The 242,657-nt window shown below is 43.4% G+C and overlaps 2 protein-coding genes across 8 annotated transcripts; one reads left to right on the forward strand and one right to left on the reverse strand.

Annotated features, from left to right (window-relative positions):
• Window positions 1-8,379: 8,379 nt before the first annotated feature.
• Window positions 8,380-190,010, forward strand: HECTD4 (HECT domain E3 ubiquitin protein ligase 4). Of its 7 annotated transcripts, none has more exons than XM_046025933.1 (77): window positions 8,380-8,791; window positions 61,685-62,202; window positions 66,648-66,737; window positions 67,363-67,493; window positions 70,226-70,334; window positions 71,000-71,138; window positions 74,123-74,293; window positions 88,120-88,312; window positions 91,762-91,920; window positions 96,549-96,662; window positions 97,392-97,532; window positions 101,310-101,542; window positions 101,922-102,067; window positions 103,450-103,520; window positions 104,200-104,305; window positions 104,899-105,019; window positions 105,701-105,829; window positions 107,958-108,082; window positions 109,552-109,705; window positions 110,214-110,314; window positions 112,106-112,304; window positions 114,645-114,791; window positions 115,959-116,063; window positions 117,156-117,319; window positions 117,896-118,129; window positions 119,123-119,315; window positions 119,745-119,849; window positions 120,323-120,411; window positions 120,773-120,948; window positions 122,910-123,045; window positions 123,164-123,305; window positions 123,425-123,591; window positions 125,882-126,028; window positions 126,831-127,015; window positions 128,820-128,973; window positions 130,076-130,356; window positions 130,569-130,758; window positions 130,903-130,977; window positions 132,016-132,097; window positions 133,282-133,484; window positions 134,140-134,275; window positions 135,063-135,245; window positions 135,717-135,881; window positions 136,275-136,444; window positions 137,550-137,665; window positions 142,697-142,800; window positions 144,577-144,738; window positions 144,852-145,000; window positions 145,281-145,360; window positions 147,335-147,498; window positions 148,138-148,375; window positions 149,185-149,321; window positions 149,768-149,894; window positions 153,199-153,336; window positions 154,815-154,951; window positions 157,910-158,070; window positions 162,333-162,514; window positions 163,649-163,854; window positions 164,158-164,288; window positions 164,577-164,782; window positions 166,545-166,724; window positions 169,352-170,655; window positions 171,868-172,075; window positions 175,278-175,501; window positions 175,604-175,755; window positions 177,687-177,793; window positions 178,293-178,416; window positions 178,854-179,044; window positions 180,044-180,190; window positions 180,962-181,081; window positions 181,751-181,906; window positions 183,372-183,475; window positions 183,663-183,884; window positions 185,724-185,890; window positions 186,274-186,469; window positions 187,043-187,265; window positions 187,801-190,010. In XM_046025933.1, the coding sequence occupies exons 1-77, from the start codon at window positions 8,615-8,617 to the stop codon at window positions 187,935-187,937; spliced, it is 13,356 nt and encodes a 4,451-aa protein (XP_045881889.1). In that variant the 5' UTR covers window positions 8,380-8,614; the 3' UTR covers window positions 187,938-190,010. The 7 variants fall into 7 exon arrangements, with proteins under 7 accessions (XP_045881889.1, XP_045881890.1, XP_045881892.1 ...); XM_046025934.1 differs by having other exon boundaries at window positions 177,690-177,793; XM_046025936.1 differs by having other exon boundaries at window positions 114,672-114,791.
• Window positions 190,011-204,879: 14,869 nt separating this feature from the next.
• TRAFD1 (TRAF-type zinc finger domain containing 1) lies at window positions 204,880-232,881 on the reverse strand. Its single transcript, XM_046025297.1, has 12 exons — window positions 232,625-232,881; window positions 230,260-230,325; window positions 223,330-223,465; window positions 223,164-223,217; window positions 220,177-220,582; window positions 219,125-219,331; window positions 210,428-210,504; window positions 208,891-209,121; window positions 207,328-207,448; window positions 206,325-206,664; window positions 206,005-206,077; window positions 204,880-205,804 (listed from the first exon to the last, which is right to left on the reverse strand). Exons 2-12 carry the CDS (start codon window positions 230,304-230,306, stop codon window positions 205,745-205,747), a joined length of 1,752 nt encoding a protein of 583 aa, XP_045881253.1. The 5' UTR covers window positions 230,307-230,325; window positions 232,625-232,881; the 3' UTR covers window positions 204,880-205,744.
• Window positions 232,882-242,657: the final 9,776 nt, after the last annotated feature.

A 242,657-nucleotide genomic window follows, 5' to 3' on the forward strand; every position in this document is an offset into this window, starting at 1 on the left:
TGAGCCACCCAGGTGCCCCTTATTTTATTTTCGTTAAAAGATTTATTTATTTTAGAGAGAAAGAGAGCATGAGCGGGATTGGGGGTGTGGGAAGGGTCAGAGGGAGAGAATCTTCAACCAGACTCCCTGCTGAGCACGGAGCTGGACTCGGGGCTCCATCTCATGACCTTGAGATCATGGCCTGAGCTGAAACCAAGAGTCAGTGGCTTAAGAGACTGAGCCACCCAGGCGTCCCTTATTTTATTTTAAACGTACATTATTATCTTTCACCTCTTGGATTTTGCACGTGCTATTCGGAAGGCTTGGAACATTCCTCTCTACTACTACCCTTCCTCTAACTCCAGTCATTGCTTTGGATCAGTTTCTGGACTTCCGCATTAAAGACATTTGGGACTGGATAGTGTGTGTGTGTGTGTGTGTGTGTGTGTATGAGCGAGCGGGGACTGTTCTGTGCATTGTAGGATGTTTAGCAGCATCTCCGGCCTCTACTCACTGGATGTCAGTAGCATTCAACCCTACTCATGATGAAAAAAATCATTTGCAGATGTTGCCATATGTTCCCTGGTAGCCAAAATCATCCCCAGTTGAGAACCGCTGCTCTAGATCTCCTGTCTGCCCTCAAGTCTCACCCCAAATACGAAACAGGTGCTCCTGCTCTATATTCTCCACTTCCCCCTCATAGGCAGGACTGCTAACACGGCAGTGTGAGGTCTACCCCCCCCATTAGATTTTAAGCTTCCTTTTTTTTTTTTTAAGATTATTTATTTATTTATTTAGTTGACAGACAAGAGATCACAAGTAGGCAGAGAGACAGGCAGAGAGAGAGGAGAAAGCAGGCTCTCCGCTGAGCAGAGAGCCCGATGTGGGGCTCCATCCCAGGACCCTGGGATCATGACCTGAGCCAAAGGTGGAGGCTTTAACCCACAGAGCCACCCACATGCCCCAGATTTTAAGCTTCTTGAGGATAGGAGCTATGACTTAGCTCTAAGAGTCGGGCAGAAAGTAGGAATGTAACAATTTCTTGTTTGGTGAAAGATTTCCACAGATCAATATCTAGGAGTGAAATGATGGCTCAAAAGGCGTGGTCCCCTTATGACTTTGAGTATGTGCGGTCAAGGGCTTTTCCAAAAACACACGTTGACTTCAAGTGCCACCAGCAATCGACGATGTGTTTGCCCAAGAGCTTCACCATCCCTGGGTTGAAATTAAAATCTGACTTCAATTACTGGTGAAAAATGGAGCCACATTTAATAGTAATTAACACTTGCTGAGAGCTGCTTACATTTCATGCATAGCGCTAATGGGGAGCCTTCCCCATGTCTCAGACCAGGTCCCTGGACTTCTGATCCTCTGCAGAAGTACTTGTTCCAAGTCACTTCCCCATCCTTTTTTTTTTTCACGATCCTAATCTGTCCTTAAACAAGTAGACACTCAGCCCAAATACGGAGCGGGGGCTTCTGCTCTATATGACCTGTCATCACAGATAGGACTTCTTGCACTCAGGGAATACTGAACTAATGAAAACATAAAGTGCTTGCTTTTCTCTTTTGTGCAAACTCCATGACTGTGTCTTTGGCTCACTTTTCCTTTGCAGGGAGTACCGTTTCTTAATCTAAGTGTTTGCAGCAGAGGAGCTTTTTTTTTTTTTTTGCGCAAATTGGCGAGTCGGGATTTTAAATTCCAAGGCAGCAAGGCCTATTCTGGCCACAAGGTGGCGTCAGAGGACATAGCAACTTTCAGAGCTCCATGGTGCCTGATTTTTTTCCAACAGGAGCTGCACTTAATACTGCTTCATCTAGGGCTTTTCATCAGCGTGGAGGCTTGTGCCTTAGTTATGGTAATTCAAAGGAGCGCCAAGCAGAATTTCTCCTTCTTCGCTTTTTCAAATATCTTTCATCCGATGTCCTTTCCCTGCCGCTTCATAGACCCACCCATGAGCCAAAATAATCTTCCTTGAATTTAAAAAAAAAAAAAAAAAAAAGAGGAAAGAAAGAAGGAGGAAAAAAAGAACAGGACCTACCAGATCATCTACGGGGGGAAAAAAGATATTGAGTAGGTGTATGTTTCCTCTTTGAGACTGTGATGAGTGAGATGGAAATAATCAATCTCCCCCACATATTCTGTCAATGTGTGTGTCTGTTAGCAGATGTGCTCGTGTGTTTTTTTTTCCCCTGGTGTTTTGAAAAACCTTAAAAATTAACATGGATGCTTTGTTTAAAGCTATTTCAAGCTCTATTACGGCTTTTCAAGGACCACTTATCTTCACGCCACACTCGCATTTCTGTGAGCCCAGTAAGGATTAGAGACTCGTTTTAGACAGTCAGCTGGTACAGAAAAGCCAGCAGAAGGGAGAGATATTGCAAAATCCCAGAGGGGCCCCAGCTTGAGCTGAGGCCAGTGAACATCACGTCAGCAGCTGGGGCAGCAGGGAGATGGTCTCCATCAACAAGCTCGCGGTCCCTTGGAGAGATGGCTCCCAGGGAAAACTGAGGTCCAAAAGCTATTCTTCCTGATTTCTCATGCTTCCTCTTTGCTTCCGACTTAGGGTTGCTCCGTTAACACCTTCTCTTCTCTTCTCTTCCCATCCCAACGCCCCATTCTCGAATGGAAGGGTGGGAAGGACCATTCCAAAGAAGAGAAATCATCACCGTAAACCTTTCCTTTCTATGAACCTATGATTGTATGTTTCCTGTGTGCGTGGTGTGTGCGTGGTGTGTGCATGGTGTGTGCGTAATGTGTGTATGTGTGTGTGTCTATGTGTGTTGTCTTGACTAAATTTGGATTTTCTGCCCCCAGACTTCCAGCACAGAGTTCTTCTGACCAGGGACTTTCTTTGTCTTTCCGACCATTTTAGAAATTCCCAGTAAATGGTCTTTTTTCCTTTCCAGAGGGGGTTCTATAAATATTAATTCATCACCTGCCTCATCATGGAATGATGGCAGCCATTCAGTCCTATGACTAATTAATTACTGTTGCTAAAATATTAAATAACTATTCATTATTCAGTCTAAAGACTTTCAGGCCTGGATATGAGCTGATTTCATTAATTGTGGGTAAAGGACAATAGTTCCTGGGCGTCTTGGCTCCTGATCCTGGAATATAAGTGGTAAGAGCAGGAGAATGTTTCTCTGAGCTACACAAGAAAGTTGTTTAGATTCTAAAACCTGAGCATTTAAAAACCTACTTAAGGGCACCTGGGTGGCTCAGTTGGGTAAGTGACTGCCTTGGGCTCAGGTCATGATCCTGGAGTCCTGGGATTGAGTCCCGCATCGGGCTCCCAGCTCAGCAGGGAGTCTGCTTCTCCCTCTGACCCTCTCCCCTCTCACGTTCTCTCTCTCACTCTCTCTCTCAAATAAATAAATAAAAATCTTTTAAAAAGTAAGGTAAAAATTAAAAAATAAAAACCTAATTAAAAAATTAGGTGTGGGGGTGCCTGGGTGGCTCAGTGGGTTAAAGCCTCTGCCTTCCGCTCCGGTCATGGTCCCAAGGTCCTGGGATCGAGCCCCACATCGGGCTCTCTGCTCAGCGGGGAACCTGTTTCCCCCTCTCTCTCTGCCTGCCTCTCTGCCTACTTGTGCTCTCTCTCTGTCAAATAAATAAATAAAATCTTAAAAAAAAAATTAGGTGTGGAAGTTGTGAGCAAAAGGAGAGTGGTTTCTTTACAGCCCAAATAAAGAAGCTGGGGGGCAGCTGGGTGGCTCAGTTAGTTAAGCATCCAACTCTTATCTCAGCTCAGGTCTTGATCTCAGGGTTGTGAGGGTAAGCCCTGTACTGGGCTTCATGTTGGGCATGGAGCCTACTAAAACAAAACAAAACAAAACAAAAACCCCAAACCCAAAAACAAAGTGAGTTCGCTAGAATTGTAGAATGAGACAGACCTGCGTTCATATCTGAGCTTTGATATTTACTGGCTGTGAGACATTCAGTATCTAGTAGAGCTACTGTGTCCCATCTGGAAGGGGGGACAATAACATTATCTCACTCAGAGGTTTGTTGTGAGGATGTGTGAAACGGTCGTTTCATTGCATTTGCCTGTTTTATTATTTTCAGGGCACTGATCGGCTCTGAACTGCCGGACTTAGGGTTCTTTGCTTCCTGTCTGTCTCCCCCACTCGACTGTCACTCGACTGCGAGACTTTTCAGCCTTCAAGTGACATCTGTTACGCAGCAGGAATCAAGAAATATTTGTTGAATGAATAAAAGGAGAAAGGCCACCTTTCCGCGCAATATTTTCAACACATGTTATTATAGCTGTCTAGGTCTCTCAGAGTGGGGAGTCAGTTTCTCATACATGAATTCTGGTATTCAGGTAGATTTCCATTCTATATACCTGCCAAGATTTGACATCTACTAGGGACTTAGCAAATGCTTGTGGAGGGCACCTGGGTGGCTCCTTTGGTGAAACAGCTGCTTCGGGCTCAAGTCATGATTCCAGGGTCCTGGGATGGAGCGCCATGTCAGGCTCCATGCTCAGTGGGGAGTCTGCTTCTCCCCTGCTTCCCCCCTGCCCGCCCAACTAAATAAATAAAATCTTTTTAAAAATGCTTGTGGAATAAGTATCATAAAAATGAAATTAAAATCGGGACGCCTGGGTGGCTCAGTTGGTTAAGCAGCTGCCTTCGGCACAGGTCATGATCCCAGCGTCCTGGGATCGAGTCCCACATCGGGCTCCTTGCTCGGCAGGGAGCCTGCTTCTCCCTCTGACTCTGCCTGCCACTCTGTCTGCCTGTGCTTGCTTTCTCTCTCTGACAAATAAAATCAGTTGTCCTCAAAAAAAAACCAAAAAAAAAAGAAATTAAAATCATGATAAGGGGCCTGAGATTGTTGCAACAGTGATGTGAATATGCCTTATTTATTTGGGAGGGAGGCAGTGCAGGATGGATCCTGCTATGGGTTTAAATCTCAATTCTGCCAATTCCTAGGCAGGTGCCAGTTCCTTAATTCTGAGCCTCCATTCTTATACGGTGGGGCTGTTAATGAAAAGTCTGAAGGGTATACGGTAGACAAATGAATAGATGTATTCTAACTCCTAGGTGCTCAATAGCTTTTATTTATTTATTTCTAAAGATTGTATTCATTTATTTGAGAGAGAGACAGAGAGAGTGACAGCCAGCATGAACAGGGAGGACAGGGAGAAGCAGGCTCCCCACTGAGTAGGGAGCCCGTCAAGGCAGGGCTCGATCCCAGGACCCCAGGATCATGACCTGTGCGAAAGGCAGATGCTTAACCAACTGAGCCACCAAGGCGCCCCGATAACTTCTATTTTTTTTAAATTTTTTTCTTTTTTCAAAAAATAATACATGCTCTTGGAAGAAAACTGGGAAAACATTTCAAAGTACACACCACAGATCTCCCCAGTCAGCTGGAAACACACTACTGAGATTCACCCAAATGTTGTATCAGGCATGATACCCTCCAGGCTTTTATTTTATATCTATAGTCATAGATGCATGTAATTTTTAAAAAAGATTTTATTTATTTATCTGACAAAGATCACAAGTAGGCAGAGAGGCTCGTGGAGAAGTGGGTGGGGGGGGAAGCAGGCTCCCCGCTGAGCAGGGAGGCTGATGCAGGGCTCGATCCCAGGACCCTGAGATCATGACCTGAGCTGAAGGCAGAGGCTTTAACCACTGAGCCACCCTGGCGCCCCATACACACATGTAATTTCAAAATGTAATCATATGTAGACATAATTGAATTCCAAAACTTCCTTACTATTTTAGCCTGATTTTTTTTTTCTGTTTAGCAATAGATCACTAGCATTCACTTGCATTAATATTCTTCATAAACTTTATTCTGAATGGCTTCGTAGTATTTCATCTTACGGTATATACCAATATTTCCATATTGTTGGACATTTAGACTGGTTATCGTTTTTCCTCTTATAAACAGCACTGACCTGTACACCTCTGCACATGCGTCCTTGACTACGGGGCTGATTATTTCCTTTGAACAACTTCAGAGTTGAGTTGCTGGGTCCAAGGGTATGCACCTTAATGTTCTTCTGATTCATTTGCTTATTCATTCTTTATGAAATCTATTCTTCAGAGCAGTTTTACGTTCACAGCAAAATTGAGAGGAAGGTACAGAGAATTTCCACATCCTCCCTGCCTCCACACATGCATAGCCTCCCTTGTCTTCAACTTTCCCCCCCAGATGGTCCATTTCTTGCACCTGAGGAACCTACACTCACACGTCATCATCCCAAAGTCCATAGCTTCCGTTATGGTTCACTCTTGGTGCTGTACATCCTATGCATTCGGACAAATGAATAATGACATGTATCCATCATTACGGTACCAAACAAGAGTATTTTCACTGCCCTAAAAATCCTCCATGCTCTGCCAATGCATCACTCTCTCCACACCCCAAAACCCTGGCAACCACTGATTTTTTTACTGTCTCCATAGTTCTGCCTTTTCCAGAATGTCCTATAGTTGGACTCACTCAGTATGTAGCCTTTTAAAAAATTTTTTCATTGGGCGCCTGGGTGGCTCAGTGGCTTAAGCTGCTGCCTTCGGATCAGGTCATGATCTCAGGGTCCTAGGATTGAGTCCTGCATCAGGCTCTCTGCTCGGCAGGGAGCCTGCTTTCCTCTCACTCTCTCTGCCTGCCTCTCTGCCTACTTGTGATCTCTCTCTGTCAAATAAATAAATAAATCTTGAAAAAAATTTTTTTCATTTATTTATTTATTGTAAAGATTTTATTTATTTGATAGTGAGCGAGAGAGAGAGAGAGAGAGAGAGAGAGCGAGCGAGCTGGGGGAGTGGCAGGCAGAGGCAGAGGGAGAAACAAACTCCCTGCTGAGCAGGGAGCCCAGATCCACGTGGGACTGGATCCCAGGACTCTGGGATCATGACCTGAGCTGAAGGCAGACGCTTAACTGACTGGGCCACCCGGGCGCCCCTTAATTGATTAATTTATTTCAGAGAGAGGGGAGGGGCAGAAAAAGTCTTAAGCAGAATCCACACTGAGTGCAGAGGCCAACACAGGGCTCAATCCCACAACAGAACCCAAGGTGGGCTCCATCTCAGGATCTGAGATCAGGGACTGAGCTGAAACCAAGAGTCCCACGTTTAACCAACTGTGCCACCCAGGTGTCCCAAATGTAGCCTTTTCAAATTGGCGTTTTTCACTTAGTAACACCCCCTTGATGTTTCCTTCATGTCTTTTCTTTTCTTCATGTCTTTTCAATATTTCATTGCTTAGATGGACCTTAATTTATGAATTCACCTGCTAAAGGGCATCCTAGTTACTTCCAAGTTGTGGGAATCATGAATAAAGCTGTTATAAACATCTGTGTGCATCGTGTTGGTTTATTTATTTATTTATTTATCATGGACATACATACATTTCCAAGCCCTTTGATACCAATGAGTGCTTTTTCTAATGATAAGTCAGTACAGGGGCGCCTGGGTGGCTCAGTGGGTTAAGCCACTGCCTTCGGCTCAGGTCATGATCTCAGGCTCAGGTCATGATCTCAGGGTCCTGGGATGGAGCCCCGCACTGGGCTCTCTGCTCAGTAGGGAGCCTGCTTCCCAGCCCCCCACCCCCCCCCCCTCTCTGCCTACTTGTGATCTGTCAAATAAAAATTAAATATTTTAAGAAATTAATCATAAATCAATACAAAGATAGCAGTCTTCACCTCAGCCATTACAGACCAGTCCCACTCTGCACAGCAACTCACATTAACAATTTGGAATGTGTTCTATACATTTTTCTCTACATACATAGTTCTTTCCTTTCGCGTTTTAATAAAAATGGGACGGCGTGCATGTATTTAAGGTGCATGTCAATCTGTTAAATATTGGTGGAATATAACAAGTTTCAGCCCCACTAGGGAGCACGTACTGTCAGATGTGGGCACCAAGCCTTGTGACCGGTGCTTTGTTTTCATCAGGTTTTGGGGGCTTGTTGAGTACTAGACATTTTAATAAATATGAAACACCTACTGTAGGCGCTACCAAGCGCTTAAGAACAAGTGTAGCTGTGCCAGATTTTTGCATATATCTCATTTAAATACGAAAGCAAGGAGTGAGCCTCCATGTTCTGCCTAGGGTGGGGAGGAGGTCTGCCCCCTGAGAGAGGGGTGCATACAGGAGTAGGTAGAGGAGCGGAGGCGGCGGCTTCTTCTCCCGGTGGACTGCAGACCCAGGGCGCCCGTAATGTCTAGCGGTAGAGAGAGGCGAAGGTCACTCTGAGGACAAGATCGAGTAAAGGGCGAGGCACAGGTCCCGCAGACGGGTGAGCCCCGGGCTGTCCTGAGAGGCGGGGCCAAGCGAATGGGCGGAGCCTGTATTGTCCGCACCGCGGGGCATGCCGGGAGCCCCGCCCCCAACATGGCGTCTCACTGACAGTTGGCTGCCGAGCGGCAGAGGCGGGTCCTGCTCCTCAGGGCGGCGGCGGTGGTGGCGGGGCCGGGGTCTCCGGGGCCGGGGGCGGGGGGATGGCAACTCGGACCGCCTAGGGCGGAGCTGCTCAGGCGAAGCGGCGAGCGGGGCGCTGCAGGCGGGCGCGGCGGCTGCTGTTATGGACTGGTGATCTCGGCGGCTCCTGCTCGCGTCTCCCCCGGGCCGGGCGGCTGCTCCTCACCGTCAACCCCTCAGCCGGGGCCATGGGCTCGTCTGCGGCCGCGGCAGCTGCGGCGGCGGCGGCCGCGGACTCGGCGCAGTGGCTCTCGGTGAAGGAGGAGACCATCTTCCTGCACGACGGGCTGATCCGGGTCACCGACCTGGCCGAGCTGCCCAGCGAGATCCTCGGGGCCCCGGAGGCCGCCGACACCGACTTGGAGGTGAGCGAGGCTGCTCCCCCTCCTCTGCCAGCAGAGTAGCCCACCCGGCCCGCATCCCCGGGGTCGGGCCGTCACGCTCTGCCTCACCCCCACCCCGAGGCCCCCCGAAGGCTACCCCGGCAGGTGTGTGGGCGCGGGGAAGACAGGTGGGGGGCCGCGGCCGCAGGTCCGCAGCCCGCCAGCCTCCCTGCCTCCTCGGGGCCTCCAGCCCGCTGGGGATTGCATTTGTGGTTTCATTCTGAGCGTTCCGACACCCGGCATTTTATTAGACTATCACCCGGCAGGGCCTTCACGCCCTGGCTCTCTCTCCCCTCCCCCATGGACCCCCTGGACTCACTTCCAGGGCACACCCAGGTTGCTTAGCTTTGGGGACATTTTAATTTTAACGTTGTATACCTCCCCTTTTCTCATTCCCAGTTCTATGTTGATTTTTCTTCCCTTCGGGGGAGGGTATTGGCAGCTGTCGGTCCGTGATGGGCAATCCAGCAACTTCTCTGTGTCGTGCCTCGGATTGACACGGGGCCTTTGTCAGGGAAGCGGGCAGTGTGGACAGCGAGGGTGATGCTACAGGGGCCCTCCGTGCGCTCTCCGCAAAGGGTCACGGGCGATTTAGGCCTCAAGGCCTTCGTGAGCTCGGTGGTGGGGGGGGGGGGGTCCGCGGCTTAGGAACTGTGGCAGGTGCAAAAGCAAATCTCCGCATTTGTGCTGCTGCTGGGTTTGGGGGCAGAAGGAAACCAAATATGCTCGGTTGATTAGAACTTTACACCGACTTCACTTGGTGTCGTGTTTGCCCAGAGGTGGGAATACTGGCAGTGTCATTTCATCGAGGCCAGCCGATGCTGACGCTGCACCCCCTCCACCTTATGGGGTGATATTTTGATGTGCAGGTAGCATGGGGTGTCATGAAATTCTTACTGTCGCAAGGAGGACTCCCTGGGGTAGGGCGCCGAGAGGATGGCCTGTCTTTTGGCTACAAACGGAATGCGAAGAATCTTTTGTGTTTTGCGGTTTTGCATGCACTTTGGCTTTCAGCACAAGGAGCGTTTATAGAAATGGATTAAAACCCATTACTGTGTGTTTCTGGAAACGGTAGTGATCCGATCGCGTTGGCCAAGACGTTTGTTTGGGCGTGCTTGAGATGCGAATGCGTTCCACTGTGTTTTGTGTCTGGATTTGAGGTTGAGGTTGCAGCATTACCGTTGTGAACTCTTAATTGACTTATTTTATAGTCTAGCCACCCAAAACGGAAGATACAAGTTGATAGGGAATTCCTAATATAGGATTATGGATTTCTTGTGTCTCATTTGGGCCTATTCTAGAAAAAGCAAGTGTCTGAGTGTCTTATTGGCTTGAAAACTCAAAGGGTATCATGGTATGATGGTGGAATCTTTTTATTTAATTAACTTTGTTGAATGTGAAATGTAGAAAGTGGATGCTCTTTGTTCCTTAGAGACTAAGTTTGCAGATCCCCAAATTTTGTATGTATGTAATATATTTATTTTTAGTATTAAAAAGGTAGGAGTAGTTAAAAATACCAGAGTTCTTAAGTGGACTTTCCTAAGATGTTTACTGCACAAATGTATTATTTGTCAGCGCTTTCCACAGAAGAATGATCTTAAAGAAAACCTTACTGGCTTGGATTTTAGATTTTTAAAAAAACTCTTAAAGAAAATGTATGTTCTGACCTTTCAGAAACCAGTATGTGTATGGGTAATAAATATGACTGTCAGTGGTAAGGAACTTTTTCATTTCTTTCTATATATTATATTGGCTGTATTGTATCAGTAGAAATGGATAGCTAAGAATGTTTTTGTGGCCGTTAGATCTGTGTTTGAGTGGGTGTATTCACGTTTAGTTATTTAATAATAATATTAAGTATATCCTGTGTGTCAGACATCATCTTACTAGTTCCTAAAAGGATCCGAGTAGCTAACTACTGTTACCTATTGTAACAACTATAAATGTTGCACCTATTGTGCAGGTGAGGCAAGCAAAATGCGGAGTAAGTATGTGACTTGCTCAAGATCACACACAGAGAGCCTGGGCGTTAACCCAAGTCTATTGGTCTCTAACATGTCTGCTCCTGATTGTAATATCCTCCTTGCATGTATGACATTCATATTTGTAATTATCTAAAATTTCATAATTGGCTAAAGTTAGGGTAGTAAACAGATATTTTTATGTCCTTTGTAGTAATGTATTCTTTTTCACATTTGAGGAAGATTAGAGGTTTATCAGCTTTTTTAAAAAACTAACTTTTGAGAGATGCCTGGTGGCTCAGTGAAGCATCTGCTTTTGGCTCAGGTCATGATCCCAGGGTCCCGGGATTGAGTCCTGCATCGGGCTCCCTGCTCAGCTGGGAGCCTGCTGCTCCCTCTCCCGCTCCCCCTGCTCATGTTCTCTCTCTCTCACTCTCGCAAATAAATAACATATTTAAAAAAAAAATAAAAAAACAAACTTTTGAAATGCTGCCACCCCTAACCCCTATGAGGTACACTCTAATAACCCTCTCCTTCCAGGGGACATCTGGCTAACCAATGGCCATTTCATCACAGGGGTTTCTGGTTAGATAGACTCCTTCAGTTGACAGTTTTGGATTAGGACAAAATTGGATTAAGCTGACTAATTTAAGATTGAATCTTAATGCAGAAGTGTGCACTAACTGCAGTAGATTCTCGGAATTTTAGATCAAGAAGGGGCCTCAGAATTTTAGAATAAGAAGGGGCCTTGGAGATAATGATCACTTCCCTCATTTTAGAGAGAAGTTATCTGAGATCAGGAGAAGTTATATCTTGATGGTAAAACTAGTTATGGCAGGACAGATGAATAGACCTTGGCTTTCCTGCCTTTGAATTCCAGTGTTCTTTTCACTTTGCAAGTGCTGCTCAAAGTTAAATGTCAATTTGAAAAAAGAACCCATCCTACAAAGTGGATCAACATTGACTTAACATTTTAATTTAAGCAATAGCCTAGCATTTAAATTAAACATTTTCTTACTGCGGTGGTGGCTCAGTTGGTTAAACGATTGGCTATAGCTCGGGTCGTGGGTCATGATCTCAGGGTCCTGGGATCGAGTTCCGCATCTGGCTCCCTGCTCAGTGGGGAACCTGTTTCTCCCTCTTCCAATCTCCCTGCTTTGGTTCTCTCTCTCTGTGTCAAATAAATAAATAAAATCTTTTAAAAAAAAGATTTTATTTATTTATTTGACACAGAGAGAGAGATCACAAGTAGACAGAGAGGCAGGCAGAGAGAGAGAGAGAGAGAGAGAGAGAGAGAAGCAGGCTCTCTGCTGAGCAGAGAGCCTGATGTGGGACTCGATCCCAGGACCCTGAGATCATGACCTGAGCCAAAGGCAGCGGCTTAACCCACTGAGCCACCCAGGCGCCCAAATCAATAAAATCTTAAAAAAATTTTTTCTTTCTAATGAATTTTAAACAGAAGTGTTTTTTATTTTTATTTATTTATTTTTTAAAATATTTTTTAAAAATTTATTTGTTAGAGAGAGTGAGCACAGGTAGACAGAGTGGCAGGCAGAGGGAGAAGCAGGCTCCCCGCTGAGCAAGGAGCCCAATGTGGGACTCGATCCCGGGATGCTGGGATCATGACCTGAGCCAAAGGTAGCCGCTTAACCAACTGAGCCACCCAGGCATCCCCAGAAGTGTTTTTTAAAGTTTATTTTTTTTAGTAATCTCTACACCCAAGGTGGGGTTTGAACTTGCAACCCTAAAATCAAGAATCACATGGTCTTCTGACTGAGCCAGACAAGACCCTCAGAATTTATTTTTTTTTAAATGAATAAATAATGTGTAATCAAATTTCTTCAACAAGTGTTTGTGGAATTCAGAAGTGAGCAGGACCCACTGTCCTGGGCATTGAGGATGCAGCAGAGGATAAAATAAAATCTTTGTCTTGAAAAGACTTTTATTTTAGTGGGAGGATATAGACAATAACAAATAATCGAATACATTTATATATATGCATATATAATACCTCAAATGATAAATTCTGGGGAGGCAATTATAGCTGGGTAGGAGGAATGGGGTGTAATGGTGGGGAAGGCTTCTCATAGGATGGGCAGAAAAGGAAAGCACAGAATGGCATTTGAGCAGAGCCTGAAGGAGGTGAGAGGGTACCCAAATGGCTGCTGGGGAAAGTACCTCCTAGACAGAGGATAGCAAGAGCCAAGTCCCTCAGAGGGAAACTTTGTTTGGAGCTCTGAGCCCAGTAAGCCAAGGGGAAGAGGAGAGTGATAGAAGATGGGGGGTAGGGGATGCCGATTAAATAAGGCTATTAGATAAGGACTTTGAATATATTAGAAATGCAGAGTGAGGTTTTTTCTTGGTGTTTAAAATAGCTGCCTGTATTTTAATTTCTTATTGTTGGCAGAAAGTGAAAGCATGTAGGAAATTATTTTTTTAAGTGTGAAATAAATATAAATTTAAGAGAAATTTTAAAAAAACTTAAAAGTGACAACTCAAATATTTCATTTTGTATTACATGTCATAGAACATTAGTCTTTTTTTTTTTAAGGGAACTTATAAGAAAAAACCAGCTTATTTGTGGAAGTTCTAAAAGGTTTCTGCTTCCTATCTCAGTTTTCTTTACAAACTCCAGTGGGGAAAAGCCTTGCACATATGGATGTTGACATAGAAGCTAATTAACTTGCCCAAATGACCAAGATATTTTGTACCCTACAGTTTAGATTATTTTGAACTCAGACATTTCAGCTAATATCTCTTATTTTCCATTGTGTGTGTTTGTGTGTGTGTGTTTATAAGAACCCACCCCATCCCTACACCCTCACACCAATGCACAATACTTGATCATGAAAAAACGACTCGAACATGAACGTTCATGGGAGCTTTATTTGTGCTTGCCAAAAACTGGAAGCAATCTGAAGGTCCATCAGCAGGTGGATGGATAAACAAGTATGATTTATGCTGAATAGAAGAAGTTAGACAAACAGGAATACATATTTTTAGCTTTCACTTATGGGAAATTCTGGAAAATACAAACTAATTGGTAGCAACTGGGAGCGGATCAGTGGTTGCCTGGGGATGAAAGTGGACTAGAAGGGATGGGAAGAGGGATTACAAAAGTATATGAGGTAAAGAAGATGTGGTCCATATATACAATGGAATATTACTCAGCCATCAGAAAGGATGAATACCCAACTTTGGCATCAACATGAATAGGACTGGAGATTATGCTGAGTGAAATAAGTCAAGCAGAGAAAGTCAATTATCATATGGTTTCACTTACTTGTGGAACATAAGGAATAACATGGAGGATGTTAGGAGAAGGAAAGGAAAAGTGAAGGGAGGAAAATCGAAGAGGGAGATAAACCATGAGAGACTGTGTGTGAGGGTTTTAGAGGGCAGGGAGGCTGGGGAGATGGATGAGGCTGGTGGTGGGTATTAAGAAGGGCACGCATTGCATGGAGCACTGGGTGTTATACACAGTGAATCTTGGAACACTGCATCAAAAACTAATGATGTACTATACGGTGACTAATATAACACAATAAAAAATTGGATAAAAAAAAGTACATGTGGGCGCCTGGGTGGCTCAGTGGTTTAAGCTGCTGCCTTCGGCTCAGGTCATGATCTCAGGGTCCTGGGATCGAGTCCCGCATTGGGCTCTCTGCTCCACGGGGAGCCTGCTTCCCTCTCATTCTCTCTATGCCTGCCTCTCTGCCTACTTGTGATCTCTCTCTGTCAAATAAATAAATTTAAAAAAAAAATCTTTAAAAAAAAAAAAAGTACATGAGCAAAATTTTCAGGTGATGGATATGTTCCCTGTTTTGACTATGGTGATGGTTTCATGGTTGTATATATACATATGTCAAAACTCATCAAATTGTACCTTTTAAATATGTGTAGTTTATTGTATGCCTATTCTATTTCTTTGAAACAAATGAACAAACCCCGTGCAAGCCCAGAATGCTTTACTGATACTGTTTAGGAAATGAAAAAAGGCTCAGGAGACTTTTTTGTTCATTGTTTGTTGTTTTGCTTTTTGCTTTGTAAGGGAAGGAGTCGATCAACTGGAATAAGTTAAGGCTTTGAATACTTAGTACACATTCAGATGAAACCTTTGAGATGATAAGTTAGATTTATAAATGTTGGTCTGTTCTCCTAGGAGAATACCACCAGCCAGTTTATCCTTTGGTCAGATTCCTTTGGAAGCGGTTTATATACTTTTATAGAATTCCAAATTATAAATTTGGAAGAGGTTAAGAATAAGTTAATAAAACTACCTTTGCTCATGAGTAAATTAATTACAGTGAAGTAATGAGCACTGGAAGAAGAGTCATTGAATCTGTGTGCGGGGTTCTGTGAGCTTGGGCAAATGGCTCACCCAGCCCTCAGGTTTGGCTCCCTAGCTATAAAGTTAGAATGAAGTATCTTAAGGGGGGCGGGGAAGAGCAGTATTTGCCTAGAGGTCAAAGTCAGGTTTAAAGAATCAGATTGGGACTGAAATTCTGGCTCTGCCCCGTACTAGCTGTGTGACTTTGGGCAAGTTCCATAGCTTTACTAATCCTTGGTTTCTTCTTCTACTGCAACTTCGTCATCATTGTCCCCACCTCTACTTACTGCCATGACCACAACGTCAGCACGTTGGGTGCCAGGCTCTGTGCTAAGCACTTCACACCCATTATCTCATTCAGTCCTCACAAAAACTTTATAAGGTTGTTACTATGGTTATCCTTATTTTACAAAGAAGGAGACTGTGGCACAGAAGTAAAGTAACTTGACAAAGATCATACAGTTAGTAGCAAAGTCGAGAGGGAAATAGATCTGTCCAGCTTTAGCCCAGGGTCCAGGCGCGAAAATTATTATGTTACACGCTTCATCATCTGTAAGAGGGGAGTGTAATAATAGGGTTAATGGAAGTGTTAGATAAGGAGGGCTGTGATTATGTACTTACAGTGTGTATGGACTGTCTGTATAAGGTGCTATGTTGCTGGAAAGTTATTTTTTGCATATTCAGTCAGCTGTCCATTTTATAGGAAAGCAAAACTGTGCCATCAACAGAATTCTTTTTTCTCTTTTAGTGAATAGTGGAGATGGTAGGGGATGTGTGTGTGTGTGATCCCTCTGGAATTTTCTTCCTCCCAACTTGTTTGCAGTAAGGCTAGGCAGATGAGGTAAAAGTCTTCATTTCCAATTGTATGCCCAAGGTCTTGCTAAATAAATCAGTTTTGATTATTATCTGTCTTCTTGGCTTCCATATTGACTGTCACAAAGTGCCACCTGTTGGCCGGGGCTACTGGACGGATTGTCCTGCACCTGTTCTTTCCTAAGTCATAATGTATCTGTGGTGATAATTATGAAAGGCTTGTCAAGTCCTGAAAGGGCCCCATGCTCTGTCCTCCCTCCCCCTCTTTCCATCTTGTTTTACAATGATGCTTGTGGGATGAACACAAGGAATGTAGTCTGCTTTGTAAGATGTTTAATCATTAGCTGTAGACAAATGTAAATAACAGCAGGTGATCCACTGTGGGGCAAATGCAAGGTTACTTTAAAAGGAGAGAGGATTGCAGATATCATATGACTATTACTTTGATCCTGCCTTTTTAAACACAATTTATGTGTCCATTAACATATTTTTTAATTTTAATTTTTACCATTAAAAAGTTTTAAAATGAATGCACGATTTATATCCGTATAAAAAATGGAAAAACCGGGGCGCCTGGGTGGCTCAGTGGGTTAAAGCCTCTGCCTTCAGCTCAGGTCATGGTCCCAGGGTCCTGGGATCGAGCCCCGCATCGGGCTCTCTGCTCAGCAGAGAGCCTGCTTCCCTTCCTCTCTCTCCGCCTGCTTCTCTGCCTACTTGTGATCTCTGTCTGTCAAATGAATAAATAAAATCTTTGAAGGAAAAAAAAAATGGAAAAACCGATGAAACTGAAGTGCCTTTTGTGCATCGTTTCTCATCCTGGTCTCCATCTACTCCTTACCACTGTTAAATCAGTGCTCAAATTTTTAAGGTATTAGGATCATTTTTTTAAAAAAAGATTTTATTTATTCTGTTTTTAAAGGTTTTATTTATTTATTTGACAGGGACACAGTGAAAGTGGGAACACAAGTAGGGGGAGTGGGAGAGGGTAAAGCAGGCTTCCCTCTGAGCAGGGAGCCCGATACAGGCAGGGCTCGATCCCAGGGCCCTGGGATCATTACCTGAGTTGAAGGCAGATGCCCAATGACTAGGCCACCCAGATGCCCCCAAAGATTTTATTTTTAAGCAATCTCTATACCCAGGGTGGGGCTTGAACCCATAACTCCAAGATCAAGGGTTGCATGCTCTACTGACTGAGCCTGCTGGGTGCCCGCGATCATTTTTGAATGTGTACTTTTATGTGTGTTTGTGTGTATGCATACTTTTTAATATTTTTTCCTGTCTTACAGAAAAGATGTGATGCTAGGCATATCTTTTCATAACCTTTTTTTTTAAGTCAATGATATGTTTTGATCTTCCTATGTCTCTATATACAGATCTACCACATTTTTTTTTAAGTGCTGCATGGGATTCCAGAAACACTATCCTATTTAGCCATTCCCCAACTGATGGGTGTCTTAGTTTTCTGTTGCTATGCTAACAAATCATCACACACTTAGTGGCCTAAAACAACACAAATTTATTTCTGCATTTATTCTTATATTTCTGGAAACCAGAAGTCCAAAATGAGTCTCGCTGGGCTAAAGTCAGCTGCTGGCAGGTGTGGTTCCTTCTGCAGGTTCTAGGGGAGAATCTGTTCCCTGGCTTCTGTGCTCCTTCCTCTATCTTCAGAGTGTGTGGTCCTGGTTTCAGATCTGTCATCACATGTCTTCTCTGACTGGCTCCTCTGACTGGTCCTTATAAGGACCCTTGTGAGTACCCCTTCTCCCCCAACACCCCCCACCCAGGATAATCCAGGCTCATCTCCCCATCTCAGGATCCTTAATTTAATCACACCTGCAAGTCCTTTTTGCCATCCAAGGTCACATTTACACGTCCTGGGGATTAGGACTTAAATATCTGGTTGGGGCGGAGGGTCATTATTCATGCTGCCACAATGGGTATTTTGGTTGTTTTCAGTTTTTCACTATTTTTTTTAAAAGATTTTATTTATTTATTTGAGAGAGAAAGAGAGAGGGGTGTGGGGAGGAGCAGAGGGAGAGGGACAAGTAGACCCTGTGCTAAGTGCAGAGCCCAATGCAGGCCTGGATCCTATGACCCTGAGATCATGACCTGAACCAAAACCAACAGTCAGACACTCAACAGACTGAGCCACCCAGGCTCCCCTTCAGTTTTTCACTCTTAAAACCCGTCCTTCAGTGTATGCCCTTGCACGCCTGTTGTGCACATGTTGGAATATTTCTCTAGAGCAGTTCCTGAGAAGGAGAATTGCTGGGTCATAGGTGACCATTTTAAATTTTTTTTTTTTAAGATTTTATTTATTTATTTGACAGAGATCACAAGTAGACAGAGAGGCAGGCAGAGAGAGTGAGAGGGAAGCAGGCTTCCTGCTGAGCAGAGAGCCCGATGCGGGACTTGATCCCAGGACCCTGAGATCATGACCTGAGCCGAAGGCAGCGGCTTAACCCACTGAGCCACCCAGGCGCCCCATTTTAAATTTTAATAGGTATTGCCAAATTGCTCTCCGAAGTGACCGTATTAGTTTATGTTCTGGAGTAATAATGTTTGGTAGGACCTCCTTTCCGTACACCCTCATAGAGATTATTTTAGAACTTATGGATTTGCTTGATTTTATCCTTTGCTTAAGCCAATGGCGCTCGCTCCAAAAGAGGAAGCCACTAGATGTAACTAGGTACCTGGCGATACATGCTGAACCACGGTCCGCTGGAAGAAGCCAGAATGTTCCGTTGGTGCCGCCTGGCTCTTATCACTTCACTTCAGAGGCCCTCTCTTGTGGCTTGATCTCCTTTGCTCCTGACATATACTCATTTTGATCTGTAATCCAGTTAATACAGACCATGTCCATATTAGGCAGGAGAGAGCAGCTTCTTAATTCGGATGGTCTGGGGCTGCTGCCAGACTCGAGTCACGCCAGGGAGCTGCCCACTCTGGGAAGAGACCCACTGGCCCCTGCAGTGTGTCAGAGTGCATGGTAGTCGTTAGGCAGACTGTCCAGACACAGCTTGTCTTAAAATTTTCTCTCTTATGTGCCAGTATAAAGGGTAATTCTACTTTTCTTTTAAACTTGTATGAGAAATGACTGACATTAGGTTAATTGTATTTTTATGTTACTCAAAACTTTTCTGCTTATGAGGAAGTAATACATGGATGTTGTAGAAAATCGAGAAAACACCTATTGTGTAAGAGAGAGAAGAAATATCCTTTGTACCATCAAAAAGTTATATTAATTAATTTTTTTACTATTTCCTTCAGTTTGTATTTTTTATATATAAACAAAATTGAGATTATATGCTATATACAGTTTTATATCCTTTAATCACTTATTGGGAGCAATTTTGTCAAATTAGGTTTAAAAACATAATTTATTTATTCATTTTATTTATTTTTCTAAGTAATCTCTACATGCAATGTGGGGCTTGAACTCATAACCCTGAGATTAAGAGTCACATGTCACATGTCCAGGGTGCCTAGGTGGCTCAGTCAGTTGAGCATCTGCCTTTGATTCTGGTTGGGATCCTAGGGTCCTGGGGTCGAGCCCCGCATCAGGCTCCCTGCTCAGAGAGCAGCCTGCTTCTCCTTCTCCTACTCCCCCTGCTTGTGCTCTCTTTCTCTCTCTCTGTGTAAAATAAATAAATAAAATCTTAAAAAGGAAAAAAAAGTCACACGCTCTACCAATTAAGTCAGCCAGGTGCCCCTAAAAACATAACTTTTAATGGCCGCATAGTAATTCATGGATGTAGGATAGTTGTCTTGCTGTACCTTATAGCATTTTCCTCACATCTGCTATTTTTTAAAAGTTTATTTATTTAAGTAATCTCTATACCCAACATGGGGCTCCAACTCATAACCCAAAGCTTAAGAGTTGTGTGCTCCACTGACTGAGGCAGCTGGGGCGCCCCACATCTGCTCTTTTATTTTATTTTTTGCCTCAAAAAGTGACATTTATTCAAAGAAAAAAAATGACAAGATGTCCATCCCTTGGCTCCCTTCCCTCCCCCCTCCTGCTTCTCTTCAGCCCCCCAGACTGAACCCTGGGTGGGCCTAGTAACAGGACAGCCCCTCAGATGAGGTCAGCGACATTGAGGGGCATCTCCTCAATGGAGGTGTTGTAGAAGGTCTCAGTGTCTCAAAGAGTCCTCTTGTCTTCTCTCACCATGTTAATAGCCACACCCCTACGGCCAAATCATCTACCAGGACTGATTCTGTGGATATAGTTTTCCCTGTTGGTGGGAAGGTCCGAAAGAAACGTGCTGTACATCAGTGCCTCTGGCCTAGGTCAGAGGAGAGGACACATCAGCATGAGCCCGAGGAGGGGCACAGTTGTGCCAGAGGGACTAGAGTGAGTGTCGGCAGCCAAAGGAAACAGACATGCCCTCTCCCCAAGCAACCTCAGACATGCCAGATCGGCTTCCAGGTTGCTACTTTCCTGAAGAGGGGCACAGGTGGGCTATTTTATGTATTTATTTTAGAGAGAGTGTATGCGAGGGAGGGAGGAGGGAAGGACTGGGAGGAGATAAGCAAATTCCCTGCTGAGTGCAGAACCCGACCTGGGTCTTGATCCCAGGACTCTAAGATCGCGACCTGAGGGGACATCAACAGTCAGATTCTCAACTGAGTGTGCCCCCCAGGCACCCCCACATCTGCTATTTTAAAGATAATTCCAGCTTAGAGGAGGTCAAAAAATGTTTAGTGTTTAGTGTTACTTGTTTCATAAAGTTTGGTAAGTCATGTATTTGTAGTGGTTACTAAAGCGTGTTTCTGCGATCCATTACTGCTAGACAGTTTATAATTTAAGGGGATTTTTATCGTGCTATATGATTCCTCTCCTGATAATGTTGAATATTTCTGAGGAGCTTTGAGTTTATAAAGTGCTATTAAGAACAATTGTAGAATAATTAATGTTCAATGATGGGACACACTTGGGGTGGACACTCTTGAATCCCTTGTGTTTCTACTGAAACCTGCGGTTGGCCGAATTACTAGGTCATAGCACAGTTTGTAGCAATTTTAGATTAACAATAAGGAGATGTGTAATTTGCAAACCATTTTATGCAAATTGTAGGTTTAGTAATTCTAATAACTACAGAAGCGTCATTCGAGTAGTGGTTTTATACCAACAAGATATTAACGTTCAGCTTGGTTTGTAAGAGATCTTTCCTGTGTTTACTGTATTTGCTTTGTGCTTTGTAGTTTGCATTACTGATTTCAAATGAACAAAGGCAAATATAATAGATGTAACTATTTACAGGGCAGACTAGAAAATCTGGACCTCCTATCTCTATTCATATGTTTGCTTTTCTTACTGTTGAAGTAAAATAATTAATAATATTAAAGGACAGGGGCTCCTGGGTAACTCAGTGGGTTAAACCTCTGCCTTTGGCTCAGGTCATGATCCCAGGGTCCTGGGATCAAGCCCCGCATCGGGCTCTCTGCTTGGCAGGGAGTCTGCTCCCCGCCCCCCCCCCCCTGCGTACCTCTCTGCCTACTTGTGATCTGTCTGTCAAATAAATAAATAAAATCTTAAAAAAAAAAGAATATTAAAGGACAACCTCTGTCAACATATTTTCATCAAAACAGGTACAAAGTAGAGGAATGACCTTCTTTATTTCTTGTTTCTGATTCCTTTCTGATCATCCAGTAATGGTGTAGTTGAGGGACAATTACTTGTTTATTTAATGTAGGAAAGAGCAAGATGGGTGGAAAGGTAAAAATACGTGTGGGGAACTTTGGAGGAAGCATGTTTTGAGCTTATAATAAAAAAGTTTCCTTCCTTTGGGGGTTTTGAACCTGAGAAATAGAATTCAGGCACCATCTGTAGAATCTAGGGGATCTGTGAGTTATAATGGGGAAAATTTTATCTTCATTTACTCATACCTTAGATGAAATTCAGCATTTCCTTCAATTATGAATATAGTAGAATCCTAGTAGTACTGGCAGAACCTGTGACTTTGTATGACCAGTAGAAATCATTGATATTTTCATATCATATTGTAGATGTTGAACATATCTTGAAATATTGTTTATGCTCACCGTCACTTAGAAATTATGGTAAATATTGGATCTTGTTACTCAGTATACTGAGAATGAAGCTCCTATATTGATAGCACAAATAAAGCATTTTGGTAACTGTATTTCAGTATACTGTAATTGGAGCTTATAATCCCAGGTATTTTATTTTACACACTACAAATGTTACCTGAGAAGGGTAGACAGGCTCCACCAAAAGCAAATGGTGAAGGGCCCCTGAGATAGCCTTTCTTTTTCTCAGCATCTCCTATTTTAGTTCAAGTTTGCTGAAGACCTGCATAGTTGCAAAGACCACATTTTTGAAACTCCTTAAGTAGAAAATGTTATCCTCCTACAAATTTTTCCATTACCTACTGACTGCAAACTTTTAACTAGTAGTAATTTTCTTGGATAATCTGATTTTTATCCATGTGTCAGACATGTATATTAACAGGGAAGCTGTTTTTTAAGACAGTAAAATATCCCCTAAAAAATGACAGGATTCTTTTGAAATAGAACAGTTTTTTTTTCCCCACCAGATAATTTGGAATTTTCCCTTGTCTGAGGAGAATGTTTGCCAACTGAGGCTATATGAATAGAAATTCATTAATATACTTTATATCAGGATATTCCATTGCTAATAAAAAGCCATTTTTTTAAAGATTTTATTTATTTATTTATTTGACAGTGAGAGAGATCACAAGTTGCAGAGAGGCAGGCAGAGAGAGAGAGAGAGAGAGAGGGAAGCAGGCTCCCTGCTGAGCAGAGAACCCGATGCGGGACTCGATCCCAGGACCCTGAGATCATGACCTGAGCCGAAGGCAGCGGCTTAACCCACTGAGCCACCCAGGCGCCCCATAAAAAGCCATTTTTAAAAAATATTTTTATTTATTTGACAGAGATCACAGGTAGGCAGACAGGCAGGCAGAGAGAGGGGAGGGGGAGAAGAGACGGGGCTTGATCCCAGGACCCTGGGATCATGACCTGAGCCGAAGGCAGAGGCTTTAACCCACTGAGCCACCCAGGCACCCCGCTAATAAAAAGCCGTTTTAAACAAGTGGAGGCAACTAGTAATAGTTGATATCTCGGGGGAAACATTTTTTAAAATCCTAGATTCATTTGCTTTCATTTCTCAATAGAGTACAATTATATACTTCTGGTTTCTTTTATTGTTCAAATTGTTACTTTGTGTTTGTATGTCAAAGTTTGGAAGTTTTACTTAACTAGCCTACAGAATTATGTTCTCCAGTTGGTAGCTACCTTTCACATGTGGCCATTGAGCCCTTGAAATGTGGCTACTTGGGATTGAAATGTGCTGAAAGTATAAAATAGACATCAGATTCTGAAGACTTCATGTAAAAAAAATATGTGAAAGATCTCAATTTTTAAAAAAATATTATTTATTTATTTGGCAGACAGGGAGAAAGCACAAGCAGGAGGAGTGGCAGGCAGAGGGAGAGGGAGAAGCAGGCTCTTTGCAAAGCAGGGAGCCAGATGTGGGACTCTATCCCAGGACCCTGGGATGGTGACCTGAGCTGAAGGCAGACGCTTAACCATCAGAGCCACCCAGGCGCCAGATCTCAATATTTTATATTGATTAAATATTGAAACGAAAATGTTTGGATAATGTGTTAAGTAAAATATATTATTTAAATTAAAATATATTAAAACTTTCTTTTTACTTTTTTAAAAGATTTTAAGTAATCTCTATACCCAATGTGGGACTTGAACTTACAACCTCGAGATCAACAGAGGCATGTTCTACAGACTGAGCTAGCCAGGCATCCCCTTTTTACCTTTTTAATTTTTATTATTTATTCATCTTATCTATCTGAGAAAGAGAGGGAGCTGGTGTAGGGGGAGAGGCAGAGGGAGAAAGAGAATCTTTTTTTAAAAAATTTATTTAATTATTTTTATTAACATATAATGTATAATTTGCCCCAGGGGTACAGGTCTGTGAATCATCAGGCTTACACACTTCACAGCACTCACCACAGCACGTACCCTCCCCAGTGTCCATAACCCAACCACCCTCTCCCTACCCTACCCCCACACCCCCTAGCAACCCTCAGTCTCTTTTGTGAGATTAAGAGTCATTTATGGTTCGTCTCCCTCCCAATCCCATCTTGTTTCCATTTTTTCTTCCCTACCCGCCAGACCCCCAGCCCTGCCTCTCAAATTTCTCATATCAGAGAGATGATAAGATAAATGTCTCTGAGAGAGAGAATCTTAAGCAGACTCCATGCCCAGCATAAAGCTCAGCTCAGGGCTCCATCTCATGACCCTCAGAACGTGACCTGGGTGGAAATCAAGAGTCAAACACTAACTGACTGAGCCACCCAGGTGCATGCCCCCCTTCACCTTTTTAACTGTAGCTCCTGGAAAATATTAAATTCCATATATGTCTAACATATTTCTATTGGACAGTATTTCTTTTTACAGAGGTCAGCAAACTATGGCCCTCAGGGTCATATCTAGCTGTCTTTTTAAAAAATGATTATTTAATTTTTTCAGTGTTCCAAGATTCAGTGTTTATGTACCATACCCAGTGTTCCATGCAATACGTGCCCTCCTTAATACCCACCACCAGGCTCAGCCCCCCCCAAACCCTTAGTTTGTTTCTCAGAGTCCATAGTTTCTCATGCTTTGTCTCCCCCTCCAATTTACCCCAGTTCACTTTTCCTTTCCTGCTCCTATTGTCTTCCATGTTATTCCTTATGCTCCACAAGTAAGTGAAACCATATGGTAATTGACTTTCTCTGCTTGATTTATTTATTTCACTCTGCATAATCTCCTCCAGTCCCGTCCATGCTGATACAAAAGTTGGGTATTCATCCTTTCTGATGGCTGCATAATATTCCATTGTATATATGGACCATGTTTTCTTTATCCATTCGTCTGTTGAAGGGCATCTTGGCTCTTTCCACAGTTTGGCGACTGTGGCCATTGCTCTAGCAGTCTGCTTTTTATAAATAAAGTTTTATTGGGACAAAACCATTAATTTACCTTCATGCTACAATGCAGAATTGAATGAAATGGTTGTGACAGAGACCGCATGACCACCAGATCTTTGGCGGGTTTTCATTTACACTATTTTTATTTCATCCTTTCAGTGGTTCTGTGACGCATTAGAGGAGATATTATTTCAGGGAAAAAATTTTGAGAAGCCAAGTGATTTGTCCAAGGTCATGTAATTAGTTAGTGCTAGGGTTAGAACTCTAGTTCTGAGTGATTTTTCCACTGTACCTCTCCTATTTAGGTAACACTTGAGCTGATAACGTGTTATCTCCGAGACAGTAGTTAATGGCTACTATTTGAAATAAGAGCTGCACAGCCAGGCCTACACATTGCTGCCAGAATAATCTTCCTCAAGCTAACAGTTATGTTACCTCCTTGCCCAAACCTTCCATGGTTCCCTGTGAACTAAAATAATCATTCAAGGTTGCTATGGTTTGGTTCCATTCTGCCTTTCCAGCCTTTTATCTCATTACTCTCTATCCCCCCAGGGACATATATTTCACAAACTCTCTACATTTTCTCCTACAGTCGTGGCTCCGGGTCCCATTGCTCTGGGGAGCCCATACTCTACTTTTGGAATCCTGCTCTTTATCCTTCAAGATGTAGATCAAATGGCATTCCTCCATGAAATTTTCATGATACCTGCAGTTAGGAACAATTATCCTCTCTATTTCTTACATTGCCTTATAAAGTTATTTATGTGTGTGCTTGATCTCCCTTACTATATTATAATCTCTTAGAGATTAACCACTTCTTAGTTTACATTATGGTGTATCTACTAAAATAGCTCAGACAGTAGATGTGGATTGAACTGAATGCAAAAAAGGGCATTTAGAACAAATTGGAAAGGGTGGGATTAAATAAATAATACCACAAATTGAGGACATAGTTTAATGGAGAATAAGATAAGAATAGGCAGTTATTTTTTTAAAAAGATTTTATTTATTTATTTGACAGAGATCACAAGTAGGCAGAGACATAGGCAGAGAGAGAGAGGAGGAAGCAGGCTCCACGCTGAGCAGAGAGCCCGATGCAGGGCTCAATCCCAGGATCCTGGGATCATGACCTGAGCTGAAGGCAGAGGCTTAACCCACTAAGCTACCCAGGCGCCCCTAGGCAGTTATTTTTGATGAACTAAAGTAGTGTAGGTGAGACTTTAGGAATTTTAATTGCAGTTATGATTTGCACTTTAGATAAGAGAACATATCACAACAATTGTCATAAATATTGTTAATGCTGGAATGTGGATAAGCACTCTGGAATTAAGACCCTTGATTTTGGGGATGCCAGAGTGGTTCAGTCGGTTAAATGTCTACTTTTGCTTGGGTCATGATCTTGGGGTCCTGGGATTGAGTCCCATGTTGGGCTCCTTGCTCAGCAGGGAGCCTGCTTCTCCCTCTGCCTGCTGCTCCCCTTACTTGTGCTCTTTCTCTCTGACAAATAAATACACAAAATCTTTAGAGAAAAAAAAAAAAGAATGACCCTTAATTTTGTATAGAACTTAACAAATTTTGCAGAGAATAATGAATTCCCGAGAGATTTGTGAAAACAGCTTAATTAGATAGAGTTAATTGAAAATACCTTACTTTGATCATCATTCTAAAAATCTTTTTTTTTTTTTTAAGATCTTATTCATTTATTTGACAGAGAGAGACACAGTGAGAGGGGGAACACTAACAGGGGGAGTGGGAGAGGAAGAAGCAGGCTCGATCCCAGGACCCTGGGATCATGGACTGAGCCACCCAGGCACCCCCATTCTAAGAATCCTAATTCAAATGAATTTTTGTTTAACTTAGTTGTTCCATGGTAGTGACCTTGAGCACTATTTTTTTAAGATGTTATTTTTAAGTAGTCTCTATACCCAATGTAGGACTCTTAACTCACAACCCTGAGATTAAGATTGCATGTTCTACTGACTGAGCCAACCAGGTGCCCTGAACTTGAGCACTACTGTATTTATTTTGAACATTTCCATGTAGAGATTTTTTTTTTTTCAGGGATTTCAGTGAAATGTGTCCATCAGCTTTTATGGAATGGCAGTGCCTTGAGGACTGGAACTGTCATGAACTTATTTTACAGAATTTAACATGATCAGTTACTGATTAGCATGATAAGCCTGCTAGTCGTAATTTATTTAAAATAAATTAAAATTATTATATAACATGTTATATTATATAATAATATAATATAATATAAATTAAAATTAAAATGTAATGTACTTTAAAATTTTTAAATTAAAATGTTAGAATTTTAGAAAATTTCAGGGTGCCTGGCTGCCTCAGTCAGTAGAGCCTAAGACTCTTGATCCTGGGATTGTGAGTTTGAGCCCCACATTGGGTGTAGAGATTATGTAAAATCCTTGGGATGCCTGGGTGTCTCAGTCAGCTAAGTGTCTGCCTTCGACTCAGGTCATGATCCCAGGGTCCTGGGATTGAGTCCCACATCAGGCTCCCTGCTCAGTAGGGAGTCTGCTTCTCCCTTCTACTCTTCCCTCCCCCCTGCTCTCTCTCAAATAAAATCTTAAAGAAAAAAAAATTTAGAAAATTTGCAAGATGTAAGAAAATGCAAAGAAGAAAATAAGATCACTTATATTACTACCACCTAGAGATAAGTATAGTTCATATTTTCATGTTTTCCCCTTCAGACATTTTTGTATGCATGTACACTTACACGCATATTCTAGGCAATTAGAATCATTGTATATACATTTTTTCCCTGTCCTTTTCATTTAACATTGATGCTATTTGAGGGACGTTTCTCCATTTTTAGTATTATTGACAACATAGTTTTTTGTTTGTTTTTTGTTTTTTTTTTAAAGATTTTATTTATTTATTTGACAGAGAGAGATCATAAGTAGGCAGAGAGGCAGTCAGAGAGAGTGAGAGGGAAGCAGGCTCCCTGCCGAGCAGAGAGCCCGATGTGGGACTCGATCCCAGGACCCTGAGATCATGACCTGAGCCGAAGGCAGCGACTTAAACCACTGAGCCACCCAGGCGCCTGACAACATAGTTTTTAATACCTGCACAGATGTTAAAGTCTGCCTGGTATTTCATGGTATGGATGTTCAATGATTATTTACCCAATCCTTTATTTAGATATTTAGTTGAATATTTATCAGTTCTACTGTTAACTTTAAAAATTAGTGAAAAAAAATTTTTTTATAAATAGTGAGACTCTTTTAAGTAGGCTACAACACACATATATATCCATTAAGATTATTTACTCTGAGTCAGAATGTGAGTCTTCAGAACTATGCTCTAACTGTATACAATGATAGCATTGTTTGAGCATTCATTTTATATGCATAAAGTTCATATTTCCTGCCATGTCGTAAAATACATAAATTATATGTATAGTCTGTTTCTTCAAGAGGTGCCTTATTTAATCAAAAATTTTAGGAAAGCAACACATGGTTCCAGATGTCAAAGGTTCAAAAGGAAATTCAGGGAAAGGTCTTCCTAGCCCTGTCTCCCGAGCTGGAGCCAGTGTTACTCGCTGGTCCATGTTCCCCAGAGGTATATGATGCACATACAAGCTGATACACGGCAGCAGATTCCTCTCTGACCTCGGCTTCTGCTATGTTCCCTTCATTCCACTGCAGTTACTTTGGCCTTCTGGTGTTCATCATAGATTGGGCTGGCAGGTCCCAAAGGTTCCCTTCCTCAGGGGCCTTTGCTCATCTCTCCAGACAAAAATAAGTTTCCTTAAGTCCACACAGGTGATAGAGATAGTATTTTTGAAACCTTTAAAGTATGAAATAATCAGAAACTTGACATATTAGAACACAAAAACAGCCGTATCACCAAGAGCAGCTTTGACTCTGTTAGCAGACCAGTGGGAGAGCTTTAAAATGACTAAAGTAATGAATCCTTTTAAATGCATAGTTACATACTTAGAACAGTTCCAGAGAGCACAGATACATAATTCAAGTACCACGTCAAAGGAAACAGAAGAGTTTTAGTTCAAAGGTCCTGTGGTTGCAAGCTTATGTGATCAGTCCACATAATTGGGGAGACATACAGTATTAACTAAAACAGTCCTTCCAGATTCTGACCTTCCAGATTTCTCTTTCTCTGAGTTGTTCTATTTGGTGCTGAAGTGTCACCCTTCCTGCTTCTGGAGTTAAACAGACACTTATATGTTAAATACATGTTTTTGCACAGGATTGGTTTTTATAAGTGTATAAAATGCTTTATTACATGGCTCTTCCTTTGCCCGTTTTTTTTATTTTTAAATTTTTTTTAATAAGGTGATTTGCAAACTTCCGAATGCTATTGGTTTTTTTTTTAAGATTTTATTTATTTATTTGACAGACAGAGATCACAAGTAGGCAGAGAGGCAGGCAGAGAGAGAGGAGGAAGCAGGCTCCCCGCCGAGAGTCCGATGCGGGACTCTATCTCAGGACCCTAGATCATGACCTGAGCCGAAGGCAGAGGCTCAACCCACTGAGCCACCTAGGCGTCCCTGCCTGTTGTTTTGAGAATGCATGTTAAACATGTGGGGCCATACAGAATATGGCGCCCTTTGGGATTTACAGAAGGATGGTATACTGAGTCAGTGACGGAGAGAGAAACTGAACTGTAAAATGCAGGAGTCTTCAGGGGATATGTGAGTGAGCCTAGAGGCTAACCCTCTCTGCTTTAGCACTGAAGTATCTCGCCAACTTTTAGCCCAGCTCTGCCACCTGCCAGAACTTCCATTTCTTGGTTGTAAGATCGTTCAACCTTTTTTTCCCCCCCATTATTTAGATTTAACGATCACTCTGTTTGATTTTCAGAAACTGATTGGTAAGAGAACCCCCGCCCTGAATGCTCCCAAGCTCTTGCAACTGACATTCCCTCCCTCTGCTCGCCCACATCTCCTCACTTTGGGATTTTGCGTCCCAGTTAAATTCTCATTCCTTTTCTCTGAGCTTATTCTCCTGTCTTTTTATTGCCTTTCCTCTTTCAGTCACTCCGTGCGTGTGACAAAAATGGCTGTCATTAGGCAATGAGGATTCTGCTTACCAGTCACATCACATCTTCAGCATTCAGAATCATACAGTTGGTGGGGCTGAAAGGATCTTAAGATCATTTTATCCAGCTTTTGCAGAGGGCACTGTGTTCCTTTTAGCCTGTTGCGGTCGATAGTAAGATTTGGAGGCTGTTAAAAGTACTTTGAAAAATAAATAGTTTGCATATAGAGCAGTGCTATTCTAAGTGTGGCCAGCATACCGTGAGCCCGTCATGACAAGATAAGTACAGAAATTGAGAGTGAAGCATTTAGAAACTTCTTAACAGTTTGCCAGACTAATTTTATATCCGTTGAACATAATAAGACTTGGGAGTTGTAGTTTATGTCTTTTCTTTCCACATTATTTTTGTAGTAACTTTTTTTTTTTATTGTATTTAACAAAAGTTTTGTTCCACAGTGGATTAGAGAACAAACAAACAGCCCAGTTCTCTCCCACAGACAATTTGAGAAACACCGATATAGGATATCTAATACAATGTTTGGCACAGAGTATGCTCTCAAAAACCAATAGCTTCCTCATGTCTTAAAAATTTGCATTTTGGGGGCGCCTGGGTGGCTCAGTGGGTTAAAGCCTCTGCCTTCGGCTAAGGTCATGATCTCAGGGTCCTGGGATCAAGCCCCACATCGGGCTCTCTGCTTAGTGGGGAGCCTGCTTCCCCCCTTTCTCTGCCGTGTCTCTCCGCTTAGTTTACCTGTGATCTCTGTCAAATAATAAATAAAAATCTTTTTAAAATTTTGCATTTTTTAGGTAAGGATGCTAGATGTCCGAGTGGCAGGTAAATGAAATACTGTTTTATAGAAATGAGGTGATTATTGGTTGTGCTGATTTTCAAATATAAGCCATTCAGGGTTTTTTTTTTTTTTTTTTTTCTTTTTAAACTTAGCCTGTGCTTTGAAGAGAGATTTACACACAGGAGAAATGTAATAAATATTTGCACTGATTCCTGAAGTTACTTAGAGCATTTAATGTGCTTGTGATAACCTCAGCTGTGCAAAGCTAGAGGAACATAAACTCTTTGGTAGCTAGCCATATCCATAAATGTTTGAATATATTATAGCAGTATTTATATTTTATCTTCTTGGATAAGAAAAGGGAAAGATCTGTTGAAAACCACTCAGGTTTTGTCAGTTTTCTCATGTCATGTAGCATTTGGAAAGTACGTGGTTGTAACATTACTTCACATTCCCGTTTTAATACAGTTTTAGTGCCGCATACAGTGGCCCTTTCATTTTCAGTAGTCCTTGGCTCTTCTTTGGAATTAGAGTAGCTTGTCCTGATTTTTTAATTAAATCAAGTGTAGTTGAGCTTATATTTGATTCAGTAGATTGTCAAAAGCCGTTAGCTGACTGTGGTGTTCACAGGTTAAAGGGGACATATGTTTCATATTACTCAAGATCATGAAGTTGCCAGTCCCTGTTTAAGAATAAAGAAAGGTTGGGGCACCTGGGTGGCTCAGTGGGTTAAACCTCTGCCTTCAGCTCAGGGCATGATCTCAGGGTCCTGGGATCGAGCCCCACGTTGGGCTCTCTGCTCAGCGGGAGCCTGCTTTCCCTTCCTCTCTCTCTACCTGCCTCTCTGCCTATTTGTGCTCTCTCTGTTAAATAAATAATATATTTAAAAAAAAAAAAGAATAAAGAAAGGTCATTGACTGAGCCAAGTGACTCTCCTGAAATGCTGTCCCTTTAAAAATTCTGTTTACAATTCAAGAATCCTTACTAGATTTCATTTTGGCAAATTTAGAAAATTATTTCAAACAGAAACCTGAATGAATTGCTTTTGTTTGGTGATGCCATACATATAACGGGATAAATCTTTATCCTCCTAATGAAAAGGAAGGACACATTTTATTTTTAAAAAATCCCATTTGGAACATCCCTAATCTGCTTATTTAGGTACAGAATAAATATTTGCTCTGTAGGGCAGGATTCCTCTGTTTTGAGCTTCGTTTTTATTTCTCCAAGGCTCAAAGTCTTTATAAATTTTTTTTTGGACTCTGCATCCAGCACGGGGCTAGAACTCATGACTCAGAGTTCAAGAGTCGTATGCTCTAGCACGAGCCAGTCAGGTGCCCCAAGGCTTAAATTCTTAATATTGGAGAAGTTTGAAACTGAACCAAGATTTGACATAACCAGCGTATAGCATGGTGGAGAGCAAGTAGTTTTATAGTGATGACTCAGAATAATAAGTGATTCAGAGTGTTGCTCCCTTGTTTTAATAGGAATATTTGGTTTACACAGCCAAGGTTTTCCCTTCTTTTTGTCTCTTAGGAGCCATGCTGAAGAACTCCAGGGGAAAAAAAATTATTATTAATCCTGTCGAGTGCATATTACATTTTGGCAGATGCTGGCTGATGAGATTAAAATTACCCTTCACATTTTAAAAGTTATATTTTTGTAATCCCATTAGCAAGCAGGTGGATCGTAGGGGACAGGAAATGAAGATTCTTTTAGCCAACTTTTCAAAGTTTGGAATTTATTTTTGGATTTTGCTTTGACGCATGAAAGGATCTAGTTGTAGTTTCTTAAAATAATTCAGTTTATCTCTTCAGCAGTCATTGTTGAAACCCAAGGAAGAGCCACATTTTGGGAAGAATGAAAGACAAATAGGAAACTGGCGCTCTTTTATGGCGCATTTGTCTATGAGACAGATGATGAAAACTAAGTAGCGTATGGGTGGGTTAATACTTTGAGAGCCTTTTCTCTCAGGTTGCATGTTTAGAATTTAAGGAAATAGTACAGGTTTGAGGAAATATCCATTAACTAGAAAGGTACCTAGTAAGAATCCTTCACTTGTTCTTAAATTATCCCTTGACTGTAGTGAGGCCATGTGTTCCTCCTTGGAACTGCAGAGCTGTCAAGGTAGCTTTGCTGGAGAGGTCAGCATAGTTTTAACCTGGTAATGGTGGCTACTAGTCACCTACTAGGGGGCTCTCCAGTTGTGTTCTTAGCTCTTAGGAAATCCTTCTGCTTATTCCCATAGGGTTGTCATTCTTTTTGGGGCTGGGCCAAGGCAAGGACTTCATCCTTATTATGGATGTTTGCTAACATGAAAACAATGATGCTTCCAGCCTTTTGGTAACTGAATTCCAGTAGGAATTCTGAAGTTTTCTTCCCTGCACATCAGGTCTTATCATGAGCCTTGCATGTTTCTACTGTTCAGTTTTTGAGGATCAATTAGAATTATTCTCTGTGTGTGTAAAACTCAGATTCAGGACGCCTGGGTGGCTCAGTTGGCTAGGCATCTGCCTGCATGGCTCAGGACATGTCCCAGGGTCCTGGGATTGAGTCCTGCATTGGGCTCCTTGCTGAGTGGGGAGCCTGCTTCTCCTTCTGCCTGCTGTTCCCCCTGCTTGTGTGCTCTCACGTGCACGTACTCCCTCTCTCTCTGACAAATACATAAAGGCTTTAAAAAAATAATCTAAAAAACGCTCAGAGTTGAAACAAAAATGTTCTCCTTTGCTTCCTGTATTTTTCACGTGTCTGAATAGAGCAGAGCAAATTTTTGTTGCATGGCTGTGTTAGGGCCAAATCCCTGGGGGGCTCTGTGTATTTCAGTAGAGGTTCTGTATGAAGACCATCTCTGTGCGTCATGCAACTCTCTCCTTGCTGTCCCTCGCCATCCCTACTTTCTTCCTTATGTCTTAGAAATGTTTTTAATAGCTGTAAAGGAAGCAAGGTGATGCTAATGTTTTAATGACTATAAGGCAGCTTCTCCAACTTGCCTTTATTTCTGAGTGATTATAGCTAGTTTTGTCTGTCTAGGATTTGAAATGTTAATAAAATAGACATGAAACCTTTTCTGAGACACCTCTAACTTCCTGTCCTGTTGGACTATAATGATAGTTACTTCCTTCATAGTTTCTAGAATAAATTCACATACAATCCACTTTATCTAAAAGTAAACCTTCCTACTAATGTTACTATTAGATATGTTTTTAGATATGTAAAAGATGAGATCAGTCAGAAAATGCCTTATGTGCCTTTTCATATTATAGCCCAGTTTCTTTACTCTAAAGGGGAAATGAAGTTCTCCTTTTCTGAGAAGGCAAAGAAAAACTTGCAGTTTTATGACAGAAGTGATTTGGTATCATAAACTAGAGAAATAGAGCCTTCTTCCTTTAAAACCTCTGTTTCTGAAGGGTGTGCTATAAAAATTGAACAGAGCTTTTGGTAGAGCACACAACTCTGGATCTCAGGGTTGTGAGTTTGAACCCCACATTGGGTGTAGAGATACTTAAAAAAATAAATTGAGGGGGTACTTGGGTGGCTGGTTAAGGTCCAGCTCTTGGTTTTTGCTCAGCTCGTGATCGAGCCCCGGGTCGGGCTCCACGCTCGGCGGGGAGTCTGCTTGAGATTCTCTCTCTCTCTTTTCCCTCCTGATCGTAGGTTCTCTTCCTCTCTCCTTCTCTCTCTCTCTTTTTCTCTCAAATAAATCAATAAATTGAGCAAAGCTGGAGCACTTGAGTGGCTCATTTGGTTAGGTGTTTGCATTCAACTTAGGTCTTAATCTTGGGTTCCTGGGATTGAGCCCCATGTCAGGCTTCCCTGCTCAGTGGGGAGTATGCTTTCCCCTCTTCCTCTGCCCTCCCCTGGCTTCTGCATGCTCTTTCTCTAAATACATTTTTTTAAAAATCTTTTTTTAAGCTTTTATTTATTTATATAACAGAGAGACACAGTGAGAGAGAGAACACAAGCAGGGGAAGTGGGGAGAGGGAGAAGTAGGCTTCCCGTTGAGCAGGGAGCCTGGCACGGGGCTTGATCCAGGACCCTGGGAACAAGACCCGAGCCGAAGGCAGACACTCAACATCTGAGCCACACAGTTGCCCCATAAATAAAAAAATCTTAAAAAAAAAAAAAAAAAAAGAAATTGAACAAAGCTTTTAGACCACAGTAAGGAAAAGCAGAGCTCTTACATAAAGATACCTCATTTCATGAAGAAATAAAGCATAGAAAAAGATTATCTGGATTAAATAAAAGAAGATAGGAGGCCCTGAAACATGGACAGAAAGGACAGAAGCACAACTACTTGGCTTCGCTTTACTGTTGATTAGTTAAATTCTTATTTATTGAATTGTGCTCTTGGATCCTAAAGAGAGACTTTGGCAGGTAGGTTCAGCTTCTGTAGCAAGGAACCATCAAAGATTTTTGGTTCTTAGTATTTGATTTCAATATATTAAATGTTCCCAAAGTGTGTGCTGTTCTCCCCTTTCTCCGCGTATTACCCGTCCTGTTCAAATTTCACAACACAGTCCAAAAAGTGGAACTTTGAGTGTATTTCTTATAATTAAGGTGAATCTAAATGAATTTTGTATTGGGGAATTTTATAAACCTAGCTCAGACTAGTGGGGAAGAGATAAGTTTCTTGGCCCAAATCATAGTTGGGCAGCCCAGAGATTTCTTTTTCTTTTTCTTTTTTTTTAAAGATTTATTTATTTATTTGACAGAGAGAGAGAGAGAGTGAAAGTGATCACAAGTAGGCAGAGAGGCAGGCAGAGAGAGAGGGGAAAGCAGGCTCCCCACTGAGCAGAGAGCCTGATGCAAAGCTCGATCCCAGGACCCTGAGATCATGACCTGAGCCACCCAGGCGCCCCCAGCCCAGAGATTTCTGATGCCCGTTTCCTATCATCCTTCCCTCAGAGTTTCTCAGTATTATTCTATCTTACACATTTGAATGGCTGAAAGTAAATAGCAGAAAGAAATGAAGTAAAAGACCAGCTTGAACACAGCCTTACCATAAGGTATAGTTTCTGTGCAGATAGAAACTGTATGTCTCTATACCATCTGTAAACAAAAATAACATCCTCAGCAGCTTCACAAAGTAAAATCTGCCCGAAACATATTTACAAGCCTTTTCTTTTCTGTGTAATCTAATATTCAGTGACAGTAATTCACTTGTCTAAGGTAGTTTTTTTTTTTTTTTTCTTGAATGTTTCTGTTCCAAGCTTCCTGTTCTCATCTTTTCCATTACTTAGGAGGGCTATGATGAAGAATATATATATATATATATATATATATATATTTTAAGATTTTATTTATTTATTTGACAGACAGATCACAAGAGAGGCAGGCAGAGAGGCAGGCAGAGAGAGGAAGGGAAGCAGAGGAAGGGAAGGGAAGCAGGCTCCCTGCTGAGCAGAGAGCCCCACACAGGACTGGATCCCAGGACCCTGGGATCATGACCTGAGCCAAAGACAGAGGCCTTAACCCATTGAGCCGCCCAGGCGCCCCATGAATAATATATTTAAATAGTTGATTTCAACCCCTTGGTTAGCAAGAGTTATACATACTTTGTGATCTTATTTTGGATTATTCTTTTTCCTTTTTCTATTGTTTTTACTTTTAAGGGAGACAATGTGACCCAAACTAAACAGATGTCTTATGTTTATTGATGTTATGTCTTATGTTATTTCCTGTCTCCAAGACATGTTGAAACTATGACATACACCCTGGTATATTTTAAGAGCTAAAAAAGCTTCTTAATGGGGAACGCTCTCAATTTCTTCATAACCGCATGTATGTTTGTGAATGAGAGTTCCGCAGTCTTGTTACTACCCAGTGTGGTATGTGTACCTATTTGTCAGATGCACTAAAGTGCTAATAAATGAGAGGGAATGGGCATGATAGGCATGTACTTTATTTATGTAACTACATATGGGTCATTCTGTGATTTCAAGACTAGGAAAGTGAGGAACAGAAAGATTAGTGGCCAAATGCCTTGGATTAGAATTTCTGTCTGTTAAACACATTGAGTGGTATTTTATCTGCTAAGCCACATTACTAAGTAGGTGCATATGTCCTTAGTATCTTTCTTGCACATTGGCAGAATTTAAGTCAGGCAGTGTAGTGTAAAAACTATAAAAATACTGTTAAGAACTTTCATGATTTATCTGTAGCTCTAACGGTGGAGAAAACCAACTAAACACACTAAATTAAAACCTTTCACTTCTGCCCTCTTGCCCAGAAACTTGTTTATTAAAGCATGAGATCTGTTTGTATCTATCCAGCCACTATAAATAGTTTATAGACGGATCTAGAAATCTCCACAGTTGTCTTTGTTGGGGTATTTATTTAAATGCTCCTCTTTCCCAAACTACTCATCCGTTTTTTTGTGTTTTGGTTTTTACTATTAAAAGATTATTTTAATTGGTTACCTGGAGAAGATCTCCATGGTGTTGTGAGCCATTTACCGAGAGAGCAGAAGGAGGGCCAGCTGTACACCCTTATCGGTGTTCCAGCAGACTCGAAACTCACCCCACCCTACCGTATTTGGTAAGAAGCGATAGAGTCAGAGCTGATGATGAGGGCTGTCCTTCGTGCCCTGAGAACCTTTCTTATAGTAAACTTGTTTTACTTTGGACGTGAGAGATTTGAATTCTTTGTAAACGCTAAGGGAGGGAGGCAGGACAGGTGTGCATGGCTGGCTACTTGATGCATCTACACAGAAAGCCAGGTACAGATCTTTTAGATCTACAGGATACAGAAAATAAATCCTTACCCATGCTAGACTGATGGCTGGAATATGAAATGAGGTGGCTGATTAATGAAAGTGACGATTTATGTTGCCATTCACACTCAGCTGATTTCTGACAGAGTCAATTCTGACAGAGACTAAAAGACCCTTAATGTAGATCAAACCACGGCTTAGTATTTGGTTCTAATAGTATTTGATTCTAATCAACTGAGCTAGCCATGTGAGCCTAAAGAATTGACCCAGTCCTCTCTCTGAAAGGTCTCATAACCAGGAGAACAAAGGGTGGTGTAATGTGTGGCCAAAAGTATTGGCATCATGAATCAGAGCAGACTGTATATGGAGAATACAAATGGAATGTGTGTTTGGCTGGCAGATTTAGGCTTTTAAAATTGATTATTTTTTATTATGTTGAAATAAAGTCTTATTCGCTTGAGGGACACAGTAAAGGAGTTTGATTCCTTTGAAGCCTAGAAAAATGAATTCATTTAAGAACACTAAAGCATAAAGTTGATTAGATAAAAATATACTGAGAAATTGGGGGGGTACCTCTTTTGCTTCATTGGCTTCATATCCTTAATAAAGAAAAACAAAATAGGTACTTTAAACCTTCAAGAAGCAAATTCTGGAATTAGCATTAGACTGCTTAGAGGCTTATGGGAATATGACAGTACTGCTCCTCAAATCAGCAAAACCAAACCAAGGAATGTTACACAAAATAACATTTTTTCTAAGAACATATGCTATTTCCTCAAAAATGATTATAAGTTTCCTCCTTTCAGTGTGTTGTCAGAATGGTGTGTTTATTTCGGGACTTAAGTCTAATAAGACATTTGATACCAAAAGAAAAAGTGCTGTTTTTGTTTCCAATTGCCTTTACAAAAAAAATTAAAATTTTCAGAAATATGAAATTATTTGAGGTATTACCAGCATGCTCTGTTGTTTTTCTAGAATTGAGTAGGTGCCTTTAATCAAATTGGTTTTTCTCCTTTGCTCTCAGCCCTTACTGAAAATAAAATCTTCCTATGCTTGCTCCCCCATTTTTTACTCTATAACACTCAAGGCACTATTTCCAGGAAAAGGTTAAAATTAAGAATAATGTATTTCCTGCTGACCACCATGTTTGTACTGCCACAGCTGAATTCTGGGCCAATTTCTTTTGCCATCTGTTCCCAGCATGGGTAAGTTGAGATTCATATAACAACGGGAGAGAAGCGAAGCTAGATTTTTCATCTGACTTCTACCCCCAGAAGCATGGCATATCTTTGCCAATTAGACTCTTTGCTGTTGAATAACTTAACATGGAAATATCATGTGGCAAATTTTTAAAATGTTGATCTGAGATTATTTCTTGCTAGGCCTTTCTATGTGTAATTTTTAAAAAAAGTTAAAATATTTTTTTCATACCCTCTTTTATTCACCTACTGTCATATTTTAAGTATTTTTCCCCATGATATTCTACTCCCATCCCATTCAAAGGCAATTTGTATTTATTATACCCAGCCTGTGAAATAAAGACAAAAAGAAAAAAAAGAGAAAAGCCGTAATCCTCCATTGCTAAAATTTTGAATCTGTAGCACTTCTCTCCCCCTTCTGTAAATACACAGTATATATACACACATGTATTTATATATAAAACATATATGTGCACACTTAAACACCAGGATTATGCTCTTCCTAACATTTCAGAATTTATACTAAAATTCAGTATAAATTTTAAGGTTTTCTTTTAAGTTTTTATTTTATTTTTATTTATTTTTAAAGATAGATTTATTTTTTTTAAAGATTTTTATTTATTTATTTGACAGAGAGAGAGAGCACAAGTAGGCAGAGAGGCAGGCTGAGAGGGGGAAGCAAGCTCCCCGCTGAGCAGAGAGCATGATGTGGGGCTCGATTCCAGGACCCTGAGATCATGACCTGAGCCGAAGGCAGACGCTTAACCCACTGAGCCACCCAGGCACTCCTAAAGGTAGATTTATTTATTCCAGAGAGAGAGAGAGAGAGAGAGAGAGTGCAAGTGCACATGTGTGCACGAGTGGGGGGAGGGGCAGAGGGAGAGGGAGAGAGGGAATCCTTAAGCAGAATCCCCGCTGAGTTGAGTGAGAAACCCAACCTCTGGCTCAATCCCAGGACCCCGGGATCATGACCTGAGCCAAAGGCAGACACTTAATTGACTGAGCCATGTAGGAGCCCCCCCAAATTTTAAGTTTTTTACTCCATAGTTCTATTTGATACTGCTTTCAAGGAGCATCACAAAAACTATTTCAAGGGTGTACTAGAAGCTGTTTGATAGCTTATTTTTCTCAACCATAAAATTGATCAGCTCTTTAACTAATGCTTTAGAGATTGCTTACAAAAATGGAGAGATGCCAGCATCACTAGGATAAGATATATGGTCCTCCTAATGCATCTCCTTGTAGAACACTTGTGTTAATCCTGTTTATTTCTTGATGTCATAGCAATTGTGCTGCAGTGCTTTGAGCGAATAAAAAAGCCTGGAAAAAAATTTTTTTCCCAGCAGTTAGAATGCTTGGTCTTTAAAACTTTCAACCTTTATGTGACTGTGCCCCACCATCTAATCTCTGTCTAAACTAGTAGGAACCGTTTCTGCTCAAGCCTGGGTAAGGACTTGGCAGAGCCAATGAGGTGACAGCCTGTAACAGCTCAAGCAGGGAATTCTGTGTATTGTCCTATTATACGTCATCCATATAAATGGAATGTGTTTATAGTTCATATGGCAAGCAGTTGGCATGTGAGCAAATAAGTCTTGGGCCAGCATACTGTCCTTATGTTTGAAATCAGCAATTCTTAACACCTGCCATGGGGCCCCCTCTCCTTCTGCCCTGAGCATCACTGCTTTAGGAAACCACAGTGACTGGAGAGAGTGTGATTTATCTCTCAGCTATGCTGGAATAGAAGGAAGGTTGTTGATCATAGCCCAAGTTCTCTCCACTAGGGGTCTGATATTATTCCCAATATCAGTCTGCATATTGATGATTAGTGGGAGGTAAATGAAGTGTAAGTAAATTCCACAAATTTACCTGGCTTTGTACTTCAGTCACTAGGTTCCCAGTCCTAGAGTTTCGTTTTTCAACACGTCTTCTTGACAGATGCCAGCTTATTTATCATCACATCTTTTTTTCAGCTTTATTGCAGTACAATTGACAAGAGAGTTATAAATGTAATACTCGTCCCGCCCATGAAAATATAAACTGCAGGGGTATTATAACTGGTCCTGTGATTTCTGAGACAACTTGGATAATGTTAAGCACAAAGAATGTGGCCTAGTAAACAGTTTCTAGTATGTATTTATGGAAAAGGAAACTGAAGTATGAAGAATTTGGTATTATAAACTATAGTCAGGAGGCAGAGTTCAACCCACGGATAGTTTTTGTTTGGCATGCAGAGTTTTTAAAAATACTTGAATTTGAACTTGTTTAGGAGGGACCTGCATTCTCCAGTTTGCCATGGACCTTACCTTTGCCTGTATGTGAAATACTAATCCGAATAATTGATAACCCGTAGGAAATCATTGATAACCTAGTAGGAAAGCTTTTATTTAGGAATATGTATCCCCTATCTCCTATTTTCAAAAGTGAGGGGCTCCTTTCCGACTCAGTTGGTAGAGGATGTGACTCTTAATCTCCCGGTAATGAGCTTGAGCCCCACGATGGGTGTAGTGTTTATTTAAATTACCTGGCTTTGTTACCAGGTTATTTCCAATCCTAGAGTTCCATTTTTCAAGGCATGTTGTCTTACTTCGTTTCTTACGGTGTGGCTGTTTACTACCAGATTCTTTGTGCTTAACATTATCCAAGTTGTTTCAGAAATCACAGGACCAGTTATAATACCCCTGCAGTTTTTGGCGTACAGCTTTGTTTCTCTAAAATAGGACCTTGTTGGGGCGCCCGGGTTGGCTCAGTTGGTTAAGTGTTTGCCTTTGTCTCAGTCCTGGGATTGAGCCCTGCATATGGCTCCTTGCTCAGTAGGGAGCCTGCTTCTCTTGCTCCCTCTACCGCTCCCCCAGTTTGTGCTCTCTCTCTCTATCGAATAAATAAGTAAAATCTTTAAAAAGAAATAAGACATTGTAGGATATTTCTGACGTTGCTGTTGATTTTTCTCCTTAAATCTATAAAGAGTTAGAAATGCTTTTAAAAAATTTATGTTTTCCCAAGAGTGACAACTCTAAGTAAATGGAAATCAAAATTTATTACAAAAATTTGTTAAGTGATTCTACAGACTTGCCTCAGGAGTCGTTGTGGAGAGAGATTTAGAATTCACATTCAGGCCTGTTCAAATCCCATTCCATTGGCTCCCTGCTGGGGCAGTTGGCCTCCTCCAAGCATGTTCATTTTGGTCCTTAGCTTGTTTAGTCACCAAGCCTGAGGATGTCACCATAGGATGTATATAGCAGAGCCTTTTGATTTTATTTATTTTTACAATTTATTTATTTATTTGAGAGAAAGAGAGAGTGAGAGATAGCACGTGTGAGCAGGGGGAGGGGCAGAGAGAGAGGGAGGGAGAGAATCAGCCCCCCGCTGAGTGCAGAAGCTGATGCCAGGTCACATCTCATAATCCTCAGATCATGACCTGTGCTGAAATCAAGAGGAGGAAGCTTACCTGACAGCCATCCAGGTGACCCTAGTATTGTCTTTTTATTTTTTATTTTTTTTAAGATTTATTTATTTATTTGACATAGAGATCACAAGTAGGCAGAGAGGCAGGCAGAGAGAGAGGGGGAAGCAGGCTCCCGGCTGAGCAGAGAGCCCGATTCGGGGCTCGATCCCAGGACCCTGAAATCATGACCTGAGCTGAAGGCAGAGGCTTAACCCACTGAGCCACCCAGGTGCCCCTAGTTTTGTCTTTTTAAACATCAGTGTTGTTATATGCATGTTTCTATAACTTGTTTTTTCCTACTCAGTATATCTTAGACCTTGATTCATGTGCATATGTACATGAATTATATGTAGATGAATATGAATTATGTGTAAACGTATATAAATATATGAGTCGTTTAGTTTCATTCTTTTAAACTTCCTCAGAGATTATTTAGCCCTTCTCCTTTGATAGACATTTTAGGTTGATTCCAGTTTTTCTCAAATAAAACAATGTTCAGTATCTTTGTATATCAAATGTTTCTAAATCCTCACAGTGCTTATCAACACTTTGTACATCAGAATGTGCATCATAAATGAAGCTTGTCTCATTGAATTTGAAGAATACTATTTTATTTTATTTATTTATAAATAGAATTTGGTAGTATTTGTCTAAGTATTTGTCAAAAAATTTGAGAGAATGTCAATATCACTACCTACCTACGTGCTCTGGGACATCAGGGATATGAGTTGAGCCCTTTTAAAATAAATCTACGTAACAAAAATATTTTTAAGCCTTAGTTGGTGGAATTTATTTTCTTTTGTTTCATAGAGCACGTTTCCAGTGCAATTAAAAAAATTGATATATGTCTTTAGAGGTGATTTTGCCATAGTTTTAAGAGTTTTAGTGAAATTATAAAATTGCAGTTACAGATTTTGAAAAAAAAAGAAGAAACCTCATTTTTCATTTTATCAGTAACCTCTGGGTAATATACAGTATTTTAAATTAAATGTGCATCAGTGTATTAATTACAGTGTTTTTGAAATAACTTCCCAAGATATAAAATTTTTTGATTATGCTTTCTGCTTCATTTTGTTGTCTGTTACATTGCTTACTACTAAAGAATGAATTCCTGTGTGTGTGTGTGTTTTAAATCTAATTTGTTTCAGAGAGAGCGAGAGCAGAAGCATGAGCGGGGGTGAGGGGGGTTGGAGTGGGGTGCAAAGGGAGAAGCAGACTCCCTGCGGAGCAGAGCCCAGTGTGATGGCAGTTCCGTCCCAGGATTCTGGGATCATGACGAGAGCGGAAGGCAGATGCTTAACTGAGCCACTCAGGCGACCCAAGAATCAATTCCTTTGGTTAAAAAATCATATTGAGGGAAAAAAAAATCATATTGGAAAGAGAAATTGAACTTTAGATATTTTGTGACCATTTCAGAGCATAGGTATAACATGGTACAATTTGGTATATGTGATGTTGGCAGCAAAAAATTAGTTAGAAATCTCACAGGAGCAACTTTTGACTGTTGAAATCCATAATGCACTATGTCTTTTTCATTGTTGTAAAATATTTTCATGTGTTTGTCCTGTATCATTTTAGGCAGGGACTCTAACTCAGAAGTAATAGTAAAAGCAGAGGGGGGAGTTTTATGTATTTTGCTTTAATAATTGATAAAACTCTTAGAAATTTTAAGTCATATGTTCCAGATCAAGACCATAAAGAGTAGATTTTTTTTTCTTATGTTTTTCTGAACATGGGACAGGACCAGTAGCTCAGCAATGAAACCTGTGTATTTCAGATATCGAAAGTGAAACTATAGGTTATAAATCAGTTTAGGCTTTCTAAAGTCCAAGTGAGAAGGAAAATGTATGAGCAAACCTTTGGGGTTGATAGTCATATGTAATTATTTTGGATGAGTTTGGATGAGCAATGTTTGATAGGCATTAATTTCACCAGAAAGTTCCTTTTTAGATGTAATCCATTTTAGCCAACAGTTTCTGTATTTGTCCCTGATTTGCTAAGATAGGAAATGAATATGTAAGTAACTATATGGGTAAGCTTTGAATTAACCTGTTTTTAGTGGTATATCCTTATATTCTTTATTCCCTGTCCCCAACAATGTATTAAGTCTTAGCTAGGAAAGGTACATTTAATTTTAGCTATTTAGTTAGTTTTTTGAACATTTGTTCTTTGCAGACTGAGAGAGACAGATGGATTTGAATCCTAAAGTGGAGTCTTTTGATTTAGTAAAAGAAATAACCAGCAAAGTGATAGACTAGGTTTCCAGGCAGTTTTAATTAGTCAGGCACAGCTGTGAGCAGGAATTGACAGGCAGGGCAAGATTCAGTGGCACAAAAGACGCAGCATTTCTCGTTTCTTAGAAATACTTAGTGTCAGCCATGGTCATTTGTACTTTCTGTTGAGTAGCCACTGGGTGCATATTCACGTTCTTGCCCGACATAGCTGACAGTTACAGGCCATGGGTTTAGAATTAATCTGATTTTATAATCAAAGTGTGCATGCCACTGATTTCACCTGTCTTAGTGATGTTGACCAGAGTAATATGAGGTCTGGAGTCTCAGATAAAGTGCTGACCTGGGAATATGTTTGAAAGTGGTTCCTCATTACATCTTTCTGTTTTTTGCTTTCTGTTGTTTGTTCTATTTCGTTTTGTTGGGGGGTGGGGCTGTATGTGTGCTCTCAGGTAGCATTTTAGTCATTTGCTCATTCAGTAAGTATTTTTTGAGCATCTATTATATGCTAGATTATGTGCGTGGGATACACCCTAAGGGAATAAAATAGACAAAGTAGTCAACTATACTGACATTGTTTGCAATAAATTTGAAAAAAATTTTTTTACATTTCAAATAATATTAACTGATGTTATTGAGTGCTTACAACATGCCCGGTGCTCTACTCTGTGCCTTATTTCAGGAGAAACAATTCAAATTGTACTGAGATTTTAGGGTAGAAGATATAAAGATGAATGAATCTTAAGTCTGCACCCTTGAGTTTACAGTCTATCAGAATTCTTCTGGTACATAGTAATCATCTGTAAAACTGGTATTTTAACTGAGCGTATGATTAGAATCCCTCCTGTGCACAGTTCTGAGGATTGGCAGATTTTGCCAGCTCGGACTTTCTATATCCTTTATGGGAGAGTTCATTGTCACCCTTAATGTCAGGGGCAGGAGTGAGGCTTATCGCATGCACTCAAATCAGATGGTTCCTGTAGAACAGTGTTTCTCCATCTTGGCCTCAGCTGTGAGGCCTTCCCTGTGCACTGTAGGATATTTAGCAATGCTCCTGGCCTCCACCCACCAGATGCCTATAGTACCTCTATTCTTGTAGCAGCCAAAACTGTGTTTAGGCATTGCCAACTGTCCCCTGGGAGGCAGTCTCTACCCACCCCTACCTCCCTTGCCTCCATTAAGAACTTCTGCTCTCGGCGTTCGTCTCCCTGTACAGTCAGCAGCTCCTTCTGGAGGCAGAGATAACTACAGCATCACCCAAAGCTTAGTTTGTGTGTCAGCTCACACGGTTCCTAAAAATGTGGAGCACTTGGGTTATTCACACCTTATACTGGGAGTGCTTTAGTTATGCAATGATGCCATCTCTAGAGAAACCACTAAGTATTTATCAGCAGTAGGGCTAATGATCTTTGTCTGCTTTTTAGGGCTGGAATAGTAAGGAACTACAACATCTTTAATTAAATATATATTCAAAAAGTGTAGATATTTTGGGTAAAAATTTGGGATATATAAATAAAAATAAATTTAAAAACATATATATTCTGTGATCTCACTTCTCACTTAAGAAATGGGTCTGTACGACTCCCTTTAAAGCCCCCTGCATACTCTACAACCCTTCCTCTCTCCCACATAGGAAACCACTATCCTGAATTCTGTGTTTATTTTTCTTTTTTGAAGTGAACCTAGCATCAAGATTTTATTGTCTTCATAACAAAATATGAAGCTTAGAACTGGATCACTTGGCCCTTTCTGTTCTTATCTCCCCTCAGTTCAGACTACTTGTATCTCTTACTAGCCAGTTCTGCAGTAACTTCGATCTGCAGTTGCACTCAACACATTCAAGCCTCAGCACACTCCTCTTTGTAGTTTTAGCCTTTTCCCAGAAAATCGACTTAGTCTGCCCACCCTAGGCACTCTGCTTCCTGTCATATCACTGCTATCCCTGGGCATAAAGAGAATCTTTGCCTTTCTCCTGTGTCACTTTGTGGGCTTGACAGAGAGCGCGGTCCATGTGGTCTTTTGCTTTTCTTTATTGTTTTATCATATGTACACAATCCTAAACATTATAGAGCTTAGGTTTTTTGTGTTTTAAGACCTTATTATATAAATGGAGTTGCCCTATGTATTTTTTCTTGGCTTTTTTCTTTTTCTTTTTTTTTTTTTTAAAGATTTTATTTTATTTATTTGACAGAGAGAGATCACAAGTAGGCAGAGAGGCAGGCAGAGAGAGGGGAGGAAGCAGGCTCCCTGCGGAGCAGAGAGCTCGACGCGGGGCTCGATCTCAGGACCCTGAGATCATGACCTGAGCCAAAGGCAGCGGCTTAATCCACTGAGCCACCCAGGCGCCCCTCGTGGCTTTTTTCTTGACTCCACATGTATTATACGATGCTTGTATGCTGATGTGTATAGCTCTACTTCTTTTAATTTTCACTGCTTCCTAATTATATGACTACACCACTGTGTCTCCTCTTACTGATGGTATTTGAGTTTTTTCCAGATTTTTGTTGTTGTGGTTATTATGTTGCTGTGAATATTCTTGTATATGTCATCTCGTGTTCAAGTGCAAGAGTTTCAGAGGGGAATTGCCCTGGAGTGGATTGCTGGATTGTAGGCTATATGCATATAGTTGGGCTGACTGATAGCCCCCAAAGATATCAGGTCCTAATCCCTGGAACCTGTAAATGTTACCTTATATGGAAAGAGACTCTTCACAGATGTCGTTAAGTTAAGGATTTTGAGTTGGGCAGATTATCCTAGATTTTCAGGTGGGCTCTAAGTGCAATCACAAGCGTCCTTTTTTTTTTTTTTTTTTTAAAGATTTGATTTATTTGACAGACAGAAATCACAAGTAGGCAGAGAGGCAGGCACAGAGAGAGGGGGAGGCAGGCTCCCCGCCGAGCGGAGAGCCCAATGCGGGGCTCGATCCCAGGACCCTGGGATCATGACCTGAGCCCGAAGGCAGAGGCTTTAACCCACTGAGCCCCCCAGGCGCCCCACAAGCATCCTTAACAGAGGAGAGGCAGAGAGATTGCGCACAGTGTGAAAGGAGAAGGCCCTAGGCTCACAGAGGGAGCTATGTGGCCACAGCCCAGGAGTGTCAGCAGCGGTCCAAAGGTGGAAGAGCCAAGAAACAGATGCTCTCCTAGAGCCTCTCAAGGGAGTGCAGTCCTGCCAACACCCTGAATTTGGCTCAGTGATACTGATTTTGGACTTCTGGTCTCCAGAACTGTGAGCGGTTAAATATCTGTTGTTTTAAGCTACTAAGTTTGTAGGGATTTGTTAGAACAGCCATGGGAAACCAAGACAATGAGTTTTCAATTTAACTGGACAAGGCCAATTGTTTTCTAAGGTGTTTGTGCCAATTTATATTCCCACCAGAAATGTCTAAGAATTCTTATTGCTTCACATTCTTGTCAGTATTTAGTACTATTGTATTTTAGTAATAGGAGATTTTACTGAGCAATTTTGTAAAACCTAGTATGATCTTTTTTCTCCCCTGCCTCCCCAAACCTAGTATAAGTTTTGAAAAATTTAGATCAGAATTCAAAAACAAAAACAAAAAATTGAGTACACTAATGAAAAGTGTTGATATTAAAATGATGTAATAATGAAGTTCAGGGGTTTGGTTAAACTTATGATATGCTGTAGATAATGTATTATATTATACCTGTTACTTCTCTTGCCTCATCTCCCAACCCGTGAGTATTTTCTGTATGCACAGTTCCTTCTCTAGAATATAATCCAGTGATTCTTTGGTACTCATTACATGACTTGGCATACCCTTGAGGCTTTTGGTTTATTTCTATTTTTATTCATCCCATTTTACAAAATCTTGTTGGCTAAAGATAGATTGAGCCACCCAGGCACCCCTTTACCAGTCATTTAAGCATCATATTGGTGATTTTGGCTCAGGTCACGATCTCATAGGTCATGGGACTGAGCTCCACATCTGGCTCTGGGCTCAGTGGGGAGTCTGCTTGGGATTCTTTCCGTCTTCTTCTGCCTCTTCCCCCACTTGTACTCACACATATGCACTTTCTCTCTCTCTCAAATCTTAAAAAGATTATAAATTTAGATCGGTAAAATAGTATTGGGGGAGGGGTAGTAACTATAACCTATTTGCTCAGAGTATATTCATGCATAAATTTTGAAGGAGCAGATGTTAGTCATCAATCCCAGAATACATATTACAATTGATTTATGAAGCTTATTTTTGATGATAAATCTATTGCTCATAGAAACAGTAATTGTGCTTTAGAGGTGAAATTGCATGTGAATTGCACTTTAAATATAATTTTAAAATGTGTTTTCTCATTTGATTAATTTTTCTGTTGCGTTCCTTAAGAGTAAGCTTTTAAGCATATAGGAAAGTGGATTAATGGTTGTATGCAAACAGTTTTGAGGGTCTGAAAAGTTTGTTAGCAAAATGAAGTGGCAAATCGAGGTGATTTAGCTAGATCTGTTTTAAAAGACTGCTTCTTTGAATAGAGCCCTAGCATTGGAAGAAGAAATCTTTGTCATTTATAAGAACTGTGATAAGAAGCCATCTTGTCTCTTATTATAGCTAGCAACAGGCCTCTTAATAACCCCTGTTTTGGTTTTGACAGGCTTAAAAAAAAAACCCAACTTTTTAAAAAAGATTTTACTTATTCGTTTGAGAGAGAGAACTAGCAAGAGAGAGCAGGAGCAACAGGGAGAGAGAGAAGCTGGCTCCCTGCTGAGCAAGGAGCCTGATTCGGGGCTCAATCCCAGGACCCTGGAATCCTAACCTGAGCTGAAGGCTGATGCTGAATCAACTGAGCCTCCCAGGTGCCCCCCGCCCCAAATACTTTACTTAGGAAACACCTGGGAAATTGCAAAAACAAACAAAATTGCATAATGGATGCCTGTGTGTCCTTCACAAACTTCAACAGTTTCAGCTATACTACCTACTTCTCTCCAGTATTTTGAAGTAAATCCATGACCTATCACTTGTTAACATAGTATTATACTAGTTTCAGGTGTATGGTATAGTGACTGATTCGACAGGTCCATATATCACCTGGTGCTCCTCACAAGCGTACTCTCTAATACCCATCACCTGTTTAACCCATCCCCCCCACACCCCTTCCCTTTGGTAACCATCAGTTCTTTCTTATTTTTTCCCCTTGGCTAGTTTGTTTTTTCAATGCCACGTGGTGAAATCATGTGGTATTTGTCTTTCTCTGACTTACTTCACTTAAACTCTCCAGCTCCATCCGTGTTGTTATAAATGGCAAGATTTCATTCCTTTTTTATGGCTGAATAATATTCCATTGTGTATATATATATATATATATATATATATATATATATATATATACAACACATTTTCTTTCTTTCTTTTTTTTTTAAGATTTTTTTTTTATTTTATTTATTTGACAGAGAGAAATCACAACTAGGCAGAGACGCAGGCAGAGAGAGAGGAGGAAGCAGGCTCCCTGCGGAGCAGAGAGCCCGATGTGGGGCTCGATCCCAGGACCCTGGGACCATGACCTGAGCCGAAGGCAGAGGCTTTAACCCACTGAGCCACCCAGGCTCCCCTTAAGATTTTATTTATTTATTTGACAGACAGAGATCACAGGTAGGCAGGGAGGCAGCCAGAGAGGAAGGGAAGCAGCCTCTCCACTGAGCAGAGAGCCCCACACGGGGCTCGATCCCAGGACCCTGGGATCATGACCTGAGCTGAAGGCAGAGGCTTTAACCCACTGAGCCACCCAGGCGCCCCCACATTTTCTTTCTTTGTTCATCATTCAGTGGACACTTGGGCTGCTTTCTTATTTTGGCTATTGTAAATAATGCTGCTCTAAACACAGGTTTACATCAATCAATCAAGTGATATAACCCTTCAAATTAGTATTTTTGTATTCTTTGAATAGATAACCCAGTGGTGTGATTCCTGGATTATAGGGTAGTTCTCTTTTAACTTTTTTTGAAGTGCCTCTGTACTGTTTTCAACCGTGGCTGCACCAGTTTGCATTCCCACCAACAGTGCCAGAGGGTTCCTTTTTCTTCATATCTCTGCTGACACCTGTTTTCTTGGCTTGTTGATTTTAGCCATTCTGACAGGTGTGAGGTGTCCTTGTAGTTTTGATACGCATTTCCCTGATGAATATCAGGCACACATTCATGTGCCTATTGGCCATCTGAATGTCGTTTTTGGAGAGATGTCTGTTCATGTCTTCTGCCCATTCTTTAAATTTGATTATTTTGGGGGGGTATTGAGTTTCATAAGTTCTTCATATATACATTTATGTATTTTGGTACTAATCCTTTATTGGATATGTCCTTTGCAAATACCTTCTTCGTATTCCATAGGTTGTCTTTTATTTATTTTTAAAGATTTTATTTATTTGGCAGAGAGAGATCACAAGTAGGCAGAGAGGCAGGCAGAGGGAGAGGGGAAGCAGGCTTCCTGCTGAGCAGAGAGCTAGATGCAGGGCTCCACCCCAGGACCCTGAGATCATACCTGAGCTGAAGTCTGAGGCTCAACCCATTGAGCCACCCAGGCACCCCACAGATTACCTTTTAGTTCTATTGTTTCCTTTGTTGTACAATAGCTTTTTATTTTGTTGTGTCCCGCAGTCCCAGTAGTTTATTATTGCTAGAAAGAAGTTGCTGTAGCTAATGTCAAAGAACTTACTGCCTGTGTACTCTTCTGGGACTTTTACAGTTTCAGGTCTCACATTTAGGTCTTTAACCCATTTTGAATTTATTTTTGTGTATGGTGTAAGAAAGTGGTCCAGTTTCCTTCTTTTGCATGTTGCTGTCCAGTTTTCCTAATACCATTTGTTGAAGGGACTGTCTTTTTTCCCTATATATATTCTTAACTGCTTTGTCAAAGATTAATTGACTATATAGTTGTGAGTTTATTTCTGGGTTTTCTGTTCCATTGATCTTTGTGTCTATTTTTGTGCCAGTACCATACTGTTCTGATTACTAGAGCTTTGTAGTATAATTTGAAGTCTGGAATTGGGATCTTCCAGCTTTGCTTTTCTTTTTCAAGATTGCTTTGGCTACTTGGGGACTTGTGTGGTTCCATACAAATATTAGAATTGTTCCAGTTGTGTGAAAAATGCTGTTGGTATTTTGATAGGGATTGCATTAAATGTGTAGATTGCTTTGGTAGTGTAATCATCTTAACAATATTTCTTCTAGCAGTCCATGAGCATGGGATGTCTTTCCATGACCTATCACTTTATCCATATATATTTCAGTATGTATCTTTTTTTTAAAGATTTTATTTATTTGACAGGCAGAGATCTCAAGTAGGCAGGGGAGGGGGGAAGCAGGCTCCCTGCTGAGCAGAGCGCCCGACCGATATGGGGCTCGATCCAGCACCCTGAGATCGTGACCTGAGCCAAAGGCAGAGGCTTAACCCACTGAGCCACACAAGCACCCCTTTCAGTATGTATCTAAAAGACTAAGACTTCTTTAAAAATCATAACTACAATGGCATTTCATATCTTTAAAAATTAATGATTCCTCTAAAGGGCGCCTGGGTGGTTCAGTGGGTTAAAGCCTCTGCCTTTGGCTCAGGTCATGATCCTAGGATCTTGGAATCGAGCCCCGCATAGGGCTCTCTGCTCGGCAGGGAGCCTGTTTCCCCCTCTCTGCCTGCCACTCCGCCTACTTGTGATCTCTCTCTCTGTCAAATAAATAGATAAAATCTTTTAAAAAATTAATGATTCCTTTAAATTATGCAGGCAGTGTTCACATTTCCAATTGTCTTATAATTCTGCTAATATTTTTTAAAGATTGTTTGAATCACTATCTAAATAAGATACACACACTGAGATTGACTTTTTTTTTTTTAACTTTTTCCTATTTTCTTGCCCCTCCTGTCTTAAACTTTATTTGAAGAAACTTTTTTCTGGACCATGGTTTGATCAGATTTAAGTTTGATTTCTTTTTTGGGGGGGTAAGATTATGTCTCAGTGTGGGATGTATGTTCTTATCAGTAGGCCCATAATATCTGCTGATTTCTTATGATGTTTGCAGCTACTAAAGCTAAATGCCTACATCTATTAAATCAAGATAGCAAAATGGTAATAATCAGTCATATCTTTATTAGCTGGAATGCTTCTGTAAGGGAACTCTTCTTTAACTGTTTGGTTATCTAAGTGTACAGTTCATATGAGAAAGGCAGGATAAATGTTGGAATCTTTACCTGTATTAATCACTTTTCAAAATGAGTTGGTTTGCCAACATCATCCAGTGGTGGTTTTTCTTTCTCAAAGTATTATAAGCTTGTGGGTTTAAGTGGATTTGTGTTTCTTTTTTCTTTTCTTTCTTTTTTAAATGTGTTTCTGTTCATTGAAGATCTTGTTCTTATTGATAAGGCAAATTCATTGTTTCTCAAAGTACAATTTTCCAAAGATAGGTGAATGACAGATAAGCCCATGAAAGATGCTTAACACCATTAACCATCAGGGAAATGCAAATCAAAACCACATGAGTTACCATTTCACACCCACTTGGATGGCTCTAATCAAAAGACAGATAACAAGTGTTCGCAATGATGTGGAAAACTGAAATCTTCATATATTGCTGCTGGGTATGTAAAATGGTACAGCCACTTTGGAGAAAAGTTCAACAGTTCCTCCCTAGGGTGAACAGAGTTACCATATGACTCAGCAGTTTCACTGTTAGGTTTTTTAATCCCTCGTGGTTATATACTGATGTCTGTGCAAAAACTTCAATGTTCAAAGATGTGTTATCCATAACAGCCAAAAAGTGGAAACTCCAATGTCCCATCAACCAGTGGATGGATAAATAAGATGTGGTCTATCCATAAAATGGAGTATCATTTAGCAGTGAGTAGGAATGAAGGGGACAAATCCTGAAAACAATGCTACGTGAAAGGGTATTCACAAAATACCACAGATAGCAGGATTCCATTTCTATTTGAAGTGAAGAATAGGTAACTTTGTAGAGTAGGTTAGTGATTGCTTAGGGCTAAGAGATCTGGGGAAAAATGAGAGATTACTAATGGGTACAGAATTCTTCTGAAGGTGATGGAAGTGTTCTAAAATTGTGGTAACAACCACACAGCTCTGACTGTACTAAAATCCATTGAATTTTGCTCTTTAAGTGGATGAATTTCATGGTATGTGAATTATATTATAATAAACTTTTTATAAAAATTTTTAGAGACTACCCAGTGTTACCCAGAGAGCCTGCCTCAAATGTAGATTCCAGGGTACATCTTAGACTTCTCGAAACAGTCTTTGTGAGTGGAGCCCAAGAATCTTTTTTTTTTTTCTTTAAACACATATAGGAGTTGTTGTGATTTACACTGTTTAGAATTATTATCAAAGTTCTTCCTTACGCCGTCCGGCTTCTAGAGCAATACACTCATCTTCTTCCACATGATAGCCCTTTAATTTTATGAAGGTTGCTCCCTCCTCCCTTGCAGGCCAGGCATCCCTAGTTCCTTAACCATTCCTCATGTGACATGATTGCCAGATTAGTCAAATCACCCTCTTCTGGACTCCTACTAGTCTGCTAATGACTTCTTGAAATGAGGTACTCTGAACTGAACAGGATATTCCAGTTAGAGTTTGACCATTGCAGAATATAAATGGGATTATTATCTCCCTTGTTCCTGACAGTGGAATTCTTCTAATGCATTTTAAGATTGCATTAGCATTTTTTAAACACTGTTGCCTCAGACAAAGCATGTGTTTAATTCCATGCCTCCTTTACCCTATTCTCAACACTCCTGGCTTTTATCTAGTCAGGATTTCCTTCTCTCGGGGTTATACGAAAAAATTCCCTTTCTTGGTGGTGATCTAGTCTAAAATAAGGAAACCCTAACGGTTGTTGAGCAGTTTCGGCTTTTTCAGAGAGCTCTCTGAACATGTGTTTGACCTTAGCTGTGTAAATGAGGTGGGTGTTGGCCTCATTTTTATAAAGGTAGAAATACCGACCAAGTGAGTTTAAGTAAAATACCTAAGGGGAAATTGTTACTTGCAAAGCCTGAGCTGGAACCCAGTTCCCCTAACTCAGTGGTTTGAAATCTTGGCTGCACATTGCTTTCACTTGTGGAGTGGAAAAAAGCCTGGGTCTCATCCCTAGATATTCTGAGTTAATCTGACTGGAGTGGAGCCCACTCAGGAGCATTGTTTTAAAAAGCTCCCCAAACAGTTCAGATGTGCAGCCAGGGTGAGAACAACGGCTTTAGCTCGTATTTTGGTGTTCCTTTCTTCCACTACACATATTTTCTTCATCTGATTAAAAGGCTCTTACGTGGAAGAGGAAGAATTTTCTGTTGCTCCAGAAGGCAGATTTATAATTAGTCCAACCGAAGGAGGGTTACTCAGATGTATAGTGGGAACCAGATGTACATCCTAAGGGAATTATTTTTGGAATTAATGTATCATCTCATTTGTTAATTTATCAAATATTTATGCGCCAGACACTGTGCTAAGCTCTGGTGTTACAAAAGTGAATAAGCTATGGTTTTTCCCCTTTTAGTACTTAGTTGAAAGAGGGGACAGACTGGAAACAAACAACATAGCAGTGTGGTGTTACGCATATTAGAGTTACATGGTTTCCTTCTTTGTTACGTTTTTCTATTTTAAAAAAAACCAGTGGCTTTTGTTTTTTTACTAAAATATATTTATGCTAAGGGTTTGAATATATTACAGGATGGTAATCGTTAAGTATGTGAAGTAAGCAGTTAACAAATGTCTTCTCTTCAGAGATATTTTCCTTTACTCCTAACAAATCATCGATCTATTCCTATTGTGAAATAGCAAACACATTTTCCCTTACAGTTTGTGGTGGATCCTCTGATAGAGATAATGTGCTGGATACTGTGGAAGCACGTAGTAGCTAATTTTGGAAAGGAGAAGAGAGAAAGAGTAAGGAAGTCAGAAATTTTCAAAAGTAAGTAGCAGAGCTGAATTTTGAAAGATAGGAGTTGGGCTGAATGGGGTGAACTTTTAAGTTCACAAACCAGGAGATGGAAAAATAGGACCCTGGTCATGAGGACATGACAAAAGATGAAAACTGGATAAGGGCAAGGTCAAGATGGAACTTTCATGCAAGAAGAATTGGGAAAGTGATTTCTTAGAAATGGAATTCTCAGTTTTTGTTTGACTACGCCCAACATGGGGCTTGAACTCATAACCCAGAGATCAAGAGTCACATACTGTACCAACTCAGCCACCCAGGTGCCCTGAGTCCTTCCAGTCCGACAATCCTGCCATCAGTAGCAGGTGTGTGAAGATGTGGGCGAGATCACTGAGTGCTGGAGCAGGTTTTACAGGGCCGAGCCTAAGCCAAACAATCTGGAAACCAGTCAGAGCCCATTCTAGTTGAGGCACCAAGCTAGCGGCTAAAACTCATGAATTAAACTGTGAAACTTAATCGTGTTGTCAGTCAAGTAAAAGACCCTTTTAAAAATAGGAGATGTCGAAAGAGCTTTCAAATGAACACCTTATTTCCAGGATCGGATAAGGATATGCAGCTTCAGGGTTTAATTTAATTGATGTGATCCACTCTCAAATTAGGCTTTCATATTAAGAGATAGAATTCCATCCTTGCACTCACAATTCATTTACTTGGTTCACTTGAGATCTTACATTCTGTGAATTGCCATATGCAATTCAATTTGGCCATGATTGCCATCTTCATAATGTGAAAAACAGTGGGAAAATTTATAGAAGGGTTTAAAAAATGCACTCTAACATTTGAGAGGATTTCAGTATTCTGTGGCCTTTCCTTACAAATTTTGTATTGGGTTTGCAAGTCTGGCCAGTTGATCTGCTTTGAAATAATAACCCAGGTATAAATTCCTTTTATGCTGACAGGTACATAGAATGAATTGATTAATGTACCATAATGGGGAGCACAGTAATGTAATTCATCTGTTCGGAGCTTGAGTGATCCTGAGTATCAGTATATGTGCTGCGAGGCTGGCACAGTCCCGAGTTTTAAGTATCCTTTCACTTTGGAGAGTGAAAGGTTTTTATTGTTCATTCATAGCTCCCAATATTTGTGGCCTTCCCCATCCCACCATTCAGTCTTCCCTCCTAACCAGGAATCTAATCAGCCCTATGTTTTTTGCTGCCAAAGTGCAACAGATGGAACTTGTCAACGGATTTAAGGACAGCATATCCTGTGGTACGATGATGATTTTTTGTCAGCTGTCCCCCCCTCCCCATTTTAAATATATCCACTGTGTCACCATTTGTTTGACTACCAGTTAAAGATAGCGTTTGCTTTTCAAAAGTATCCCCTGTAGTTATGATCGCTTAAATATGAACTATTTAACTTGTCATCACTTTTTTTTAATAGAGAAAAATCCATGTTTCTATTATCACAAATACTAATGGCCTTTCAAATTGAACAAGCATATTTTACATAGTCCTACTTATAGGGTGTATATAATTTTTCTGCTTTTTCTTTGGTTTTAACTTTCTTAAGTTATTGCATAAATTTCCATTGTCCTATGTTTTAATTGAACACTTCCCTTCTCTTTATTTTTTAAAAATGTTGTTTGTTTGACAGAGACCGAGAGCACAGCATTGGGGGCACTGGGAGAGGGAGAAGCAGGCTCCCTACTGAGCAGGGAGCCTGATGCAGGACTCCATCCCAGGACCCTGAGGTCAGGACCTGAGCTGAAGGCAGACACTTAACCAACTGAGACACCCAGGCCCCTCTTCCCTTTTTATTTGTTTTAATTTTTAAGATTTTATTTAAGTAATCTCACACCCAACATGGGGCTTGAATTTAGAGCTCCAAGATCAAGAATCATACGCTGTACCTACTGAGCCAGCCACGTGCCCCTGAACATAGCTTTTTTTGGGGGGGAAAGAATTTATTTATTTATTTATTTATTTATTTTTACAGAGAGAGACACAGCAAGAGTGGGAACACAGGCAGGGGGTGTGGGAGAGGGAGAACAGGCTTCCAACAGGCTACCCCTTGAACAGGAAGCCTGATACAGGGCTCTATCTCAGGACCCTGGGATCAGGACCTGAGCCAAAGGCAGATGCTTAACGACGGAGCCACCCAGGGGCCCTGAACATTTCTTTTTTGGATGTTAAGATTTCTCCTGCTTTTTCTACTATAATAAAACTTCAGTACATTTATTTCTGGAAATTTTTTTTAGGTTAAATTCTTAGAAAGGTGTTACTCTATTTCAGAGGTAGGCTATAATATATCTTTTAATTTCTTGACAATTTTAGAGACATCTCTTTTCTGAACAGTGATATGGATGGAAATTAATATTTACATTTAGGGGAATACAATAGTTCATGCCCTAATTTTTTCTATTAATTATTGGTTTGGTTAATTTCTTTATTTGTAACATTCTCTACTACTTCAAAAGCCTCTCTGTGCTTTTTCTCACTATGACAATTACTTGAAATGCATGTTTACATTTCACATTTCACATCATGGCTGGCAGGTACATGCTCTTGTATTTATCCACATGGAAAATGGAAGGAAATTGGCTGAAATGAGTTGATCTCTATAACTACTCTTATATCAAATATTGGAGTCTTATTCAAAGCCAGATTTGGCTGGCAAAGAATTTTTGCCTACCTTCTGTTAGACTTTCCAGAATGATTGTTGTTGTCTTAGATTAAACTAGTGTGTCATGTATGATTAAAAAAAAATTAAGGCAACACATTACTTTGAAAGTCATTCCCTTCATTGGGTGACTTCATTATCCCAGAAGTAGTTAGTGACCCTTCCTTCTGAATAAGAATGATGGGAATCTTCCCTGCTCCTTAAATACCTTTCCCCCTTTTTAAAGTGAAAAGTATTCATTTCCTAATGACATTTTGGATTTTTTTATCTTCTTTAAAAGCAGTTACTGAGGGGCGCCTGGGTGGCTCAGTGGGTTAAGCCGCTGCCTTCGGCTCAGGTCATGATCTCAGGGTCCTGGGATCGAGTCCCGCATCGGGCTCTCTGCTCAGCAGCGAGCCTGCTTCCCTCTCTCTCTCTCTGCCTGCCTCTCTACTTGTGATCTCTCTCTGTCAAATAAATTAAAAAAAATCTTTAAAAAAAAAAAAAAAAAAAAGCAGTTACTGAGAGCAGTGGTTTTTATATGAGGATCTGAGACAAATCATTTAATATTCATAAGTACCAGAATAGATCCTTCATCGCTGATGTACTAAAACTCAAAGGTATGATGTCTTTATGAAATGATTTTTGGCCATGACCTTCAAACTTAGAATTCTGAAAAACAGCGGTGTAGAGCACAGTTCTTAGTTTTCATGAGGGGCCATTCCAATGGATAATGCTGAGTAGCCTAATGGATTTCTGAAAGCATAGTGTGCCTTAGATACTGCTAAATCAATAAACATAAGTCACTTAAGTGTGTATATCATATAATATTTGGTTAATTATAACTCAGATCCTTTCAGAATCCTTTTCAGAATGCCAAAATATAGCTGAAGTACTTATAAAAATAGAATCATAAGAAAAGTGCAGAAGTGTATTATAGAGTTTTTTTCCAGCTAGTCTTAATGTTTGGAGTTAGCTCTAGATTCTGTCGTAAACATCTTTATACGAACCATGAAATACCACATTTTAGAGCCACTTATCTTTAAGATTGATAATAAAAGGAAATAGGTAGGTTTAATGTTACTGAGTTGTTCTTTGATTCTTGGGTCTAATAAAAGTCTGTATTGAATTTTTTAGTAGTTGCTTCATATAAACAAAGTAGATGATCAATGTACCATAAATAAAATGTGTGGAATATGTATGTGTTTCCTATGTATTTTATATCAAAGAGTAGTATTGGGTGGAAATCACAAAACCAATATTGGAAAGCTCTCAAATTCATTTTAGATGTTCGTAAGTAGGAAGACAAAGTTTTGTGATTTTTAAAAAAAATTTTTTATTTTATTAGGGGGAGAGAGCATGGGTGGGGGGGTGGTGCTGGGAGAGGTAAAGGGTGAGGGGAAGCAACCTCCCCGCTGAGCAGAGAGCCCACACTGGACTCCGTCCCAGGACTGTGGGATCATGACCCAAGCAGAAGGCAGAGGCTCAACCGACTGAGCCACCCTAGGCGCCTTTTAATTTTTTTAACAACATTAAAATCATCTCAGTCTTCAGTTATTGATTTTAATGGTAGAGGCTGGTTTTTGAGGGAAGATCCTGAAAGGAGGGGGGAAAATAAAGGCAGTCTAACTTCCTTGAATATTGATTATAGCTTCAAGGTAGATGGTTGCCCTTGAAATGTGAGCTTTTTTTTTTTTTTTTTTTTAAGGAACCGGAGTTATTTTATCTGCTGCCATGTGAAAAATAAAAGGATGATTTGTGTTTGAATCCAGTTAAAAGTTAGGAAAATGCAGTTCGGTATGACTTGATGGTAAAAGACAATTAAACATTGTTTGCTCCTATTGTATTAAAAACCAACTAAAAATGGCCCTTGTTCTTAATTTTAATATGACCTGCAATATAGCTTTACCCAATGATATCTAGTTGAACACAGATACAGCCTGGTTGGAATTTTTTCCCTTTTGTTTAGAAATTATCATACAATTAAATAGCCCTTTTTAGAGTAAACCCCCTAAATTCATACTGTTATATGAATTTAACACACCTATAGATTCATGATCCCACCACCACCACCACTACAATCAGGATACAGAACAGCTTCTTCATTCCAAAAACTTCTTTATACTATCGTTATATTAGTCCTACCCTGCCTGTTCCCCTGACCTCTGACCATCACTGATCTCTTCTCTATCACTATAGTTTTATTCTGTTTTTTTTCCAGAAAGCCCTGTAAATGGAATCCTACAGATGCAACCTTTTGAAATTGGCTGTTTTCCCTCAATTCAGTGCCACTGAGATTCATTGAAGTTGTGTATATCAATGGTTCTTTTCTTCTTATTGCTAAGTTGTTGTTTGAAGTCTTATGGCATTTGGAAGTTTTTTCTGATTTGATAGGCTAGCACTGAAATTCGAATTACTTTTTTCTTTTAACATGACCTTTTAAAAAAAAATGAAATACATTTTTTGAATTGGAATTATTTATTTATAAATAGGCCCCACACCCAACATGGGGCTTGAACTCATGACCCTGAGATCAAGTCGCCCACTCTATTGACTGAGCCAGCCAGGTGCCCCAGAATTTGTTGTTTAAACTGAATGTTTTTTCAGTTCAGTGACTTGCATGTATAGCTAAGCAAGGCAGTTACTGTGTTTACATTGTTCTGGAAGTTCTTGTTTTATTGGGCTGTTTTCAAGGGCAAAGTTTGAGGTAAAAGAAGTATTCTGCAGCTTTTTGAGAGAAATAAAGTGATCTATAACCCTTCAAAATGTCAGTGCCAATGATGTGACAGAATTTTCTTTGCTTTTATTTCAAACCTTTTCTCACCCTGATTTTCTGGTCTACTGAGAACCAGATACCCCTGGCGCCTGGTAGTCTGTTTTAATGCGCTTGCTCCTAGAGTGCCCTCCTTGGTTCCTTACAATGGTCTGTTCATTTTAACCTAGTTCGATGCATATACTTTCTGCATCATAAAGTCACTTTAATTCTTTTTTTTTAAATACATTTTTTTAAGATATTCATTTATTTATTTGGCAGACAGAGATCACAAGCAGGCAGAGAGGCAGGCAGATAGAGAGAGGGGAGGAAGCAGGCTCCCCGCTGAGCAGAGATCCCAACATGGGGCTCGATCCCAGGACCCTGAGATCATGACCCGAGCCGAAGGCAGAGGCTTTAACCCACTGAGCCACCCAGGCGCCCCAGTCACTTTAATTCTTTATCTTGATAGTTCGTTCCTTTCCTAGGATTAAGGATTTAATGGTTTTATTCCCCTAGTGGCTGGAAATCTAGAGGCCTCCTGGTAATTGTATGTTTTGGCAAGAAAATAGTGCTTCTTTGATCAGTATGAACCGAATTAATCTATACCATGTTACCAATTGAGATAATAGATTAACAGTAGTAAGAATGGAGTGTTCTTCAAAATCAAAGGCCAATACAATATCAATGATTTATGAGTAGGTATATTCGATTCTGAAGATAAAATTTTGTTCTTTTCACTTACAGTCCACTTGGTAATAGGAATTAGACTTACATTATACCTCAAAAGCATTTAACAAGGACCTGTACTTCAATTTTCTAAAATTACTTGAATTAATTTCTGACTTCATACTTAACTGTTTTCATGATTTGCACTCTTTGACCCAGGCCTGATATTACTTTTAACCGGGGCACTAGCAGAAACGCCACAGAAAAAAGTCTCCAGCAAATACCTGGGTTTTACAGCACCTATTTTCATATTTGGTTCCAACTAAGATGACTTATGTGGACTATTTTTAGATCCCATTGGATATATTTGCTGCCACTGATGAAAGCCATGGTGAAAAACTGTACATACCAACATCTTTATTGTTTCTTCCCTTTAGATTTTAACGTTTGAGACCAAGAACCCGACGGAATTAGCCGAACGTTTGCGCTCGGTCTGTGGGAATCAGAGCAATGCCTATGCCCGCCTGCTGGAGTACCGCCTGAATGCCTTGCGAGGACTGTGGAATGCCCAGCGCCAGCTGGCCTTGGAAGAACAGCACGAACGAGAAAGTTCGGGTGACGAAGAAACGTTGGCTCTGCTCAAACGCCAGGGCTTGTTGCAGCAACCCGAGCAAGCTCCCTTCACATCTCGGATGGGGCTCCTGCTGGTCTTCCCCCTTATCCAGTCCCAGAGCAGAACGGACCCCTCTCTCTGTAACATAACTGCTGAGGTGCTATTGAACTGCCTTCGTGATTGCCAGCCTTTGAGCCTGACCAAGGAGCCTGCTGACTGTCTCAATGGAATTGAAACTTTGCTGTGCTCCTGGCTAGAAGACACTTCGGACACAGGCCGACACATCCCACATAAGCAGAAAGAAAATGCTGCAGCTGCTCTGGTGGCTTTGGCGTGTGCCAGGTAAGGACCAGCAAATGGACCACTTGTTGGCCTTGTGACGGCTGCTGTTGGGGGGGGCGGGTGAGGATGGGAGGTTGTGGAGTGAGAGGTGAGCCTATGTGATGGCAGTCTTAACCTCCAGTAGTCCGTCTTCGTTGGCAATATTGAATTTCACAGCCTCGACGGTGCATAAGATACTTTCACCAAAACTTGGCACCAGGACCCTGAGCTGGAGCCCAAGTTCAAGTGTTTGCTGTCTGGCATCGTGTGATAAAGCTGAAGCGGCTTAAAAGGGAGAGCCAACCCTTGCCGTTATCTACTCACCTCCTTGATGATTAGTGCTTTAGGTCCAGCAGTTGGTGGAGGATGGTATATCTATATTTCTCCTCGAAGGATGGCCAGAAAATTGGTAGAGCTTTTAATTTCTTCATTTTTTCATTTTTAATTTTTTCAGCAAGTGAGTGAGTTATTACCTGGACTCCATTACGTAGGCTTCGTCACAAATTATGTTTCTGGACCATGATGCTTGCCTCCATTAATTTAACTGAAAGATCTCTCTGTATATGTCCAGATTTAAAGATCTTATTTATTCGACAGAGAGAGATGCACACAGAAGCAGGGGGAGTGGATAGAGAGGGAGAAACAGGCTCCCTGCTGAGCAGGGATCCTGATGTGGGGCTCGATCCCAGGACCCTGAGGTCATGACCTGAGCTGAATGCAGACGCTTAACCGACTGAGCCACCCTGGTGCCCGTGTATATATCCAGATTGAATATTGTGCCATCCTTTTTGTGTAAGCAGATCTAATTGATCTAATTGTTGATCTGATATCAATAGGAAGTGTTAGAGTTACTTTTCCAGGAGGGGGTCTCTACATTCTCTTGCCCAGTAACCTGTATGTGTGAGAAAAAGGTTCACTGCCCTTGCTTTCCTTTAAGCTAGTTGTCTAGAGACCAATTAGGACCGTGGTCTGACAGATTAGTGTCATTAATTAATGTCATTAATCTGTCCTTCTCTCTTCAGAGTTCTTTCTTTTTTTCTTTCTTTTAAGCAAAGAATATGTGGAAAAATTCTTCTTGAAAGATTACAGAGTTCTTGGTTTTAAGACTTCTTCCCCTATTTTTATGGTTTCAAAGTTGATCTTTAAATGGTTGACTGTCAAACTATTTTTAAGGCAAAATGGCACCAAGATTAATTGTCAGTTTCTTTGCCCTAAGCAAACTGTCCTAGCCTAGTTTTAGATCCCTGAAGACTGGTTGATTGTGGAAATCCTGACAGGAGCTTAATTCTGGAGACATTACTGGGTAGCACTGAATTAAGTTTTCCTGGAAAGGCTTTATATTAGATTGATAGCTTGCATTTGTGGAAGACCATTTTATACCCTAAATAAACTTGTTACTAATACAAAAATCCCATTTTGGGGGAGCACCTGGGTGGCTCAGTCAATTGGGCATCCAACTCTCGATTTTGGCTCAGAACATGGTCTCATGGTTGTGAGACTGAGCCCCTTGTCAGGTTCTGTGCTCAGTAGGGAGTCTGCTTAAGAGTCTCTCTCTCCCTCTCCCCCTCTCTTGCCTCCCGCAATTCATGTGTTTACTCTCTCAAATAGATAAATAAATCTTTATTTGTGTTTATGTTTTAAAAGATTTTGACAGAGCTCAAGAGAACACAAGCAGGGGGAGTGGCAGAGGGAGAGGAAGAAGCAGGCTCCCTCCTGAGCAGGGAGCCTGATAAGGGGCTCAATCCCAGGACTCTGGGATCATGACGCTTAATTGACTGAACCACCCACGTGCCCCTAAATCTCTTTTAAAAAATCCCATTTTGAGAAAATTTAAAAACTTTTTTTTTTTTTATATTTAGAGAGCGAGGCCATGAGCAGAGGGAGGGACAAAGGGAGAGGGAAACTCTTAAGCAGACTCTTTGCTGAGCTTGGAGCCCAACATGGGGCTCAATCCCATGACCCCAAGATCATGATCTGAGCCAAAGTCAAGAATCAGGCACTTAGCCAACTGAACCACCCAGGCCCCTGAAATTTTGCTTTTAAATAGAATTCTTTAGATAGACTTGCAGTGTTAGGAATAATCATCAACTTAGTTTTAAACATTCTAATTTATTGAACATGGAATCAAACTTTATTGTGTCCACATTCAATCTGATGGTTACTGAAATTGTTTCATGTGCTTGAGATTCCAAATTCCATTCAGAAATGTTGAAATGAATGTTTTTATTTTCTTCTTGGTGTTTTTTTGTTTTGTGTTTAAAGATGATTCCTATATTGCTAATATTGTCACCTCATTCTGGACTTTCTTTACATCAGAAGCCTTCACCTTTTCAGTTGGTCGTCTACTTTAATGAAGTTATTTGGGACATATTATTGAACGTTTGAGATTGATGCTTTCAAAGACAACATTTTCAAAAAATTGTTTTAAATATGTCCACTTGTTCAACCAATTAAGTATCTTTGCCAGGAACCTTGCTAATTCTTAGGAATATAGTGATTAGTGGTTTCACACTTTGCAGTTGAATGGACTCGGGGTGATTCATTTTGTAAATAATTATTGCTCATTTACATTGTACAAGGTACTCTTATAGGCACTGGGGATACAACAGTGAGCAAGATGGTTGGTCCCTCAATTGCAAAGTTGACCTGAATCAGATAACTTCAGGGGGCTTTTCATTTATAAGAACACATGCCAGGATCTTTTGATAGAGAATGATGAGGGGGTGGGGTGAGAACAGCATTAGCTAAAGATACCAGGGACGGCCTTACTGATGAGGTGCCCAATGAACTAGGCCAGGATGAGGAGAACGAACCAACTAGACATCAAAAAGCCAGTGATGGTGTGTTCTGATCAAGAAGAGCAGCAAGTGGCACAACCCCGATGTTCTTTTTGTGCTTGGGGTGGCTGAGGGCCAGCATAGTAACCCGGGAGCTGGAATGCAGTGGGAGAGAGAAGGGGCAGGAGAGGAGCTTGGCAGGGCTTGGGTCATTGTAGGGGCTTAGGAGCCATGGAAGGAGTATGAATTTTATTCTGAAAGTGTAATTCAGTCTGGCAGGTAATACCTTTACAGTTGCTTTAGTGGTCCCAAGTGTTCCAGTGTGCTTTCCCCCTCTATTTTAACCTCCCTGCATGCCACAGAGATACCACTGTTGGACAGATGAAGAAGCAAAATCCATAGGAATTAGGTGACAGGGTTGAGATGGTGCAGCTGGTGAGTTGCCTGAATCCCAACTTGAGCTTTTAGATCCTATCTGCCACCTTCCTGCTTTATATTGTTCTTTGGTTTTGATTCTGTGAACACCAGAGGTAGTGAAAGGGGCAATTAAGAGGACTTCAAGCCTACTCAGTCCAGTGTCGGGTGTTCCATTTCTTCTGGGGTTGAGGCATGTGATACCTAGCAATTAAAGCCTTGGCTGAGAGAATAAGGCAACGATCCGAAGTTGGCCTATCTGATACGGGTGGTCATCTAGTTCAGGAAATGTTCTGTGGTGATTTATACTTGGGATCTGGCCAGATAAGTCCTGTGCATCTTAAAAGCCTTCTTTTAGATCCCATTGACCATATTCTAGATTTCCCCGAATCTTGAGCCTTGGAAACCAAAAGGAAATTGGGTAGTGGTGAGCTTGGCAAGCATTATAGTCACATACTTCACAGCAAGGGAAGCGGAGGGAACACCCCCCGCTAAGCACAAAATACTTATTTCAGGGGCTCCTGGCTGGCTCTGTCGGTAAATTGTGTGACTCTTGGTCTCGGGTTCATGAGTTTGAGCCCCACATTCAGGTAGACTTAATACAAAATATATATATTATTTGAACGTATTCCTTTGCAGTCATATTTCATGTGAAGGAGTTTAGGGAGATGTTATATGAAATGGATGAACTTAAGGGTGCCTGGGTGGCTTAGTCGGTTAGGCATCTGCCTTCAGCTCGGGTCATGATCTCTGGGTCCTGGGATCAGGCCCCACGTCAGGCTTCCTGCTCGGTAGGGAGTGTGCTTAGCTCTCTCTCAAAATCTTAAAAAAAAAAAAAAAAAAAAAAAAAGATGAACTTAAAGATATTTAAAAATGAAGGCTGGAAACACTGCTAGACTTCAAGTATAATCCCCTTCTATAAAATCTCTCCTTTAGACTAGAGAAAGACTTCATGAAATGGTACTGAAGTATAATAGCCACATGTTTTTTGTGTTTGAGTCTCAGGTATTGAACGTTTATTTTGGGAGAAAATTATTTACCTTTACAAATGCAGGGAGAACATCCTAATTGGCATAATTGGTGCTGCTCACAAAGTAACTTTTTGTGAGAGCCAGCGGTAATCTGTAAAAATCCAGTATATTTGGTACAACAGGTCTTCGGATTGGCGGAAGCGGATAGACCTCTTTTAGAACACTGTCTTGTGGTTAATAAAGTTAACCTTGTTGTTTGGCTTTTCAGTTTTGATGATTTTCTGTTCCCTCCTTTTATTTTTAGGGGCTCGTTGAAAACTTTTGTTCATACGGTCCATCTGTTACAGAAACAAACTGATCTGGGGTCCCTGCCCGTAGCCGATGTACTGTATAGGTAAGCTATCACTTTGGCTCCTTATCCACCGCCCCCCATAAGGGAGATCTGTGCATAAAGCCTTTCAATAGGTAAATTGCTAAACTTACCAATGAGTGATTTTAAATTATTTTAAAACTTATTTTATTATTTTATTTTAAAACAAGTGTATTGTCATACTCATCTTAATAATTTTGTTTGTGTTCTCTTCCTTCTTTGAAAGTGTTCCTAGAGTATACTAATTCTCATTTTTTATTTTGTAGGTTTTTAAAAAAATGTAATAGCTTATAATGAATTATTATAGATTTTAAGGTATGTTAAGGTATAAAGGAGAATCTGAAAATCATTCATAATCTCATTATCTGAAGATAACCACTCCTAATGTTTTGATATGTGCCTCCTAAATTGATACCCTTCCCCCATCCCATGTGTATATAAAACCTATACATTTTACACATAGCTGTACTTTAATTATGACATTCCTTTAAGCATGGCTTTATAATTTTTAAATTAAAAATGTGGATATTTATTCCAGATGCAGATTTGCATAACCCTATTTTAGTTGCTGATCTGTAAGATGACTTTCATTTTCTCGCTGAAATGGATAGTCTCTGTGTCTTTGATTCTCCCATCTCCTCATTTTTAGGCTGTTGCTCTTGGAAGGGGGGCCTGGATCCCCCTCCTGTTTGCTCGGTGGCAAACATATAGTATCATGGGGGTATGAAGACATGTTGCCTGCACCAGATAGCAACACTGGCTCCAGTTCTGAAAATAAAGGTAATATAGGGGTTTTTGCTCCTGTGACTGAATTGAAGACGTGAAAAGAGTGGTTTTTAGATCATTGTGGCAACTGATTTAGATAAAACTGTGTTCCTTTTAATTAAAAGCTCTAGGTTCCTATACAATATGTTCTTTGTCTGCTTTATCAGTAAAAGTGTAAAAGCTGATACTCGGTGAGGTAAGAAAATGGATAGGTTCTGCTATCGCAAGGAAAAGGTATCATCCATATACTTTAGCCAAGGAGGCATGAATTACTTAAGTTGACTCCTGGGTATTTGTGTTTGAGCCTGGGAGCCTCAGGTTGAATTTTTCTAAGTGTAAACAGAGTATCAGGTCTTGCCTGAACCTGATGCTGTTTCCCTTAGTGATGTATTAGGACTGTTTTGATAATCCCTCCCACCCTAAAAACCAAAAAAAAAAAAAAAAAGAAGAAGAGAGAGATTGTTAAAGGAGCATGAATCAAGTATTTCCATGATCTGGATTAAAATGTTTTTACGTTTTCATGAGTATTCCAAACCAGTTCACTCTGATTTCCTTGAAAACGGCAGCAGCCCTCTTAATTGCCCTTCACTTGCCTGGCCTGTGGGATAGAGGAGGCCTCTCCATTTGGCGTGGCGGATGTACCGAGTGGTGCCACGGCCCGGCAGGGTGGCCGCTTCCCGGCAGCATGTGCGCTGCCGCTCCCACCTGGGAGTTGCAGGCTTGCCAGGAGTCCACTCTGCTCACAAACCTGTCAGCTGTTGTAACTGCTATCGTGACTGTGTCATTAAACATTGCATAACTGATGAAATAGGAATTTAAAATAGCCCAGGAATTGTTTCTAAAACATTCAGTTTTCTTATGGAAAGACTCAAAGTGGATCTCTTAAGAAATTGACATTAATTATGTATGGGATTCAGAGCCTCCTCTGCCCACCCTTCCATTTAGAACCGTTGATGGAGGCAGACTTCTGGGGCAACCAGAAGGGCATGGGGTGCAGTCTAAGCAGCTGACCACCTGTGCACCCTTTATCCCAGGGCCTGTGTCTGCTGTGTCCACTGCTGTAACAAATAGTCACATGAGCTAGTAAGAGGAACTGGTGAGACTTTTGGATATGACGCAACTAGAGTCCGTGGGAGAAGCAAAAAAGCCTACAACTGCAATACCACGAAGTTCTTAAACATCATAGGCTGAAAGTGACATCTTCAAACAAAATCAAAATCCCTTTGTTTTCTCCTTTTTTACTTCAATCTCTCCCTCGGAGTAGCTTCTTACTGAGGACGATGGTGTTAAGCTTATCTCCTTGTTTTTCACTGCCTTGTACTTTTAGTTTTGCTTCCACCTAGAGAGTCTTTTTCTTTTCTTTTCTTTTTTCTTTTTAAGATTTTATTTATTTGAGAGAAGAGAGCAAGAGAGAGCACAAGCAGGGAGAGGGGCAGAGGGAGAAGCAGTCTCCCCACTGAGTAGAGAGGCCCATGCAGGGCTTGATCCCAGATTCTCTGGGATCATGACCTGAGCCAAAGGCAGATGCTTAACCACTGAGCCACCTAGGCACCCTGAGAATATTTTTCTTATTTTTAAAAAGTAATCTTACTTTTAATATGGAAACATTCGACAGATACAGAAGTTGAGCGAATGCTTTAGTCAACAATACGTACTGGTCACTCAGCTTCAGCAAGTATCAAGTCGGGGGCCAGTCTTGTTTAATCTGTCACTTTGACTCCCACCCCTTGTCAGACTTCTCAGAAGGCCTTGAGCCTCAGTCTAAAGAAGGGTGGATAAGTGGATATTTATGTTGCAAGTTAAAATATTTGAGGAAATTAATATTTTAGAAATGATTACTCACAACTACTGATTGCTCAAAAAACCGTTGAAGTTCCAGTGGTCTTGGATTAGTAAACTGAATTCTTAACAGCATACTCACTAATATGAGTGCTGTGGTGTGGGTTTCCTTTAATATTATAAGTGGTAGCCAAATGTAGTGAAAGGATCATGAAAATACTGAAAGTTTTCCAAGCTTTCTAAGACCAATTCTTTAGAAGGTAAGTTAGTAAACCATTTAATCGTTCTTTAGAATGATACTGTTTGTTTTAGCCAGCAGAGGATATAGCTAAGGGGAAACAGTGGCTGGAGGGGATGTCTCCAGAAGCAGATCTAAGTTCCACGTATTTCATTGGTATTACAACATATTATCATTTGCCATTTCTGGAGCTTTGGTTTTGTAGCATCGAGCATGTGGGTGTTTACTTGCCTTACTTCATTTAACCATCACAGTGACTCTTGAGGTACATATTATCCTCATCTTATGGATGAAGAAACTGAAGTTCAAAAAGGCCCAAGGTCAACTAATAGTGTCCAAGGCTCTTAAAAGCTCACTTTTTAAACTACAGAATCATTACTGAAAGTACTGTAGTCATAGTCCTTTCAGACCAGAATTAAGAACGCATAAATTTGACATTTTTGCTATTCAAAAAGAAGAAGAAAATTTTTGGCAGGCAGAACCAGGTTCTCCTGCTAGTATCTCTCTGACCTCTTTCGCTGATCTTGGTTCCTGATCCCACATGCATTTTGGATGTTTGATTTGGGGGTTGGAGCCGTCTTTCCTGGAAGTCACATTGAAGCACTTATTTTAGAGGTGGGAGATTATCTCTCACCCCACCTCCTAATGGCTTTTTCACTAGAAAAAGCACATTTATAGTTTCACTAGAAAAAAGCATGTATATAATTTACCTGTGAAAAAACGATTTCAGATGCTGACTTGGGGCGCTGTCTCACGGCAGATGGTCTTTACCTGTATACTACTAACTCAGTTGGAAGAGGAGTAAGCAAATTGGGGTCTGGATTACATGGTACTCTCAGGTCAGTTGCATGGAACTTGCTGAATGATTTGGCTGGAACATTTCCTTCCTTACATAAATCTCTATGAAGAAAACACCTGGGAGGTATACTCCCTCCCCCTCACCCCCAAGACTGACTAGTAACTAAATAAGTGCAAAACTTCATGTAATTTGGGTTTTCTTGCATTAGTGGACTCTTGTTCTGTAATGCATTTCGGCTTTGTTTTGACTCTAAAGAGCTTGGTGGCCCTCAGGTCATTGTTTCTAGCCAGAAATTCCTCTATGATCAGAATTACTATAATAGTGATTTCTCCATGTTGATGAATAGATGTTTTTCTACTTAAGTCTTTTTGTATTTGGATTTCACATTGAATTAACAGTGCTTTGCAGTTGGAATATATTAATCATTCTGTGAATTGCTGCCGAAAGAAACCACAATTTGAGATCCTTATATATTTAATTAGATCTTTTCCCCAACTTTTCCTCCTCTCTAATTTGTTGTGCAAAATTAATATTTGCTCTAGTTCATCAGCTGCAAAATGTTAATGCAATATATTTATTCTCCTTTAGATATTTTGCTCACTTAGTTGTTTTAAAAATTAGGTGGAAAATGTCTATTGTAGCGCATTGTGTGGTTTTGAACACTGCCTGGCTACTCAGCCTGTATACTTTTTTTCTTCTCTGCAGAGGTTTTGTGTACTGCCGGAACGAGGAGCTGGAACCAGGATGGGTTGCTTTTGGCAGTGGCATTCTTCTCCACCGGCCTGTTTCTTTTGATAATAAACCTCACTCCCTTTTCCAGGTCATTGACCAGAATACCCTTCAGGTAAAAAGAAAACCAAGACATTGTCTTTTTATATTCTGGAGTCAGTGAGGGAAGTTGCTGACCTCATCAGGAGTCAGAACACTGCTGATACAGTTTCCTGCCATAGTGACATCCTTATACTTGTCATCATTTAGGCATTCTGTATTTTTCTGATATCTTAGAGTTTCCCTAGGTGGTCTGCATGAATGTGCTCTCTAAGAGTTTCTAAGGCCATCAACAAATTTTTGTGATCAAAAAAAAAATTCTAGAGAGTCAAAGATGGTAGATACACTAGCTGCCCTTTTTTTTTTCTTTTGCCAGATCTATTTTGGGAAGGCATCATTTCCTTATTTGATTTGCTCTAAACAGCCTTTCTGTGGTAACGGGAGCCCTGAAATGAGTTTGGATAAAATCATTATGTGTTAGGGATTCAGAGCTCATCTTTAGTGCTTCCAAACATAGCAGTCTGTGCCAGCGCTTGCTGCACCGCGCTGCAGTCCCCTGCTTTTGTCTCTTCCCCACTGCCATGCATCCCTTTAAGTCTGGACCCCGTCTTACCCATCTTTGTGTGCTTAGAATGGAGCACGGTGCCCAGCATTGGACTGGTGATAATAGTAACTGTCCTTTATCAGCGTCTCTGTACCGGGCCCTGGTCTAGGCAATTTCCATACACTGTCTGTGAGGTAGAACAATGGCAGTTTTGTCTTACAGACGAGGCAGCTGAGGCTAGGCTTATTGTAAGCACTCCGTGAGGTTATCCTTTATGTTGAATGAAAGAATGTAGCTCCAACGTTAAGGGACTTGCCCAAGGCCACACAATAATGGCAGCATAAGAACTTGAACCCATGGTTCTCAGCACCTGAGTTCAAGCTTTTTACATTACTCCTTTCTGCCTTTCAACCAAAGATGAACTGCCTGGTTAGAGTTCCCATCCGTGGAGTGAATGCCCTGGGTGCAGTCCCATTCAGGACTTCCGTGGAATGTTGTGTCTCCTTTGTCTGTCACTCAACTATACCTTTCCTGGTGAACAGGAACTGTGTCTTATTCACTGTTGTATCTCCAAAACACACAGTAGCTGCTTAATTGTTAGATGAATAAAAAGAACAAATTGACAAATAAATGCCCAATTGACCTCATTTTCTTTTTAAGATTTTATTATTTGAGGGGTGCCTGGGTGGCTCAGTGGGTTAAAACCTCTGCCTTTGGCTCAGGTCATGATCCCAGGGTCCTGCGATTGAGCCCCACATCAGGCTCTCTCCTTGGCAGGGAGCCTGCTTCCCCACCCCTCTCTCTCTGCCTGCCTCTCTGCCTACTTATGATCTCTGTCAAATAAACAAATAAAATCTTTAAAGAAAGATTTTATTTGACAGCACAAGCAGTGGGGGGGGGGGCATCAGGCAGAGGGAGAGGGAGAAGCATGTTCTCCGCTGAACAGGGAGCCTCATGCGGGGCTCGATCCCAGGACCCCGGGATCATGACTTGAGCTGAAGGCAGATGCTCAACTGTCACCCAGGCGCCCCTTGACTTCATTTTTTATTATTAATGGGGACGGACGCAAATATGTCCTATATTTATTTTAAGTAGAATTATATGCCTGGGAATTAAACAGATGTTAAATCTTGGGACATGGTTGTGTTTTGTTTATTTGTTTTAAAGACTTTATTTATTTAACAGACAGAGATCACAAGTAGGCAGAGAGGAAGGCAGAGAAAGAAGGGGAAGCAGGCTCCCCGCTGAGCAGAGAGCCCGATGTGGGGCTCGATCCCAGGACCCTGGGACCATGACCCAAGCTGAAGGCAGAGGTCTTAACCCACTGAGCCACCCAGGCGCCCCGGGACATGGTTTTTATTTGAGGCAATATCCATTTCTTCTGTTTTGTTGCAGAAACTTCAGTTTTATCCAAGAAAACCATGTTTTCACTAAGTAGGTGATGTGCATTGGAGCAATTTGGGAGTTACTTAGGCCAATCAGTAGCTGTCAACTTTCTAGATTTCCTGGCACTACAAGTTCCAAAGTGTGGTTACAGCAACTACATTACTTTTTAACTTTTCAAATAGACAAAACAAGTCTGGAAAAAAAAAATCCTATGAAATGAGTTCAAGGGTCAGAAGTAACCTTAGGAAAATGAGTGACTCACCCCGAGAGATAGAATAACTGAAAGTGGTTCTTGCTGTTCCCGAAGGCATCTGACCTTCTCTAATTATTTTTATTTTGGGATTTTCAGTTCTGCTCCTACCCTCAGCATTTTTGAAAAACCTAGTCAGTAGTTTTCTGGGTCCCCATTTTCTCTCATTTTAAGGGCTTTTCTCTTACAGTAAACATGAGTATGTAACTGCTCATTTAATATGAAATGTTGCAAAGCTCATTCCTTATACTGAAACTGAACGAGGGTTAGTATTAGAAACACATGCCTTCGTGTCTGATACAGCGAATTGGCGGTTGTCTTTTTCCTCCAAGACAAGGGACTTGGTGCATCTCACTAAGCCCACGTGTGCTGGGTTAGGGTCTTGCATGTGCCTTGCTTGTTTTCTTTCTCTTTTCCCCTTGTCTCCCTTCTCTGCCTTCTCTCTTGTCTTCCTTCTGCCCTCTTTTTCACTTCCTTCCATATTTATTAAATAACTGTGTTGGACTCTGAATTAGGTACTGGGATATAAAAGTAAATAAGATACAGTCCCTATCCTTTTAAATATAATTAATAGTCTGAAATTCTTACTAAGGAAAACTTAGGACATTTCAGCAAGGACTATTTCTCTAAAGCTTTATTTTCAATATTTGACAAAATACATGCTTAGCAGGTTCTATTACTTCAGCCTCTTTTGTCTGTTACATGGCCCATTGAATGAATTTTTGTATTTTTGTCATGTAATTTTTCTCTCTTAGAGCTAGTAGTTTTGACCAGGAAGCCTATGAATTCTGATCTTGGACTTAATAGCTTGAGTGATGAACTGGTAGAATTAATAACTTGTATGTCACACTAATGAAGTTTTCTTCCCTTTCATGTCCAGGTGTGCCACGTGGTGCCCATGCCAGCCAATCATCTCCCCGTTGGCAGCACCATGAGCACTGTGCACCTTTCTTCAGATGGTACTTATTTCTATTGGATCTGGTCCCCTGCCAGTCTGAATGAGAAAACCCCTAAGGGACATTCTGTCTTCATGGATATTTTTGAACTTGTGGTAAGATTCACTTTCTCATTTTGTGTCTTTGCAGAGAAATTTTCTTTTGGTTTCTTTTTGTATTTGTTAACAAAGGACCCAAGAAAGTTGGGAGTATGTACAGTGTGTCCACTCTTGCTTCTAAATTGGCTTTTCTTTTGGATTTCTTTCAAGGTTTCTTTGTTTGGAGTTATGACACAGATAAAGCCAAGTTTTCTGAAGGTTAATCTGGCAACAGTGCAGATAATAATAGTTAATGTGTAGACAGTGGAATTTTTCTTTTTTTTAAGATTTTATTTATTTGACAGACACAGTGAGAGGGAACACAAGCATGGGGAGTGGGAGAGGGAGAAGCAGACTTCCCGCTGAGCAGAGAGCTGATCCCAGGACCCTGGGATCATATCCAAGCAAATGGCAGAAGCCTGATGACTGAGCCACCCAGGCGCCCCAGACAGTGGGATTTTTAAGTACAAATGGTCATGGGGCTTGATGGAAATGTGGAACTAAATTGCAGTGGCAAGACTGGGACTAGGGTCGATACTGGGAGTCTCTGTGAGACAATTAAAATCATGAGCAGGCATTTATTCAGTAGATACTGTGTACTGTAAGTCAGACAGCGTTGTCTTTAGTCGTGGGATTACAGTGATGGGCAAAGTGAACAGCAACCTTGCTCTAATGGAGCTTGAATTCCACCTGGTGGGTGGGTTCAGGTGGTAGTGGTGGAGTGAAAAAAAAAAAAATCAAGAAATGAGCAAACCAGCAGATAAGATAATTTTAGGTAGCAAGGAAAAGCAATAGTTAACCAGATGAAGAAGTTGGGGAATAGGAGAGAGTAGAATGTTCTAGGGAGAGGAGGCCGTAGGTGCAAAGACCCTGTGACAGGAGCAAGCATGTGTGGTTTTTTTTTTTGTGTTTTTTTTTTTTTTAGTATTTTATTTATTTGACAGAGAGAAATCACAACTAGGCAGAGAGGCAGGCAGCGAGAGAGGAGGAAGCAGGCTCCCCGCGGAGCAGAGAGCCCGATGCAGGGCTCGATCCCAGGACCCTGGGATCATGACCTGAGCCGAAGGCAGAGGCTTTAACCCACTGAGCCACCCAGGCACCCAAGCATGTGTGTTTTAAGACAGTGGCCAGGGTGGCTAGAATGCATAGGAGAGAGCTTAGTATAAGAAAAGAGTAGGAGTCCTGGTAGTCTAGAATTGTACTTGTCTGCTGTGGCAGGCTGTAGCCACATGTGGCTATTTAAATTTAAATTAAGGGGCACCTGAGTGGCTCAGTGGGTGAGGCCTTTGCCATCGTTCGATTCAGGTCATGATCTCAGGGTCTTGGTATCAAGCCCCGCATCAGGCTCTCTGCCCGGCGGGGAGCCTGCTTACCCCTCTCTCTCTGCCTGCCTCTCTGCCTATGTGATTTCTCTTTGTCAAATAAAGAAATAAAATCTTTAAAATAAATAAATAAATTTAAATTAGAATTAACAAAATTAAAACTTTAGTTGCTCACTCGCAATAGCCAGCTTCAGGTGCTCAGTAGCCACATGTGACTGGCTTCTGTATTAAACATCAAAAATCTAGAACATTTCCATTGCTGAAGACCTATAAAAGAAAAAAATGCCCCAAGCCAATGCGTGACAAAAACTTTTTTTAATGATGTAATTTACAGCCTCCTTCTGGGAAGAAATTCACATTCCTGGAAAAAATAAATACAACACTGAAGTGATTTTTGAATAGATTTTAGTAGGATTTAAACGTCTTCTGGGAAACCTGTCCCCTATCCGCCAGCTAACTATCAGTCAGGCGTCTAGTATCATAAAGTACATTCTCTTCTATTTCTATCTGGTTTCTCCACTTAATCATCATTTTTTTTATAAGATGTTCCAGCCACAGTGAGTCTTTGAATTGGTCTGCTAGAGATTGTGCTACTTGAACATGTGTTCATGATTGTCAGAAGAGCTTTTTGTTGTTGTGGTTTTTAACAGACTTACCAGCTGGCTAAATGATCTAGGTCTTTATCCTAAGTATAATGGGAAAACATTAAAGAATTGCCCCTTTCTCTGATATGCTACTATTAAGTTAAAAGAAAAAACCATATCAAAGAAATACATGAACATGGACCAAAGCTTCAGGTAGCACATCCAGGCTCCTCAGGAAAAGTGAGAGTCCCTCATCTGGCCTCTGGGTGCTTCCCATAGGTGCTCACTTTCATGGTTTCCACTTTTCATTCTTCTGGTGGTTGCCTTCATTTCTATAAGTAAAAAACTATATTGCTGTTTTTTGATTTATGCACATCATATATTTCGTGTTATTTTCCTCCCTGCTATAGACAAGGATTTGGTCCAGTTCCTACTCTTTTCTTTTTCCTCATAATCTATTTATTTTAATTCCTCTTTTGGTTATCTTTGTAACTTGCCGTGAAACCTGTATTTCTTGTTCCTCAGCTCGAGATGTTTCTGCATCTCCCATTCCTCTTCTTTAGGAGCTGGAGATAGTATCCCTTCCTGTTCCTCAGTGGGGGCAAGCCTAGACTTGAAGTGGGTATATGTTTAGGGGAAAACCAAGAGGAAGAGAGAGGAGTCACCCCTGCCAACTGTAGAGAGACATGGGAATTGGGGGCATGAGGTGTGGTGTAGAGCCATGGTGCGAGGCCTAGAGGCTGAAAGTTAATAAAAGGAGCTGTGCTCCCCTTTGCTGGTGTACACGTTTGTACTTTGGCTGCCTGGGTGAAAGACTGGACTTTATTTTCTGAAGAAACTGAATGACTCTGGAAAAAAGATCTCCATGTACGGACATTAGGGTTCATTTAAGGAAAAGGCTTGCTGCCCTAGTGAATCACTAGTGAGGTCTCCAGTAAGCAAGCCTCAGCCATGTGCACAGCATTGCTGTTCAGTGCTGAGCTGTTTAAAAAAGAGCAGATACCAAAACAAAATAACAACAAAAAAACAGCAACCCAAGAAATCCACACAACCCAGAAACAAGACAAAACAAAACCCAACCCAACAAAACCCCAAACTTTGGAGAGAGGTATGTGTGGAGGGGAAGAAAAAACTGCCAACATTTTTTTTAAACTATTGAAGCCAGGTGATGGCCCCATGGGGGAGCTTGTTGTTCTTTTGTGCACATTTAAAAAGTACCTTATTGGGGCACCTGGGTGGCTCAGTGGGTTAAAGCCTCTGCCTTGGCTCGGGTCGTGATCCCAGGATCCTGGGATCGAGCCCCGCGTGGGGCTTTCTGCTCATCAGGAGGCCTGCTTCCTCCTCTCTCTCTGCCTGCCTCTCTGCCTGCTTGTGATCTCTGTCTGTCAAATAAATAAATAAATCTTAAAAAAAATAAAAAATAAAAAAAAAATACCTTATTAAAAATTTAGACAACCGAGGATTTCTAGACCAATGAGGGAAGCCTCCAATATGAAAATTAAAAATCAGAAAAAGAGCCAATAGAAGTAGAATAAAACTTTGTAAACACTAACACTGTGGGCATTGAGAAGATCTTGCACTCATACAACACAAGAGGTCAGGAGAAAAGACCAGAGAATCGGCAAGAGCTCCTGGAAATGAAGACTAGGGTTGTCAACATTGAAAAAATAAAAGGGTTGAAAATAAGAAATCTCCCAGAAAGCAGGACAGAATAGAATAAAGAACAGTAAATACGAGAGAAGAGATAAAAAAAAGAAAATGTAAGGAGCAATCCCGCTACAGTCCTAGTAATAGGCATTCCAAAAAGAGAACAGAAAACAAAGAGGACAGCATGATCAAAGAGGGAATGCAAGAGAAACATCAGACGAAAGGACCCTGGTGTCTAGATTAACTGGTCTCTGACACAGTGAACTAAAAATTCCCACACGGCGGCATATCATCCTGAAATTTCAGATGATCAGGGGTAAAAAGAAAGTTCTGAAGCTTCTAGAGATAAAATCCTGTACAATTGAGGAATAAGGAAAGCCCCCTCCTATTCAGTAGCATTATCAGACATAAAAACCGAGTAGTTCTCTCAAAATTCAGAGGGAAACTGATTTGCAGCCCAGAAGTTAGTCATGCAAAAGGTCCCTCAAGTGGGAAGACAACAAAGATATTTTGAGACCTATAGTTGTACAGTCAAAAGCCCATACCTGCCCTGGAGGAAACAGAACAACTAAAATAGCCTCTGTCAGTGGCACTAAATGAAAAGTTGGGGCTGAAGGAACCTGTGTTAGATTAAAGGAACAACCTTTGAATCCTTTTTGGAGTCTGTATCAAACCATTAAAAAATATTTTAGAGACTTTAGAATTTGAATATTAAACCAAGAGTTTAACTTTTTTGAAGTATGTTAATTGTGGCTCTATAAAAATGTCCACATTTTTAGAGATGTGTAGCAAAGTATTCAGAAGTAGAATTACATGTCTGAGATCTGCTTTCGAATGCTTGAGCAAAAAAAATGGTAGGTCAAACCGCTCTGGCAGTATGTGGGTCCTAGCTGAATCCTGAAGGAGGTTCATTAGACTGTTCTCTGTTGTTGTATGTTTGAAAGTTTTAATCAAATAAATAAAGCAACACTAGCCACTGGTTTAGCAGCTTCTAAAATGCTAAACACGGATCTCTGGCTTATTGCCTCTGGTACGTCTATGGGATGGAACCCTGTGTAGCCGTTAGGAAGTGTGAGGCGGATCTGCATAGGCCAACTAGATGAATTGCCAAGTTACGCTGTTGAGTGCAGAAAGCTAGGTTCAGAATACTATATTCACTACCTGCTGTGTAATAAAAGTTGGGGGGAGGGTGGATTCCTTCTGCATTTGTCCTCCTGCATTAATGGCTTTCCTCTCCGTGGGTCATTCACCACAGCATACAAATACATAAGAGGATATCCTGTCTTGTAAGGAAAGAAAAACAACAAAAACAACTCCCTTGACCCATACCCACCTCCACTCTCCTATCTTTGGCTTCCCTTTACAGCACTACATTTGTAAGAGTTTATTCTTACTGTTTTTGTGTTCTTTCCTTCCATTCAGTCTTGAGCCTGCTGTAGTCAGTCTTGTATCCTCATCCCACGCCACCAAGACCGCTAGCTCTTCCACATTTGCCAGGGACTTGCACCTTACCGAGTTCAAGGTCAACTTCCTTGTCTTTTTACTTGACCTTTTAGCAGTATTTAATGTGGTTTATCACTCCCTCATTCCTGAAACGGTTTCAGTTGGCTTGTGGGACCTCTCCTAGGACTTTCCTGCTACTGGTTGTTCCTGCTCAGCCCCATCTTCGCTACCTCTCAACAATTACGTTCTTCGGGACCTGTTTCCAGGATGCCTTCCATCGCTGTCTGCTCTTACTCTCTGGCTGGTCTCCTACTGTTAGGTAGCTTCAAACACCTCAGTGTATTGTTGGTGCTCAAATCTGTTTAGCCAGAACCTGTCCCCCAGAGCTCTGGCTGCATACCGATGTGGTTGTGATATTTTTATGCACAGGATAGGAGACTTTTCCAGTTGGAAGTCTGATCATCACTGCAAGCTAAATATGCCCCCAGCCATACTCCTGATTTTACCCCAGAGCTGCTCTTCCTGGCTTTCCCATCTCAGTTGATGGTGTCTCTGTCCTTCCACTGCTGCCCAGAGACCTTTAGTGTTACACTTGAATCCTCTTTTCCCTCCCAAACTCCATCTATAGTCAGCAAATGGGGTCTGCTCAACCCCAGGGTTGAGCCCTTCACCTTCACCCCTTCACCTACTATTGTCTGCACCTGCAGCCCTCCATCTTTCACACTGCTCTAGCCACAGCCAGCTTCCTTGCTCACCCTCAAACACACCAAGTGCACTCCCACCTCGGGGCCGTCGTGCTTTCCTCTCACAGATAACCATGAGGCTTGTTTTCACGTTTTTTAGGTCTCTACCCCAATAAGCACCTTATTAAAAAGAACTTCCTTACCATTCTATAGAAAACATTTTATATGTGGGGCACCTGGGTGGCTCAGTTGGTTGTCTGACTCATGATTTCAGCTCAGGTCATGATCTCTGGGTCATGGGCTCAAGCCCCATGCTGTACCCTGCAGGCAGAATGCGGAGTCTGCCTGAGATTCCCTCACCCTCTGCCCGCCTCACGCCTGGCCCCTGACACTCTCACTCATGCATGAGCCGATCTCTCTAAGTAAAATATTTTATACGAAATTAAATCCTATCCTTTCTTATCCCTTTTACCCTGCTTTGTTTTTCTTTATAACTCATTATTATCCACTTATTTACTTATCTGTTGACTATCCTTGGCCTAGAATGTCAGCCCCAGATGGGTAGGGATTTGGGTCTCTTGTTGACTGCTGTGTCCCCAGCACCTGGAACAATGCTTGGCACACAGTAGGTGTTTACAAAATATTCGTTGGATGAATGGAAGCATCAGAAATTGGTTGCCTCAGGGCACCTGGGTAGCTTGGTTGGTTAAGTATCTGACTTACCCTTGCGTCATGGTCCTGGGATTGAGTCTCATGTTGGGATCCCCACTCAGTGGGGAGTCTGCCTGTCCCTCTCCTTCTCCCTCTCCCTCTGCCCCTTTCTCTGCACATGCTCTCTCTTTCTCTCAAAAATCTTAAAAAAAATAAATAAAACGGTTACCTCTAGCAAGGCTTGCTTTCCATCATCTTTTTGTTTTAAAAGTTTAAAAATGGGCTTAAAAATTTTAAGTGAATTTTTAGTAATCTTTATGTCAGTGTGGGGCTCAGACCCCTGACCCCAAGATCAGGAATCACATGCTCCACCAACTGGGCCAGCCAAACGCCCTCAAGTAAATTTTTATAAAAAGAAGAACTTGGTTAATAGCATTGAATTGTGTTGAGAAGTCAACATTGAAGTTGAAAGAGGTCATTGATTGGAGAATATGGAGGCCATGGATAGTAGCCTTAGCAACAGCCGTTGTGGGGAATCAGAGGAGTGAAGGCAGGTAGTCGGTTGATTGTGGTGAAGAAGGTAAGATGAGAAGAACAGCTAATTCTCTCTAGAGGTTTGTCATGAGAAAAAGGAGAGAAAGAAGAGGGAGGTAGTAGAGTAGACTGTGGGGATTGTTGAAGTATTTTCAACTTTGTTTTTAAAATTTTAACTTATTGAACAGATAATAAAGTCATCTTCAAAATTGCCATAGTCATAGCCCTCTGATGAACTGCCTTGGCCAAACCAAACAAAAAAGCTTATTCAACGCCCCCCCCCCCCCATTTATTGAGGTACTGCTGACAAAAAATAAACTTTTAAGGTGATGGTTTGCCATCAGCGTATATTGTGAAATGATTACCGATTTCAAGTTAGGTAATATCTGTCACGTCGTGTGTCTACCACGTTTCTGTGCATGTATGTCACCACTTAAGATATGCTCTTAATAACTTCTAAGTATACTTTGTGATTAGCCGTAGTCACCATGCTGTAGAGATCCCCAGAACTCACTCATTTTCTGAGAGTTTGTACTCTTAGACCAACATCTCCCATCTCTCTCGCCCCACAGCCTCTGGCAACCACAGTTTTTTCTGTTTCTGTGAGTTTGACCTTTTTTGTCTTCCAAAGGGAGATCATACAGTCTTTCTCAGTCAGATTTATTCACTGAGTGTAATACTCTCAAGGCCCATCCATGTAGTCACAAATGGCAGGGTTTCGTTTTTGAAAAGGCTGAAGACTAAAATTCTTTATTTTTCTGATTCATGGAAAATTTTGGTTTCTAAATAGTATAAATATTTGCTGCTTAGATGTGCCTAATGGTAATTATTGGAAAGAATTAGGTTTACTATGAATTATGATTTCACTCAGAAACTTGGGAGTACTGATAAATTTCTCTCCAAATTTAGTGATGGTTACCTTGTTTTGAATACTTTTAAAAATAGTCTATTTATATAGTTCTAAGAATTCAAATGATACAAAAGTCTCCCACCTACCCGCCTTCTAATTCATTTTCTTCCCTCCATAGAGGCAAATAATGTTAACACGTTTTTCTGTATTCTTCCTAATATGGGCATGTACAGATACACATGCACATTTTTTCATTTTCTGTTTTTACACAAATGCTAATTTGTTATACTTTTTTTTTTTTTTTTTAAAGTAAGCTCTGTGCCAGCATGGGGTTTGAACTCAAAACCCTGAAATCAAAAGTTGCATGCCCTACCAACTGAGCCAGCCAGGTGCCACCCCCTCCTTTAAAAAAAAAAATAAATAAATCTTATGCCCAGTGTGGGGCTTGAACTCACAACCCTGAGATCAAGAGCCACATGTTATACACATTTCTGTACCTCATGCAAGTGAGTAGTGAGAGGGTGGTGATGGGTAAGGTCAGATAGGTAGATGGGACCATTTCATGTAGGGCCTTGTAAGGTACTTGGATTTTATTAGAGGGGACATGAGGAGCTCTTAGAGAGTTTTGAGCAGGCTCTGGTTTTAATAGTTCATGGCAGCTTTTGGGTCAAGAATAAAGCAAGATTTAAAGATTCGTAAAGAGACTAAACAGCTGTAGAAGAGACCATTTTTAGTTTTATAATCAGGAGACAGATCTGTATTTTTTTGAGAAGGTGTGAATGTGAGTGCAGGTTGGGGGGAGAGGGAGAGAGAGAGAGAGAGAGAGAGACTGTCAAGCAGAGTCCATGCCCAGCATAGAGCCCCACACAGAGCTTGATCTCATGACCCTACATGACCCAGCTGAAATCAGGAGTTGGGCACTTGACCAACTGAGCCACCCAGGTGCTCCCAGAAATTAAATAACTAAAAACCTATTTTTGGCATCTCAAATATCACCGGCTTCTTTCGTTGTCATTTCTTATGAAAAATCAGCTGAGTCTGATCTACAAAATAGGTGTACTGGTATTTAGCATCAGGGGAAAACAGAAAGATTGAGGGCTGGCTAAAATGCATAGGTAATCAGCAGGATCTTACTGGCTGTGCTGGTCTCTCAAAATGAGTTCTGATTCACTCAGAATGGAGTAGATAAGTAATCATGACATAAGGTGGACTATAGGAATATAATTAGCACAACGTAAAGAAAGGGAATATAGAGAATGTTCTATCTAACAAACTATTAATATGGAACAATCTCTGACTTTGGGGGTATTTCAATTAACTGCTCAACAAACAAGCTCAAAACTGACTGCTAGCAGTAATGATTTAGAGGTTGGTGGGACTCAGTTGGGTGGTAGTCCTTCTGTGTGTGGGGAAGCTGAGGTCACCTCTGCAGCTTCATTCAGCTGGGAGCTTGACTGGGGCTGTAATGGTCAAGACTGCCTCTTATTCTCTGGCTTTTCAAGAGCACAAGTGCTCCTCAAGCCTCTGCTTGCATCATGCTTTCTGGTGGCCAAGGCCAGAGTCAGTGTGCGAGGAAACTAAATGAGAGCATGACTTCAGGTTGCATCATTCCCTGGGGCCACCAGTGTCCTAGCCTGCCACTTGGAGCCACAGTCTTTTGCAGTTCTAAGACACTTAGACACTGGTCCTTAAGACTGCGGAATAACATGGGGCGCCTGGGTGGCTCAGTGGATTAAGCCGCTGCCTTCGGCTCAGGTCATGATCCCAGGGTCCTGGGATCGAGCCCCGCATCGGGCTCTCTGCTCCGTGGGGAGCCTGCTTCCTCCTCTCTCTCTGCCTGCCTCTCTGCCTACTTGTGATCTCTCTCTGTCAAATAAATAAATAAAATCTTTAAAAAAAAAAAATAAAAAAATAAAAAAATAAAAAGACTGCGGAATAACAGAATCTTCTATAACTCCTTTCTTGCCTTTTCAGAGCACATTTTTTACATCTTCTGTTTTGTGCTGAGGTCTTCCTGCCCCCACATGTACACACTCTCCATAAACCGCTGTTCTTCAGAGAGATTCAGTGACCATTTTATTGCTATTTTGTCCTCTTTATGTCCCTTCCTAAACATATGGTCAGCATAGTAATGGGCACTCTAGGTCCCTTCTCTTTTCCCCACAGGTTTATTATTTCCTTTAAATTATGATCTGGATGACTGAGATGCCCTTCATTCATCAGTATTCATCTCGTACCTACTACTACTCTTTGTCTGGGTAGCAGGGTAACAGACCTTTGTTTTAAAGGAGCTCACAGGAGGGTGGGGAGATAGTAAGAAACAACAAAACCGTTTCAGCTAGAGATAAATGAAAGAGGCGAGAAAATAAAACAGGGTGAGCTGACAGTGAGTGGGGTGGAGGTGGGGAGCAGCTGAAGTTCACCTGGCAGATCCGGTCTTTCTAAGGAAGGACACTGGAGCTGAGACCTGAATGATAAGCACCGTCCCTCCTGATGGATAGGGTGACCAAGCATCCCAGTTTACCTGGGGCTGAGATTTCTCCGCTCGTGGGATTCTTGGCGCTAAAACCAGGACAGGCCTGAGCAAACTGGAATAGTCGTTGAATCCAGGAAGGGGGAACAGCGAGTCACAAGGCCTGGAGTTAGGAGGAAGTGTGGCACTCTGGAGATGTGACAGAAGGCCAGTGTGACCTAAAGCATAGTGAGGAAGGGTGAACAGAAGCAGGCGAGGCTGGGAAGTCCGTGGAGGATGGACCGTATGGGCCTTCATAGTAGTTTGGGTTTTATTTTAAGTGTGTTGGGAGGCTACTGCAGGGTTCTGAGACCAGAAGGCCATGGTTTTGTTTATGTTGGTGAGTGACCATTGGCTGGTGTGCAGAGAGGAGAGCATGAGGGTGTCCAGGTGGAGACAGGAGGCCACGTAAGAGGCTGGTTCAGTCCTCAGGCTTAGGAGGATGGTGGCCTCTGCCAGGAGGCTTCCGGGAGGGAAGCTTCTTGGAGCTACAAACTCACTGCTGCTGACTCCTCCTGGGCTCTTTCCCTCCTTTCTAGATCGGTAGCTTTGCAGTCCTGAAGAGCTTCTCTGCCAAGTAGAGGTTCCCAGATTTACCACTCCGTGCACCAAACTGCAGCCCTCTTTGCTGCCCCAGGTGCTCTACCGACAGCTCCGTGTTTTCAAAGCAAAGTACTTGAGCACAATAGCATCGTTTTTTTGTAGGTCTCCATTGATTTTTCTCATGGGGCAGATTGGGTAATGCTTTTGAATGCCAAGCTTAGAGTGATTGATTTTTATCTTGGATGCCTTTGAAGGGTTCTTCTTAGAGTTGTGGGACATAAATAGAGCTCTGCTCGGTAAAGGTTGCTCTAGCTGGAGGGTGGGGGAGAACGCTGTGGCTGTGTTACATTTTAGGCGACAGTAGGCTATTTGAGAGGAAATGCCGGGGAGTGGGAGGCAGTCAGAGAAGGTGGGACTGGATCTCAGTAGCAAGGACGCGTCTGTTTATAGGAACGTGGGAGTCACACCACAAAGAAGTGGGATTGGATTCAAGTGAGGATGCCGGTTTGTTTATTCAGTCAGGCATCAAGTATTTACTGCTGTCCCTTGAGAGCCGAAGATGTTTTTGGTGAACAATGCAAGCAGAATCCCTGTTTTGGGGGGAGCCGGCATTCTTTCGGGGTGGGGGAGGTAGATGAGCAAAGAATAAATGAATTGATGAGTAAGATAACTTCAGAGAGCCGTAAGCGCTGTGTGGGTAACAGGACAGGGTGATGTGCTCTGGCTTGGGAAGGGGTGGAGGAGACTCTCCTTTGGACTGGTCGTCTGGAAGGTCTCTTTGAGGAGGTGATGTTCTGCCTGAGACCTGAATGAGTGGAAAGAGCCAGCCACGGGAAGAAGTGGGGACACATTGTTCCAGGCAGAGGTCTCAGACACCAGAGGCTGGGTCTAATCCCAGGCAGGCTTCTGTGCAAGCAAGTGGAGATTGTGGAACCAAAAAATACGAGAGCAAGGAGGGCAGGGACTGTGTTAGTTCAGCTCACTAACAGAGTACCTTACACAGAGGTCAGTGTTCATATTAAAAAGACCCAAACCAGGATTGTGTTCTACCAAAACTGTGGAAAGAGAGCCCCAAGAAGCCTGGCAAACATAGTATAGCCCACATGGAAGATAAGGAAGAGGTAGATGGTTTTAGTTTCAGGTTATACGTAGACCATCACGCATGTCCACTTGTTGGAGGAGGTGGAGTTAAGCCCTCTAAAGGGGAAGAAGGGGCAAGGAAATAGAAATAGAATTTTTAGACTCTCCAAGAGTCCAAAGTCCAAGAGTCTCTCATCACTTGTGAATGTGTCATAAAGGTCTCCCCAACTCTGTGCAGCCCTCTCTGGGACCTTTCCTGGCTATACTTCTGAATTTGCTTGCTTTCTTCTTCTCTGTTACCGACCTTTCAAGTTGAACTCCTTTGCTTTTTATTTGCCTCTGTTAAGCCTTGCCTCTCTGCCCTCGCATCCCCTCTTGTCCTCTCTAGCCCAGAGCAGCGGGCCGGTCCCATTTGCCTTTGCTAGTGGCATCAGTCTCTGGGGCTCCTGCCAGATCCAGCAGCTTGGGTCTAGAAGGGAACAGGAAGATGCAGAAGCATGAGATGTAATTTGAGATGTTCACCAGTGAATGGAAGTGGAGAAAAAGGAGGGTGCTTGAGTGGGCCGCCAAGGTCTTGTTTAAGGTCTGTGTATACTTGAAACCAGCAAGAAGGAAGACATAAGGAAGACTGACAATAACAGGGCAGAAGGGAGTTAATTAAGGGAGCAGTTAGGAGGCAGAAGCAGAAGAGTTAACCTTAAACTGCAGGAGGCGAACGCACTTCTTCCTCTGAATTCAGAGGAAAAGAAGGATAAATGAGGCTGAATACAGATACTTGAATTGGAAGAGAGATGGGTGGGAGCAGCCTCCAGGAAGTGGTCTGGATCTTTTCAGCAGGAAAGCCAGCTAGGTACTCTGCTGAAAGTCAAGCTTGAAATTGAAGGAATTTTGGAATCCCCACTGCAGAGATTGTGTTGGCGAATCAAGTGTTGAAGGAAGAACTGCTGAGCCCCAGCAAGGATCCAGCTGCTGCTGGCATGTATTTGTAGTAGACAAAGTCTGCCTTTCTCCAGGATTGCCGCGCCAGCGCCCAAGCAGCTGGGGCTAATGTCAACTGCTGTCAGTACAGAATTTGGATTTTAGCCACTAATTATATTTCAAGAAGACATTATCTTCCTAGTTGTACTTAATCGTAAATCAGAAATGGATTGATTTGTTTTCCTCTCATCTTACTTGTACCTGTCAGAAGCTTGTAATTAGGGAGAGCTGCCTGTGGAATTCAATACAGAGAATTTTAATCAACTGCCTTTTGTAGAACCTCTTAAACTTGGTTCACTGAAAAAAAAGAAAAATTTAAAAATTCAAAAAAATAAAACGTGGCTCACTGCTTTTAGAATCTATGCTGTTAGGAAAAATGAAAGCTCAAACTTACCTTGCCTTTCTTTTGTTCTCAGTTGTTTGTTTATTTTTTTTTTTAATTTTATTTATTTATTTGACAGAGATCACAAGTAGGCAGAGAGCAGGCAGAGAGAGAGGGGGAAGCAGCCTCCCTGCTGAGCAGGGAGCCTGATGTGGGGCTGAATCCCAGGACCCTGGGATCATGACCTCAGCCAAAGGCAGAAGCTTAATTAACCTGCTGGGCCAACTGCCCAGGTGCCCCTGTTCTCAGTAGTTTTGTTTTTGTTTTTTTTTTTTTTTAAGATTTTATTTATTTATTTGGCAGACAGAGATCACAAGTAGGCAGAGGCAGGCAGAAAAAGAGGGGGAGGCAGGGTCCCCACTGAGCAGAGAGCCCTGTGGGGCTCGATCCCAGGACCCTGGAATCACGACCTGAGCCAGAGGCAGAGGCCCTAACCCACTGAGCTACCCAGGCATCCCTGTTCTCAGTAGTTTCTATAGAACACTTAAGTTTTGAGGTGTACATCTACTCAGGGGCAGGTTTTGGAAAAGCTTTTGAGCAGCCAGATCACAATGATACCATTTTTGAGTAGAAATCTGCTGACTTGGTAGAAACCAGTATCACTGAAGGATGACCTCTTTTTCTTTAACCACTAGGTTGAAAATGGTGTATTTGTAGCCAACCCGCTTCAGGAACGCACAATTCTGATGAGGAAAGAGGGCGAATCTGCAAAAAGCATTAATGAGATGCTTCTGAGTAGACTTTCACGCTACAGAGCCTCCCCGTCCGCAACGCTGGCTGCCCTTACTGGCTCCACCATCTCCAACACACTGAAAGAAGACCAAGCAGGTACGCTGCCCTTCACTCACTGTATCTGTTTATCTTGTGTATCTCCACTCAGCTACATATATATCTTTTAAGACTTCATTTTCTAGAGCAGTTTTAGGTTCATAGCAAAACTGAGAGGAAGGTAGAGAAATTTCCCATAAACCTCCTGCCCCACACATGCGCAGTCCTCCCCCTTACCTAGAGGTGGTATGTTTGTTGCAGTTGGTGAACCTATATTGACCTGACATGATCACCCCAAGTCCAGAGTATACCCTTGGTGGTGTGGATTCTATGGGTTTAGGCAAACATGTGATGACAGGTCTTCACCATCATGATATTGTACAGAGTATCAAGCCTGTTCATGGCTTGATACATTCAGCTTGTGGTTTGTGAGAGTTGCCTCTGGAATTTGGGCAGTACTTTTATCTTTTTTTTTTTTAAGTGTACTTATTTTTAGTAATCTCTACACCCAGTGTGGGGCTTGAACTCACAACTTCAAGACCAAGAACGCATGCTCCTCTGACTGAGCCAGGCAGGCATCCCTTGGACAGCACATTTTATTGAGTGCTCATGGTGTGCCATATAAAGCACTTGCCTTTATGTACTTTGCCTTTTTATTTCCAGGCCATCCATTTTTTTTTTTTTTTTAAATTCCAAACCATTACATATTGGCTATAGACATGAATTGTCATGAATCTATAATAATTCAAACAGCCCTGTCTTTAACTGTAAATACCTTATCATTAATGTAAATTGATTTCATGTTTAGCGTATGCTTCATAAATGTAAAAAAATTCATGTTTAGCATTGTCTTCACTAAATACAATCTTGGCCAAGCAAATAAGAGGCAAACCTTCCACAATGGAGGTTGCTTTTTCTAGAATTTATCACGTAGTGTTTGTACTTTAATATTTTAAATAGGTAATGTGTTTATAGAGTTTGAAAGTAGAAGCAATATAGAAAGGTATGTACAAAGAAATCTTAGTCTCACATCTCGGCATGTTATACATTTTGCCCCTGCACTGCCTCCTGTAGGTAGCTGTATTTATTAGTTTTTATTTAACCTTACAAAATTTCTTTATGCAAATACAATTAAAGACAAACTTATGTGTTCTTATTTTCCTCCTTTTTTGTTTAAATAAAAAAAAAGCCTACTAAGCATACTGTTCTGTACTTCCTGAGATAAGCCCTTAAGAGGCTCATGAACACACTGCCCAAAGCTTTATACATCTTAAGTGTATCCATCCTGATCTTCACCAGACTTCCAAGGCCATCTATGGCCAAAACAAGGTTAAGAACCATTATTCTTTTTTTTTTTTTTTAAAGATTTTATTTATTTATTTGACAGAGAGAGATCACAAGTAGGCAGAGAGGCAGGCAGAGAGAGTGAGAGGGAAGCAGGCTCCCTGCCAAGCAGAGAGCCCGATGCGGGACTCGATCCCAGGACCCTGAGATCATGACCTGAGCCAAAGGCAGCGGCTTAAACCACTGAGCCACCCAGGCGCCCCAAGAACCATTATTCTTGATGAATTTGCAGATTACACCAACTATGTGACTCTATAACAAACCATGGACTGTAGTAAAATATAAGGCTAGAAAATATGCCATATATAGAAAAATGCATTTGAATTAATGTTTAATGAACTTAATGCAGTTTTATGCTTTAATCCTTTCACACTGAAATGTTGGGAAGAGAAAATGTTTGCGATTAATTCATTATGGCTATCAAATTAAGTACTTACTGATTCATATTAGAACTTAAGGATGGAATTTTGTTTTCATGGGTCTGTATTATATCAAATATAAGTGAGGAAATTATTAATAATTGTCATAACTTGGGTATATGGATAATTTGAATGGTAGAAATACTTTGTAGAGAATGGTCCTTTTACCAAAATAAACAGCTTCCTGACAAGCTGAAGGCTTGATCTGGATTTATCCCTTGGGAGAAAACTGACTCCTACCCTGAACAATAGAAGTACTAAAGGAATCTTTGTTAGAGAAGGAAATATGGGCGAAATCAGAAAGAGAACTCAGAAGGCAAGGGTATATTTAGAAAACTGTGAAAACTGATACTGTATTCAAAACATGAGAGCTCATACTTTTATATTCATTCTCTGCACATTCAGTGACATGATGTTGCTGCATAAAAATTCACCAGTTATTAGATGAAGTGACTTTTGACAGTTTAGCATTCAAAGGGTCTAGGATGTTTTATTCTGAAATGAACTAATACCTGTTGCCATGTTAATATGATGTCTATTAAAACGTCCTGGTAAAAATGTTATGCTCACAAAGTTGCTAATTTCCCAATCATTGCCCCTTTTGGGTTTCCTTCCTGTGGGGAAATGTATGCCCCTGAATGAAGATTTGGAGTTTTAAGTGGAACTGTTTAGAAGCAGGCGTTCAAAACAAGTATCTGACAGATTAGGGTTTGCTTTTCTCATTTTTCTAATCTAAACCATCTAAAGGCAATTTTACATCTATCTGGGCAATTCTGTTTTTACACCCTGACAGCTTCTTAGGTAAAGCATTCCAATTGACTTTCTGTTGCCATTATCAGTCCTCACTAGAGTAATAGGTAGGAAATCCTTAAATATGCATTTTCAGATCTGCCAGTGACCGAGATTAGCATGCATTTTATACCTCTTGGTTAGAAATAATATAGCTTGTCACTGACCCTAAATATATATGTTATATATTTAATACAAATTATATATGTTATAAATATATAACATATGTAAGGGGTTCATAAATCATGCAGATGTAAAATTATCCTGCGTAGATACTGTGAAAGGTTTTATTCTTATTAATTAGTTATAGATTGAAATTTCAGGCTGATTTCATGTTCAGAGCTGTTTGTAATGAACGTAATAAGCCAAACCTGTTAACAATTTGTTCCGTGTAAAATGAAAAGATGTCTGTTGGAGTGTAGTTTCTGGGAAGCACAAACAGCAGGATTCTTCTTTCATTCTGAGATCTAGTCCATGCGAGGATTCATTCTTTTGAGCAAAGTTTTGAGACATAAAGGCATATTGGGTATTGGGAACACCTTTTAGAAATGTTCAGCTTGGGGCGCCTGTGTGGCTCAGTGGGTTAAAGCCTCTGCCTTCGGCTCAGGTCACGATCCCAGGGTCCTGGGATCGAGCCCCGCATCAGGCTCTCTGCTCAGCGGGGAGCCTGCTTCCCCCTCTCTCTCTGCCTGCTTCTCCATCTACTTGTGATATCTCTGTCAAATAAATAAATAAAATCTTAAAAAAAATGTTCAACCATGAAACAGGGGTCTTGGGGCCAGGATACTGGGCCAGAAGATCATTATTTCTCCTTAGATTGCCTCTTATTGCTGTGATTTCCAAATCTGGGCATATTCTTGTTTGGATATGGGGCCCCTTCATCATACTGTAATCTGTTTTGGCAATCAAATTAATCTGGTGTCAAACTCTTATCGCTGTTTCCATTCCTTTCCCCAGCAAATACTAGCTGTGGCCTGCCTCTGAAAATGCTTCGGAAAACGCCCATCTATACCTGTGGTACATACTTGGTGATGCTGGTCCCGCCCCCAGGGGGGTCAGGCAGCTCTGCCACCCGTTCTCTTTTTGGGGGAACAAGTGGTTTGTCGTCTCTAAAAAGTAAGTGTGTCTTACTTGTGGCACTTTGCCCAATTTATCTCTGACTTTGCAATTTAAGGCTCTCCTATTGATGATGTTAAACTTCCTCTGTTGTTTGCAGTGGCTCGTTGAAAACAACAAAACTTATCGATATAGTTACAGGTTAGGGGAATTAAAACTATAATTTTTGTAGATGATACAGTAGTACACTTCTGAAAGCCATCATCCTGTGTGTTCAAGACAATTTTAGAGAAATACTCTTTTGCCATATTTGCTGATGACATGGCAAGAGCTTGACCCACTATGAATAGAATTCCAAAGCTATTAAATAAACTATGTGAGGGGCGCCTGGGTGGCTCAGTCGTTAAGCGTCTGCCTTCCGCTCAGGTCATGATCCCAGGTCCTGGGATCGAGCCCTACATCGGGCTCCCTGCTCAGCGGGAAGCCTGCTTCACCCTCTCCCACTCCCCCTGCTTGTGTTCCCTCTCTCGGTGTGTCTCTCTGTGTCAAATAAATAAAATCTTTGAAAATAAATAAATAATAAAGTATGTAAAATGCCTTCATTTTAGGACACATAAACAAAATGTGAAGCCACAAATGTCCAATTCAGAAAGCAATGTTAATTAAGTATACCCCTCCAAGCCTCAGCTTTTCCACCTGCAAAGATAAAAGAAAAGTAGTATCTCACACTATTGTTTGGGGATCATATGCAATAAAGTTATGTTAGAGTAGCTCTAAGAAATAACAAACCCCAAATGTTCCTTTCACATATGGTAACATTTCGTGTTTTTCCTTGAAATTTATTTAGACACATAAAATTAAAATGTTTTTAAAATCTGTTTTTCATTCCCAATTTTTTCACATTCTGTCCTCAGAATGATTTGTAGTTATCCCATTAAAGGATTGTATTTCACATATAGACTTTCAAAAAGGCATTTCATACTGTAAGCCTGATGATACAGATTTGACCTCAGCAGTTTGTACAATATCATGTGTCTAATATCAGCCTTTAGGCCATTTCAAATACATTCAACACATTGCATGTGTTTGAGATTTAGATATAGATATGCGTAACAACTGGACGCTCTTTTGCCTTCAGAATCAAATTGGACTTTTTCTCAACAGCTTGTTTTCTCTAACAGCTCATGTGACCAGGATGTCTCTTTAGCCCTTGAATAAATGATATAAATTTACTATTAGTCTCTTTTTTTAATACTAGCTTCACTGAGATACAACTTACCATAAAAATCCATACCTTCCAAGTGTACAATTCAGTGGTTTTAGTATATTCAGAGTTGTGCGACCATCACCACTATCTACTTCTAGAACATTTTCCATCACTTCAAAAAGAAACCTCCCACCCATACCCATTAGCAGTCACTCCCCTTCTTACCCCCCTCACCCCAACCCCTGGCATCCACCCATCTGCTTCTGTCTGAATGGGTTTATCCCTGGACTTCTCCTGTTTACGGGAATATATGTGCTTTTGTGACTGGCGTTTTTTATGTTTTTAAGGTTCATCCATTTGGTAGCAGGAATCATTACTTCATTCCTTTTTATGGCTGAATTATGTTCCATTGCATGGATATACCCCATTTTGTTGACATTTGGATTGTTTCTGCTTTCTGGCTATTTTGAGTAATACTGCTGTGAACTTTCATGGACAAGTCTTTGTGGAGGCTCGTGTTCACTTCTCTTATGGATAAATGTAGAAATAAAATTCTGGTCATACAGTAGCTCTATGTTTACCCTTTGGAGGGACTGCCAAATTGTTTTCCAAAGTGGCTGCTCCATTTTACATTCTTATCAGCAACATGAAAGGGTTCCAATTTCTCCACATCCTCAGTGACATTTATTTTCTGCTTTTTAAAGTTATAGCCATCCTACTGGGTATGAAGTACTATTTCATTGTGGTTTTGATTTGCATTTCCCTAATGACAAATGATGTTGAACATCTCTTCTTGTGTTTATTGGCCATTTGTATGTCTCTTTTGGGGAAATATCTGTTCAAATCCTTTGTCCATTTTTAAATTGGGTTATATGTCTGTTTATTGACCATTAGTCTTATTAAGCTCTTTTTAGCCTCAATTTGTCACTCCATTGAAATTGGCCCCATTCGATTAAAGCAGGCCTTCACACTGCCATTTTTTCATGAGGCTATAGCTTACATAGTGATTCTGTTTTAGGCCAACAAATCAATAAATGCTTAAATTTCTTCTGTGTCCTGTTCACATTGGTTGCTGTGGAGGCTACTCAGTAAGTGGAAGTCGTGGTGCTTGGTCTGGTTGAGAGAAATGCTGTCAGTGTGTGTGAAACAAGTGGAGGGTAATATACAATCCTGTATCACTGCCTGAAGGGTGGGGAGCAGATAAAGTGCTGCAGAATCTGAAAGAAAGGGTTATTGTGGAGGGGGGGTAGGAAGGAGACACAGCCTGGGGTCTTGAGTTTAAGTCATGAAAGCAGGTATTAGGCATTTAAGTGGCCAAATTGGGGAAAGACGTATGCATGGCAAACACAATGAAAACGAGATTTGGGAAGATAGTTTGTTGGTGTGCAGGTTGGCACAGTGGGAAGTAGAAAGAAGGACAATTTTTGTTTTTTTAAAAGATTTTATTATTATTATTTTTAACATTTTATTTATTTATTTGACAGAGGGAGAGATCGCAAGTAGGCAGAGAGGCAGACAGAGAGAGAGGAGGAAGCAGGCTCCCCGTGGAGCAGAGAGCCCCATTTGGGGCTCGATCCTAGGATGCTGGGATCGTGACCTGAGCCGAAGGCAGAGGCTTTAACCCACTGAGCCACCCAGGCACCCTGGAGGTGCCTGGTGAGGAAAAGATTTTGTTTTATTTGTCAGAAAGAGCACAAGCAGGGTTAGCAGCAGGCAGAGGGAGAAGCACACTTCCAATTGAGCAAGGAACGTGACGTGGGACTTGATCCCAGGACCCTGGGATCATGACCTGAGACGAAGGCAGTTGCTTAACCAACTGAGCCACCCAGGTGTCCTGAAAGTACAGTTTCTTTTTCTTTTCTTTATTTTATTTTATTTTATTTTTTAAGATTTTATTTATTTCTTTGACAGGAACACAGCGAGAGAGGGAACACAAGCAGGGGGTGTGGGAGAGGGAGAAACAGGCTCCCCGCCGAGAGCAGGAAGCCTGATGTGCGGCTCAATCCCAGGACCTTGGGGTCACAACCTAAGCTAAAGGCAGACGCTTAACAACTGAGCTACCCAGGTGCCCCCCGAAAGAACATTTTAGATGATAGCTTGGATCAGGCATGATGAGGATCTGAATTACAAGGGGGATGGGACTAAGAAAAGGGAACTTGAGAGATAGTGCTAGAATTTTATGTTAAAAGTGGGGAAGAAATAATAAGAGTACGTTTGTGCTGGTGCAGGTCCTATAGAAATGTTTTAATTCATTTAATCTTCATTTAATTCATTTAATCTTCACTAAACTATGTAGGGTGGGTACTTCTATTATCTTCACTGTGTACATGAGGAAATAGAGGTTCCAGTACATTTTCTGGGTCACACAGAAGAGATAGACCTGGAATTCAAACCCAGAAGCCTAGAGCCCATGCTTGACATCACTGCCCTATCCTATGTTAAGGGAAAAGGCCAAAGTGTCTTCAAGTTTTAGAGTTAGTGCTTAGAAGGACAGCAGCCTAGCTATGTTTGTCCACTAACCTCCATTGGGCAGCAACTATATATAAAGTATTTCTTATAAATCGTATTACCTAGTGATGTTAGTGGTCATGATTTCTCTTGCAATGACTCTTGGTAATCTATATTGCAAATATATGCAAAAGGTGCCATTTTATTTTTTATTTATTAAAGATTTTATTTATTTATTTGAGAGCCAGAGATCACAAGTAGGCAGAGAGGCAGGCAGAGAGAGAGGGAGAGGGGGAGAAGCAGGCTCCCCGCTGAGCAGAGTCTGATGCAGGACTTGATCCCAGGACTCTGGGATCATGACCTGAGCCAAAGGCAGCGGCTTAACCCACTGAGCCACCCAGGCACCCCAAAAGGTGCCATTTTATTTTTTAAAAGATTTTATTTGAGAGAGCAAGTGAGCAAAGGGGGAGGGGCAGAGGGAGAGAGAATTTCAAGCAAATTGCTCGTCAAGCGCAGAGCCCGGTGTAGGGTTCAGTCTCACATCCCTGAGATGACCTGAGCCCAAATCAAGAGTTGGGCGCTTAACTGACTGAGGCACTCAGGTGCCCAACAAAAAGTTGCCATTTTTAAAACATTTTGAAAAATAAGGCTCACTATTTAGTAGGACATTTGTGATGGATTGTGTGTGTGCGTGTGTGTGTTTAAGATTTATTTATTTGAGAGAGCACACAAGCGGGCAGGGGGGAAAGGGCAGAGGGGGAGAGAGAGAGAGAGAAGCAGCTCTCTGCTGAGAGGTGGGGCCCGACACGGGGCTTGATCCCACAACCCAAGTCAGGTACTTAACCGACTGAGCTACCCAGTTGCCCCCTTTTTTGTGGTCTTACGTTTGTATTCTGTCTCCTCATTGTTAGCACCAATAGATGACAAAAAAGGTGTGATTTTTTATAAAAGTCTTAAGAGCCTAAAGTTTAAACTTTGAAAAGTAGACTGTCATTGTAAGGCTTATTAAACAGCTTAATATTTGTTTCCAAAGTCCTTGCTTCTAGCTTGGTGTATAATATTTCGGATGGTCAGTTCACAAGTCGTGCCGATCTCATAGATGCTGCTGGAAGCTCACTGGGGCGTGGTGCTCTTGTACCAGGATTGGGTAAGAAATGCCCACTTTTCCTTAGAAAATTCAATTTAAATTTAATTCAATTTAAGCAGTTTCTCTCAAAAAATCTTGCCAATTCCTTTTCCTTGTAAGAAAGGATTTTTTGATGCTGCTGTTTAAGGATCAACATAAGAAATGGCCGTAGGTGACATTTCTCTGCATAAATTGCTATCAAAGATATTGTCTTTCAGGTTGTATTGCCCGTAACAAATTCTTCTCACGGTTCATGCTGTGAAGAGGTTTATTTCCCATGAGGCACTGGTGTGCTTCTTACTGTTAGGAAATGAACATTATGTAATATACTAGATTTTCTCTTTGCCTTGGCTCCTGGGAAGCTCATATTTAAATCTTGGGCTCAGTTACTAAGGCTTTTACTATGTGTTAATGTTCATTAGTCCTGTTAATACCTGGGTTTTGGTTTAAACCAAATTCTTAAACTTAAATTCTTGAGGGAATTAAAAGGATCGCAAGTCAGTTACTAAGAACTGTGTATTCCATGAGACCTGTTCCATTCTTACGAAGGAGTTAAGCAAAGTAGAGATGGAGTCCTGCCTTCTTGCTGAGCCCCAATCTAATGCTTTGCCAGATAAATATGCGGGACTCAGGATGTGGACTGTCAGCAGCGGAGAGAGTCGCCCTTCCGTTCTTTAGCAGTGCTTTGGAGAAATATGTATACGGGCTGAGGATGGCGTGGCGGTTGAATGAAGTGTGCTCTTTCTGCAGGCGCCTGTTACGATACAGTGAACAACATGCTGTGGACGTGCTCGAACGATTATATCGATCAGTGGTGCAATCCAGGGAACCAGGCCTTCCATTACGTCTGTCAGAGACTTGGAGTCAGCCACATCATCACTGAGCCCAAAGGTAAGGTGCCCTCGTAGTCTTCTTAGAGGAACAGATTTTCCCCTCATGAAATAGGAGAGAGCACAGAAATAGGAGAGAGCACAGTAGTGTTAGGAAGTCCTAACATAGCCCAGGCGACATGTGTCAACAGCTTTCCCTCTTTGAACATGAAACCTGCATCTTTGTTGCCTGATTTTTTTTTTTTTTTTAAGATTTATTTATTTGAGGGAGAAAGCATGAACATGGGGAGGGGCAGAGGGAGAAGCAGACTCCCCACTGAGCAGGGAGCCCAATGTGGAGCTCAATCCCAGGACCCTGGCTGGGATCATGACCTGAGTCGAAGGCAGACGCTTAACCAACTGAGCCACCCAGGCACCCTGCTGGATTGTTTTATGATTAAATAAATAAATATGTAAATAAATAGAGGATTTGGGACTTTTTTAGAGAAAACTGTTAAGTCACTCTAAAATTGCCAGAACTGGGGCGCCTGGGTGGCTCAGTGGGTTAAAGCCTCTGCCTTCGGCTCAGGTCATGATCCCAGGGTCCTGGGATCGAGCCCCGCATCGGGCTCTCTGCTCAGCGGGGAGCCTGCTTCCTCCTCTCTCTCTCTGCCTACTTGTAATTTCTGTCTTTCAAATAAATGAATAAAATCTTTAAAAAAAAATAAATAAATAAAATTGCCAGAACTTTGGTGCAAAAGTTGATTCTTTATTTGTACTTGCCATGGGATTGTTTGCCATTTTAATGTTTTGCATTGATAACCTGTTTATATACAGATTTATAATTAGAATCACCAAAAAAGGATGTATGTATTTCTTAATATTAAGTTACTACTATAAAATCTCCTGGCTTCAAGGTCAGCTATAGTGGTGCAGACGAGCAAATCCTCTCCTCATAAAGCAATGATAAAATGGACATGATTACCAAAAACAATGATTTCTAGCCTCTGGAAACTAACCAAGGGCATGCACCAAAATGAGAAGTGAATATTCTTTTTTTTTTTTTTTAAAGATTTTATTTATGTATTTGACAGACAGAGATCACAAGTAGGCAGAGAGGCAGGCAGAGAGAGAGAGAGAGAGAGGAAGGGAAGCAGGCTCCCTGCTGCGCAGAGAGCCCCATGCAGGGCTCGATCCCAGGACCCTGAGATCATGACCTAAACTGAAGTCAGAGGCTTAACCCACTGAGCCACCCAGGCGCCCCGAGAAGTGAATATTCTTAAAAACCACTGAACTTTGGGTAAAAACAGTGGAAGTCTGTGGTACTCTCAGCTGGGGATGCCCCTGTCTCCCACCTTAAGCATGGTCAGTGAGATAATCCCACCAGCCTGGGGCAGATCGTGTAAACCATCGGCTTTGCTTCCAGAGGGGGCTGACCTGATCCGGAGCAATACATGGAAAAAACTCCTGCCCAGCAACAATGTCAGGAACAGTACCAGTCTCAGTGGTAAACCAAGAGAGAAGACTGGTGGCTTAGCTCGCCTTCGGCTATGGTTGGGATTAGGGTGAGCAGAGGACTGGCAGACTACCAGAGAGTTACTCACGGGCTCTGGGTAGTGAGGAAGCTACAGAGGGCTTTGGTTAGCTTCCTGTCCATCTTTGTGGAAGAAGCGGGAGAGGGTCCAGCCTAGGTGGGGCACACAGGCCTGGCTGACCATGAGCCTGCACGTACGTGTGGAGATGTGAGAGGGTCTGACAAAGTAAAATCCAGGGCAGAGCTCAAAGCCGTGTGATCCTTGGTGTGCCACCCCAAAACACATAGACCCAGCCAGAGGGACAGACTTACTGGCTCAAGGTATTTGAGCACAGCTTTTGACTCAGGCTAGATGATTCCTAGGAAGGCAGGCTTAAAAAAAAAAGTACACAGATGAAAGAAAGTAACAAAGTAGAAACAAGAATTGAAAAAAACCCAAATCAAACAGAAGTCAGTAGCTACACACTGTAGGTGAAACTCCAATGTTGGATTTAGCAGATGGAAACTAAAGCAGCCTTTATATATGTATTGAAACATCTAAAGGAAACCCTTTTGAAAAGATACAAGTATGATGACTATGACTAAAAAAAAAAAAAAAAAAATCAACATAAATTTTTGAAAAAAGATCCAGTTGGAAATTCTGGATTTGAAAAGTTCAGTGATTGCAAAGAGCAGCTCAGCAGCAGATTTGAGACAGTGGGAGAAAAAGATCTGCGACATGGACGTAGACGGATAGAGTCATCCTGTTTGAAGAGTGAGAAAAAAAACTCCAATCTTGGGGAGTACTGGTCACATTTTGTAGAATGGCCTTCTGTTTGGGTTCATCTGATGTTTTCTCTCTCTCTCTCCTTCTTCTTCTTCTTCTTTTCTTTTTTTTAAAGGTTTTGAGAGGGAAAGAGCATGAGGGAGGGGGAGGAGCAGAGGGAGAAACAGACCCTCCACTGAGGAGGGAGCCCAATTCGGAGCTCAATCCCAGGACCCCAGGATCATGACCCGAGCCAAAGGCAGACAGACGCTTAACCAACTAAGCCAGCCAGGTGCCCCTGATGTTTTTTCATTTTGAACTGAGGCTTTAGATTTTAGGGAGGAATACCGCAGAAGCGAAGTGCTTTTCTCATTACATCCTATCACAGGGTACATGATACCAACATGATTTATTATTAAAATTGATCACTTGGTTTGGGGTGCCTGGCTGACTCAGTCGGTGGAGCATGCAACTCTTGGCATTGGGGTTGTGAGTTTGAGCCCCACCTTAGGTGCAGAGATTACTTAAAAATAAGATCTTAGGGGCGCCTGGGTGGCGCACCTCTCCTAGATCACATGCTTTCCTGTTCCTTTGAGGTCATTCATTTCAGCTGGTTTAAGGGGAAAAGCAGGTTTCGAGTTTTTGTTGTTTGGTGGTGGTTGTTGTTGTTCTTGTTTTGTATTTTGCCTATTTAAATTATTTTCACCTCCGTTCCCCAAATGCCCATGACCATCCATGGGGCGTTTATTATTATGTAAGAGGATGCTCATGAACCCTCAAGGTTGAACTGATGGCTCTCTAGGTTGCGGTGACTAAATGAGATTAAAAATGGTGAGGTACTGTGGGAGGAGATATTTGTGGACCTGGGGGTGGGGATGCAGTGGGGGTGGTGTTCTATCATTAGAAAAGCCGTAGAAGATGGATTTGACTAGACTGGTTCCAGTATGGGCTCTGAGCAGAGACAGCCTAAATGCAAATCTCAGCTCTACACTTAGTAACTGTGCGACCGAAGGTGAGTTATTTAACCTCTCTGACATTAATTTACTCCACTACGAAACAGGGCTAAAGTAGTCTAAGTTTATAACAGAGTTGTAATGCATGTAAACCATGTAGCCCATCGTCCAGCCTATAGAAAGGACTCTCACAGCGGTTAGTTACTTATGCTCTTTAAAAATGGGAATTCCAGGAGTGCCTGGGTGGCCCAGTGGGTTAAGCCTCTGCCTTCAGCTCAGGTCATGGTCTCAGGGTCCTGGGATCAAGCCCTGCATCAGTCTCTCGACTCAGTGGGGAGCCTGCTTCCCCTTCTCTCTCTGCCTGCCTCTCTGCCTCCTTGTGATCTCTCTCTGTCAAATAAGTAAAAAAGATCTTAAAAAAAAGGGCAGGGGGAATTCCCTAATGTGTTCATTTTCACCCCAGCACCCTGTGGCAGGGAAAAGGATTCTCCAGAAGTGGTGGAAGAGATGGGAGCCAAGTACTCTGTCCTAGTGTGCATGTACCTTTTGTAAACCAGAGTTCTGTTCCCTTGGGGGGCCACCCATGGTCATATCTTTCTTCACTGAGTTTCTTTTTTCATTTTTTAGAAGAGGCTATAACCACGAACGAGGTTATAAACCAATTACTGCACCACGTTGGTGCGATGTGCATACACCAACTCAATCTTCTTGCCACCAACCCCAATCTTCCAATCACAAGTGTCTTGGGCAAGCAGCATCCAATTGAAGCACACCATCTGAGCAGTATTTGTGACATTATGGAGAAGGCCATGGTTAACGGAGATACCTGTATCATACGCTGTATTCTTGTTGTCTTTCAGGTAAATGCACTGTTTGGATAGAAGTAAGATAATAGAGAAAAAGAAACCTAAAATTTGGTTTTCAGCCAGCTAATTTCCACCAGAAGCAAAGTTTAATAATATTCCTATCTTATATGTTAATCACATTCTGATCCTGTAATTAGAAATGTAATCAACGCATTGCGTTACAGTTAATGCAGGACTGGTGTAGGTAGCTCATTGCAATTAATATATAGAAAATATTTACTCTAATTATAACATTACACAATAGAGGAGATTGTGATTAAAAATCCACCTGGATATCTGTTCATAAGAATATCTACTATGTGCTTTTTTCATTGGGATAATTTTATCCCTAGTAGAATTAGCATTTTTAGATCTACCCCTTATGTTTCTGTAGGTGGTATTTAAATTTTTCTTCAGCCCACAAACCGAAAGGAATCGCGACATCATTCGACGGTCTGGACTGCTGCTTTGGCAGTTGCTGATGGCACCAAAAGACCAAATTTGCCCTGAAATTCAGAAGGAAGTGTGTCTTGCCATCAGGTAATCGGCAAATGATTTTCTTCCTGGTTTTTGCAGACTGCTTCTCCTGTGCTGCATTGTAATCTTCCTGCAATTCGGATGCATAGAAGTCTCTTACCCTGTCCCACAGTGCGTAGGGAATAATTTAACTGGAGAGGAGAGGCCCCAAGCCATGTGTGTAACTACATTCCTCATCTTGCCTTTAGAATTTTGGAAGGAAAGAAAAAAGCAAAGCCATTGAGAGGATATCTGGATGGTTTGCAAGTGGATGTTCCTGTTATTTGGGGAGGGTATGTGGCAAGGTGGCAAAAAAGCAGATTCGGGCAGCCAAGAGACCTGGGTTCTAGTCTTTCTTCTGCCACGTACTAGCTTGGCTCAAGGCTTCCATTTCCTCAGCTGTAAAGTGGGCATAAAAATAACACCAAATTTAAGGATTTCTAAGATTTTAATAAGGTAAAGCCTGATGCAAAGTGCTCAGCAATGTTAGCCTTTTAAATTCTATTTAAAATCTTGTTAGAGAAGATGGCAGAATTTGTGGGCCATTTTCTGTTTATTATCATTTAATCTTTTTAAAAAATTAATTAACTTTTTTGTGAGTGTGCTGTAAACTCTTATCCAGGAATATAGCCTTATCCAGGAATATAGCCTTAATGTGACCAAGTATAATATAGTGACCAAGTATGAAGAGAGAACTGAATGTTTGGTCTGGAAGAACTGTGTGATAGAAATGGGCAGAGTGGGAGGGGACTTTTTTTCCTCTTCCATAATTGATTATGCTTTGGGTCTCTTTCTGTATTAAGTATTAAGGCAGTAATTTAAATCTGGTGTCATGAGGAAACTTCTGGGGGTAATAGGTATGTTCACTCCCTTGATTGTGGTGGTTTCATGAGTCTCTGCATATGTCAAAACTTGTCATACTTACACTTGAAAAATATGCACTTTATTGTATGTCAAACCTCATTTAAAAAAAAAAAACAGTTCTAACACTACTTGCATTACTTTCCATCTTGACTTTTTTGGAAAAGCTGTGATTTAGAAATACCACTTCTCACATGTGCTTTTGGTCACAATCTGGATCTATACCTGGCTCAACTACATTGACTTTTTATAGCTCAGTTCTCTTTAACTAGTTCCATATCCAGCCTCAGACAAGGTCTTATTTTGGTAACTTGTAGATACAAGGAGAGAGAGCCTGTTTCTCAGGGAGGTGAATGGGCTCTGTCGCGACAGCGTATTTCGGTTGAGACGCTTTATTAGTGATGAAACCTCTCAGAGTTTTATGTAATCACACAGCCATCTTTAAAATAAATACAAATTAAAATATTTAGAGTTTGGATTTTCTAGGACATTTGTTGAAAAGTTTTTTTTTTTTTTTTTTTTTTTTCACTTTTCTGTCCTTTCAGCTCTGGCTTAAATATCTTGTACCCCGGTGAAACCGAAATCAATAACTTACTGAAGCTGGTCTTAACGGAAGGTGAGAATTATCCTTGAATTCTCCTTGAACAACCATCCCTTTTTTTGTCCGTAAGGAAACCGCTGGATACTAAGATAATAGATATTTCTTCTCTTCATACCTTTTAGTATTCTTTTTAAAATGTATCTGCACATGTGCCAACACTTCCAACCAGACTTCGAGCAGAAACTGTGTTCTCTGTATCTTCAAGAAACCTTTTTCTGTCCGCACTGCTTCGCAGAAAGTGCCTGATAGTAGATATTTAATGCGTGTTAAAGATAATGACTTCTTGGGATCTCTAAGTCAGCTTGTTCCCTCCAAAACCCAACTTTTAAATAAATGCAACAAATGCAGATATTTAATAAATATAATAGTATATTTATAATAATATAATTATTTAAATACAAATGTATTTAAATAAATACAACAAAGTTCACCCTGTCAGAGACACTCTGCATTTTTAAGCAACATTAACTTAAAGAATTAGAAATCACACTTTCTGATGTACACTTTGATCAGAATGTACTGGTTTTAAAAAGCCTGATTGGTTGTGATGTTCTTGCTGCTGCCGTTCATGTGAGTACATGTGCCTGGAGCCCCTACATGGTCACTGGTCTGCTCCTTTCAAAACTTGTTTTAATAGCATCAGTTTTCTTAGTGTAATCACCAGGGTCATTTACGGAGTTTTATTCTGTGTCAGGAGAGAGAAACAGCGGCCTCTCCCAGCTGCGGGATGTGATTCTAACCAATTTAGCCGAACAGCTTCAAAACAACCGATTTGGCAGCGAGGAGGATGAGCATTACAGGTGACACCAGTTATGCTGTTGACTGCTCGCCTTCTCTGTGTTTTTCCCAGTAATTAATTTGCATTTAAATGTGTTTGATCAATGTTAGTCCCCTGTAATATCTGATATGATAATTAGCATGTTAAGTCAAAATCACAGATCAATTGAAAGCTAATAAATCCCACACTTGCCCTAAGAAGCGATGATAGCATTTTTCAGTTGTATCACCAGAATAACTTAGGCCTGCAGAAAGGTTCTCAGTGGAAATAAGAGATGGAGCTTATTTAAAAATCTTGGTGGAGGGTGCCATCCAAAACCCTGCTCTATGAGAGAGGGTAAGGGTATGTTGAGAGCTAGGAAGGGGAGGGAAGTGTTTGGTTTTCTTTGCTGTTTACAAAATACTTGGACTGGGTGCTTGGGTACCATTTTGTTTCTGTAAGTTTGATCTAGATGACACACCTAGCTGTTAGCATCATTACTGAGTGGGATGATTTACCTACAGAACCAGTTAATTTTGTGTCTTCTTTTTGTCACCTCATACCAACTGTATACAATTTATCCTTTTATTATTAAACCATCAATATCTTATTGTTGCATTTTCCTGCATTTTAAAGACTAAATGATGAACTTTTACACTACATCCTGAAGATCGTTGTTCGGGAATCCTGTATCTTAATCACCAAGTGCCAAACCGTCTCTAAAGAGGATTTTCAAAAACTCCTTTCAACCGTGCCTGTAAGTAACACTGTGTTTCATGAAGGCAGAATTGTATCATGTGTCCCCGTTTTCATGTTACTGTATTGAGGAGTGTATGTACACACTGCCGTAGCACACGCTCTCCAAGGCAACCTTAGTTGATGAAAGTCAGTGGGTGACTGTTTCTTCTGGAAATATAGAGCTGTACGAATCCACTTGGAATACTTTCTCTAGAGACTTTATTACTCCTGCTTAAATGTCTTGGTGCGGTGAATTGTTTGAGTTTGGATGTTTTGGTTTTGTTTAAAATAGGATTTCCCCTCCTGTTAATTTTTACTATAGCATTGTTTTCTAAAGCATCACTGTTGTACAGATGGGAAGGAACCAAGAAATTCTCTTAAGGGTTTGGGTAGACTGACTCTTTTCTAGTGGAGACATGTGAGAGGGGAAGAGGGTGGGAGGAAATATTAAGAGGGAAGAATTCAAGTAAGTATCTGTGTGACGAGTGTGAATTCTGTAGCAGAAGGCACAAAGTTACAGTAAATTTGTCAAGTTACATATCAAAAGCCATGTGGAAATAAGCCACCTGAGAAACTAACCTGGTCTGTTTTCTGTACTTTCTCTTTTGCTTCCCTTGTCCAAATCTTATAAACACATGAGGATTACATGACCCCTTTCAGTAAGGTGTAGATCATCTAAATGCCCTTGTTTGTATTAAAGGCTGCATCCTCCTGCCTGCGCTATCTGATGGCAGTTCAGAACCACCTTCTCAGTAACACTATTTTGATTAAACCTGATGAGAATGATGACAGTGACAACTCCTTGCAGGGAGAGACATTGAAGGTACAGGTAAACACCAAGCTTTCTTCTAACGATGCTTTCTACCCTGTGTGTAAAAGCACAGCTTAACTGGCTAAATCTCTGTGTATTACGATGTCAGATTTCACCATGTGGCTTATATTTTTGTGAGAGGTAATAGTAGGTCCCTCATTTCATAGGTTTTTATGTCATTGCACAGTGGTTACCATATTTGTGACACTCTCATAGTGTGTCATCTGTGTGCTCCTGTCAATCTTTTTGTGCCTTGTTTATTTTCATCTTTTTAAAAGAACTACAGAATATGGCACTTACAAGTGATCTGCACATCTGAAATTTATGGGTACGTGGATAAAATAAATCTGGGTGCATAACATTTGAAATAATTTTGACACTGTGGCTGGTTTGATATTCTCTCGATTCAAATAACTTCAAAAAGGTGATAATTTTCTCGCAACCTTTATATCGAATAATTTCTAAACCTACAGTTTATTTTATTCTCTGTAATTATTTCTAAGTTAGCTTCTGTGTAAACTCAATAATTTGTTCCCACATGGCAATTTATAGCAATCCAAAGATTTTTTTATAGCAGTGGATGTTATAATTTTGACAGATGCTGGAGGCTGTTATTTGCATTGTTCTTCAGAATTTCTTCTTTGTGAGAGACTTAGAGAAATCTTAATGTGTTGACCAAAACACACTGAAAAATTAACCAAGGAAGCCGAAAAGCTGAAAGCTGTTTATAGTTACCCTTTTCTTACTCCTTCACGTACATGTACTGTGAAACCCATATACTTGCTAGTTCCCGTTAATGAGTTGATCTTATTATAGAGTCAGTTTTTAAAGAGGCAAAATGCATGAATTAATCATTTCAACTGCTGACACTATTGATTAACTTCTCTTGCCTCAGTTTCCTAATCATCGAAGAGGGGCAGTAGGTCTCTCTCGTAAGGCTCTATGAGGGTCAGAGAGGAGGTGCGTGAAATGCCCACGCTGTGCCGCTGTCAGCGCCCGGAGGCTCGTAGGATCCGCGTGACCTAAACTGTGGTTTAGCCTGTCCATTCAGAATTCCTTTTCTCTTAAATGATAAAAACATCTTAATCATTCCAAGAAAGGCCCCAGGAAAGTCCAGTAATGAAACCCAGTGTTTTCCCTTTGAAAGGCTAAATTCCCTAAGTTCTTCGTTAGCCCATAGGGAGAAGTACTAGTGGTAAAGGCAGAAGAGGCTGAGTTGTCCAGTATTTCTGGGAAAAATTAGGTAATTTTTTTTTTTTTACCTAAAGGGTTTTTTTTTTTACCTAAAGGGTTAGGTTGGTTGCATTTTTTAAAAATAGAAAATAATTGTAAACTAAATATTTCTATGATTTTTTTAAAAAAGATTTTATTTATTTATTTGACAGACAGAGATCACAAGTAGGCAGACAGGCAGGTAGAGAGAGAGGAGGAAGCAGGATCCCTGCTGAGCAGAGAGTCCGACGCGGGGCTTGATCCCAGGTCCCTGGGATCATGACCCGAGCCGAAGGCAGAGGCTTTAACCCACTGAGCCACCCAGGCGCCCCTATTTCTATGATTTTTAACTAGTACTTCTTAACACATTATTTAGTATTTGGTCGCCCACGAACTCTCTAATAGTTTTTTTAAATGTTTGATAGCTGTAACTGCCTGCTGCTTTAACTGAATTTTTAACTTGCCTGCTTTCAAGTGTAATGGTTTAAAACATTAAGTAAAAAGGTCACTTGTACTGTTTCGGAATGTTGTGTTTTGTCTCATTTTATTCACCGCCTATACATGCGCCTTTTACTGTTCTGTTTTTCTCTTTAGCTATCCTCATACCACCCAAGGCAATCTTCCACCTGGACAGTTTCTGGGCTGGTCACCGGGAGCTCTCTTGTGCTGGAGGGGATGGGAGAAATGCCTTTTCTCCCAGGGACTCGGTGTGCTCCCCGTGAAATACTGCGTATTTCTGTCAGCACTCCAGACCTTAGCCTCCCAAATCAAATTGCTACTTGCCATCCTAGCGGAATTTCCTGCTTTGGGCTTATTCTGGCCACTTCATTATTTAATTTGGAAATGCATCATTAAATACATCATTTCATGTTGTCATTGTGAGTGTACACTCATCACAGAGCTTAAAAATAATATTATGATATTTTCTACCTAGGAGCTAAAGGTCAGTATTTTGGCTCTTGCCACCCAAATCCTGACTGGATGTGATGAAGTGTTGGAAATGCTACAGCAGGTCACAACTGCCCTCATAAATAGTGACCTAGCTGACCGTGAGCAGAGGTGAGGAACTGGCTCGTGAGCTGTGACCTGCTGCCCTTCAGGAGCAGAATTTGCTTATGAAAGCAAAGTCATTTAGAACATCAAACGTTCATTTAATATAGAGGGATTTTTGTGAGAAGAGGTTGAAACGGCAAATGTTTGAATGCCAGGTGCAATGGAACTCTGTAATGGTGCATTTAGGGGAGATTGGGCTAACAGCCGTGGTCTAAGAGGGCAGCGAGGTTGTGGTGCACAGCCTCATCGCTGACATTTGGGTCTGGCACCATCGTCGCTCCCAAACTGGCCTTTCCTTCAGTTATCTGGCCCAGCACCGTGTGCCCTGGCTTCCCCCATGATAAGGACTTGAGAGAGGCAGAGATGACTTTGTAATACGGGAAATTAACTGCCATGCAAAAGATGACGCTGACGTGATGTCTTAAGATTTTACTGTAATTTTACTGCAAATACAGGAGTGACCTACATAGGGGGTAATCGTTTCTTTCCCAGTAATAAAGCTCTTTCTTAGTCCTCCCCATTACAATTTCAGCTATGGTTTACTGTTACATCCGTGCTTATTGATGGATCAGATGCTGGTCCGAAACAACCCTACAGTGTAATTTTTCCTCCTGTAGGCCTGTCTGTCCCCATGTCCCTGTTTCTTACCCATTCCCAGAGAGGAGGTGGCCAGGTTGGAATTGGGGACAGTATATCCCAGATAGGCATTGCACTGGGGTTTGTTAACACACGGTGGAGTCCACTCTGCTGGCACAGGGTGCAGATTTGTCCTGGAGGGGGAGGGACAGTCTGAGAGCCTGAGAGATGTGAGGTCTGCTTCTTGTTCCAATCCCAGTATCCTAAGTAGCATCGGAGAATTTACATAACCCTCATTTTTCTTTGGGTGAGTCACATACCTTAATTCTTCTAGCAGAGGATTGGGATATTAAGAATGTGATTTTAGGTAATCATTTTACAGTGTAGACATATGTCAAATAATTATGTTATACACCTTAAATTTATACAGCCTTGTATTTCAATTATGTCTCAATAAAATGGGAGGGGGTCACGTGATTTTAAAAACAAATGAAAAATCTGTGTTGTAGCCAGTTTCTTTCTCCCTGTCAGAGACTCTGTAGCATAGCCCCCTGCGGCACCACAGCCAAAGGGAACCTTGCACGTGGTAACTACCTGGAGTAGCCATTTGTATTTTAGAAGCCAATTATAAAGTGCTTCAGAGGTGCTGTGAAATGCACCGTGCAAGCTTTTGTAGCAAAACCACAGGTTGAAGGTGAAACGTCTTACTAGATGTCTGTCGTCTCCCTCTCCCTCAGCAGTGGAAGGTGGGACATTTGTGGACAGAATTGCTACAGCTGTAAGTGCTCAAGCAGTTCACGGAAATGCAGTTTAAGAGAATTTGTTGGAGAAAGATGATGGTTGCTTTGCCACGTGATTAAGAATTGCTTAAGCTATGTGTTTTCTTGAACTTTTTATAGGTTAAAAGGCTTGGAACAAGTTACTAAGGCTACTATGCTTGGTCACCTTCTTCCAGTGCTACTGACTTCGCTGATGCATCCAAATTTACAGACTCTGACCATGGCCGACGCCCTGATGCCTCAGTTAGTGCAGCTGGTCCTCTATACCAGTCAGGTATGACCCTCTGTGTGCCAAAGCGAGCGGCTCTTCGGCCGGCCCACTTGACGTTGCGGCCGCGTGCATTTATTGAAGGCAGAGTAGACATAACTGTGTCTGTTGGAAGCCAAGGGGAATAACAGTGGAATGAGGAAAAATATCTCCTAGAAATACACTGAAATATTAAGGGAAAACACGTCTGTTTGAATTACTTACTGTAGTCTCACAGCAAGTACGGACTGCCGGGCCGCTGTAAAAATGCTGAGCTACGATGCTGAGATCTTCCCATCCTGCTCCATCTCCTGAGTCTTTGTCGGCTGCTGGGGACTGATAGAAAGGATATGTGCCATTCCAGCATGGAATGAAATGGTGTTAAGTGGTCTGAGTAGCAAAGCATTTATTCGTGAAGGAGGGCAGACAAGGGTTGTAAAAAGATGACAAAAGTGAGAATTCTAAATATGGCTCAGTACCATCCAGATACCTGACAGTAAGCACTTTAAGACCTGATGATGGTTTTGTGTTTCAGACGGCTTTGCTGCTTAAAACCCAGTGTCCAGTTTTTGCCGAGGTGGGCTGTTCCCCATGTGGTGCCTCAGACCAGAAGGGCAGGCTGTTCCCTGATGAGAGGTGAAAGATGCTGCTTCCTTGCAGGAACCCCTGCTTTGTTCTCTTCTGGTGAAAGCCTAGTTCTCCTTTTACAACATTGATGTTTAGCAAGGATTATGTAACTGGAAAAAAAAAAAAGACTCTAGGGTCAGCGTTTTGCAGATAATTATAGAATTGCTTTGTAGACTTCTAGGACCAGGTTAGAGTAAATTCCCCACAGATCAAGAGATTAGAGATTGACAGAGTCTCATGTACCATAGATGGAGATGTAAAATATTACGACTTTGGCAAATAGTTTGACAGTTACTTACAAAGTTTAACATATACCTACCACACGACCTAGCTCTTCCACTTCTGGGTACTCACACAAGAGAGAAGAAAGCATAGGTTCTTACAAAGACTTGTGTATGAAGGCTCAGAACAGCCTTAGTTAGAGTAGCCCAAGACAAGAAACAACCCAAGTGTCTATCAGCAGGTGAATGGATAAACAAATTGCAATATATTCGTATGATGGAGTCCTACTCCGTAAGAAAAGGGAGTAGACAGTGGATACATACAACAGGGGTGGATCTCAGAGTCCTTACGCTGAGTGGAAAAAACCAGATCCCCCCCCCCAAGTACATATTGTATGATTCCATATATGTGAAACTCCAGAAGATACAAACTAATTTCTAGTGATAGAAAGCAAAAAGTGATTGCCTAGATTACCAGGAAGGAGGAGGAAACTTTATTTGTATATACATATGTGCAGTTTCTTACATGTTGATCATATCTTAAAGCTGTCTTTAAAACACTGATCAGGGGGTGCCTGAGTGGCTCAGTGGGTTAAAGCCTCTGCCTTCAGCTCTGGTCATGATCCCAGGGACCTGGGATCAAGCCCCGCTTCGGACTCTCTGCTCAGCAGGGAGCCTGCTTCCTCCTCTCTCTCTACCTGCCTGTCTGCCTACTTGTGATCTCTGTCTGTCAAATAAATAAATAAAATCTTAAAAAAAAACAAAACACTGATCAGAAAGGAATGATTTTTCTGTTTCTCTAGAGCAGGGAGCTATGCAGCTGAGGTTCGTGCAGTGACGAAACTTTGTGACTTTGTTGTCCACAGCCACATGCTGTTACTGATACAACCATCAGTGTGGCTGGTGTGATCTAGAACTGAAGTTTCAATGGTATTTAATTCAGATGCAGTTTAAATGGCCACAGTTGACTAAGTGGCCGCCATGTTGGCTAGGGAGAGCTGAAAGAGAGAGTTCATTCCACAACAGCTAAGTGTTGGCTATAGGAGTTTGTATGCCCCAGCCTTGGGCTGTGAAGTCCTTGAAAGTTTAATTAGGATAGATAAGAGAACTTCGAAGGCACTTTTCCTAGTAAAAAAATTACAGTAAAAAGCAGGCACATAGACTCATGGAGTCTTCAACAGTTGACATTGGGATACCAACAAAAGGGACCTTGAGAGGGCAAGATACTAATCCTGTGGGATGTGGAAAGTGACCAATCTTGTAGCATCTTTTTTTTTTTTTCCCTGAGTAACTTGAAATGAGAACTGGTGAGGTCCTTTTCTGGATACGAATTGGGCTTTCCTTCTTGAAAAGAGGGGGAAAATACAAATACGTTGTCTAACAACAAAAAGGAAAAAGAGCCTTAAATGTAGGAGTTTTTTAAATGTTTCTGATAGCCACTGATACCTAGCATTTAAAATCCGAAAGGATGTGGAAAAGTAAAGTGTCATATAAATCTTTTATGTTTGACTGTGTGTATGTCTCCTTTTCCCTCTCCTTGCTGCTAAGCTAAAATCCCTTTCTCTTTGTCTGGTTTTAGGATGCTGGAAGAGAAAGAAGAGCCAGGCTTTCTCACTGGTTTAAAGATTCCTGCTCCATGGGCTGCTGGAAAGACTGTGGAAACAGTTCACCCTGTCAGAGACAACTATAAATTTAAAGAAACTGTCCACATCCCAGGAGCTCGCTGCCTGTACCTTAGATTTGACAGCAGATGCTCTTCACAGTATGACTATGACAAAGTAAGCAAGACTGGCTTAGTACCGGCTCCACCTCCAATAAGCTGATTTCTCAGATGCTTCTTATTTTTCTTTGCTCCTGGTCACCATTCTTGACTTATTTCTGTCTGCAGATGTCTCTTTGGAGAACTTTCTTAAGATATGCCTTGAAGGGTAGTGGGTGGGGAATGAAAGAACCAACACCTCTGCTCCAAGAACTGTATTTTCATGACACGTTGAAAGTGTACTTCTGTAACCTTTCAGAAGTTTAGATCTGAATCGGAGAAAATTTTCCTTACTGCTTACCTATTCCCTTCCTTCTATGCTTGGAATTCCTGTAGACAGGTGATGTCCATTATCTAGAAAAGTTCTTACTGCCCAGTTCTGGGGCTTCATGTATTCTTTGGGAGAAGGTGGCCTTTTAGAAGTTTCAGATGTACTAGGATCTGTTTTATTTTTATTTAAATTATTTTTTTGTTGTTGTCAGCACCTCTAGGCCCATGTAGATTTTGAGAAAGAATAGTTTCCAACCTAGTGACCTAATAATTTTAAATGAAAGGAAACATTTGAGGGGTTGTAGGTTGTGGGTTTGTTTTTTTGTTTTTTTCCTGTTTATATTGTTGCATTGCAAACTGCCATGTTGTACATAGGAGGAAAGGTGAATGATCTTGTGACACATAACCTTGTACGAGAACAGCTGAAGGATTATCAGATAGGCTTGTACATACACAGGACTACTTTTTTTTATATATATATATATTTTTTTTTTTAATATTTTATTTTTATTTATTTGACAGGCAGAGATCACAAGCAGGCAGAGAGGCAGGCAGAGAGAGAGGGAGGAAGCAGGCTCCCTGCTGAGCAGAGAGCCCGATGTGGGGCTCGATCCCAGGACCCTGAGATCATGACCTGAGCCAAAGGCAGAGGCTTAAACCACTGAGCCACCCAGGTGCCCCCACAGGACTACTTTTGTGTAGATTGGTGTTAGCTCTCTGTCATCTCTGTGAACTGTGTAAAGGCAGAGATCTGAAATCCCATCCAGGAAGATTAGTAAGTGAAAAATAAAGGACTTCTTAACGGTATATACTCTGAGATGGTGAAACGTATCACTGAGCAAATTATAGAATCCTCTTTCCCATCATCTTTTAGTACAGTGAAGACTCCCAGGTATCCAGAGGGGTTTAAGGTTTGCCTCCAAAAATCACTTTAGCTGGAGGCAAGGGAATTTAGAAAATGGTCTTTGGTAGGCCTTTCAGAGAATAAATCTCCTGCCATCACCCTACCCCTGATGGCACTTAATAGCTCCTGTCAGCTACCCCCATTTCCTACATTAAAGTGCTATGACTGTTTAAAATAGAAATGGAAAGATAGGCGTATCAGTCAGTGTCATTTTGTTTCTCCTTTAAAAACCAGTAATTTGCATCTTCTGATGTATGCTAGCCGGTACCTGCAATGGGCATCAATGTTCAGTGTGGAGGTACAAGGAGACGTACTCCACAGATAAAAGTAACATTTACTTCTCCAGTGGTCCCTGGTTGGGGTCAGCAAAGATCCAACAGGGTAAGAGAGCACACCATGATACATGTCAAGGGTTAGAAGCATAGCTTCTGGATCCACACGGAGCTCTCTTGTGCGGTCAGAGGTTGTCAGAGTGCATGTTCAAAGACAGATTTGGAATTTACAGAACCCAGAGCCTCATTCTTCCAGTGGAAGTATTTGAATGCCAAATGACCTCTAAATGTTTCTCTTGCGTATTAGAAAGTTGGTTAATTGGATTTAAATGAATAACCTTTATTGAAGAAAAATACTGACACGCGAAAGCTGACCCAAGAAGCAGCAGCCCCCTTTCTGGCCTAAATTTGTGTCATTTTCTTTTTATACCATTAAGCAACATTCTAAAGATATATGGCTTGTTTTCAATTTGTTGCATTTTTCAAAATCCTCATTCATTGACTTTCTGGTTTTTGTGTATGTGTGTGTGTTTTGTTTATTTTTGCCTTTATTTTTTTGTGTTAGATATAGCCATCTTTTCATCTGTATTTGCTCACTTTATCAATTTGGGGGAGGGCTTAAAGGGACAAACTGTACCTGTTATTAATGAGTTAAATGTCATGACTTAGCATTAAAATAACTACTTAAAACATATATGTATAATAGCCGAATAGAATTATGTTAAAATGAGGCGCCCCAGGCAATATTTGGCAGTATTTGTTGTACCCAAACTAGTATCAGTTGTACCTTAAAAATCAGGGAATATTAGTTCTATAATAATGACACCAGTGCCTGGTTATAAATGTGTTTTTAAACAAACATTTTTTTGCAGCCTTTTTATTTGTAGATGTTGTTTTTGTTTTTCTTTTACAGTCTAACAGTATATTTTCTGTTTTGAAGTTGGTGATATATGCGGGGCCTAACACAAACAGTAGGAAGGTTGCTGAGTATGGAGGCAACACACTGGGATATGGCAGCCGTAGTGTCTTAGGAACTGGCTGGCCCAAAGACTTGGTGAAGGTATGGTATCCAGTCAGATCCACTTCCTAGAAAAGAAAAAGGAACTCCCATTCCCTCTGGACCCGAGCACTAACTCCAATTCCAGAAAAAAAAAAGAATTGTCCATGGGTGCTTTTGTTGATATGGGGCTATCTTGCCAGGCCTGGAAACTCAACTACCTCATTCAGAATGACCGTTCTTTGACTTTCAGGGCCTCAGACCCCTGTCCACTCCAGAACTAGGATCCATTCTCCAGGGACTGAGTGCTCACAGCATTTCCTTCCCTGTCCATTAAATGGCCCGCTAGTTCTTCCAGCCTGCTTCTTCTCTGCCCTCTCCTGTGATGGGTATTCTAGAACACAGGGCCACTGCAGTTTAAAAATGTAGAATCAAAAAAAAATAATAATAAGTAAAAAAAATTAAATAAAAATGTAGAATCAGTGTTTTCAAAATGAGTTTGGGCCTTTGGAGCAGTACTAATGATCCATTCTCAAATTGATGAGATATCAGTCATGCTTTGTAATCTGGGCCCTGGAATAGTAACATATCTACCTAGAATATGATTATGAACTGAAATGCCCACTAAAACCTGAAAACTGCTCCGGAGTCCGTTCTTGGAGCCGTGATCTCAAATGCATTACGTACCCTCTTTAATTCAGCCACAGACAGCAAGTTACGTCCAGGCGTCTAGTCTGGATGTATCCAAACCCACATCAGCATGACACTTTTAATCGTTCTTTCATTTCCTACACTTTGTTTCTTACTCATGGTGTTGGTTCTGTAATACAGAGCAAGGTCTTCCAGCACTCTGTGTTCCTGCAGATATGGGCTGTTTGCCTACCTTACCAGCACAAGTGAGGTGGTGAAGTGGACAGGGGGAGGGCAGAGAGAGTAGAAGTCTGAGGGATTTATTTAACTTATGCTCAAGATTTACTCTTTACTCCGATCCTGCTGTTGGGCAGTCATGGCCCATTTCACAGATGCCTCATCCCCAAACCTACCTCGTCAGGAGAGACACCCAAGAGTTTGGTGTCCAGATGAGAGGGGATGGAATTTGAGTCAAGCGATTGAGAAAAGGAGTGAAATATTGCAGTGGTCCTTTTGAAAGTAAATCTCTGAAATTCATTGCTCTCTTGAAAATCATGTGTCTTGTTTTTAAAGTGTATTTTCCCCCCCTTAAATTTTAAGGTGGAAGGAGATACAGTCACCTTCTCCTTTGAAATGAGAAGTGGCCGTGAACACAACACTCCCGATAAAGCTATGTGGGGCTTTGCTTGCACAGTTCGCGCTCAGGTACTTGAATCTAACCACTGCTGTGGGCATAATGTACTTTCTCCTGTGTGCCTTGGTTACATACATCATATTTGCCCTGGAAACAGGGCAGAATATGAGCTGCAGTTTCATCCATCTCTTCCATTTGGCATTCCTAGACTATCATAAGTAGTAGTCTCGAATAAAACTAGCTGTGACCTAAAATCCATTAGGCAGCACAGACAGAATCCATTGCTAGGGGCTCCGTCTTCAAAGCCTGGAGAGGTGATCTGCCTCCAGCATCTTTCCATAGGGCAAAGAGGACTCAAACACCTAGTGGAAGCAAGCACTGGGATTCTGGGTTTTTAGAATAGTGGGATCAGATTTTCATTCTATTCTCAAAGGCTCATCTTGCTAGTCTAGGTTTGTCTCTGCTTAATTATCCGTGTTATATGCTGTATATGGGTTTAGTCTACTCCTTTTAGCGGTGCCAAATAGTTACTTCCCCCAGCAATCTATGTAAATTCCTTGCCCATGGGTGGGGGGCGGCACAAGTGGTAGTTCATCTAATCCCTTGAGTTGCCTGATTTGTAAAACCTATTCTAGATTTGGAGATTGCTCGAGTTTAGCCAGCCTAACACACTCTAGAGTGGAACCATCTGCTAGAATGAAAGCTCCATGAGGGCAGGAATCTTTTTCTCTGCTGTATCTCAAGCACCTAGAATGATACGCTCAGAAGTTTGTTGCATGAATTCAGTATAAGGGATTGACAGCATCTTGGTTCGAGCACAGGACGGAGGTGACAGCACAAAACCATGACTTACACCCGGATAGGCACGGCAGAGAGGAATCCAGCCAAAGAATCTTGCATGAGATTTGTGGTGTCTCTTATATGGAGTCTTACCAGCTCTTCTCTCTCCAGAATTGTGTTGAGACTTCACTCTTTGGTCATTGCTCCCTGTCACCATCTTTCTTCTCATGGTGTTGGGGACGGTCCCTGTGTCCCATAGCAGTGACAGGCGCTGCTGCTCTGTGAGCCCCTGTGGTCAGGGACGTCACAGCGTGGTGCAGCCCAGGCGCGGGAGCTCCGCTGTGTACACTGACCCATGTGGTTTGCCCCTGTCTGCGTTGTAGGAGTCGTCGGAGGATGTGTCGGGAGGCTTGCCCTTTCTGGTAGACCTGGCTTTAGGTCTGTCTGTGTTAGCTTGTTCCATGTTGAGAATCCTGTACAATGGACCAGAAATTACCAAAGAAGAAGAAGCCTGTCAGGAGCTATTGCGGTCCAAACTTTTACAAAGGTAAAAGGCTCAGATAGGGCTAGTTTTGCTCACAAAGGAAAAAGGACTTTGTGTGGAAAACCACTTCTAGTACATTTCCCAGCTCATTGTTCAGACTGCCTGACAATCCCATGGGTGTCATTGTCGTTAAGAAAGAAGGTGAAAATTATACCAAAGTTCCTTCTGGCCCTTACTTGACTAAATTTGAAATTACAGCCTTGAATGCATAAGCTTTTCTCCAACCCACATATTGTATAATTAAACTAGAGGATCCCCAGAAGGTTGAGTAGATGAGTGATAAAGCAAACCTATCAAAATGTTTATTCTAGAAACTAGGAGGTGGGTATGTGGACATTACCCATGGGATGCTTTCAACTTTTCTGTATATTTAAAATTTTTCATAATAAAATATTGGGGAGGAGGTAGTTTCCCAAAGATGTGATTTCGTATAATGCTCATGTTCCTTTAGCCTCTGGAGAATGTTTGATGAATGCTTAACACGTGATGTGATCCTTCATATGTTTGATGTATCTGCAAGCTTTAAGTAGCTTTCCAGGTGGAAGAGGAAATGAAGGAGCCTCTTCTCTGTCTGTTCAGGTGCCAGTGGCAGGTGGAGGCCAATGGCGTGATCTCTCCTGCCCTTACTCCAAGTCCGTCCCCACTGCCACTGACCATCGAGGAAGACAGAGAATTCACCTACCCCTCTGACGTCCTCGTGCCTCCTGTTGGAAACTACTTTGACCTGCCCCGGATCAGGCTTCCTCCAGGAATCATGATAAAGCTCAGGGAAATTTCTGGGCGTGCTAGACCTCAATTCAGACCAAGTATAAAGTATGTTTCTAAATAGTGTGTTATTTTTCCCATTGGAAAAAAAAGGTTTAAACAATGGAAAGGGGTAAATTTCTTCTCCTTCTAACGAACCGTTAATTTTATATTTACTTAATGAACACTAACCATAGTACACCCCCCTCCACACGCCACCCCAGGTGGCATTCCAGGCCATTGGGTCTCAAGGTATGGGTCCCCAGTCAGCAACAATAGCACCACGTGGGCCCTTGTTAGCTCTTAGGCCCCATCTCACACCTGTGGGATCAGAACCTCTGAGGATGGGACCCGGCAATTAAGGTTTTGACAAGTTTTCCATAGGATTCTGAGGCATGCTAAAGTTTGACAAGTTCTTGATTTTTCTCAGGTAGTTTGACTGTCTACTTGTAGTCCTCAACTTTTGGTTTCCTTAGTCCAGAGAGAGATGGTGAGGGGTCTTTAATCTGGAGTGAGGTCTTGCACTTACAAATGTCTTCATGGTATTCTTGTTTAAAGTCTGTTTGGTAGCCTCTGCCTTGTCTTCTGAAGCATGATTGGCCATTTCAGAGAGAAAAAAATTTAAGGATAGTTGAAATTTAAAGTGAAAAATGCAGAAACGCAATTCCTTTTCAGCCCAATATCCATGTGTACGAAATACCACAAGACATGATATTGTGTAAAATTAATTGGCACATAAATGGTTCCAAAGATCTTTTGTTAGTCTTAGACCTCTTCGTGCTTTAATATGACTCTAGCTCAAAATATAAAATTAAAGAAAATGGAGTCTCTTTAAGTTTGGTTTTCACTTTATCAGCTGATGTCAGTTTTGTCAGTTAAACATTAAATTATTGCCAACTTGATCTGAAAGCCATCATAATATTCATGCTTCTTTATTGTAATAAAGAAGTTGTGAATATTTAATATATTTACATCAAAGCCTACACTCTTGAGCCTACTGAATACAGGATTAGTAATTTGAGAGCCTGGCATCTATCTGACTAGTTTCTGTTGTAATCACAGAGAAGTGATTCAGCCAGATGTGATGGAGGAAATGGTGGTATCCTGTGTTATTAAGCACTTGAACTTGGTTGATGCACTGCAGTCCCTAATAAATTTCCAGTATCAAGAAGAACATGCTGAGGAATACGACTTACTGTGTAAAATTATGGGAGAGACCTTCAAGAAGCTCAATGCCATGGAGAGACAGCTGCAGGTAAGTGAAGGCCAGTAGTGTGTTTAGACTTCTCTCACACATTAATCTCTCACATTAAATTTCTTTCCTAGAAATTTAATGAAGTTTAAAAAAATGACCTGAAAGGGCACTTGGGTGGCCCAGTCAGTAAGCGTCTGCCTTCATCTCAGGTCATGATCCCAGTGTCCTGGGATCGAGCCCCGCATCAGGCTCCCTGCTCTGCAGGAAGCCTGCTTCTCCCTCTCCCACTCCCCCTGCTTGTGTTCCCTCTCTCGCTGTCTCTCTCTCAAATAAATAAATAAAAATCTTTAAAAAAAAGAGTATTATTTTAAAAAATGTGACCTGAAGTTTTAAAAAGTTAGGACTAAAATTTCCAAATTTGCAGAGTGTACTTGTTTTTATTTTACATCTCTTCTCACATTGTTTTATTTTTTTTAATATATCTATCAGAGTGTTGCAGAATTGGAGCAGAAATGGCAAAGCGAGGTTGATGATGCCATGCAAGGGAAGCTGGAGAACAACATGCCTTTCTTCTATGATTACCATTTCAATGAGGTGAGCAAGCTGTGTGATTTATCACTGGTATTTACAGTGCAAAGGCTTGTGTGGGGGGAGGGAAGGAAACCAAATAGTGTTACCTGTTAAAAATGTTTCCCATGTCAAAATGTACCCATTCTTTACAAAGGTTAAATAAAATTGATTAGATCAACATATCAATAGTACAAATATAAATTCTTAATTGTTTTTAACTCATTGATAGTTCTACCATCAACAAATTTTGCTTGCAAGCTTTAGGAAATGAAGAGCACTTATAAGCACTGAAGAAGTCCCCAGAAAGTACTCGATGCCATTTGTAATCATTAAAATATCAAAGAATAACTTACAGATGTGCTCTGGCATAGAAATGTGGACCAGAGGTGGTATATTGCTTTTTCCCCCTGAAATTCTCTGTTCCTTTTGACATGAACAGTAAAACTCAGTTTTTGCAGATCCTGCCTACCATCTTTTCTTGATTTTTCCTTCTTTAGAACAAAATGAAAGAACTAGAACTTTTGTGTTCAATGAAAGAAGTCTCCTTTGATGGAAATGATCTTGAAAACATGGTTCTGTCACTGAGGTTAGTGATGTTAATAACTCTGTAAAGCTGATTTACTGCCTTGATGCTTAAGACAAGATGTGAAGATTTTTAAAAATCGTATGCATTCACTAAATATTTGAGTTGAAACTCATTTGTGAACTTGGAAGTTTTGATTTTGGCCTTCAAAAGTTAGCATACAGGCATCCAAAACTGGGCCAAAGGAACTAAAATTGGTGCATTTATAATACTGCTCTCTTGGCTAGGGAAAGGGGAAGGGGAGTGATACTTATCAGGTTTCTTTTGCTTCGTTTCCCTCTATTTGTTGTATCCTTTGTCATTAAAGAACGCTGGTTTTGGTGAACATGAGAACAACTGAATGCACATCAGCCTTTCTTTATAGGGAGAAGTTCCTACAAGAAGTGAATTCTCTCATTCAGAAACCCTCACACCCACTGGCTAAAACGAAGACGTTAGTGAAGAGTTTAATGAACCGAGCCGAGCTCCTGTTGCATGTCACCATCGCGGCCCAGTCCGGCCTCACAAGAAGCATCTCGGGGACCCCTGCGGAAACACCAGGTACAAAGCCAGCGCCGTGCAGGTGCTCTGCGCTACTCTGTCTCATAGATTTCTCTCATAGATTTTGAGATCTCATACTCAAAGCCAAAAACAGACTTTGCATTGAGTTCAGGTGGTATTTTTTTTTTTAAGATTTTATTTATTTATTTGACAGAGAGAGAGGTCACAAGTTGGCAGACAGAGAGAGAGGAAGCAGGCTCTCTGCTAAGCAGAGAGCCTGATGTAGGCCTCGATCCCAGGACCCCAAGATCATGACCTGAGCCGAAGGCAGAGGCTTAACCCACTGAGCCACCCTGGCGCCTTCAGGTGGTATTTTGTAAGTCAGTTGAGCGTCAGGGCTACCTCCCCACCTGCCTCATTCAGTTTTGCTTGGGAGCCCAGTGACATCTGTTTTTATAATCTAGTGCCCCTTACTTTTAGTTTATGGCTTGTCATTTTCCTAGTAGCACGTCTAATTAGATAGTCAACATTGTGAATTTTGTAATGCATCATATTTTCCTCTTAAAACTGAGTTTGTGTTGCACATTTAGTAATTATGTGCAACCTTCTGACATGAATTTTCACTATTTTCCTGGTCACATTTTAATTGTTAGCCTGAAAGGACATTTCTCAAAGAAATCAATGAGCCTTCTTTCTGAAGCTGGATCCCCAGCACCAAGCATAGCCCATAATGACAGTTGTTAATTCTTATCTTGAGAGAGCAGGATGAGTAAACATGAGACTCCGTGTTATCAAACCCCATAGCCTGATGGGCACTGCCAAGCAGATGAACCTGTTTTCATCCCAGCTGAGTGCACGGGGCCCCCCTCACACAGGAGAGAAGTCTAGGGTGATTCAGGTTTCTGACCGTAGTGACTGAGAACATTCGCTGAGAACATCGGGGGGAGTGTGCCGAGCCTACAGTATGCACATACCGAGATGGTCTGCTGACTGTGTCCCTGGTCACGAGGCCTTGGTTAATTAAAGGTTCCATGTAAAGACTTAACCACTCAGTGAGGCTGATGATGCTTTCCAAGAGGCTCTTGCCATCAGAGATCATGAACCAATAGTTTGCTGAGCAATAACATCTTCAAAAATGATGTTTTTAGACAGAAACTGCCTAATCATTCTTTTTTTTTTTAAGGTTTTAAAAAATTTATTTACTTGACAGAGAGATCACAAGTAGGCAGAGAGTAGAGGCAGAGAGAGAGGAAGGGAAGCAGGCTCCCTGCTGAGCAGAGAGCCCAATGCGGGGCTCGATCCCAGGACCCCGAGATCATGACCCAAGCCAAAGGCAGATACTCAACCCACTGAGCCACCCAGGCGCCCCACCTGCCTTAACCATTCTTAAGAGTCAAGATAACCTCTTCTCTACTTTTTTTTCCTTGGATGATCTTTGTATATAGTTTTGTCATCTTCCACCAAAGTGTTCTTTTATAATACAACCATTTCCCTGGGTAGTGCTAAGGAAGGCCCAGTCAGATTCTGGCTCAAGCGTGATATTTACTCACACCAACTTGATCGAAGCCAAGGTGCCACCAAATGTCAATAAGTCAGCTAAATAAATCTAGGATTCAAGGGGGGAGGAAAGGCTGTCTCTGGAAAAGAAAAATGGATTCGGATTTATTTGAATTAAGAAATTTTCGATTCTAGAAATGACTTTCTCTGTCCTCTCTGGCTTTTGAGAATGCTTATACGAGGGTGAAGGTTGAGAGTTGATGAAATCAAATGAATCTTGCAGCCTTTTTTTCCAACCAAATATAATAAAATATTACAGTTTTTCAAACTGCAATAATTTTTGACCCTAATATCTAGGTTTTTAAAAATGGGCCTAAAAATCATCAGCGTGCTGTGTTAGCTGGTTTGGTGGATGAACTCTCCTAGAAAGCGAAGATACTCTTAGTCTAGTAGCATAGCTGTTGTTGCTGTCCTTACAAATCAGACAGTGGGTATCCCAACGTTTTTATTCCTTTCTGTTCCAGCTTGTAAATCAGCATCAGAAACAAAGGTGATTTCTCACGCTGTGCGGCAGCCTGTTTTTCTTCGCAGCATGTCGGCTCCTTCTGACCTGGAAATGATTGGTAATGAAGATTTGGAATTTACCAGAGCAAATCAGAGGTAAATGGCGAATGGCCAAGGTTGGATCCCCACATGCCGCTGAACACCTTCATCAGAGCTCACTCCCCCAAGTTGAGTGTCTTGTTTTGTGATCTTGCTCTGTTTGGTTTTCCTGTAGGCGGCGCCACGTGACCAGCCACCGCAGCAGCTCCTTTACCCTCCTGCAGTCACTGGCCATTGAGGACAGCAGGGACAAGCCCACCTACAGCGTCCTGCTGGGGCAGCTGTTTGCTTTCATCGGCACCAACCCTGACCAAGCCGTAGGTCGCGTTTTGCCGACTACAGAGGAATAGCACCTAGCAGCATGGGGCTTGGGGGGGGGGAGGGGGACTGTGACAGTCCCCAAGAGTCAAGTGGATTTCCTTCTCATGCCTTTCAGGTGTCCAGCAGCAGCTTTCTTTTGGCCGCACAGACGAGGTGGCGGCGGGGAAACACTCGCAAGCAGGCGCTAGTGCACATGCGGGAATTGCTGACGGCCGCTGTGCGTGTGGGGGGCGTGACCCACCTTGTGGGTCCAGTGACTATGGTCCTGCAGGGAGGACCCAGGTCAGTCATTTCTCTTGTTCATACCATCCTGACCAGGGTGGGTGAAAGGCCTTCATTCCAAAGATGACTCTTAAAGCCAAAGCATAGATGGTGGTATTTACTAGTGTTTTCCCCTAAAATATTATATTTTTATTTTTTTTAAGTGTTCCACAATTTTGTAACAACATCAGCATATGTAGCAGAAAGCAGAAGTCTCTTTACTCCTCTTCCTCTCCTGGATCCCACCCTGTTCACTAAGAGCTGCTTGTATCAGCTGCACACTCACAAATGGCTGTGTCATTCTCTTTGTACACAAAAGTGTGTATATGTGTGATATTTCTTCCTGATTCAGATTACATTATACTGTAATATAACACTGCCATGGGAACTGTTTTGTTCAGTGTATCTTGGATATATCTGTTTTTTCATGTCAATGCATGTAGTTCTGGTTTATAGTTTTGAAGAACCTCATGGACTTCCAGGTGTGGATAGCTGTGTCTTCCTTAACTCCTCCCCTCCTGGTGGACACATGGCTCCTCATGGACACATGAAACATTTTTTTGTTTTACTGATGTATAGTCAACATCCTTATACTTATATTTTTGTGTACTTTTGTGCTTATTTTTGCTGGATCAATTTCTAAAAACCTAATTGTAGATAGGAACTTTGAAGAAGGTTTTATAACTTACTGGTGAGGAGTTTTTCTATACTATTCCCTACTGGGCTTCCAAGATCTTCAGGTAGAAATAGAAAGGGCATGTCTGCAGGTCCTGGACTAGAATTGTCTAGAGCTACTTGTGTCTCCTGACAGCTCTTTGAGAAGTTCTGGCCAGCGAGCAGAGAGCAGTGACTGATGGAAAATGTGTTAACTAAGAGTAACGTGAATATCTTTTTTTTTTTTTTAAAGATTTTATTTATTTATTTGACAGAGAGAAATCACAACTAGGCAGAGAGGCAGGCAGAGAGAGAGAGAGGGAAGCAGGCTCCCTGCCGAGCAGAGAGCCCGATGCGGGACTCTATCCCAGGACCCTGAGATCATGACCCGAGCCGAAGGCAGCGGCTTAACCCACTGAGCCACCCAGGCGCCCGTAACGTGAATATCTTGAGAAATTTCTGTATCAGTCAGGAGAGGCTGGGTTACTGTTTGGAAACAAAACTCTCCAAAACCTCTGGTTTACAAAACAGGACTTCAGTTCTTGCTCATGTCCAGCACAGGTGTGCCCCAGTCATGGTAATCCCGGAGAGCCTGGGTTAGAGGAAGGGACCGCCATCTCGAAAGCTGTCAGTCCCCTTCACATGCTCACCCAACCAGAGGGGTGCCCAGGAGGCACAGTGAATAACACTGGCCACCACAGCTCACTTCCAGAATATTTCTCCACAACGCTGGCAGCATTTTTCCTTTCCCCCTCAGTTAGTAATGTGATGTCAGACATTTAAAAAAATGCAGAAAATCCCAAAGTACAAAATAAAAATCAAGAATAAAAAAGGTGCTGTAAATCCAGCACCTTAAGATAAAACCAGTTAACATTCTAGTGTATCTGTTCTGCCTTTATTCAAACCATAGACAGCACCTGTAGTGTTTTTAGTAGTTTGCATAGCACTGCATCCTGTTCCTGAACCTTTACTCCAATTCAATCCTGATTTTTCAACTGTCGATTTTATTTACTTATTTTTACTATTATAAACAGTATTCTGTAGCATATCCTTGTAGGTAAATCCGGATAGTTCCAGTTTTAAACTAATATTAATTGCTGTAGAATCTACCCCAGGTCATGTGTTTACATTGGGAAAGTCTTCTATCAGTTGGATTCTCCTACTCTGCTAATAATCACAGTGTGGACCTGAGAAGGACACTTAGTTAATCTACTTGGCCTTGATTTTGTCATTAGTACAATTGCGTTATAGAACTCAGTGCTGCATAGGATATTATAGATGTGTTTCAGATGGTTTCTTTATTAAATGTATTCAGGTCGTGTGGAGTACCGTTCGCTTGCCCTTAGAGATATTGTGGACTTTAACCTTGTAAGGCTCCAAGTTGTCCTGGTAGAGAGCCCTGCTTGACTTGACTTAGCCTTGAATTCCCCAGACTTTTCTAGAGTGTGGGCATTGTCTTCAAGGCAACTTTAGATACGCTGTCCGGTAGTCTTCTGTGGTCCTGCAGTCTGGGAAATACTGGTGATCTCCAAGATCCCTTCAGTTCTCGTTTCCTCTAGACACTCTTGGGTTTCTCAGAAGAACACTCTGCTCTTATGTTCACTGTCACTCTTCTTACCATGGTTCAAGTAACCTTCGCTTTGGTTCTGTTTCATAGAATTGAAGAACTAACCTGTGGTGGGATGGTAGAGCAGGTCCAGGAAGCCTTCGGGGAGACCATGACCTCTGTCGTGTCTCTGTGTGCTCGTTACCCTATCGCGTGTGCAAATAGCATCGGACTCTTGTGTACCATACCTTATACCAGGTAAGGAAGGCAGTGCTTCATAATGTGGGTAAGTTACACTGCAGTGCGTTTGCTTAAATAAAAATATTTTTAAATTAAAAAATTGGGTGGGGGCACCTGGGTGGCTCAAGTCCCGCAACCGGCTCTCTGCTCAGTGAGAGCCTGATTCCCTCTCTCTCTGCCTGCTGCTCTGCCTACTTGTGATCTCTGTCTGTCAAATAAATAAATAAAATATTTAAATATATATATATATAGTTAAAAATTTTTTTTTAATTTTTAAAAATTGGGAGTTTTTTTGGCTTTGACTGTCCAGTGACACTATCACTGTGATTAAATGAGCTTACCTCCTGACAGACACCTAAAGTTACTGCGTAAATTCCATACTGTTGAATTTTTCCTACATGATCAGAATTGGCCAATAGGGACTGTATCACATTGTCAAAATGGAGAGGTTTGAAGGAAAGTAAAAGATCCCTAGAAAATTTCTTAACATATTTGGCAAAAACTTTACAAATGCATTTATTTTCTCAGTGGACTAATAATAAAATTCATAAGTTTTTTGTATTACAAATGGGAATCTTGAGTTGATTCCATCAATTTTTACTTAGCTACTCTATATGAACAAACCAAAACTTGAAGTTCTTTATTTATGAAGGAAATCCTCATTGTAAAGAAACATTTCTGTGTTCAGTTATGCATGATAACATCCTAAGTAATAGACAAAGAACTACACTGACTCATTTTATGCCCCTTTGATAACCTGAATCTTAAACCCAAGGGCTGGTCGGTGACATTTACTGTGTGGAACTTTCCGCCTGGCTAGGAGTGAAGAGAAGTGCCTGGTACGCAGTGGCCTCGTTCAGCTCATGGACCGACTGTGTAGCCTAAGCAGTCAGACGGAGTCCAGCTCCAGTGAGAAACAAACCAAGAAGCAAAAGGTGGCCACCATGGCCTGGGCAGCTTTCCAGGTGCTCGCCAACCGCTGTGTTGAATGGGAAAAAGAAGAAGGTAAGAAGCAGGCTTCCATTCTAGAATTCATTGACTTCTTCTGTTGACACGTTTATTTAATTATTTGTGCTGGCTGGGGGAAAGAAAGGCTATATTAAATTACATAACCAGATGGTTTAATTAATGATTTCGTGACAGCCTCTTCATCAGCATGCATCTCTGAAAATTTATGGCTATGCTATGACATTAAATGATTATCCTAACCCAGAGCGCGTGGTGCTCAGTGAAATAAGCCAGAAACAAAGAGACAGCTACTGAGTGATTTCCCTTATATGTGGAATCTGAAAAAGCCAAACTTCTAGAAACCAAGAGTAGAATAGCAGTTGCCAGGAGTTTTAGGAGGAGGAGATGTGGGGAGATGTTGGTCAAAGGGTCAAACTTCCAGTTATGAGATAAGTAAGTTCTGAGGTCTCATGTAAGCTGGGATAGTAAAAATACAGACAACTAAGCCAGTTCATAGAAATATTTATTTGGAGACTGACAACAGTGTTGACAAAAAGAACATGGAAGAAATTTCTCAATTTCCTGGCCGACTCTACTCTTCTAGGGTGCTATCATTCCCCACCCCCACCCCTAGCTTTATTGACAGATGACTGACAAATACAAGTCGTATATATTTTAGATTGTAGAATGTGATTTTTTAAAAAAGGTGTACAATGTGATTATATATTTGTATGTATGTATGTATGTATGTATGTATGTATTTACATTGTGAAATGATTACCACAATCCAGTTAATACATCCTTCCAAGTAAAGTTGAAGGATGATGTCTCCATGACACCCCAGGCCTATGTGTATAGCTTGGTTACTGATCTGTTCATTCGCTGTATGTTTTGTTGTCTTGAGAGGCATAAGATGAGCAAGCCATTGCTCTTCCTTGTAAGAAATAGGGTGCGGGGGGAGATAGACCAATGAGCAAATGATTGTGGTGTGGTCAGTGCCATAACTGAGGTGCATGCGAAGTGCTGGGCCAGCACAGAGGTTCCTTCAGACCAGCGGTGCTAGAGATCAGGCAGAGCTTCCCAAGAAGGTGACATGTGAGTTATTCTTATAGGTTAAAGAATGTTTCCATGCAGAAAAACTGTGTGTGGGCACAGGGATCCAAGAGAGCGTGGGAAGCTCAGGAAATGACAACTAATTTGTGTGGCTTTTTACAAGAGCTGCTTGGAAAACCTCTGGAACTACAGTGAAAATGGAAAGATCCTGAAAGGTCTTTAATTGTGTTTGAGGAGAGAGGGGGTAAGAGTTAAAAATCAAGATGTCTTCATCACAGTTAAAAAAAAAAAAAAAGGGTGATTCTTCCATGTTAATCGACGTATGTTCCTTGTTTTGTTTGAATTGTTTTCAGTTTTCATTGAGAATAATGTCTTTTGGGGTGCATGTCGTTAAGCAGCTGCCTTCAGCTCAGGTCGTGATCTGGGGGTCCTGGGATTCAGCCCCACATCAGGCTCCCTGCTCAGCGGGAAACCTGCTTCTCCCTCTCCCACTCCCCCTGCTTGTGTTCCCTCTCTCGCTCTCTCTCTCTGTCAAATAAATAAATACAATCTTAAAAAAAAAAAAAAAAGTCTTTCCCCAACACTGGATCGTTAACCTTTTTTATGTGCAGAAGTGATCTAATGAGACACTAATTAGGTGGCTAATGGAATACTGAGCAGGTTAAAGAAAAATCAGGCAGGAGGAGAGCTTAATGTAGGGAGGCTGAGAGGGAGGACTCACCACACCTGCAGGCTCACCATGGCTTCCTTGGGTTCTCCCTTTCTTTCTTTCTCTCTTTCTCCCTCTCTCTCTCTTTCAACTCTGAAGGTGGCTCCACGGAGGCGGTACACTCAGGTCTGGCCCGCCAGGTGTCCAGCCTTCTCACCAACCACCTTGCTCGAGCAACTGAGTGCTGTGGCAACCAGGCTGCTGGGAACGACGCCCTCCAGGATGTCCTCAGTCTTCTCAATGATCTCTCAAGGTACAGAAGGCCCAGCCACAGCTGTGGGAAGAGGTGGCTTTCCTCTCAAATGATTGGGTTTCCTTTGGCTGGTGATTGTCTTTCGAAACCTCTAAATTCCAAGGCCATTTTGACATGCTTCTGCTTCAAGAACAGCGGAGAGGGCGCCTGGGTGGCTCAGTGGGTTAAGCCGCTGCCTTCGGCTCAGGTCATGATCTCAGGGTCCTGGGATCGAGTCCCGTATCGGGCTCTCTGCTCAGCAGGGAGCCTGCTTCCCTCTCTCTCTCTGCCTGCCTCTCTGCCAACTTGTGATCTCTCTCTGCCGAATAAATAAATAAAATCTTTAAAAAAAAAAAAATGAACAGCGGAGAATAAAATCACTGGAAAATAGTAGTTCCAAACTGCGAGGGTCATTTAGGTGAATCTCTACGTTATAAAACAATACCATTTGCTTTACTACTTTGCTGGTCACAGCTGCTAGCCTTTCAAGTCGAGGCAGTTGCATCAAGAAACCCAAAATCCTTACCCTCATTATAGCAAGAGAATCAGTCAGGACATGTAGTTGACTCTTGTTCTCAGGCTGTGTCTTAAAAAAGAAGACCATCTGTGGAGGTTTGACACCATCCCGTGTGATCCATGAGGCCCACATCTGCTTGTCCACATACAGCTACTTGTTCTTTGGTTTCTGCTGAATGTTTTCTTCTCAGTGAGATGCCACGGGGTCAGACGTGGCAGAAGCCAGACCATTGGAGCCTGTGCAACGCAGTGGGAGCTCTCTGGTCTTGAAGCACTGCTTAAAACGGAATAAGGACTAAATGGAAAGTCCTCCTAATTTGGGTCATGAAGTTGTAGTACTCCATGCACTGTGTTGAATTATAGCATCACAGTTTAGTAAATTTCATCAGGGATCAGAAAATTTTCAAAAATCTTTCTTTTTAAGTACTATTGATTGGTCAGTTCGGAGCTTTCATTAGATATTTACGAAAAACCTTAGTTCTTCATAAGCACATAGTGCCAAATCTGTGTCTTCCTTAGGAACCAGTTCATCTCCATGTAGGGAACTCTGGAATTTCTATAGACCAATATACCCAGCTTTGTGTACCTTTTCTTCCTTCTTTTTCAGGAGTCACATAGGTAAAGCCATCCTGAGCCAGCCAGCTTGTGTGTCCAAACTCCTCTCCCTGCTGCTTGACCAACGCCCATCTCCAAAGCTGGTCCTTATCATTCTTCAGCTGTGCCGGGCAGCACTCCCACTGATGAGTGTAGAAGACTGTGGAAATGTGGAGCTCCCACCATGGAGCTACTCTGTTCCCTCCCTGAACAGTGAGCAAGAGGATCCCAGCGACCCAGCATCCAAGATCGCCTCGTTGCTCTTAGCAAAGCTGGCAGATTACGTGGTCCCAGGTGAGCAGCTGGTGGGAGAAAGGCACTGAGGGGCCCACTTGCTGCGGACGGCCAGATTGAGCGTTCCATTGTCAGTAGCTGCTGCTGCTATGCCTCCTTCGATGAAAGAGAGGGAGATGGGAGAGGGAGGAAGAGAGACTCCAGAACCAGAGTTTTCCCTGTGCGGGGCAGCAGCGCAAATAACACTGCAATTACTCTGTTTGCTTTTGAAGGATGTCAGACAGTTCTTTCTCCAACTGCTTCTGAACCGGACACTACATTGACAAAAACCAGCCCCAAGAATTCCTTAAAAGGGGATAAAGATCCTGGAGAAGAGAGTGAAGCCGTGGATGGCAAGCTGTCTATCTTTATCCACAAGCGGGAAGACCAGTCATCTCATGAGGTTCTCCAGCCGCTACTAAGGTGACTGACGATTGTAATGGCCACATGCCATCAGGCACTGACCGTGTCCCAGGCACTGTGCTCAGTAAGCCCCTTACATGCATCAACTGTCTCAGCCCTCTTGACAACCCTAAGAGGTAATCACTGTCATCCCTGTTGTTACAGTGGAGAAACTGAGGCAGAGCTGAACCACAGACGCAGGCCTCTGACCACAGAGCCCAAGCTCTTATCCACAACTCGGTACTGTTTCTTCAGACCCAACAGGGAGCAAAAGCCCTGTTGAGAATGTATTGTTTGTGCTCAATGGAGAGTCTACAGTGTGATTTGGGGTTCGAGAAGGAATAATGTAATGCAGCCTGGTTTTAGTCATTGGCATCCTTCAGCCATTGGTAAATTTAAGGATACCATTGACTGTGAGGTGGAGAAATATGAGAAACTTTTTTTAAAGCTTTAATTCATTGAAGTATGAACGGTATGATTGCTCAATAAGGAAGTAATATACTTACTGTCCAAATAAACTTACTGTCCAAAGATTACAGACCCCCGGGGCCCTGTTAGTGGGAGCAAGGACGACGGGAAGTCCTTTCACAGAACATGAGGGAATTGAGGATACATGTGTATGTCTCAGGATGACTTCTTTCTTCAAATAAATGATGTGATGATGGTGTCATCCTCCTAATTGGTCCCTGGCCTGCCATCATGGCAACGGAAAGCACTAATGGGCTACTAGCATAAACTAAGTGGAGTTAGGCAGGTGAGTGCAAGATGCAGAAATCACCAAGAAGCATTCTTGGGCATTGCGGAACTTAAACAGTGCAAATTTGGCGAAGGAGTTTTTGGAGGGCCAGGTTTAAGAGGAGGAGGAAGCTGAATTATTAGAAAGATCCAGTCATTCACACCAAAGCATCCAATCCATGCCGTTGTTAAAGTCCCCTCACTTTGGGATTTAGATCACTTACTGAGTGTCTCCCAGGTGCCCCGCCTTCCCTGTGTCATAGGCTCAGATTTTGTTCAGCTTTTTAGTTTGTATGTCAGTTTCATGTAGGTTTTAAATTATCATTACAACTATAAAAACAGCTAATGTTTTGATCCCTAAAAGTGCTATAATTAAGCAATAATAAATAATTTCCTTTTTGAAAAATTGAGTCTACTATGGATTTTTAAAATCCTCTGGTAGCATATAATGCTGGCCTGGCCAGTAGTAGGTTGCCTCACAGCCTGCAGCCCCACCTTGACCTTGCCTGTAAGATCATCACCTCTCTCTTCTTTCCCTTGTAGTAGCTCAGAAGGACGGCCCTTCAGACTTGGTACTGGTGCCAACATGGAGAAAGTAGTGAAAATGGATCGAGACATGACCAAGGTAACCGTAATATGGAGACATCTGCTCTGACAAGACCCATGATTGAGGGATGTTTAGGTTTGCAGAGACATTTAAAAAGAAAAAAAAAGTTCCCACAGAAGGCAGGGTGAGAAGTGGCTTAACTGAAGCCATTTTCAAGGGAACTAGTCAGAATCAGTTTGTCATTAACACTAAAACGTAAAAGAGAATTCTTGGTTTTGACCTAGAAGTTTTCTCTTAGCTCTATTAAGAAAGTTCTGCAGCCTAATAATACCTTAAAAGTGAGGGGCACTTGAGTGGCTCAGCCAGTTTAGCATCTGACCCTTGATTTGGGCTCAGGTCCTCCTTTAGGGTTGTGAGATCAAGCCCTGTGTCGGGTTCTGCGCCAGATGCAAACATGATTAAGATTCTGTCTCTCCTTCTCTTTCTGCGCCTCCCCACCCCACGCACGTGTGCACTCTCTCTCTTTAAAAATAAAAAATAGGGCACCTGGGTGGCTCAGTAGGTTAAGCCTCTGCCTCCGGCTCAGGTCATGATATCAGGGTCCGGGGATCGAGCCCCACATCGGGCTCTCTGCTCCGCAGGGAGCCTGCTTCCCCCTCTCTCTCTGCCTGCCTCTCTGCCTACTTGTGATCTCTCTCTGTCAAATAAATAAATAAAACCTTTAAAAAAAATAAAAAATAAAAAATTAAATAATACTTTAAAAATGGTAATATGTGAAAGGTTCAAAGAATAATAGAGAAAAAGAACTAATGATGTAGCTCCTTAAAAAATATAAAAATATACCCATATTTAAAAATCACACAATAAAGGGATAAAAATAGTAATATGTCATTTTTCACCTGTCAGAAAAAGAAAACTGATAATACCCATTATTATCAAGGTCAGAGTAAACAGGCATTCATTCTCAAGTGTCCAGAGACAACCATACTCTTCATGATTTTATTTATAAAACACAAAATAGAATCTGTATACCATAACTAGAGAAATGATTAAAGAAATAGTTATATGTCAATTATACCTTAAATTTTTAAACTTAAAAATTTGAATTTTATGCATACATATACCATATACGACCATAAAAAGAACCAGGTAGTAGTAACATGTGAGTTTTTGAGAAATGAGCCTGGATTACTTTGGTAACGGAGAAGCAGCCTTTAAAAAGTGAGGAAGCGGAGTATGTGAGTTCTCAAACCTCCCTCCAGGGTGGCTGCTGTGAGGTGATTACAGAAGAGGCCGCAGCTGCTCTTCGGAAAGCAACCAAATGGGCCCAGTCAGGCCTCATCGTCAGTGTCGGGCCACCCGTAGAGTCCATCAACCCAGAGACTGTGAGCGGACTGTCCACAGGTGACAAAAAGAAAACTGCGCAGACTTCCATTTGCCGAGAGAGGAACTCTGAGCTCGCCAGGTAGTCTTCCCCTGTCAGTCTTCTGTCAGATCTTCTTTGGAATGGACTTGTTCCTGGGGCTTTAATTGTATATCATCCCCTTGACCTTCTGGAAATGAGGACTGAGGGCTTAAAATACCCACCTGAGGTTGTGCTGGGTGAATAGGGTGCTGCTTCTGGCTGAGTGGGCATCTGTAGCCAGAGGGTTGTTTTTCTGAGAAAGGCCACTCTCAGGAACACCAGCTACTGCTTTTTTGAGTATTAGCAGACTCAGGTCATGCTGCCTTTACTTCTTCCAAACCAGCCCAGCTGTACACATGAACTTCTTTCTAGAAGTAGGCAGGAGGAATGAGTGTTGCCTCCAGGAAGTTTGCAGGCGGTTCTGTGTTTGCAGGCCAGGAGTAGTTGCGGCGCAGTGTCAGCCCTCGATCCTGAAGGTTTATGCAGTTCCAGCTTGAGGTTTGTTGTTGCAGAGAATTCTTTAAGTAAAAGAAAGAATATGAGAGAAGTTTTTTTTTTCCTGATAATAATTTAGCTTCTCGTTTTCTTAGTCAATGAAATCCGCTTTTTCTTGTATCATTAGAAAATTTTTCCATCTGATGATAACCCTAAAAGCCACTTGACTGCATTCTTAACCATCCCTGGGCATTGACACTTTCTCTCTTGACACTTGCAGAACTGACCCCGTCCGACCCTTCATCAGTGGGCACGTGGCGAACAGCATGGCCGCAGAAGTGATCGCCTTGCTTCATAGCTTGCTAATGGCACCTGAGTCAAATGCTGCTCAAATATGGACCACAACGGCAGAAAAGGTTAGCATAGTGTCCCCGCTTAGCTGAAGAAGGGAGGAGGAAGTTTGTGTTCTGGTTTAGCTTGAATCCCACCTAGAAAGTGTCATATTTTAGTAAAGAGAGATTTTGCAAATTGACCAGATAGACTTATTAGTGGTTTCCCCCCTCAAATTTGCTTTGGTTTAATCATTTTACCTGTTAACCTTTGTCTCCTGTCACTGCCAGTTCTGATTTTGCAGAAGACTGACCCGTGTTCTCAGGAAAAGAATGGCACTCCTTATTTCTCCTTCTTGTTTATGTTCAGTTGGTCCCAACATTAGGGAATCATGAAGCCTTGATTTATTGGATTTGTTAAGTGTATTTACTAAGTCCTAAGGAGGCCTCTGTGATACATACTCCCTGAGAGCTGTGTCAGAAATTCATGATGAATAGTTTCCTAGGACTAGGGACCTGTAATCAATTTCCATTTGCCACAGTCATTTTTTCAAGTCAATGCCTTAAGGAAATTGGGTGTTGAGTTGTATGCTTTGATGGTTTTCCTACAGATAAGTTTTTGTCCTGTTTTAGGGGTTTTGTTAACAGTGTTTGATTCTCCCCCATTCTGAGGTTGTTTGTTTCCAGTCCTGTCTAATAACAAGGCAAATATGGCAAGATGTCAAGGTCAGACCTGATAGTTACTTCATCCTTCCCATAGCCAGAGCTCCTTCAGTACATGGGAGCCAGCCACTGTTAGGGACACTTAATCACTCTGAATATCGAAAATGACCAAAGCTTTAACTCCTGCTTCATGGCTACTTCTTACATTTAGGTTCTGTCTCGTGCGCTGATGTACATTCCACAGTTGGGGAAGTATGCAGAGAGCATTCTGGAAAATGGCAGCAGTAGTGGCAGGAAGCTCGCCAAACTTCAGAGAATCGCCCGCCAGGCTGTCGCCGCACTGTGTGCCCTCGGAGGCTTCAAAGAGACCATCAAGATAGGGTCTGAGGTTCAGGTAACCAACCAGCCAGCATTTCCCAAGTCCCTGCTCTCCCCAAGTTACTGCATCCATTGATTCACTGATCATCTGTAAAGATGGCATCATCCACCCAGTTGGACAGAAATCCTGTTCCTTCAAGCTAAATAAGGAATCTGAGAAACTCATGAATTCTAATCCACACCGTGCTACAGGTTATTTAAATATTAGTACAGTACTCTATGATGTTAACTATCATACTTATGTCCCACGGTGTCACAAATATTTAAGAGCAGGAAGTTTGAGATTCTTTCATATTGTGATACCTTGACATAGGCTTGAGGACCTGTTATTTGAACTCCCATTCATTGCTTTGTATCTGCACTGTACTGAACTATTCCTTAATGCCACAAACAACAGCTGTGAATTTACTTCTCCGCACCTGTCCCATGAGAGAGTTGCATACACCATTGGAGCTGGTCAGTGGTGCTAATCCATCTTTGTCTCTAGGTTTTAGGTCGAGGAATATCAGGAAGCATCGGAGTCGTGGCTTCTATCAATGAACAGGAAGGTATAGCTACAGTCAGATTCCCACCCATAGACTGTAGAAAGACTTCGCAAGCATCAGACACATTGACTATTCCATTGTCTAGACTTTGTGTTCCAAGATCGGAGGTAAGGTGATTTTTAACTGCATTATTAAATGTCACTACAAATGGTAACCATGCTGTCATGAACAATGAGCGCACATACAGTACAGAGGCACAAATACTTAGTTATCTTAAGTGTTATTTGGGGTGTATATTTATATATAGGGTGTAATTATTTCATAGTAACATTTATGTGAAGATTGTCACCTAGATGACAAAACTTATTTCTTTGGTTAGGAATACTCCACAGGGTTTTTGTATTTTTAATTGTTTTGGACTAGTTTGCAATTTTCTGTATGGTGATTTTACTGTTTTGACTGAAATTTTGAGAATTAACTCCAGATGATAACACCCTCATTTCCTAGAAACTAACTACTTGAATTTAACTTTTTGCCATGCCCCCCCCCACCACCATCAGGCACTGCCTCTTCATAAACTGTCCATTACTGAGAAGGTAGTACAGGCAGTCCAGTCCATGTTGCTTCCTCAGGAGGGAAGTCTCTCTATTCATACCTCACTTCCTGCAACAGGAGATGGGTCAGCTCCTGTGATGGCAGTCGTTCGGCTCCTGGCTGAAATAAGAACAAGGTGAGCACCCTCCAGAGATCCCCTAATGTGGTGGTGCAGGCCACAGAGGTGGGGGGCCTTGCTGGGCCCCTCCACTCCCAGCTTAGTGGGCCGGCAGTGTGAAGTTCGTGCCCAGCTGAGAACAGAAACCATTTTCTTGTGCTGCTTACTACATTTCTGTTACATTCCCCAACTTCTACAAGTTTTGTTGCATTGTACAATTTAAAGCCATTTAGCTGTTTCCTTAAGAAAGTAAGTGAGGGATCAAAGTGTGATGTGTGAAACCCATACTTTGGGAAAAGCACTTTGTTCTATCCCAGTGAATCTCTCTGCCACTTTACCTTATTTAAATGGCTCAGGCTCTCTTAAGGTACATCTCATCCATCACTTTCCAAACTGATAAGGAGAAAAACTAGGGAATGCCCTCAAGTGTTGGTGTCAGAAGGGAAAACAGCATTTTCTTGCAAATACATTTGTTTACCACGGTAATGATGAGCCATCTTAGAAAGTTCTAATATGTATTTTGAATTAGGTGAGAAGTCAGCATACAGATTTTCCAAGTGTCTGGGTTCTTCTTTTTTTTTTTTTTAAGATTTTATTTATTTATTTGACAGAGAGAGATCACAAGCAGGTAGAGAGAGAGAGAGAGAGAGAGGAGGAAGCAGGCTCCCTGCCAAGCAGAGAGCCCGATGCGGGACTCGATCCCAGGACTCTGGGATCATGACCTGAGCCGAAGGCAGAGGCTTAAACCACTGAGCCACCCAGGCGCCCTCTGGGTTCTTCTTATTCCCAGAACACTACTATTGCCTGTGGAGCACAGTTTAGGCAATGTTTCATAAAAGATAATGCTGATTTCTCACCTGGCGCCTTGTATCTCCACTTGAGTGAAGATGGCAACCATTCTGCCCTCTTCGGCTTGTCCGTACGGTGTCAGCAATTACGAGGGGGGAAAAGAGAAGTTATGTTTCCAGACCAATCCAGTTCAGAAAAAAAAAGCAAGTGGAATGGGGAGTTTGAACCTTTTTGTAAATTAGGGGGAAAGTATGGTTGAAATGCCTTTCATAGTTAAATTTTTAGAGAATGAACATTGATGACTTTGAAATATTATAAATCTTTTAACATTAAGAGCATGCCTGGTCATGGCCCAGCTTTTAGAAGACAGCTTATTCTGTGAAGAATTCATACAACAGTGTCCAGCAGCTGTCGAAGTTCTCAACCTAGTAGCACAGGAATGCAGTGCTGGTAAGTACCTGTGGCTTTCTGTCTCTATTATTAAGTGTTGTGTGCGCATTTCCGGTTTGCTGATGGAATGCTAACATGCACGTGCACACACACTCCAAGTAGCTGAGTTCTAGACGCACTTAGCACAATTTTTATCCCAGATGTAGAAATGTAAACAGCTTTCAGTACTTCTGAGGTAATAAATCAGCGTTTTTCAATTTAACTTGGGGACCATGCCGGCATGTTTTCTCTCTTCCATTCATATTAATTCCTTGCATTTATTTTCCTGTTAGAACTATTTATGAATACTTAGGGCTACTGATACTTTCTGACTGTTGTCATTGGCTACATTTGAAATCAGAGGTGTTTGCACTAACATCCATCTGTGTGTGTGTGTGTGTGTGTCTGTGTCTGTGTGTTTAAACACAAATAGGGAGACTAGTATAAGGAACCATCAGTTTCAGCAGTTCTCAACTCATGGTCAGTCCTGTTTCATCTGTGCTGTACCGCCCCCCCCGCCCAGATTGTTTTCAAGAATATTCTTCAATATTATTTTACCCATAAATATTTTGGTACGTGTCTCTAAAAAATAAGGACTCTTAAAAAAAAACAGAATACCATTTATCGTATCAGAAAAATTAACAGTAATTCTTTAATATTAACTATCTAGTCCAGGTACAACTTTCTAATTTTCTCATAAAGTCATACTTGGGTTTGAATTTGCTGATTTGAATCAGGAGCCAAATAAAATTCTTACACTGTAATTCCATTGCTATCTTTTAATTTTTTTTTAAAATCTCGATTCCCCTCATTATGTTCTTTATTTATTTTTTTAAAGATTTTATTTATTTATTTGACAGACAGCGAGAGAGGGAACACAAGCAGGGGGAGTGGGAGAGGGAGAAGCAGGCTTCCCACTGAGCAGAGAGCCCAGTGCGGGGCTCAATCCCAGGACCCTGGGATCATAACATGAGCCAAAGGCAGATGCTTAACAACTGAGCCACCCAGGTGCCCCCATTATGTTCTTTTTGCCGTGCAATTTATTTTTTGAAGGGTTTTCTGTAGTCTGGATTTTGCTGATTATATCTCTGTGGTGTCATTTATTGTGTCCCTCAATCTTCAGATTTCCTGTAAATTGGTAGTTGGTCCTGGGTGTTTTTAAGTGAAAATTTATGCTTTGTCTCCAAGGATTTAACTGGACTCTAAGGGAAATTGCTCACAGATAAATAGTGGTGGCATTTTCATGAACTGTAAGGAATAAATGAATATTTTTAACTTCCTTACTGGTTTTAGTGGTATCCTTTATGTATGCAGGGGGTCATTTTTGTTATCCATATTATTTATTATTTCTCATGCCATTTGCTTTTTCAGTCACTCCCTAATCTCTCCTTGGTCCTTAAGTTTTTGTTCTTTTTCCCGTGGTACCAATTTCTGTTGGTTGGTCTTTGCTTTGGTCTTCACTCTATGTGTCTTTTCAAATCACCTTCCTCTTTTAGGGGTGGCGCTGTGGAACCAGTGACCATTAATAAACCTCAGAGAGATCCTGAGCGTAGAGAATAGAAGAAAAGGAATCTGCTAGGCTTCTCAGGGGAAATTACTTGTGACTAAATGTTTACCTATAATTCAGCTTTGTACTCGTGGTTGGGTCTTCGTTCCTGGCCTTTACTTTTTCATGTTCTTGGCCTACCTTGCAGAGCTACATGACTGATTTTTAGCAAGCATGCACTTGCTAAATTGATCACTCACTTTCCTTTCTTTCTTTCTTTTTTAAAGATTTTTATTTATTTGAGAGAAAGAGCACAAGCTGAGGGCAGAAAGAGAGGGAGAAACAGGCTCCCCCCTGAGCAGGGAGTCAAATATGGAATTTGATCCCAGGACCCCGAGGATCATGACCTGAACTGAAGGCAGACACTTAAATGACTGAACCACCCAGGCGCCCCAATCTCTCACTTTTCTTAGGACTCTTTCTGAGTATCCTTTTATACATTTTATTGAATAAAGGAGTCTTAAACTATGAAATTAACTTTCGTACTTAATGTACAAGCTAGAAATCTTAGTGTTTGGAACAGTGGCCTCATATGGTTTTAATAATAACCCACCTAACCCATCTTCCCTAATGGAAAAGAACTTTGCGGTCACAAAGAGTTGGATAGAAATGTGTGGGAAGTGTTTATTAATTGCCACAAAAGAGAAGACTGTCAGCTTATACACATCAATTTATATCCTAAAATAGTGTCTTCTGTTAAGTTTAACAGTCCTTAATAAGTCACCTAATAGGTTACCAGGAAGAGCTTTGAAGTTTAAAGCACGTATCAAAGTTTGCTGGCTTCTCAGTCCTTTACCTGTGAACAGTCACCAGCAACCAACCAGCCCTGCTTCTGGATTACGTTGTAACACAGCGGTGAATTCTTAGAGCCCACAAAAGAGTCCTGGACTGTGCTTAGAAGAAAAGCTGTTTAATAAATGATTCAAGGTGATGGGTAGAAGAGAAAGTTCTTTGATTTTTATTTTTTAATGTATCAAGACTTTTTATTTAATGTGTGAAAATGTGAAATTTACACATAATAATTAATATACTTGATTCTCTAAAATGAAAAAAAAAATCAGTGAATTTCTTCCATTATTTTACTTCCTCTGGGATGAATTAAGCAGAAGACTGGGCATTATAATGTTGACTTATTCCTGACTCAATTTTACAGCTTCTCTAATCCAGGGAAAAGAATATCTAATTTCCATTTGGTCTAGGAAGATAAGCGGTATGCCAAAGAGCTTTTTCCCATGAAGAAATATTTCTGCGAAGTTCACTGAATCCCTTGGTTGAAATAGCATAGGAAACAGATTTTAATCTGAAGAAAAGGCCTGTAAAACCAGAAGAATTCCCAGCTTTATGTTCTTTTTTTTTTTTTTTTAAGATTTTATTTATTTCTTTGACAGAGAGATCACAAGTAGGCAGAGAGGCAGGCAGAGAGAGGAGGAAGCAGGCTCCCTGCTGAGCAGAGAGCCCAATGCAGGGCTTCATCCCAGGACCCTGAGATCATGACCCGAGCTGAAGGCAGAGGCTTTAACCCACTGAGCCATCCAGGCGCCCCCCAGCTTTATGTTCTTACAGAAGCCAGAATCTCTCTGGTCCAGCTGTTTTTTTCTCCTGCCTACTTCCTAAATATACACATTCCCTGAGCCAGAGGTTCTTTTCAGACTTTGCAAGTTCGTACGTAGGAACCCCTCAGAAGCATGTTTAAAATGCTTTCCCAGCTCCACCCAAAAGTCAGAATCACTTGAAGGTCAGCCTGGATGTTGTGCTCAGTTGAAGAAACTGCACTAAGCTTTGCCGACCCACCTTCTTTGCACTCTGCCCTCCGCTGTGCTTTCCATGACTGCTTCTGTGGGTGGTCCCTCCCCGGCTAGCCAGGCCTCTCGGACCTTTCTCTTAGGACCCCCAGCCTCATGAATACCCCACATTTAAAACTCAAGTCCTTATTTCCTCTGGAGTCAGCTCTCCTTTCCACCTTCCCTGTTTTAGGTCATACTCAGACTATGTTTTGTTTTGTTTTTTTTTAAAGATTTTATTTATTTGAGAGAGAGTAAGAGAGAGCATGAGCAGGGAGAAGGTAAGAGGGAGAAGCAGACTCCCCGCATTGTAAGAGTTATTTGTTTCAGGATTTTACTTATTTATTTGAGAGAGAGCACATGAATGGGGAGGATCAGAGGGAGAAGCAGATTCCCCACTCAGCAGGGAGACCAATGCGGGACCCGATCCTGGGACTCCAGGAGCCCCAACTCTTATAATTGGCTCTTACAAATTTTGTTTTAAAGATTTTATTTATTTCGAGACTGCGTGTGCATGAGCAGGGGGATTGGCAGAGGGAGAGAGAGAGAATCTCAAGCAGACTCCATGCTCAGTGTGGAGCCTGACACGCAGCCTGACCCCATCACCCTGAAATCCTGACCTGAGCTGAAACCAAGAGTCAAACGCTTAACTGACTGAGCCACTCAGACACCCCAGTTTTAAGAGTCTGTGTAATTTTAGCTGTACTAGTCCCTGACCAAGTAGCACATAAATCTTTTCTCCCATTCTGTGGATTGTGTTTTCACTTCCTCAGTAGTATACTTTGGAACACAAATGTTTTTCATTTTGGTGAAGTCCAGTTTCTTTCTTTTTTCTTTTATTGCATATACTTTCGGTGTCCTATCTAAGAAACCGTGGCCTAATTCAAAGACATGAAAATTTACACCATTATTTTCTTCTAAGGGTTTTATAGTTTTAGCTTTGATCCATTTTGAGTTGATTTTTGTGTGTTGATTGAGGTACTCCCAAGGCCTCTGACTCTTGACTCTCCTAGGCCTTTTCTCCTTTTGCCAAACCGCCTGGAATTCCCTTCTGTCTCTGCTTATTGAAACCCTGTATTTTCTAAGCTCTGATTTGAGTCCATCAAGCCTTTCTGGGTCCCGGAGTGAAGTGTTTATACTTAGATCATATCGCATACCGCAGCCCCGTACTGCGAGTGTCTGCGACATGTCAGTGCACATACACATCTCCTCTGTCCTCCCACGGTGGGAGCTTTGGCTCACGTATCTTTGTCTTCTCCAGCACCTAGCACTGTGCCTTGCTCCTAGGAGATGTTAAATAGATAGTAGATGTTTTAAAAATCCGTTTCAGTGATGAGCTTCCATTTGTTGAGTGTTCATCCTGTGCTAGGGGCTTACCTAGAAGCCCCATTTGTGTTACTTCATCTCCTCATGACTTTGCGAGGCACGGGTGCTGTTGTTACTCCTGTATTGGAAGTGAGACGGTAAATGCCGGGTAAGGAAGCCAGGTCCTGGATCCGGGCAGCCCCACGTCAGCTCACGCACTTGACCACGTGGCTGTGCTGCTCTGTGTAGTAGACAAAGCTATCTCAGGCTGTTGGCTTTTATTTATTTATTTATTTATTTATTTTAAAGAATTTTAATAATCTCCGAAGCATTTAATTGTTTTGACCCGACTCCAGAAGAACTGGAGCTCTCTCAGGGGTGTGGGACTAACGTTTACGTGTTCCCTGTGCTCCCCTCCAGGAGAGCGACTGGCGGTGGTGGAGGTGCAGTGTGAGCGGCTGCGGATGCTCTACCGGGACTGCGCTCGGCCGCCGCCGCCGCCACTGCAGGCCGATCGGAGACAGGTGAGCCCAGCTGCAGGGCGCCATGTTAAAGAAGGCCGCTGGCCCCCGAGTGCCCTTGAGAATGAGCGTTTGCAAAGCCATTGGAAGGTGCACGCTCTGTGCTGATGCGCTCTCGTCTCTGAATGTCAGAGCACATCGATTTGACATTCTGAGTAATGAAAGATCACAGCAAAGGAGAGAACTCGTTAATTTGTAAATAATTTCTCACGTTATCAGTAACAGAAAAAACTTAGAAAATTTTAGATCTAGGAGCACCTGGGTGGCTCAGTCGTTGGGCATCTGCCTTCGGCTCGGGTCGTGATCCCAGGGTCCTGGGATTGAGACCCATATCGGGCTCCCTGCTCGGCGGGGAAGCTTGCTTCTCCCTCTCCCACTCCCCCTGCTTGTATTCCCTCTCGCTGTGTCTTCTGTCAAATAAATAAAATCTTTAAAAAAAAAAAAAAGAAAATTTTAGATCTATAGTCCATATGATGATAATGATATGTTATAACGATAAAAGTACACATAGAGACTGAGAGTTGATTATAAAGCAAAAGCGGCACAGTGTTCCGAATTGGCACCTCTCTGAATATTCTTAGCAGCTCATTTGTAATAGCCCCAAAGTGGAAGCAACCAAGATGTTTACCTACCTGATGAGGAGATGCATCAAATTAGTGCATATCTCCGTAAAATGGAATGTTATTCAGCCTTAAAAAGTGAGGAAGTAAAAAACAAAAAGAAAAAAAAAAGGGATGAAGTAGTGATCCGTGCCACAATATGGATAAACCCTGAAATTATGTGGAGTGAAAGTAGCCAGGTACAAAAGACCGTGTATTATGGGTTCTCATCTATATGAAATATCCAGAACAGACAGATCTAGAGACAGAAGGCAGATGGGCCCTTGCCAGAGACTTGCAGGGATGCAGGGAATGAGGCGTGACTGCTAACAGGTAGGGACTTTAGGGGGACAAAAACACTCTAAAATTTGATGGTGGTGATGGTTGCACAATGCTGCATTTGCTAAAAACCATTGAATTACACAGTTTAAATGGGTGGATTGTATGTTATGTACTTTGTATCGGAAAAAATTGGTGCATCTAGGTACGAGTGTACAAAAATTGCCATTTTCTTAACAATTTTTCTGTAGGTCTGAAACTATTTCAAAATTAAAAATGTGTATGAAAGACAAAATGTCACCTGAAATGTCAACATCTCTGTTTAGCTTTGTCAGTGTGACAGCATGAGGGATCCCTGTATTTTTTGCATGACAACGAATCTCTGCTGTTCATACTGTTTTGCATCTAGTTTTTCTGCCTTCATAGATGATGAATGCCTTTCCATGTCAATCAGTAGAAACTTAATAGTCTAGTGTACCCTTGTGCCTCAGTTTCCCCACTCAGGCTTTTCTTGTTGTGTATCTGCATCATCTCCAGTTTCTTTCTCTTTTTTAAGATTTTATTTATTTATTTAACAGAGAGACAGCGAGAGAGGGAACACAGCCAGGGAGTGGGAGAGGGAGAAGCAGGCTCTCTGCTCAGCAGAGAGCCTGAAACAGGGCTCGATCCCAGGACCCTGGGATCATGACCTGAGCCAAAGGCAAATGCTTCACCAACTGAGCCACCCAAGTGCCCCTAGACTGCCTTTTTGAAAATACAGTTTCCTTTGTAAAAACAAGGTATATTCTTAAAAGATGAACCTATATTATAATACCACTAGATAAAAATTTTTCTTCTTTGAGAGGATAAAGGAATTTGTGTTTGCAGTCATACTGAATGAGGCGTTTTCCCCCCATTGTAGCCCAAAGAGATCACTTGGAGCCCCTCACGAGTGTTCCCGCCCGTCCGAGCCTGCATGTTCTCATCGCACCTTACTTCCGTCACCTTCCTGGCTGACCCCAGCGCTGGGGGTGGTCTGCCCCGGGGCACATTTATCTATGCCACCTCACCACTGCCCGTTCAGGTGAGAAATCACACGATCTCTTGCCTATTTCCTTCATCTTTGAAAGAAAAAGCGAGTTTCAAGGGCCCAGCTAGAGCCCTCTGATTGCCTGCCCACTTCTGGTGTTTCCTCAGGCCCCATCTTTTTACTGGGAAATTGAAATTGTTTCCTATGGAGATACTGATGACGACACAGGACCGATCGTTTCCTTTGGCTTTGCTACAGAAGCAGAGAAACGAGATGGCGCTTGGACTAATCCAGTGGGCACTTGTCTTTTCCATAAGTAAGTGACTACTATTGCTGTTGCTAAAAAAAAAAAGAAAAAAAAATAGGTAATGGGTGTGGGTGTTTTAAATACTAAAATAATATTATACTCTCAACTTCCAAAACTGTATAAAATACCAGTTGGAAATATATTCAAGTTGAGGCAAAGAGACTAGCTCTTAGTGTTGCTCTGGTCATTACTCTTGTGCTACTGAAGCCCCTGAGCCTGTTCACTACTTAACTGCCTCTGTGTTGGCCAGTCAGCCTTGGCTTTGACTTTGTTTTGCTCGATTTCCTAGCAATGGCCGAGCCGTGCACTACAATGGCTCCAGTTTATTACAGTGGAAGAGCGTGCGCTTGGACGTGACTCTGTCTCCTGGTGAGTGTGGCGGGAGCTTTTTTTTTTTTTTTTTTTTTTTTAAATACCCTGTGTATTTCTGTTGTTCCCAGATTTTGTCTAAATAGGTTAAAAGTAAAGAAACTTGGCAACTGGAAATGGGCAATTTGTCTTTTAGTGAAAGCCAAGTACTTGTCATTGCTGTCTGCTAGTTTACCAAACCACTCCTTTCTGGAGGCCGTTATAAGAGCCTCCATTTGGTAAGGTAGGAGTCCCATGTGCTTTCGTTCCTGCAACCTTAGAAAAACCCGAGATTTTTGCTTCTCTTTGAAGTTGAGTCTTTTGTTAGCTTTTCAGTGATGAGCAGGTAAATAGGTTAAAAAAAAAAAAAAAAAAGTTTATCGCCAGCCCTGAGGAACTAGCAGAATGCATTATCCGTAGTTAACGTGCTGTACACTTTGTTCTTGGGGGCCTAAACATCTGGTCCTGCTTCGACACATCTGCCCAGAAGTTTGAGTCACATAGACTGTTGATTCAGTTAAAACAACAATAAAAACCCTTCTCCCTCTTCTTTTTAGCCTCCAAATAAGTATCTTTCTCTGTATGGGTGAACTGGGATCAGTCCTTCCTGCTCCAGCAGAGGAGCAAAGGGTAGGCATTGTCCTCTTGCCATTAGAAGCCCCCAGACATGTTGGCTACTTAGTTTCAGGCAGTACATCCTAGCATCGTTTCTGAGGAAGCTGAACTTGTCCTGCGTGGTAGATGGTCTGGGCTGCTCACATAGGGAATAAGAAGTCACTCGATCCATCAGGTTACCGCGCGCAGCTGGCTGCGGGTGATTTTGCCATCACTTCACTTAGGGAGCTGCTTGTTAAATTATACCTTTCAGGGAGTGCAGTGGTCAAGTTCTGACTTAGGGATAATTTCCTGGCAGTTACTGCTCTCGCATTTTCTGGAGCAAAACTGGGACATTTCAGCTGAGCGCTTAAGTGTTTCCAGCACAAAACAGTCACAATTTGCTGTTTGAGAAAGTTTTGCACTGGACCTCAGGCAAACATGCCACCTTCTTCCTAGAGAAATGTGTCTGGGTAGGAATCAAGAACTCACTTCTTACAGCAGAATCTTAGCCTCTGTACCAACACTTCTGGTGTCCGTTCATCAGTACAAACTTGCTGGGCATCTCCCATGTGCCGGGTACTTCTCTGGGCCCTGGAGATGCCATGAGAAATGGTGATAAATCCCCAGGCTCTGGGAAGCCCATCCTCGTGGTATCTGGAGCATAGGAGACTGTAATCAAAAGCCGAATCATAGAACTCCATGCACTTCGTGAAGAGTTCACACTGAGGGTAATCGTATGGCCCCGTGTGCGAGCAGCATGTCTGAAGCAGCCAGCGCGGGAGCGCCGATGTGGTAGGCACGCTCCCCTTGGTCTCTGAGCTCTATCTTATTCAGTTCCTCATCCAAAAGCACCTTGACTTGTCTTCACTTCCCACTAAAATGCCTTAAACATGTAAGTAGCAGGTGGGAGAGAAAGTGACTTAACCATGTACCTCTAGCTTACATTGTGGGTTGGGTTTTGTAGTATTAAGACCATTTCTAAATCTTCCACAAACTTACCGAGAAAATACTACCTTTTTATCTTTGTGCCATAAGTAATTTTCCGTGTGTCAAAAGGGGAAAACTTACATTTCTCTATTTAAAAAAAAAAAATCCTACCCAATGTTTTCCCTTTTTGTCTTGACTGCCAGGAAAAAAAAAAAGGCTAAATTTAATGTGTAACTTAGACACTAGGCATTTTCTCATGAATAGTTTGCGTTCTCTTTTAAAATTATTTCTGTTATGTTACTTTGTATTTACTCAAGTGCTATACATAACTTCAGACCTTTTTCAGATGTACTTAGTGACATAAATAAAGATAGTGATATGTGGCCTCATCATGTTGGTTGCAGTGTGGAAGTTTCTTTAATAATCAGTGAAAGGGAAAACAAGATGTCTCCTTCCCGTTCTCTGCTGTAGGTGACGTGGCAGGAATTGGCTGGGAGAGAACCGAGGGGACCCCCCCTCCTCCAGGGCAGCCAGCCAAGGGCCGGGTGTACTTCACATACTGTGGGCAGCGCCTGTCCCCGTATCTCGAAGACGTCTCTGGTGGGATGTGGCCTGTGGTTCACATTCAGAAAAAGGCAGGTTAATCTTACTGGGAAGGAAAACGAGTTCTCCTTAGGAATTTGGATGATGCTCAGCCGCACTGGGGAGGGCAACGTGTACTCTACTGAACCCACACTCAAATGCTCATCTCATCCGGAGGCACCCTCGCAGACACACTCCATGATAATGTTTAGTCTGGCATCCCGTGGCCAAACTGACAGTGAAATTAACCATCATGGTATGATTGCAAATCATAGGCTTTATGGAAGCCAAATCTGATCATGTCCCCATTACCTTGAAGAAGCAATGCTTGAGCCAGGTCTGGCCTAACTGGCCTTAACTTGGCAAAATTGGAGGAGAAACATGTTCCCGGTGAAGGGAGCAGCTTGTGCGGCAGCATCAGGCAGGAAGGAACAGTGTTGGGGATAGGGACGGTCACTGTCTGAGTAGCATAGGGTTGGGAGAGTGAGGTGGGGGTGGGGGGAGGCAGTGACCTGTGCAGGGCTCCATCTCAGCCCAAGGGCACGCAGTTACACGGACCCCTCTGTCTCATTCCATATGCTCTCCCAGAGCTCGGGCCCTTCCTCTGGTTTAATGTTGAGTGACATTCATCTTGGAGTGTTAAATAAACAAACCTAACCCCTTTCAAATCCTTTATTTGCTGTCCTTCCCAGAACACCAAGACTCGAGCTAACTTTGGCTCCCGTCCGTTCGCCTATGCTGAAGGGCAGGCCCACCGCAATGCCGCCGACCTGTGCACCGATCTGGCCGAGGAGATCAGCGCTAACTTTGAGGCCCTGCCCTTCGCCATGGCGTCTGATAGCGACAACGACGCCGGCACCAGTATTGCATCTGACCCGGGCACTCACGGGCCGCCGTGCCGCATTGCCGCCGTGGCCACTGCTCAGCAGCGTAAGTCGCCACCTCCCGGGGTCCCCACTGCTTCCTGGGAGTGCAGGTGCTGCTGATTCATAACCTAGCCAACCTGGCCACGCTCTAGTGCCCATGGGTTATAGGGGAGTGGGCCCGGTGAAAGAAAACGGGTAGCAGGAGATGGGGACACTGTACTTTGGCTGACTAGAAGGTACATTTCCCCACATCCAGGAAGCCTGCCACTCCTCAGTGCCGGCAGAGCATCGCCACGTGGAAATGCAAGCCAGAAAGACTATCCACTTTTTATAAGAAGGCTAAAAGCCCCAGAATTTTGTGGCTGCCTCTATTTTTAAAATATTAATTATTTAAGTTGTTTTAAAACTGAGGTCATAAAAAAGAAAAAAACAACTGAGGTCATCAAAGAATGATAAAATACTAATTGTGGAATCTAGGTGGCAGGTGTTAGGTGCGCACTGAAAAAGCTCTTCTGATTATTTGGCAAATTTCATAATCAAATAAAACCAGGCTTCCTGATCTAAAGGTGTGTGCAGACTGTAACTGGCTTGGTTTGCAGACTGTTTTAAGACTGTTTACTTCTTTCTACTGATGAAGAACTTTCCAAATTTTTCTCTGAATGGCATGAATTCTATCCATAGAAACAATTTTCGGAATCAGGATTGTGATACATGATTAGTTACTCCATGGCTCCTTCAGAATCCCTTCAAGTGCTAGGAGTCTTTCTCACAAATGAGGAGATTCTGCTTTCTCTAAGAGGGAGAGATGTTCATGATCTTTCTGGCCTGCTCTTGCCTCGAAGTCACTGTCACTGTCACTGTGCTCTGTTACAGAATATGACAGTGACACCTCCTGTCATTATAAAGTCGAGCTCAGCTATGAGAATTTCATCACCTCGGGCCCAGACCCCCACCCACCTCCCATCGCAGACGACGAAAGTGATGACGAGGATGATGACGATGTTCCCCAGGTACAAGGCCCACAGCGCTCGCGCGGCTCCCTGGTGACCAGGACGAGCCACCAGGAAGGAATGATTTTGATCTGAGGGTGCAAGGCCGGAGTGGTGACACTTCCAGTTATGTCCCTGAGTTTGAACGGTAGCTCTGGAACATTCATCTTTGAAACCACATTATCAGTAGCAGTACCTGCTAAGCTCTTAGGCCCAGTACTGATCTGGGTGTGGGAGAAATGGAGTATCCTGCTAGTGATTCAGCATTGGGTCAGGGACCGTGTGGAGGACTTACTTGGCTTCAGAGGGAAAGGAAGGGCTTGCCACAGTCGGGGCTGTTGCCCGCCCTGGCATCTGAGGGCGTGATTCTGCTGCTGGCCTTTGAGGAGGTAAGACATGTAGGTCAGGGAAGGGCTGACGCCCACACGAGGTGCTTCTCTGTTCATGCCTTTGCCTTCTCCTTCCAGGAGGACCACTACGCCCTACTGGTGAAAGCCTGGGAGACGAAGGTGTTTCCTACTATCCGAAGACGCTTCCGCAATGAGGCAGAGCGGAAGTCTGGCCTGGACCAGATCAAGGGTGCTTTACAACTAGGTCTGGTGCTTTATGCTTTCCTTGCGAACTACATCATAACTTGAGCTGTGCTTAGATGAAACTCCGACGTAAATCAGGAAAGAGGGGCTCGTCTAACATCAGGCCAGAGCTAACCGCGTCCTCTACCTGTCCGTTCCTGAGCTCTGTGCTCTTTGGCTTCCATTGCCAGCCTTTTCTTTGTCTGTCACCTTATCTCCATGTTTGGGTTGATGGGCTGCTGAAATGGTTGTGCTGGGAGGTTGGATGGCCTGGGGGTTAATAATTTGGGCTCTCAAGTTACAGCTATGCTATTTGCTCTCTGTCTGACCTTGGGACAGTTACTGAAGCTTGCTGGGCTTTCCTCCCCTTTAACACGGAATCAGTGATGGTGACCACCTTTATGGATATGAGAAATAAGTGCTTTAACACAGGTAAAGCTCCTAGGAACAGTGCCTGGCACAGAGTAAGTGTTCAGTTAATATGGTTCTAGATGTCACTGTGGTAACAATGGCGAGATTTTTCTTCCATGAGCATAGTTTCTCTAGCAAAGAATAATGCGAAGTTTGACCCCAGACAGTGGACTGTTCGTGAGTCTTGAGTGCAGGTAGCTAATTTCTGTTTTGAGGATTTCCTCATCTTGTGAAACACCTGCTTTTTTCCCCCAAACGTGGGGCCTCGGGGATGTGTGTAAGAAGTTTTTCATTTTTGTCCTATGTCAGCAGCCTTGCTCCTCTTCGAGCTCGTTCGGAGCTTAGGACCAAATAAAAAGGAAAGCCCCCACTAGACCTTCGTTTTTTGGCCAATTAATATGCCGAGTCCCAGATATCCAGTGATTACTTTTCTCCCGTATTGGCACCAGGACTGAATCAGCATGTGTAAATGTATGGTTTGATTTTTACTTATTTCCTTTCATGCTTCCTATCCCCGAAGCTGAGGCGTATGACAGTGAAATGATCTTGTTTAAACTTAACCTGTGGGCATAGCCACACCTCCCCGTGACATGGCGGGATTGCTTTCTGCTCTTTACCAGAGCCCGGGTTCAGCTGCCAACGCAGTTCTGGGGCAGATAAGTAGTAAATCTTCTCTACTCGAGTTCGAGACAGAGGGAATGACATTAGGAAGACCCTCGGTGGGAGTGCACGAGGCAAGGGGCGGGGGAAAGCGTCAGGCATGTGAGGACTTTGGATTTTATTCTCTGCAAGATGGGAAGCCACTGGGAAGTGGTAAGCAAAGGAGCAACATCATTGTAGTAGATTCCAGAGATAAAAAGAGTTTGCTCTTCCCCATCTGTTTTCAGCATCTGAGAGGAAATGCCCTCGTGTGCTTTGTCGGAGGGCAGAACAGACCTTCTCTCAGGTTCGAACGACTCTCACTTAATGCAATGGCAGATGCACTGCCTCCTGCCTCCACGCACGCACGCGCGCACACACCACGGGCTTCAGTGTCGGGAGGCCTTCGATTCGGTGGCATGTGTTGAGCCATCCGTTCATCCACTTACCTGTCCCTGTGGTCAGCCTGCCTCCTGGGCGATGGGCCCCCGGTGAGGGAAACACCCAGTGGGCCATGGCAGGCGACCGGTGGTCGGGGCTGTGCGGTAGATCGGGGGCCAGCATGGGTGTAGCTCAGCGGGGCCAGTCTCGCGTGGCTTCTCTGACAACCTGCTATTTGAGTGGAGATCGTGAGCTGACGGGCTGACATCTGGCTTCCACTGAGAAACATAAAGCACTGTTTTCAGGGGGGCTGCTGCTTCTTACCGCTTCGGAGAGAGTGAGAAAGGGGGGAGAGAATTTACAGTGTGCATATGGAAAGCCCTTGTATGTGATCGTTGGTTGCTTTGCCTTTATTTTGACACACGTTCTGCTTACATTAGGATTTCTTCTCTTTTCCCCTTTGGTGCTGGAGCCATCCTCAGCGTCTGTGGTCAAGGGTGCCTCTTCTTCTGCTCCCAGTGTGGTTAGGGGAAGGGATAGACAGCGCAGCAGAAAGTCTGATCCTCCAAAAGTGGCCCTGGACCAGAGGCGGACCGATGAGTCTCCCAGACGGGCCCCTAGCCCCTAATGTGGCCTGGCCTCTTGCCCAGGCATTCTCTAGGTATCCGACCGTGTGCTGTGACCAGTCATATGAACCAAATTAATTTAAACCTAAAACATTTACCTTTTGAATATAATCTTCATTGTCGCCGTGGCAGCAGTGAAAAGGAGGCGGGGGGATGGCTCGTGGTCCCCAAAGGGCCACCCCCATGAGGTAGAACAGCCTCCTGTTGTCCAGTCCCCGAGGAAGGTTACTGACCCCACCCATGTCCTGAGCATGGTTGAACTCGGCATCCTTCCCATGTTCCTGGATTCCTGCTGGGTCGACAGCAGAGGATTTGTTCTCCTGTCCCCTGTTCCTTTGGAAAATGTTGCAAAGATGATTTTTCCATCATCTTCGAATATCAGGCCACACCTCTGTTCTCTCTGACAGTTCTTTCTCCAGGCATCCTTCTCTAATTGCAGCCTCCTCCTCCTAAAGTGTGCTCCGAAAATTGCTGTGCCTTTTCCCTCCAGCAAGGCCAGCATGTAAAGGAGTGGGAGACGGGTGTGCAGGCCATCAGCCTGCGTGGCAGCGCCTGTGGCCACCCCCGTGTCTGAACCCATGCAGCGTGGGAGCTACGGCCGCGCCGGCAGGTGGAGACGTTGGACCCCACCTCCCCGTGCGCCCCGCAGGGCCGTCTCTTCAGGGACATGTGTTGACTGCGTTTATCAATTAATAGTGGTTGCTGCTGGTGAATGTAATGATGCGTTCTCCCTTGGGAAGGAAGAACACAGCCAGTTCCAGTGCTGGGTAGGAGAAGTTGGTGGAGCTCTGTCTGTCTTAAGCAACATGCGTTTGCTGTAAAAATCGCACAGTACAAAAACATACAAAGTAAGGAAGCAAACCTTCCCTCACTTCTTACCCTCCATTTGTCCTCCACTTGGTTCTTTTGACTCAAATGAAATGACTGCATAATAACGTCCCGTGATTTTTAACCATTCTGTATTGCTGAATATTTTCCTCCTCTCCATTTTGGGATTTCCGAGCGGTGCTGCAGGGACTGCTCGTGGACCTTTACACACGCATGCTTGTGCTTCTGTGGGAGAGATTTGAGGCGTTCCAACAAGTAGGGCATCGAGTGTTTTAAAGTTGCTAAGCACCCATAATTACCTTCCCCAAAAGGCTCTATAGTTCCGTGGATGGTGTTTGAAGGATTCTCTTAACTCATCGTTCTCAGTATGAGTCAGTGTTATGGTTGATCCAAAGATCGTATACTCTTCGGAGAGTTACCAGTGCAGTCATATTTTTTTAGGTATGGTGGACATTGCCCGACAGACGGTTGAATTCCTCTACGAGGAGAACGGCGGCATCCCAAGAGACCTGTATCTTCCCACCATTGAAGACATTAAAGACGAAGCGAACAAGTTCACAATTGATAAAGTTCGAAAAGGTTCTGTTTTCACTCCTACTTCGTCTGTGAAGCTTCCTGTGGAGTTGAGGGGTTGGGTGTTCACTTAAGTGTGAGCAGAGCAGCTGTGAGCTCCCCTGGGGTGACTCTCCTTTTGCAGAATGACAGGACCTCTCGCAGCCTCTCTTCTGTGAGGCCCTAAGTCTTGTGTGGCCTCTGGTGGCCACCTGTACATTTCCTGTGGGAGCTCACTGGCACCCACAGAATGAGACGGGGTACTGGTGCAGGGGGAGAAATGGGGCATGGTTGGGGAGGGGTCCAGATAGGCCTCCCAGCTTAGGTCAGGGCTGTTGGGTTGCGCCACTTTTTAGAATTTTAATAGAACATGTTTATTCTTTTGAATAAAAATCTATTGCATTTTTTGAGGAAATGAAAATACAGAAAAGCACAAAAAAGAAAACTGGAAACCACTCATTATCAGACCTTCACAAAAATATGAGAACATCAGGGACAGAGGCAGAAATACATATTTTCTTTTTTAGATATAATTTGCATACCATAAAATCTACCCTCTTAAAGGATACAATTCAGTTTTTAGTAGATTCACAAGGTTGTATAACCACCAAACCATTGCCTCTAATTCCAGAATATTTTCATCCTCCAAAAAGAGCTCCTGTACCCCGACCATTCCCCATTTCTCCTTCCCTTGAGCCCCATTAATTTACTTTTTGTCCCTATGGACTTTCTCTTCCGGACATTTCCTATGAATGGAATCCTACAACGTGGGGTCTTTGGGTCTGGCCTCTTTCGTACAGCGCAGTCTTTAAAGGTACACACATGTTGTAGCATGTGATAGTACTTTGTTCCTTTTTATGGCGAGATAATACTCCAGTGTGCGGGTGGCACCCTGTTTTTAATCTGCTGATCAAATGATGAACACCTGGGTTTTTTCTAACTTCAGGCTGTTATGAGTAATGCTGCTGTGAATGTGTGTTTTCCTTTCTCTTGGGTAGATATGTAGGAGTGGGATTGCTGGGTCCTATGATAAGTTGAACTTTTTTGAGGAACTGCCAAATGATTTTCCAAAGTGCACCATTTTACATTCCCACCGGAAATGTATACAGCTTCCAATTTCTCCATATCTTTGTCAACACTTATTACTCTCTGTTGGTTAGATTATAGCCATCCCAGTGGGTGTGAAGTGGGGTCTTATTGTGGCTTGGGCTTGTCTCCCTAATGACTAATGACTTGGAACATCTTTTCATGTGTATCTTCATTTTTCTTTGGAGAAATGTTGATTCAAATCCCTTGTCAATTTTTTTAGTTGGCTTATTTGGTTTTTATTATGAGAGTTCTCACAATGTTTTGTTGTCCGACCTTCAGGATTGACCTTTTACCTTTTTAGTTACAACTAAACTGAGGTATTGTTAGATGCTATAGAGCTATTTTAGGCTCTAAAATATAGGGTCCCAAGATGATAATGGTACTTGCTTCTGAAAAACTTCCCCTTCTGTCCTCAGGCCTCACGGTAGTAACCCGCTCTCCTGACAGCAACAACGTAGCCAGCAGTACTGTGGGAACTGCTCTACCAAAATTCGCCATCCGGGGGATGCTGAAAACCTTTGGGCTTCATGGAGTTGTCTTAGATGTTGATTCAGTGAGTAAACAGCCTTTTATATACGCGGAGACGTTCATGCTCAGTTTCCATGTGCCTTAAAAAGCGATCATGTGGGGCACCTGGGTGGCTCAGTGGGTTAAAGCCTCTGCCTTCAGCTCAGGTCATGATCTCAGGGTCCTGGGATCGAGCCCCACATCGGGCTCTCTGCTCAGCAGGGAGCCTGCTTCCTCCTCTCTCTCTGCCTAGTTGTGATTTCTCTCTGTCAAATAAAAAAATAAAAAAAATAAAAAAAAAAAAGATCATGCAGGGACGCCTGGGTGGCTCAGTTGGGTTAAATGTTTGCTTTCGGCTTAAGTCATGATCTTAGGGTCCTAGGATCGAGCCTGGCGCTGGGCTCCCTGCTCAGCGGGGAGTCTGCTTGTCCCTTTCCCTCTGCCCTCCCACCCTTGCTCATGTTTGCTCTCACTCACTTGCTCTCTTTCAAATTAAAAAAATAAATCTTTTTTAAAAACCCGATCATGGGGGCGCCTGGGTGGCTCAGTGGATTAAGCCGCTGCCTTCGGCTCAGGTCATGATCTCAGGGTCCTGGGATCGAGCCTCACATCGGGCTCTCTGCTCCGCAGGGAGCCTGCTTCCTCCTCTCTCTCTGCCTGCCTTTCTGCCTACTTGTGATCTCTCTCTCTGTCAAATAAATAAATAAAATCTTTAAAAAAAAAAAAATTAAAAAAAAAAAAAAAACAAAACCCGATCATGCAGATGGATTACTCTTCAGATTAGGGATGAAGAAAGTGAGCTAATTGCTCACACCAAGTGGCTTTCCTGAGGTTTTCTCCTGGGCCCAGGTCAGGGCTGATGATAGCGTGATGAGCTCTTAATGCTGTCAGCCCCCTGCAGAGCACGCTGCCTCTGCCCTCGTTTTGTCAGCCATGTTCAGGCCATCCCTCCATTCTTCTACCCAAGAACATTCTCCCGTGGTCCTTGACAGATGGATGGTCTATCTTTGTCATGACCATTACAGACACAAGTAAAAGAAATCATTTTATGATTTTGATCACATCGTCTTGCTGGTTCTCCCAGCCTTGGTTTTCCAGTATGCAACACAAGTGTGTTGAACCCATGGCGTTCTCCGGTTGGGGGTGGGGGTGTTACGGGTGGGGAAAAAGGAACAGAAAATGCATCCGGACAAAGCCAAAGCTTTCTTTTGAAAACAGGGTCCTGTGTGAAAGTGATGACTCCACGATCCTAAGGTCTCATGCACGTGCTGGCATGTGAGAAGTTTCCTGGGCGAGAAAAACTGATGAACCTTGATAGTTCAAGCCTAAGAGTCTCTGATGAAAAAGGATCTGTTGCCCCATAGATTAACTAGAACCTGTCCAGACAGAGATAGAGCAGCAGGTCATGTTAGGTACCATTAATGGTGTGAAATGGAAAGCTTTACATTTTTACTGACTCCATTTCACCCAAACTTAATTATGAGTCATTAATTTTTTTAAAGATTTCAGTGTATTTGAGAGAGACAGCGCACACATGTGAGCAGTAGGGAGGGGCCGAGGGAGGAGGGAGAGACTCTCAAGCAGACTACTTGCTGAGCACAGAGCCTGACGTGGAGCTCGAGCTAAACCCCGAGATCATGACCTGAGCTGAAACCAAGAGTTGGACATTCAAATGACTGAGCCTCCGAGGAGCCCCTTGAATCATTAATTTTTTTTTTAAGATTTTATTTATTTATTTGAGAGACAGTGAGAGAGCATGAGAGGGGAGAAGGTCAGAGGGAGAAGCAGACTCTCCTTGGAGCTGGGATCCCAATGTGGGACTCGATCCCAGGACTCCAGAATCATGACCTGAGCCGAAGGCAGTTGCTTAACCAACTGAGCCACCCAGGCACCCTGAATCATTAAATTTTTAAGAGAGGTTATTGACTGGTGGCTTACTAAGGTGAACGTCTAAGTAGAAAATTCCATTAGTAATACTATTAATTTCCCATTGCCTTCTGATATAAACTTCTGATCCCGGTTATCAGAAAGTATATAACTGACCGTGTTTCTCAGCAGTGGAAATATGTGCAAGTATAAATTAGAAAAATAGAAAATTTGTTAAAATAATTGTTATTTCTCAAATAGTTTGATTCTTTTAGGTTTTTATAATAATCTGTAACAAAAATTACGTTCATATTTAAATCTAAAGCCTATATGCATGAGTTTCCTTTTTTACTTTCCTGCAATAAAATAGAGCTATCAGATTTCCTGCTTTTCCAAAATTATTATTTTTTTCAAAGGTTTATGTATTTGAGAGCATGAGCGGGGGTGGGGTGGGGAACAGAAGGAGAGAAAGAGAAAGAGAAGAAAGAGAGAAAGAGAAGCAGACTCCCCACTAAGCACAGAGCCCAACGTGGAGCTCAGTCCCTCGACCCTGAGATCACGACCCAAGCCAAAATCAAGAGTTGGGTGCTCAACCTGTTCAAGCCACCCAGGCACTCCATGCTTTTACAGAGCTGTCAGCATAAAAAAAATAAACATAAAACAATATGCACTGAGTTGTGACTGAAATATAGCACTGTTGTCTTTAATTTTTTTTTTTTAAATTTTTATTAGAGTTAGGGGAAGGCCAGAGAGAGAGAGAGAATCTTAAGCAGGCTCCATGCCCATCGAGGAGCCCAATACAGGGCTCATTACCACAACCCTGAGATCAGGCCCCGAGCCAAAGCTAGATTCTAATACTTAACCAACCGAGCCACCCAGGCGCCTTAAATTTCCACCCAGGCGCGTCTTAAATTTCTAATTCATGATTACATTCCAGTTAAAATTTGAAAACCAATATGAAAACAGTAAACACACTGTCAATATTAACCAGATGTCTTTGACCTCTTAGAGATTTAATGATGTGAAACTAACATGTATTACCATGAAACTCTGATATATGTACATTTGTATTTCAAAACTTGAGGGGGAAAAGTCAGTGCCCAAAAAGTCAAATAGACCATTTCTTTAACTGTTGTAGGTAAATGAGTTAGTGCAGGTAGAAACGTACCTCCGAAGTGAAGGCGTGCTGGTCCGGTACTGGTACCCTATCGATATGCTGGAGAGGCCCCCAGCAGGCTACCGAAGGACGGCCACCAATGGGCTGGTCACGCTGGACAATACCAACCTTCAGATTCACAGGTAAGACTGAGCCCTTCTTTCTAGTGGATCACAGGAGTGCACTTATTATGTCTTTACCACGTGTACAGCTTGTCACTGACAAGCTTTTCCTTCAAAGCTGAGAGTTAGAGAGAGAGATGGAAGCTAGTAAAGTAACAGCAAAATGGCAGGAGTTGGGAAGGAATGTTGTACGATCTGGTGTCCACCCCGCCTCTGCCACAGGCTCTCTGCTGTGAGCTGCAGGGTAGGGGGGATGGGGGGAGGGGGCTGGAGATCCAGAAGAAAGTGGAAAAGTTTTAAAGAGTAAAGCCAGTCCAGAAGAGGTAACTAAGAGGATGTCCAGGCCTGGTGGGGGCAGCCAGCTCATTTCTCCATTGAGCAAACAAAGTGTTTACTCCCGAGGGCATGCTTTGTGCCTAGCACTGGGTGGGGGTCTCTAAGAAAGCACATGCCTGCCCTCCATGGATTGTCTCTCTCCTCTAATCCACACCTGCCGTGGCTTTCCATTTCCCTTGGAGTAGAATTCAAACCATTAACCTGACTCACGAAAGCCCTGCCTGGGTCCCACAGTCTCTGCTTCCTCGTGTACTCTCTCAGCAGTGCTGGCCTTTCCGCGTCTCTCAGACACGATGCTCGTGTCCTCCGCGGGGTCTCTGTGCGTGCTCTTCCCTCGGTCTGGAGTGCTTTGCCCTGAACTCTGTGTGCCTGTCTCATTCTTGTCATTCAGATCTCACTGTGTCAACTTTCCAGAGAGGCTTTGCCTCCCCATCTAACGTAAGCACAAAGCCACATGTTGTCCTAGCGCCGCATCTCACTTCCTCTCTAGGACCTGATGTTCTTGCCTGCGAGTTTGTGCGAGTTTGGTTTACTTTATTCACTATGTTGTGTCTCCTCCTCCTAGACTGTGAGGTTCCCTAAAGCAGAGACTTTGTCTCATTCTTCGCCAGAACCCCCCATTGTCTGATCGGGATGCTGGCTCAAGTTGTAAATTCAAAGTATCTGTTGAAAGGGATCCCAAAACATACAGGCTTGAATGTCAATATGATACTCTTAAAAGTTTGTAAAGTTTTATTTCGTAAGTGAGTTGTATTTTTAGCAAATGTCTCTGATAGATGTGACTTAATGACCTTTGATTAGCAGCTGAGCGAGAAGGCAAGAAAGCACTTTGTAAAGTTACAACCAAGCTGTCGATGTAGGACATTTATTCTTGGGGTTATGGTGATGATCTCGGTGTCAGGAGAACTAAGAAGCCTGCCCCACGGGTTTGTTTGATCAAGAAAGTGGCTGGATTTCTCATCGCAGTACAGATACCCTCAGCGGTGTGCTCTTCCTAAGGTGCTCACGTGGCTGGGAAAGGACTTAGAGTGGTAGACAGTTCAGCAGTAGCCTCAGAGGCCTTAACAGTCTGCAGGGCAGAGCAGGGACTACTGGGCAGGCCCAAAATAGTCTCACCCGAAATCTGAGGACGAAGCTGCGGGGAGTCAGTATGGGCTTTTATTCCGACCTCCTTTGTGTTGCTGGCCCGACCCCTCTGAGCGGTGCTCATGCACTGAGCAAACCGACCTCCAAGGAAGGAGGGGACAGGCAGTTAGAGGCAGTTTGTTTTAAAGTCCGGCGTAAGAATATTCCAGGCTGGTGGAGAGGAGAAAGAGACCACCTAAATGTGGCATCTCAGCTGTGTTTGTCTTCATGGCTGTACAAACTCATCAGGTCTTATGTGGCTTCTTTAATTACCGTTATGCCCAAATCTGAGTTAGGGTAGACCAGCATTACATTTAATTCAGGTCACTAGGCACTACAGGGTGAGCCCTGATGGGTCCAAGTGGGTTTTAAACCTAGACTTTTTAGAGACAGTAGGGCTGCTTCTAACTTGCCTTTTGAGTTAAGTGCTTAATACCAGGAGAATTTTTTTATTTTTTTATTTTTTTTAAGATTTTATTTATTTATTTGACAGAGAGAGAGATCACAAGTAGGCAGAGAGGCAGGCAGAGAGAGAGGAGGAAGCAGGCTCCCTGCTGAGCAGAGAGCCCGATGCGGGGCTCGATCCCAGAACCCTGAGATCATGACCCGAGCCGAAGGCAGCGGCTTAATCCACTGAGCCACCCAGGCGCCCCGAGAATTTTTTTAATATTAACATATAATGTACTTTTTGCCCCAGGGGTACAGGTCTGTGAATCATCAGTGTTACACACTTCACAGCACTTACCATAGCACATACCCTCCCCAATGTCCATAACCCCACCACCCTCTCCCTGCCCCCACCAGCAACCCTCAGTTTGTTCGCAAGATTAAGAGTTTCTTATGGTTTGTCTCCCTCCCGATCCATCTTGTTTCATTTTTTTCCTCCCTACCCTCCACGACCCACCCACTCTGCCTCTCAGATTCCTCATATCAGAGAGATCATATGATAGTTGTCTTTCTCTGATTGACATATTTTGCTCAGCATATTACCCTCTAGTTCCATCCACACTGTTGCAAATGGCAAGATTTCATTTCTTTTGATGGCTGCGTAATATTCCACTGTGTATATATACCACATCTTTCTTATCCATTCATCTGTAGTTGGACATCTAGGTTCTTTCCATAGTTTGGATATAGTGGACATCGCTGCTATAAACATTCAGGTTTGTTTATTATCCCCCTGTACCCCTGGGGATAAAAATACATTATATGTTTATAAAAAAATAAGAAATAAATAAATAAATTTTAAAAATAAATAAATAAATAAACATTCGGGTACAGGTGCCCCTTCAGATCACTACATGTATCTTTGGGGTAAATACCCAGTAGTGCCATTGCTGGGTCGTAGGGTAGCTCTATTTTCACCTTTTTGAGGAACATCCATGTAGTTTTCCAGAGTGGGCTGCACCAGCTTGCATTCCCACCAACAGAAAGGGTTCCCCTTTTTCCGCATCCTTGCCAGCATCTGTCATGTCTCAGCATCCTTGCCTGGCTTGTTAATTTTAGCCATTCCAACTGGTGTGAGGTGGTATCTCACTGTGCTTTTGATTTGTATTTCCCTGATGCTGAGTGACGTTGAGCACTTTTTCACGTGTGTGTTGGCCATTTAGATGTCTTCTTTGCAGAAATGTCTGTTCATGTCCTCTGCCCATTTCTTGATTGGATTACTTGTTCTTTGGGTGTTGAGTTTGATAAGTTCTTTATAGATTTTGGATACTAGCCCTTTATCTGATATGTCGTTTGCGAATATCTTCTCCCATTCTGTCAGTTGTCTTTTGGTTTTGTTGACTGTTTCCTTTGCTAATGCCAGGAGAATTTTTAATAATGATGATTTGTTGAGGAAATACAGGGAGCCTCTCCTATGCTTGGTATTAGATCATTTGCCAAGAGATGCATTTCTTTTTTTTTTTTTAAGATTTTATTTATTTATCAGACAGATATCACATGTAGGCAGAGAGGCAGGCGGGGGGGTGGGGCATGCTGAGCAGAGAGCTTGATGGGGGCTCAGTCCCAGGACCCTGGGATCATGACCCGAGCCTAAGGCAGAGGCTTTAACCCACTGAGCCACCCAGGCACCCCGAAGAGATGCAATTCTAAATGAGACCCCTTCAGTCACTAATGAGCTGTTATTCAAGGTGAATGCTAATTACTTCAGAAATTCATCACACAAAGTGTTCACGGTGAATGTTTTATATGCGCTTTAGTGAGCTGTGGTTTCCAGACCATGTAGCTCACACATTTAAAGCATACACGTCGGGGGTGTTTAGTATATATACAGACATGTACGGTCCTCACCACAATCACTTTTAGAACATTTTTATCCCGCAAAGGAGAAATCCCATGCTCCTTCTCTCCTCTAGTTCAGCTTTGTCCCGTTTCTATGGATTTGCTTGATTCTGGACAGCCTGTGTGGATGGAACCACGTATTGTGGGGCCCTTCGTGTCTGGCCTCTTTTTCTTGGCATGATGTCTTCAAGGTTGATGCATGGCGTAGCAGGTTCCGGCGCTTCGTCCTTACTGCTGACGAATGTTCCAGTGTGTGCATTTACCTTTCCTCGCTTGGTGGACGTTGCGCTGTTTACAGTTTGGGCCACTCCAATTAACACTCGTGTGAACATACACATAGAAGTGTTGTGTGGATTCTCTGTTTTCATTTCTTTTTCCACGGTGGTTTCTGAGTAGAGAAAATCTAAACATACTTAAACATGACATTTTATTTAAGACCGAAGTGACTAGCTTGGCATGCAGAGTCGGGGGCCGAAGAGAGGCCTGCAGCCCGGCTTGAGCCCTGGCGCTCAGCGCGTCCCCCGCTTTCCCCGCAGAGAGCTGCTGCGGTGTGAGGCGGCGCTGGCCCGGCTGTACTGCCGCATGGCCCTGCTCAACATCTTCGCCCCGAAGCTGCCACACTTGTTCACCCGCCTCTTCCACATCCCCGCCATCCGGGACATCACCCTGGAGCACCTGCAGCTGCTGTCCAATCAGCTCCTGGCCCCTCCCCTTCCAGGTGAGCCTGGCGACAACAGCTCCGGGTGGGGACAACAGCTGGGGTGGGGCGGCCCTAAGTGCCAGCCCAGCCGTAGGCAGGAGACTGGGGGGTGAGGGACTCGCTCTCCGGGTGACACAGGACTTCAGCTGGTGTAGATAAATGGCCATAAAGAGTCGTGATGAAGTGGGCAGCACTTGCTCGCTTTAAACAGGGGAAGTATGCTACGTGGCCTGTTTAGTCCTTGAGCTGCTAAGCGCTCACTGAGCGTCCCAACCAAATTGTGGATCAAGGAAAATTAAGCATCACTTAGGAAGTCCTGTCACTGTACTGTGGCCACAGTCATTGTCACAGGCATTGCTCAGAAAGGAAAATGTACCTTTTACCAAGCTCCTCCAGAGCCGGCCTCACTGGTTCATTGTGACTTCCGGTGGAGCTGTTTCGGTGGGCCAGGCTGTGTGTATCTCCTAACCTTGGGGCCCTTGGCGAGGCTTCTGGTGAATTCTGAGCAACAAACCTGCTTAGCCCAGCCCAAGACCGAGTGGCCCCCTATCTTCCCCCAGCACCTCAGCCTCCCCTTGGCCTCCCAGCAACTAAGACAGGAGCACAAGGTGAGAGGGCAGACGGCCCTCAAGGCCTATTAGGCATCTCCCAGCTGTGGAGGTCCCAGTCAGCGTGAGTGTGCTGGGGTCCCTTGGCCCATCCCAAGAACTTAGAGGCTCCAAAACATCTGGACAGCTTTAAAGCGTTTGTGGAAGAAGCTTTGCCGTAATGACCTCACACTAGCTTTACACACTCCCTAGCAGCTCCTCGGGGCAGCTCGGGAGGGGCCCGGGCACATGAGTGGATCAGGCTCTGGCAACCCCTGCATCCAAGCAGCTCCATTTCTGTTTAATAGACCTGGGGCCGCCACTTCAGATTTGATTTTAGAAACAATTTCATTGCTTAAAAGAAAGGAAAAATTTAGACCACTGATATGAGCCCCTGCCCCCAACCTGCCAGCCTGCAGGATCTGATCAGTAATGTCTCCTCTGAGATGCTCTGTCCAAGTTGCCCCATCCTGGTTTTGCGGGCAGGCTGCTCACTGTCACCCACATCTGCCGGCCATTGGCATCTGTGGTCCTGGCGAACTCAGGTTTTCTTTCCTGGCCGCAGATGGCACCATCAGCTCCAGCTCCATCCTCCTGGCACAGTCCCTGCAGCATTGCGTCCACTCCCAGAACTGCTCGGCCACAGACCTCTTCTACCAGGGCAGCTCCCAGACAGTGAGAGAGTGGCTCCACGTGGCCATCACCCGGACCCTGCACCAGGGCGAGGAGAGCCTGTTGGAGCTGACGAAACAGATCTGCTCCTTCCTGCAGGTAGACGCCTAAAGCCCTCATGTCCCTGCACCGGGCCTATAACTTTTAATTAGAAATCTTACTGGCTTGCTAAAAATGACACACACTCTTCCCCAACCCCCCCAAACCCCGCTGAACCAGTCTCCTTTTCCTCGTGGCTTTCCCTTCTTGTCCCATCCATAGTGGCCTCCCTCCCGGACGGCTTTCTTGTCCCTGGGATCCTGTGACTGCATGTGCGTTGGCTCTGTCCTTTGCCTGGGAGTTGGGGGATGAAGTGCCCTCCTGTGTGTGGCCTGTGGCTTTCCTTGTTAAATCTCTCTGCAGACAGCGCCGGAGCAGTTCCCCTCTGAGGAGTTTCCGATTTCAGAGTCCAAAGTCAACATGGATGTTAATTTCCCTGGAGCAGCTTTTGTCGTTGTGTCTTGCAAAGAAAGTCAGTCTGGATTCCGCAAAGAGTAAGTTGCCCGTTCTCCAGGAGAGCTAGTGGGAGAGAGAACTGGAGTCTGGTGAAACTGACAGAAGACAAGCTCAAGTTGTTTTTACCCTTTAACATGCACCGTATTTGAAAATAGCCTATAGTTCTTCCCATATTTCTGTGTTTGGGAAATTCATCCTTATAAAGAACGACCTTCTAGGATGTGGTGGGAATGACTGAGAAATGCCCACTTCTTACCCTCCATCTCCTCCCTGGTGTGAGCGGCCGGACCCTGCTGACCCTTCTCCCCTCCCCCGTTGCTCCACAGTTCCTCCTTGTACAAGGCGCCATGGGCACGGGTGCTCGTGTACGGGCTTGGCCACAAAGTCAAGCGAAACGGCCAGCTAAACCTGATTGAGGCCGTCTGTTACCCACGGGATGCGTCTCCGGCCAACACCGGCCTCACGCCGCCGCCTACCGCCAACCAGTACCCTTCGGTGATCCTCTCCACAGACAAGGTCCACATCAAGCTGGGTATGTCTCTGAGTTAGTGCTTGGTAAGAAGAACACTGTGAAGTTATTTTTGACTTTCCTTCTTTTTGGAGATAGAAAGGATCTTGTACGTTGCTGTGTGTGGTCAGTAAAGAGAGTGCTCGGGACAGTATTTTAGGGGCAGGAGATGAAATGAGCGCCTTTCCTGCCCAGGGCAGGCCCGGCAGATGCTGTCCAGACATCCGTGGGGATTTCCTTTCCTTTCCTTTCACAAGTGTGCACTCTTTAGAGTGACCCGACCAGAGCGGTCCTGTAGCAGCAATAATCCCAGCTGCCTTCCTCCAGCGCTCATTAAAACTGAATTCTCTTGGGGGGCGAGTGGATCCCTGGGGCTCAGGGCACAGTGGGCATCTGTGGCCTGTCTCTGTGGTAAACATCCCACTGGCCGGGCCAGGAGGCCCGGTGGGTCTCATCTCCCCGGCATTCATTGCTAATTCTGCGTGGGCTTAGGGTTAGGGACGGGCTCCCCCTCTGCAGATCCCAGAGGCCACACACACCCCCCGCCTCTGCACCCTGGGCACCAGGGCCACCTAACTGTTTCCAGCAAAACACACAGAGGCAAGGAAAACCTGGTCACAGACTTCCACTGCACTTCCTGTCCTGTTTGACGAGAAAGGAGGGACCCAGGTTTGCTAGAGAGGATTCTGGAATGTAGCTGACCTCCCAGGCAAAAATTGGGCCTTGGCTTTTCCACATCCCCTGTCCTAGAGACCTTACATCTTTAGGGAATGAAACGAAAGGAGACTTTGCTAAACAACTTGATGATCTCTCTTCATTAGGGCTGATTTTTCTCATAGTACTTGGCCTATACTGGCTATTCTTTAAACTTTATAATTAAATAAGCTGAAGATCTCTATCTTCCCACTCCTCAGTTATTACCATGTAAACGTTCACTCCAAAACGCAGATCGGTCAGCATGGTTCCTCCTGACTTACCCAAAGACCCCAGGCCCCTAATGGCCTGACTTACGTCTGGTCAGGCCCTGCAGCATCTCTGGCCAGATTCAAGCCATGGCAGTGACGCAAGGTAATAAGAGAAAAAGCCCAGGCGCCTGGGTGGCTCCATTGGCTCAGATCATGATCCTGGAGTCCTGGGATCGAGTCCCGCATCAGGCTCACTGCTTGGCAGGGAGTCTGCTTCTCTCTCTGCCTCTCCCTCTTCTCATGCTCTCTCTCTCTCATTCTCTCCCTCAAAATAAATAAAATCTTAAAAAAGAGAGAGAGAGAGAAAGCCCAAGGTCCTGGGAGTGCTAGTCTGGGGCGCCCCTTCCCAGTCCACTCTGTAACCAGATACAAGCTTAATGGTCTCGTGGGATTGCAGCCACACCAAATGGCTAATTATTTCTTTACCTAGCTGGGAATATTCCAAGAAAGCATCTTTTAAGGTCCGACTTAGTATTTCCATGCTGGTTTATCAGGCTGGTTGGTATCTAAGCAGCTGGGGAGTGTTTCTCCTTCCCCATTCTCATTGCTACCGTTTGTCCCTTGTCACACCGACAAGTGGACTCTTGGAAGGGATGTCCTCACGCCCCCCCTTGCACCTGCAGCTGACTTGGTCTGGAGTGGGGGAGTGGGGAGGTGAGGGGAGAGGGCAGTTCCATTTCCTTTCAACCTGAAGATGAGCAGGTTGGCTTTCCAGGCCTGTTCTTCACACACACACACACACACTTGGTGGGTCCTTTTCTGAGGCTGATTCAGGTCATGTGCTGCCAGTTTTGAGCCTTCCTCCTTGGCCGTTCTTCCAGGGGTGTCTCCCCCTCCCGGAGCCGTGCTGGTGTTGCATTCTCTGCCCCTGGAGTTCCCTCTGGCTATGGCCTTCACTGAGCAGCTGCTGGCCTGGAGATCAGAGGATGGCGAAGGGAGATCTGAAGATGAGCCCGACACCATCCCGACATCTGTCCTCCTGCAAGTTGTGGAGCTGCTGGGTAAGGCTTACCTTCCCTCGGGACTGGGCCTGGGAGAGCTGGGGGAGCTAGCTGAGGAAGGAGCTTGCCTGCTGGTGGCCTCTTGTCGGGTTGCTGTCATTTGAAAAGGGCTTGTATTTACTTATTTTGAGAGAGAGCATGGGCAGGAGGGGCAGAAGGTGAGTGGGAAAGAGAATCTGAAGCCAACTCTGCAAGTAGCCCCATACGGGGCTTGATCTCACGACCCGAACCGAAAAACCAAGGGTCAGACACTTAATTAGATACTCCTGTGGCCTGGCCTCATAAACGCGTGATGTGCAGGGTGTTCTCATTTCACTAACCATGAAAATGAGATTCTTTTTTTTATTAACATATAATGTGTTGTTTGCCCCAGGAGTACAGGTCTGTGAATCATCAGGCTTACACACTTCACAGCACTCACCATAGCACATACCCTCCCCAATGTCCATCACCCAGCTGCCCCATCCCCCCCTGCCCCCTCCCCATCTAGCAAACCTCAGTTTGTTTGCTGAGATTAAGAGTCTCCTATGGTTTGTCTCCCTCTCTGGTTTCATCGTGTTTCATTTTTCCCTCCCTTCCCCTATGATCTCACTGATACGAGGAATTTAAGAAAATGAGATTAATTTTATCATACTTTACTTTTTTTTTAAGGTTTTATTTACTTCTTTGACAGAGAGAACAAAAGTAGGCAGAGCGGCAGAAGCAGGCTCTCCACCATATAGGGAGCCCGACGTAGTGCTCGATCCCAGGACCTGGGATGATGACCTGAGCCAAAGGCAGCTGTTTAACCAACTGAGCCACCTGGGAGCCCCCACACTTTACTTCATCACAAATACATGCCATTTTTGTAGCTTTGGAGGTCAAAGGTGGTGTGGGAGTAAATAATGTTGCAAAATCAAACATGGTGACTTAATAGTTCTGAAAGGGTTGTATTTTGGTAAAACTCATAGAAAGTTAAACTTAAGAGTTGCACATTTTGCCTTTGTAAATTCACCTCAAATTCTAAATGAACATTGAACTTCATTAGTGTAATGTATCTGCTTAAGTGTTTAGGGATAAAACAGACTAATGTCAAAAAAAAAAAAAAACCAGACTAATGTCCGCAATTAATTTTGAAATAATCAAATACTAAGCTGAGTTTTTGGGTGAACAGAGGGGTAGATAGGTAGGTACGTAAGAGCAAATACCACAGAGTGTTAGCGGGAGGACCGAGGTGGTGGGCCTACGGGCATTCCCTGTCTGAGTAGTTCAGCTGCCCTGTATTTTTGAGATTTTTTTTTTTATAATGTTGGGGGGAAAAGATGTTATGAACTTAAGTGCACTCAGGGGTCAGAAACCAGATGGGGGAAAGAAGAGGGGAGTGGGCCAGGCACCTCGTGCTCTGTCAGTCCCTGAGCCCGGTCACTCCTTGCTACGCGAGAAGGTGGCCCCAGCCCTGCCAGTTCTTACAACTTTTTATTTCAAGAAAAATCAGTAACGTAGATACTGATGTGAATTTCCCAGTTTTTGAACGTTGGCGACTGAATCAAATTCTTTGAAATACACTGGGCGAGGGAATCAGGGAAGGTGAGTGGGGGACCACCGTGGGAAGGAGAGGTCTGTGGGCAGTCTTGGCTCACGGGCTGCCATTCGCAATCTGGGCGGAGGTGAATTCCAAGGCCATCCTATTATGGAAATGACAACTGGCAGAGGAAGGACAGTGGAGGGGAGGTCGCATGAGCATCAGAGGGCGGCACCACGGGCCCTGTAGGCGCTTTTTCTCTCTGAATGGCTTCCTGAATGCCCGCATGGGTTCCTTTCAGTTAAAGTTATGAAACAGCGTCACCCCAAGAGATCAGACAGCTTAGTGTGAACTTAAGATGCGTGTCTGGCACAAAGGAGATCTTGGTACAAACCTGTGACCCATCTTATTGTTCTAGACCCTGTTTCCTGAACTTTCGTCCTTCTCATGCCATCTTTATGTGATTCCCGCCATGTCTACAAGTTATGCCTGTCAGCGTTTATTGATCTGGTTTTTGACAGTCAGCTCTCTGCTCCTTTTTTTAAACTTTAATTTTAAGGCACCTGGGTGGCTCAGATGGTTGAACATCTGCCTTTGGCTCGGGTCGTGACCCCACGATCCTGGGGTCAAGCCCCACATTGGGTTCCTTGCTCAGCGGGGAGTCTGTTTCTCCCTCTCCCTCTCTGTCCCTTCCTTCCCCACTTGTTCTCTCTCGCTCTCTCAAATAAATAAATAGTATCTTATTTTAAAAAAGGGGGGGAATACTTTGTCAGTATGTATTTCTGGGCTGTGTGATAGAACTAGACTGTGTGCCCCCAGCAGTAACTACCCCATGGCTTGGAAAATAGTGTTCTCATGACTTGACACCAACTTACTTGATAACCTTGGGAGAAAGAAAAAAAAATGAGTTTTTAGTGTGAGCCGTAGAACCAGGCTCTGTGCGATTATGCAGCCCCGGGGTTAAGGCCGTGGGCTCTGGGGGCAACCAGCCAGGCTCTAGCTCTTTGAGCCTCTGTTTTTCCATCTGAGAGCTGGGGATGGATAACATAGCGTCAGGAACAGTGCCTGGTACCGAGCAAGTGCTCTACTATCGACCACTGCTGTTACTGTTTTGTATTTGCTTCAGGAAACTTCCTGTGGACCACAGACATGGCGGCCTGCGTGAAGGAGCTCGTTTTCCATCTCCTGGCGGAGCTGCTGCGCACGGTACACACCCTGGAGCAGAGGAAGCACCCTGCCGGCCTGTCCTCTTCCATTGCCCTCCAGCTGAACCCCTGTCTGGCCATGCTGATGGCTTTGCAGTCAGAGCTCCATAAGCTGTACGACGAGGAGACCCAGAGCTGGGTCCCGGGCAGTGCATGCGGAGGCTCGGCGGCGGCAGCCACGGACCAGGGCAGGTTCTCCACGTACTTCCATGCGCTCATGGAAGGCTGCCTGGCGGTGGCCGAAGTGACCCTGCCCACCAACATGAGTGTCACAGCCAGCGGGGTGACCTCTACGACTGCCCCGAATCTCAGCGACTCCTCATCCTCCTCGTCCTCCTCCCCGGGACAGACACCACAGAGCCCCAGCCTCCTGTCAAAGAGGAAAAAGGTCAAGATGAAGCGGGAAAAGGCCTCCTCCTCTGGGAAGCGCCAATCATCCCGTTCAGTGGAATCAGACCCTGCCGTGCTCAGCATTGGGGGCAGCAAGCCGGAGGACATGCTGTGGTTTCATCGAGCCCTCACCCTGCTCATCATTCTCCGACACCTCACCAGGAAGGACCCACAGGGGCTGGGTGTGACAAGCGACGCCATCACCGACGCCTGCCAGGCACTGGTTGGCCCCACAGCCCACAGCCGCTTGCTGGTGATCTCCGGAATCCCCACCCACCTGGACGAGGGCATCGTCAGAGGTGCTATCCGTAAGGCCTGCAATGCCCATGGCGGGGTCTTCAAGGATGAGATCTACATCCCCCTGCAGGACGAAGACCCCAAGAAGTCCAAGGACAAGGCCGAGGGTGCTGACGGCAAAGCCGAGCCAGAGAAGACCCTCAGCTTCCCCAGCGCGGACAGTTTGGAGGTCAGCACGTCCAGCAGCCTGACCCCTGCCATGAGCATCAGCGCGTCTGCCTCCACCAGTCAGGCCTCCATCTGCAGCTCCCAGGGGATCTCGCAGACCGTCAGTGACCTCTCTGTGGATCCGCTGCCCTCGGGCCTCGAGCCGCCCGTCCCTCCTGGCGTACTGGAGCCCCATGTGGTGTCCAGCCAGGAGAGCTTAGACATCTCCCTGTGCAGCACTGGCAGCCTGGGCAGTCTGGGGAGCCTGGGGGAGCCGCTGGACAACGCGGAGACGGCCTCTGTGTCGGACATGGGCTCCATGTACACGGTCACGTCCCTGGACAACCAGCCCCTCGCGGCACGCCCCATCAAAGGCTTTGCGGTCGTAGAGGTAACGGTGCTCACGACTTGGCAACCACTAAAGTCACAAGTGGAGCGCCTAGGATTCCCCCCAAGCCCCTCTCACCCTTCCAGCGTGATTTCCTGGGGATTAACTGACAGGTGGCATTGAGGCACGTAGGGAGCTCCCTGAGGCAGCTCTTGGAAGCCACCACGACTTATCATGTTGGTTATCTATGTCTGAGGTCGCATCTCCGACAAGAGTGGTGCCAAGCCTGATGGGAAGTAAATGCAGGTCGTTGCTGAGTATGGGAGGGAGGCAGAGGGGTACAAGGGGCCTGACCTTTCCTGGGGGACGGGCTTTATCAAGTGCATTCCAGCTCGGACCCGCCGCTATATTTGAGTGTCCCCGGGTTGTTTTAAGTGTTGCCGTCGGCAGAAGGGGTCTTCACTGAGCCTTGCGAGGACAGACTTGCCATTCTGCTCCTGGTGGTTCTGAGTTTCCAGACCACGTTTCCACTTCAAGATCCCTTCTGTTGCTTGGGCCTCCTTGTTTAGGAATCCTGCCTCCTGCATCTTCACCCCTGTGTAAGGAGTCAGGCTCAGAGTAAAACTGTCCTCCTGCTATTGGATGTGGTGAGGAAGGCACTAGAAGGGAATATGTGTGTATTGCTTTGCTCTCCCAGGGAGCTCTGGCAGGAGAGTTCCAGAAGCCGGTGATTGGTTTCTTCCCCAGAATCATTTCTCTTAATCTCTGCACCTTCTTTCCCGGGGGCTTCTCAGAGCTGAGCTTGGACCCTAGCTCCCTGGGCATCAGAGTAAAGCCACAGACCCAGTCAGGGTTTAGCTACAGACGTTTCCAGCTGAGATGCTCCCCATCAAGTTACTGCTGTTCTGCTGTTGGCGTGTGGCCGAGACGCTCCCGGGGAGCGCAGCTCGCAGGAGTCCAGCCGCACTCACAGCACTTAAGACAGGGAGGGGAGGGGTGCCTGGGTGGCTCAGTGGTTTAAGCCTCTGCCTTTGGCTCAGGTCATGATCTCAGGATCCTGGGATCGAGCCCCGCATCGGGCTCTCTGCTCAGTGGGGAGCCTGTTTCTCTCTCTCTCTGCCTGCCTCTCTGCCTACTTGTGACCTCTCTCTCTGTCAAATAAATAAATAAAATATTAAAAAAAAAAAAAAAAGACAGGGGATTTGAGGACGGAGCGGGAGGGAAAACAAGATCATTCCCCTATTCCAATCCTGATCCTTTGCTTTGTTCACACAGATAAGATCCCGAGCCAAAATTGAGAAAATTCGAGCAAGTTTGTTTAACAATAATGACTTGATCGGTTTGTCAAGTTTGGACGGCGAAGATGAGCTGATGGAGATGTCCACAGAGGAGATCCTCACCGTATCCGTGGTCAATCAGAGTCTGTTCGATACACAGGGAAGCCCGGGCTTGGAAGATTACTTCAATGACAAGTCAATTAAAGGTGGGTTATGGGTTTTTTTATTTGTAATTAATGGACTTTTTGCAAACACTTTTAAATTTACAGAAAAGAGCAAAGTCTTATGATCTCTCTGTACCTCGTGTGCCCTATCTTTAACATCTTAGCGAGGAAAGAACTTTGGGGGTACCCTGGGGACTAGAGACTTGGGAAATGATGCAGGGGCCGTGGGGAGACGGACAGACGTTCTTTGCTTGGCTCACGGAAGCTGTCAGAGCTGTGAGGGCCATGAGGGCGCCTGTGCCTCCAGCCTGCTGTGCTCCAGTCCGCGGAGACCGCCGGGAAGGGCCATTCCTATGCGACTGATGAATCACTAAATTCTACCCCTGAAACTAATAATATATACTGTATGTTAACTAAATTGAATTTAAATTAAAAAAAAATTTTTTTAAGTGGGCTTGCATTCAAGTCCCATTTTGCTTTTTGTCTAGCCAAACTTCGCTTTGTTCAAGTTCAAGTGTATTTACTTTGTTCTGTCCTGTGGAGCTAGAACATACCAAGTACATTGCTGGAAATCATTTGGTCACATGCCCAAGGGCAGTAAATGCCGCCATCTTCACGCTCATTCTTGGGGAAGAAACAATTCCATGTCCTTTTCACCAAGTCCCACTTTGTCATTCTGACAACTCTGTGGGTGGACCCTGTCTGGTGTCCCCACTTCTTTTGTACGATGTGGAGCGTGCATCCAGGACGCAGCCCCGAGGCCCTGCTGAGCAGAATCAAGCAGCCGACTCCTGCCTGAAGCCAGCAGCTTGCCCGAAGCCCCGCTCCAGAAACAGCAGTTTTTCTTCTTCTTTCTATGATTACATTTCTTTGTGTGGTCATTTTTATTTTGTACTAGTGTTGCTCAAAATTTTTAATCCATGTCCTTTTTTCTAACTCTTCAATATTGTTTGAAATTTCATGATAGAACTGTAGAATTCGTTTCCTATTCTAGGAGAACAGAAATGTAATACCGAATATGGATTTTGTTGTTGGCTTCAAATTTTTATCCCTGAGTTGTAATTTTTGAAATGTTCGCTCAGGGCTAGTACCAGGATGAGATAAGTGAGGCCTTGGGCACAAAATCTAATGGGTTCCAAAAATCTCAGTAAGCTAGATAAATAATATATATGTGTGTGTGTGTGTATATATATATATATATATATATCTTTTTAGGACTTGTAAAATTTATTTGAGAGATAACATGAACAGGGTGAGGGGCAGAGAGAGAAGCAGGCCCCTCTGAGCAGGGAGCCTGATATGGGACTTGATCCCAGGACCCTGGGAGCATGACCTGAGCCGAAGGCAGACGCTTAACCCACTGAGTTAGCCACCCAGGTGTCCCTAGATAAATAACATTTTAATTGAATATTTATAGAAGTCAGAATTAATACAAAATACCCATGATGGACAAACAGTAAAATTTTAAATACAGGACCAGTATTACTGATTATTTCTTTTGGCTTAGGCTTTAATGTATATATAACAGTACTGTTGTAATGTAATATAACACAGTACTGTTGATATTTTGCTCATCGTGTGGGGTTTTTTGGTATTAATTTTGGTTTCTTTTTTTAATACTACATTGAAATATGTATTTTTTAAAATTCACCAATAGGGGTGGCATTTTTTTTTAATATTTATGTGACAGAAATCACAACTAGGCAGAGAGGCAGGCAGAGAGAATGGAGGAAGCAGGCTCCCCGTGGAGCAGAGAGCCCGACGTGGGGCTCGATCCCAGAACCCTGGGATCATGACCTGAGCCGAAGGCAGAAGCTTTAACCCACTGAGCCACCCAGGCGCCCCGAAATATGTATTTTTTAAAAGATTTTATTTATTTATTTGACAGACAGAAATCACAAGGCAGAGAGGCAGGCAGAGAGAGGAGGAGGCAGGCTCCCCGCTGAGCAGAGAGCCCGATGTGGGGCTCGATCCCAGGACCCTGGGATCATGACCTGAGCAAAAGGCAGAGGCTTAACCCACTGAGCCACCCAGGCGCCCCTGAAATATGTATCTTGATCACAGAGTTTTGGGGGAATCTTTCCCCTAAGGGGACTGCCTGGCTCTCCTCACCCTGGTGTTGGTCCCAATCCCTTATTAGTGTGCATTTGGCCCCCAGCACTCTGTGACCCACGTGGGGATGACTAGTGTAAGGTCTGAGGCCTTTTTCTGCCTTAACTCATGGTTTGCCAGCCTTTTCATCCTTCGAATCTGAATCTGGACCGACTTCCTGATCTGATTATAGTCAAACCTTCCACATAAGGTACTCAGTCTTTTGGTAACATTAGCGCCACACGAGTTTTGCTAGAGATTAAGTTGTGGTGTGGTTCTGCTGAGTCAGTTCTTAGGGCTTGGCCACCTCTTCTGCACCCCTGACCCCACACCCTCAGTCTGGAGGCCCATGAGGCTTCTGATTTCTTGTTCCCACAGCCAGGCCTGCCCTGGGGGCGGCTGTGGTGTGTGGGAGGGAGAGGTCGGCTGTGGGGTGGGGGGTGGGAAGGAGAAGGGAGTTAGGAGCGAGGCTGTGCAGCCCCCACGCCTGGGCCCCCGGCCACGAGAAGCGTGCACATGGCGTCCTGACAGGCCGCTGGGGCCCACCTTCTGGAGCACTTATTTGGGCACAGAAAGAAATTGTTTTTCCTGTGCTCGAGGACAATTTTCTACCTGCTTATTGTGCTGGTCTTGAACCATCCTCTCTAATAATGCAAAACTTGCTTGTTGATACCTTGGGCTTTGCACTAACAGTACCTGTAGGCTCCATATCCTGTCGTTCCTTTGGAAACTGCCCATCACAAATGTGTTAAGGTAGATTAAACTGCCGTGGTCAGTAGCCGTAAGAGAACAGTGGCTCAGGCCCCGTGGAAGCATGTTTCTCACACGTGGACTAGCCCAGGGCGAGGGCTGGGGTCCGCCATCCCCAAGGCTGGCCATTTCTGTGCAGCCAGTGGAGGGAGTGAGCTCAGAGAGCAGACTGGCCCAGGAGTGGCTCACATCCCATGTCACAGAGAGAAGGCTGGGTGTGTGGCTGGGGGTGCGCCCAGAAGCGGGAAACCAGGTTTGGGTGCAGAGCTCTTCGTCACCACTAAACGTCTATTACCCACAGGCAAAAAATGAGTTATTTAGGAGACACAGACCGCTGCGAGGAAGTGTGCTGACGTGGCCCATTCACGGCAGAATTGTTTTGTCTCTCCCCTCTTCGGAACAGGCGAGAAGCTGGTGCCAGGTGCCAGAGAGGTTCTCACGGAGATATTTAAGAGCTGTGCCCATTCCGAGCAGATGTTGAGCCTGACGCCAGCAAAGCCCATCAAAGTGTCAGACATTTATCTCAGCAAAGAGCAAATCAACTCCCAAACACCAGGCAACCTCCTCCACCTCTTCTTCACCAACGTCCGGCCTCCCAAAAAGGTGCTGGAGGACCAGCTCACCCAGGTACCCCCCCCCCCCGCCCGCCCACCCACCGCGCTGCTGCTGGGCCTTGGGCACGCCTTCGGGCGATCCTGAGGACCCCTCTTTTCCCCTGGGGCCCCACAGATCCTAAGGAAGTACGGAGTGCCAAAACCTAAGTTCGACAAGAGCAAGTACAGCAAAGGCGGGAAGGAGCAACACCCCGTGAAGGTGGTGAGCACCAAGCGGCCCATCACCAAGCCACCCGCCAAGGACAAGGCCGTGCTAAACAGCGTCAGGTGCGCCTCCCAGGAGCCCAGCGCAGGGGCGGGCGGGGCACCCAGGCCGCCACCTCCACGGCTTCCTCCAAGGCTCCCTGCACTTCTGGGAGCAGACCCCTTGGCTCTGCTTTGTAGCTCCGTTGTGTGGGTCCCCGGCTTCCTGCACTGAAAGAGCATTTTCATATCCACAAGTGAAGTAAAGTCAGGATCGCACATGCAGACAAAAGCAGACCAGTCTGAAGTCATTACCATCCAGAATGTACAGAATTGTTTTTAAAAAATTCTTCTTTTAACCACACAAATAATGCATAGCTATTAATAGAAAAACTACAAAATGCATATTGAAAAAAATGCATTTTTTCCCCACACACCGCTTACAGTAGTTAAGTGTATAACCTTCTGTGGATGCGTATGTATTATGTTTTTACGTTTTATGTGGCTAAGGGGCTCCTGCGTGGCCCAGGCGGTGATGCATCCTACTGCCGGTTTCAGCTGGGTCATGATCTCAGGGTCGTGCAATCAAGCGCTGAGTGGGGCTCCACACGAGGTGTGCAGCCTGCTTGAGATTCTCTCTCTCCCTCTCCCTCTCCCCGCCCCCACGCTCCCCCCTCTTGCTCACTCTCAAAAAAATAAATGTGAAATGGCTGAAATAGTACAGAAATCAAGAGTATATGCAGCAAAAAAGCCATTCCTCTTCCCTTCATCCTCAAGCCTCCCTGCCCCCTCTGTGTTATTTCCCGAGCCTTCCAGAACTCTCCCATGTACACACAGGCAGACAGGCATGTGTCCACACGTCCCCACATGTCCTCGTACCACCACAATACCTGCACCCTGCCGTTTCCGGTTACTGCTCATCTGGGAGGTGATTCCATATCTGCACAAAAAGACCTTACTCGGTCTTTTTTTTTAAAGATTTTATTTATTTGACACAGAGAGAGAAAGAGATCAGAAGTAGGCAGAGAGGCAGGCAGAGAGAGAGGGGAAAGCAGGCACCCCGCTAAGCAGATAGCCCGATGCAGGGCTCGATCCCAGGACCCTGAGATCATGACCTGGGCCGAAGGCAGAGGCTCAACCCACTGAGCCACCCAGGCGCCCCCTTTTTTTTTTTTCTTAAGATTTTATTTATTTATTTGAGAGAGACACAGAGCATGAGTCAGCGCAAGGGGCAGAAGGGGAAAGACAAGCAGACTCCCTGCTGAGCAGGGAGCCAGAGGCAGGTCTCAAACCCAGGACTCCGAGACCATGACCCAAGCTGTTGTCACATGCTGGACCAACTGAGCCACCCAGGCGACTCTCTCTCTCTCTCTTTTAATAGCTCTGTAATATTTCATGTGTGGATATGCATACATATTTAATAGAATTTTCTATAGACTAGGCAAATGACTCAAGAACTCAAAATTGGAACTTCGATAGAAAAGTATTACCTGGCAGGAATCTCTAGAGGAATTGTTTGAGGGATCAGAAAAATGTCTTTCTGCTAATTAGTCATAAATAAACCGTGCTTCTGTATCTATATAGTGCAATAGAGTTTTCTGTGCTGGAAATCTGTGCGGTTTCCCTGTCAGGCTGCTAAATGCAATTGCCACTAGCCACGTGTGGCTACTGAGCCCTTGAAACATGGCCAGTGCAGTCAAGGAACTGAGTTTGCAATTTTAATTTAAACATATAGCTACAATCTGGCTAGTGGCTGGTTCTTAGTGCAGCTCTGAAGGATATAGAAGGGATGAAAAGCATCTCTTTAAGGTCTTTTGCAGTTAAAGCATCAGTTTGTCCTCCCGATATGCTCAGTGAACTTGGTGAGGACAGAGCTGACTTTGTGCCCAGCCCTGTGGGAACCGGTGGCCGTGGTTGGGGGGAGTCCGGCCTACCGCGTGTGTGAGGCTCTGCGCATCATCTGTCAGGATATGGTATGAATGCGGGAATTCTGACTGCAGTGCTCTGGTCTACAGCAGGACTGCCTTAAGTGAGAAGAAGCCAACTGTGAAGCCCAAGTCCCCAGAAAAGAGCAAGCCAGATGAGAAGGACCCAGAGAAGTCACCCACCAAAAAACAAGAAGGTGTGAATGAGCAGCTTGGGCCTGCGACTGGTGGGCCCCCAGGACCAACCTCCGGGCTTTGGCCTGACTGACTGGGCTTCCTTGGGGTTTGGGTTAGACTGGGCCTCGATGCCGTCTTTGACCATGAATTTATGGAGGTCAGACTAGCAGTTCCCAAAATACCGCATACCCAAGGTGAAGAGTAGAAAGTGAAGATCTGGAAATCTGCTTAGAAATTCGCTTCTAGAAGGCACTTACCTGGGCATTAGAACTTGAGCCTCATAAAGTCGCAAGCAGAGCTAGAGGAGTCAGGCTGTGGCTCGCTGACCCTGGGAGGTCAGGGGCTGTGCTGGGTCTCGGGCAGTGGGCGGAGGCGGCCATGACAGACCTTGGAGGGCTGGGAGGCGGGACATAGGTGGATTGGGCCGTGCCAGAAGCTCCACCAGAAACTCCACAGAGCGAGGCTGCTGCTGTGGGAGGTTCTTCCAAACTCCTAACTCTCTCAATCCTCCTCCATCAGTCCCTGAGGAGAAGTATCTCACCTTGGAAGGATTTCACAAGTTTGTTATTGACCGAGCCAAGCAAGACATCCGTAGTGTCTGGAGGGCGATTTTATCCTGTGGTTATGACCTTCACTTTGAGAGGTAAGAAGTTGTCACTCAGCCCAGTTGATATCTTGTGTAAAAAATTGTTCTTGGCCACCAGAGGCGTCCCCTCCAAACATCCTTTCTGGGAGCCATTCTGCCTGCTGTTCTGATGCCTCCTGAGCTGCTGGTTTCTCATTCTCCGAGTGGGTTTCAGGCCCAGGTCACCGGGTGGCCTAGATTTCAGCCCAGGGACTCCAGAGCCCCGTTCTTACCCCTCCGCCCTTGGCCCAGGCTCAGGAGGGAGGCCCGCAGGGGTGCGTGCGGCCGGGGTCCCAGACGGTGGCGCTGGTCCGGGCCTGCGGCCTGTGTGCTCCCTCCTCCAGGGGCACCTCCCCTCGCACGGAGACGCCAGCTGGAGGCGAGGCTCTGCCAGTGGTCCTCTGGGAGCGGGGACGTGGCCCCCAGCCCACCTTGCCCTTCTCGCCCGGCCCCAGGTGTGCCTGCATCGACGTCCGACACGCGCACAAGGCCTCCAGGAAGTGGACCCTGGAGATGGACGTGGCGCTGGTGCAGTACATCAACCGGCTGTGCCGTCACCTGGCCATCACCCCCGCGCGGCTCCACCCCCACGAGGTGTACCTGGATCCCGCAGATGCCGCAGACCCCAGAGTGGCCTGTCTCTTGAGTATGTGGGCTCTGGCGGAATTGCCATGGGGGACCGTTCCCCTGCGCTGCCTGGGGGCATCCCCGACAACAGCACCAGGGGTTTGGAGGGACTAGGTGGGCTCCTTGCGGCCATCGAACAAGTCCCTCGGATCACCTGCTGTGAGCCATGGGGGCAGAGGAGAGGGAGAGACGGAAGCTGTGACCGCAGCTGCATTAGATGCCCGGAGGGTGTCGGGAGGGAGCGGGGATCAGCTGTCCGTTCTCCTTCATCACGAGAGAGCAGCATCTTTATGAAAAGCTAGGAAGGTGCCTGCACACGTAGGTGCATGCGCAAGAACAGACCTCCTCCATAAATCCGTCCCTGGGAGGTCACCCTCGTCACAGCATGCTGGCACGTGACCCCAGGGCTTGTATTCTGTACCTGCGTGCGTGGGTACCACGGGCGGCTTGGGAGTCTGCCTGCCCTTGCTCGGCCATGTGTCCTGGGCCTTTGCTCTTTGCTCTTCTGGATACTTTGAAGGTAGACCTGGGCCAGACGTGGTCCTGCTGGCCATCTCTGGCAGCTGGAGGCAGATGTGGGCACCAGGGAGACAGTGTGCCAGTGTCTGTGTCCTGTTCTTGACATCTGATGTCACTCTGGGGGAAGCTGATGAAAGGTACACAGGACTGTGTACTATTTTTGCAGCTTCCTAGAAGTCAGTTTCAAATTTGAAATTAAAAATAGCATTGACCACAGCCCTGGCGTGGCCCTGAAGATAGGCCGAGCGGCCCTGGGATTTCCTAAGAGCTGGGGCCTCCCCCTCTGCTTCTGTTTGGCCTGGGCTCAGGCAGACCAGGGACCACTCACGCACAGCGTCTGCGGGTCCTGGGGATAAAATCTCCTATGGGGGTCCTCCCGGTCCCCCCTGAAATGCCCTGCCCCCGGTGCTGCGGCCCCCACACACACCTCAGGGACAGGGGCCACCTGAGTTTGTTCATAGCCCAGGAGCCTGGGCCTGACTGCCCTCGTGCCCTACAGACGTGCCCATCGAGAGCCTGCGCCTGCGCTTCGCTCTGCTGCAGTCCCTGAACACCACGCTGGAGACCTTCTTCCTGCCTCTGGTGGAGCTGCGCCCGACGCCCATGTACGCGCACAGCATCGCCGCCCTGCTGAAGGAGGCCAAAGGTCAGTGCCTGTGCCCCCCGATGTCCCCCGCCCGACAGTCCGCAGCTGGGAGGCGCCCCCTTACCTGGACCGCGCCCGGGTCCCCACGAACAGCACTTCCAGCGGAGAGCGGTTACTTCAGTTATGCCCTGAAAAGTTAAATTTTCTTGAGTTTTCAGGGGTGCCTGGCGTCGGAAGAGCATGTGACTCTTGATCTTGGGGTCATGAGGTCGAGCCCCACATTGGATTCCATTATGTAAAAACAAAACAAAACAAAATAGAAGGCTCTGATTCACTGTCTGTCCCCTACATTCCAGAGATGATCAGCATTAACCGCTGAGTACCTGTCCTTCCAGACTTTGCTGTGCACATACAAATAGACACACATGTTTGTTTGGGTTTGGGGGGTTTTTGTTTTAATTTAAGAACACGTATCCTAGCATATGTTCTGTTCTGCACCTTCACCTTGTGGGTTTTTACTTTTTGCTATTTCAGAAAATGCTACAGCAAACCTCCTCATACTTTATGTTTCCTGCCAGGGAGGTATTTCCTGGGCATGACAGAGGCTGGGGTTCATATATTACCACTGGGCCAGATACTAACAAATCACCCCCCCCCCCCAGAAAGTCAGGGTTGTGGTACGTGAGTGCCCCACTCAGGGGCCTGGAGGGCATCCCAGGAGACACTGGCCCAGTGGGGCGGGGGGCGCAGCGTGTCCTCTGCCAGGCCTCAGAGGTGACAGGGAAGGAAAGCAGCCCCATCTGAGCCTCTTTCCCACGTTCTTCCCTTCAGGGCTGATCTTTTATGACACGAAGGTGACTGTCATGAATCGGGTGCTGAACGCCACCGTGCAGAGGACAGCTGACCATGCAGCTCCCGAGATCACTTTGGACCCACTGGAAATCGTGGGAGGTGAGACAAACTGTGAGAGCAGAAAATGCAAAAAGGTTGTGATTGAACAAACAATGCAGTTGATTTCTTGCACGAGATAGAAGCCTCTAGACGAAGGGAGTGCACACATTCATCCGGCTGCTTCTGTCCTCCTCCCAAGTGTCCCAGCAGGTGGCTTCCACCTTCAGGGTCCCCTTTTGAGCCTGCATGCTGGACAGCAAGAGGAAGGGGAGAGGCAGAAGGAGCCTTCCGCTTCCCGGAGCCCCACCTCCCCTTCCCATCTCACCGGAGAACTGTAGGGGGGGGGGCTGAACCTAACTGCGGGGGAGGGTGGGAGTGGAGACATTCTGATCGGCCACGGACTTGCTAGAGTTGGGGTTCCTGCATTGAATAAGAGGGGGGAACGGCTCCTGGGGAGGTAGCCACGGCCTGTGAACACACACACAGCATAGAGGAGATGAGAGAAGAGTATGGACGGGGGCTACCTCCCCTGGGGACGGAGGGGAGGCTGGGAGCCATGTGCCTGCGGCATGGAAGACCTTCTACGAGCAGAGAGAAGGCAGCGTGGCTGAGCCAGGGACAGGGAGAGGGCTGAGAAGTGGGCAGAGGCCGGGCAAGCCATCTGTCCCGGGGTGGGGGAGAGCAGAAGCTGGCGCCAGGAGGCTTTCACTGCTTCCTGTCTCTTTCCAGGGGAGATCAGAGCCTCCGAAAACTCCTACTTCTGCCAGGCTGCCCGGCAGCTGGCCTCCGTGTCGTCGTCGCAGCTTTGCGTCAAGCTGGCCAGCGGCGGCGACCCCACCTATGCCTTCAACATCCGCTTCACGGGGGAGGAGGTCCACGGCACCAGTGAGTGCAGACGCCGGGCTCTGGGCCGCCGGTGCGGGTGGAGGCCATGTGGGGGCTGTGAACGTTTCTAGGGTTATCTTTAGCCTCGTCTGCCCCAGATCGCACCCCTGCCCCCTTAGCAAGACTGAAAAAGCCAGGTCGTCCGTAGCCTGCTGTGCAGAAGCCAGGACTGCCCCCGGCCTGGGCGGGAGCCGGCGCTTGCCAGGGACTTCGGCCCCGCGGCCCCGGTCAGCGCCGAGTGGACGCCGTGGAGATGCCGTCCATGCGGATGGGCTTCGTCCCCCGGGAAGCACCCCCAGCAGAGGGGTGGGCTGGGTCAGAGCTTGTGTGTGTCCCATGAGAGACCAGTGCTAGGGACAGCGAGGAGGCCCAGCAGCTCAGATAATGCTCCTCGTGCCACTTTCAGCCATCCTGAGTGAGCCCCAGACATTCAGGAAGTGTTTCCCACTTGGGGTGAGAGCCGAGACCCGGTGCTGCAGCCAGACCCAGCGGGAGGGTTGGGCCGCCGGGGCAGCTGCGTCTCCCACTGTCACTCACATCCTGGGACCCCGCTCTGGCCGAGCCGCGGGCCAGGTCCTCTCAGAAAGCTCCTGCCTGCTGAGCGTGCCGAGGGGGCCGGGCCCCCCTCCAAACCTGACCCTCAGCCTAGCAGCGGAAGCGTGGGACAGACCTGCCTTGTCCCAGAGGACTGACAGCTGCCTCCCCCGGGCCAGGCAGCCGGCTTGCGGCTCAACCCAGCTCTGTCCGGCTCCACGGCCCAGCCCTTGGTGGCTCCCACAGGCAGAAATCTCCTGCTTCCCCATGGAAGCTGAGCGAGGACATCTGTCCCCAAGCAGGTCCTCTGCACGGCTCTGACCAGGCAGTGTGTACGCGCAGCTGTCTTCAGAGCTTCTGACCTTAGGGCCCCGATGGGGGATGCGCAGGGCAGAGGAGACTCAGCCACAGGGAGACGTTAGCTAGAAAGCCGAAGGCACGTCTGGAATGACAGCAGCAGGGGACAGTTAGTGGCCCTTTGCCCTCTATAAGTGCTCGTGCCATCGGTCTGTGCAGTTAGACACTCACTGGCCTGGGCAGGGGGCAGTGCTGAGGAGGGCAGGCTGAGTAAGACCACTCTCGGTACGACCTAGAGCGACAGGCGTGAATCAGACAAGCTTGCAGGTGAGTGGGACCTTGCAGCCGCAGGGGCGGCCCCCGTGGGCCTCTGCATCGGGGCTTGCAGAAGCCTCGAAGCCAGCCCCCGCCGTCGGTTCAATTATTGTCGCCCTTTGATGGATTGGGTCACCCAGCTAGTAAGTGGCACAGTGGGACTTGACCCCTGGTCTCCCTGCCCTTGGACGAGTCTTCTGTCCCCTCCACCGTAGCTGCATTCCGGGTGGCGAACGAGCTGAGGGCCAGGTGGGCACAGGGCCCGAGGGCAGGTGGGCTGCCGGGGTCCCGGTGCTGATGGTCTCCGTGTGTCCCGCAGGCGGCTCTTTCCGGCACTTCCTGTGGCAGGTGTGTAAAGAGCTGCAGAGCTCCTCGCTGTCCCTCCTGCTGTTGTGCCCCAGCTCAGCTGTCAACAAGAACAAGGTAGGACGCCCGAGGCGTGGGCAGCGGCGGGGTGCTGGCTTGGGGCCCTGGGGGGTGTGTCCTCTTCCACCCCTTCCCAGTCGGCCGCCCTGACCCCATGGAGGCTCCCTGCTGCCGGCCGTGGGCGCCTGCTCCAGGGAGGGGTAAAGGCGCCCGTTGGTCACTTCATCTGCGCCTCCGTCTCCAGGGCAAGTACATCCTGACCCCCAGCCCCATCACCTACGGGGAGGAGCAGCTGCTGCACTTCCTGGGCCAGTTGCTGGGAATTGCAATTCGGGCAGATGTCCCTCTTCCCCTGGACCTCCTGCCTTCCTTCTGGAAGACCCTGGTGGGTGAGCCCCTGGACCCTGACCAAGACCTGCAGGAAGCAGACATACTCACCTACAATTATGTCAAGAAATTCGAGAGTGTAAGTGAATAGTCCGTGCTGGGGACAGCAGAGCTCAGGGGCACTGTCCCCGGGGCTCCTTGCTGCCCCCATGGCCTGCCATCCCCTGGTCCTCCCATGCCACGGGAGCCCAAGCGCCCACCTGAAGACCGATTGGGATCTCCCAAAGAACAGGAGCGAAGGAGAGCCGCATCTGGCAGGCTTGCTTCATGGCGGCAGAAGCCCCTCTGGCTTCTCTTCCAATTTGATAGCAGCAGAGTGGGGGTGACCGATGTGCCCTGACGGCATCCCAAAGACACAGTGTTGAAGAGTTCCCGGCCGCTAACCAAGCAGAGGTGCCGGGGGCGGGGGTCTCCTACAAGCAGACCCACTTTTGCTTTTAAGAGCTTGGTTTTGGGGCCTCAGAGCTCAGGAGATTGGCTCTTGGGGATCACCTGAGATCAAGCAGGGAAGGGGAAGGGGTTGGGACCGTAGCTCTCCTCCTGTGCCTTAAGACACAGATAGCGCGAGCACAGCACTGTCTGACCGCCCCTCTGCCCACACAGCCCAGCGCCACACAGTGCTCGGCTGTGGTCGGGCCCCCTGGAGCCGTTCACATCTGGCCACTGGTTCGCAGTCGTGGAGGCCGGCCGGGGGCCACGCTCTGGGCTCTCGCCCCAGCCACGGGAGCGACCGGGTTTCTCTCCTGGCATGTGAGGCCCTGTTCCGGAGGGCTGTGTGCACGCGTCCTTGGGAGGAGGCGAGGAGGGAGGGAGGCTCAGAGAGGAAAGCTGGTGGGGAGCAGAGCCACCAGGGGAACTCCGTGTCCAGCGGCAACACCCCCTCAAATTAGAGACCGAGTGTGGAGGTGCCTCTGCCCCAGCCCTCCCCCTTGAGGCCAACTGCCTGTGTCGCAGGGGAGCAGCTGCTTGAGTGGGAGCCTCAACTGATGGAAGCTCAGAACTTGGGCCCTCTGAGGGGCTTGGGTGCTAGGCTCTCCACTGTCCTCCCCTCGGCCACCACTTGAGGGCAGCAGCACAAGGGAGCACCAAAGCCAGGATCCTGGATTCGTGCTTGATTTCCCGGCAGAAATGGGGAGGACAGGGAATTGTCTAAAGGGTCAAAGCAGGGCGACGCCCACGGGCTGGGGATTTAGGAGTCCCTGCCAGGCACTGCTTTGAGAAGTCCTCCCAGGGCTGTGCGTAGCAGCAAGGGCCTGGGGCAGGCAGAGGGTATAAGACAGCGTCCAGAAGGACAGTCCAGGCAAGGCTTCTTTCTGAAGGAGTTGGGCAAAGCCTCAGAAGGTGCCCAGATATGACTATACCAGGGTTGGGGCACATGAACCAGGAAGAAATACTCTGAACTTCTGAAACTTGTACCTGTAGCCTTCACCATCCCAGACTTAGGGGTTTATTCTCCTCTAGGCCAGATCCTGTCATCTGAGTAGCCTGGCATGCACATCAGTGTCTTTTGGACCCTAATTTTGTTTTTTTTTTAAATGATCTGCTTTTGAAACTGAATATGGATATAGATTTGGCTTCCAGCAAGGCTGAATCCGGGCATTCAAATGATCACAATAATTGGTTTCAAGATGGTCCCCATTAGTATGAGATGTACCATCTTATAGTTCTGCTGCTTCCAAACGGTAACAGAAAAAGCCCTGCAGTTGGGGTCTCACCAGTCAGGCTTCTGCCACATACCCAGCCCTGAACTCAGGGCAGCTCTGGGTAGGTCTGTGCTGTGTGTACCTTCACAATGGTCAAGGGCAGCCCCCATCCAAACGGTGCCTGCTGCTTGCCCAACTGGAGAGTGGGGTTCCGTCTTCCAGGGGATCTTGGGAGCGGGTCAGGCAGTTAGCCCCGGTCTGCCTCTGTCCTCCAGATCAACGATGAGACCGAGCTGGAGGCCCTGTGCGCCGAGATCGCCTCCCAGCACCTGGCCACCGAGAGCCCTGAGGGTCCCAACAAGCCGTGCTGCAGGTTCACCTACCTGACCATGACGGGCGAGGAGGTGGAGCTGTGCAGCCGCGGCCGGCACATCCCTGTGGCGTGAGTGTTGTGCTGCACGGGGGACCGGCCAGTCGGGCTGATAGGGTGTCGCGGCAGTGTCTAGACTTGGGTGGCCTGGACTGGGCCGGGGACAGAAAGATCTCACCCGGGGGAGGAGTGTGAGGCAGGACAGTGGGTGTCAGCAAGGATAGAATGTGTTCAGCAGAAGGACTTTTTATTAAGAAAACCCCAGCTGTGAGGTGGGTGACACCCAGAGGCAGGAGATGAATTCGTGGGGCTGCCAGGACGGGGACATCTCGGTAACTGGGCATGAGGCCCCTCCTGCTGGGACCTTGACTGGGGGCGTGTGGCCCCAAGCCTAGGAGCAGCCCCCCGGGCCGCCTCGGCGTTCTCCGTCACCTGGGTCCCCCTCGCACCTGCAGGTGGGAGAACAAGGACATCTACGCGGCGGCGATCCGGAGCCTGCGGCTGCGGGAGCTGCAGAATGCCGAGTGCGTGACGGCCGTGAGGGCGGGCCTGGGCGCCATCATCCCCCTGCAGCTGCTCACCACGCTCAGCCCGCTGGAGATGGAGCTGCGCACCTGCGGCCTCCCGTACATCAACCTCGAGTTCCTCAAGGTCGGTGGCCTGGGGTGGGGCTATGCGGGCAGGCGGCGTCAGCGGGGGCCTGTCCTGGTACTTCTGTGTGCCAGCACTCCGGCCCCACCCACGCACACCCCCCTCACAGCCGAGTTAGCCGAAGCTGGCTTGTGGCAGCACGTGGCAGGGTCTGCTTCATACCCAGATCGCTGGCCTCCAGGCCCCCTTCTGGGGCCACATCCCGAGCGAAGACCGTCCTTGCTGAGCCCCCTCCCTTCCCCAGCCCGGCCCGCTCTCGCCCCAGCCAGCTTCCCTCAGGCTAGACCCCGGCATCCCAGGGTTGCTTCTTGCCAGCTGCGAGACCTTGCCCGAGTGACTTCACGTCCGGTGGGAACGGTGACAGGCCCCACCCAGTGTGGCCGTGGGGTAACCCAGGTCAAGCCTCTGCTGCTAGGCCTGTGGTGCAGGCTGCAGTCCCACACACAGGCACTGGGACAGTACCTTCCAAGTCTCTGTCATCGTCACGATCCCCACGGCCGGCGGCCATTGTGTCCCTGCCGCACCCGTCCGGTCTAGGGAGGTACTGGGCTAGCGGAGGCCTTTCTTCCCCAGGCCCACACCATGTACCAGGTAGGGCTGATGGAGACGGACCAGCACATCGAGTTCTTCTGGGGGGCCCTGGAGATGTTCGCCCAGGAGGAGCTGTGCAAGTTCATCAAGTTCGCCTGCAACCAGGAGCGCATCCCGTTCACCTGCCCCTGCAAAGACGGGGGCCCTGACACAGCCCATGTGCCCCCATACCCCATGAAGATCGCCCCCCCAGATGGCACAGCAGGTACCACCCGCCCCTCATCGTGTTCCAAGTCGGGACACACAGGCCCTTCTCTCAGCTGTGAGCTGTGGCTGCTGGGCCCTGCGGGAGGGAGCGAGAGCAGCAGACAGTTAAACCCAGTTGTAAACGAGGAGTGGGGCAGTGTCGTGTGCCTCCCAAACTTTACTTCAGCCGAGAGTCCATAGAGGCCCAAGGTTTTTGTATTTTCTGATATTTTAAAATTAAACATCCAGAAATGTCTTAATTTTCCAAATTTTAAATGTAGAAAAATAAAACCCTCTGCCGGGCAAACGACCAGCTCTAACCAGGTTCTCCCTCACAGGTCAGCACTTTGGTGCCTGTGCTATACGAGAGTTGTGTCTGCGGTTTTCTCCTCCAGAATCTTCTTTTGCCCCACCCCTACCCCCTCCTCCTGATGGGCCTTGGGGTTAGCTTAGAGCTGCCCAAACAAGCAAACGGGGAAGCAGAGAGGCCGATGGGGCTCCCTGGAACCGTAGCGCAGCCTCCTAACACTGGCCTGGTGGGGTTTCTTTTGCAGGTTCCCCAGACTCTCGCTACATCCGAGTGGAGACCTGCATGTTCATGATCAAACTTCCCCAGTACTCCTCTCTGGAAATCATGCTGGAGAAACTTCGTTGTGCCATTCACTACCGTGAAGACCCCCTAAGTGGCTGAGGGGAGGGAGCCCCAGAGTGAGTCCATCACTGAGGCACCGCTCCGCCAGCTTGGGAAGCCTGCCACTGAGGGCACATCCCTCCAGGCCCTGCGTGAGGAGTTGGCGACATTTTGCTTTTCTGAACTTTTGTCCACATTCCAGGGCTTCCTGGAAGACTTAACCTTTTGTATTTGTATGTTTCGTGATGGGTTGGTTCTTTTACTACCTGTTTGTGGTATGTTTGTAGGATAGTTTAGTTCCCAGGCAGCCCGTGTCTCATTTGATCTTCTTGGACATAGTCTTTCATGGCCACCAGATTCTGATGCCATAAGGCCCCAGTTAGTTCCATGTCATGGAATCACCCAGCAGGAAGCTGGTGGTGAGATCCCAAGGCCACACAAAGCATCCCGTACTCTCCGCAGAGCATCTTCACAAACAGGTCTGTGGCCTTGCCCCTCCTGCCTTGAGCTGGAGTTGATCCTGGATGCAGCTCCCACAGGCCTCCTTCCATCTTGAAATGGCTGGGCCACTTACCCAAATGTGGGAGACACACAGAGAGCTTTCTCTTAATCTTCTCGCTTTGGAACCTTGTTCATGGTCTGGGTTTTTCTGAGGAAAAGCCCCCTACTGGTTCCTCCATCCCTTCCCACCCAGACGAGCCTCCACGCTCTCTCCTCTGGGCCCCTAGTCTGACAGTTTTCCACTGAGTGTTCTCAGAAGACCAAAGGGTTCATCCCTGACCTTAGTTCACAGCCAGGGGTGTCACAGCTCCAGGAGTTGAGAATACCCAGAGGAGGAGGAACAGTGCTCGACTGGGGGCCTTTTTCTGAGATTGAACAGGAAAGCACATGACTCAAGCCTAACCCCCTTTTATACTCAGAAACAGCCCTTCCTCACTGCAGTGCTGGACTGGGCCACACACCCATTTTGAAAAGAGCTGACTGACTGAGGTGCTCTGCTCCATTCAGGGTCTACTTCAGTGACTAAGACCTTCCAAGGACCAGTGTGGGGTCCTCCTGCCCCCCCGGCCAGGCTCATCCTGTACCCTCCCCCTTGCCACCCCATGTGAGCGTGTGTGCCTGGGCTGAGCCGCTCCAGGCTCACCCGCTGCCCCAGTGCATTTGTGCCCCACCCAGGTCTTTGTCCGATGGTACTTTGTTCGAGAGCAGCATCTGCCATCTTGTTGGACACTGTCATTTTGGGCCTTGCCAGTTCTCATGGAATTGCATCACTGTATTTATTGTATAATATTGTGAATACTGAAAGTTCTGAGTGCGTGCGGACTAGAAGGCTCTGGAGTGTGAGTGCTGGGGAGAGAGAGCTGCGTTTTTCCTTTCTCTGCTGTGGCCCTGGCCTGTCAGAAGGATGTATGGATTTTAGAGTTAGAGCCATGAGCATCCATCTCCTCCCTCTTATTCTTAGGAAATGCATTAAGGACCATTACAGAAATGATTCCCCAACCTAAGGAAAAGCTAAAACCGGATTAACCGTTCCGGCTGCATCGGTTACATTTGATGCAGGAGCAGTCCTGTCTGCAGGTAAGCGCCCGCAAGCAGTTTTCCCTGCTTGAAAGGAAGAGGGTTGGCCGCTGCCTCCTGGCGGCGAGAGCCCCGTTGACTGGGGGTCACACCAGGATGTAGTCCTGACAAGGATCCTCTTACTTCTGCTAATGAAAGAGCCTCTGGATTATTAGAAGTAATTCTTCCTCTCTGTATTTTTACATTCTTGGTCCCTTCCAATTCTTCCTATCCCTTGAATGGACTCAGAATTGTCAGCTATCTCCCCCAGGGGGGTTTGGAAAGCTGCTTTTGGCCCATCACTTGATACGATGAGAGCTGTGAGTAAGATGTCTGCTGCTAACACGACTGCTTCTCCCAGAGAGCACATTGAGAGGTCCAGACCGATTCAAACCTTGGCCCTAAAAAAACCGTGTGCTGTAAAGTTACTTGATGTATATTTATTATAATTATTTATGATTGCATTTAACAAAGTTTTCATTCAATTTGATGCTATTTACACCACTGCTGTGTAAAGGAAGCTCACTACAGGAAAAAAGTCGCACCAATAAATAACCTTCATCTAATTTTGATTTACCTGAAGAGTTGTGTGATCATCTACTCACTGAAAAGAGTCAAAGGCTCACAGGCTCGGATGGTTCTGATACTTAAGTGCTGTCCAGTCCTTAGGAATCTGGTCTCTGCACTTGATGGGCTGCTTCGTCGTGCTTATCAACTACCTTTTCTTCCCATTCAACTCCTTGAGGCTGGTTTTCAGATAGAAAGCATGATAGAAGGAATAGAAATCCAAGGTCAAAGCTAAACCAACCCGTGCATGTTCTGCCCCTACTCCTTGTGGAGCTTGTCTGTGCTCTCGTGCCAGTGTAAGAATTTTCCTCAAGGAGATCATTGCACTGGAAGAGTCTAGGCCACTCTCAGACCACATGTCCTCCCCTGGGAGCCACCAGTGGGTTTAGAACTACTGTACAAAAGGGAAACGCAGAGAAGATAAAGACCTAGTGTTGCTTTCCTAAGATCGATGGTTCTGCCCTCTTCTAGCGCAGCTCTCCCTTGCCACCCCGCAAGGGAACCCTGTGGTCTACATTCAGGAGAATCCAACCCGTCTCCCTGACCTGCTTATCACGTCCTCCTGCTCCATGGGAGTCCTCGCAGACACCCTTAATTCTTCTGATCCTATCTTTCTTATACTTAATAAAATGCTTTTAGTGGAAGTATCCCACCTATGTCTTCATTACAGGAAGAGCAAAAGTCCTCTTGGTGAGGAACAAGCAACTTTCCTCCTCCTGTCTGTTGCCTCAGGGTGCTAGAAACAGCAGAAGCAACCGCTCACGGCAAAGAGAAGACTTCTGTTGGGCGTGAGAAGCTGGGGAGTGAGGTGCCTCAGCTAAACATCCCTCGCTGAGCACAGCAACGATTCTCCTGCTCTCCAGAACGGCTGAGGACATCTTTTTAAAGAGCTGCTTCTTCAAAAACAAGTGTATTCAAAATTACACTATCCAATAATAGACAACATTCATGCTCATTCATCAGAGAGATGCATATTAAAATAATGATAAATCTGTACAGCTACCACCAAACCCCCATGGTTGGGGGAGGATGTGGAACCAACCACACACTGATGTGGGGAACGTTAAGCTACAACTACTTTGGAGAACTGGTACTCTGCACTGCACATCCGCTAAGACCAGCAATCCCACGCCTCGTGTAAATCCAACAGAATACATACATACGCCTCACAAAAGCCGTGTGTAAGAATGCTCCCAGCAATAGTAACAGTGCTAGCTGCAGGGCACACAATGGAATACTCTAGAAGGAGGACAGCAGACTACTGCTACATGCAATCACGTGGAGGAGCCAAACACCGTGATCAGCAGAAGAAATCAAGCATAAAAAAGTACTTACTGGTATGAGTTCATTTAAATAATACTAGGGGCGCCTGGATGGCTCAGTCGGTTAAATAATACTAAAAATAGCGAAAAATAATTGACCTATCTTAACATAAAATATCAAAATAGTGGTGGTCTTGGGTCCCAGAGGATAGGGACTGGTAGTAGGAGGGGTGTTCTGGGCTCTTAGTAATGTTTTTGGTATGGGAAGTGGTGACAGATACGTGTTCACAATGGGCTGTACACCACCATGCACTTTTCTGTAGGGATGGTCTCCTGGATGGATAGTTTCTTAAAAATACAAGTACTGAGTATGCAACTCTTGATCTCAGGGTCAAGTTTAAGCCCCATGTTGGGCATGGTGCCTACTTATTAAAAAAATCCCAATGCCTCAGTGCCCCCCTGCAAATACACCAAAATGAGGACATGAAGAAATAAAAGCACACATTCCATCTTCATGAAACTTAAATCTATCATTTTAATCCACAGTTTCTGAAAGGACAACTATTAGAAGAATAAATTACTTCAGAGCACATATGTGTGCTCCCTCTAAAAAATAAACGTTGTAAAGGGAAGAAGGAATTAGATGCCTCATGTGCCAGGAGAAAAACAAGGATTCAAAATTCATGTAAGAGAGGTTGGGGGAACCAGGTGGTGGGTGATAGGGAGGGCACGTATTGCATGGAGCACTGGATGAATACTGTTATGCAAAAACAATGAATACTGTTATGCTGAAAAAATAAATAAAAATTAAAAAAAAAAATTCATGTAAGAAGCAGAAGGTCAAGCGCCGCAATGGAGAAAGCTAGAAGCCCTATTCAGGAGAAAGCACCCGAGCAGCTGAGCCTCCAGCCCCACCTCTGGTTTACACAGCAGGCTGGGAGACCTACAGATTCTGAAGGCCGGGGCTTTCCAGTGAACATGCCAGCCTACTGCCCTACAGTGAATGTGAAGAGTTAAAGAAGCCTTTCATTTTTAGTGCCCCAGTCTGAAATATAAACAGCCCAGAAAGAGATTTGAGGAAAAGTCTATAACATATCAAAACAAGAAGCACAGAGTAGAACAAGATATCTAAGAAACAACCATGGCACAAAGTACTAGAACGAGCACTGGCTCAGTTGGAGGGTGTGACTCCTGATCGTGGGGTTGTGAGTTTGAGCCCAACACTGAGTGAAGATACTACTTTAAAAAGTACTGCATCCATTGATTAAGGGAGGAAAAGGCTGTGGGAAAGGCTAAGAGGCTACCAGAAATACACTTAATATAAGGATGAAAGGATGGCGGCACCAGGGTGGCTCAGTCAATTAAGTGTCTGCCTTCAGCTCCGGTCATGATCTCGGGCCTGGGATCAAGCCATAAGCCCTGCATTGGGGTGGGTGGGGGGAGGGGGGTGTCTCTGCTCAGTGGGGAGCCTGCTTCTCCCTCCCTCTCTCTGCCTGCCTCTCTGCCTACTTGCAATCTGTCAAATTTTTTTTTAATATTTTATTTGACAGAAATCACAATCTTTTTAAAGATTTTTATCTATTTATTGAGAGAGAGGCAGTGAGAGCATGAGCGAGGAGAAGGTCAGAGGGAGAAGCAGACTCCCCTTGGAGCTGGGAGCCCGATGTGGGGACTTGATCCCAGGACTCCGGGATCATGACCTGAGCCAAAGGCAGACGTCCAACCAACTGAGCCACTCAGGCGTCCCTGTCAAATAAAATCTTAAAAAAAAAAAAAAAGAAAGAAAGAATAAAGTTGAGCAAAAAGATTATGAAAGAAAAAAGGGATGAGTCTAAGAGTGCCAATATCCAGTATCATTGGAATTCTGCAGAGAGAGAACAGAGAAATTACCAAATACCAAAAAAATAAAACTCTGAAAAACAAGAGGTCACAAGTTTCCAAAATGCTCATTAAGTGTCCAGCTCTTTGAATGGAAAAAGAATCCACACCAACATACACATGGGGAAGTTCAAATATACCAGGGATAAACATCCTCAAAAGCTTCAAGGGTAAAAAATTATATGCAAATGAGAATGGCATCAGGCTTAAGTTTTTTTTTTTTTAAAGATTTTATAATTCATTTGACAGAGATCACAAGTAGGCAGAGAGAGAGAGAAAGAGAAGCAGGCCTCCCGCCGAGCAGAGAGCCAGATGCAGGGCTCGATCCCAGGACCCTGGAATCATGACCCGAGCCGAAAGCAGAGGCTTTAACCCACTGAGCCACCAGGTGGCCCTGGCATCAGGCTTTAAAACAATCTAGAAAGCTCATGCTTTCAGGACACTCTAACCATGATAGAGAAACAGAAACCAGACTGACCTTCCCCATCTCAACAACTAAAATCAAAAACCTGACCTGTGGGTCGCCTGGGTGGCTCGGTCATTAAGCGTCTGCCTTTGGCTCAGGTCGTGATCCCAGGGTCCTAGGATCCAGCCCTGCATCAGGCCTCCTGCTCAGTGGAAAGTCTGCTTATCCCTCTCATTCTCTCTCTCTCAAATAAAATCTTTAAAAACAAAACAAAACAAAAAAAACCTGACATGTATGGTTCTCAAAACATCAGGCATTGAAGGACAGAGTTCTAAGAGAAGAGAAATATGGTAGGTGCTACCATGGCCTGAGCATATGGTGTGGATAGTTTTCAGACAGCAGCAAAAGGAGGGGAAACCCAAGGTGGAACCCTACAGTCTCCCAGAGTTAAGAAAACCAAAGCATCCAAGGAAACCAAGGCACCTAGTTTATGGGGCAGAGTAGAGATGGAGAGTTGTACAGAGAGAACTCTGTATGTAGATCTGTTGAGAGTCCTCAAGGATTCAGCGAAGTACTGATAAGCTCCTGCATATAAGGAAACTGCCAGAGGCTGAGAAGAGAACCAGCCAAAAGGATTAGAACTGGCAAAGAACAGGAGATAGCTCCTGTTCCCACTAGCCAATATAGAAAACTATCATTTATGAAATATTGATTTTTGCCTTAGTAGTACAGTAAAATTAATTCCTAATTTTGGAATTTGGAAAAACTAATTCCTATTCAGGTCCCAGCTAATAAAGCTTAAAAGTTTGACACAGAAGGATCAAGGTGTTCTGAAGTGACCAAGTATTAAAAACAAAGCTTGAAAATATAGGAATACAAAAATAGCACGTAAGAGGGTAAAATTCAGAATGCCTGGCATCCAATCAAAAACCACTGGACACACAAAGAAGCAACAAAACAGGACCCAGAAAAATCAACTGAAACTAACCCAGAAATTACACAAGTGATAGAATTAGTAGGCAAGAGCATTAGAACAGTTATTACTGCACCAGTATAGTTACGAAGCTAGGTAAGGGAAAAAACAAACAACAACACTGAACATGTTCAGTAGAGAAAGAAAATAGAAACAACCCAAACTAAACTTCCAGAGATAAAAACTACAATGTCTGAGATGAAAACTGGATAGATTGGCAGTGGATTAGACTGCAGAAGATTTCGGTGACCACAGGGGCATACAAAGGATCCATCTGACAACGCAAGAATCCAAAAAAGTGAAAAAAGCATCAGTAAGACATGGCACTTCATTTGGCCTAACATCGGAGTGGCAATAATCCCCTAAAGGGAAGGCAAATGAGGGGGAGAATCTTAAGAAATAATGGCTGAAAAAAAAGAAAAGAAATAATGGCTGAAATATTTTCCAAATTTACCTGAAAACTACAAAGCTGCAGGAAGCTTAATGAACCTAAAGCACAAGAAACAGAGTGGTGGGGACAGTTACTGAACAATGTGATGTACTTAATACTACAAAACCATAGAAAGGTACATCACAATCAAAGTGCCTAAAATCAGTGATAGAAAATGTCTTAAGAACAGCTCCCCCGGGGCGCCTGGGTGGCTCAGTGGGTTAAAGCCTCTGCCTTTCGCTCAGGTCATGATCCCAGGGTCCGGGATCGAGCCCCGCATCGGGCTCCTTGGCGGGGAGCCTGCTTCCTCCTCTCTCTCTGCCTGCCTCTCTACTTGTGATCTCTATCTGTCAAATAAATAAATAAAATCTTTAAAAAAAAAAAAAAAAAAACAGCTCCCCCCAAATAATAATGTACAGAAGAACAAAGATAAAGTTGGTAGATTTCTCACTGGAACCAATGCAAGCAAGATGACAGTAGCACAACGTCTCTGAAGTACTGGGGTGGGGGGGGGGGGTCAACCAAGAATTCTATACCTGGCAAAAGTATCTTTCAAAGAGTGAAGAGGCAAATCAGATTAGTGATTAGAGAGTGAGTGCTCAATGGGTACGGAGCTTCCTTTAAAGATTAAAAATTCTTGAACAAGAGAGTGGTGATGGCTGCACAACACTGTGAATGGATTTAGTGACACCTAATTGTCTATTTCGGAATAATTAAAACGTTAAATTTGGTGTTAGATGTTACCATAATTTTTTAAAGGTTAAGGACAAATAAAGACCTTTTCAGACACAGAAAAACTGAAATAACTCAAAACATGCTAACCAAACATGCTAACCTAACACTCAACAACAGAGTCCTTGAAGCAGAAGGAAAATGATACCACACGGAAATCTGGGTCTGCAGAAAGAGTACCAATTAGTAATTACATGGGAAAATATAAAAGACATTTTTTCTTATTTAAATGTCTTATAAGGTAACTGACTGTTAAAACAACAATGTATTGGGGATATTTGATGAATAAGAAATAAATGTATGACAATGGCACAAAAGCTAGGAAGAAAGAAATGAAATCAGCTGTTGTAATACTGATGGTGAAGTGGTACAGTATTACCTGAAGTCAGAGTAAGATAAATTAGATGTGCATATACTATAAACCTTAGAACTACTGTTAACAGTTTCAACCAATAAGACAACGAAGGAGATAAAATGGAATCATAAGTATTAAAACAGAAAAAGAAGAAAAGCACACAGAACATGATACAAAGAAATAGCAAAAAGATATATTTAAGCCCAACCATATCAGGATGCCTGGCTGGCTCAGTCAGTAGAGCACATGACTCAGTCTCAGGGTGGTGACTTCAAGCCCAAAACTGGGCATGGAGTCTGCTTTAAAAAAGAAAAAAAAAAAAAAAAAAAAAAAAAGTGATCCCAAACCCAACCATATCAATAATCACATTAAGTGAAAATGGTCTACATGCCCCCAATTAAAACACAAATTGTCAGATTGGCCCAAAAACAAAAACCCCAACTATATGTCACTCCTGAAAAACCCACTTTAAATATGTAAATACAAGTAGGATAAAAGTAAAAGGATAGAAAGAGATGTAGTAAGCTAAAAATAATCAGAAGAAAGCTGAGGGGGGCACCTGGGTGGCTCAGTTGGTTAAGTGTCTGTCTTCAGCTCAGGTCATGATCTGAGGGCCCTGGGATCAAGCCCCACATCGGCTTCCACACTCCCAAGGAAGCCTGCTTCTCCCTCTCCCTCTGCCTGCTGCTTCCCTTTCTTGTGCTCTCTCTGCCCAATAAAGAAATAAAATTTTTTTAAAAATAAGATTTTAGGGGCGCCTGGGTGGCTCAGTGGGTTAAAGCCTCTGCCTTCAGCTCAGGTCACGATCCCAGAGTCCTGGGATCGAGCCCCACATCAGGCTCTCTGCTATGCAGGGAGCCTGCTTCCTCCTCTCTCTCTGTCTGCCTCTCTGCCTACTTGTGATCTCTGTCTGTCAAATAAATAAATAAAATCTTTAAAAAAAATAAATTTTAAATTTTAAAAAGCTGAGGAATGTTAATATTAATATTACTATGTTAATACCAAAGTATATTTCAGAGCAAATATTATAAAGAATACAGAAGGTCATTTCATAATAAAAGAATCAAAAAAACCTATTTTAAGTGTTTATATATCTAATAACAAGGCTTCAAAATAATGAAGCAATTATAGAATCATAAGGAAAAACAATCAATTACAATAAGAATTTCAAACAAACCCCTCCCCCCAATAAGAGAACAAGTAAACAGAACATCAGTAAGCACATAAAGGCTTGAACACTATCATCCATTTTGACCTATCTGCCAATTTTTTTTTTAAAGATTTTATTTACTTGACAGATCACAAGTAGGCAGAGAGGCAGGCAGAGAGAGAGAGGAAGAAGCAGGCTCCCTGCTGAGTGGAAAGCCCAATGAGGGGCTCAATCCCAGGGACCTTGAGATCATGACCTGAGCGGAAGGCAGAGGCCTTAACCCACTGAGACACCCAGGTGCCCCCTATCTGCCATTTTTTTTTTAAGATTTTATTTATTTATTTATTTTAAAAGATTTTATTTATTTGACAGAGATCACAAGTAGGCAGAGAGGCAGGAAGAGAGATAGAGGAAGGGAAGCAGGCTCTCCACTGAGCAGAGAGCCCAATGCGGGGCTCGATCCAGGATGCTGGGATCATGACCTGAGCCGAAGGCAGAGGCTTTAACCCACTAAGCCACCCAGGTGCCCCCTATCTGCCAATTTTTTAAAAAATATTTTATTGGGATGCCTGGGACCTCAGTTGTTAACCACCTGCATTTGGCTCAGGTCATGATCCCAGAGTCCTGGGATCGAGCCCCACATCAGGCTCCCTGCTAGGTGGCAAGCATGCTTCTCCCTCTCCCACCACCACCTCCCCTCCTCCACCATTTGTGTTCCCTCTTTCACTGTGTCTCTGTCAAATAAATAAAAATCTTTAAAAAAAAAAAAAAAGATTTATTTTTAGAGGTACCTGGGTGGCTCAGTTGGTTGAAAATCTGCCTTCAGCTCAGGTCTGGATTCCCGGGTCCTGGGATCGAGCCCCGCATCAGACACACTGCTCAGTGGGGAGTCTGCTTCTCCCTCTCCCCACTGCTCTTACTCTCTCTCTCTCAAAATCTTGAAAAATATTAATTTTTAGAAAGAGCAAACAAGCATGACCTGGGCGAGGGGGAGAGGGAGAGCATCTCAAGTGGACTCCTCACTGATCATGGAGCCTGATGTGGGGATTGATCTCACAACCCTGAGATCATGACCTGAGCCGAAATAAGAGTCAGACGCTTAACTGACTGAGCCACCCTGGCACCCCTATCTGCCATTTATGTAACACTCCATCCAAACAAAATAGAATGCATAATCTTTTCCAGTACATACAGAATATTTATGGCCTGGAGAATAGTCGAAGGATAAAAAAAAAAAAAACTCAATAAATTTGAAGAGATTCAAGTCATACAAATTATGTTCTCTGACCACAAGAAAATTAAATTAGTAATTATAACAAATCTGGGGGCACCTGGGTGGCCCAGTTGGTTAAGCATCTGACTCTTGATCTCAGCTCAGGTCTTTTTTTTTTCCCCCCCAGCTCAGATCATGATCTCAGGGTTGTGAGTTCAAGCCCTGTATTGGGCTCCATACTGGGTGTAGTGCCTACTTAAAAAAAAAATCTGGGGGCGCCTGGGTGGCTCAGTGGATTAAGCTGCTGCCTTCGGCTTGGGTCATGATCTCAGGGTCCTGGGATCGAGCCCCACATCGGGCTCTCTGCTCCGTGGGGAGCCTGCTTCCCTTCCTCTCTCTCTGCCTGCCTCTCTGCCTACTTGTGATCTGTCAAATGAATAAATAAAACCTTTAAAAAAAAAAAATCTGGGGGCACCTGGCTCGCTCAGTCATAAGAGCGTATGATTCCTGAACTCAGAATCATGAGTTCGAGCCCCATTAGTTAAATAAACTTTAGAAAAAATAAATCTGCAAAATATCCAGTTATCAGAAACTAATTACATACTAATAGCCCATAAGACAAAGAAGAAATCAAAGTATTTTGAATTGAATGAAAATACAGAACACCAAAATTCAGGAGATGCAGGTAAAGCAGTTCTTAGGGAAATTTATAGCACTAAACACTTGTATTAGAAAAGAAGTCTCTGGGGCGCCTAGGTGGCTCAGTGGGTTAAAGCCTCTGCCTTTCGCTCAGGTCATGATCCCAGGGTCCTGGGATCGAGCCCCACATCAGGCCTGCTTCCTCCTCTCTCTCTCTCTCTGCCTGCCTCTCTCCCTACTTGTGATCTCTGTCAAACAAAAAATAAAATCTTTAAAAAAAAAAAAAAGAAAAGAAAAGTCTCGGGGCACCTGAGTGGCTCAGTGGGTTAAGCCTCTGCCTTTGGCTCAGGTCATGATCCCAGGGTCTGGGATCGAACCCCACATAGGGCTCTCGGCTCAGCAAGGAGCCTTCTTCCTCCTCTCTCTCTCTGCCTGCCTCTCTGCCTACTTGTGATCTCTGTCAAATAAATAAATAAAATCTTTAAATAAAAAAAAAAGTCAAATGAGTGATCTCAGCTTTGACCTTAAATTAGAACAAGAAAAAAAGCTCAAAGTAAGCAGAAGGTGGCAAATTAAGATCAGAATGGAAGGGGGGGGTGGGATCAGAATGTAAACCAATGAAATGGAAGCTGAACAACAGTAAAGGAAATCAATAGGACCAAAGTTGATTTTTTTGAGATCAATAAAATTGATAAATCTCTAACCTGTGGTTGCCATGCTAATAGGTCATAATCTAGCTGCCTGTTTTCGTAAATAAAGTTTCACTGGAAGTCTCACCCATGGGTATTATCCATGGCTGCCTTCACTAACAGCAGTTGCAATACAGACTATAAAGGCCTGCAAAGCCTTGAGTACGTACTAGTTGGCCTTTAAGAAAGAAGTTTGAAACAAGATGGGACCAGGGAGGGAGACAAACCATAAGAGACTCTTAATCTCAGGAAACAAATAGGGAATAGGGTGGTTGGGTTATGGACACTGTGGTGGGGGGTGGTTATGTGCTATGCTAAGTGTTATGAATTTTATAAGACTGATGAATCACAAACCTGTACCCCTGAAGCAAATAATACATTATAAGTAAATAAATAAATAGAAAAGTTTGGGGATCATTGCTCTAGCCAAACATTAGGAAAAGAGAAAAGAAATTATCAGCATGAGGAATGACAGAGGTGAAATCACTACAGATTTTACAGATTTTTAAAATAGGTAGTATTATGAACACCTTTATGCCAATAAATTATTAAAATGGACAAATTCTTTGAAAGACAACACCAAAGTTCACTCAAGAAAAACAGAAAACCTGAGTAGCTCTGTTGAAACTGATAAAGGGTATCATATGTGGGGCACCTGGGTGGCTCAGTCAATTAAACATCTGCCTTCAGCTCAGGTCGTGACCCCAGGGTCCTGGGATCAAGCCCTGTGTCAGGCTCTCTGCTCAGCGACTCTGCTTATCCATCTGCCCCTCTCCCCACTGCTCATGCTTGCTCTAATAAATCTTTAAAAAAAAAAAAAAAAAAAAGAGTGTGGGGGGTATCATATTTATGGTTGAGTTTTGGTAGTTTAAGAAATTGGTCTATTTCTCTCAGTCCCTTTTAAGGACTCCTCTGATTAGGTCAGGCCCATTCAGAATAATCTTACTAACTCAGTCAACTGATGAGACTTTACACCCCCAAAATCTCTTCATGGTTTTGTCATAATACTTAAAAAAAAAATCATTCACAGTCCTGTCCACACACAAAGGGAAAGAAATACATATACACCATGTACATATATTACATGTATGCCATGTACACGAGTCAGGAATCTTCATGGCCAACTTAAAATTCCGCCGATAATAAATAAGGAAAAAAGTTATTCACTGAAGAGGCACCTGGGTGGCTCAACCAGTTAAGCGTCCAACTCTTGGTTTCATTTGGCTCAGGTTATGATCTCAGGGGTGTGAGATCAAGCCCCACATCAGGATCCGCACTGGGTGTGTAGCCTGCTTAGGATTCTTACTCTCTTCTCTGTCCCTCCCCCCACTCTCCCTCTCCAAAAAAAACTAAAAATAAAATTTTATCCCCTGCAACATTATTTTTAATCATAATATATTGGAAACAACCTAAACATACATAGGGAATGGGTGAATAAACCACAGTACATTCACACAATGAAGTGACTTTTTTCCAAGATTTTATTTATGACACAAAAGTGACACAAGCAAGGGGAGTGGCAGGCAGAGAAAGAGAGAAGCTGGCTCCCGGCTGAGCAGGGAGCCCGACGTGTGGCTCGATCCTAGGACCCTGGGACCATGCCCCAAGGCAGACTTCGGACTGAGCCACCCGGGCACCCCCGATGGAGTGATTTTTAAAATGAGGTATAACTGACATACATACAATGAGAGTTACTTTGAGAATATGCTGTTAAGTGAAAAAAGCAAAGTTCAAGAGTATTTGTAATATGCTACCTCTAGTGTAAGAGAAAAGAGGAAATAAAATACACGTTTGGTTCTTTTGACAAAAACAAGTTTAGAGGGAGATAAAAGAATAAAACAGAAAACTAACAAGATTGGTTGCCCACAAACAGCAGGTAGAAACGGGAAAGGTTGGAGATGTTGAATGGGAGTAGAAGGTATAAGGGCTAGTAACATTTCTGAGTAAACCTTTTATAGTTTAATGTTGGGACCATACTAATACTTTACATACTGTAATACAATAAACAAACTCGGGGGGGAAGGATCCCTAAGACTGAATATAAACAAAAACAAATCAAGACAAGTGTATTTCAAATGCATAGTGTAACACATCAAAGCATCAAAGAATGGGAGTAAAGAACCTAAAATTTTGAACACATTTTCACTATATACCCTCATAATAGTCAAAAAGAGTGATAAAAATATTTAGCTTGTTAGTAGATTAAAATTTTCTATAGTGGTAAGATTTAGCAATACTGATAACTACTTTCTTGGTCTTTGAGGACTGAGCAATAAGTAAATATATTGAGAATAACAGGAGCCAGATTTCTCATTGCTGGAGAAGGCAAAGGACAGAATCCGCCCTGTGGTGATGGACTGAAACTGGACATATTGTTATGAACTCATAATACAGTTATAAAAGCAAGTATATGCAGGTCTATAACACATATACATAACACACACATATATATAAATATACATACACATATTTTGAAGCTGTCTGCTGAGAGGACACAGAAGCAATAACCCCCACCCCCACAGTAACATCTTGTACATGCCAAGCACCCAGATGATGGTTTCTAATAACTGTTCTGGCCCAAAAGAACCCAGGGTTTCTGGGGGAAAAGAAATTCTAGCCCTGAGGCAGGGAAAATATAAGAGGAACCTGGAATATCTTGTGTCAGAAAGTAAGGATGTGTTTGAGAAATAGTTGGCTGTGCCAAAACAAAGACACATGAAGCAGCTGGCCAAATCTGGCCATCAAAATAATTATATTTGATCATCAGAATAAATGATAAAGATGAATAAAAAATTGAATAAAATAGCCTATTTTTATATACGAATGAATGGGGGAGAAAAAACAGTTCTTCCTTATAGAATACCAACTAAAATGTTGAAGGAATGATGGAGTTAGAAAATCATCATTTGAATAGTAATAATTCAGGCAAAGAATCATCATGGATGCTAAAACTAATCAGTGAAGGTTTGATAAGGAACAGCAGTCTCAAAATACCTCCCTCAAAAATAGTGAGTAGAAAAGGAAAAACTAACTTTACAGTGGTGAAACCTGCCAGACAGTCTTCTGTCCCAAGTGATCAAAAATTATCACTAATGAGACAGATAGCACATGGCCACACATCTTAGGATGCACAAGCAGACCGTGTAATTTCTGGTATTCCCACAAAAACAGCATAACCTGAATTGTTCAACAAACAAAACAGACAAACCCAAATATAAAGAGGTTCTACAAAACAAATGGCCTATAATCCTGAAAAATTTAACATCTTTGAGAACAATTTGAGGAATTATCCCAGATTAGAGGCTAAACAACATGATAAGTATATGCAACACGTGCTCTTGCACCAGAGAAGTGTTTTCTGTCACTGTTGGGACAAATTTGGTCTTGGTAAAATAGAATAAGGTTTGTAAAGGAAAATAAACAGTGTTGTACCAATGTTAACTTCCTGATTATTGCACTGCAATTAAGTTAAAAGAACATCTTCATTCTTAGGAAACACCCTTGAAGCAATTGTGATTAAGGGGTGCCCTGTCTACAACTCCCTCTCAAGTAATCTGAGTTCAGGCAAAAAAAAAATTACAGATACAATGCTAAAGCAAATACAATTAATAGTTAATAAGAGCAAAGCTGTCCAATGCCATGATATGGAAATATGGCAGTGAACACCAGAAGAAATAGCTTAAAAAAAAAAAGGCAATCAACTTTGAGGAGAGAATCTCAAAAGAAGGAAAGAGGACAAGAAATTATTTGAGTCTTTTAACTGTATTTATTTTAGGGGTATACTATATATATATATATATATATATTTTTTTTTTTTTTTTTTTTTTTTTTTTAATTTGAGAGAGAGCACAAGTGGGGAGGAGGGTCAGAGAAAGAGGGAGAAGCAGACTCTGCTGAACAGAGAGCCCAATGTGGGCTCAATCCTAGGACCCTGGGATCATGACCTGAGGCAAAGGCAGACACTGAACAGATTGAGCCAAAGGCAGACACTTAACAGATTGAGCCACCCAGGCGAGTGGCATAAAATACTTTAAAAAATATTTCAGAGGCATCTAGATGGCTCAATCCGTTGAGCAACTGACTCTTGGTTTTGGCTCAAGTCATGATCTCAGGGTTATGAGACTGAGCCCCAAGTCAGGCTCCATGCTCACCAGGGGTCTGCTTGAGGTTCTCTCTCCCTCTGCCCCTCCCCTAGTATGTGCATGAAATAAAGAAAAGAAAGAAAATCTTCTATTTCAAAAAGTGTACCCATTATGAAACATTCAGGAACTATAGATTACTAAAGAAAGTAAAATAAACCAAAAAAAAATTACTATTTTACTGAATATCTAGTCCAACCAAAGGGAAGGAAAACAAGTTTATCTCCATCCCCAAACACTAAAGTTATGGGTGACTAGCCCCAAAGCCCTCTCTGCCCCAGAGGATCCTTCCTCACACCTCTAGGTCCCAGGGGGATTTTCAATCATGACAGGAGTGGCCCAAGTCTCTCAGTCTTTTGACTGAGATACCAAAAACAAGGTATTTCTGAGCTGACTGCTAATTTTTATTCAAGTAAAATTTTGACATAAAGCATACCAAAAAACCCTATACTTACATACTCTTTTCTCCGGTCTTACTTTTTTTTCTCATTATAGCCCAGACCTGGATAGGAGTCCTGGCTTCACCATGAATTACCTGCATAACCTTCTGCAAATCACTCCTTTCCACTGATGAAATGAGGCAATTCTTCCCTCTTCCCACCGCCACAAGGTTGTCAGGAAAAAAACAAATGAGCTCAAAATAACATAAAGTCCTGTGCTAAGGGGTAATGAATAATTCTGCTAAGGCTCAACCACTCTCAGGACCAAGGCTTTTAAAATATCTGCCTTTCTCTGTTCAGTTGGAGGCAGTCCCACCTCCACCACAAACCACCAGAGCACCAACCACCATCCATTTCCTCAAAATCCAATAGAAAACTGTATCTTGAATGTCTGGCACTAAAAAGAAGCTCATGCTGCAACTACCAGAGTTTCAGGGAGAATGGGGCGGGGGAAGGCTAGTCCTGTTCACCTTCCCGCATACTTCAGGGACAATTCCAACTCCAGCCCACTCTGTCTTCTCTAAGGTCTCCAAAGAGTGCAAAGGAGAAGGAACCACAAGACTCAGCTGAACTCCAAGTACAAACTTTATTTCTATTACAAGTATGTTAATAGTAGTAGTAGTAGTAGCAGTAGTAGTAGTAGTGAAATAAAAAGAGGGGATGGGGACTCTGATACTTGGTTTTCAGAGCAAGCCATGAACTTAGGCCTCAGTCCTGATCCAAGCAGAGCCCAGCATGGCTCTGGTGGCAACAGGGAGCCCTCAGCCTTCTCCATCAGAAGACAATAAAGACAAAGGAGCCATGCTCCCCACCAGAAACAGAAGGCAGTTACACCAAATGCCAAAGAAGCAGATTAAAACAAAGCCTCTAGTGCACTCACCTCGAGCTCAAATCCTCTCCACAGCCTTGTTCCTAACATATATTGCAACTGGCCTGAACACTTTACCAGAATGCCTCCATACACACGAGAGGCCCAAATTCCAGAATGGGGAGGGACAGTAAACAGGAGAGGGTACCTAAAAGTTCCCAAATTGAGGCCCCAACAGAGAAGAGAATCACTTCACTGGTGAGTACCAGGTTTCCAGAACCCTCTCTCTCCTCTTCCCACCAGGACTACACAGCACCAAGAAGCAGTGGCAATAGTATGTCAAAAGATGGAGCCCTGGTGGGCTGAGAGGCCGTAACTCGTATTCCTGCACAGCCAAAAGGCAGTAGCTAAAGGTGAAACATTTCTCAACAGCCTCCCTGCTAGACCTCCCCTAAGCCCTCAAACTCTCACAGCACAATCTCAAAAGACACAAAATGGCCATAACCTAGAAAAAGTTAAAATCTGTAAAATCTCCCCTGCCCACAGAGCCCAAGAGGTGGGGCCTGAACCGTGGCAAGTGCTGCTGTGCAGAGAAGATGGAACCACTGTGGAGGTTCTCTGAGACACCATTATTCTTCCTCCTCTTCCTCCTCTGCATCCCCAGCTCCCTGCTGCTTGGGGGGTTTTGCCTGTTGAACAAGAGAACATACTCAAAGTAGAAAGGAGGAAGTGAAAAAGCAGTCGTCTTCCTTTAGAGCCCTAGGAATGTCAAACTTCTATAGAAACCTCATTCATTGCCTGACGCCCACCTTTTCTGACTCCAAGAACCATACCAGTCCCACCCATTTGTGAGTCCTCACTGAGCATCACTGACTGGCTCCCCAATTACCTTCGCAGTTCTGTTTCGGTAGTTAGCAGCTGTGGAGGTGACCCGCGAGTTCCTGCCACCTTCACTCCTACCACTGAAAGAGAAGGATTGGAAACTAGTTTCTGAAATTATCGCTGAATGGAAGTCAGAAACTCAAAACAGAAACCACTGGAATCAGACAAAAGCAACTTTCCACCAGCAGACAAAACAAATGAACAATGAAAAACCCCAAGAAAACAAAAGAATGCTTTGGAATCAGGTCACAATACACACAAAGTCCATTTTCCCACTATGTTCTACTGAGCTACTCCCAGCTCCACTCCTGGGCTACTGATTCTTACCTTACTCCGTATCTCCCTGAAGGACCACGAGAGAAGGTGGGTACAAGGTTTTCTGGGTAGAGATTTCGCACTGGGTGAATCACTGGAACATGTCCGCTGGCCATAGCCGCATTATGGCTGTTTCGATTGCGTGCCCGGCCATCCTGGCTGTCTAAGTTGTTGAGCTTCAGTATTCGAGGAGGGCTAGGCTGGCACCCAGGTCTGGGGCCTGATGTGGATGTTGACAGTCGGTTACAAGTCGCTGTCATATTGTTAATGGGTCTATTGGGGGGAAGAGGGTAGGTGGGCCCTTTAGCTGTTTCCTGCTTGATATCATCCATGTAACCAGAAGACAAGTCTCCTGAGAAGAGAAAAAAACACTAGCTTTAGAGAAAAATCTGCTCTTGCTATTAGTGCTGGATCTGGGACAGGAATAATAGAATTCAGGGTAAAAGACTGTCTTACTGCTGAAACCCACATCTTCAGGACAAGGCGGGGAACACCTTGTCCAAACTTATTACCTGAGCCCTCAAATATAGTCTCCTAAGTATTGAACAATGATGTGCCAGCAAATCTCGAAAAATAATTTCTAATTGGCTTTGTAGTGGTTAGGTTTCAGAAACAGCTTACCTGCCTATTCATGAGGCTTCTAAATAATATTACTAATAAATTTGAGTACCCTAAACATAGTTTGACTAGAAGCAGGGAACCAGGGCAGACATAGTAAGGTCTGAAAATTATCTCCAAATTATGCACTGACTGCACAGACAAGAGACCTGCAGCTGAATAAGCACTGACAAGCAAGTCTCATGGCTGTCCCCAAAGCCATTACCCTAAAATACACTCAAGACAGCTTAGTCTAACATGGGACCACAAGTAGCCTCAAAAGTGTCCCCAGTGAGATGCTATTGTGCTTGGTAATTCAGAATTCAGGTAACCCCCAAGTTAGAGTAGCAGATGAGAAGTGGTAAGCAGGCCTGAGCCAGCAGCAGATCTGTGGCCTTGGCTCAGCCCTGGCTAATACCCTGGTGTCTGACACGCCTCTTGGGCAGCTCTGGTGAGGTCTCTGGAGGCTGGAAATCCTGTCTAGGAATCCCCTCTGTCACATGGTTGTTTGCTGTGGCTGGGCGTTGGTCACACTGGTCCTAACAAGAAAAACGAGAATTAGTTCCTTAGGAGTGAGTTATTCCTGTGAATAACTATGAAAGGGAGCAGCTGGAGGAAAGGAAGGAACAGCAGGCTGGGTAAACAGACTTTATGGGGAGAGGGAGGAGACAGACATGACTTTGACAACCACTGTCAGGAAGGGCCTGGGACTAAGAGGAAACACATATGGAATCGCACAGTCATTCCTGTTAGTGCCTAAGCCACTGAAAGAAGCACTCTGACTGCCAAGAAGAAGGAAGGGCTGGTCTTAAGAACCCAGAAAGCATGTCAATACTTTAATAACAGCATTTGCATGGTTGCTAATTTCGTAGTCTCCCCTCAGAGATAACAAGCAGTTACTTGTCTACTGCTTGATCCAAAAGCAGAATTCTTACAGAAATGAAATGTGTGATGTTCTAGCAAGAGGTATATGGGATCAACTACAGAAAAGACCCTGAACATACCCACAGTATTAGCTCCTCATAACAAACAAGCCTAGGCAGAAAATTTATTTTTTTACCAACAGGTTGGAATCCTAGACTGCAAAGCTAAAAAAGAGCTTCAGACTGTCTCATCTAACTCCTTCATTTACAGATATCCCCAGTGAAGGAACAGGACCTATCTGTAAAGGTAAAGCCAGAACCTGGAACCTAGGTATCCTGGAACGCAGGACTCAAATGCCACCAGAACAGGAAGAACCCGCCTGGTCAGAAATAACATGTTTGGGGGCACCTGGGTGGCTCAGTGGGTTAAAGCCTCTGCCTTCGGCTAAGGTCATGATCCCAGGGTCATGGGATCGAGACCCACATTAGGCTCTCGGCTCAGCACGGAGCCTGCTTCCCTTCCTCTCTTTCTGCCTGCCTCTCTGCCTACTGTGATCTCTGTCTGTCAAACAAATAAAATCTTTAAAAATAAATAAAATGTTTGTTAGCGACCTCAGGGAAACACTCATCAAAATCCTTTTGGCATGGGGTGTCTGGATGGCTCAGTCAGTTAAGAGTCTAACTTTTGGTTCTGGCTCAGGTCATGATCTCAGGGTTGTGAGATCGAGCCCTAATTCAGGCTCCACACTGAGGGTGGAGCCTGCTTAAGATTCGCTTTCTGCTCCTCCTCCCCTCCCCTCCCACACATGCTCTCCCACCCTCTAAAATGATAAAAATAAAAATAAAAACAAGTCCCTTTGCCAGGTCTTGGATGCCTGCTTAAATGGAGTCCTGGCTGCTTGGTCCTCAGCTAATGACATTACGGTTGACAGAGGTAGAGAAAGCCTAAAAGCCTGAAGCAGTATATACCTCAGTCCCCAAAACAGGGCATGGCTAGTAGCCAGGTCAGGTATGCATGAAACTTAAAAGCTAAAGAAGCATTCTCAGTTCTGAAAGCCTTAGGTTCATTCAGAGGATCTGCATGGAATGAAGCAGACTGGTCCTCTGTGGACTCTTACCTGGTGATGGAACAGCACCTCCTCCTCCAGCTGTACCCCACAGAATTCACATGGGATGATGATGCTATCCTCCACAGGGGGTGAATTGCTCAGGCCCATCAAAGAGTCTAACTGGTTACTCGCAGCCTGCTGCAAAAACTTTTGGAAGATGACATCAGGGCCCTCCACCCCTTTGGGGGAAGTGCTGCCCGCGCTAAGTGCAGGTAAGGCACAGGAAGGATTACAGCTTGTCTGTCTCAAAAAAAAATAGGTTAAAAAAAAAGAGGCAGGCGTTAAGAAAAACACTACATTCCTAAACATTGTCTAAAAGTCACAAATGTTAATAATCCTTAATGGGGAGAGAGACTAAAAAGGGTTAGGGCAAACAGAACACTCTACTCTTATTTTAAACACTGTTTTAAGTATTTTTTACTGTGTTCATGTGATTAAGATTTCTTTTTTTAAGGATTTTATTTTTAAGTAATCTTACCCAACGTGGGGATGGAACTTAGAACCCTGAGATCAAGAGTCACATGCTCTACCAACTAAGCCAGACAGGAGCCCCTGTGATTATTCTTCTTAAATTGAGAAGATTCAAAATCTTCCCATAGCCATTAAGTAAAAGGAGGCTGTTATCCCTAATACGTTTTCTTATGCTGTTCCAAAACCAAAAAAGTAGATATATTCAAATACTATATTATTCCACTTAGGGGGGAATGTATATTCCACCCAGAGCACAGGGATTATTTAATAGTTATGGAAATGCCACACGAGGCCAAACCAAACCAGAGAGCAACAGTGTTGAGGGGGAAAAGTGGTTCCCTCTACCAGGCAATCCTCAAACACAAAGGCTATTCTCTTATCATTCCTAAATGCCTCGAGAACTTTCAATCATTCAAAAAGCATAGGATACCTTTCATATACCATGTACTGAGAGATTCAGTAACTAGGAAAACAGAACCTTCTCAAGGAACTCAGCCTGGTGGTGCAGACCAACAGGGGATCCGAGACCACACCATGGAGTGACAGGCTAAAAGAGAAGTGGGCACAGGACTTTTGAGAGGGACACAAGTGGGACCTCTGACCTTGTCTTCAGAAGATCCCTTAGGATGGTTTCCTGAAAGTCATGTCAGAACCAAGTCTACAAGTAACGGTCTGTGTTGTAGGGTGTTAAGGAAGCAGGGGTGGATGGCCACACGTCTTGTAGACAGAAAAAGTAAAGGGCAAAAAAGATCCTTAACCCTTCCAGGGAACTGTAAGGACTTCAGTACATCTCTGATAAATCAAAATGGGGCATGAGATGACACCAGAATAAGCTGGTCGGTGGAGATGTACACTCGTCACCATATTATGGGGAGAGCAAGGGGGCCTGCTGGAGTGAACACTACTTTATAAGACGGAACAAGGCTGAGTTCTCATACCCTTAAGTCACACCATGGTAAGAAACACAGCTGCGACCTCCTGCTACAGGTGTAATGCCAAAATAGTGGCTCAAAAACTCACGTGGCCTACACCACCAACTATTGCCTACACACATTCCTCACATAATTAAACACACCTGATGGTCAATCAGCAGTTCCTCTGGGTAGAGCTCCTCACAAAATTCACAAGGCAACATGGTCTGGTCAGCTGCACCTAGGTATCAGGCCATAGAGTCAGACTCAATGAACAAAAACAAACTTGATTTAACCTTTTATCCCACTTGTAAGGTTTTATATAAAAGTCAGACTTCCTTTGACTTTTCTGAGATGTAGCAATTTGTGGGACTGTAAATCCTCCAAAAGGAGCCTTCTAAGAGACAAACTCTAAGGAAAACTTCCAGTATGAAAAAAGAGATTTACATGTCACCATTTCCTGAGCAAAGTAAAGTAGTAGCTTAACCACTACCTTAATTAAGGAAGAATGTAAATGTGTACTAACCCCAGGCACTAATCTAAAAACTTCTGTACATTATTTCCATCCTCAGATAAAACTTATTAAAAGAGAACCTCCATTACCCTCATTTTATAGATCAAGAAGTTGAGGCTCACTTATGACTGGTAGACAGATATCCTTAAAAACTCTCCCAGCTGGGGTGCCTGGGTGGCTCAGTGGGTTAAAGCCTCTGCCTTCGGCTCAGGTCATGATCCCAGAGTCCTGGGATCGAGCCCCGCATCAGTCTCTCTGCTCAGCAGGGAGCCTGCTTCCTCCTCTCTCTGCCTGCTTCTCTGCCTACTTGTGTTCTCTGTCTGTCAAAGAAGTAAATAAAATCTTAAAAAACAAAAAAAACAAAACAAAACCAAAAAACTCTCCCAGTACAAAATACCAAGAAAGACGCAAAACAAAAGTAATATATGAGAGCAAATAAGAGTAGTTTTAAATCCAGGATTCCCCAAAGAGCCGCCTCACTAAGACTGCTGAACAACTGGAGGGTAAACAATGAGAAGAGTTAAGAAAACTCACCTACCTAGCTCTTCCCTCTGGGTAGGAGAAAAAAGTCATTACAGTGGAAGAATAGCTAGAGTTTGGCCTTTACACGGGTTTGAGTCTAGAATTTACATTTTTGACATAAATTCTAGTATTTTTACATAAATTCATGTTTATAATTTTTTTAAAAGTCCAAGCCAACCAAAAATTCAATTTAAAATTATCCCAGGGGCACCTGGGTGGTGCAGTGCAGTCTGTTGGGTGTCCGACTCTTGGTTTCCGCTCAGGTCATACATGATCTGAGGGTTGTGAATGACTTGAGGGTCATGAAATGGAGCCCATATCAGGCTCAGCACTCAGCACAGTGTCTGCTTAAGATTCTTCCCTCTCTGCCCCCTCTGCCATATCCCTACTTGCCCCCACCAAACGGCTCACTTAAATCTTTTAAAAACTAAAAAAATAAAATGATCCCAGTCAGGATTATCCCTACATACCTACCGCCTACCAGAAACATATATAAATACTCTAAGGAACCCATCAGAAGTTTAATGTTAAAACACACACGGAGTGGGCACGTGGGTGGCTCAGTAGGGTGGGTGTCCAACTCTTGGTTTTGGCTCAGGTCATGATCTTGTAGGTCATGAGATCAAGCCCTGCATTAGGCTCTCAGCTCAGCAAAGAGTCAGCTTGGGAGTCAGTATCTCTCTCCCAACCCCTTTCAGCCCCTCCCCACCACTTACATGCTCTCTAAAATAAATGTTAAAAAATATATATATTAAAAATAGGGGCACCTGAATGGTTTAGTTGGATAAGCATCTGCTTTCAGTTCAGATCATGATCTCTGGGTCGTAGAATCGAGCCCTACATCAGGCTCCTTGCTCAGCAGGGAGTCTGCTTCTCCTTCTTTCTCTCCCCCCTCTTCCCTCCTTGTGCTCACAGGCACCCTCTCTCTCAAATAATAAAATCTTTAAGAAAAAAGTTGAAAACAAAACAACAAAAACCCAGATATGCAGGAAGCAGCAAGCCACCATAACAGTCAGCAGAAACAAACAGCAAAAAAGAGCTTTTAGATATACTTACTTTTCTGCAGTGTAGGGAAATATATCTAAAATCTTTAAAGACATGTTTAAAAAGGAATTAGATTATGACTACCCCAGATTTAAAAAAAAAAAAAAAAAAAGCCTTTTTTAAGATTAGGTCATGATCCCAGGGTCCTGGGATTGAGTCCCACATTGGGCTCCTTGCTCAGGAGGGAGCCTGCTTCTCCCTCTGCCTGCTGCTCCCCCTGCTTGTGCATGCTGACAAATAAATAAAATGTAAAAAAAAAGATTTGAGAGAAGAGAGTGCATGTAAGCACATGAGCAGGGGCAGAGGGAGAGAATCCTCAAGCAGACTTCCTCCTGAGCATGGAGCCCACACAGGGCTCAATTTCATGACCCATGAGATCGTGACCTGAGCCAAAACCAACAGTCGGACACTCAACCAACTCAGCTACCCAGGCGCTCCTATAAAGGATTATTTAAGGGGTGCCTGGGTAGCTCAGCTGGTTAAAGCATCTGCCTTCAGCTCAGGTCATGATCTCAGGGTCTTGGGATCAAGCCCCAAATCGGGCTCCCTCCTCAGCGAGGAGTCCACTTCTCCCTCCCCCCTCTCCCTACTCATGTTCTTTCAAATAAATAAATAAAATCTTGAAAAAAAAAATTATTTAAAACATGATGAGGCACACTGAAGAAAAAAAACAAACAAACAGAACTACAATAAATGAAAACTTATTAATCACTGAAGTGAAAACCTCAATGGATATATTGAACAACAGATTAGAAAATGACACTTAATTACCCAGAATTCACCCCAGTGGAAAAAGCAATGAAAAATATAACAGAGGATAGAGCAAAATCCAACACATAGGAGAAGCCTGGATGGCTGGCTCAGTTGTTAAGTGTTAGACTCTTGATTTTGGCTCAGGTTCTAATCTCAAGGTTGTGAGATCAAGTCCTACGTCAGGCTCGGCGCTCACTGGGGAGTTTGAGATTCTCTCTCTCCCTCTTCCCCCGCCAGTCCCCCCACCATGCTACCAGCTGCACTCACACCCACTCACACTCTCTCAAATAAACAAAATCTTTAAAAACAAAAAACCTACAAAGGATGCAAGACAGGGGCACCTGGGTGGCTCAGTTGGTTAGGCATCTGTCTTCAGCTCAGGTCATGATCTTGGGGTCCTGGGATTGAGCCCTGTTCTGGGATCCCTACTCAGTGGGGAGTCAGCTGCTTTCTCTCCCTCTGCCCCTCCCTCCATGCCCCCCCCAACAGCTCATTCTCTCTCAAATAATATATATATATATAATATATATATAATATATATATAATATATATAATATATATATAATATATATATAATATATATATAATATATATATAATATATATAATATATATAATATATAATATATATAATATATATATAATATATATATATAATATATATAATATATATAATATATATATAATATATATAATATATATGATATATATATAATATATATGATATATATATAATATATATGATATATATATAATATATATTATATATATAATATATATAATATATATATATATAATATATATATATATATATATTTTTTTTTAAAGATTTTACTTGACAGAGATCACAAGTAGGCAGAGAGGCAGGCAAAGAGATGGGGAAGCAGGCTCCCTACCAAGCAGAGAGCCTGATGCGGGGCTCAATCCCAGGACCCTGGGACCATGACCCGAGCCAAAGGCAGAGGCTTTAACCCACTGAGCCACCCAGGCCCCCCGCAAGTAAATAAAATCTTAAAGGAAAAATTAAAAAAGGAAAACAAGCAATAATCAAAGAAGTAACAATGGCACTTTTCCATATAGACGAAAAATACTAAATTTACAAATCAGGAAATCCAGCAAATCCCAAGAAATTTAAAGCCAGAGAAATCACAGGGAAACTGCAGAACCTCAAAGGCAAAGAGATCTTAAAATCAGCCAAAGGGAAAAGACAAAGTACCTATAGAGAAATAACACTAACAGATGACATCTCTATAGCCAAAAATTAGAGTATCTTCAAAGAACTAAGACAAAATAATTGCCAATCTTGACCTGTGTGACAGAGAAACTACCACATAAGAAAAAGATTTTCAGACTAAAATAGAGAATTTACAATCAACATATACTTTCAACAGAACTTCCAAAGAATATACCTTAGGAAGAACTTTATCCTAGAAAGAAGTTCTGGGAAACAAGGAAGAATGGGTGAGCAAAGAAAACAGTAAACACGTAATAAAATAAATACAATGAGTATATAAAACAAGAAATATCTCTATCATGGTGCTAAAAAGAAAACAAGTGAGAACACTAACTTACCACATTAGTAGTTTTCAAGTCATAAAGGAAAGATGCTAATTCTAAAGTTCCTGTACTGATTGGGGTAAGTATGATAAGATTGATTAATTTTAGTCTTTGTTAAATTATACAAAGATGTTGAAATTTCCAGGGCAACGATCACAAGAATAGGGACAGATAATATAAATTCCAAACCAGTAGAGAGGAAAAATGGAATGAAACAAGCAAACAAAAGTTAATAAAACAATCCAAGGTATGATCAAGAAAGGAGAAAATAAAGGAAACTACACTGAACCCAGTCTTCACCTGTCACTACTAGGCTACTGCATTTTACTTTCTTTAGCATCATGAAAGTCAAGTCTGAAAGGGTGATAAGGAAACTCACATTAAAAGACTTTGGAAATGCTTTCTTTGAGGCTAGTGCACTTTCCAAAGGGAAAGAAGCAGGAATTGTTAGGTAAAAAACAGACCCAAGGTAATAAAGGGGAGAATCCGCCTACCAACATTCCATAAAGGGTTACCAACCTAGACATAAAAGAATTCAAAGCCAAACATTACGTTGACAAACTTTGTTCTGCTCTCCAAAATGCAGGAAGTCTAATAAACCAGCTTTTAAACAATCTCATATTACATATTCACATCCTTTTCTGTCCAAAAACATATAAGGCTACCTAATTACCTGCTGAAAGTGGTAACCTCTGGGGAGAACCAGGAAACTTATCAGTAGGTGAGGAAGAGACTTATGCTTTCTTTTACTCTTTTACAATCTTAATTTTTTTTTTATGATTTTTACCTCTTTTTTCTTTAACAAATTTATTTGGATATAACTTACATACCATATAATTCACCTATTTAATTGTACACAATCATTTTTGTTACAGATGCAAACTTTTTTTGAAGATTTAATTTATTTGAGAGTGAGCAAGAGAACACAAGCACGGGGAGCAGCAGAGGGAAAGGGAGAAGCTGAGCAGGGAGCCTGGCACGGGGCTCAATACCAGGACCCTGGGACCATGACCCAAGCCAAAGGCAGACACTTAACCAACTGAGCCACCCAGGGGCCCTGCAAATTGTTTTTAAATATCCTCTCCTCAGGGTGCCTGGGTGGCTCAGTGGGTTAAGCCTCTGCCTATGGCTCAGGGTCCTGATCTCACGGTCCTGATCTCAGGGTCCTGGGATTGAGCCCCGCATTGGGCTCTCTGCTCAGCAGGGGGCCTGCTTCCCCCTCCCACTCTGTCTGCCTCTCTGCCTACTTGTGATCTGTCAAATAGACAAATAAAATCTTAAAAAGTAAATAAATAAATATCCTCTACTCGAGGAGATGGAAAGTACAGCTCAGGAAATATACTTAACACTGCAATACACTTATTGTGGTAAGCATTTCATAATGTATGTAATTGTTGCATGACTATGCTGTACACCTGAAACAAATTTAGTATGTCAACTATACTTCAACTTTAAAAAAAAAACAAAAAACCAACAACCCAGGGCAGCTGGGTAGCTCAGTGGGTTAAGACTTTCGGCTCCGGTCCTAGTCCCCGGGTCCTAGTCATGGATCAAGCCCTGCATCGGGCTCTCTGCTGAGCACAGAGTCCGCTTCTCTCTCTCTCTCTGCCTGCCTCTCTGCCTACCTGTGATCTCTGTCTGTTAAATAAATAAATAAATAAATAAATTTAAAAATAATAAATTAATTTTTAAAAACCCTCTACAATACAAAAAAGCATTTTCTTAAGAAAATAGAGCCTAAAATAGTGTTTTGTGAACCAACAGGGACATAATCCTCTCAGGAGCCACAGACTAACCCTTTATTCAGTCTTTGAATTAACATGTTAACCAGCTACAGTCTAGAGTAGGTTATAGAAACAAAACATTTGGAGCACCTGACTAGCTCAAATGGTTAAGCAAACTGACTCTTGGTTTCGGCTCAGGTCATGATCAAGGTTGTGAGATCGAGTCTCTCATTGGGCTCTGTGCTAGGTGGGACCTGTTAAGATTCTCTCCCTCTCCATCTGCCCCTACCACACCACTCTCAAAAACAAAAACATTTTATGTGTATACTTACTATTTTTCACATTAATAAAACTTATAATTAAGAAAATACATTTTTTAAAGATTTTTATTTATTTGACAGAGAGAGATCACAAGAAGGCAGAGAGGCAGACGGAAAGAAAGGGGGAAGCAGGCTCCCTGCTGAGCAGAGAGTCTGAAGCTGGGCTCAATCCCAGGACCCTGAGATCATGACCTGAGGCTTAACCCACTGAGCCACCCAGGTGCCCCAGAAAATACATTTTTAAAAAGACAAAATATCATTAACTATCCAAGTTTCTATTAACACTACCATTTACCTCTTTTAAGCAAGCTGTGTAACACTCTTACATTTACCTCTTTTAACTAGAACCGATTCTATTTTATCTAAATCAATAAAACATTAAGAATTATCCTACTGTTTTTGCAGTCATTTTTTTCACTTAATGACATAAAGAAAACTCATAGCTGGGAGCTTGGATGGCTCAGTCAGTGACACATCTGTCTTTGGCTTGGGTCATGATCCCAGGGTCCTGGTATCAAGGCTCACATCAGGCTCCCTGCTCACTGGAGAGTCTGCCTCTCCCTCTCTCTGCCCCTCCCCACTGTACATGATTGCTCTCTCTCAAATAAACAAAATCCAAAGAAAGAAAGACTGACTCATAGCTGACAGCTGCTTAAATTTAGGTCCCAAAAACCTCTTACAACTACAGTATTTTATTTAAAAAAATAAATAAAGGGGCGCCTGGGTGGCTGAGTGGGTTATGTCTCTGACTTTGGATCAGGTCACGTTCCCGGGGTCCTGGGATAGAGCCCTGAACCAGGCTCTCTGCTCAGCAGGGAGCCTGCTTCCCCCTCTGTCTCTGCCTGCCTCTCTGCCTACTTGTGACCTGTCAAATAAATAAAATCTTTATAAAAAATAAAATAAAAAGATTTTATTTATTTATTTATTTATTTATTCGGGAGAGAGAGAGAGAGAGAGAGAGGGAGAGAGAGAAAGGAAGCATGACCTGGGGTGGGGGAGAGGCAGAGGGAGAAAGAAGCAGGCTCCCCACTGAGCAGGAGTGGGGCCTAATCCCAGGACTTTGAGATTATGACCTGAGCTGAAGGCAGACACTTAACCGAGCCACCCAGGTGCCCTTCCAGCATTTTAAATATGCAGGACATGCATCCCTCAAATATACTATTCTCCAAACAAGAGACTCAAAGGGGTGGTTCACCAAACACAATCCAACTTCTATTTTTAAAAACCTAGTTTTGATCTAGGAATCTGATAATACCAGAAAGTTGTTTTTTTTTAAGATTTTGTTTATTTGACAGAGAAAGACAGCAAAAGAGGGAACACAAGCAGGGGGAGTGGGAGAGGGAGAACCAGGCTTCCTGCTGAGCAGAGAGCCTGATGCAGGGCTCAATCCACGTGACCTGAGCCAAAAGCAGATGCTTAACGACTGGACCACCCTGGCGGCCCCCCCTTTTTTTAAATTTGGTTTAGTAATTTCTACACCCAACATGGGGCTCAAACTTATGACCCTGAGGTGAAAGGTCACAGAGACAGGCAGCCAGCCAGGCTCCGAAGAATAATTTTTAAATGAGACAGGGAGGGGAGCAAAATTCAGAACAAAGGATAAAAACAGAAAGATCACCAATGTACAATCACCAGTTATATCTGATTCAAGCAAGAAACATACGTGAATACAAAAAACTGCTAAATAAAAGACTGTATAAAGTAACAACCTGAATATAGGTATTATAAAGGGAAAAGCTACCCATATAAGGGAGGTATCTGATAGATCTCATTTTAATGAATAGGATAAAATGACTTCTTGAGGACACGTTACCAATGTAGGAATTCTGCTACAGCTGTGTTATTTGAATCTAAACACGAGAAAACAGACAAATCTAAATTGAGAAAGAAATATTCTGCAAAACAACTATTCTGGACTCTTCAAAGTACCAATGTACTAAAAGGAAAAGAAAAGGGGGTTGGGGGTAAGAGCCTAAACGAAATTAACCTATAAAGAACTAAACAATGTGAAATCCCAGATTTAGAAAACAAATAAGCTCCAAAGGATATTGTGTATAAGTAGGGAACTTTTGTTAAATTTCCTGAGAGTAATATGTGTATTTTATTTATGTATAATACCCTTGTTCTTAAGATACATGCTAAAGTACTCAAGGATAAAATGTTATATCAGCAAGTTATTCTCAAATAGTTCAGGGGTAGAAATAAAAATACATAAAATAAATGGAAAATACTAAAATTGGCAAATATAAACAAGGGGTATACAGACATTCACTGTACTATTCTGACATTTAAGAATAAAAAGTTGGGAAAAGCAAAACAAAAAAGGCAAATCTAATCCCATGAACAACCCTCGTTTTATATAAATTACATAGTGTAACAGTTAAAAAACTTGTAGAGACAGAGGCTAGTACAGAATAAACAAACCTACCCTTCATGTCATTGAGAGCATTGGAACCTTCAAGGGACTGGTCTGTACCACATACAGCCCTCCAGAAGTCCTGCTCTGCCACACTGTGGGCCTGCCCTTCATTTTGCAGACTTAGGGCCAACATGAAGTCCAAGTTTGCACTATCTTCACCACCCTCTTTTGGGGGCTGTCGGGTTCTATTCCTTTCCTGCCTTTCTTGTTCTTCCACTGGAAGAAAAAAAAATAGCCAGTACTCAAGATACATTAGAGGGGTGCCTGGGTGGCTCAGTCAGTTAAGCATCTGACTCTTGACTTCTGCTCAGATTCTGAACTCAGGGTCATGAGATCGAGCCCTGTGTCAAGCTCCACGCTCAACGTGGAATCTGCTTGAAATTTTCTCTCACTCTCCCTCTGCCCACCCCACTCATGCACACCCACACTCTAAAATAAATAAATCTTAAAAAAAAAAAAATGCTGCTACCTCATGTCCATGCTTAGCAAATATTCAAGGTTTACAGGCATTGTGCAGGAACAAAAGAGGCTTAGTCCTCCTGTTCTCCTAGGACTCCAAACATTAAGTCTGCTGTGATAAAAGGCTCCATTATTATTCTAATTATTTTATTAATACCCCAAATTATTGAGCTATAACTATGAGACAAGTACTGTGCTAAACATTTTTCATGTATTTCTGCACTATAGCAGAATAGTTTGAAGCATGGAGCCAGATTGCCTGAATTCAAGTCCCAGCTCTACCCCTTACCTAAGAATGCCTGTGAGAACTAAATCATTTAGTACTTATTAAGCACTTTATGAATGCCTGAAGCACATACTATATACTCAGTAAATACTAGCTATTAACAGGATGTCACTGTCATCATCATCAACACTAGCTATAATCCAGTGGTAATCCAATAGCAAAGAGGTTACTTCCAATCTATAGTTAGGTAGCATTAGACAGACTACCTAACTATAGTCAGGTTTTATTATTAAGATCTATTTGCCCTCAAAGCCCTGTTCCCATTTGCCCTGAGATTTTGATACCATTCCAGTTTTCTAATCCAAACACAACTCACACAGATTATTCTGAATTGGAAACTGGGCTGTCATGTTCCTTTGGTTGGAAGTTCTACTATGGAAAACGTCTGATTCAAAGGCTCTCAGAGGTCTTCGGGGTATCCTCATAGGGGGGTCCAGAGCCTCAATTTGCCTGAGGAGCTGGGATGCAATCCAGATGCCATCTTGACCCCAGGACTCATCATATGCATTAGGAGGCATGGCAACCTCATCTCTCTTTTCCTCCCCATCTCTTCCACAGACATCAGGATGAGTCTTCAGATCTTTCACCAGGACATTGCGCCCACAACTGCCACATAACTCCGTCCGGGCACCACAGTAATCTTCATGGTCCTTCAGTTTGAGAACAGAAAGTTCCAAATCACAATGCTGGCAAAGGGCAAGCCGTAGAGGACACTCAGTCTCCTGTAACACAGAGTAAGAAGGCAGTTAACATGCCGATCTAAAAGAGGCTATGTTTTAATAAAGGGAAAGGAAAGCCAAAAATACTTACTTCAGTATTCTCTTCCAAACCTAGCTTTGCCTGCCATGGTTTTCTATGTATTTAAGAGTCACAACTTCGGAGCACCTGGGTAGCTCAGTGGGTTAAAGCCTGTGCCTTATGCCTTCGGCTCAGGTCATGATCTCAGGGTCCTAGGATCGAGCCCCGAATCAGGCTCTCTGCTCAGCAGGAAGCCTGCTCCCCCCACCCTCTCTCTGCCTGCCTTTCTGCCTACTTGTGATCTCTGTCAAATAAATAAATAAATAAATAAATAATCTTTTAAAAAAGTCACAGCTTCCCTCTGTCCCTGTCGCCTGGTTCTACAAGAAGAAAGAAACTCTCAGAAGGAAATCTACTCGCTCAGCCACCCTATCATCGTTTTGTGCACACATTACAAAGTAGCCCAAGTAACCCAAAGCCAGCCAGCTCTTGGGCCAGAGCAAACAGCAAAAGCATAGCAATACAAGTACGTTTGTCAAAACTCCACCAGCCCAATTTCCCCTTACTACTCCAATCTGTCTTAAGTACCTGGTAATGAGGAATAGACACTGTCCTTCAGAAAGACACTGATATTTCTAACCTGCATATTTGTACACAGCACTGGCTTTGAACTGACCAAATAAACCAGGAATTACCAACAAAGATGACCCCAAGAGTATAAATACTCAACAGATGAAGGATAAAACTTTAATAAAACTGGGACACCTGGGTGGCTCAGTTGGTTAAGCATCTGCCTTTCGTTCAGGTCATGATCCCAGGGTCCTAGAATCAAGTCCTGCACGGGGCTCCTTGCTCAACAGAGAGTCTGCTTCTCCCTCTGCCTGCCCCTCCTCTCTCTGAGAAATAAACAAAATCTTAAAAAAGAAAAGAAAAAAAAATTTTATAAAACTTATTTTGAAATTGTAATTAAAACACCAAAAAATTTAAAAGACATAAAATCATATGTTACTCTGATATCCACATTCCAAACCTGGGAACTTCAACTCAGAACGTCAATGTAACATCACTTCAAAAGTTTAGATACTTTACAACCACTGTGCCAAAGAACAAAAATTTCTTTTCCTACAATTAAACCCAAGTTCTATCCTAAATGTTACTTTAAACACTTTTAGCATAACTTGTGTATGCATGAACTATCTCTTGTAGAAAGCACAAGAAAATGATTAAAGAGGGCCTAGGTAAGAGGAATGGAAGAGACAATTATTACATACATGCTTTTGTGACTTTAAAATTATATACCATGTGGCTATTATACTGATTCAGAAAGATTTTATTAGAAAAATACCACTGATTTAAAGTTACTGAACAGCCAAAAAAAAAAAAAAAAGTACTCAGCAAAGAGTAAAATATTGCTGGCACATACCAGATAATGTAGTAAGTACTTTGTTAACTATCCTAAAATGTGTTAATAACTCACTAGAGCACCAAATAAAGTATAAACTTTTTTTTTTTTTAAGAATTAAAAAAAATTCTTTAGTTAATCTCCGGTCTACAACTATTTTGGTCTAACTTGCAGGAACGTTAGGAAATACTTTGTATTTATACCTTTATAATGACTGATATATTACCATGTTACCCCCAGAAATAGCCGGAGTGAAGAGGACAGAAGACAGGAAAGCTAACTGGAGGTTGTTTTATAGAGCAGGTAAATATTAGAACCAGAGAAATACTCATTGTTAATGTGACCTCAATCATAAGCCCCCCCCTCGCTGGTGAGCCCTAGTACAACATAGGTCAAATGCTTAGAAAAACTAGTAAGAGTGCCAAAGTACTTAGAAGATGTTTAATTCCGTGCTGTGGAGTTATGAATAGTTATTGTTTTCTTCTTACATTTTCCAATTTTTCTACAATGGTTATGAATTACCTTTTTAAATTATAAATTGTCATTTTAGGCACACAGAATGAAATGTACTAATAAGTGCATACCTTGGTAGATTTTTACTTATGTATACACACTATGTGACCAACTAAATAGGGGATCTTTTTTTAACTGGTGAATTCATACGGTCATTAAAAAAAAAAACAACATTCATTCAACTATGGCAAACAGTTTCAACTAGGGACCAACTGATATTATGTTCTATCTCATGAAATGCACTCTGAGGAATTGCTTTGGGTATAAACAGCAAGTTACCCAAGTGATCAAGAAGTCAAAAGGAAATTACAAGATGTTAAGCAGGCTCTGTACTAAAGTGGTTATACCACACTGGCAAGCCCAGGCTTGGTTTGGCACTCACTGAGGGTGTCAGCTAAACCCCAGCTGAAATGACAGACTCTGTTCCAAAGAGTAACGCTCCAAGACCTGAGCAAGGGTGCAACAGTCACGCAGCTTAATCTGGCAGCAAAAAGTCAAAGCCTCGCATACACTTTAAGAGACAGTGTTTGTGGAGCTGGTAGAGAACCAAGACTCAATCAGACTAGTTTTCTGCTCTGCACATAGCTCAGTAATCTCAGTAATATCGGCCCCAAGGTAACTCACGCTCTTCATTGTGCAGGGAAACTAACCTCATGCTTCTTTAACTGTCTCTTCTCCAACTTCTTATTACATTTGCAGGTCACCTATGATAAGAAGTGACAATCAGTAAATTGGCTTTGTGACAACATGATCACTTGCTACTGCAAAATAGCAAGTGTAAAAGAGTTATGAACATTTGAGTACTTGGTGGTTTACCTGACAATGTTCTGTCGCCATGTGACTCTCCATGTCGGATTTGGGAAATGGTTCCTTGCAGATAGGACACATACCAATGTTCCTTTGACAGTGGATCTCATGGATGGTAAAATTAAACACAGGAATTTCTTTTTTGCTATAGAAACAGATCAAAGGAAAAGGCAAGCATTACTGACTAATCTATGCACAGTGATACTACATGAAAATCTGCTTGTCAGATCTTTAGTCTTTGCTACTTCTCTTTAGTAAATCTAGTCTGTAAAGTCTTATGATTATTACACCCCTGCTTTTCAAGGATTAACTTCCAAAGGTTTTGAGTCTTCTGTGCAACAATGAGTTATCAGTGCTATGTACTACTTCTACAAGCTCAGCCTCACTTTCTAGATGTCAGAGCTAATCACAACCAGCAACATGAAGTCAGATGCCAAGAAATAAACCAGGCTTTTCTAAAACCATCCATGACCCAAAACATGGGTCACTCCAATGTGTATCATAACAATGATACACTCCAGGAATGTTTTAAAAACAAAAACAAAACAGCCTACCAATTATTTTCACTCTGGGTCTGAGGTAGGTTTAACCTCATTAGATTTTATTCCACTAAAAGTCAAACAAACAGATGCCAGCATTGGGATAGTCAGTGGGGAATATGTCTCCCTTATGTCCCACATGCCTTTCAAAGCAGGCTAGATACTACTCAGGAACATGCTCTGGTTCTGTTGGTATAAATTCACTGCAGAACTGTACAAAAATGAAGTCCTGAATCCCTTCCCCCAATCCTGCCTCTTCACTCTCTTTAATGAATCCAATTCAATGATCATTTCTAAGTTACAGAAAAGGGAGGAAAATGACAATCTTAAGTGAGAGAGTAAGATCATTTAAATTTAACAAGAGTGCTTTATGTACACTTCAACAAGAGAAATATTCAGTCTTTACTTTCAGTCATTTGGATATGACCATTAGAAAACTCCAATTTTAGTCTAGGTAAAGATTGCATTTAAAGACTGTCTAAGGTTACCTGCCTGGCTCAGTTGGTAAAGCATGTGATGCTTGATCTCAGCATCCTGAGTAGGCATGGAGCCTACTTAATTAAAACCAAAGAAAGAAAGAAAAATAAGAAATGTGTCTAGGGGTACCTGCCTGGCTCAGTCAGTACAGCTTGTGATTCTTGGTCCTGGGGTTTTGAGTTCAAGCCCCATGTTGGGTGTAGAGATTACTTTTAAAAAAAGATGAATGGATAAAGAAGATGTGGTATATAAATACAATGGAATACTATTTAGCCATCAAAAATGAAATCTTGCCATTTGCAATGATGCTGATGGAACTGAAGGGTGTTATGCTAAGCAAAATAAGACAATCAGGAAAGACAATTATATGATCTCACTCCTATGTGGAATTTAAACAAAATCAAGGATCATGAGGGAAGAGAGGGAAAATAAAACAAGACAAAATCAGAGAGGGAGACAAACTATAAGAGACTCTCAATCACAGGAAACAAACTGAGGGTTGCAAGAGGGGAAGGGGCTGCGGGTGAGGTGGGCATGAAGGAGAGCACATGATGTAATGAGCACTGGGTATTATATAAGACTGATGAATCACTGACCTCTACCTCTGAAACTAATAACACACTATGTGTTAATTAGCTGAATTTAAATTAAAAATAAAGATAGAGTCTATAAGTATGTCACCTAGAATAAAATTTCAGAAAAATAAAATACTGAACGGAATCACAGATAATTACACAATCTTTAAATATTTTATTTCGCCTACAAAGCTAAATACTATAGGAACTCTCTTCCACACTAAATTGTAGATAGCTTATTTCTCTTAGAGTTTTCATCTTCATACATAGTGTAAGAAACATTTCAAAGTAGGATGACTGATGTGCCTCCAGCTAAGTCATACTCCAGTCTGAAAGACCAAGACACCAAATAAATGCAAATTTATTTCCACCCAATGGTGAAACTATCAAGGAAGCTCTTATGCACAGAAGAAAAATCAACTGTGAGATGGGAAGAAATCTCAACAGGATAAAGAGGGAAACTACCAATATCTTTAAAGATTTAACTCCTCCTATTTCTCCAAAATTCCTAGCTTTCTGAGGAAACCAATGGTTTTAAAGTAATTGTTTTTTTTTTTAATGAAGGGAAAATATACAGGGGCTATAAATCAAAGTTATGATCTAACCTAGTAAATTAACAAAAATTAAAATTAGTAAGTTCCACTGTTAAAGATGTCGTGAAACTAGTGTTCTGTTATGTTACCAATGGTACTGTAAACTGCTTAAAAATAGGCTGAAAATGTGTTTCTAGGACCATAATACAGTCTTTAACCAGGTAATCTCACGTTTGGAATTATCAAGATTTTCATTAGGGTCCTAAAACAGTTTAAAAATGTCATTAAAAATGTTTAAAACAGGGCTCTTGGGTGGCTCAGTCGTTTAAGCGGCTGCCTTAGGCGCAGGTCATGATCCCACAGTCCTGAGATCAAGCCCAGCATCCGGCTCCCTGCTTCTCCCTCTCCTACTTCCTCTGTTTGTATTCCCTCTCTCGCTGTCTCTGTCAAATAAATAAATCTTTTTTAAAAAATAAAACCATTTTCTTTTTCTAAAAGATTTTATTTGTTTGACAGACTGAGATCACAAGTAGGCAGAGAGGCAGGCAGAAAGAGAGGAGGAAGCAGGCTCCATGCTGAGCAGAGCCCAATACCGGGCTCGACCCCAGGACCCTGGGATCAGGACCTGAGCCGAAGGCAGAGGCTTTAACCCACTGAGCCACCCAGGCGCCCCCAAAATAAAACCGTTTAAAGAAGTGAGCAGCTATATTAGATGTACACCAACAAAATTAAAGCAGAGCTATATCATGACTGTGAATCATACATGCACAAATGCCACAAAAAATTAAACCTAATAATTACTGCTTAGGGAACTGAGATTCATAATTTTACAATAATTTTCTTTCAACAGTAAAAAATCGAGAAAATATGTCTACAGTTCTTATTTTACAGGGCTAGTAGGAAAACATATTGACACAGAACATTCTATATACCCAAGGCCACTAAATTTTTAGAATTTGACCAAAAAAATATTAAGGACCACATAACATAAAGCAAAAAGAATCAAAAGCAGCTGTTAGGTAAGACCACACAGTAAATTTACTATGATACATTTTCACCACTTGGGAAACTTTGAAAGAAACCTTGAAAGAAAAACAGATTTGCAACAATTACATACCCGAAACAGTTGTCTGCTAGTTTTATCTTCTTTTTAAATTTAGCTCCCAATATAGTCCCACCAAACATTCCAACCAGACAAAATACCAATATACTTGCTTCCTATCATACAGATAAAATCAAAGTGTTTTAAATGAGATGAGAACACAACTCTGTATCTAGATAAAACTGCGAAAAGCTCCAAGGAGGGCCTAGCAAGTTAAAGATGAAATTTCATCTTAGATAAAAATGACTGAAAGGGGGGCACCTGAATGGCTCAGTGGGTTAGGCCTCTGCCTTCGGCTCAGGTCATGATCTCAGGGTCCTGGGATCGAGCCCCACATCAGGCTCTGCGCGGCAGGGAGCCTGCTTCCCCTCTCTCTCTCTGCCTGCCTCTCTGCCTACTCGTGATCTCTCTCTCTGTGTCAAATAATAAATAAAAAATCTTAAAAAAAAAAAATTACTGAAAGGCAAGCCAAGGCTTCCAGAAAATTCCCAGTAGCCATCTAAATGCTAAACACAACAAGCCAGAAATCAATTCATTATTACATGCAAAAATAAAATTTGAAGTTTTGGGGCTTTTTGTTTTTAGTAATCTCTGTAACCAACATGGGGCTTGAACTCATGACGCCGAGATCAAGTCGTGAGCGCTTCCAACTGAGCCAGCTAGGCACCTCCTGCCCCCCCTTTTTTTAAAATTTATTTGACAGAGGGAGAGATCACAATTAGGCAGAGAGGCAAGCAGAGAGTGGGGTGGGGAAGCAGGCTCCCTGCTGAGCAGAGAGCCTGATTTGGGGCTGGATCCTAGGACCCTGAGATCATAACCCGAGCAGAAGGCAGAGGCTTAACCCACTGAGCCACCCAGGCGCCCCAACCAGGCACCTTTTTAAGTCAAAACCTTCTAACATTGAAGTTCCTATTCCTTAGAACCACACTCTCCCCCACAGAGAAGAGAGATGACATGCAAGAACATCTTCAATAACAAACTCCTCCTTTTACTGGCCCAGTGGATCTAATGGCAGCTCATTTTTTTTTTAAACTTAAAAAAAAAATTTTTTTTAAGTAGGCTCCATGTCCATAATGGGACTTGAACTTATGACCTGAGATCAAGAGTTGCACACTCTGACAGAGCCAGCCCGATTCCCCAAATTTCTTATTTTCTATTTTGTTATTATTATTATTTTTTAAATAGACTCCGTGCCCAATATGGAGCTTTAACTCACGATCCTTAGGTTAGGAGTAACACGCTCTACCGACTGAGCCAGCCAGGTATCCCTTCACTTTTTAAATTTTTTTATTATTTTTTTTTATTTTTGGTAAACTCTGTGCCCAATGTGAGGCTTGAACTCATGACCCCAAGATCAAGAGTCGCAAGTTCTACTAAACTGAGCCACGCTGGCACCCCGGGCGCTCACGTTTTGAAGTTTACCTTTTCTTAGGGAACAAGAGAAATATGGCTTTAAAAACAAAAATTTTAAACCTAGAATTTAAACAGGTTACTGAGATGGGAAGTCTGTGCTGGCTTAGTTACCCTTCCATGCTAATCCTTTTTCTTTAAATAAATTGCTTTGGCTTTGAATAACCCTGTTTTCATTAGTTTTCCATTAACTTACCTTTTTTTTTTTTAAACTCCCTTAGCATAGTTATTTATATATTGTCCTGGCCTTGAGACTCCTTCAAATTGGAGAACTGATAAAACAAAGAGTATCTTAATTGATGACATTGCCATTATGTCTGGTTTTTTATACAATCACAATGTTTTGTGATTACCTGCATCGCTGATTATTTTGTACCAGTAATAGCACATATAAAACACAAACAGCTAAAATAGCTTTTAAATTGGCAGAAAGTGATAGTGGCATAGTAGAAAAAAAATACCCTATAATGCAAGACACGCTCTTATTTTTTTTAATATTTTATTTATTTGACAGAGAGAAATCACAACTAGGCAGAGAAGCAGGCAGAGAGAGAGGAGGAAGCAGGCTCCCTGCAGAGCAGAGAGCCCGATGCAGGGCTTGATCCCAGGACCCTGGGATCATGACCTGAGCCGAAGGCAGAGGCTTTAACCCACTGAGCCACCCAGGCGCCCCAAGACACGCTCTTAGAAATGAAATCTTAAATCTGTTCAGGTAAAGAATATTGCAATCAGCAGTTGCTCTGATTATATCCTAATTCTGCTGAAAGCCTAATAAAAAGAAAAAAAAAACAATAAAAAAAATAAAAACTGTTATCTGGCTCAAATCTTCCAGCAATCTGAGTCAAAGTATTTTTCTTCTTCAACACCTCTTCCCTTCTACCACAATTTAGTAAGTTAAACATAGCACAGTCAGTTCTGCTTTGCTTTTTTATCCTTCCATAGAGTGCTTGTACATTACCAAAATACCAAACTCAGGAAATTATTAGCTGCATCCTAAGTTTCATTTCAGCAAGAAAGAGTTGCCCTTTCCTGTCACTCACGTGGGTTAAACACACCAAAATAGAAAGCTTAACATCCAAGTCTTCACAAACAGTTCTGATCATGCAATGATAATGATTAAGCAGGACTGCCAGAAGACTTTAACCAGGATTTTTTTTTTTTTTTTTTTTACTTTTAAAGCAGTAGAACATTCCTTCAGCAAAATCCTTTATAAAAATATTTGAGTGGCTCTGGTTGTACTACTCTCTCAATACTGGATATAGAACCAACCTCACTAAACTTGCTCCCAATCACCCCCAGGAGAGCCACTGTAGCCACATGGGGAAATCTTTGTAACATTTTGAAAAGCATTCATCTAATCCAAACATTGTATTATATTTTTTGTATCTTCTTTAAAAAAAAAACAAAACACTATGATGAGCACCTGGCAGGCTCAGTCACAGAGCATGGAACACTTGATCTCAGGGTCATGAGTTCAAGACCCACATTTGACATGGAGCCTACTTAAAGAAAAAGAAAATAAATTAAAAAAAAATAAAAATGTATTATATTTTCCAGAAAGACAAAAATTATATCTGCTTATTTATACATCAGAAAAGTGAGGCTCCAAAACAGTCAGTGGGGTGACTGGACAAGTCATTAACTAAAGGCAGGTACCAGAGCTCCAGACTCCCAGCTCCATCAAATCACTCTACTCATTTCTCTATTGCTACCTGAACCTGCCATTTTTTTTTTTTTTTTTTTTTTAATTTGACAGACAGATCACAAGTAGGTAGAGACGCAGGCAGAGAGAGGAGGGAAGCAGGCTCCCCGCCAAGCAGAGAGCCCAATGTGGAGCTTGATCCCAGGACCCTGAGATCATGACCTGAGCCGAAGGCAGAGGCTTTAACCCACTGAGCCCCCTCAGGCGCCCCTGAACCTACCATCTTATCCCATCACTAAAACGGGCAATGTTACATAAAATTGTTTTTTTGTTTTTTGGTTTTTTTTAAGATTTTATTTATTTATTTGACAGAGAGAGATCACAAGTAGGCAGAGAGGCAGGCAGAGAGAGAGGCGGAAGCAGGCTCCCCGAGGAGCAGATAGCCCGATGCGGGACTCGATCCCAGGACCCTGAGATCATGACCCGAGCCGAAGGCAGCGGCTTAATCCACTGAGCCACCCAGGCGCCCCTAAAATTGTTAAAAAAGCTTTCTAGTCCCATATGGTTATATGGTAACAAATTTAACTTGCCAGTAAATAAACCACCTTTTAGAGAAACCAGTTTGTTCTCATTCCAACATTTCTTAGATTTAATTTCTTACCAATTGTCACACAGTTGAGTGTCCTGGTCATCTAGAAATTCAGCCATCTTTAGTTCTTTCTGAAAACTACAAAGGAGAAAAGTGTAAACTTTCAATTTCATTTCTGCTTTTAGGATGACATGCAGAACACAAAAACAAGAAACTACACAGAAAATGTTACCAATACCAGTACATCAAGGTATTTAATACCCAATATATTTACATTTTACCCTATTTTTTAATTTTCATTTTAAAGTAATTTGACAAGCAAAAGCACCACAAAAAACTCCTGTAGACCCTTAACCCAATATATCATAAATAATCACAGTAAAATTATCAAATGCGGGGAACTAATACTAATTCAATGTTAATAACTCATCTATAAATCATATTCAGGAATCATTCCACTAATTTCCTTTTCCTGGTTCAAGACACATACCACATATAGTTATTTCTCCTTTATCCTGATTTAGGATACTTCAGTTTTTCTTCATCTTTCAAAATCATGTAAGTGTAGTTTGAGTTTATTCAGTATTTTCTCATGATTAATACATTTTTTTAGCAAGAATACCACAGAACTGATGTCGTGCTTGTCTCAGTGCATTATATCAGAAAGTACATGATGTCAACAGTTTTATTATTACAGCTGATGTTAACATTGATCCTTAGCTGAAAGTGTCTGCCAGGTTCGTGCACTGTAAAGTTTTTCCTTCTTTTTAAACAAGATGTCAGTGCAGAGAGCAAAGTGCTGGCAATTTCCTTACCACTATTTATTCTTTGCTATGACACAAAAATGGTCTTAAATACTGCCCCCAAAGGGCTCTTAAATGGTTGTGACATTTCCGAATGAACTCACTTTTCAAAGCATATATTCATTCAACATGTTAATTGAGACCCTGTATGCTGCATGGGCACGAAGACTACTTCACAAACTAAAGAAGTAAAGTGTCCATAACAGATCAACTTAGTGACAGAGGAAAAACAAATTAACGGATATCTTAATGTATTTTGATGGAAAAGTACATAGACAAACAGAGATGAAGGGAATCTACTTTAGAAAAAGGTGGTAAGACAACTTTCTGACAAGATGACATTTAAACGAAGCCCTGAAGTGTCAAGAGGAAGTAAGAGAGGATGGGAATGGGGGGAAATCCAATCAAGCAGAGGGCGTAAAAGGCAATGAAAGTAAAGGGAGATCTGGAAGAGCAGAACGAAAAACGAAAAACGGGAAGGACTCAAGGAGGCCTTACCGTATACAGCAGAAGGGGTATCAGACTGTAGTCCTAGCTCAACGATACCCCAGAGAAGGGTTTTAAATTAGGGAGTTACAGGACTCAAGAGAACCGCTCCCACAAGAAATGTACACTAAGGATAGGAACCACCGATCTAGGAAAATAAATCACGTTCCCAAAAGGGGAAAGCCCGGATACTTTTCTCAGGTGTGTTCTAGAAACTAAACCAAGACCAGAGCTTCCGGCGAGGGAAGTGCCTCCCCTCCGGCTGCAAAGGGTCTGGGGGTGGCAGGCCGAGCTGGGAGTGGGCCGCTCTGAGGGTCGAGCTCTGGTTCTGCCACCAGTGGATATGGGACGTGACCTTTCTGGGCCTCAAATCCCTCACGCAGACAACTGACGATACTTCAAAGGGCCCGCTCTACGGAGCCAAGGGGCGAAAGCACAGAAGTGCCCCAGGACAACTCAAGCCTCCAACCTGACAAGGAGCCCGTCTCAGATGTTTCGGCCGCAGCTGCCCCCTGGTGTCCAGGCGCAGGAGGCGGTTTCCAACCGCCCCCTCCCCCGGGGAGTTCGGGGTTGGGGAGCGGGAGAGGGCACCAGCTTCGCAAACAGCAGCGGTTAAAAATGTACGGTCTGACTGCTAAGCGCTTCACAAGGACCCTCGCCTCCAGGCCGGAACCCTAGCAGGTGAAGGCCGTTTATCCCATTCTGGGGAGACAGCCGCCGCACAGCTGGTCGGAGTGGGGACTCGAACCCCGGTCCCCGGCCAGGAGCCCGCACTAAGCCAGAGCGACACCAACCCCTTTTCGCCCCCACCTCCCGCCCCGCAAGCTGGGGGCTCGCGGCTGGAGCCCGGCTCCGCCCGGGGCGCGGTGCCCACAGCCGCGCTCGGGACGACGCCCACTTCCCCGACACCCTGGCCAAGGCCGCGAAGGGGCGGCGCCGCCGGGGGCTGTCGAGATTCGGGTTCCCCGAGGAGAAAGAGCGGCCTCCTCCACTGGCCTGAGGAGACGCCGCGGCGTGGCCGTCTTTCTCCTCACGGCCGCGACCCCCGGGACCCACAGCCCCCTCGCCCACACACCAAGCCACAGGGATGCCCGCCTCCTCCCGAACCGTAATGATGCTCCCAAGGCTCGGGCCGCCGCTACACTCACCCGGGACGACAGCAAGGACTTGCAGCGAACCCGCTAGCGGCAGACACAGAGCCTCCTCACTCAGCCCCCCGCACTGAACAACGGCCCCCAGAGCCGCCTCACCACTTCCGACCGCCGCGGAGGAGCGCGCCCATTGGCCAGGAGTGGCCCCAGCTGTCAACCCATTGGATGATACCGCTGTCGGTCCCAGGGCCCCGCCTGATGCGATCCGATTGGCTACTCAAGCTCCACCCGGGTGAATCCCTGAAAAGTCCCAGCCCTTGCACAGCTGGGGTAAGCAGCTGAGGTCTGAGCTGGAAGCCTGGTTCTCAGGGCCCAGCGGCTAACCTTGACACGGGCTAATAATATTTGCATGAATAATACACACACAAACATTACTAATACGCTTAATATATTAAGATAATTAATAGCATTTGTTCTCTTCTCATGAGCCATTAATACTTATTAGTCATTCTTATTGCTGTGATAACGCCCTCATGCAAGACCTCTGTGAGGCTTTATCCATATTTGAGCACTTTGCTTTTTGCAGAAGATTTAGCCGCTGGATCGCAGTTTTGACTCCATATTCTCTACTGCTACCTGTATGGACTCTCCGAACTCATGAATTAAAAAAAAAAAAAAAATCTGCCAACAACAAACTGTATATATTTGTAAAGCAATATATGTGTGTGTGTGTGTGTGTGTGTGTGTGTGTGTGTAGAATTGGAATAAATACATTTTAAAAAGAATAGATCTAGTTTTTGTCACAGGTTCCTGGCACAGAGCTTCAAAAAACTGGAATTTCCTGAGTGATAGGAGTGTCTTTGTTAAGGTCATGGTGACTCAAGGTGGGCCCTACATAGCTTCAGAATGGTGGCTGGTCAGCAAAAGACCTGGCCCTTGATCAGAAGATCAGACCTTCCACCTTTGAGGAGGGGAGGGGTCTGGATTATCAATCATGCCTATGGTAATAAAACTCCAGTAAAAACTCTGGACATCTAGGCTTGAGGGAGCTTCCTGGTTGGTGACCATATTGATGTGCCAGAAAGGTGACACACCCTGAATCCACAGGGAGAAGGCAAAGAAGCTTTGCGATGCCCCTCACATTAAACTTTATGTATCTCTTCATTTGCCTGTTTCTGAACTATGTCCTGTATCATAAAGCTGTCATTGTAAGCATAGTGCTTTTCTTAGTTCTGTGAGTCATTCAAGTGAATTATCAACCCTCAGGGAGTCATGGGAAACCCTGAATTGATAGCCAGTTAGTCAGAAGTATGCTTGGCCTGGGGACCCCTATGGTGTGGCTGGGACTGAAGTGAGGGCAGTCTTGTTAGGGACTACTAAGATCTGTTTTTCACTCACAGAAATTAAGTTCTTGCAACAAATGCATAGAGTTTTTTCTCCCATCAACAACCAGTCCTTCAACTCTCCAGACTTCAGGTGGGTATCCTACAATTTAATTCAACTCTAACACTCAATGCCTGGAGTTAGCATCAGATCTCACAGGTTAAGGGCTCAGTCCCACAAGACATCCCCCACCCCTGCCGATATAGACACTTTCAGTTTCAAATTCATGTTGTCACCTATGTTTCTGACCAACCCATTATAAATCAGAGGTTCCCACAACGCCCTCCTCAGGTTCTATAATTTGCTGTAATGGCTCACTGAACTCAGGGAAACATTGTACTTACGTTTACTGGTTGGTTGTAAAAGATATCATAAAGGATATAGATAACAGCCAGGCGAATACACATGCCAGGCGAGGGCTGGTGGGTTCCCAGCACAGGAGCTTCTGTCCTAGTGGAACTGGGTATTCCATCCTCCTGGCACATGGATGCATTTACCAACCCGGAAGCTCTCCAAACTTCATAGTTTAGGGGTTTTATAGAGGTCCCATCACACAGGCATGATGGATTAAATCATCGGCCTTTGGTAATTAACTCAGCTGTCAGCCGTCAGCCCTTCTCTCTTCCCCAGAGGCAGGGGTGGAGGTGTGGAGTGGGGCTAATATTTCCAACTCTCTATTCACAACATTAGCACTTCTGGCAACCAGCCGCCATCGTGAAGCTACCTAGGGTCTCCCCAGGAGTCACCTCATGAGCATAAACCCAGGTATGTTTGAAAGGAACGTATAATGAACAGCTTAGGCCACTTTTCTCAGGGAATTTCCAAGGACTTTAGAAGCTCTTGGGCCAGGAACCAGGATAAAGACGAAATATTTATTTCTTAGTATATCACCATATCACAAGAACTGCACCTTTAAACCTGGGTAGTCAGGTGCTAACTCCAGGAGGTTAGCATCAGAACTGAATAAGTACACACAGTATATAAGCATACAAGTATATAAGTATTTCACAACACACCTTTAGTAGAGAAGCCCAAATAAATATAAGCTCACTCAACCTACAGCAGGTGTTCACAGAGTCTTTGAGTCACGGCAATTAATTAGGGGCAGTCTTCCCCTAATTGCGGTGAATTTGTTATTTGTAAATAGGTTCCTTCTGAACAGATTTTCCCAAAGAAACAGTGTTACAGGGACACCTGGGTGGCTCAGTCAGTTAAGCGTGTGCCTTGGGCTTAGGTCGTGATACCAGGGTCCTGATATTAAGTCCCGTGTTGGCTACCTGCTTCTCCCTCTGCCTGCCACTTTTGCTGCTTGTGCACGCGCTCTCTCTCTCTGACAAATAAATACATAAAATCTTAAAAAAAAAAAAAGTGTTACAGTGGTGATTCTGACTGACCCACAAAATGTAATTCAATTTGGGGCGCCTGGGTGGCTCAGTGGGTTAAAGCCTCTGCCTTCGGCTCGGGTCATGATCCCAGGGTCCTGGGATCGAGCCACGAGCCACGAGTCGGGCTCTCTGCTCGGCAGGGAGCCTGCTTCCCTTCCTCTCTCTTTGGCTGCCTCTCTGCCTACCTGTGATCTCTGTCTGTCAAATAAATAAATAAATAAAATCCGTATTTCTTATTCCATTTCTGACTTGCACACAATGTATTTTGGAGAGTTATAAGCCAGATTTTCAGACTTGCTGTTTTTTATGCCTTATTGGTTCAAGGATTGGTGGCATCTTTTTTTTCTTACTTATCCTATCTTTTCAATGTTATTGCAGCTTAATTTACAAACAATAAAAGCACCCATATTAAGTGCACAGGGTGTTTTGGCCTACGGAACTATGACAGCTATCAAGATACACGTTATTTCCAACACTCTCCTAATACTCCCCATTCCTCCTCTAACCCCTGGCAACTCTTGTATGTTTTCTTTCACTTCGGAGAGGAGTTTCATATAAATAGAACCATACAATCATGTCTGCTTCTATGTCAGCTTTCTTTCACTCAGTATAAGGTTTTTTGTTTTTTGTTTCTTTAAGATTTTGTCAGAGAGAGAGATTGAGAGAGAGAGAGAGCACAAGCAGGAGGAGCAGCAAGCAGAGGGAGAAGGAGGCTCCCCTGAGAGCAGGGAGCCCAATGTGTGACTTGATCCTAGGACTCCAGGATCATGACCTGAGCCAAAGGCAGATGCTTAACGGACTAAGCCACCCAGGTGTCCCTGTATGTGTGTGTGTGTGTGTGTGTGTGTTTAAGGTTTTATTTATTCGTTAGAGAGAGAGCACAAATGGGGAGCAGCAGGCAGAGGGAGATGGAGAAGTAGGCTCCACACTGACCATGCAGGCAGACATGGGACTCCATCCCACGCCCAGGATCATGATCTGAGCAGAAGGCAGATGTTCAGCTGATTGAGCCACCTGGGCATCTCTCAGCATAAGGTTTTTGAGGTTCATCCACACTGTTGATCACATCAACCGATTTCCTTTCATTGCTTACTAGCATTCCATCATATGGATATACCACAATTTGTGTTGATGGACAGTAGAGCTGATTCCAGTTTTTAGCTAATATGGATGAAGTTGCTGCGAACATTCCGTACAAGTCTGTTGGGAGGACAATGTTTTTTATTTCTCTTGGATAAATACTTATGAGTGGAACTGCCGGATCACATGGTAAGTTTATGTTTTAATTTTACAAGAAACTGCCGAAACGGGTTTTCCAAAGCGACTGTACCATTTAACGTTCCCACCAGCACTATATGAGCCTTCCAGTTGTTCCACATACTTGCCAACTTGGTATAAATACATTTTCAATAAATAGAAGAACAGTGGCCTTGTCTTCTGGGAATAACTTTCTTCCCTTGCATAGGAGATCCGGAAGTTCTGAATACAGACTTTACAACATCATCAAGGGTAGGATAATAAGTAGGAATAATGACAAGCTCAAACTTTCCTTAATTCCCTGGGGTGTCTTATTTTTACTGGCCTATATCCAGCAGCAGGAAAAAAAAAAAAAGTTTGCCAGCATTTTATTTCTGACCCAAAGAGGCAGGTGGGGCATGGTGATTACAGCAGTAGCAGAAAAGATTTAGATGAGACGTGAGGAAAACCTGCTTCCTGTTTTACTAGGAGATAATCTGGAAAAGAGGATTAGAGGCAGTTGGCCTTAAACTCTGATTCTCCAGCTACAGTGGAATTTTGATAAAGCCCTGGGGATAGGTGTTGCTGTATCCTTCTCTACTCTGCCAAACTCAGGTCCCAGCCAGGATGGGGGAGGGGAATCCCTCTTTTTTAGCCAAAGTTGTCACTTTACAAATCTGAGAAGCCAGTAGGGACCTCCTTCCCAACATTTCCCTGTAGCCCCAGTCCCAGGACTCCTTGACGCCCCACAGTCCCTACCTGGTCTAGGGATTTTCCCTAACTGAATGCCGCTTTTCCTTGTGTCCCCAGCCGCCAGCCTCCTTCCCTTCCTCCCATGTTTGCTTCTCAGCAGCTGCCTCGAGTCACAGATTCCTGGCCTGGTGCCCAGCACAGACTCTGACACATAGAAGGCAATTAATTCATACTTGTGGAATTACATCAAGGTGTTTCTGATGGTTGCCTCTGGTGTGGAGTCTTGATGGTTTTCTTTATGGGCTGCTTCATCACAAACATTAAAAATTAGTTTGGGCCAAAAAAAAAATTCGTTTTCACTGAATTGAATTCCATTTCTCTCTTGGGCATCCCAGCCTTCGCCCCTCCCTCCGCCCTTTGCCAGCTCCCTTCGTCTTTTATGTCACTGGCCCCATTTCCTCCATGCTTGACCTTCCAGTCACTGTTTTGGACATGGCAAGGGGCAACTAGGCTGAGAGTGAATCCCTGGTTCCCTGGCATTTCAGCAAACCCCCATTCCCCACACTTTCTCCCTCTCTGCCAGTCTCCTCAAGTACCCCTGGAGGAAGGGGATATTATGTTTTGTTTTAATGTGAATTGGGTTATAATAACACACAATAAAGTGCATAGATCTTAAGTATATCTTGCAGTGAATGTATTATAACATCTTTATTGGGATACAATTCACATGTCATACAATTCGCCCATTTAAAGTGTTTTGTGGGGGACACCTGGATAGCTTAGTCCATTAAGCATTTGACATTGGTCCCTCCTCCAGCTTCTTGTTCAGCAGGGAGCCTGTTTCTCCCTCTGCCTACTGCTTCTCCCTTTGCCTGCCGCTCCCCCTGCTACTGCTCTCTCTCTGACAAATAAATAAAATCTTTTTTTTTTTTTAAGTGTTTGGGTTTTTAGCTTATTCACAAAATTGTGCAATCATCACAATCTAATTCTAGGTTATATTTTATTTAAAGATTTTATTTATTTATTTGACAGAGAGAGAGAGAGAGCACAAGTAGGCAGAGCAAGAGGGAGAAGGAGGCAGGGAGCCTGATGCTGGCTGGATCCCAGGACCCTGGGATCATGATCATGACCTGAGCTGAAGGCAGATGCTTAACCAAGCCACCCAGGTGTCCCATGACATAGGTATACAGCCAATAATGGAATTCCTGGGCTGAATTGTATGATGTATATTTATTTAGCTTTTGCTTTTTAAAAGTTCCAGCCACCTAATGTGCACATACATATTTCCAGTTCTTGTGAGTTGGTGATCCTCAAGTACTTACAATTTGTCCCATTTTTTTCCCATCTCCAAGTTTTGGGGTTCCATCTTCCTATATTTCTCAGTGACCCCAGGGGATGTCATTAGCCAGCCACCTGATGATTACCAAGAGGGGCTTAGACAACTGACAAGCTGGAAAGAGGAACTGGGACCTCTGCTAGGCAGTAAGGGGGTAGGTATCTTCCTAATAGGTACCTATTAGGAAGGCAACAAACTGTATCTATCAGAGGAAGGGCACTCGTCATACACATTTACCCTGTTGATGGAGATAGGACTTTCAGGGAAGGCTTTAAACATACATTTTGTTTGCTATTTTGCACACATGCACAAGTTTATTCATCTATCACTGGAGAAATACTTGTGAGACCACTGCTAAAAACCAGTTTCCTAATCAAGATGCCAGGTTCAGAAATGTTTACATTATTTTGTCAGTTCTGAAGCAGGGGGCTAGGAAACTCAGCTGACATCCGGGGACTCATACATATTCATAAGGAGAATGGAGATTGAACCTGAATTCTCAGAGCATGCTGGGAAATTTTCCGGAGTGCCTGGTTACTAGGCAGAATTTGCAGGAGCTGCTGTTCCTTTGCCTGATGACTTCCTCATCCCTCAGATCCTTGCATGGTGCCCTTCTAGTTTTGAGAGGAGGACACATCTTAGGATCACTTGCACTGTGATCTGCTTTTCCGAAAAAGCTCTCAGTTCTTTCACCCCCATGCTGCCTGGGAAAGTACTTTCCATTTCCTAGAGGGAAAAACATTAATGCTTAAATCATATTTTTCAGAGGGTGGTTTGAAGGCTCGCAGGATTAGCATCCTTTGGGGCAGGGAAAATGTTTGTAAAAATGCCCAGGCCCATTTCCTACCAACTGGATATAAATTTCTGTGGTGGGGTCCCAAAATATTCGTTTCAGAGTTTTGTGGGGGATTCGTATGCTTAATGGAGTTAGAGAACCCTCTGGCTTAAATTATCAATTAAAGGAAAACTAACAACACAGACATATTCCTGAAACTATATCCAGGGGCACCTGGGTGGCTCGGTGGCTTAAGGGTCTGTCTTTGGCTCAGGCCCTGATCCTAGGGTCCTGGGATTGAGGCCCCATCAGGTTTCCTTGCTCAGCAGGGAATCTGTTTCTTCCTCTTGCTCTGCCTCTTTGTGCTCTCTCTCTGTCAAATAAATAATTAAAATCTTAAAAGAAAAAAAAAAAAACTATATCCAGTCCCATCCACCTGCTCCCACCAAACTGAATACTTTGTAATTTTACCTACCCACACATCCCCACCAAGACTTCTCAAACACCGTTTCTTTCTTCTACAACCTGATTTCCCTCATCCTTTAAGGCTGGCTTTGATTTCACATATTCCAAGATATCGTCCCAGAACTCTGGGTAAAGGTACCTCTCCTCTGGTTCCTATTGTTTCCTGTGATTACCCCAGGACCCCTAGAAAGCTGTAGTATTGTTGTCCAAGTAGGCACCTCTGTCTCATTACACTGAATCAGTTCCTGGAACACTGGGCTGACATTTTTTTTCATGGGCTGGCTGGAACCTAGCATAGGGTGGGGCACACAGTAGGCACTCAATAAATGTTGAATAAAGGGAAGAATTATTATGACTTATGCCTTTTTTGCCCACTTAAGAAATCCTTGCCTACCTCACCACAAAAACAAGTATTTTTTTGTTTTCTTCTAGAAGACTTATTGTTTTATCTTTTACCTTTAAGTCTATGACCCACTTTGAATTTTATTTATTTGACAGAGGGAGAGAGAGAGCGTGAGCGCACAAGCCAGGGGAGCAGCAGAGGAAGAAGCAGGCTCCCTGAGAAGCAGGGACTTGATGTGGGGCTTGATCTCAGGACCCTGAGATCATGACTCGAGCCAAAGGCAGATGCCCAACCGAGTCACCCAGATGCCCCCTATGACCCATTTTGAATTAACATTTGTGTATGGTGTGAGGTAGGGGTAAAGAGTTTGTTTTTTGTTGTTTCTTTTTTTGATATCCTATTGCTCCATTTACTAAGGGGAATACTTTTTATTTTAAAATTGCACTTGAGGGGTGCCTGTGGGGCTCAGTCATTAAGCTTCTGCCTTCAGCTTAGGTCATGATCCCAGGGTCCTGGAATCAAGCTCCAGGTGGGCTCCCTGCTCAGTGAGGAGGCTAGTTCTTCCTCTCCCACTCGCCCTGCTTGTGTGTGTCTCTCGGTCAAATAAATAAATAAATATTTATTTATTTTTGTATATTTTTAAACTAATGTATAATGTATTATTTGTTTCGGGAGTACAAGTCTGTGATTCATCAATCTTACACAATTTGCAGCACTCACCATAGCACATACCCTCCCTAATGTCCATCACCCAGCCACCGCATCCCTTCCACCCCTCTCCCCTCCAGCAACCCTCAGTTTGTTTCCTGAGATTATGAACCTCTTATGGTTTGTCTCCCTCTTCGGTTTTGTCTTGTTTCATTTTCCCTCCCTTCCCCTATGATTCTCTGTCTTGCTTCTCAAATTCCTCATATCAGTGAGATCATACATTAATTGTCTCTGATTTATTTCACTTAGCATAATGCCCTCTAGTTCCATCCACTTCTTTGCAAATGGCAAGATTTCATTTTTTGATGGCTGCATAATATTCCATTGTGTATATATATCACATCTTTCTTATCCATTCATCTGTAGTTGGACATCTAGGCTCTTTCCATAGATTATCTATTGTGGACATTGCTGCTATAAACATTGGGGTGCACATGCCCCTTCGGATCACTACATTTGTATCTTTGGAGTAAATACTCAGTAGTGCAATTGCTAGGTCATAGGGTAGCTCTATTTTTGACCTTTTGAGGAACCTCCATACTGTTTTCCAGAGTGGCTGCACCAGCTTGCATTCTCACCAACACTGTAAGAGGGTTCTCCTTTCTCCGAATCCTTGCCAACATCTGTCATTTCCTGACTTGTTAATTTTAGCCATTCTGACTGGTGTGAGGTGGTATCTCACTGTGCTTTTGATTTGTATTTACCTGATGCCGAGTGATGTTGAACACTTTTTCATGCCTCTGTTGGCCATTTGGATACCTTCTTTGCTGAAATGTCAGTTAATGTCTTCTGCCCATTTCTTAATTGGATTATTTGTTCTTTGGGTAATGAGTTTGATAAGTTCTTTATAGATTTGGGATATTAGCCTTTTATCTGCTATGTCATTTGCAAATATCTTCTCCCATTTTGTCAGTTGTCTTTTGGTTTTCTTGACTGTTTCCTTTGCTGTAGGAAAGCTTTTTATCTTGTTGAAGTCCCAATAGTTCATTTTTGCCCTTGCTTCCCCCTCCTTTGGTGAGGTTTCTAGAAAGAAGTTGCTGCACCTGAGTTCGAAGTTGCTGCCTGTGTTCTCCTCAAGGATTTGATGGGTTTGTGTCTCACATTGAGGTCTTTCATCATTTTGAGTCTATTTCTGTGTGTGGTGCAAAGAAATGGTCCAGTTTCCTTCTTCTGCATCTGGCTGTCCAATTTTCCCAACACGATTTGTTGAAGAGACTGTCTTTTTATCATTGTTAAAGATTAGCTGACCATACAGTTGAGGGTCCATTTCTGGGCTCTCTATTCTGCTCCATTGATCTATGTGTCTGTTTTTGTGCCATAAATAAAGGTAGATTCCTGTGACCCAACCACACTCATGGAATCCATTATTCTGGAAGTTATTCTGGATGGTAAAGCCTAGGAATCTGTGATTTTAAATAAATAAATAAATAAAGTAAGTTGCACTTGAGCCTTTGTCATAAATCCAGCGACCATCCAGTAGGAATCTATTTCTGGATTCTTTGTTCTACTGCTCTATTTGTCTATCTAAGCCAATACCACTCTATCTTAATAACTGTAGCATTATGATAAGGCTTGAAATCTGGTAATGTAAATCTTCCTCCTTTGCTCCTCTTTTTCAAGATCTTTTATCTTGGCTATTTTAGGTCATTTGCATTTGCATACAACGTTTAGAATCAGTTTGTGAATGAATGTCCAGGCTGGTTTTAATCTCTTATCTTTTATGCTTTATCTTACCAGTACATCAACCACACAGTAGCACCAGTTAT

Source organism: Meles meles, chromosome 12 (genome assembly GCF_922984935.1).
Source record: "Meles meles chromosome 12, mMelMel3.1 paternal haplotype, whole genome shotgun sequence".
NCBI classification, from domain to species: domain Eukaryota; kingdom Metazoa; phylum Chordata; class Mammalia; order Carnivora; family Mustelidae; genus Meles; species Meles meles.

Bases quoted from the DNA above. Each gene is read 5' to 3' on its own strand.
- HECTD4 (XM_046025933.1), top strand. From the start codon at position 8,615: ATGGGCTCGTCTGCGGCCGCGGCAGCTGCGGCGGCGGCGGCCGCGGAC. The intron at 66,738-67,362 runs GTAAGCTATCAC...CCTCATTTTTAG, and splicing joins GTAGCCGATGTACTGTATAG to GCTGTTGCTCTTGGAAGGGG. The intron at 153,337-154,814 runs GTTCTGTTTTCA...TTCTGTCCTCAG, and splicing joins AATTGATAAAGTTCGAAAAG to GCCTCACGGTAGTAACCCGC.
- TRAFD1 (XM_046025297.1), bottom strand. From the start codon at position 230,306: ATGGCTGAATTTCTAGATGACCAGGACACTCAACTGTGTGACAATTG. The intron at 209,122-210,427 runs GTGTGTTTAATT...TTTTTGAGACAG, and splicing joins AACTGCTGATTGACCATCAG to ACAAGCTGTAATCCTTCCTG. The intron at 206,078-206,324 runs GTAAGAATCAGT...CTTCTCTTTCAG, and splicing joins TCAGGGAGATACGGAGTAAG to TGGTAGGAGTGAAGGTGGCA.